The sequence below is a fragment of the Eptatretus burgeri genome, chromosome 14 (assembly GCF_056783735.1).
Source record: "Eptatretus burgeri isolate ZD-2024b chromosome 14, Ebu_testis_v1, whole genome shotgun sequence".
NCBI lineage: Eukaryota > Metazoa > Chordata > Myxini > Myxiniformes > Myxinidae > Eptatretus > Eptatretus burgeri.
The window spans coordinates 52,935,554-53,223,911 of record NC_140974.1 but is presented as its reverse complement, the minus strand read 5'-3'; the positions used below and the strand labels follow the sequence as shown (position 1 = coordinate 53,223,911).

At 44.6% G+C, this 288,358-nt stretch overlaps 6 protein-coding genes and 1 pseudogene across 17 annotated transcripts in view; 1 reads left to right on the top strand and 6 right to left on the bottom strand.

Moving 5' to 3' along the window:
* Positions 1 to 2,842, bottom strand: part of LOC147013219 (desmoplakin-A-like) — a 156,557-nt gene extending 153,715 nt beyond the window's left edge. For 2 of the 7 annotated variants that reach the window (XM_085854861.1, XM_085854863.1), the window contains exon 1: positions 1 to 2,842. This exon is cut by the window's left edge and continues 185 nt beyond it. In XM_085854861.1, the coding sequence (XP_085710987.1) occupies positions 1 to 2,371 (2,371 nt within the window). In that variant the 5' untranslated portion in view covers positions 2,372 to 2,842. The other 5 variants (XM_085854859.1, XM_085854860.1, XM_085854862.1 and 2 more) reach the window with 4 other exon arrangements.
* Positions 2,843 to 29,033: 26,191 nt separating this feature from the next.
* CLMN (calmin) lies at positions 29,034 to 52,755 on the bottom strand. Its single transcript, XM_085854866.1, has 5 exons — positions 52,528 to 52,755; positions 41,611 to 41,663; positions 32,302 to 32,391; positions 30,037 to 30,111; positions 29,034 to 29,690 (listed from the first exon to the last, which is right to left on the bottom strand). The coding sequence occupies exons 1-5, from the start codon at positions 52,598 to 52,600 to the stop codon at positions 29,670 to 29,672; spliced, it is 312 nt and encodes a 103-aa protein (XP_085710992.1). The 5' UTR covers positions 52,601 to 52,755; the 3' UTR covers positions 29,034 to 29,669.
* Positions 52,756 to 60,331: 7,576 nt separating this feature from the next.
* On the bottom strand, positions 60,332 to 85,604 carry LOC147013217 (homeobox protein AKR-like). Of its 2 annotated transcripts, none has more exons than XM_085854858.1 (3): positions 85,365 to 85,604; positions 69,434 to 69,633; positions 60,332 to 63,717 (listed from the first exon to the last, which is right to left on the bottom strand). In XM_085854858.1, the coding sequence occupies exons 1-3, from the start codon at positions 85,384 to 85,386 to the stop codon at positions 62,941 to 62,943; spliced, it is 999 nt and encodes a 332-aa protein (XP_085710984.1). In that variant the 5' UTR covers positions 85,387 to 85,604; the 3' UTR covers positions 60,332 to 62,940. The 2 variants fall into 2 exon arrangements, with proteins under 2 accessions (XP_085710984.1, XP_085710983.1); XM_085854857.1 differs by having other exon boundaries at positions 69,434 to 69,636; positions 85,365 to 85,572.
* Positions 85,605 to 119,912: 34,308 nt separating this feature from the next.
* LOC147013216 (MYND-type zinc finger-containing chromatin reader ZMYND8-like) lies at positions 119,913 to 189,333 on the bottom strand. Of its 2 annotated transcripts, XM_085854855.1 has the most exons (23): positions 189,086 to 189,333; positions 184,949 to 185,023; positions 184,515 to 184,573; positions 182,965 to 183,101; positions 182,116 to 182,259; positions 181,828 to 181,941; positions 181,243 to 181,335; positions 180,866 to 180,953; positions 175,844 to 175,899; positions 159,281 to 159,358; positions 158,664 to 158,779; positions 151,237 to 151,489; positions 150,487 to 150,730; positions 140,717 to 140,839; positions 140,433 to 140,544; positions 140,071 to 140,288; positions 139,397 to 139,570; positions 136,391 to 136,536; positions 136,192 to 136,272; positions 135,341 to 135,419; positions 134,828 to 135,067; positions 122,040 to 122,191; positions 119,913 to 120,916 (listed from the first exon to the last, which is right to left on the bottom strand). In XM_085854855.1, the coding sequence occupies exons 1-23, from the start codon at positions 189,091 to 189,093 to the stop codon at positions 120,827 to 120,829; spliced, it is 2,880 nt and encodes a 959-aa protein (XP_085710981.1). In that variant the 5' UTR covers positions 189,094 to 189,333; the 3' UTR covers positions 119,913 to 120,826. The 2 variants fall into 2 exon arrangements, with proteins under 2 accessions (XP_085710981.1, XP_085710982.1); XM_085854856.1 differs by lacking the exon at positions 184,515 to 184,573.
* A 1,094-nt stretch (positions 189,334 to 190,427) lies between these two features.
* Positions 190,428 to 216,932, bottom strand: LOC147013215 (disks large-associated protein 4-like). Of its 3 annotated transcripts, none has more exons than XM_085854854.1 (7): positions 216,913 to 216,932; positions 208,245 to 208,467; positions 206,497 to 206,570; positions 200,748 to 201,148; positions 200,233 to 200,324; positions 199,221 to 199,370; positions 190,428 to 193,131 (listed from the first exon to the last, which is right to left on the bottom strand). In XM_085854854.1, the coding sequence occupies exons 2-7, from the start codon at positions 208,368 to 208,370 to the stop codon at positions 192,862 to 192,864; spliced, it is 1,113 nt and encodes a 370-aa protein (XP_085710980.1). In that variant the 5' UTR covers positions 208,371 to 208,467; positions 216,913 to 216,932; the 3' UTR covers positions 190,428 to 192,861. The 3 variants fall into 3 exon arrangements, with proteins under 3 accessions (XP_085710980.1, XP_085710978.1, XP_085710979.1); XM_085854852.1 differs by lacking the exon at positions 216,913 to 216,932 and adding an exon at positions 216,143 to 216,302; XM_085854853.1 differs by lacking the exon at positions 216,913 to 216,932 and adding an exon at positions 215,782 to 216,000.
* A 7,524-nt stretch (positions 216,933 to 224,456) lies between these two features.
* On the top strand, positions 224,457 to 274,800 carry TMEM68 (transmembrane protein 68). Of its 2 annotated transcripts, none has more exons than XM_085854849.1 (8): positions 224,457 to 224,605; positions 247,057 to 247,393; positions 247,580 to 247,660; positions 253,266 to 253,352; positions 254,527 to 254,720; positions 261,004 to 261,064; positions 263,456 to 263,595; positions 273,828 to 274,800. In XM_085854849.1, the coding sequence occupies exons 2-8, from the start codon at positions 247,087 to 247,089 to the stop codon at positions 273,930 to 273,932; spliced, it is 975 nt and encodes a 324-aa protein (XP_085710975.1). In that variant the 5' UTR covers positions 224,457 to 224,605; positions 247,057 to 247,086; the 3' UTR covers positions 273,933 to 274,800. The 2 variants fall into 2 exon arrangements, with proteins under 2 accessions (XP_085710975.1, XP_085710976.1); XM_085854850.1 differs by lacking the exon at positions 224,457 to 224,605 and adding an exon at positions 224,632 to 224,760.
* Positions 269,029 to 273,492, bottom strand: LOC147013214 (uncharacterized; annotated as a pseudogene).
* Positions 274,801 to 288,358: the final 13,558 nt, after the last annotated feature.

The window sequence follows — 288,358 nt, the reverse complement described above, 5'->3', positions numbered from 1 at the left end:
CTGACCTGCTGTTTTTTGAGTAACTTGGTAAGTCTGCTGTCTTAACCCCAGGTTCTTGTGATTCTGATACTACAGATGTTGTTTTTGTTCTTGTTACCGTTGATCTGTCTAACTTTTCTGCAGTTGTAATCGATGATGATGCTTCATTTTCTGGTGATGCTATTGTCTCTGTTGATAATTGTGCTCTTGGTTCCACTGGCACTTCAAATGACGCTGGTGTTTCCAAAATTGCTGGTACAACTGATGATTTAAATGTTCCTGAAGAGGTTGGTACAACTAATGATGTTGATATCCTTGAAGAAGTTGGTACTAGTGATATTATCCTTGAAGAGGTTGTTGAAAAGGTTGGTACCACTGATGATGTCGATATCCCTGAAGAGGTTGGCACTATTGATGATGTCGATATCCCTGAAGAGGTTGGTACTAGTGATGTCGATATCCCTGAAGAGGTTGGTACTTGTGATGTCGATATCCCTGAAGAGGTTGGTACTGGTGATGTCGATTTACCTGAAGAGGTTAGCATTACTGATGATGTTGATTTACCTGAAGAGGTTAGCACGACTGATAATGTTGATTTCCCTGAAGAGGTTGGCACTACTGATGGTGTCAATACCCCTGAAGAGGTTGACACTACTGATGTTGATTTACCTGAAGAGGTTGGTACTACTGATGTCGATTTACCTGAAGAGGTTGGTACTACTGATGTCAATTTACCTGAAGAGGTTGGCACTACTGATGGTGTCGATACCCCTGAAGAGGTTGACACGACTGATGGTGTCGATACCCCTGAAGAGGTTGACACTACTGATGTCGATTTACCTGAAGAGGTTGGTACCACTGATGATGTTGATATCCCTGTAGAGATTGGTACTACTGAGGTCGCAGATGCCCCTAAAGAGAATGGTACGACTGATGATGTTAATATCCCTGAAGAGGTTGGTGTTACTGTTGATATCTCTGATGTTGGGATTACTGATGATGCCAATGTCTTTGATGAGGTTGGTATTGCCGATTCCAGCATCCCTGATGACACTGGTTTTACAGATGTATCTGACAAAGCCGATATCTCGCAAGGTGCTGAAGCAAGTGATGATGCTGGTGTGCTGGAGGATGTTGGTGTTGTTGATGCCGTCATCCTTGCTGATGTTTCCAATGATGCAGTTGTTCCAGAAGAGACTTGTGCTCCTGCTGAGGGTGGCATTACTGCTGAAGCTGGTGCAACTGATGATATTGTAATTCTAGATGCTTCTGATATTGCTGATTCAGGTTGTCCAAGTGAGTCCGGTGTCACTGAAGAGTTTTGCACCAATGAGGACATTTTTGAGTTTGATGGTTCTCGAGAAGCAGCTGCTGATGAGGTTGAGATATCTGGACTTATTGAGTCGCTGTGTAACTCTGATGCAAAAGCAGACTTCGGACCAGCCAAAACTTTATTTTCAACATCATACATATCTTCACCACCGACTCCATTTACAAGTAATGGAATAGAACTTTCATTATGGACATCACTGCTTCCACGAATTATTGTTCCTGACATACCAGGTTTGACATCTTGTGGAGAAGTCTCATCCTCATTTTGATTGTCCAAAAGAGTTGCAGGGTCTCCTAGGGAATCATTGGGAAACATTTTCTTCATATCTTTTGTGCCTGGCTTGTTTGACCCTCCAAGCAAATTTGTCCCACTTTCAAAGCTCTGAGTTCTAGGTGGTTGGATTTCAGATAATTCAGAAACAGGCATGATCTCGTCTGTTGTAAGAATGTCGAGACTATTGGTCTGCATATGGTTTTGTGTGCGAAGCCTTTTTCCACTCTCCAGGTTTCCCGTCCTTGGCCTGTCCAATTGAGGCATGCTTTGCGAGAGGTCCTTATCTCTGGGCACACTCCGCATGATGATCTCAGTTGTCAAAGTCACTTTACTTCGGTGTTTACTCGCTGAACTTTGTACAGAATCATCACTTATGTTTCCGACAGACAGACTGTCATCTCTTGCACTCTGCAGATAACTGTTACGTTCCCTTGAGACAACAGTCACAGGTATACCTTCTATTACTTTCTTCTCCATCTTATCTGGTCTTGTGTCTTGCCTATAATATCGGTTTGCCATATCTTCAGAGGAGTTCACAACTTTTCTCCCACTTTTGTCCACATTGGTATTAATAGATCTATCACTGATGGTACTTGGATGGCTACTCATAGAAGCATTTTCCATCCCAGAAGTGTCATCAGCGTTCTCTTGCCGATCTCCATTTTTGTATTGATAATCACTCCCAGAGAGCGTTTGCCTCTCAGCATTTTTGATCGGATCGATTGGAGCTTCTTTTACATCAACTTTTTCTGAGTTTTTTCCAACACAGCTGATATTGTTGCCCATTTTGAAAAATGATGACAACAGCTCAGATATTTCAGTTCACGTGTTATCAGCAGGCTCGCAAGTGAAGTGTCTTGTTAATGAATTTTTTTATCCATTCTTGCCCCCACAGAGCTTCCTTTGTATGTACTTCCTTTTGAAATCTGCTTGCTGATGTTACTAACAGCTTTTGATTTTTCAGAATTAAAAAGTTCTTGTTTTTGAGAGTCATTCACCGAAGAGGAATAAATGGTATTACAACAGAGTATTGAATCGAAGGGAAAAACCTCAGTTTAAGGAAAGCAAGGTAAAATATCACCTCGGTTGGTAAAGCGAATATCCAAACTCCACAACGACGTTCCGAGTCGATTTTCAAACAGCCAAAGGAGACGTCCACAAAGGTGCTCGTGTTTGCAGCTGTTCACCTTTCACGGTTCCGTGCAAGGCAACACTAACCGGATTTTTCAGGTAAGTCGAGTTTTAAAACATGACAGCAATGAAAGGAATGGTTTCTAAAGATCAATTTCCAGGGATATTTGCACGCCCATGTGCCTGAGGCCGAATTAAGAGTCAGATAAATACAAGCATTCTCCGCCCAAATAGGATTGTACTGGGAAGAAACCCTTATAAACAGATGTCCTAAGGCCTAGCCTAATTCATGGTTTGAAATAAACCAAATTACCCAAAAGGGCTTAGAGTACTCAACTACAAGATTAAAACTCATGGGAAAATGGGGGTAAAAAGGGTAACATAATAACAGTAGAGCAACGGTTGGACACAATAAACAAAGGAATGAATGAACAGGAAAAGAGGAAAAGGAGGAAGGAAGGGAGGGAACAGTTACCTGCATGTTAGAAGGTTTGGTTAGGTTAGGTATGGTTAATGGGGGTTAAAAAATGTTGCAGGGAGAGATAGCAGATGACATGAGATGGTGGTGCCCTGCCTGTTTGAAGCCCAGGAGGGAAGAGCTGGATTGAACAGCCTCAATAAGGCAGATCCACAAAGGGGAAAAGGAGAAACAAAGGAGTGGAGGTGTGTGGAAAGCATGGATTTTGGATGCTTAACCAGGAGAGGGTTTGGTGGAAGAAGATGTGAATTCTGATGTTTCTATGGAGGAAAGGAAGGCTGAGAGAGTAAAAGGAGCAACACAGGAAAAGAGGTTGTAAACAACAGAGACCACCAACCTGCCTGCGATGTGAAAACAACAGACCTTGTACTTTGGCCTCATTGCAGGAAATTCCAATCACATTAAGAGCTTTAGATTCCCCACATTCCCAGAGAGACAGCTTTGATGCTGCCTGGGGTGCCAGCCTGTAGAGAAGAGCAGTACTCCATTGCTTTGCTTGTGTGTGAATAATTGCAATGACTGTTCAACAGTGACTAAAATAAAGCTTTTAGAACCAGTTTGGTTGCATATAACATTCCCAGCATGGTGCGTCACACTCACATGTGAAAACTGGAATATTATCATGAAGGGTTATAACAAAAATGTATTGTCATTCTGATTGCACAGCTGCTGGATAATTTGTAGTCCCATCTGTGAAAGTTAATCAAAGCCGGTGCCGGTTAGCGTAAATGGTATTAGCACACGGTAAGCACATGTAACCAATATCAGAATAAATGTTTGTGTGTGTGTGTGTGTGTGTGTGTATGTGTGTGTGTGTGTGTGTATGTGTGTGTGTGTGTGTGTGTGTGTGTGTGTGTGTGTGTGTGTGTGTGTGTGTGTGTGTGTGTGTGTGTGTGTGTATGTGTGTGTGTGGTGGAGGTAGTTTTTCATGGATGTATGCAGAGATGAAACCGAACTTCATGATAAATCATGGCATAAAGATTTATTTATTTTTTAAACTCCCAGGATGCACATGCTCTTTCAGTAACCCCATCCTGGTTAAACTTCCAAAATCCAGACTGACTGCATACCTTAACTCTTTTGTTCCTCACTTCTCCCATCAATGAAACAGCTTTCTTAAGGCTGTTCTTTCCCAATCTTCCCTCAAGGGTTTCTAGCTAGCAGTGGACTACCACCTCGTGTCATCCTCCATCCTGACCCATGATCTTTAATATTACCCCCATTGAATAACTCTTCCAAACCCAACCCTCTTACTTGCCAAATTTCAGGTGCCTGTGGTCTGTCTCTCTGTCTCTCTAATTATTGCCACGCTATCAAACTCTCAAGTTACCCTGCTCTTCCAAGAGCCTTCCTCTTTGAGAGAAACAGGTCATATCAAGATAAACATCCAATTTATCAAGAACTAGCATTTCACATTCACGGCATGGTGTGTCACAATCACATGTGAAAACTGGAATATTATCATAAAGGGTTATAACAAAAATGTATTGACATTCTGATTGCACCCCCCACCCCTCCACCCTCTCCCCTCCTACCCCCCTGCCCCCCCCCCACCCATCACGTTGAGATAACTTACTATTTATTCCCTCACTCTGTTCAATCCCATTCTTCCCTCCAGGCCTTCAAAATAGTTGTTCACTACCACCTCTTATCATCCCCCATCCAAAACCTCGATCTTTTCTACCCCCGTTAATCCACCACAAACCTACCTCATTCAAATTCCCTGCTTTCCTTCCTGAAAGTCCCTGTAATGTCCATCTTGTATAACCCGTGTTGCCCACCCCATCCCTCTCCCTTCCACAGATCTCCTAATGTCTCTGTTCCCCACTGTTTTGTCCTTCCTTCTCCCACCACTCTTATCTCATGCCCCCCTTGCTGTGCGTTGTGTGTTAGATCTCATATGAACCTCGACAATGTATACAAAATAACATTACATTGGTCAAAGCTGAAAAAACTCATGAGAAGGGAACAATGTATATGGAGTGAACACAAAATAAACATAATCAATATGTGAAATGAAACTTGAACACAATGAAAGGACAAGTCATCAGTGGTAGTGGTTAGCATTTAAACTCCAATGAGGTGGATTAATAAGGGAAACATACCAAGGTGGGAGGCAGAATAACTTGGGAAAGGTAAAAATGGAATGAGAACGACTGAGTAAGACTGAATAATTAAGTGTTCCAATGGGAAGTCTGAAGGAAGTTAAAGATCATTTGGTGTTGTACCAAAGTGAAGGTCAATTTGAGAACAAGGAATGCCAAGTGTTCGGCAGAAGCAACAGTAATGCGTGGGATGTGAAAGGACAGGTTCTCCTATAAAACTAATCAGAGAAGGGAATGTGAGATTTTGCTAAAATTAGTGTCTGCTTCTCCAAGCTATTCTGGTTACAAACACACACCTATGTGTTTGCAAAATTGTGGGTTCGCTCTTCACAAAAATATTTTAACATTCAATCATAAACCGCGGAATGTTTGGGGGGGGGGTGGGGGGAGGTCGGCATTGTGACATTTGAAAAAGAATAGTAAACAAGGATGCAAGTCTTCATCGAGGACAGCCCCAAGCACATCGTAAAAATGGAACGTATAGATTTCACATTTAAATAATTATATAAAGTAGATATCTGTGATCACAAAGCGATTGCCAAGGGTAAGCCTCCGCCGCCGCCCATGAACCAAAGATGGCCATGTTTTGTTTGGAACGCCACATGACCTTGAGCTTCAACATTTAAGGAAAGAGTGTAAATTAATAAAACTAGTGCATGCCTGGTAGATGCGTGGCCGTACTTGCAACCCCCCCCCCCCCCGCCGCAAAAACACTCAAACCGCGTGCCAGAAACAACAACCACACAAGCCGTTACTTTGTTTTCACGTGTCCGTACATGCGTGGCTGTACGTGCAAAAAAAAAAAAAATATATATATATATATATATATATATATATATATATATATATATATATATATATATATATATATATATATACTTTAACATTGCTTGCCAGAAACAAATACACAGGCCGTTCCTTCGCTCTCGCGTGGCCGTATGTGCGTGGCCGTACGTGCATGGCCGTACGAGCGTGCCCATACATACAAAAAAAAACTAAAAAAAAAACTTTCAAACCGCGTGCCAGAAACAACAACCACACAGGCCGTTCCTTCACTCTCGCGTGCCCATATGTGCGTGGCCGTACATGCAAAAAAAAAACTTTCAAACAATCACACAGGCCATTCCTTCACTCTCATAAACGACGACTGGATTGGGGCATTGTGTTTATCTGTAAATGCGGATAAGATATCGAGAAATTATTAGAATACAGTAAGTCATCACTATCCAAAAGTAGTGCGTGCCCGTACGGAATGTTCACATCATTCCACGAATTATCGCTTTCATTGAAGTAACAACTGCTGTGATACTGACACACACAGAGTTAATTAAAATCAAGTTTACCTCCCTGTCTTTGCTTGCCATGACATTCGCTGCCATTTACCATTGGCACTCCTACCCCACGGTAACTAAGGCACCGATCGATCCCCATCGTAGCCAGCACGGCACGTGACGTCATCGTCGGCCAGCCGTGCCCCGGCCTATGCAGCCACACCCACGCAGCACGTATCCTGTCATTGGTTGGTAAATAAATGGCCATAACTTGGGAATCACTTGTCCGATTAATATCAAATCTTGAAAAGGCACATCCTCAGGTCCCCAGCAATATAGCTGGCAAGTTTCAATTAGATCGGACCAGTGGTTGTTGGAAAACAGCGGTCACAGACACACAAAAACACAGACACACAGACACACACACACAGACACACACACACAGACACACACACACAGACACACACACACAGACACACACACACAGACACACACACACACACACACACACACACACACACACACACACACACACACACACACACACACACACATTGCTGGAATTATAGATAGATGAAATGAGGTCAATGAGATGACAAATGAAGGGGTTGAATGCAGACTGCAGAGCAATGAGTAAGGAAACCCGTCGTTGTGAATCGTTTTTACCACCAAATTGAGATGTATTTCGTTGGCAAGCATGTTGAGTGGAGCTGAATTCCTTAACACTTCCAAAGGCCACACCGTTTTGACAATTGGAAACAAAAAAAAGTTGTGCACTATTTTTGATAAATTATTTTTGGAACAATTTTTCTTCAATAAATATATAATAATAAAAATCGTCTCCATGTACATTGTACACACCTTTATCTCGTGAGCAACTCTTCATAAACAACATCGCTGAGGAAACGGCGCTTCTTATTTGTTTCCTCATCCAGGGCAAGAATACGGAGGCTTTTAATGGCCGATTATTCAATTTGCGCCAACGTATTTTGCCTTTTCGCAAGGAAAAACATGAAGAGAAGAGAAGAGAAGAGAAGAGAAGAAACCCATAATGGCGAACGCGGCTGAGTTTCTCTTCCCTATCGACCACGGCTACGCAACAACGCTTCCTGTCATTGGTTGATAAAAAATGGCCACAGCAACGGTTCCTGTCATTGGTTGGTAAATAAATGGCCATAACTTGGGAAGCACTTGTCCGATTAATATCAAACCTTGAAAAGGCACATCCTCAGGTCCCCAGCAATATACCTGGCAAGTTTCAATTAGATCGGACGAGCGGTTGTCGAGAAACAGCGGTCACAGACACACCAGAGATTGCTGGAATTATAGATAGATGTGTCCCCATCTCCAAACTATCCAATAAACTCAACGTCATGAAAATCAGAGGAAAGTTATTCAAGTTATGATCGAAAAGGTGTTTTTTGTTAATGAGGTCACAATCCGAAAAAAGTCGGTCAAGGAAGCTAATCAAATATCAGGTGCACAACTTCAATGCAGGTCCATATTATGATGTCCAAGTGGTCTTTGAGATTCCACATTGGCAAAATTGAGCGATGACAGAAAACACGTATTCAGACCGCCATTTGACCTTGACCTTGAACTTGGAGGGTTATGATTAAGCATAAATGCTCCTTACTCGAGGCTATCTATAGAAGGCAGTTTTGTTCCTATTGGACAAACCTTCATCGAGTTGTGATGAAAAAATGCTAAAATGTCGATAATTACGTCATGATCTTAAAATAGATCATGGTTAAAAATTATGTCAACCCCATGTACTTTTTAGATCCTCGTGGAGGATCTCCAAGTCACTCACATTGTTGTTCTTCATCTTCTTCTTGTGGACTTTTTTGTTTCACAGCCTACAGTTTTCATCGAAACTTCCTGAAACTTGGCATATATATATATATATATATATATATATATATATATATATATATATATATATATATATATATATATATATATATATATATATATATATATGTAAAAATACCCTGCGCAGACAGGAACCATCTCCGATTTTGAAAATTCTTCCTAGAAAAAAGTTATGACGTCAAAATATCTCCGCTAATGGAAATCGCCTAAAAAATTATCTCCGAAACTAGGTAAGCTTTTTGAATTCTGTTTGCGGGAATCGAACAGGGCATTAGCAGAGATGAATTACCGCACATATGATACATCACTATGACGTCATATCAATTTTTATGACGTCATTCCTATTTTTTGACATTTTTTGTTTCACAACCCAGAGTTTTCATCAGATCTTCGTGAAACTTGCCATGTATATGCAGAAAGCCCACGTGCAGGCAGTAACCATCTCCGATTTTGGAAATTCTTCCTTGAAAAAAAGTTGACGTCATAATATCGCCACTAATGGAAATCGCCTATACCATTACAGTATCTCCGAAACTAGGCAAGCTGTTTGAATTTTGTTTGCGGGAATCAAGCCGGGCATTAGCACAGATAATTTATCGCAAACCTGATACATCACAATGACGTTTTTCGTCAATGACTAACCTGATACATATTCGTTTTTATGATGTCATAATTAAGAGGACGAGCATCTTAGCTTATTTGAGCTTGTTATTCCCATTATTGATGTAAAATGTCATTCTGAAAGTCCTCGGACATTGGCAGAAAAAGGGAGAAAAACCAAAATTATGGTTGTTGTTTTTTTGTATTGAATACATTGTCGAGGCTCGGATGAGAGCTAACAAACAACACACAGCAAGGGGGGCATGAGACAAGAGGACTGGGAGAGGGAAGGACAAAAGAGTGGGGAACAGAGACATTGGGAGATCTGTGGAAGGGAGAGGGATAGGGTGGGGATCATTGGGTGGACAAGATGGACAATACAGGGACTTTCCGGAAGGAATGCAGGGACTTTGAATGAGGTGTGTTTGGAGTGGATTATCGGGGGTAGAAAAGATCTTGCTTGTTGATGGGGGAAGATAAGAGGTGGTGGTGAACAGCTGTTTTGAAGGCCTGGAGGGAAGAATGAGATTGAAGAGAGTATGGGAGTTTATTCCAAAGGTGGGAAAAAAAGAGGAATGAAAGAGTGAAGGTGAGCAGTGATTCATGATTATGGTAGCTTTACCAGAAGGGGGTTGTTGGCGGACCTTGAGTGCCCTGCGGAAATATGGTGGGGACATATCGCAGAGAAAGGAGGGGGGGAAAAACCAGAGAGGAGACAGAAGAAGAAAGAAATACCACCGACCTGCCTGTGGTGAGAGAGTGAGAGGCCCAAAGACTCAGCCGCATAGCAGGAGATACCAATGGTTCTTAATGCCTTGGTTTCCACAGCGTGAAGCCGAGAAAGGTGAGAGGCAGGAGCACCAACCCAGACGGGAGAGCAGTACTCCATTAGGCTGCGGACAAAAGCTTTGTATGTGGTCAGCAGCTCAGGTGGGCCGAGGAAGGAATTTGCACGACGGAGGATTCCCAGTCGGCGACTGGCTTTGGAGGCCAGGTTGCAAATGTGGCTTTCCCAGGAAAGATCATGGCAGATAGTGAGACCCAGAAGCTTGAAAGAAAGGACTTCTTCCAGAGGATTGTTGAGAAAGTAGAAAGGGGGGGGGGGGTTCTAAACGGTCCTTTCGGAGAGACATAGTGAGAAGTGTGAGATTTGTCCGGATTGAAAGACATGTTGCACGTGTTGATCCAGTTTGTGATTTTATCCAGATCTACAGAGAAAGAAGAAGCTGTGGTTTGCCAGTCTGAGGGATGACAGATGGTATGACAGAGGGTGGAGTCATCAACAAAGAGATAACGAAGATTTTCCCAAGTCAGAGAGATCATTGATGAAAACTAGAAAAAGAACAGGGCCCAGAACGCTGCCTTGAGGAACTCCAACCTGGACAGGAAGAGGGGATGAGAGAATTCCATTAAGGGCCACATGTTGACTGCGACAGGAGAGGAAGTCTGCGAGCCATGAGTGGAGATGGCCTTGGATGCTGTAGGAAGAGAGTTTGTTGAGCAGGGCAGGGTCCCAGACCGTGTCAAAAGCACGCGATATGTCGAGGGATATGGCTCTGATTTTATGTCCGGCATTGATGACCTCCATCCATTGTTGGGAGAGCAGAAGCAGCATATCCAGGGTAGAGTGACCTGGTCTGAAACCAAATTGATGAACGGAAATCAAGCCATTGGAGAAGAGGAAGGATTTAATGTCTGAAGCGATAATGGATTCCATAACCTTGCTGATGATTGGGAGAAAGCTGATTGGTTTGTCGTTGCAGGGATGTGTTTTTGCATCTTCTTCATGCAAGGCAGAAATGTTTGCTGATTTCCAAGCAGATGGCAGATGACCTTGAGCAAATGAGAGGGTGAATAGAAGAGAGAGAGGGTGAGCAACAGCAGAGGAGCAGGTTTGTAAGACACGTGGGCTGATGCCGTCTAGGCCGGTTGCAGAATCTGAGTCGAGGTTTGACAGCAAGCTCTCCACCTTGTCAGAAGAAAAGGACACAGAGTCCATAGACAGTTGGGTGTGACTGGGTAAGGTGGGTACAGAAAGCGATGAGTTTCGGGCACAAGATGTTGATGCAAACATCGAGTTTAGGCATTCAGCCTTTTCACGTGCGGTATCAGCAGTGCGGCCATTTGAGGAAAGGGAGGGATGGGGGGGGAACATACACCAGAAACACATTTGATTAGATGCCACCAGGATTTGGAGGAGGGAGAGAGCTTTGAGAGTTCAGACTTTAGATTAGAAAGATGTTGTTTTCTGGCTCTCCTGGGAGTAGATACACACTTATTCCAGCTTTATGGAAGGAACTGAGATTACTCTCAGTTGGGTTTGCTTTCCATGAAGCTAAGGCAAATTGTTTCAGGACAACTGCTTCAGCACAAGCTTCAGTGAACCATGGGCGGGAGGAAGGGTAGGCTAACTGAAGATGAGAGGAGATAAATCTGTGCATGAGAGAGAGAGCAAGTTTCTTTGAAAGAATTCCCAGGATGAATTGATGTTGGAGAAAGTAGAGATGGGAGACCAGTCTTGAAGTTTGATGGCTGCTTGGAGGCCCTGCCATTCGGCTTGAGTGAAATGCCAGACTCGATGGCGCTGAGCTGGTTCTCTAATAACTGCCAGAGAGATGTCCACTTTGACAAGCACGTGGTCAGAAGAATCGATTGGAGTGGAAGGAGAACAGCAGATATTTTCAGGGAAATTTGGCAAAAATGAGATCCAGAAGAGATGGAGTACCATTGGTTGAGATCCGGATTGGGAAATTGACCGATTGAGTCGATCCCAATGAGTCGCAGAAAGCTTTTACTGAAGTGCCATGGCAGGTGAGAGAGGTACCCACACCCAGATAATGGCATGATGACAATTGATCTAAAGGGGTAATAATGGGGATATTTGCAGGACTTGTAGATAGCTTGTGTGTGGATGGGTAACGGTTTCTGGGGTTGGTGTGGCACAGGCATGATGGGCCCTGTGGCCTCCTTCTGTGCCAAAGTTCCTTGTATATCCTTGTAAAAAGAAAGAGTAAGATTAGTATTGTTTTAAATAATCAGGATACAAACAGTGATTGTTGTATATCCCTCTTTCATCTTCAGAAGCTTCAAGAAAGAGAACAGTATATTTAACAAGGTTAATCATAAGAACTTAAACACAAGAGAAGGCCATTCCACCTTCCCAAACAAACAAATGGACAAAAAAAAAAACAAACAAGCAAACAAACAAAACAAACAAAACTAGAATAGCACTGGGAGAGCGCATACCTCCGTGAGGCTGAACAGTTTACGTTTTGCGTCCCACCGATAGGCCGAATATGCATCCGGACTTGAATCAAAATCGAATCGGCTTGTTCTTGTCAGCTACCCAACTCATCCACCTAGTTTTGTCATAATCCATCTCCAACTTTTTGAAATATCATGCTCTATATTGTTTTGGCCCTATTTGTTGTGAAGAATCAATTTAAGAAAAAAATAATAAACTCTTGTATACATATCCAGATCTGGATCTTCACCAAAATCTCATCAATTTGGCCTTGTCACACACCCAACCTGTCCATAACGTTTTGAGATATCCTGCTCACAGACAGACAACCAAACAGACGTGGTGTAAACACAACTTCCATCTACCTTCAGTGGCATAGGTAACAAACAAAAACAAAACAAAAAATTTTTTTTTTTTTAAAACAAGAAACAAACAAAACCACCCCCTCCCCCCCAAAAAAAGAAACAAAAAATAAACAAACAAAACAAACTAGAAAGCATCTGAAAATGTAAAGCCCATTCACTTTGTATTAGTGTGGACCTTTGACCTTTTGACCAAAAATTTAATGTCTTCTCCATGTTCTCGTAATAAAGCTTTGTTTAAAATTTGATGACAAAAGCTCAAATGGTTAAAAAAATTATGGCCTGGACACGGACACACACACACACACACACACACACACACACACACACACACACACACACACACACACACACACACACACACACACACACACACACACACACACACACACACACACACACACACACACACAACAATCGGTCAAACAAACCTTTCGGGCAAGACCAAAAATGATAATTATTAGAATTCATCATTAAATGTTTCACGATTGTTCGTATTGGAGCACCTTCTGTCCCCCATTGACCAAGTTGTTTGCACGTTTCATGTGAATGGTCTTCTTCGGATACAAAGGGCAACCAAAACATTTTCCATATTTGAAAAATACCAGACACAGCTACAAATGCAAAATTTGGTGAATTTCTCACTCCATTGTAAATTATGGAGCCAAACACCTCTTGGCATGTGCGGAAAGCCTGGGGCAAAATATTTCCTCATGTGCATTGCTTCCTGTGCCTTGCTGCCATGGAAACAAACATCTTTAGTCCTGACTCACCCTTTACATTGGTTTGTCAGATGATTTGAAATATATTTGATTGAAATTCCTGAAATAACTCTGAGCAATTATTATCCTTACTATAACTCACGGACTGGTGTGTGTTTGTGTGTGTGTGTGTTTGTTGTGCTACTCCTTCTCCAGTTCTGGCCCGATTTCTTCCATACTTCCTACGTAGGATCAGCATGATGCTATTTAATGCACAGTGGTGTTTTTATCTCTGCCAGTAGTCTTGGGAGGGGATAACAAATTCTCCATGGAAATGAGCATCGTGTAGCGCTGCCTCGAGGTTGGAGAGGGTATAACAAGTCCCCACCCTTGACTGCACAGTACAGTATTTCTGTTCCTACGTTTTCCAGTGCAGTGAGGTATTGTGAATTACACATTTGAATAAGGATAACAACACAACCCCCCTGGTCGGTCCCATAGAGAGTGGGTGCTTCTCGTGGTGAATAATTAATTATTCTTTGTTTGGGAAGGTGAGGAAAGTTTGTAATACACTAAACAGCTTTGTGAATTTGTTTTGTACATATTAAGATGCATCATTAAAAATAAAATTAATGTCACTTACACTTTAAGTGACTCAAGAGTTGACTCCAGGTCCAATCAGTATGCCTGAAAAGAGGGGTGAACAATTGAACCCCTTTTCACCACTTCCCCAAACCACCCCTCCCCTCTCCTTTCACCCAAAAAAGTTGTTATTTGCTTGAAGCAAAAGCACACACCCTGAGTGTACTGCGTGTGTTGGTGGCATTACTGATCCTCCCTAACCTGCAGACCTATCACATTTCATACAATCCTCAATGCCACCATCATCACATTGTACCAAACTGTTTCTCATTTATCACCTTCCCATCACATACAGGTAGGTAGGTGTCTGTCTTCTACCACCTACTTTCTGGTTTTGAACCCTTTGCCATCTCCATGCTTTGCCCTCACCCCCCCCCTCAATGTTTCTGCGGGGATCACACGGTCCACCAGCTACCCCCTTTTGATGTGTGTGGTGGGGAGTACATTATTTTGGGTGATTATAATTACGAGCGAAGAATGCATCCTTTACTGATGAATTAATTTCTACAGATTGGGGCATTTTATTGCCTCCGCCACGAAAGGTGGGTGGAAGAAATGATTTAACCCCTGTTTGTTGGTCTGTTGGGTCGCCAAAATAGTTGGGTCGCCAAAATAGGTGACTCTTATTGTCAGTAATTCTGTCTGTTTGTTTGTTTGTTTGTTTGGATGTTTGTTCGTTTGTCATCAGCATAATTGGTAGTAAACGTGGGCGGATTTTGACCAAACTCGGGTGGTAGGTACATCTTATGACCTAGTGCTTTGGAAATTGTGATGGTTGCTAGGGACGCTTTGGTTCCATAGCAACAACTGAAAAACCTTCAAAATCGGTACCGTTCACGCGAAATCAATTCCGAAAGCCATTATCCCACATAGGGTTATAAAATTTGGCATAAATGATCTACAGGTGATGCTCTATCAAATATATTCCAGTTTTTGTGATATATGGAATACTTTACCCGCAGCGCCCCCTACAATTAGGGTATGCGCGAAAATTGGCGAAAATTGAAGGCCCCCTAGCAACCAGGTGAGGCAAGAGGGACTGCCCTGACCTTTATAGGGCCCGCAGCTCGGGGGGAGGGACCATGCCGAATCCAAAGATCATCACCCAAATCTGGCGCTCCGTTTGGCCCCGACCCCTCATGTGGCCCACAAGCTTGGGCTGGAAACCGCCTCACTTTGTTTCCAGCAAGGCCATCCCAAACAGCGGGAATATTGCACTCCGACCCCACGAGATGACATGAATCGCCCACACCAAAATTGGCACGTGAATCACCCTGCAAAAATCCCCGGGCGAGCGGTCGAGGGTATCGCATGCCCACTTGGGCGTCCAACCAGCGCGATCAATGCGTTCGTTCCGCGCACGCCAACGTGGCCCGCATTGTACATTCCCTGGCTCGATCGCAGCCTCGCTGGCCGCAGAGAAGAGAAGACGTTCACAATCCATGGAGAATCCACCGCTGCCAGCGAGGACCGAAGGGACATCGCCATGGATAAATCCATGCACGTTTCACGAGTGGTGTGTGTACATGTCTGCTTTCAAGCACATTCCATACAGTGCGCATGGTTCCGCCATTGCGCACGTGGCCAGCGCTCGCGTTCACAAGACTCCACTAGCGAGTGCACGGGGCGAACACCAACATGCGTCGGGTATTGAGGTTAAAAAAAAGAACAAGCTGCTTCCACCCGCACATTCATATCCTGCCCAAGATGGCATGGAGTCGGCTTTATTGGCCTCTGTATGTGTTTCGTGCAGCGTGGGCATCGTGCTGGCCGTGTTTCCCGTGCCATGAAAAACACCATTCGTGCAGCCTCTTAAGAGGTATTTACTTACATGCATTTCTAATGCAATCGGCAATTCTCCCCAGACCATCAGAACCTCCAGTCAATGGTCCAGCACCAACTAGTGCACATCACTCGCCGCACACGCCGGGTTTAGGGCTCGCCGGGGAACGAGAATCTCTGGGCAGCGGATCCCTCACCGCGGTGCCGCATGCGCTGGCCTCCAAGGCGTACGTGGCTGATTTATCTCAGGAATAATCAGATGAAAAGAAGTGTGGGGATGAAATGAAGAACAAAATGATTTAAGCAACCCTAGCTATTAGATCATCGCAACACACTCCCTTGTTGTCCTGTTAAACAAAAGGAAGGGGACTATCTACAAATAAAATAATGGAATAACTGTCTTGGGACACCTATCTGTTGTGTGCATGTGGTTCCGAGAACCGCAACACTACTTTAGACCACTTAAACCCCTAACGCTTTTGACCTTTAGACCCTATAGACACCATTAGACCCCAAACTACAAGTGGAACATACCCTTTAGACCTTTTATAACCTTTCGATCTTTCAAGTCCATTTAGACCTTTTAAGACACTTGAGACCACTTGATTCTCAAGACCTTTTATCCCCTCCACACCCCTTAGACACTTCAGACCACTTTAGACGCCTTACACCCCCATAGACTCTTGCATCCTTTCAACCCTTTAAACTCCCGAGACCCTAACTACGATAGGAATATTCCCTTTAGACCTAGAGAACCCTTACATACCCCTGTAACCTCTTAGACCATAAAGACCTTTACACCCTTTAGACACACAACACAAACATCAAAATTCTTCTTGCATTATATAGACTTCACTTTTTCAGCAAATAATACACAAACTCTACCCACCCAGAGGGTGGGTGTTCTGCTAGTATTATTGCAACATGCATTCCATATTTTTTTGTTACTTCCACTTTTCATCCTAATTCTTCAAGATCGACAAACGTGCAAACCCCAGTCCCTTTCCCCTCCCCAAAATTCAGAGTAGTAGGTCCATAGATAAGCTTGGCATGGAGCAACGCTTTCTGAATCTCCATTTATTTATCTTCCTTTCCCTCTTCGTCATACTCTGTAACTGCTGATAAACCCAATCAGTTCGCTTTGGGAAGTTGTCACAAGAGGATCGAGTAAAACTAAAAAAACGATGGCCATGAAAGCATTCATTACATTGGAGGCTGTCAAGTTGTTAAGCGGTGCCGAGCACTCCATTCCGTTGGAGTGTTTGCTATTGAGCACTTTGAATCAAGTGAGCTGCTTGGCAAGTGGTAAGCAAGCCGCTTGCTAACGGAGCACACCCAAGTAATCAATTTCAGAGTGAACACAAAAAGTCTACCCCACTGCATTCATCAGAAAACCTGGACTACAGGTGCATATGGTGCAGCAATTACGATGGTACAAAACAGGGTAAATAACATGGTGTGTAACCCAGATTAGAGCATTTACTCTGACAAACAATGGGTGAATTTCACTGTTCATGAGAATGTGCATTCTAATGCCAATAAAAATCTGGATTTTGCTTGCAACACTGAACAGCGATTCCTTGCAGGGACAAAAGTTCAAGAATGAAACATAATTACTACCAAAGGTATTCATCCAATTGTGTTCATTCATAATTGTTCCATTTGTGGTACTAATGATATTTGGTGTTCCCAACAATGGAATTTTACTGTAAGCAGTGAAACAGCATTTTTAGATTATCAAACCTGTCGTTTGTTGGAGACACTTTACCTGGTAGTGCAGGATTACGGTCCAGATGAGCGAAAGGGTGAGTTTAGGATTTCCGACAGTGATATCAAAACTCCTGATGTTTACAATTCGAGCCTGTGGCATAAACACAAAAACAATGAGCACAAGTCGAATATCTTTCACACAAGCAAAATAAAAATGTTCTGGCCTGAAAATATTTCAGTTATTTTCTCCTCGTTTACAGTTGAGCCTGAATTAAGGCTGAGATTTGAGTCGATACTGCACACTAATTGTGAAAATGTTTAACCAGATGGAAAACTGAACATCCCATATTTTGTGGACAAATGTAATAAAAGTCAGACATGGGAAATGTCCTTGTCAGGTCAGGTTAGATCTGTGACCTGCTACAGGTACCATGTAAACCTGTACTAACCTGTTCCATGGTCGGGTTGTCGGCGACTAAACCGTCTCCCCCACCAGGTTTTCTGATGAGGAGGGTGTTTGGATATGGACACCCAGCAGGATTAAAAACAAAACCTGTCAAAGGGCGGAGGAGCTCCTTGTGAGCCAACGGCCATCCATATCTAGTGCCCAACTGTGTCTGCGGTCGTCCTTCTGCAGTTGGGTTACTTTTTTATTAGGAGGTTGGTGGCAGGATTTGCACTCCGGCCACTGTAAAACCGTTCATTCCGCAAAACACAAAAACGCAAAATAAACCAATGACACCCGCAGGGTGACCCGTATCTTGCTAAAAGGTGACCACATGTGACTTCTTTAAGGTCACACTGAGGTGAACAGAGCTGCTATCCACCAGGAGCGACTCCTTGAGGAATATCCGCCTACGAGAGATTCCGATGAGAATCGTTCGAAAGAGTAACCATGAAAAATATGTGTTTGCTTCATAACGTCACCAAATGACGTCATAATGTCTCAAGCTTGACATATCTAGAAAGCACTCATCGAGGTGTTCAATTTGAGGTACTACACGATATGGTTCCTAAAACTTGAAAATTTGACCTTGGGGTCAAATATGTTTGACCAAAGGCGCTAACCATGAAGGTCAAGGCCAATCACCACCAAAAACTAATCAGCTGAGCGCCAGACCATTTGCTACATTCCCATAAAGTTTGGAGACAATTAGATTAAAATTACTCAAAAAATAAGGGTTTCGTCGAACAAAGTGACCTTGACCTTCAAAATTTTATGAGCTGAAAGGGACCTCTATAGGCCTCTGATATGCGAAGTTACACTAATTTCCAATAACTGTGCTCTGCAGAATTTTTTATAAGTGATTACAGACAAGAAAAAAAAAACATACAAGCTGACGAACATATCTTGCAAAAACTTCGTTTTGGCAAGATAAAAATCTGAAAACCCACTCCGTGGGAGTACCTCCTGCGCAGCTTCCCTTCGCAGGGCAGCTCACCAGATGATGGGATTGGGGCAAAGCCTTCGGGACCCCCAATCTTTGATGATAGGAGGGAAACCACGGGGTAATATCCCTGGGTCAGATTGCGGGAGAGTGTGTCGGAGTGGTGCTCAGGTGTCGTCCACCAGACGGCAGTTTCCTTGGGTTAACCTGAGGCGGTCCCTTCGGGTGGGTGCCTGGAATGTCCTATCCCTAAGAGAGGATGATCACCTGTCTCTGTTATCATCTGAGCTCAAGCGTTTGGACATCGGGATTGCAGCTCTCTCTGAGGTTCGGACACCGGATTGCGGCGAGATAATGGTGGGTGGTTACACCTACTATTGGTCTGGTCGCTCTGATGGTTACCATACTCAAGGAGTTGCTGTAGCTGTGTCCAATAAGCTGACCCCAATGATAATCGAGGTAACACCGGTCAACGAGCGTATTATGAGATTAAGGATTCGTCACTCCTTCGGTGTCATTTCCCTGGTCTCTGTTTATGCTCCGACTGAGGAGAGTAATCTCAGCGTGAAGGATGCATTCTACGCCACGCTTGCGTCTGTGGTTGATCAGTGCCCCAGACGAGATACACTTCTAGTCTTGGGGGATTTCAATGCAGACTGGAACTGATAGGGTTGGTTATGAGGTGTGTGTTGGTCCCCATGGGTCAGGAACAATGAACCAGAATAGCACAAAGTTCCTTGAGTTTGCAAGAAGTCATGGACTTAGGGTGGCTGGTTCATGGTTTCAGCGCCCACAAGCTCATCGCTGGACTTGGTATTCCAACACTGGCATGTGGCAAAGGAGATTGACCATGTCCTTATTGACGGTATTTGGAGGATGATCCAGAACTGCAGGGTCTACCGGAGTGCTCAGTTCCTCAATACTGACCACAGGCTTGTTGTAGCAACTCTAAAGCTGCACCTTAAATCCTGGAGAATGGTACCATCCCAGCCTAGGCTGGATGTTGGCAAGCTCAGGGATGAGAGAGTCGCTGAGGAGTTTGCGAACAGGCTGAGTGGACACGTGGGGGTCTGGGTGCTTTGAGGGGTCCTGAAGAGTTGTAGAGTGCCTTCAAGACCACCGTCCTTGATGCTGCCGGTGGATGTCTTGGAACTCACCGCAGGGCAAATAAGAATTTTGTCTCTCAAGGGACACTGGATACCATTGACCAGAGTCGCAGGGCCAGGCTGAATGGCAGAGCTGAGCTGTTCAGGGAGCTGAGACGTAAAACTGTACGTGCACTGAGGGTGGACAAGGAGGCCTATGTGCGAGGAATCTGTGAGGGGGTAGAGCATCACCTGTGGACAGGTGATTCTCGCCCCGCTTAGAGGGGAATTCGTGCATTGCGTTCATCCAAGCCCATCCCTCGGAGCACTGCAGTTAGAGCAGAGAGTGGTCCGCTCTTGACAGAGGATTCTGAACTGAAGGCCCGCTGGGCCGGTTACTTTGAGCGGTTGTACCAGGCTGATCCCCCAGCTGTCGAGTCGGACGTCAAGGGTGTCACAATCCCTGTTGCTGACCCTCGAATCAACTGTGGTTCACCTTCGCTTGTGGAAACACGGGCTGCGGTGAACCAGTTGAAACGGGGCAAAGCTCCAGGGATCTGTGGCATCCATGCTGAACTTCTCAAGGCTGGTGGAAATGCTGCACTCATGTCATTGCATGCAGTTTTGTGCTCTGCCTGGAACACAGGCATCATCCCAACTGATTGGAAGAGGGGCCTTGTTGTTCCTCTCTGGAAAGGGAAGGGTGATCGCCAAGACTGCAACAACTACCGAGGGGTGACGCTGCTCTCAGTGCCGGGCAAGGTCTTTGCTCGGATAATTCTTGATAGGGTTCGCCACCATCTGCTTGAGCACCAGCGTCCAGAGCTGTCAGGCTTTACACCAAAGAGGTCAACGATTGACCGTATCCTTGCTCTTCGTGTCCTCACCGAACGCAGATGAGAGTTTCGGCAGAGGCCGCTTGCAGCCTATGTTGATCTCTGTAAAGCGTTCGATTCAGTGAATTGGGATGTCCTTTGGAGGATTCTTGGTCTTCGTGGGGTGCCACCAAAACTGATCGATCTGATGTCTGAACTCTACTCTGGTACTGAGAGTGCTGTGAAGTGTGGTGGTACCATCTCTGACTTATTTCCAGTTGTTACTGGAGTTCGTCAGGGGTGTGTACTGGCCCCCACACTTTTCAGCACTTGTACGGACTGGATTTTAGGGAGGATGTCGGAGAGATCAAACTGCGGTGCATTGTTTAGGAATGTCAAGATCTCGGACCTTGATTTTTGCAGATGATGCAGTCATCTTTGCGGAGACTTTAGATAGGTGCTGAATGAAGAGTCGGAGCTGCTGGGATTACGGGTTTCTTGGGTCAAAACGAAGATCCAGGCTTTCGGTGACATCTTGGATGCTGTTGTCCTATCTGTGTCTGTTTGTGGTGAGGATGTTGAGGTCGTGGAGAGATTCACTTACCTTGGCAGTGATATTCATGTCTCTGCTGGCTGCGAGTCAGAGGTCAATAGACGTCTGGGTCGGGCCTGGGGAGTCATGGATTCACTGGATCATGGGGTGTTGCGCTGCCGGTACCTGTGCGGGAGGACGAAAGTCTGAGTCTTCAGATCCTTGGTACTTCCAGTCTTGCTCTATGGATGCGAGACTTGGACTCTGACCAAGGATCTGAGACGGAGACTTAATTCCTTTGGTACCAGGTCTCCGGAGAATCCTTGGCTATCGCTGGTCAGATTTTGTGTCGAACAAAATTTTTTTGTTGCTGAGAGATTTTTTGGTTGCTGAGAGACTCGGATGAGATTTGTTACCAGCATAGTCTGTGAGCGTCAGTGCGGCTCTATGGACATGTGGCTCGTTTTACTGACGCTGATCCTGCTCACCAAATTCTCTCGGCGAGGGAGTCTCATGAGTGGAGGAGGCCAGTGGGCCGACCACGTGCCTCGTGGTTGCAGCAGGTTGACCATCATCTCAAGGAGATGGGGATGGGCCTGGCATCTGCCTGGGGGATGGCCAGACAGAGGCCCCTGGAGTACCGGCGGAAAGTGGACGCAGCAACGCACTGTTCTGACACATGCTCCCATACCTGACCTGACCTGATGGGAAATGATCATTGGGACTATCTTCCTTTTTGTTGAAAACTGCATTATAGTCCATACGAGCAGGGACATGCAGAACATCCACGTATTGCAAAATGTGATTTCAAGTCTTCAACTCTTCCCCCCCCCCCACACAAACCCCAAGTCATCAATTCACCACATACACACATACACACACACACACACACACACACACACACACACACACACACACACACACACACACACACACACTCCCAAACCACAAGTCCTCAACCTCAGTTGCTCAATCCCAAATTCTTCCCCTCCCAACCAAACATTATGAATGAGATTTCTACTCCCACCAAATCTGGCTAATTATAAGTAACCATAAACATATGTTGACTATGCAAGCTTGGCATTGAAGCTCGTCAATGCACCATATGTGGGGTGGATGCTCCACTAAATGGCGTGTTTTTCCCTTCCCCACTCTAAGCCTTAAAACCCACTCCCATCCCCACCCACACAACTCAACCCCATCCCCCCAGAAAGTCCTCACCCTCCAATCCAATCCAATTGGACCATACTCTGTGTAGAGCGTTGGTGCTGCCTAAGCAGTTTCCTTGGCTATTGGGCACAATCCTGGATGGGTCGCCACTCCGACACAGAAAACCAGCATGCTGACACTCATTTTGCCGACCTCAGAAGGATGACAGGTCAGGTTAACCCCACCTGGTATTAATTCAACAGCTGAGCGGGGTTTGAACTTAGGACCCTAGGATCCCAAGCCTGCCGCCCTAACCATCACCTTCCAACCCCCCACCCCCCAAAAGCCTCAACCCTCCCCCTCTCAACGATGCACCATCTTTGCACTCCCCCACCAACCCCAAGTCCCCACCCTCCCAGCCCCAGAGCATCAATCACCTTCCCAATCCCCCCGCTCCCCATCAAGTCCTCAACTACTGCCACCCAAAGCCTCAACCTCTCCCCCAACACTGTCCCATATCTTTGCTATCCTCCCACCCCCACCCCGCTCCCCTTCCAACTTCCCACAATCAAAATAGCTCCTACATGTCATGGCCCATCACGGTTACCTGTCCAACTCACAATGCACGGGATATGCAGAAACCCCATGGAATTGCAACTCTCAAGTGATCACAACACCTGAAACCAATTATCTTCTTCCTGATGCATATATTAATAAAGTAAATTAAAACACGTCAAAAAGTAAATTTTAAACACGTCATTAAAAATAAATAATGACGGATGTTTTCTTTCACAATGTCATGAGATTCCCCAAAGTCCCCATAAAAACACCTTTTTTTAATGACATGGATTTTATGGTAAATGGTCGAGTCATTTAAGTGAAAATAGTCGGAAATAATAGCGAAGACCCGTGTCACCTCCGCTGTCAAAGCCCTGTTTCAGGAAATGCCACATAGTTAGTTGGGCAGTGTATAGACAACAGACTGCTGCCTCAATTGCTGAGGCCTATCTTCACAAGGCGCATGATGACTATTGGCTCAAAATCCTTTTAACTGTCACTTTTGTCATGTTACACTGAAGGGAGTACTTATAGGAAGGGGGTGGCGATTGTGAATATGGCAGCTTCCAATTGGTCTTTGGCTTCGCATTGCAATAAGCACCAACATGGTGGCTGTATGATTTTTCATGTTGAAATTGTGTGTGGAATCAGGTGAACTGTCCAACCGATGGGTGGAATGTACGGACAAATGCACGGACACATGCACACCTCCTTTTCTCGTATGGATTTACAGATCTTTCAATATCAATGAGAATTTAGAAGAAATGGAAAAGCAACAGAGGCACAATGTTCGTGAGGGTGGAAAAGTTGATGGGTTGGTCATAGAAAATGAAGTGGTGATCGGTTGACATCTTGAAAGACTGGAGGAAAGGTAGCAAGATGAACCTGCAGGTGAGAGAAGAGTGGAATGAAGGAAGGGAAATCAGTAAAAGGTTTGGACATGGGTAGAGAAAGGAAGAGTGATTTCTGTATAAACATATGGCAGAAACAAGGGTGGAAGGGAGCCATTTAAAGACTGTGGGGCTACCAAACTGTCTTCAATGAGCGAGTAGCAATCTCTGTGACTCAACCTCGAAGAGGGGTTAGCTCTCATACGAGCCTCGACAAGGTACACAAAAAGCAAGAAATCCCGATAAGTGTTAGGAAATTAGTCTCCGCTACCTCCAATGGGGCAAAGTGGATAGCCACTGCACCTGTACAAAGTGATGAGCTCTTTGAATATATGCTTTGTAGTCCATTATGAGCCGAACAAGGCTCAGAAAGGATTTAGCCCACTCAAGTATTTTGAAGTGATGACAACCCCATTCAGTTATGGCTAATCATGTGGTTGAGGAACACAAATAACTGTAACTCACGCAAAGAATACCATGAAAATAAATTTTGGGGGGGGGGGGGGGTGCCAAATGGTCTTTGGAAAGAGAAAGATTTCAGGAGTCACAATTTGTAGCACAAAATATGTTACACACAAGTCAGGTCACCTGACGAAGATTGGATTATTTATACCTTAGCAAAGCAATGTCGTGTTTATGAATTTGGATGCAGGGGGTGGTAACTGAATGTGTTTCTGAAGTCTAAATGTGTGATGCAGGATGTGCTAGCTGCATTATGCTGTTGAGAAGTCCTTCACACAACGATCGCAATTAATACCCTCGACTACATCTATCATGGATTTTGATGCAACAGCATTCCCAAGTGAGGTCCGCACATGTTCAATCAATACATTGGACACATTGTGATGCCTTTGAAATTTGATGAAGGTGAATGGAGACAGTCCAGAAGAAAGCAGATTTGAAATAATTCTCATACGAGTCACTCATTACATGACGTACGACGCAATGAAATTTGCACAAAATATGAACAGCAAATTTTGGCCTAATTTCCCAAGGGGTTTGGCAATGTATAAGGAACAAACACACACGTGTATGTATATATATATATATATATATATATATATATATATATATATATATATATATCTATATATGTATATATATATATATATATGTATATAGATATAGACATATATATATATATATATATATATATATATATATATATATATATATATATATATATATATATATATATATATATATATATATATATATATATATATATATATATATATATATATATATATATATGAGCCTGGTGTTGGCGCAGTGGTTAGGGCAGCGGCTTGGGATCCAAAAGGTCCTGAGTTCAAGCCCGGTTGGGCCACTGAATTAATACACCAGGGGGTTGACTCAGCCTGTCATCCTTCCGAGGTCGGCGAAATGAGCACCAGTGTACTGGGCCGGTGTATGACCCAGTTAAAATAGGTGTACCATATCCCTGTGTCGTGAGGCGACCAGGGTTGCGTCAGGAAGGGCATCCGGCGTAAAACATGTGTCAAATCACTATGCGGATCATACGGATGATCCGCTGTGGCGACCCCTAACGGGAGCAGCCGAGAGAAGAAGAAGAAGAAGAAGAAGAAGATATATATATATATATATATATATATATATATATATATATATATATATATATATATATATATATATATATATATATATATATATATATATACAGTAGACTAGGCGTAAGTCGTCACCATCGGGACCGAGAAAAAAGTGACGACTTAGAAATGTGACGACTTACGCATATGCGAACATTCTTGATGACTGTGGGGTGAAGGATGAAGTCGCGCGTGGCCTGGACACGTACGTGTGAGAGCCGGCTATTGTACCAAAAGGAAAACACAATCCTCGGGGCATAGGTGGGGGTTCAATGGTGAGTTGGAAAGTGATCAAGCAAAGATGGAATTCATGAATCAGTTTATCAAAAGTAAAGATAATGAACAACTGTAAGACAACTCATATATCATCGGTGATGGTATGGTGACAAATTACATGACACACAGTCATCGTGGTGATGATTACCACTCAATGCCTATGTGTAAGTGAGTGCGGTAATGTACAAAACAAGCCAATATAAAACCATGATTGGACTTCAACACGAAGCTCGATCGATCCTTTACTCCTTCGCAAAGTAATCCGTTATGTTTGACTGCCTCAAACTCTTGGGCACCTGGTGCATGAGAAAGGACTCAAACCGGTCATTGTATACCATGATGTTGTCTGGGCAATCCTCCACCGAAAGACAGTATCGGCCGAATATTTGGCCGAATCGGCCGAATCGGCCGAAACCGAATATTTGGCTGAGCCAACATTTGCCGAAACCAGATGATGAGCGCGTCATCGACATCTTCAAAGGACACACATTTCACGCGTTTCACACTTACCACCGGCCTCGCGATCTTCTCCACTTGTCCAAATATCTTGCCCTTATTCTTCCAGATATCGTTCAATGTCTGCCGTTTGATGTCCAACTTCTCAGCTATGGCTGTTTTCTTCATCAGTGGGTTTGCCTCGCAAAACTGGATAATGTCGTATTTTTATTGGTAGGTTTTAGTTGTAAGCTTACGCTTAGTCGCCATTGTCCTGCCTGCAGTGCGATCAACGTGTGTACGATCAACGTGTGTACGCAGTTATAAATAGCCCATCACTGGCGGTGTAAACCAATGAGCGAGCATCACGATTCCATGAAATCGGGCTTCTCACGAGGCAGCAGTTCAGTGTGACGAGTTAGGAGTGGTAATTTACTTGAGTTTCCATTACGTGGGAACGGACAACATCTGACGACTTAGAGGAAGTGACGACTTGGAGATGACGACTTACAGAGGCATAACCCTTTATTCAAAGGGATTTAACATGAGATAAATTTGGGACTTTTTGACGCTGCCGACTTTGGCGAAGTGACGAGTTACACGCTGCCGACTTACGCCTAGACTACTGTATATATATATATATATATATATATATATATATATATATATATATATATATATATATATATATATATATATATATATATATATATATATATATATACAAACACATACACACACACACACTTTGTATATCTATCTATAATTCCAGCAATGTGTGTCTGTGTGTCTGTGTGTCTGTGTGTCTGTGTGTCTGTGTGTCTGTGTGTCTGTGTGTGTGTCTGTGTGTGTGTCTGTGTGTGTGTCTGTGTGTGTCTGTGTGTGTGTCTGTGTGTGTGTCTGTGTGTGTGTCTGTGTGTGTGTCTGCGACCACCGTTTCTCGACAACCGCCGGTCCGATCTGATTTAAACTTGCCAGGAATATTGCCGGGGACCCGCGGATGTGCCTTTTCAAGGTTTGATATTAATCGGACAAGCGGTTCCCAAGTTACAGCCATTTTATTGCTTTTTTCAATGTTGGAAAGGTGTATATATCGCAGCTAATTTAATATAATAATAACTAAATTAATAACTAACATAATTTTCGTGAATCATTGAATCTAAAACACTGGATGTTAGGCCAGTTACAAATAAGTTCAGGCGGGAGTGGACACAGCAATAGAGGCGGAGATGATAGTGGTATTTGGTAAATGAGACGAAATATTCTAATAGTTTGTAATTTCATTGATTGAAAAATTAGGGTATGGTGAGATGCGAATCCGTACACTTCTGAACTTCCTAAGTGAAAATGGACTGCATTTTAGAACTCAGTGGAGTCGATTTACTCTAAGAAATGTTTCGACGGACAACTAATTAATTATAGATTAGAAAATATCGAAATGAGTAGGATTAGTTACTCAACTCCAGTAATGATAAGTCTTATTTTAGGTCATATTTTCGAAATGGTGGTGAATTCAATGTCGCTGCAGTCATTTCTTTGAGTAAATCGACCCCATAGAATTCGAAAATGCACTCCATTTCCACCTCGGACATCCAGAAGTACCCGTAATCGTACCTGACCATACCCTAATTTAACCAACTCATGAAACTAAAAGTCGTCATATGGAGCGACGTCTAAATCACCTCCGATGAACTTAAATTTTTTTATGCGCGTTATTAAATCATAGTGGAATAATTTAAGGCTTGTGGAGACAACATCTGAATTTTATTTTATTTTTTTGCTGTTTTTGGACCACCCTAATGTATATATAAATAAATATATAAATATAAATAAAGGTGGATAAAAATCTGGTTTAGTGAAATTTAATTCCAGGCTATAAAGCAACAAAAGGTGAAAAATTTGAAAGGGGTGTACACTTTCTTTCAGCACTGTATATGAGTTTGTCAGACAGTAAACAGGGAAGGTAGCACAGCCTGCCTGTCAGATGTGCGACAAATTTTCTGTCATAAGATAGTCATCCAAAGAGTGGTACAAAGGTGCATCTGGACTCGAGAGAGACAGAAAAGTCATTGATATTTACCAAGAACAGGACTTGTCTCAGTATACTGCCTTTGGTGGTATGTCAAATCTTCAAATCTCCAATTGGAGATTGAATTCCATTTCAAGCCAGTCGCTGCTTGTGGGCTGATAGGAAATCTGTTAAGCAACCGTGAGTGGACTCTGAATCAATGGTGATCAATTTGGAGCACAAGGATGAGTGGCAGGCAATATCAAAGGCATGTGAGTTGCCCAGTGAGATGGCCCTAACCTCTTTTTTGAGGTTCAAATTACCCATCCATTTCAAAGAAAGCAGAAGCATGTCAGGTGTGGAGTCATGGGAATGAGAGAAACTAAAATTATACTGTAGTATGGGATTAGAGTCTGAGAGAAGATATAAGGCTTGAGGTCGACAGCAAGTATTGACTTACTTTGATATAAATATGAAGGCAGACATCTATAATTGAGAGATTCTTGTGACGGAACAATTCTTGTGAATAAGATGAATGCTGACAATTTTCCATGGTGAATGTTGACGACACTTTAGAAGGACCTGCCAAAGAGTAGAGAAAGGAATATAAACAATGTGTAGTTGTTGAAGATCAAAGCACTGACATTGTCAAGGTTGGATGTACACTTTTCCACCTTTGGCGAAGAAAAGCTCACGTGTTGTAAGGAGCAGCCAACAATGTTTGACCAGTCTGTGAGAGAGACCGCAGCGTTTAGTCCTGTGATGTCGTGATGCACAAACAATCAGACCGACCACGATGCATTCAACTTCACGAAGGTTTTATTGACAACAGTCAGCTCCATTAGTGGCCCCGTGTGTCACACATACGCACACGGCACTCATGTCAATCCCATGGAAGGGCAATACATCAAAAGTCCACTCTGCCCTATTGGACTGCCGGATGTGGCAATCTCGTAAAAACTTTCTGAAGATGGTGAAGGAGATAGACCCTTTCCAGAGAGGTTGGGTTTCAATTAAAATTTGACATGATGGGATCAAACAGGATAAGAGAGCCATTTTGGAATTTGTGAGTTGGGAAAACAAAAGTATGCATTCTTCCTACAGTCTTGCATGACAACTTTATTGCAGCACCATCATCACTGGTTAATGAACAGACCTAAAACCATCGGACATGGTGGTGTATAAACTCCCCACAGTCACAGAACCGAGGTCAGAGGACAGAACAGTTTGCAAAAAGAATCTTTCAATTGGAGTTTTAAATATTTGGGGGATGACACACACACACACAAACACACACACACACACACACACACACACACACACACACACACACACACACACACACACACACACACACACACACACTTCAAGGTCATGGGGATCAAGGAATAGCAGAGAATGTGGGAAAGTCATCAATGGATGAACATTTCACACCCATCACCAGGTCGTAAGTTGGCTCTGTCAAAACGGAAGATAAATTTTTCATTAATGATTTATTTGATACATCATTTGATATTTACTTTTACATACATGTGACAAAAATATTAATCCAAACTTCAAAGTGTTCCGAAGCTACAGCTGCTGAATGGTCACTTTGATCCTTTTCTGCCAAGGCTGAGAGCCCTCCTTTCCTGAGTGGCACTCCTACATACATCATTATAGAAGCAAAAAGTGCGAGTACAAATGCTTAATTTGATTTATAACAACAAAAACTGATGTGAACTTATCTGGAGGATGGCAAAATCAGATGTAATCATTTCATCATCAGAATGTCAAATTCATAAGCACAAATTCCCAAACTGACCTGCTGCTGCTTGAGGAAAGAGAGGACTGCTTCCATGCTTTGGACATTTTGGGAATGTGGGGATTGATCATGCACCTGCAATGTGGAAGCAGTACCACCATTTCAAAAAAAAACAAACACAAATTGATATAAACACCAGTACATATACTTCGAAACACACAGACTGTGAACGTTTTGAATTTTTATATCTTCTCAGCAACATGCAAATGTCGACGGTGATCATGTAGATTAAATTGGACAAGCATTGGTTTACATTGACCTGGCTTTGCTGTGATGAATCAGGGAATGCCATTTTGGAATGACTTCAAACAGACCCTCGCAAGGACTTGTTTTGTGTGGTGTTTGTATAGTTTTGTGTGGGGTATTTAGTGTGGCATTTGTGTAATGGTGTGTTACGTAATTAATGAGATAATTATAACTGCCACTTTATAACTGCTGGCAGTGACGACCGGGTAACAAAACGTCCCGCTTTGACTGGATGCATGACCCTGACCCATGACATTTTTTTATTACTATTCAATTTAATTTAGAATGGGATTAAAATAAATTCAATTCAAATCAAATGGAAGACCAAATAGGTGCAGTCCTGCATTGGAGTAATCATAAGGGACCCGAACAAGCAAAAAGCAAAGATGAAGAGATCAGGAGGAACCTGGATAGGATTCGGGTTTCAGCTGCAACTCCTATCCCCTCAAACCCATCCAGGCACAACCAAGTGAGCCTTTTTCAAAAAAAAATTTTTTTTTAATCAAAAAAAATCAAAAAGAACCCAGATCAAAAAATCAAATAATTCTAGCTGCCAGACCGTGCATCTGATCAAGTTGAATTTCAAAACATGTATTCCCCATCACTACTGAATCATAATTGTGAAGTTTCATGTCGATTGATTTCAACGGTTCCAGAGAAAAAGAAATTAAAAAAATTATCTAATATGGCTGCTAAACCATATGACCTTTCAATTATACACCCAACTTGTACACCCAAGCCTTCGGGAACATTTGTGTGAAGTTTCCCCTTGATCTGTCCAGCCATTCTGGAGAAAAAGATTTTTATAGGTTTTAAGGTAAATAAAATATCACTTCCAAACCATGTGACCTATGACATCATATGTGTGAACATTTTGTTCCTCATGGATAGGTGGTCATATGTATCAAGTTTCACCTCGATCTGTTCAGCCACTTTAGAGAAGAAGATTTTTGAAAGTTAAAATATATATATATATATATATATATATATATATATATATATATATATATATATATATATATATATATATATATATATATATATATCTGCCGAATTACGTGACCGATAACATCATTAAATCTTTTTCTGTGGACTATTTTATCCCAAGATGACCCTCAAAATTTTTCATACTGATCAGATATAGCATTCTCTATATGCAATTATGACATCATAAGGAAGGCACCTATGATGTCATAAAGCAGTCACACTTCCTCATAAAGCAGAGGAACGTGCCTGCACTCAGGCCGTGGGCCGAGGAACGTGGCTGCACTTTGGCCGAGGAACGTGCCTTCACTTGGGCCGTAGGCCAAGGAACGTGGCTGCACTTTGGCCATGGACCGAGGATGTTGCTGCACTCAGGCCATGGGCTGAAGAATGTGGCTGCACTTCCGCCGTGGGCCGAGGAACCTGGCTGCATTTGGACATGTGCCTCAGGGTTATTTTGCCTTCGTCAGCAAGCGACAGTCTGCCGTTTCATCCCTCTTGTGTTTGGTTCCTTCTTGCAAATTACTCCCAAGGTATTCATTTTAGATCCATTTGCTTTTTCACTTACCCACCTATTTATAGTTCGCTTATCATTACCCTAACTGTCACCCTCTTTTCAAATGTATATAAATCCCTTTATTTTTGTTTCCAGTCGATGAAGGCTCTTGGAGGAGCGAGAACACAGTACAGATCACAACATAATAGAACAAAAAAAAATTGTGAAAAGGTTGGGGGTGGGGTGGGTATGGGACATACAAACAGCAGGGTAGAGTGACAAAATAGAGGGAGACTTGGAAGAATAAAGGACTCGGGAAAGAATGAGAGGAAGGGGAGGAGGACATGGGGGTGAACAAGATGGATACAGCTGCAAACTCTCAATCACAGAAGTGGAAGGGAAAACTGAGGAATAAGCGGTCATGGACCATAAGGATAAATTAAAAACAATTGTTTATTTTTTATTTTGCCTCATTAAAAGCCTCAAGTGTGGTGACATTCAGGCATCGCTGTAATGTGGGTGGATTGTTAAAAACTCACAATGACATCTCCAGACAAATGTTCCAAAAGTGCAATTAAAACTTTTCCATCTTTCAGGTCATCATAAAGGTCCTCAATTGATATCCTTTCCTGCAAAACAGTTGAACAACAAATCAAGTAACTCAATTAAACAATAAATAAATAAAATGAAACCGACAAAGGACAAAGCAGTTTTGGTAACAGAGATCACAAGCAACACAGATTATTCTCAATTGAAGGTTACAGGACATGATGTCCTCTTCTATTTAAGAAAACCTTAGAATTGTTCATGTCCACAAATGAAATCCAGGTGTGACAGCTGGCTCCACGTCCATGTCTGAAGGACGACAAGCAGTCTGAGACGCAAAGGTCCCTTGCGGCCGTCATTTCAGTTTTCCGATTCCATCGGGAATCAAAACCAGAGTAGAAAATGCAATGGGGAGCAAGATTCAAGAATGGAAAACTGAGCCTTTTATTCATTCTCCTCCTTCCCTCTCGAGCCATCTGTTGGGACCATACTCTGTACAGAGTGTCAGTGCTGCCAAAGCAGTCTCCTGGGCTATTGGCCACAATCCTGGGCAGGTCGCCACTCTAACACAGGATACTCGAATGGCTCAATCATCCCAGCAAGCTGGTACTCATTTTACCAACCTCAGAAGGATGACAGGCTGAGGTATTAATTCAATGGCCAAGCAGGATTTGAACTCAGGGCCCTAAGATCCCAAGCCCACCACCTTAACCATTAAGCCAACACCAGGCATTCCTTCCCTCCATTCATCCTCAAAATCTTCTTTCCTGTTATCCCTCCACCTAATTCCCGCTACTCTTTTATTACCCTCACCAGAGGAGAAGATATTGCATTTGGATCGGTTTGTTACTTGGCAAAATAATTTTTTGCCAAGTAGGTTGATCTGTTCCGTTCATTTGTTTGTTTCTCGGCTGAGCCCAAACTGCTCAGCCGATTGCTATGAAACTTTCGCAGATTGTAGGTACAGTCCCTGTGACAGTCAATCGACAAAGTTTCACGAGGTCAAAAAAGGTGAAAAGGTCAATGTAGGCCGAATTTATAAAATTGTCATTTTTCATCCAATTGACATGAAATTTGAACAGGATTTTCATATCAGCTCATTGAGTACAACCATCAATTATTTCTGAGGTTAACACAGGCCAAATTGTCAACATAAGCCAGATTTCTAAAGATGAGATGTAGGGCCAAAAACGACACATTACCTTAATAAGTTGTGGACGAGTTCTGACAAAACTAGGTGGATGAGTTGGTTCGGTGACAAGAACAAGCCGATTCGATTTTGGTTCAGGGATACAAAACCTTTGTGGGATACAAAACGTAAACTGGTCAGTCTGGCAGAGATATGTGCTCTACCGAGTGCTATTCCACTTTGTTCTGTTTTGCCAAGTGTCGCTCTCGAAGCGATTTTTCATTTGTTTGTTTGTTTATCTGTCTGTCTTTCCACACATAATGTGTAACGTAGGCAACAAATACCACCAGATAGTAGCCAATATTACACGTTATCTTTTTCAACCAACTACCTCCATAAAGTTCTCGCAATGGTACCCAGCATTTCCCGGTGCTGTTCTAAATCCTGTTGGCATTTCGAAGAAATCAAATTTGTTTAATACATCTGCTACCGAAGGTGGACAAAGGTTATGTTTTCACCCCTGTTTGTCTGTCTGTCTGTCTGTTTGCCTGTGAACAGGATATCTCAAAAGGTTATGGATGGATTTGGACGTACGGTGGTTGGGTGTGGGATAAGGCTAAAATGATTCGATTTTGGTGAAGATCCGGATCCGAATACATGAATGTTTTAAGTGATTCTTCACCATTGAGAGATCGGGCCAAAACGATATATAGCACGATATCTCAAAAAGTTGTGAAAAGATTTGGACGAAACTTGATGGACGAGTTGGGTTGCTCATTCGATTTTGTTTCAGGTCCAGATGCAGATCCAGCCTTGCAGTGGGATACAAAACGTAAACTGTTCAGCCTGGCGGAGGTATGCGATTCACTGAGTGCCGTTTTAGTGTTTCAATATTTTTGTGGGGGCCGAAAACACTTCCGCACACCCATAAGGAATGGAGTTGGGGACATTTAATTTTACCTTTCATGTAAATACAAAGGCTTAGGTACTATAGAGCGATTTAAAATAATAATAAAAAATACAAAATTTTCAAAAAACGTTTTTGCCAAAAACACTCATGGGCACTTACTGGTGGTGGTGGTCGTATGGCAGCTTAGCTGCCGGGGTAGCTATCATTTCTTGAAGCACGACTGTGTCGCTGATGCAGTGCCCCTCTACCAGTACACACACTGGAACTGGTACTCATTTCGCCGACCTCGGAAGGATGACGGGCTGAGTCAACCCCCTGGTGTATTAATTCAGCGGCCGACGGGGATTGAACTCAGGACCCTAGGATCCCAAGCCGCCACCCTAACCACTGAGCCAACACCAGGCTCACGGGCACTTACTGATGTTTGACAAACCTCTGAAAGTTTGACGAATATCTGTTTTGATATTTCTGAGTAAAATGGTGACACAGACACAGGCAGACACACAAGCATCTCTCTTATGATGTGGATGTTTTTTTTTATGATGAAGGCTCAATTCATATGAGTCCTCATCGAGCCCAGGCATAGATAAGAGAACTGCATAGGTAGAAAAGTGAAGAAAGAGAAAATAGTCGAAGAGTTTTTGAGGAAGTAAAAAAAATCTGCTTTTTGAAAAGGGGAAGGTCACAAGTGTTTGTAAAGACGTGTGAAGGTAAAGAGTTCTAGGGTTTCGCAGTGGAGGAGAAGAAACAAACATCATAGTGGCCCAACCTTGAGTTGCCAATGGCCACACAATGATCATGTGATGTAGTGGCTTGTGGAGTATTTGTGGTCTCGCTAATGGTGGACGTACGCAAGCAGCAAGTTCTCGGGAGCAGAAACTGAAGTAATATCTACAGAATTTTTATACATCTACAGTAATATCGACAGAAAAGAGAAAGAGAGCCAGCTTTGTGGCGGAATTTGAGTGGGTCGAGTTTTGAGGTCAGATTGGGAGAGTTGATAAGTCGGATTACTTTGGATTAAATTCTGTCCAGTAAGTATGTGGAGCTAGAACCTCCCAAGATGTGAGAGCAGAATTCTATACAAGGATGAATCAATCCTTTATATCCTGTTATTTGTTCATTTTCTTGATTTATTCAGTGTTTAGGCCAAAATTGCTGGGTACTGAACCTCAATTAGCAATGTCATCTTTTATTTTTTTGTACCAAAGTACGATATCCGGTTGCAATGCTTTGTTTTTTTTATGTTCACGCTCAATGAGATCATCAGGTTATACGTGAGCATTGCTTCCTTGTTTTCAATGATCACTGTGTGTTCAGGTTTCCATGAGCTTTCTGGAACTGTGATGTTGAGATTATTGCAGAATTTCCAGTGGATGACCCGACATACCTCGTACTCCGTTGTGCCTTTGTGTGTACAGTTGTTCTGGCATGAGTGTTTTTTTTTTACAGGCCTATAGGAGTTATCAGCGTATATCTGTGGATATTTCACATTATATTTTTATTTTGTCTTTTTTGCAATGTCTGGGGCTATATTTATTGCTGTTTCAGTTTCATGTGACATGATCTATTTGCACCTGTGTTTGGAATTTTTTTACAAGGTGGGTTAGGAGATACCTTCTCTGGTTTGTTGTCTTCGTGTTTGCATACAAATCGGGTTCGATGATAATCTGTTGAATGCTTCATGTACTCAGCCAGTCCTATTGTCATTCTGTGCACTTGGTTGAGTTCCATAAGGCCACTCCCTCCTCATCTCAGCAGGTACATTCTTGGGATGTATTGATTTTTGGAGAACATTTTGTGGATGGTGAGGAGTTTCCTTGTTTTGATATCCAGTTTGTTGATTTCCAATTGTGGCCAGTTAATAATTCTGCAGCTGAATTGGAACACTGGTACTGCTAGTTGGATTATGGCTTTGATTATATTCCGTGGGACAGGCTATCCAGGTATTCTTTGGTAATTGTTTTGCGCAACTGTTTGTGACATATTCGGTAGCCCTCTTCTACTCCGAGGGAGTTGTAAGATGCTTCCTTGTCTAGCTCCTGTATTTTTGTATTTTGTTCGATTTTTGTTGGTTTGCCTTGTATGAATGTGCACTTGGCACAGTTATCTAGGCCAAATTCCATGTGGATGTCATCAGAGTACCATTTCATAAATTTCAGTTGTTCTGCCAATTTTTTGTCATTTGGTACAAAGAGTTCCAAATGATCGATTGACAGCAGATCCATATCACTTTTCTTGTTTCTTTAACCATTCTTCTATTGGATGTTAGGATGCTTCCATATTCTTGCTCAATAATGAGGTTGTTCTGTGGGTCCAAAGCCAGGCAAAAACAGGAGGGGTGAAAGGTTGTCTCCATGGAAGATCCTGCGATGTATCTTCACTTCTGGTCTTAAGATATTTCCTTCCAAGAGCTGTAATATCAATGTGATATTCCAGAGCTCCATATATTTTATCATCCAATAATTCTGGACACTATCAAAAGTTTTTGTTATCGTCTATTCAGACTGAGGACAATTTGGTTCTTCTCATTTTACAAGTTTATGAGGATGGCCGTGTTTCATAGTATGTGGTCTATTGTTTCCTTAGCATCCTCTCTGACATCCCTTCTGTCCTGCCTCTAGGCCTGCTTGTTGTATTCGTTGGTGGTATATCATTTATGTGATGATTCCCATTAGAAGCTTGTATGTTGTTGGTAGACATGTTATTGGCCTATATTTGTGAGTTAGTTGGGTTTCTTCAGATTTTAGAATGAGGAAGGTGTTCCCTTACAGGCACTCATTCATTACCTTTTCCTCTTGGATAAGTTTATTGAATGCAGTGATTGTGGAGAACATCTAGTTGCTTTAGCCAGAAGTTTGGAATGCCTTCCTAGCCAGGGCTCTTAAAGTTTGGCGTTTTTATGCGTCTGCTGATGAAGTCACCAGTGGCATTATGTTTTCGGGTTTTCTGTCCGTCCGTACGTACATACATTCATCATTGGCAGTTTTCTGTTTTCTCTGCAACCGCTGATCTGATTGACATAAAATTTCCACCATAGGTGCAACTACTCATGTAGAATGTTTTAATAATAATTATAATTATGATGTCATAGATCACGTTGTTGTGTTGGGAAAAAAAGGAAAAACTTTGGACCTCTGTGTTTCCGAAACCGCTACATGGAAAAAATTGAAATGCAGCACATGTGAAGGATTCCACATGGGAAATAAGTTCCCTACATGGGGATACTTCACCCACATGTTCCCTACATGGGGATACCAGAATTTTCACGAATAATTAAGAGGTCATATTATATGGTCTGGCAGCCATATTGGATTGAACGAAAATATTTATAAAATTCTTTCTCTTGAACCACTTCATCAATTGACGTTAAACGTCACAATTATGATCGAGATGTCATGGGAAATATACATTTTAAATTTCAACCTGATCAGACACAATCATGGTCTGGCAGATAGAATTATTTAATATTTTGAAACTTTCAGGGATTTCAATCAAACCTGATACAAGTACGTATGTAGAATGATGTAATAATGTGGGCGGAGGCATATCTGGTGATGTCGTGACCTCGAAGAGTGCCCTTTCAGTTTTGAGCTGCTTATATTTTATTTTTCTTTATCAATTAATACTGGGGGCATTTTGCTAAGGCCTAAGTCACATTTGCTCTACGGCGAGGATACGGCGGCCGTACGCCCTCTGAATTGACAGAAACGTGCGGCGGCCGCAGAGTTTTTTCGGTGGCCTCAGGGTGGCCCTATGCCGTTTGGCTATATTTTACAGGTCATAAGGTCGCCGTGGAATTATAACGCGGAGTTATAACTTTTTTCATTTCTACATTCGCCGTAGCAATTCGACAAGCCGAAAAAAAAAATGGTAAAAAAAAAAATTAACCCATTCGTTACCATCCGTCTGGCCACACGTTCGCCTTAGGGCCCCCGGCGGTCACCTTGCGGGCACCTTGCGTCGGCCTTGAAAATTCTATGGCTGCCGCAGGAACGCCCTAAGGTCACCGTGCGACATCAAATCAAAGACCGTATGGCAACCCCACGTTTTCGGTTTCCACAATTTATAAATATGCCGTGCAGCTCCCCGAAAAATAAAAACATATGTGACTGCTACATTGTGTGACTTTGGAAATACTGCGGCCGCCGTATAATTGCTAGTGGCCGTAGATTTTGGAGACCCCACGGCCGCCGTGGCAAATGTGACCTAGGCCTAAGACTAGCAGAGTACACGCCCTACGGGCGATCTTGTTCCAAGCATGCAACACGTTCTTCTGACACATACCCTTATTTGGGCGGTGGATAAGCAACTGACAGCCATGTGTCAGCAAAAACAAAACCACCGGGTTATGTGCATGAAGCAAAAACAAACTGAGTGCTTACAATTCAAAACACCTTATTGTACTGGAAAACATCATCAAAATTGTGTGTGTAGTTTTGGAGAAGAGAGCAAATACCTATTTTAGGGGGGGGGGCGCAAAAAACCCTCTGTAGACCCCTTAATGAGCGCAGATTTTGATACGATCAATGCACCTTCGTTAGACATCAGATATGAAGCTTGTAGCCAAGTATCATCAAAATCGTGTGCTTGGTTCATGTGAAAATGACTGAAGTGTTTCCAGACTGACTGACTCACTGGCTCACTCACCTACGAACACTGCTCGATTGGGTTATGTGGGAGTGGTGTGTGTGTGTGTGTGTGTGTGTGTGTGTGTGTGTGTGTGTGTGTGTGTGTGTGTGTGTGTGTGTGTGTGTGTGTGTGTGTGTGTGTGTGTGTGTGTGTGTGTGTGTGTGTGTGTGTGTGTGTGTGTGTGTGTGTGTGTATGTGTGTGTGTGGAAGAGGAAAATTATTGTAAAACGTGTTGTGGTGGTTGTGGTTGTGGATGTCCACACTTGCCTCGAGCCAAGTTGAGAAACGTTACAAGGCAAGAATCAATCCTGGAAAGATCACTATTCTATATCAGGATACTCAACTAAAAGTATCAGGAACCTGTGATTTATTCAGTGTTCTGGTGAGCAGTGACAACTTGCCTACTTTTTGCAAAAGTCACCGTGGGATCTTTAACATCGACCAATGAACAGTGTTGGTGGAGGAGTTCTCTGGCTTAACGTCCATCCGAGGGACAGCATCACCATGTATGTGAAACACTGGGATGACAGTTTATAGCTGGGCTGGGATTCAAACCCTGGCGAGACAACTCAGAGGGAGATTGCCCACATGTGTGCACAAACAGCTCCAGTCATCTTGAAAGCCTTTGTGGCAATGCTGTTTGTATGATTCTACAATGCTGGAAGTGGAATTATAAATTTTAATATCTTCTCTCCCAACAACGATTCAGTAACCTAGTTAACTGTGCAGTGGTGTAAAAGGGTTGATGAATGGCAGGCACCCCCTATTGGCAAGGAAGTTGCAGTGAGTGCGAGGGTGGAGCATGGGATCATGGCTCCATGTAATCAACATTAGATTGGGGTTGTTGGGATCCAAAAATAGCACCATGTAATTACTGCACCGATATTGTAACAAACAGGAGAAAGCATATCAAGTCTCAGGTGACGTTTCAACCATAACCCACCGGTTTTCTCAGATCATTAGTCCCAAAACTATGGCGCATGACTCAGTCTTATTGTCTTTACAACTGTCTTCTGGTCCCTGCCAGAACAAGAAATGAAAGGACCTTCGATCCTGAAGTACACACACACCATCTGGGTTTGTAATTGGCATGATCTGGTGTTGTATAGACATGCATGAGCGATGGAAAAAGAACAACTGCGCTCACGTACTTCCTGAGTGAGCAGCAAAATGTTTCTACCTTCTTCGTTCGTACGCAGCACAAGGCTGCAGGGTAGCATCATTGGCTGAGGGCACGGCTGTGCCTCTGATGCAATGCCCTCTGCTGGTTAGGACAGGAATTTGTAATTTGTTTGGGGTGCCAGAGATAGCTCACCTAATCTTCATGAACGAACACCGTGGGATCTTTAACGTCGACTAATGAATTCTGACAGAAGGGACGCCGGTTTAACGTCCATCCGAGGGATGACACCCACCTTGTCTGTAAAACACGGGGATGACAGTTTATAGCTGGGTCGGGATTCAAACCCAGGTTAGACAGCTTCGAGGCAGATGTGTGTATCTCTCACCAATCCTGTCAGCCCCTCATTCCTCAACTCCGTGGAGCACATATGGGAAAGGTGTGCTTGTGGGCAGGTCGTGTATTTTGTGAGCTGTTCAGGTGCAAGTTGCCCACAAGTGTATAAGGTGTTACCTGTTTGTGAATTTGCAATGTGAAGTGGAGCAGCTAAACAGGCATGGTGTGGTGGGATTGAGGAAAAGTTAATGAGAAACGCAGCATCGTGTGCACATCTTAGACTGATTTTGCACCTTTCACCATCCCATCTTAGGAGCCTCGTTAGAGCTACGTATTGCATAGATGGGTCAATTGCATCACCAGTTGGAGCACTCCCCTGGCCTGTAGCATTCTGTGCTTCGAGCATCAACCTCTGATGTTTATTGGGCGTGACGTCCAGGTTGAGAGTGACACTCAAATTAAGTACACGGGTGGGACATTGATGAAGCATTACCTGAGAATCGATCTTCTCTATCATATGTACTACTAAGTCGGTGCGGTCGTTACTTTTCTTTGTTGGCAATTATTTTTCTTGACTAATGAAATTAAAATGTTATTGAACTGCATTACATATTTTTAACATCAAAATCCATCCATACGTTGGAATCACACTCTGCGCAGAGCATCTGTGCTGCCTAAGCAGTCTCCTTGGCTTTTGGGCACAATCCTGGACAAGTCACCACTCCGACACAGGAAACCATCAGGCTGGCACTCATTTTGCCAACCTAAGAAGGACCACGGGCAGAGTCAACCCCACCTGGTATTAATTCAACAGCCAAGCAGGATCCCAAGCCCACCACTCCAACCATTAAGCCAACACCAGACATACATTAAAATGTTCATCGCTAATTAGAAATTTAAAAAAACATAAAAGGTCCCTTTCCATCCCTTGAGCCCACCACCTTCCACATCCCTTTATTCATTTTCTTTCTCCTCAATTACACTCCCACTCGACCCCATCGTCTCCACTTCTACCTCAGAACTCCCCTTTCCCACCACTCCTGTATAATAAGCATGTTTCCCTCATTACATACTCCATCATCATTTCCCCTTCAAACTCTGTATTTTCGATATGAAACGTTTAATTACCATTCCTACCGAAACATGACCATGTTACCCCCAATTACCCTGCTCACGTGTTTGTTCAGCCACCTGGTGAAAGTCTTCTTTTGAACCCTTTCATGATCTCCTGGGATGACGAAAAAAGATGAAAATAAATAATTTAAAAGCCACAAGATTAAAGTTTAAAAGCATATCAGTGACACAGGCAGAGGATATTAATTGGATTGCAAACAAGCGAAGCATGAAACACATCAGGATGATCCATTATCTGTATGGTAAAGTGTAAAAACGAAACAAGAGTGATAATTATCAATAAACAATCGAGGCTCAAAGAAGAGCAACGTGGCAGAGGGGAAAATGGCAACAAAACCACAGTGGGGCCACAGGAACACCCGACGATGAGGACGGTTGAACGGAAAAAGAGAGCGAGAGGGGAGGAAACAGTAAACAGTAAATACGATGGATGGGTTTGGTTGGGATAATGGAGGTGGAAAAGATCACGACCATGGAGTGGAGCAGACAGGATATAGTGGTGCATCACAGCCTTGAAGCAATGGAGGGAAGAATGGGACAGCAAGGCACCTGTAAGGCAGGCAGTTCCACAAACAGGAGAAAGGGGGGTGGGGGACAAGAGAGTTGAAGCCAGAGTGAAAAGATTGGATTTGGGAAGCTTAACCCGGAAGCGGTTACAGGAAGAACACGTACATCCTGAAGTAGAAAAGGAGGGTCAGAGGGCTGAGAGAGTAGAGGGACCTCGACCAACGGAAAGGAATTAAACACGAAAATACAATTTAACCTGAATGCGTCGATGAATATGCCTCCAATTGCATAGATGTCAACTCGCTGTTACATTTGATCTCAATTAGATGTCAAATTAATTATTAAAGATCACATGAGAAAGAGGTAGAGAGAGAGAGACAGACAAACAGACAGACAGAGACAGGGAGACAGAGAGGCAGGGAGGGACAGAGAGAGAGGGACAGAGAGAGAGAGGCAGGGAGGGACAGAGAGAGAGGGACAGAGAGAGAGAGAGAGACAGACAGACAGACAAACAGACAGAGACAGGGAGACAGAGAGGCAGGGAGAGACAGAGAGAGGGACAAATAGAGAGAGAGACAGAGATAGACAGAGACAAACAGAGAGACAGAGACAGAGACAAACAGAGAGACAGACAGAGACAGAGAGAGACAGACATACAGAGAGACAGACAGAGACAGAGAGGAGGAGAGAGACAACATCAGATGTTTCTCACTCCAGTTATGGCTTGCAAAATAATTCTCACACTTTTGCCCTTTTGAACCAAAAACTTAACCAAACCATTTCATCTTTGTGTTGCAGGACATGCTTGTGCGACAGTTGGTTGAAATCCTTTCGGTTACTCTCAAATTGTCATGGTAACAAAAAAACCAATAGCAGATGCATGGACGACCCAAAAACGTAATGCCACTGGTCGTCGGCTTTGGAGGCTGCTGAGGAAAGAGAACAGGGAGTCCTGTTTGCCATGAGAGAGAAACAGACAATAAACTTCAATCTCATTGAGAAATCTTCAAATAATGTTTCAGAGATTTACAATCCACAGAATCCAGGAGAGATATGTGATCGTGGGGTGCCAGCCCATAAAGGAGAGCAACCCTCCATTGATCTATGGACAAAGGCCTTGCAGGTTGTGAATTCCGTACATCCAATTTATTTATTTTTGGGGGTCAAAAACGACTTGGAACAAAGGACGTCCGGTCTATGGCTGGGTATGGAAGTTGGCTCAGGAAAGGTCATGATTGATGGTGACGCTTCCAGCGGATGACCAAGGAAATAGATACGTCGGTTCATTCTATGATCGTTCTGCAGTGACAGGGTGAGACGATATTTTCCAGGATCAAAGGGCATGCTCCATTTCTCAGACTGGTGTGGAATCATTTCCAGATCAGCAGAGAGAGAGATGCAGCTGTCTGCCTAACAGAAGAATTCCAATCTGCAAAGTAATCTGCAAATCGAGGAACAGAGGGTTTTCCAGAACATCAATTAAAATATTAAAATCACTGGAAACAAAAAACAAAACCATGTTCATTTTATAAAGGAGCTTTTATGAAATGTACGGGAATTAAAAATACTAGTATGTGCCCGTAAAAAATAAATAAATAAATAAATATTCCAACCGCGAGCAAGAAACAACAACCACACAGGCCGTTTCTTCGTTCTTGTGTACCCGTACATGCGTGGCCCGGAAGCTCGCATTTCACAGTTACGATTATTCGCAATTTAGGTTTTAATGGCCAATTATTCAATTAGTGCCAACGTATTTTACCTTTTCGCAATGTCGTGGCAAGGAAAAACAAAAAAGGGAAGAGAAGAGAGAAAAAAAATTACTTCCTGGTTCGGAGCATACCAGCACTCTGATGTTACCGAAATTTATGCACCGCCTAATATGAAAACGATCATAACTTGGGGCATTGTGTTTATCTATAAATGCGCATTAGAAATCGAGAAATTATTAGAATACACGAAGTCATCACTATCCGGAAGTCCGTACGTTGTAACCTGTAATGGGGAACGCGGCTGAGGTTCCCTTCCCCCATCGGCCACGCCCACGCAGCTACGTGTCTTTTTTTTTTTTTTTTTTTTTTTTTTTGTATACCTTGGTCGAGGCTCGTATGAGAGCTAACACACAACTCACAGCAAGGAGGCATGAGACAAGAGGGGTGGGAGTGGAAGGGACAAAACATTGAGGAACAGACACAGGTGAACTGTGGAAGGGAGAGGGATGGGGATGGGACGGGGAACATGGCGAGGAGAAGATGGACATTACAGGGACTTTCAGGAAGGAAAGCAGGAGAATTGAAGGAAGTGGGCTTGGGTGGATTATCGGGGGTAGAAAAGATCGAGGATTTGGATGGGGGAAGATAAGAGGTGGTGGTGAACAGCTGTTTTGAAAGCCTGGAGGGAAGAATGGGAAAGAATAGAGTGAGGAAGTTTATTCCAAAGGCGGGAAAAAAAGAGGAATGAAAGAGTGAAGATGAGCAGTGATTCGTGATTTTGGTAGTTTTACCAGAATGGGGTTGTTGGCGGACCTTGAGCGCCCTGTGGAAATGTGGTTGGGACAAATCGCAGAGAGAGCAGGGGGGGCAAGGCTGGAGAGGAGTCGGTAGAAGACAGAAAGACCACCGACCAACCTGCGGTGATTGAGTGAGAGGCCCAAAGACTCAGCTTCATTGCGGGAGATGCCAATGATCTTAAAAGCCCTGGTTTCGACAGCGTGAAGTCGAGAAAGGTGGGAGGCAGGAGCACCAGCCCAGAGGGGAGAGCAGTACTCCATCAGGCTACGGACAAAAGCTTTGTAAGTAGTCAGGAGCTCAAGAGGGCCGAGGAAGGACTTTGCACGACGGAGGATTCCCAGTCGGCGACTGGCTTTTGAGGCAAGGTTGGAAATGTGACTTTCCCAGGAAAGGTCATGGCAGATAGTGAGACCCAGAAGCTTGAAAGAAAAGACTTCTTCCAGAGGATTGTTGAGAAAGTGGATGGGGGTTTTGTAAACGGTCCTTTCAAGAGACATAGTGAGAGTGTGAGATTTGTCTGGATTGAAAGACATGTTCCACGTGTTGGACCAGTTTGTGATTTTATCCAGATCTGCAGTGAAAGCGAAGCAGCTGCTGCTTGCCGGTCTGAGGGATGACAGATGGTACGGCAGAGGGTGGAGTCGTCGGCAAAGAGAAATAGAGGATTTTCCAGAGAGTCCGAGAGATCATTGATGAAAACCAGAAAAAGAACAGGGCCCAGAACGCTACCTTGAGGAACTCCAGCCTGCACAGGAAGAGGGGATGAAAGAACTCCATTTAGGGCCACACGTTGACTGCGACAGGAGAGGAAGTCTGCGAGCCATGAGTGGAGATGGCCTTGAATACCATGGGAAGAGAGTTTGGTGAGTAGGGCAGGGTGCCAGACTGTGTCAAAAGCACGTGATATGTCCAGGGATACGGCTCGGATTTCCTGTCTGGCATTGAGGACCTCCATCCATTGATGGGAGAGCAGTAGCAGCATATCCAGGGTAGAGTGACCTGGTCTGAAACCAAATTGATGATTGGAAATCAAGCCATTGGAGAAGAGGAAGGATTTCATGTCTGAAGCAATGATGGATTCCATAACCTTGCTGATGATTGGGAGAAGGCTGATTGGTCTGTAGTTAAAGGGATCTGTTTTTGCACCTTTTTTATGCAGGGCAGTGATGTTAGCAGATTTCCAAGCAGATGGCAGATGACCTTGGGAAAATGAGAGGGTGAATAGAACAGAGAGAGGGTGAGCAAGAGCAGAAGAGCAGGCTTTGAGGACACGTGGGCTGATGCCGTCTGGACCGGTTGCAGAATCTGACTCGAGGGTTGAAAGCAAGCTCTCCACCTTGTCAGGAGAAAAGGATACAGAGTCCAGGGACAGTTGGGTGCGACTGGGTAAAGTGGGTAGAGATAGTGATGGGTTTGGGACACAAGATTTAGCTGCAAACACCGAGTTTAGACATTCAGCTTTATCACGTGTGGAATCAGCAGTGCGGCCATTTGAGGTAAGGGAGGGGATGGAGGGGGAACATACACCAGAAACAGATTTGATTAAACGCCACCAGGATTTTGAGGAGGGAGAGAGGTTTGAGAGTTCAGACTTGAGATGAGAAAGATGTTGTTTTCTGGCTCTCCTGAGGGTAGATACACACTTGTTCCGAGCTTTGTGGAAAGAACTGAGATTGCTCCTCAGTTGGGTTTGCTTTCCATGAGGCAAAGGCAAGTTGTTTCAGGACAACTGCCTCACCACAAGCTTCAGTAAACCAAGGGCGGGAGGAAGGGTAAGACAACTGAACACGAGAGGGGATAAATCTGTGCATGAGGGAGAGCAAGTTTCTTTGAAAGAATTCCCAGGATGAGTTGATGTTTGAGAAAGTAGTGATAGGAGACCAGTCTGTAAGTTTGATGGCTGCTCGGAGACCCTGCCAGTCGGCTTGATTGAAATGCCAGACTCGACGGCGGTGAGGTGGTTCTCTGATGACAGCCAGAGAGATGTCCACTTTAACAAGGACGTGGTCAGAAGAACCAATTGGAGCGAAGGAAGAGCAGCAGATATTGTCAGGGAAATTTGTCAAAATCAGATCCAGAAGAGATGGAGTACCATTGGTTGAGATCCGGGTCGGGAAGTTGACCGATTGAGTCAGTCCCAATGAGTCACAGAAAGCTTTTGCTGATGTCCCATGGCAGGTGAGAGAGGTACCCACACCTAGCCAACTGGCGTGATGACAATTGAAGTCGCCACATAAGAGGAAGAGAGAGTTTGGATGAGAAGATAGAAGATGGTCCATGTTTTCGGAGAGTGAGGTGTAGATGGAGTCATCACTGTTCGGTGGACGGTACAGTACGCATATAAACATCAGGTGGGAGTGAAGGTGACGCCGGAGCCAGAGGTATTCCTGGGGGTGTGGGGGGAGGGAGAGCAGTGCAGGGAGAGTGAGGAATAGAGTCTTTGATGAAGAGAGCAACACCTCCACCAGGACGAGGCTCAGGTCTGTCATACCGTAAGAGGGAGTAACCAGGGAGTGATACTTGGGAGTCAGACACGTCTTGGGAGAGGAAAGTTTCTGTTAGGCAGATAATGTCTGGTTTGTCAGTGGCAACCTGCATGGAAAGATCTGAAAGGTTTGAGCGAAGGCCCCGGATATTTGAGGTCCACACTTTTAATGAAGAGGTAGGGGAGGAGGCTTTGGGTGCAGGAGGTGGAGGGGGGGGGGGAGGGTAGGACAAGGGACGAGGGGGGGAGGTAAGGAGGGTTGCTGAAGGAGTGTGGGGGTATTGCAGAATAGCGAGGGGAGGGGGCGGAATGAGGAGGAGAAAAGGCTCTGTGGTGCTGGGAGAGAGGGGGGACAAGAGACAAGGAAGATGGCAGTTGAGGATTTGAGGAGGTGGAGTGAAGAGATGGAGGTGAGAGGGCAGTGGAGGGAGGCAGGTTGGTGGATGAGAGGGGGGGCAACTTAGAGAAGGAAGAGTGAGGGGGATGAAAGGTGGGAGAAAGGTGAGGGGGGAATTTTTGAAAGAGATGAGAGGGAGGCTTGGAGGGAGAAGAGTGGGATGGTTGCTTTGAGAGTGAGAGTGAGGGGTGAGGGGGGTGAGTTGGCACTGAAGTTGGAAAAAACGAATGTTTGATGGAAAGCGAGCATCCATGGCAAACTGTGGTTTTTAAAAGTTTTAGGTCAGAGATGCGATTTAACACAATTCTTGATGGATGCAATGAAGGCGAATTCAGAGCATGGAGAGAAGAAGCACTGTAATAGTTGGATTTTTTTAGGCAAGGAATGAAGGAGAGGTCGAAATGAGAGCAGTCTGTTAAAATAGCAGAAGAGTAGTGCATTGTGAAACAGTAAAGAGTACCACATGTGTGAGAGAGGAAGATGAAGCATTATAAGATTGTTTTTGTTGTTAATATTAATGTATGAGAGAGTTCAACAGATTAGGTTATGGAAGTGTAAAAAAAAAAGAAATCGAGGAAGACGAGGAGGAAGTTAAGAGGAAGAAGAAGTAGCAGAATCGGGAGAAGGTGAGCGTGTTGTTGTTGTTGTTGGGTATATATATATTTTTTTTTTTTTATTTTTTTTTTTTTTTGAGATAAGAAAGAGATTAGTTGGGAGAATGGGGGATGTTTGGAAAGTGGGGAGGATGAAAATTGAAGGTAATGGGGAGGATAGAAATTGAAGGTAATGGGGAGAAAAAAAAACGATCGAACACCGAGTGGAAACGGTAGGCCTCAAACCTAGGACTAGGCCTCAAACACCAAGTAAGAACGTCGACATAAATACTCACAAAATAGCACGATTTTTGAAACAAAACCGAACTAGGAACACACATTAACATGTAGGTGAGAAAATTAAACAGTTAAAACGGGACAAATAACAACCGGAACTTAACTTTGAGAATGTCAGCAGGGAGCCCCGAAGGAGACCTCTTGCCGCTCAAAACCGGAACCGGAAGTCTTGTCATTGGTTTGGTAAATAAATGGCCATAACTTGGGAAGCACTTGTCCGATTAATATCAAACCTTGAAAAGGCACATCCTCAGGTCCCCAGCAATATATCTGGCAAGTTTCAATTAGATCGGACCAGTGGTTGTCGAGAAATAGCGGTCACAGACACACACACACACACACACACACACACACACACACACACACACACACACACACACACACACACACACACACACACACACACACACACACACACAGTGATTGCTGGAATTATAGATAGATAATGTTTCAGACATGCAAGGAGGAAAAAAATAAAGGTGAAAGAGTCACTAATCATTAAGTGCACAGGTAAAGTTTCACAGATAAAATAATAAAATGTAAACTAAACAAGATTTTAATTATTTACAATATAGTGTAATACAAGTCTGGAGACGTCGATGGTTCACGAGCAACATACACGGTTCGCCTTTTTTATTTTTTGACCTTCGAGGGGACGCCACAGGCAAAATGGCGGGAATCGGGAAAAACATAAATGATGAAAGTTGTAGTACTCGAAGAGCACTACTTGTATACCAACTTTCATTCGAAACAGTTGAAAATCCGAGGAGCTCGATGCCCAATTTATTGATTTTTTTGACATTTTCCAAGTTCGTGACCTTGTGACCTTGACCTTGGGATGAAAATGAAAAATCGAGCTCCGTGGGGCTATGCAGGTGCCATTGGGCTAACCAAGTACTGAAACCCCTGCCAGATTTGACAAACCCCCTCGGATAAGATGTAACTTGAAACCGGCTACCCCCTAAAAACACGTTTTTTGGGCGTGGCTCCACCCATAATGGGCGCAGCACGCCCATTCTCAGGAAAACACAACTAGATCATGATATAAACCTCCCACCCAAATTTTATCAGGATCAGATCAAAACCCATGGAGCATTGCTCGGGACAGACAAACAGAGAACCAGACAGAGAGACAGACAGAGAGACAGACACACACCCATAACGAATATAGAGGTCACTTACTGACTCGTGAACCAATATGTACCGGTGGTAAATATCAGAGTGCATCAAGACGAACACTCAATTGGTGACTCGATAAACAGAACACTTGCTTATTGTCCCTGTTAAGTTGGGTTTGCTGGTGTTGAGTGAGTGCGGTAAGACCATGGGTGAGTGAGGTAAGTTGAGCTTTAGGGGGTAGTTAGAAGTGTGTGTGTGTGTGTGTGTGTGTGTGTGTGTGTGTGTGTGTGTGTGTGTGTGTGTGTGTGTGTGTGTGTGTGTGTGTGTGTGTGTGTGTGTGTGTGTGTGTGTGTGTGTGTGTGTGTGTGTGTCAAGTGGGATGGATGAGAATGCCACTCTTTATATCTCATGGGTTGGGTGAAGTGAGTCATGTGGGTAGCCTGGTGTTGGCTCAGTGGTTAGGGTGGCGGCTTGGGATCCTCGGGTCCTGAGTTCAAGCCTCGTCGGCCGCTGAATTAATACACCAGGGGGTTGACTCAGCCTGTCATCCTTCCGAGGTCGGCGAAATGATTCCCAGTTCTAGTGTGTGTACTGGTTAGAGGGGCACTGCATCAGCGACACAGTCGTGCTTCAAGAAATGATAGCTACCCCGGCAGCTAAGCTGCCATACGACCACCACCAGTCATGTGGGTACATGGTGCTGCTGTAGTTATGGTTTGTGTGGATTCAGGAGTGAGTGGGGAGAAGGTGCTCAGTGGGGAGAAAGGGGGAATTGGGAATAAAGGGATGGGTGGGGATAAAGGGGGAATTGGGGAGAAGGCGATAAGCAGGGGAAGTGGTGAGAGGGTGGGAAGTGGGAAGAGGGGTAGGTAGGTAGTGAGAGGTCGTGGGGACTATGGGGAAGAAAGGGGAGGGGGGAGGTGATAAGTGTTGTGGGTAAGTGTGACTTCTCCAGTTATCTCGGTGTGGACGAGTGGTTGAGTGGAACTGTTCTGGTAATGAAGATAAGCCCAAGAGTAGTTCCAAATTGGGAAATCAGACCCGGATGGCAGATACAAACAGCTGCCACTCTCTTGAAACTATTATTTTGATGTGAAAACAGTTATAAACATCCAGACGTTTCAGCACAGCTCGGGTACTGGTGTGTGTGTGTGTGTGTGTGTGTGTGTGTGTGTGTGTGTGTGTGTGTGTGTGTGTGTGTGTGTGTGTGTGTGTGTGTGTGTGTGTGTGTGTGTGTGTGTGTGTGTGTGTGTGTGTGTGTGTGTGTGTGTGTGTGTGTGTGAATTAACTCGATTAAACAGTAAATGAAATAATAAAAAAACAATATACAATACAATACAATTCAATACCGCATTCACCATAAATGAGCGGAAAATCTGCAGCTGAAGCCCCATGAGTCCCCACAATGGGATCTCAAGGAGTCGTTCTCATAATCCATCCAACATGAGGATTTCCCTCGATTCTCAATCCCAACACATAGGATGTCACCAACCCTGAGCAGCCACACGAGTGATTAATCATGATTATTATTATGATTATGATTATAGCCATGGTTGTGATGACGATTGCCATTGAGCCTTGTCCTCAGCACTGTGAGCACGTGGTAGTCCTGACGTCCAAGACGTGAGGTGATCAGGATTGAGGACCTTCCATAAAAAAGCCCGTGAACGACACGTTTATTGAACATTCCCTCACGGTGCAGCCGATTACAGTAGTGAGGAGTCGACGTGCAGCCGGTTACAGTAGTGAGGAGTCGACGTGCAGCCGGTTACAGTAGTGAGGAGTCGACGTGCAGCCGGTTACAGTAGTGAGGAGTCGACGTGCAGCCGGTTACAGTAGTGAGGAGACGACGTGCAGCCGATTACAGTGGTGAGGTGACGACATGCAGCCGATTACAGTAGTGAGGAGACGATGTGCAGCCGGTTACAGTAGTGAGGAGAACGGCGTGCAGCCGATTACAGTAGTGAGGAGACGATGTGCAGCCGATTACAGTAGTGAGGAGACGATGTGCAGCCGGTTACAGTAGTGAGGAGACGGCGTGCAGCCGATTGCAGTCGTGAGGAGACGATGTGCAGCCGATTGCAGTAGTGAGGAGACGATGTGCAGCCGATTGCAGTAGTGAGGAGACGATGTGCAGCCGATTACAGTAGTGAGGAGACGGCGTGCAGCCGATTACAGTAGTGAGGAGACAGCGTGCAGCCGATTACAGTAGTGAGGAGTCGACGTGCAGCCGGTTACAGTAGTGAGGAGACGACGTGCAGCCGGTTACAGTAGTGAGGGGACGACGTGCAGCCGGTTACAGTAGTGAGGAGACGACGTGCAGCCGGTTACAGTAGTGAGGAGACGACGTGCAGCCGGTTACAGTAGTGAGGAGACGACGTGCAGCCGGTTACAGTAGTGAGGAGACGACGTGCAGCCGGTTACAGTAGTGAGGAGACGACGTGCAGCCGGTTACAGTCGTGAGGAGACGACGTGCAGCCGGTTACAGTCGTGAGGAGACGACGTGCAGCCGGTTACAGTAGTGAGGAGACGATGTGCAGCCGGTTACAGTAGTGAAGAGACGATGTGCAGCCGGTTACAGTAGTGAGGAGACGATGTGCAGCTGGTTACAGTAGTGAGGAGACGGTGTGCAGCCGATTACAATCGTGAGGAGACGATGTGCAGCCGGTTACAGTAGTGAGGAGACGACGTGCAGCCGGTTACAGTACTGAGGAGACGGTGTGCAGCCGATTACAATCGTGAGGAGACGGCGTGCAGCCGATTATAGTTGTGAGGAGACGACGTGCAGCCGCACGGCACTTTCACCGTGACACTTGCACGAAATCCGCCGAGGATCGCACGGGGACGGCTCGTCTGGTGATGGCCGTAGGTAACCAAATCACCAGATCGATTACGGTGTAAATCACTAGATAGGAAATAAAAATCACATTCAACGGGAACAATTCTGAGGCGAGAAATGGTTGATCTGTGGTGAAGCGTCGTCTCAGCCCGACGAGAGCGCGCGCCGCGCGGACGGACGTCATGGAGAGGAACAAACAACTCACTCGTACCTATACAGCACATCCGGCGCGTGAGGGACTCCCTGAGCTCGCGCTCGTCCTCCATGGGCACGAGAGGAGCCATCGTTGCGAGCTCGGTCCCGCGTTGCTAAGCACTTCCTTTTTCGTTCATTCCTTCCTCTCCACCGACTCCTTATACCCTCCTTCCCCGTTAAGCGTTTTTCCTTCTCAAGCCACATTAGCTTTCACCGCAATATTCCTCGCCCTGCATTGCATCCCGCCCCCGCCCCTCTCTCACCACCCACCCTCACCTTCTCTCTCTCACCCCCCCCCCACCCCTCTCTCTCGCCCCCACCCCCGCCCCCGCTCTCGCCCCGACACCCCACTCCCTCATCTTGATGTTTCATTCCTCATCGACTCGATTAATCGCCATTCTCTCTGCCACAGTGAGAGATAAATAAAATAATGAATCATCCATTTCATTTTAAAACCTGGTGGCGCAATCGTTGGAGCTTTTTAACTTAATTCACAAAATTAATCGACAATCGTTATGAAAAGCACTACACCCCACGGAATGGTGTGTTTGTGTTTGTGTGTGTGTGTGTGTGTGTGTGTGTGTGTGTGTGTGTGTGTGTGTGTGTGTGTGTGTGTGTGTGTGTGTGTGTGTGTGTGTGTGTGTGTGTGTGTGTGTGTGTGTGTGTGTGTGTGTGTGTTTGCGACCGCCGTTTCTCGACAACCACTGGTCTGCTCTGATTTAAACTTGCCAGATATATTGCTAGGGCCCTGAGTTTGTGCCTTTTCAAGGTTTGATATGAATCGGACAAGCGGTTCCCAAGTTACGGCCATTTATGTGTCAACCTATGACAGGACACGGTGCTATGACGTCACGAATGACGTCACAATTAACGGGTTTTTTGCACGATTGACGTCACAATTCTTCTTCTTCTTCGTTTGATATGACGTCACAATTGACGCTGGGGACCTGAGTATGTGCGTTTTTAAGGTTTGATATCGTTCTTCATCCGTTTCAGCTGTTTCCCAAGTGTTTCCCAAGGATTGAAAGCTGTTTTTTTTTCCCAAGGTTTGAATTAATTGTTCAAATTATTAATTAATCCCAAGGTTTGAATTTTCCCAAAGGAAACAGCTGTTTCGTCAGGTTTTGAAGCTGTTTTTTTCCCAAGGTTTGAATTCATTGTTGTGCTTGGTAGACATTTGTGAATACATATACAGAGAAAGGAGGGGGGAGAGAGGGGGCGAGACAGGGGGAGAGGAGGCGAGAGAGGGGGCGAGAGAGAGGGGGCGTCATAATTCAAGAGGAGGGGGCGAGAGAGAGCGGGAGAGGGGTGTGAGAGTGGGGGTGAGAGTGGGGGCGAGAGAGAGGGGCGAAAGAGGAGGGGAAGAGAGGGGGGCAATAGATGGGGGGAGATAGAGGGGGGCGAGAGAGGGGGGACGAAAGATAGGAGGCGGCACAAATCTTCTTCTTCTTCGTTTGATATGACGTCACAGTTGACGCTGGGGACCTGAGTATGTGCCTTTTCAAGGTGTGATATCGGCCACGCATGTACAAGGCCACACACGTACGGGCACGCACGTACGGGCACCCACCTACGGGTCCGCATCTATGGGCACACACCTACGGCTCCGCACCTGCAGGCCCGCATCTACGGGCACGCACGTACGGGCACGCACCTACGGGCCCGCACCTACGGGCCCGCATCTACGTGCATGCACCTACGGGTTTGCACCTACGGGCACGCACCTACGGGTCCGCACCTATGGGCACGCACCTACGGGCCCGCATCTACGTGCATGCACCTACGGGCACGCACCTACGGGTCCGCAACTACGGGTCCGCACCTCCGGGCACGCACCTACGGGCCCGCACCTACGGGTCCGCACCTACAGGCATGCACGAGTATTATAAATATTGTTTCGGATCTGGAAACCATGTGCATTCAACATACAGTTCCCAAAAGTTAGTTATGCCATTAAGTGTATGTGAGATAGAACCCCTCCTTTTGTCTCGTGGGAGAATCAAAGGTGTGCGTTTCGAGGTTCTTTTCGCTAGGTTATTACATCTAATAAACCACATGTCCTCTTTTTCGTGGGGCATAGCCCCCCGGAGCTCGATTTTTCATTTTCGTCCCAAGGTCAAGGTCACAAGGTCACGAACTTAGAAAATTGCGAATTTTGACATAAAAATCATACGACCGCCCAAACTTTGAGAGCTAGGATGACAATATTTTTTATGCATAATCTTGAGGTCATTCCCCACCTAAAGTTTTGAAACCATTTTGCTCTATCTCAAACACCTTGCCCGTGGCGCCCCCTTCAAGTTTGTTTTTACGCTGATTTTATCAAAGTATGGATAATCCGAGGAGTGCGAAATGCCGTATAACCTATATGTCGTTATATTGTTCCTGGAATGTTCCAGAGGAAGTTTTGCACCAAAGGTCATAATCCTTGACCTTTGACCTTTAAAGTTCACAAAGGTCAAATTTTCAAAGTTTTGGGAATCGAACCGGGTTTTCAACCTTCTTCGACGAACAAACTCCATTCAGCTATAGCACGTATCCTGTTTCCTTATTTTAATGTCCACAACATTGTTTTGTGACCTTTAAAGTTTATGCAAAGGTCAAATTTTGAAAGTTGTTGAAGGAAACCAGGTTTTCGACATTTTGCAGCTAATAACCTATCACCCGTACCACATCATGTTGATCATTTTTATAACTTGGTCAAAAATTATCACATTGTCTCATCCTTGACTTCTTAAACAATCTACATCATCAAATACCGCACATGAACCATTGCTGTCTCCAGATTTGTGTTTATACTTGCAATTGATAAAGCCATCATGAGTTTTCAGAGTTTATTTAAAGAAATGATCAATGAAGTTCTTTCCTTGCTCTGGATGCAAATTTTCTCATTGGCACCATCGGCCGCTGTATTTTTCATGATGCGAGAAGCAGTAACAGGAAATTTGTCCAAATGCGGAAAATAATCAATGATATGGAGGTATTGGATTATTTCAGTCGCAGAGGGGGGTCAAAGTCCTCGCAGTCCTGTGAATCCCCAATTGCACCTTCTGTCTCACTGGAATCTGATATCGAACAGGTGTCCTTCGAAGCGCACGACTTGTGCTCAATAACGTTTTTCACCTTTTCAGCTGCAGGAGACACTGGTCTCGACTTCATGAAGACCAATTCTTCAGGTAAAGGATGGGTCTTCGTTTTTGAGGGGGTCTCTTCAAGGGGTTCTGGTGTACTTGGCACTCCTATTGTTTGAACATCTGCACTGAGTTCACCATTTACTGATGCACCATCCGTAGATGATCCATCTCTCCTTGGAGTATCGGCTGATGAAGCCTTTTGATGCTCCAAAGCCTTTTCCTTGACACTAGGACAGACTGTGGGATGAAATTGAACGACTTATTCGGAGTAGATATCCACTACCAGCCAACATGACACAACTGTGGGAAGCATTGGAGTCAACAGGGGCCAACATTCAACACCTTGTAGATTCCATGCCCTGACAAATTGTATTGAGGCTGTTCTGAGAGCAAAAGGGGTGCAACTCAATATTAGGAAGGTGTTCACTTCAAAAACACTGATTGTATATGGAGTCAAGTATAAAGAACCAAACTGGAGCAAAATGTGGAGGGGGTGATGGACTCTGACCAGGGATCTGAGACAGAGACTTAATTCCTTTGGAACCAGGTCTTTTCGGAGAATCCTTGGCTATCCCTGGTTAGACCGTGTCCAACAAGCGGTTGCTGAGAGACTCAAATGAGATTTGTTGCCTGCATGGTCCGTGAGCGTCAGCTGCGGCTGTATGGACACGTGGATCGTTTACCTGACACTGATCCTGCTCACCAGATTCTCTCAGGGAGGGAGCCTCATGAGTGGAGGAGGCCAATGGGCTGACCACGTGCCTCGTGGTTGCAGCAGGTTGATCGGCATGTCAAGGAGATGGGGATGAGCCAGGCATCTGCCTGGGGGATGGCCAGACGGAGGTCCCTGGAGTACCGGTGAAAAGTGGACGCAGCGACGCGCTGCTCCGGCACATGCTCCCAAACCTGACACGTCCTGATGGAGATATTGTTTACCAGATCCAACCAGAAATTTCCACACCTGTAAACTGGAAACAGCAACTTTCCAGAGGGGAAAACGAGTCCGATCTTGCTCAGTTTTACACAGGGTACATGAGAGAAAATGCAGTCACTTTATTCAGCGACGAGCAGACACTACACATCAGTGATGGACAGAGAAACAAGGCCGGGCGGATCACAAAGGATAGCTGCATGGAACTTGAGAAACCTGAGCAATTCCAGACTCTATGCAATTTGTGAAAAGGCTTCACACTCCAAAAAGACAGTGGCCACAAAATTCGTTGAGGCTCTGTACGGCAAAGCAGATTGCGAGTCCTTGACAGCTTCTGCCTCCGACAGTAGACAGCTTTTACTTGCACTTCCAACGGTGTATTTACCACTTAAGAATATGGCGAGATGCTATCATTAGCATGCGAGTCTTTGGCCCCTACAGAATTTGGCAACGAAAAGATGGCAGATGGGACATCTATATTGCTATTGTTGATGAATCAGCCCGCTGCTGTCCCAGAGCTGTTAAAGGACCTCGTGTACAATTGCCTGCCAGACTCCTGTGGTTCTCAGTACACATGCCTTGAAAACGACCAGCCTGTAACTGTGAAGGCCTGTGTCCAATTGGTGGAACAGGAGGATCTACTGCATATGGAAATCCTCTGATACATGCTGCACGAGACGACAGCGAGTCCAACAGTGAATCAGACGATGCGTAGTTTGAGTTATCTAGAGGAATGGGTTATAATTGGCCAACTTTATTGATAATAGTATAAATATTTCTGACAGTTTTGCCAATACTTTTGTTGCATTTCCTTAACCCAGAAACCCATGAGTTTGAAACCAAAATCATCAATCTATATCTACATGTTATATTAAACGAGCAGAGCCTACCCGTCACTTCGCTGATGGAAGTTTGTCGTCCTGTTTGCCAACAATTGCTATATTGGTCACTTTGCAGACTCAAAACAGCCTCTGAGGCTGCAGCCACAGAGCCCATGTTACTTCCCTCACAAGGTTGTAGCTATACCCTGAGTTCAGTTTGTAGCTTCCAACTCCTCTACCACCCTCCTCATCATCCTGGCCGTGCATCCCTTGCTGATAGAAACGTTTCCCTCACACAATGTCTCCAGCTCCCTCCGGTTATTTTTCCCCACTTTGACAGGCCCCTCTATTTTGGGTGAGAAGAAGGAAAGGAAGACAAACTTACCCATACATAGTGCTTTAACCCCTCATCCTCCCCCCCCCCTTTGCCCCCTGTTCGTCCTGATGTCCCTTCCCACTAGAAATTCCTCATACACAATGACAGGCTTTGACAGATCCCTTCGTTTTTTAATTTTTGGGGGGGGAGGGAAGGAGGACAAACTTACCTGTCCAAGTGCTTTCACCTCGGTGTAATGCCATCTGCCACCACCACCTAAAGGTGGTGCTACATGGTACACGTTTACCTGGAGAATATTCTCTCTCTCTCTCTCTCTCTCTGTCTCTCTCTGTCTCTCTCTGTCTGTCTCTGTCTCTGTCTCTGTCTCTGTCTCTGTCTCTGTCTCTGTCTCTGTCTCTCGCTCTCTGTCTCTCTCTCTCTCTCCCCCCCATGGCCACATAGCCCATGTTATCCCCCACACAAAGTTGTATTTCTTCCCTCACTTTTCAGCTTGTCAACACATTGTTTTTTTTAATCTCAATAAATCAAGTATCAATTCCAGCTGTGTGTTGAAATATTATTCTGGCTCCTGGTTGGTTGAAAACAAAGGCTTTTTTCACTTCATGCTTCAGGAACAGGACTAATAGTTTTCAGCCCCCACTGGCCTCTAATTTTCCATGAAATTAAACTGAAAATCAACTTTATCACCGAACGCAGCCCAATGACGACCACCCTCCATTGGGAGACAAGTGTCTGTCCCACTTAGGAGTATTCATTGAGGTCATATCTGGTAGGAGTTTTTAACTTTCTTTCACCTTTCTCTTTTTTTGTGTCTGTGCAGTATACTGTACATATGATCAGGTTGTGGAGGATAACATGAGCGAATAATGAAGTCGTTGTGTACTGTAGATATTATGAGGTAGGACAATAACATGAGGATACGATGAGGTGGTGGTGGACTGTAAATATGAAGAGGTGGTGTAATATATTAGGTAGTGGTGTACTCTAGATGTAAGGTTGTGATGTGGATGTGATGAGGTGATGGGGGATAACAAGAGGGTTTTGTGAAGTGAGCCCCAAGGTTTCCAAAAATCCAAATCCATTGGGACCATGCTCTGTTCAGAGCGTTAGTGCTGCCTAAGCAGTCTCCTGGGCTATTGGGCACAATCCTGGACAGGTCACGACTCTGACACAGGATACTCCAATGGCTCAATCATCCAAGCATGCTGGTACTCATTTTGCCGACCTTGGCAGGATGACAGACTGAGTCAACCCCACCTGGTATTAATTCAACGGTAGCAGGATTTGAACTTAGGTCCTTGGAATCCCAAACCCACCACCCTAACCATTAAGCCAACACCAAGCATAGCCCCAGGTTTGAAAGCATCCAAGTGGCTAGTGGGGGAGATCAAAGTGTTTTTGATGAGTACAGGACTGGCCATAATGATGGAACTGGATCAAACCAGCAAGGAAATCCAGTTGCTTAGGTCACCAGAACTGAATGTCAAACTCTGAGCTTCTCCAACGTTCACAAAATTGGGACATGGAATGTAAAGTCAATGAATCAGGGACGGTTAGATGTAATAAGGAGAGAGACAGAGACAGAGAGAGGACTGAAATTTGGGGGATAAGTGAACGTAGAAGGACTGGTTTGGAGCGGTTTCAATCTGACGATTACAAAGTGTTGTTCTCTGGTATTGAAACCTGTAAAATAAATAAGTGGGAGTTATTTGCAAGAAGAAGACAGTACTGGATACAACCCAGTCAATGATAGGTTAATATCAGTGAGGTTGAAAAGGCATCCAGTGAACAGCACCATCATTCAGATAAATGCTCCAACTTGCAGCAGATGAAGAAAATATTTTGAGGTTTTATGGAAAGTTGCAAGAACTGGAAGAACATGTGCCTAAAACAGATCTTTTGATTAATATAGGGGACTGCAGACTGGAATACAAAAAGTGGAGAAGCAGGAGCACCAGTGATTGCAGGGAAGCATGGCTTGGTATCCAGAATGAGTCAGGGGAGCGAATGCTGCAGTCCTGTGTGGAGAATGAGCTCGTAATTGCAAAACACATGGTTCAAACAATCCAAGTACAGACTGAACACATGGACTTCACATGATGGGCAACACAGAAATCTGATCGACACAAGACGGAGAAGCTGGTGCAATCTGGCAATACTCAGTCAGGCACAGACTGTGGGACAGATCATGAACACCTTGTGTCAAAACGACGAATGAAATTGAGAAAGGTGAAAAAAAATAATAATAATAATAATAATAATTACAACCACATTTGACTTCCAACACTTATCTAAACAATATGCAAATTATACCTCATGTTATCCTCCACCACCTTGTCATATCTACAGTCCACCACAACAACATCACACCTTCATATTATATTCCACCCCTACGTGCAATATTTTTCATCATCATTGACCTCCTCTACCTCTCCCTTTCTATTTGAAGGTTGTTCTGTTTCCTTCCCTGTCCTTCTGTTCGTTCGCCCCCTTGTGGGCTTCGTGTATTGTCCCATTGTTAGTCCATTTCCTTCAAACTCCTGATACCTGTCGTTCGTGGGCCAATGACTGCACACAACAAAAAAAAACAACTGAAATTTAACAAATAAAACTCGTGCATTGGTCAGGAAAAAGGAATCGAAATCACAACAAAATGAAAGTACAAATGGTCATGTTACAAAAAAAAAATAATAATAAAGAAAAAAAGTAAAAATAAAGAGGAACGAATCAAGGATTCAAACAGCAATCAACACAACATACGTCACCAACGATCCAGGAATGAATGATATTGCACAGAGAATATGTTTGTTGTTTTTTTTTTCTTTTTTAGAGAGAGATTTTAAGCCAAGATAGAAGCACACTGTGGACCCATGAGCTGATAAAGTACAGTCACATGAGAATACAGGGTGCACATCCGTGTAGTGTAACAAATTTGTGACGTTCGATACATCTCAGTAGCCTTTTTGGCATCACAACAAATCACCCCAGTTAGGATAAGACTTGAACAGATATTCACTAAGCAGGAGGAAGTGAAGAGAACCTTTTGTAACTGATTACAGGATAATAAAGGCTACAGAAAAGCATAAAGCATACTTCAGTTATAAATACAAAAATAACGTGATCACACAGGAAAGAAAGGCATAATAAAGAGTAATTGCCTGTAGTTTGCACACGAGGTTAAGGGAACAAAAGGAGGATAACCTAAGGATTGGTTCAAAGTTGAGAAAAACCAACCTGTTTGAAAAAAAAAAAAGAAAAAAAGAAGAAGACAGGTACCCACAAAGGCCTCAGCACAGGTGGAAAACAAGCCAAGAGTAGGAAACGGCTGTGCAGACACGTCCCCAAAACATCACAGTTGCACAGAATACTTAAGTTAACGCTTAGAAACCGGTGCACCTGGCCGTCGATGCCAATGTAACTGTCATCGGCACTTTTGAACCGACCGATCGGTGTGGCATTGTGCAACTTAAGACGAGTTAAAATTCTGGACTCGTCGGTATATACAAGTACGTCTGAAGCCTGCAGCAAGGATACAGCAGGGAATACAAAAATCTAACCGCTCCACATTTCTCATTCAGTATGCCAATCCGAAACAATGGCGATCGATAGTGCAATAACATCAAACGTGGAGAGACGGGTCAAATGAAGACTTTCTAAAAAGCTTGTGAGACACCGATGGTTGCTTGATCATTAGCCGCATCGAGAGCCCCGTTTATGGAACAAATGCGTCGGAGTTTGTTTCCTGTGGAAAGAAAGTATCCACAAAAACAAACAAACAGAATATTGGTTCAAGTACTGGGGATGAAGGTGTTTGGAGGAATAGGAATAGGCTCTAGTTCTGAAACCGATTACATCCTGGTCTACAGAACATTCAAGCCCCGTAAGAGATTGCCAAAAAATTTCGGAGATCTCCAACGTGAAAAATTCCAAAATGGCTGCTCAACAACTGCGCAGGATTGCAAAGAGAAATCCTCATTATCAAATCACAGCTGGTTTAACAATTTGTATAAAGATTCATCAGCCATGTGGATTCAACAACAACAACAACAACAACAACAACAACAACAACAACAAACAAAAAAACCTTCACAACCACATCAAAGTTCATCAAAATGGCAAACTCTCAGAATCCCATCTAAAAGCTTATGGATGCTGCACAGATCTTCCTGGAGTGCAGTGCTTGCCCAGCCTGCAACATGGAGATGCAAAGGCAGCAGAGCCTCTAAAACAATGGCCGCAGCAGTTTGAAGAAGCCGCTGCACGACGTGAAAGTTCATGGTGAATGAAAAGTAGTCCCCAAAGAAGTTGCAGGAAAAAAAAAACAAAAGAAGAAATTGTGCATTTCATTGAAACTCGAATGTCGAGTTGCTTTCCCCTCCACGCGGCACGCACTCAACACTCGCCGGCAAGCATTGGGGAAAACGGAAGATTGCAAATTGAAAACACTGAACAGGTGCAAAGGAGTCAATGTGGAATGGTGTTTATAGTAAACAATTAAACAACAACAAAAAAAATCTCCTTGGAGGATCTTTGGGAACTTGATGAAGCCATAAACCTATTAGTGGACTATCTATTGCACAATGTAACCTGGCAAGTCTGCAAATGTTCTACCGAGGCCGTTCCAACATTCCACCATGTACACTTGGACATACTTCTCTTGCTGGAATGCTCTCTAAGCGCACGATCGGACCCCAAACCTAAGGCAGAACGCATTACGAAGCAGTTGTTGATCTCTCTTTGGATTGTTGAAGTCCAGTTGTAACAGTAGAGCCATCATCAGCCATGAGAATGTATTGCAGGATAAAGCAGAGACAAAGATACAGTCGTGGCCACTGTCCATAAAAATAATTTTGATTGCAAAAGGAGTAAAAGACCATTGATGCAATAACACCAAACAGGAATGAGCCTCGCTTTCCATACACTGCACATTCCAGGACTGGCAGTCTGAGGGACACATCATTTAGGTTAAGTGATGATTAAATGGACCCTTCTCTACAACACCAGGATGACTGAAAAGATCAAGTGTGAGAAGCACTGCCCCTCACCATCTTCCAAATAAATGAACAGCCAAGAGCTAAGCCATAAAACTTTGCTCAGTCTTCATTAAAGTTCAATGTATCGAAGTAGCAGAGTGCAGTGGATGTATAAGGGAGAGGCAAGAAGGGACACAACGGGCTGCATGAGAAGGAAATACGAAACCAAAAACTCAGGACCAACAAGACCCATCAATTACTCCAGCCTGCTTCAGAGCCACGTCGACAAGCATGTGAAATCCACTGAAGTCCTGTGCGGGTTCAGGTGGTGTCGGAGGTGGTGTGTTAAAGGCATTGATGAGCGCATTTACAGGCCGCCCCAATGTCACACCCATACTTGATATTGTCATGGAGTTACTCCCTGAAGAGCCAATATCAACTGCAGGTTCTTCGGTTGTTCGCATTGCTGGGCTTTTTGAAACGAGTCTGTCATATTGCAGGGGCCAAGGCAGATCTATGTTGCCCGCTCGATCACAAACGGCTGCAGCCAGGAGGAAATTGACCAAGGCTGCAGAAGCTTGTGAAGCAGGGACGGGTGAGGCAGGCAGTACAGAGACCGGTAAGTTAGGTGGCACGAGGACCGGCGTAGTAAGTGGTACGGAGACAGAAATGCCAGGATGTAGAGGGTTTGGCACACTGGGTAGCTGTGATGGAGGTACAACTGCCGTATCACTAGTTGTGTGCCTGATCACAGAAGGACGGTGAGAGGTGGAGGCCGTAGCAACTGGGGAGCATGGCACAGAGCAAGAAAACGTCGATGTTGAGGACGACGTGGATGTTGTAGAAAGGGAGCTCTGGATTTTTGCAGGCTCATCGTTGGGGACAAAGTCATCAGCTATGGGGCGGCTGCAGACTTTGCGGCCTAAGGTAAAGTGCCCAGGGTCCTGGCCATCTCGGCGTAAAATTTCTGGCAAAACCCGTCGCCGAGCATTGATGAACCAGTTGCAGACCTGTTGTGTGACAAATAGGAGGCAAGGGGCAGGAAGAGAGCAAAAAAGAAAGATCAGAATCCAATATTCTCATGAATTTGACAGTAGTTATCAAGGAAGTCTCAGCATACATTGTTGCAGGTGTCACTCTGAAAAGACTTGCACAAATTTGTGAGATGATGGTTGAAAAAAAATCGAATATATTGTTGTAGATTTCCCGCCCGTCGGCGTGCGAACAACCGCGTCTAACCAATAGCGATCGCTTCGCCCACGGAACGGACAATCCAGTCACGGCTTTCCGGATCAACGCCGGAAACCAGCCACGGGTGTGTTTTTAACCACACCACAACCTTGTCTGCACTCTACCCGCGCTACAGGGTCCGATTGCCAAATCTTCGATTTACCTAATTATCCGCGCGGGTAGGTTACCGAGAGATTGTACCTCAACGGTACCGCTTGGAAACAAGCCGCTCAAGCAGCTCGCTTCCTTTTGGGATAACCGAGCGGGGTATTATCGCGCAGTCCCGTTGGACCCGATCACTTTAACGGCTATTTAAAAACCAACTATATTCTGAGTGCAAGATGGGGCAGTTCAATGAGGGAATGGACGCAACGAACAGGTTTACATTCACACAAGGACATTTATAATAATAAAGCACGCATGCAATTAAACAAGGCACAACACGTATGCAATTATACAAGCAACAAAAGCACAACAAAAGAACTACAACCGTCTACTTATGTACAGTCACTTGCACTTAACAGTAGTTCCTACTTATTAGACGGGCCCACGGACACACGTACGCACACACACAAACCCAAGAAATGGTGGCAGAGGCCTTTAATAACGAGCTCCAGCTCGGAGAACAGGTGAGCTGAAACCCAGAACCTATCTCGAACCTCTCCACCTCGTGTGGTCTTCAAGTTGTTCGGACCCGGGCTCCAGCGAGAGCGAGCTGGATCCAATCGCCGTGAGCTGCGATCCTTCCCGAGCTCCCGCGAATGCTCCCGCGCTTCTCAACACGTGCTGGTGAGACGAGGTGCCGATCCTTCCCGTCGATGCGTCGCTTCGCCGAGGAACCACCTCCACAAAGAGGTCGATGAGTCGCACCAAGCTGGGAACCAAAATGGAGAACAAAGAGCTCCACGAACCAAGCAGAAGCCACCACTCGCAGCTCGAGCCGAGCGACCGGCTTAACTTCCTTCCAAGCAAAGCAGCTCAAAGCAAAAAGCTCTCCCGAGCCAAGCAGAAGCCGAAGCTCACGGAACCATCAAAGCAAAAAGCCTCCAAAAAGCCTCCTCCCGAGCCAGGCCTCAGCCGAACCTCACAGAGCCAGCCGAAGAAAAAAGCTTCCGAAGGCCTCAACCCTAACCCAAGCCAAACAGGACCCGAAGGTCTGCTAAACGGCTACTCTCAACTCCCTTCTCCAACTCTGCCCACGAACAAAAGAAAAGATCTCCTCTTATCCTTCTCCCGCCCCCTCCCCCACGCCCGGCGTGACTCATGCCCTCGTGATCCATCCCCCGCTCAACCACAGGTGGGAAGGAGTTGTTGACATCTTGAGTCACGGGACAGCAGGGTTCTTCTTGCTCTTCACAGAAGAGGGGGAGGGATGTCTCCATTGTTCGTTCCCTTACCATTAAATCGATCCGCAGCGCATCTTATCAATTTCTGAACATTTAAACAATGGAAGGTGAGCTATCTAGGGAACAAGCACTTATCGACATAGCTGACTATAGGAACCTGAATGTTGTGTGCAATCGAATTCCCAAATTCGTAAAAATATACACAGGGTGTCCAACAAGTCTTGTTCCGATTTAAAATTTTTACATGAAGAGCATGTAAGGAGACGGGCTAAAAAGATTTGAAAAGGGTAACATATTTACGATGCCAGTGTAATTAAACGTACAAGTTACATGAAGTACAGGACAAAGAAGGAAGCGACAAAAAACAACAACTGTTTTTTCGTTAAAAGATCATGCGTTTGAGCAAAACAGTGCAGTGAAGATAGGCCACAGAGCCGGAATAAGATCTTGGAATACATTTTCCATGGATTGGTGTCTCAAGTCGAGGAAAAACGAACTAACTGCCAAAAAGATGAAAACAACGCAAAAGGTTGATGAGGAAGCATCTCGAAATACAAAGCCCCTCTGCATCTGCTTTGTACTCAAACTAAACTTGATGAAAATGACAGTTAAAAATTTTTCAAAAATTGTATATTTTATTCATTTCTGTTCTCCATATTCTTATAATAAAGGTTTGTTGAAGATTTGATGATAAAAGCCCAATTGGTAAAAATGTTATGGCCTGGAAAGACACTCTGAAGCTCAATAGTAAATAAAGAAAGAAAGACGGAAGAGATTTTTTTTAATGAGGCGTCTCGTGCTTGACGTGCTGCGTCGGGGCTAATTACCTTCGCATTCTGTGAAATGTTATGTTTTGGTCGGCGTGTATTAATTAATTTATTTATTTATTTGTAATCTTGCGATTCGTATAACTCAAAAAGTATTAAACCGAATTGCATGAAATTTGGTGGGATGGTTGGTTATTAGCCAGAAAGCATTTGATTACATTTTGGAATCGTTCGGGTCAAAGGTCAAGGTCACGAAAAGGTCAAAATCGTCTTTTTACGATAACACAGTCAATTTTTATTCAATTTGCATGCAACTAACGCCAAAATGTTCAGAATTCAACGCCTCATCTTGTGATATGCAATATGACATGATGACGCCCATACTCTTGTTACCGATTAGGGGTCAAAGGTCAGGGGGGTCACGACCTTGAAAAATATGCGGTTTTTGTCATAACGCGGTCAATTCTTGTCCGCTTTACATGAACCCAGCACCAAAATGTTCAGAATTTAATGCCCAATCTTGTGACACAATGACGTCATAACACGTCACCGGTTGGGGTAAAATGTCGGGGGGGGGTCACGCCCTTGAAAAATATGCGGTTTTCGGCATAACTCAGTCAATTCTTATTCGATTTGCATGAAACCAGCATCAAACGAGATTACCTTCTCTTGTTGAAACGTTGTATTCACCGAGCTTGCGAGTGAAGACTCGCCAAAACAACGTGAGTTGATTGTTGTTTAGTCCGTAGCCCCCGAAAGTCGGGGGGGTCATGACATTATAGATATGTGGTTTGTGTCATAAGACCATTCATATGAAACCAGTTCCCCACACTCATACCAAGAACAAAAAAAGTAGTGGCGGCGAAGGTATGCGCTCTATGAGTGCCGTTCTAGTTGCGGGATATTTTCATCACGACAACTTAGCCCTTTCACGTTATTTTGACACATTTTAATTATTTTCTCTATATTCTCAAAATTAAAGGTTTGCTGAAAATTTGATGGCAAAAAGAGATATGTGCACACGCATTGCCAGAATTATTTAATTTTTTGATCTGGGATATTTTCGATTTTTATTTATTTATTTTTGAATAAGGCTCACTTAGCTGTGCGTGGAGGAGAAGGGAAGGTGGTGTGAGGGGAGGAGAAGGGAAGGTGGTGTGAGGGGAGGAGAAGGGAAGGTCGCGTGAGGGGAGGAGAAGGGAAGGCGGCGTGAGGGGAGGAGAAGGGAAGGCGGGGCGAGGGGAGGAGAAGGGAAGGCGGGGCGAGGGGAGGAGAAGGGAAGGCGGCGTGAGGGGGGAGAAGGGAAGGCGGCGTGAGGGGGGAGAAGGGAAGGCGGCGTGAGGGGGAGAAGGGAAGGCGGCGTGAGGGGAGGAGAAGGGAAGGCGGCGTGAGGGGAGGAGAAGGGAAGGCGGCGTGAGGGGAGGAGAAGGGAAGGCGGCTTGAGGGGAGGAGAAGGGAAGGCGGCGTGAGGGGAGGAGAAGGGAAGGCGGCGTGAGGGGAGGAGAAGGGAAGGCGGCGTGAGGGGAGGAGAAGGGAAGGCGGCGTGAGGGGAGGAGAAGGGAAGGCGGCGTGAGGGGAGGAGAAGGGAAGGCGGCGTGAGGGGAGGAGAAGGGAAGGCGGCGTGAGGGGAGGAGAAGGGAAGGCGGCGTGAGGGGAGGAGAAGGGAAGGCGAAGTGAGGGGAGGAGAAAGGAAGGTGGCGTGAGGGGAGGAGAAGGGAAGGCGGCGTGAGGGGAGGAGAAGGGAAGGCGGCGTGAGGGGAGGAGAAGGGAAGGCGGCGTGAGGGGAGAAGGGAAGGCAGCATGAGGGGAGGAGAAGGGAAGGCGGCGTGAGGGGAGGAGAAGGGAAGGCGGCGTGAGGGGAGGAGAAGGGAAGGCGGCGTGAGGGGAGGAGAAGGGAAGGGAAGGGACAGGCAATAAAATGTGCCCAAAGAGCAGGATTTTCTTTTGAACTGCCGGGTTCCACATAAATTCAGGTGGGAGCATTGAAAAACCCATGCCATCGACCTGTCAAGTTTAAAACTAAACTGTCAGTCCTTAACAGTCGCCTTAACAGAGAGGGATCGGAGTGGGAGGGAGAGGGATCGGGGTGGGAGAGAGGGGGATCGGGCTGGGAGAGAGGGGGGATCGGGCTGAGAGAGGGAGGGGTGGGATCGGGGTGGGAGAGAGGGGGGACCGGGGTGGGTGAGAGGGGGATTGGGGTGGGGATCGGGATGGGAGAGAGCGGGGGGATCGGGGTGGGAGAGAGGGGGATCGGGCTGGGAGAGAGGGGGGATCGGGCTGAGAGAGGGAGGATTGGGGTGGGGATCGGGATGGGAGAGAGCGGGGGGATCGGGGTGGGAGAGAGGGGGCTCGCGGTGGGAGAGAGGGGGTGGGATCGGGGTGGGAGAGAGGGGTGGATCGGGGTGGTGGGATCGGGGTGGGGAGAGGGGGGGATCGGGGTGGGAGAGAGGGGGAGGGGTGGGAGAGAGAGGGATAGGGGTGGGAGAGAGAGGGATAGGGGTGGGAGAGAGGGGGATCGGGGTGGGAGAGAGAGGGGAATCGGGGTGGGAGAGAGAGGGGGATAGGGGTGGGAGAGAGAGGGGGATAGGGGTGGGAGAGAGAGGGGGATAGGGGTGGGAGAGAGGAGGGGATCGGGGTGGGATCATGGTGGGAGGGAGGGGAGGGGATCGGGGTGGGAGAGAGGGGGGAACGCGGTGGGAGAGAGGGGGGCTCGCGGTGGGAGAGAGGGGGGATCGTTCTGCCAGGCTGAACAGATCTGCTCCGAAAAAAAGAAGATCTCTGACTTTACCATATTTTGCCAAAATGGTAATTTGGTCTCAGTGAGGTCAATAGGAATGCTGTTTTTTGAATCAGCATCCTTTTTTTTTTACATAGAGTTGGCTTGTTAAACCATGCTTACCTAAATTCTGATTAAAACTATCTCCCTCTTCTCCTACTAGCACAGGGACAAACTCAGAGTAGCTTTCTTTTAAACCACCATAACTGGACCATGTGATGTATTTTAAGAACACAAAACAAATGATTTAATTGACAGACAGGAATGATGATGTCGTTTTGTATGCAGCCTGTAACTGCGGGTTGCATCATATTCTGTAAGCGAGGCTATGCCCCTGACGCAGTGCCCCTGTGACCAGTGAGTGGTACTCATTTTGCCAATCTCAGAAGGATGACAGGTTGAGTCAACCTACCTGGTGTTATTTCTGCAGAATAACAGGGGCTCAAATTCAAGACCCTAAGATCTTAACCATAAAGCCAACACCAGGCTATGGACAGGAATCCAAATTTGGTGAAAAATATTGGCTGGAAGCAGTGAGGAAGCAATACACATGGAAGTTAGATTGTGTGAGTGCATTTGTAGATCAGTGACGGTAAAATAGACAAACCTGCAGCACGGTGAGATTTGTTTCCTGTGCGAGTGAACGCTTTTCAGTCTCAGATGGGTACGCGTTGTAACGGTGTTCAAAAAGCCAGGCTCTCAGAAGGCGCACGGCTTCGGCAGGAAGATTCCCTCGGGCCTTCCTGCGAACCTGCGGCCATCCTGCGGAGAGCTCTTCGTCTTCATTCGTCTCCGAGGAGGGTCGTCCTGCTTTCAAATCAAAATGACAAAAACATTTCATGCTTAACAACTCGAGAGTGGCCATGATAACCTTCCACACTGGAAAACAATGTTGCGCGGTCCAGCCAGCATGCTGGACTACAAGATCAAGCAAGTGGGCTCTCTGACCTTATTTGTACCACCAGGTCAATAAAAGGTGTTTGCTGTACAAGGCCACGCTCTACATCACTGACCACGATACAACTTATCACGACAACTTCATTGATAAATTAGAGGAAACAAACTAGAACGGCACTCGGTGGAGCGCACCCCTCTGCCAGGCTGAACAGTTTAAGTTTTGAATCACACTTAGAGGCCAGATCTGCTCCGAACCTTAACCAACATCGAATCAGCTTGTTCTTGTCATTGAACATTCTACCCAAATTATTTCCAAGTTTTGTCATAACCCATTCACAACTTTTTTTTAAATGTTGTGCTATAAAATATATCGTTTTTTTTGCCGTATCTCTCAATTGTGAAGAATTAGTTTTAAAATTGAAAAATCCTCGGATCCGGATCCGGATCCGGATGTTCACCAAAATCAAATCATTTCATCCTCGTCACACATCCAACCTCTCAACCAAATTTTATCCGAATTTCATGCATGCGTGGGCTTCGCTACAAACTGTTTAAAAAAAACAAAAACAAACAATGCTGGACAATATGAAAAAAATCCTCATCTCTGAGTTCCACATTTCGAGCCAATTTATGCCTGGCAACTTAAAATAAAATCACCCATAATCAAAACTCTTCCCTCCCCACATTCTGAATTTTTCATGAACTCTTCTTTCCTTCGCTTCCCTCACACAAGGAGCCCTATAGAAGCATCCTACAAGTACCTTACTTTTATTACAATGCCAAATCTCTACCCACACAGAACTACCATTCCTTGGGCTACAACAGGCAGTTTCATTTGGCCAAGTACAGTCCTGGAGGGATCGCCACTCCAATGCAGGACACTGCAATGGCTTATTACCCCAGTAATTGCTGGTACTCATTTTGCCGACCTCGGGAAGGATGACAGGCTGTGTCAACCCCACCTGGTGTTACTTCAACGGCAACCCAGGGGGCTCAAACTCAAGACCCTAAGATCCTCAACCAGCCACCTTAACCGTAAAGTCAACAACAGGCTAACACATACAGAATCTTCTACATTAATATCATCCACCTTCTCTCAATACAATATTATTTTTACCAACATTGTTACATCCCCCTGCTCCCCCCCCCGACCCTTTCCTCAATATTTCCTTTCCGATCACACCTGTATATGAGGGTGGTCCAAAAAAGTCGAAAAAAAGAGAATGTTGCTCCACAAGCTTAGAATTATTCTAATATGATCCAATAACGCGCATAATTTTTTTTTAGCTTGATCGGAGGTGATTTAGAGGTCGCTCCATCTGACGACTTTTAGTCTCATGAGTTGAATAAATTAGGGTATGGTCAGGTACGATTACGGGTACTTCTGGATGTCCGAGGTGGAAATGGAGTGCATTTTCGAACTCTATGGGGTCGATTTACTCGAATAAATGACTGAACGGACATTGAATTCACTACCATGTCGAAAATATGACCTAAAACAAGATTTATCATGACTGGAGTCGAGTAACTAATCCTACTCATTTCGATATTTTTCTAATCTATAATTAATTTGTTGTCCGTCTAAACATTTCTTAGAGTAAATCGACCCCACCGAGTTCGAAAATGCAGTCCATTTTCACCTAGGAAGTTCAGAAGTGTACGGATTCGCATCTCACCATACCCTAATTTAATATAATAATAACTAAATAAATAACTAACATATTTTTCGTGAATCATTGAATCTAAAACACTGGATGTTGGGCCGGCTACAAATAAGTTCAGGCGGGAGTGGAGACAGCAATAGAGGCGGAGACGATAGTGGTATTTGGTAAATGAGACGAAATATTCTAATAGTTTGAAATTCCATTGATTGAAAAATTAGGGTTTCTTGGTTGAAAAAAAATTAGGGTTGAAAAAACCAACAGCTTGGTTTCTCCTCCTCATTCGGCCCCTCCCCGAGCTATTCTGCAATCCCCCACACTCTTTCAACAACACTCCTTACCTCTCTCCGAAAGGACCGTTTAGAAAACCCCCCCATCCACTTTCTCAACAATCCTCTGGAAGAAGTCCTTTCTTTCAAGCTTCTGGGTCTCACTATCTGCCATGACCTTTCCTGGGAAAGCCACATTTCAAACCTCGACTCCAAAGCCAGTCGCCGACTGGGAATCCTCCATCGTACAAGGTCCTTCCTCGGCCCACCTGAGCTCCTGACCACTTACAAAGCTTTTGTCCGCAGCCTGATGGAGTACTGCTTTCCCCTCTGGGTTGGTGCTACTACCTCCCAACTTTCTCGGCTTCACGCTGTAGAAACCAAGGCATTTCGGATCATTGGCATCTCCCGCAATGAGGCTGAGTCTTTGGGCCTCTCACTCAATCACCGCAAGTTGTTCGGTGGTCTTTCTGTCTTCAACCGTCTCCTCTCCAGCCTCGCCCCCTTGCTCTCTCTGCGATTTGTCCCCACTACATTTCTGCTGGGCGCTCAAGGTCCGCCAACAACCCCCTTCTGGTAAAACTAAGAAAATCACGAATGACGATCACCTTCACTCTTTCATTCCTCTTTTTTCCCGCCTTTGGAATAAACTCCCTCGCTCTATTCATTCCCATTCTTCCCTCCAGGCCTTCAAAACATCTGTTCACCACCACCTCTTATCATCTCCCATCCAAATCCTGGATATTTTCTACCCCCGATAATCCACCCAAGCCCACCTCCTTCAAATTCCTTGCTTTCCTTCCTGAAAGTCAATGTAATGTCCATCTTCTATTCCCATGTTCCCCGTCCCATCCCTCTCCCTTCCACAGATCTCCAAATGTCTCTGTTCCCCACTATTTTGTCCTTCCCACTCCCTCCCCTCCTGTCTCATGCCCAGCTTGATGTACGTTGTGTGTTAGCTCTCATACGAGCCTCGACAAGGTACAGAAAAAAAAAGGTATGGTGAGATGCGAATCCGTACACTTCTGAACTTCCTAGGTGAAAATGGACTGCATTTTCGAACTCAGTGGGGTCGATTTACTCTAAGAAATGTTTAGACGGACAACTAATTAATTATAGATTAGAAAATATCGAAATGAGTAGGATTAGTTACTCAACTCCAGTAATGATAAATCTTGTTTTAGGTCATATTTTCCAAATGGTAGTGAATTCAATGTCGGTGCAGTCATTTCTTAGAGTAAATCGACCCCATAGAGTTCGAAAATGCACTCCATTTCCACCTCGGACATCCAGAAGCACCCGTAATCGTACCTGACCATACCCTCATTTATTCAACTCATGAGACTAAAAGTCGTCATATGGAGCGACCTCTAAATCACCCCCGATGAACTTACATTTTTTTAGGCGCGTTATTGAATCATAGTGGAATAATGTAAGGCTTGTGGAGACAACATCTGAATTAAAAAAAAAAAAAATTGCTGTTTTTGGACCACCCTAATGTACATCTTGTAATCTTCAAGTCCTGTCTCCAACTATTCTCCTCATTCAACCAAGTCTCACTTACTGCAACTATATCATATTCCTCATCATCGACCTTAGCTTCAAGTTCTTCCTTCAAACCTATCATTTAAACTCCTGGTGTTGGTATCGAATTCTTTCATCTTTTCCCCTTCTTGTAATTATTTTTTTCATGCATGCCTTCATAAATTCGTGTTATCAGGTTGCAGTTCTTCCCTTGTCATCCTCTCCACCCTCCTCCAGCCAAAATAAGCCTCAATTCCCACTGCAAGCCTTGCCAGCCCCTTTATTTGGCCACCATCGTGGACCAGGAACAAGACGGTGCTCAAGACGATGCCTTGCGGCATCTCAGCCTCCACTGGGAAAGGAGACGCGTGCATTCCATTGATACATCAATGCGTTGACAATGTGAGTGAATCAAATCCTGAGACAGTCAGCAGGGCATGCAATGACTAACATATGTAATGTGAATGTTCATCCAAGTTTGAGAGAAAAAAAAAATATCTGTCTGTGTGTGTGTGTCTGTCTCTCTAACCCTGTTGCATCTATCTATTTAACTTTTTATAAATTATTTATCGTTTCCCTTTCATCCTCACTATCGTTCCAACCCCGTCATGCCCTCCAAGCAACATTTCTCATCTTTCACTGGTTGCAGTTTTAAAGAGCTCGTCACTTTCATTCTCTCCTATCCATCAATTAATTTTTCTGTGATAAACTCCCCTGCATGGTTTGTAACTTGAAAAGGAGTTGCTTTGTAAGAATCTGCCCCTCCCCCCTCCATGCCTGCGATAAAGAAAACATCGGTTGAACCCACAAAGGTATGAGCTTTTCACTTGATGCATTTCTGAGCTTCTCAAGTGTCCACGATCCAACACTCATACAGTATTACTTTTGATGGCAGGATGACTTCGAGGGACGCATACTCGCTTCTAAGCTGTCTAACCGAGGTATGAATCCCAACCCAGAGATATGAGCTGTCATCACGGTGTTTCACAGGCAGGGTGATTCATCAATGTGTGTGCCGTCCCTCAGATGGACGTTAAATTCGGCGTCTCGTCTGCCAGCAGGAGTTTGTGGACACTATAGATCCTACGGTGTCCTCCGTGAAGAGTATGCCAGCTATTATCGGCACCATGAACAAATCCCAAATTCCTGCTCGAACCTGCAGAGGGCATCGGCAGCACAGCGAACGATGCGACTCCGCGGCCTTGAGCTGCAAACGAAAGAAGATGACTTATGATTTTAACTTTGATTGAAATTGACAGTTTTGTACTTCTTGTCCCGAACAAGCATCTCGATGAAGAACGTGCCGTTCCAAGATGCCGAACCCATAATCTAACCTCCCAACGAGCTGTTTCTAACTGAGCTGGAAGAAGCAATAAACAGAATCACCCCGCTCCCCACCCACCTCAAAATCAACCCACATTCCAGAGACGGATCCACCCTCGTTTCTACCCATCATGGCGGTTCCGCTCAGCACAGTGACTTACAGGCCTTTGTGCAGAGCAAGGGTTTTGAGGGATATTTAATGAGCCTGCCCGAGTTATTGAACCGACTTGGTATGTCCCTGGGTACAGGCACATCCCTGATCCGTGACATCACGGAGTAAAATTATCAAAGTGCAAGCTACAACTAACTTGAACACAAGAGGAGGGCATTTGGCTCATCATCATCCCTGTGCTACATCAACACTCCATTTATCCAATAAGTTAATTTAACTACAGTATACAGTACTCCTTCCGGGAAGAGGAGTATGGGGGGGGGGCAGAGAACCGTGGAGCAGCACAGAGTGATATAAACAGACAGACACTTCTTTTGGGGGTGAGGGGACAGGGGTGGTGGAAGTGATGATGATGATGACTTCGAGGATGAGGAATGAACAAACACAGACAGCACATTTACTTCTTGATGAGAGTCTAAAAAACTTTTTTTTTTTAAAGAACCACCATGCAGGTATCCAGTCACCGATCCATACACCCAATACCTTGCAGTCCTACCAATGTCCATGTCTCCCTATATCGCCAATACTTGGAGGTAACTATCCAACTGAAATTTAAACTCATCCCCCGTTTCCATTGCCACTACATTTTCAAGGAGACAATTTCATCTTTCATGCATCTACTGACCTGGCAGAATAGCCTTGAGCTCCACATGCTTTCCTCGAAGCTGTCTAGTTTGGGTTCAAATGTCAACACAGCTATAAATTGTCATCCAGGTGATTCATCAATGTGTGTGCCGTCCCTCGGATCGACATTAAAATGGGCATTCCGTGTGCCAGTATTAGTTGTTGGACGTTAAAGATACTACGGTGCATCTTTCGTGAAGAGTAGGCGAGCTATCGCTGGCACCATGGCCAAATTCCTGCAAGAACTACTGGTGGGAATGCAATGGCAAACCACGCAATACAACCCTTACCAAGAAACTGTTTCGGCTCCACTGACTCACTGTAACAGAGTATGGTATATCAGAATCAGAATGCATTCACTACTCTGGAAATGTGGCCCATCATCCTGATGAAACACTCTTCTGTACTCGTTTTGTTTATACCCTTTATTGTCATAAATATCTCTATCAGATCCCCTCATAATCATCTCCTTTTGAATGTATAAAGTCCTATCCCCTTCAATCACTCCTTGTAGCTCAATCCAGCTCGGACTGGAATCAAGAATCAATCCAGTTGCTCTATGTCGAACATTCTTTATAACAGCTCAGTCCTTCCTCAAGATGACAACATTCAAATTCCAGAGAGCGGTGACCCTGATGTATTTGTATGGATGGAAACCGATTAACGAGATGAATGAGAAAGCTACGACGATGAAAATGAAGAATAGCTCGATTTGGGCAAAATCATGAAGCCCAATCATTTTGAGCCATATATGAGTGATGAGAGCGGACACATTGGACTAAAGTTGCAGCCATCACTTACAAAACACACATTGGTCAGGTTCACTTTGTGTTCAACTAACACGGGTTACCCGGCGTTACCTGGTGCTGTCCAGTTGGCATTTTGAAGAAATCAAATGATATATTTTTCTTTCTTTTTGTGTGGGCCCAAAACATCTCCCCTACAGCCACGATGGAATGGGGCCGGGAATCATTTACTATTACCTTTCACAGAGCTACAAAGGCTAAAGCACGACAGAGTAGTTAATAAAAATCTCCTCCCCCCAAATAAATAAATAAATTGAACTTTTCTTTTCACATGTTTTTGTTTCTTTTTTGCCCTTATACACTTTGCGGCACTCACTGATGAACTTCTGAAAGTTTGACGAAGATCTGTTTGGCAGTCTCTGAGAAAATGGTGACAGACAAAGATCTCCCTGATCTATCTATAATTCCAGCAGTGTGTGTGTTTGTGTTTGTGTGTGTGTGTGTGTGTGTGTGTGTGTGTGTGTGTGTGTGTGTGTGTGTGTGTGTGTGTGTGTGTGTGTGTGTGTGTGGGTGTGTGTGTGTGTGTGTGAGTGTGTGTGTGTGTGTGTGTGTGTGTGTGTGTGTGTGTGTGTGTGTGTGTGTGTGTGTGTGTGTGTGTGTGTGTGTGTGTGTGTGTGTGTGTGACCGCTGTTTCTCGACAACCACTGGTCCGATCTAATTGAAACTTGCCAGATATATTGCTGGGGACCTGAGGATGTGCCTTTTCAAGGTTTGATATTAATCGGACAAGTGCTTCCCAAGTTATGGCCATTTATTTACCAAACCAATGACAAGACACGTTGTTGCGTGGGCGTGGCCGATGGGGAAGGGAAGCTCAGCCGCGTTCCCCATTACGGGTTACAACGTACGGGCTTTCGGAGAGTGATGACCGTGTATTCTAATAATTTCTCGATTTCTTATGCGCATTTATAGATAAACGCAATGGCCCAAGTTATGATCGTTTTCATATTAGACGGTGTATAAATTTCGGTAACATCAGAGTGCTGGTATGCTCCGAACCAGGCTGTAAATTTTTTTCTCTCTTCTCTTCTCTTTTTGTTTTTCCTTGCCACGACATTGCGAAAAGGTAAAATATGTTGGCGCTAATTGAATAATTGGGTATTAAAACTAAATTGCGAATAATCGTAACTGCAAATAATATCGAACTTCCGGGTCACGCACGTATGGGCACGTGAGAGCGAAGACACGGCCTGTGTGGTTTATTTATTTATTATTAATATTATTTATTTATTTTTAACGGGCACGTACTAGTCTATCTATAATTCCAGCAATCTCTGTGTGTGTGTCTGTGTGTGACCGCTGTTTCGATCTAATTGAAACTTGCCAGGTATATTGCTGGGGACCTGAGGATGTGCCTTTTCAAGGTTTGATATTAATTGGACAAGTGCTTCCCAAGTTATGGCCATTTATTTACCAACCAATGGGAAGACACGTTGTTGCGTGGGCGTGGCCGATGGGGAAGGGAAGCACAGCCGCGTTCCCCATTACGGGTTACAACGTACGGGCTTCCGGAGAGTGATGACTTCGTGTATTCTAATAATTTCTCGATTTCTTATGCGCATTTATAGATAAACATAATGGCCCAAGTTATGATCGTTTTCATATTAGACGGTGTATAAATTTCGGGAACATCAGAGTGCTGGTATGCTCCAAACTAGGAAGTAATTTTTTTCTCTCTCTCTTCTCTTCTCTTTTTGTTTTTCCTTGCCACGACATTGTGAAAAGGTAAAATACGTTGGCGCTAATTGAATAATTGAGAATTAAAAATAAATTGCGAATAATAGTAATTGCGAATAATATCGAACTTCCGGGTCACGCACGTACGGACACGTGAGAGGAAGAAACGGCCTGTGTGGTTTATTTACTTATTATTATTATTATTATTATTTTTTTACGGGCACGTACTAGTAGTATAGAAAGAACAAACATGAAGAACCTGCTTCCCAATTATTTATTTGTACATTTGGTGTTTAAAAGTTGTTGTCGACCAATATTTTGACTTCACCACGGAACTGTCACCATAAGCAGCCACCTGTATTCGCCAATGTACGCATTATCAAACATAAAACTTGCAACTTTCAGTTGCAGTCTCAAGGTGGTGAAAAAAGAAATGAAAACAGAGCATTTAATAAATCCACCTTTAAAATAAGACGAAAACTGGAACTACGTTGTCGATGGCACACCATCGCATATTCCCGCACGCACTGCTTTGTCCCATTAACGCGAGGTGAAATTTTATCTTGCAAAATGGATTGACTATTCTTTTCTATTTGATGTGCTTTATGACCAAAGACTTACTATGTTTACTAAATCAGAAGTCATTGCAAGCATGTCAACATTTCATGAAACATTAATTTAACACTGTCCAGCAATATAGAACTGTGCATCAATTTAATCATACGAATGAACTGTGTATAATATTAATTATAATTATTCATAATCAATTAGATCTTTCTTCTTGTTCTTTCGGCAGCTCCCGTTCGGGGTCGCCACAGCGGATCATCCGTTATGATACGCATAATGATTTGATTCTGACGACGTGTATCTATACAGTATGTATACACACACACACACACACACACACACACACACACACACACACACACACACACACACACACACACACACACACACACACACACACACACACACACACACTTGAAATTCTGTTTTCACTTTTATAATAAATATATTTCTAAAATAATAATACTTTTCTTTATGAAACAAAAGTAAATCCACCGCATGGCATCACTGCAGGGCCCGTCTCGGAATGTCATGTCATGGCACGGCACAATCTGGCACACGTCATCATGTCACGGTATGTCATGGCATGGAATGGCTCAGCAAGGCACGACACGACACGGCACGGCACGGCACGGCACGGCACGGCTCAGAACTGAACGTCATGAAACGGCACACAGCATGGTTTGGTTGGAGGTGGTTGGAGGTTTGGTCAGCAGTGGCTGAGGGGAGGTGGCATGTAGCATTGGAATTCTCATGTATGTACTACTTTAATGTCTACAGCTGTAGAGGAACACAGGTAGGGTAAGAATGAGCAAAGGGCTTACCTTGTATCGCTTTATGCAACTTTATTTGGCTGAAAGAGTACGGGGGAACATATTCTATACTGTTGGAACCCCGCTACTCGCAGATTCGCTATTCGCAGACCCCGCGTATTCGCGGGTAATAAAGCACATGACCTGCTTCTACATTCACGCTTCGCGTAGTCGCAATTTTATAATTTAATTGTGATTTTTATTAAAAGAAATACACTTCAAGACTGGGCTCCTATATCCACCTGAGAAATTGGAAATCAGCCAAAAACACAGCATTACATGGAACATTTGCAAAGACGGATCCCCTCAACTACAGCCAAATTAGCTTACTTCCAATCATCAGCAAGGTCATGAAATCCATCAACACAGTTGACATAAAATCATTCCTTTTCTTCAACAGCCTCATCTCAGATCATCAATTCAGATTCAGACCTGGTCACTCTACCTTGGACATGCTGCTTTCACTCTCCCAACAATGGTGGAGGCCCTCAATTTCAGGCATGAGATCAGGGCCCTCTCTCTGGACATATCTCGAGCTTTTGATACAGTCTGGCATCCTGTCTTGCTCTCCAAACTGTCTGCCTTTGGAAACCAAGACCAACTCCACTCTTGGATTACTGACTTCCTCCACTCCCGAGGACAGTGTGTGTCTCCAAACGGAACCCTTTCATCTCCCCTCCCTGTCAAGGCTGGAGTACCCCAACACAGTGTTCTAGCCCCCATATTATTCCTAATCTTCATTAATGATCTCACCGATTCTCTGGAAAATCCTCTTTATCTCTTTGCTGATGACTCCACTCTCTGCCATGACATCTCTCATCCTTCTGACAGACAGGCAGCAACCTCTTCCCTCTCCTTAAACTTTGACAAAATTACAAACTGGTCAAACACAATATTGTTTATGTATCCATATTGTCCACTCATTGGGTTCTCCCTTACCCCTCAGCGTTACCTACATCCCTTGTTTGTCCATTTCAGACTACTTTCTCCCTCTGCCCTGCTGTTGGTGTTTCCCCTTTCTCCTGCTGTTCCCTTTGTTATGTTGTGTTATCGCTCTTCCACAAGCTTCGACCATTCCATTCCATTGGGACCATACCCTGTACAGAGCATCGGTGCTGCCTAAGCAGTCCCCTGGGCTATTGGGCCCAATCCTGGATGGGTCGCCACTCCGACACAGGATACTCGAATGGCTTGATCATCCCAACAAGTTGGTGCTGATTTTACTGATCTCAGAAGGATGACATGCTGAGTCAACCCCACCTGGTATTAATTCAATAGCCAAGTGGGATTTGAACTCAGGACCCTCGCATCCCAAGCTCACCACTCTAACCATTAAGCCAACAACAGGCATGCTTCAACCATGCTAAAAAAATAATAATAAATATTTCCCGACATTCACGGCATTTTTCAGAAACATATCCCTTGCGTATCGCGGGGTCAGACAGTACTATAAAAGGAGCCGTGCATGCGTCTGTCCGTGTTCCACTCGCTGGTTGGACAGTTCACACGACTCCACCCACAATTCCCATATTCCAGCCACCATGTTGGTGCTTACCGTTTGCGATGCGAATTCAGAGATCGATGGAGGTTTCATATTCACAATTGCCATGCACTCCATACAAGTTTTCCTAAGTGTAAAATTACCAAAGTGACAGTTAAAAGCATTTTGAGCCGATAGGTGTCACGTGCCTTGTGAAGATAGACCTCAGCGATCGAGGCGGCGTTCTGTCGTTTATACCCCACCCAAATAACTATGTGGCATTCTCTAAAGCAGCGCTTTCACCACGAAGTTAAGCAGGTCCTTGCTATTATTTCCGACAATTTTCTCTTAGAATTGTGAGTTGGACAGGTGACCGTGATGGGTTTCTGTGAAGTTGGTGATAGCATGATAGGGGAGCAGAAAGTGTTAAATATTCAGCTGTTTCGATGTGGGAATGACCGTTTTGCTTTGATGAGCGGGAATTGGTTAAGAAGGAGCAAGGAGGAAATGGGGACGGGGGGGGGGAGAATAAAGATGGGACAAATTTGGAAGGGGGAGGTTGAGGCTTTGGTGGGGGGCTGTGGAATTTTGGTGGGCGGGGGAACAAAAAAAATTGTGTAGGTGAGTATTGATTCAGGATTTTGAGAGTTTTGTCAGAAGGGAGTTGATGGTGGACCGCGTGCACTGCACGGAAAGCTGGGGGGGTGGGGGGGGGGAAGGCAAAACACGGAAAGAGCAGAGGCTGCAAGAACAGAGGTGACAGGCCCATAGACTCAGCGTCATCGTGGGACATTCCAATGATCTTTACGTTGAGGCTCCGGATTAAGGCCATGTCGATGGACAAGAGTTCAGGTGTGCCAAGGAAGGATTTGTAGGACCAAGGATGCCCGGACTAGCTTTGGAGGGAAATTTAGAAATGTGGTTTTTCCAAGAAAGACCACGGCTGATAGTGAGACCCATCCTTGTGGACACAGAGAGAGCGAGCGTGTGGGATGTGTCGGGATTAAAAGACATATTCCAAGTCTATGACCAGCTTGTGATTTTGTAAATGTCTGAAGAGAGGGAAGGAGCTGCAGCCTTCCTGTCTATCTAAAGGATGTGGAATGTGATGGCATACGTTGGAGTCATCAGCAAAGAGATAAAGAGGATTTTCCAGAGTCAGAACGATCATTGGTGAAGATTAGGAATAAGACTGGGCCGGGAACAGTTTGATCGTAGGTTTTTATTGAACTATTGTTATTGTTTTATTCGTAATGTTATTTTAATTGTACTTGGAATTACATGTCATTGTATCATATTCTCTCGTAAGATTGTAAGATTTGTTTGACAGTGCAATTTGCCATTTTTTTGTGCGCAAATAATAGATTTCAATTTAATAGAACTTTCCTGAAGGTTCGATTCCTGAATCGACGATAAACTTGTCAGAGTTTGTTTCAGGTGCAAGCGCTGTATCACCGAGTATGCTGTCAGTCAGACAGGACGTTAACGATCCCACGATGACTCTCGAAGAGAGTCGGTCGTCATGTGCAGACACTGAACAAATTCCAAATTCCTTCCGTGACCAACAGAGGACACGACACCAGCCGGACAGCCAGGTCCCTCCCTACAAATGATGCAACTAGAATTTTTACAGAGGCTGACCTTGAATGTTATCCATTTTAAAGTGCTGAACAAACTGCCAGCTCATCGCAACAGGGACCTTCTCTTTGTGGCTTCGCTCGTCGGGGTTGTAAACCTTCATACCTTCACATACTTGGAAGAGTGAGCTGGCAATGGCCAGTTTGAACTGCTCTTTGCTCCTTGCTGTTTGTCTCAGACTGTCGTTTGCACATACCTTCCTATTACGTTGTTGCTGCGTGCATGTTTGTGCAGTTTATTTCGTGAAGTAATGCCAGGATCACAAAATGGTGAAAACACCTGCATCTGAGAATAAAGGTCTGACTTTTTGAACCTCAAGGCAGCCTCCAAATGGTACCAAATTCATCATTTTCAAAGGTTTTTAATATACCATGAGAGAGGGCAGTGGGGGTGGGGGTGTAGGGAGTTGTGAGAGCAGGTGGAGACTCCAGGGGGAGTGTAGTTAGGGAACATGGAAAACGAAGGGACAGAGGTACGTGAGAGGGTTGAGGGGGAGGTCGATGGCTGCAGCACAGAGTGTACCTTTCTCCTCCTCCAGATGGAGGAGGACAGGGGGTTCTCAGAATGAGATATTTGGCACTACAGAGCTGTTTTAATATTTATTTATTCGCTCATTAAACTCGAGCGATCGTGATACACCATCCGTTCCTTTAATTTCTCATTGTGTCGTCATTTATTGTGAAAGCTAGACGTTTTCTCCACCGAACAGTTATCGATCTAAAAATTGACCATTGAGGTGGACGCTAATTATGCAACAAAGGTTAAAAAAAACAAAAATCAGGTTTAAACGAGAAGGGCACTCGCTGGACCACATACCGCCGCCACATAATGCCTGATCCACGAGAACATATCTGGCCCAATACATTTTTGTAATATCATGCCATCCAGTACTATATCGCTTTTGGCCCTATCTCTCAATGGTGAAGAATCAGTTTAAAAAATAAATAATTCTCGTATCCGGATCCGGATTCGGATCTTCACCAAAATCGAGTCAGTTCCTCCTTGTCACACACCCAACTTGTCCACCAAGTTTCGTCTGAATCCGTCCACAACTTTTTGAGATATCGTGCTATATATATCGTTTTTGGCGAGATCTCTCAATGGTGAAGGATCACTTTAAAAACTCTCATGGTCGGATCTGGATCCGAATCCGGTAATTAACAGCTCGGAAATTAATCTACAAACAGACATTGACTGTATGGTAAAGCTGGATGGACCCTCATGTTCTGCACTAACCAAATTGCTGGCTCACTTTAAGCAGAGACATCGGTCTCTTGAAGATGACCCCAGGTGAGGATGGCCGGCAGATGTGACCGATCCACATAACCCGTGGAGAATGGCATGTGAATGTCACAAAAAATAGACACAGAACTTGCAATTTCACAAGGCAACGTTTTTCTGTCATACACTAACATTTGGGCAAGTCCAAGGTCTTTGTAACATGTCCACGGTTAAGAAACCTCAACATTCTTGACCGTTGGTGACGGCTGGCATAACGTCTCAAACTTCTCAAACTGTTTAACGCAGATCTAGCCGACCCGATCTCTCGTCTGGTAACTAGGGACAAAACGTGGCTTCGCCCCAAACATCATGGACACAAACAGGAGTTGATGCACTGAAGGGATCACCATGACCCAAGAGATTTTGCACCCCACCCTCAACCGGCAACAGGGCCTTTGGAAAGGGAGGGAATGAAGAGGCGGTAATGGGGGGGTGCCAGGGTGTGACAGGTTGTGGTGTGGGGACCCGGGTGACGTCGGTGGGGGCGTGGGGACCCGGGAGACACCGGTGGGGGCACGGGGACCCGTGATGCCGGTGGGGGGCGTGGGGACCTGAGAGACGCTGGTGGGGGCGTGGGGACCCGAGAGACGCCGGCAGGGGTGTGGGGATCCGGGAGACGCTGGTGGGGGTGCAAGGACCCGGGAGATGCTTGTGGGGGTGCAAGGACCCAGGAGACGCTGGTGGGGGTGTGGGGTCCTGGGAGACACTGGGGGGGTGTGGGGACCCGGGAGACGCCGGTGGGGGTGTGGGGACCCGGGAGACGCCGGTGGGGGTGTGGGGACCCGGGAGACGCCGGTGGGGGTGTGGGGACCCGGGAGACGCCGGTGGGGGTGTGGGGACCTGGGAGATCCTGGTGGGGGCTTGGGGACGCGGGAGACGCCGGTGGGGGTGTGGGGACCCGGGAGACGCCAGTGAAGGTGTGGGGACCCGGGAGATGCCGGTGGGGGTGTGGGGACCCGGGAGACGCCGGTGGGGGTGTGGGGACCCGGGAGACGCCGGTGGGGGTGTGGGGACCCAGGAGACGCTGGTGGGGTTCGTGGGGACGCGGGAGATGCCAGTGGGGGTGTGGGAACCCGGGAGACGCCGGTGGGGGTGTGGGGACCCGGGAGACGCCGGTGGGGGTGTGGGGACCCAGGAGACGCCGTTGGGGGCACGGGGACCAGGAGGACGCCGGTGGGGGCATGGGGACCCGGGAGATGCCGGTGGGGGTGTGGGGACCAGGGAGACGCCGTTGGGGGCACGGGGACACTCGTGTTAAACTGTGGAAGGGGAGTAAAAAAGGTGGGGAAGGAATGAAAAAAAAATGGGAGAACGAGTAAAAGGGTGGAGGGACGTGTATGATGAATTATAAATGAGGAGGGGTGAGTAAAAGGGTCGGGGGGGAGGGACGAGTAAAATGGAGGGGCGAGCATGATTAATGTGGAAAGAAGGGGGTTGGGGGGGGGTTGTTACCACGAGTTCTCTGCACCAGGTCCATGTGCGGACGGGCCTTGTCCATCCCTCTTTCCTCAAACCAACAGGAATTTGTTCCCTTTTCTTGTGTAAATATTTGTTGAAATCGAGCTGTAACCAACGAACAAGGGTTCGTGCCCACACGGGGAGCGGCGCCTCGTTGTGTCAGGTGTAGTCGGACCTCCATCGAGTGAACCTTGTAACGGACACGGCGGAACCCCCACAAAACGGTCGCCGTCGCCTCCTGTCCCCACGGAGCGGAAAACTTTTAAAACAAAACTCAAACAAAAACGTCTCCAAACGCGGCCCTGTCCCTCCCGTGATGTACTTACGAAGGTTCGACAAGTGTTCGTACCTCGTTTAAACTTTGTCCGCATGCTTGGACAGATGGTCCCCGTTGAGCACAAGCGACGAGAAGCGACCAAACGATGGGGGCAAGGGGAAGGGATAGAGGACAATCAACGAACTCCGGATGTGCGAAGAACGAAAGAGAAAATAAATCCGTTTCGTTAAAAGAAGGGAGGGGGAGTGGGGGGGGAGGTAAAAGTTTGCTCGAGATCCGTGAAAGTTCTTTGTGTTTGACAGAGGTTGGCAGGCGTGACGTCACTACCGGGCGGAGTTACATACGTCACGTGAGAGTTCGTCCAATGGGAGCGCGGGAATGGGCTCTTGACGGGATCAAAGCTCCAAATGTCATGTGGAGCCGAAAGGATGGGGACGGGGGGATGAGTGACGTTTATAACGGGTGGTTTGAAACGAGACCGATGGGCGGGAACATCGCGTAGACTAAACATAAATTAATTAACTCAAACACAATATCAAACACACAAATAATGCGATCGCACGAGACTCAGTTTTGAATAAAAATACCGAACAAATCAATTTTGTGGGGAAGAGGAGTGAAGAACATGGCGGGGTGTCATGGGGAGGAAGCTGTCGTGGGGCGGACGTTGTCATGGCAACGAGACGGCTTCCCCTCCCCGGAAAAACCCCCTTTAAAGGTCCCGCTTGTGCTCGCGTTGTAATCCCGACTCGTGTCACCGCAGTTGTTGCTCCGTGGAGAGCGCGGAATTGGGATCAAAAGTGGGAGGGACGATTGGATGACGGAGGTCGACGATGCCGAAACTGCTGAATGAATGAGGAACAGGAAACATTCGGAACGGAAAGGGCGCGAAGACCCCGCACGACACGTTCCACGAGAGGTGTCTGTCTCTGTCTCTGTCTCTGTCTCTGTCTCTGTCTCTGTCTCTGTCTCTCTCTCTCTCTCTCTCTCTCTCTCTCTCTCTCTCTCTCTCTCTCTCTCTCTCTCTCTCTCTCTCTCTGATACAAGATTATTTACGAAGCGGAAAGGAATTCCAACCCTCCCTCTTCCCCAAATTCCTCCCCCATATAGCTCGGCCTGCGTCCTCGCCACCCACAGATGACACGTGCGCCACAAAAGCTGAGCGGGTGAACAATGGCGGTGACGTCAGTGTTAACGCGCCAGACAAGAGATGGGACGTGACAAGTAACTGGTGCAGGAGAAGAGGCCATTCGGCCCATCATGCCTGCACGACACCGACCCACAAACCATCGCCCGTCCACACACAACACACGGATCCATGAGCACCTCCAGATCCTTCTCTTTTGTGACAGGCTCCATCATCACCTCATTTCATGCATCTTGTTATCTCTTGTTTTCTTCCCAACACTTTTCCACGTTTCTTTATGTTGAACTGTTTTTGACATTATCTTCTGTCCGAGCTCTTTATTTAAATTACATATATATACAAATATAAATATGTATAAATATACACAAATATATATATATATATATATATAAATATACACAAATATATACAAATATAAATATTTATAAATATACACAAATATAAATATATATATATATATATATATATATATATATATATATATAAATATATACAAATATAAATATATACAAATATAAATATACACAAATATAAATATACACAAATATAAATATGTATAAAAATACACAAATATATATATATATATATATATAAATATACACAAATATATACAAATATAAATATATACATATATATATATATATATATATATATACAAATATAAATATATATAAATATACACAAATATAAATACATAATATACATATATATATATAAATATACACAAATATAAATATATATAAATATACACAAATATAAATATATATATATATATATATATAAATATATAAATATATAAATATATATATATAGATATATACACAGGAGGCTGCAAAAGTAGGTATACAGTTAGGATTATACCAGTACTGTATTACCAGTATTATAATAGTGGTGCTCGGATTCATTTAATACTGGAATTCATTCATTAATACTGGATTAATATGTTTATTATTGGTATGTTATTATTGATATGCTTGTATAATCAATAAAATACGTTTGTTTTTCATTACTGTGTACCTACTTTTGCAGCCACCTGTATGTATGTATATATATATATATATATATATATATATATATATATATATATATATATATATATATATATATATATATATATATGTATATATATATATATATATATATATATATATATATATATATGTATATATATATATATATATATATATATATATGTATATATATATATATATATATATATATATATATATATGTATATATATATATATATATATATATATGTATATATATATATATATATATATGTATATATATATATATATATATATATATATATATATGTATATATATATATATATATATATATATATATATATATATATATATATATATATATATATATATATATATATATATATATATAATCTCACACACATACATGACCACATATTTTAACTCCCAAACTTCAGACTCAGGTTGCAAACACAACTTTGTGTGTGTGTGTGTGTGTGTGTGTGTGTGTGTGTGTGTGTGTGTGTGTGTGTGTGTGTGTGTGTGTGTGTGTGTGTGTGTGTGTGTGTGTGTGTGTGTGTGTGTGTGTGTGTGTGTGGGGTGGTGGGGGGGTGACATCAGCAATGTCACCACAGGGGGTGGGAATTCTCTGTTGTCAATGTGTACCGTGTAGCGCCACATGGTGGTGGTATAGAGTGTTACAATTTCCTTTTTCACCTGGGCAACGATGACGTCAAAGCCCTCTTCACACGGGTAAATTTATCCTCCTCCCGTCTCCCTCCCTCTCCACCCAAAAAAGACGGAGGGGGCTGTCATCATATGTGACATTTCTAGTGAGAAGGGACATCAGGACGAACGGGAGGGGGGGGGGAAAGGGGGGAAGTGGGACGTGTGGATGGGGAGGGTGGTGGAGGTGAGGGGTCAAAGCACTCTTCACACAGGTAAATTTATCCTCCCTCCCTCCCCCACCTCCTCTCCCCCCAATGACAAGGTCTCAGTCAATATTCATTATTACTGTTCAATTTATATAAAACTAAACAGCTGTTTTCACCCCTGTGTGTCTGTTTGTCTGTGAGCAAGTTGTCTCAAAAAGCATCATGGCAAGTTGAAGGCAAAAAAAAACAGGTTCGTAGGAATGGAAAGCAGGGTTTGTTGTTGTGTTTTTTTTAACCCTTTGTGTGCTGCGGTGGAAGAATTACGATGAGACAAAGAAGGTGAAACAATTTTTTTGTTTTAATTTTGGTCATTCAGCTAACTGGACACTCAAGTTGTGTTTTTTTGCAAATACCAGTTGAAATTCACAACCCTATGAAAAAAAATAAATTATGCAACAGGGAACCGTGTGGCTGGAAACAAAGCAGCACGCAAAGGGTCAACCAAACGTGGTAAAAATGCTGTTAGACATATTGACTAATCAGTAATAATAAGGTTCCAAGTAAGACAACATACATACATACATACATACATACATACATACATACATACATACATACATACATTTCTCAAAGTGTTATTTACTTTTTTTGTTTCCAGTTGTTGCCTATGATGCGTGACATCACATTTACTGCAAGTAGCGTCCCCACAATAAAGAGCAGTGTTTCCTGGTTTATAAGAGACCAAGTTGTGATAAATGGTGATGAATGTGATGTGGTGATCTTGACAATAAAACTTTCAGAAATGTTCGTTCATTCACAAGCATTAAACTGCATCATGGTATCCCATTTGATTCATTTTTTTATTACGGTTTGAATTTGGAACGGTAATTTGTGGACACCTTGAAAACGAATGAAAGCAATCCAACTCCAATCGTACCATTCAAAATACTGGAAAGTACCGATAAATATCACAGTAAGAAGCAGAGGCAGATTAAAAAATTTTGGGGCCCTGGGCACAAAACATTGTTGTGGGTCGGGGGTCGGTGGCGAGAACAACCACAAGGTGGGGAAAGCTTGCATCATGTCCCACCAAACTCCCCGGAATTGTAGGCCGTCGCTCGGATAACTCCGTGAGCCGGCGGGTCGTTTAACCGACCATGGTCGTCAATATTTCAACCGCGTAGCATAGGGTCTATCTGTGTATAACCAATTTACCTAATTAACTACGCGATTTTGACCAGAGGGGAAACCACGCCCTCGGCACGTCTTGCTCGAACCGGGTCACTCGACCGACTGTGGTAGGGTTCCAACTACCGACTACCAACTCCGGTTCGGGTGCAGCCGAGCGGAAACTGCCAAAGCCGTGCCGGTTAGAATGAATGGATTATCGGGGATAAAACCCCGCCAATACTCAGATCCGAACCATGCTGGACCAATTCAAGAAGGGACAGAAACGGACTGGGAACATTTCCAACAAGTTTTATTTACAGTAAATGAAGACACAAAGCAAGACTTAACGCGAATAAGCAAGAAGTATTTACAATGATCCAAAAACACTCATTCAGTTCTACTTAAAGACGGGCCCACATGCAGAAACACACACAAATGAAAAGAAACCCAGAGTTCTTTATTGGACCCTCGCAGCGGAGGAGAGAGACAAGCTGGGGGTGAGAGTTCGGTTGGGTACCGAGCCGTTGGAGAAGGGGTACTCCGTGCTGCGGCACCTGACAATGGTCGCTGGTTTTGTCCCCAGTCACACGTGTGGTACTCGAGGTTCGTGGCGGAGCTCGGGTGGTGAATAGCGGGGTCACCCTTTCCTTCCTTGTAGAGGGCCAGCAGAGACACGTTCACCGCCTCGACCACCCCTTCGTAACAGCAAGAAACCCTTTCGTGACAGCAAAAACCCTCCAAAAAGACCCACCAAAAACTCTCCAAGACCCCAAAAAGACCCCTGCCTCAGAGAGTGCTCGGGAATTTAAGGAACTCCCTCAGCGGGGAGTGGCCTTGGTGAACACACCTCGCTATCCACCTTTGATTGGACAGGGTCCCACGGCATACCTTTCCGGGGCGGGGCCTTGGCCTCTGCCAGGAAACCCAACCACTCTTCCACGCAGGTTCATACTTGACGAGTAACAGTATCAATGTTGCAAAGGTTATCGTGAAAGAGTTACAATGTTTGTGGGAGCCGAGAACCGGAACCGCGAGATCTTGCTGTGGCACGTCAGGGTTCGAGAAGGCAGCTGGTTGGTGGTGGTTCGTGATGGGCCGAGGGGTCATGCAGATGGGATGGTTGTTAGATGGTTTGTTGGAGGGTTCGTTGGATGTAAAGATTTAATAACCTAACTAATAAGAAATCGCAACGCACGCCTTTGATTTTCCCACTAGACAAAAGGACATGGATCTGGCTGCACACATACTTAACGACATAACTGACTTTTGGGACATCTGTATGTTGAATGCCTATGGTTTCCAGATCCGTAACAATATTTGGACCCCAAAAGGAGGACTCCGTGCTATTTTCGCCCAAAAAGGAGGACTCCGTGGTATTTTCGCTCAAAAAGGAGGACTCCGTGGTATTTTCGCCAAAAAAGGAGGACTCCGTGTTATTTTCGCCAAAAAAGGACTCTGTGTTATTTTCGCCCAAAAAGGAAGATCATGGTATTTTCGCCAAAAAAGGAGGACTCCGTGTTATTTTCACCCAAAAAGGAGGACTCCGTGTTATTTTCACCCAAAAAGGAGGACTCCGTGTTATTTTCACCCAAAAAGGAGGACTCGTGTTATTTTCACCCAAAAGGAGGACTCCGTGTTATTTTCACCCAAAAAGAAGGGCTCCGTGTTATTTTCACCCAAAAAGGAGGACTCCGTGTTATTTTCACCCAAAAAGGAGGACTCCATGTTATTTTCACCCAAAAAGGAGGACTCTGTTATTTTCACCCAAAAAGGAGGACTCATGTTATTTTTACCCAAAAGGAGGACTCCATGTTATTTTCACCCAAAAAGGAGGACTCCGCGTTATTTTCCCCCAAAAAGAGGACTCCGTGTTATTTTGCCCCAAAAAGAGGACTCCGTGTTATTTTCACCCAAAAAGGAGGACTGTTATTTTCACCCAAAAAGGAGGACTCTGTTATTTTCACCCAAAAAGGAGGACTCTGTTATTTTCACCCAAAAAGGAGGACTCTGTTATTTTCACCCAAAAAGGAGGACTCCGTGTTATTTTCACCCAAAAAGGAGGACTCGTGTTATTTTCACCCAAAAGGAGGACTCGTGTTATTTTCACCCAAAAGGAGGACTCCGTGTTATTTTCACCCAAAAAGAAGGGCTCCGTGTTATTTTCACCCAAAAAGGAGGACTCCGTGTTATTTTCACCCAAAAAGGAGGACTCCGTGTTATTTTCACCCAAAAAGGAGGACCCCGTGTTATTTTCACCCAAAAAGGAGGACTCATGTTATTTTTACCCAAAAGGAGGACTCCATGTTATTTTCACCCAAAAAGGAGGACTCCGTGTTATTTTCCCCCAAAAAGAGGACTCCGTGTTATTTTGCCCCAAAAAGAGGACTCCGTGTTATTTTCCCCCCAAAAGAGGACTCCGTGTTATTTTCACCCAAAAAGGAGGTCTCTGTTATTTTCACCCAAAAAGGAGGACTCCGTGTTATTTTCCCCCAAAAAGAGGACTCCGTGTTATTTTCCCCCAAAAAGGGGACTCCGTGTTATTTTCACCCAAAAAGGAGGACTCTGTTATTTTCACCCAAAAAGGAGGACTCTGTTATTTTCCCCCAAAAAGAGGACTGTTATTTTCCCCCAAAAAGAGGACTCTGTTATTTTCCCCCAAAAAGAGGACTCTGTTATTTTCCCCCAAAAAGAGGACTCCGTGTTATTTTCACCCAAAAAGGAGGACTCCGTGTTAGTTTCCCCCAAAAAGAGGACTCCGTGTTATTTTCCCCCAAAAAGGAGGACTCCGTGTTATTTTCACCCAAAAAGGAGGACTCCGTGTTATTTTCACCCAAAAAGGAGGACTCCGTGTTATTTTCACCCAAAAAGGAGGACTCCGTGTTATTTTCACCCAAAAAGGAGGACTCCGTGTTATTTTCACCCAAAAAGAGGACTCCGTGTTATTTTGCCCCAAAAAGAGGACTCCGTGTTATTTTCCCCCAAAAAGAGGACTCCGTGTTATTTTCCCCCAAAAAGAGGACTCCGTGTTATTTTCACCCAAAAAGGAGGACTGTTATTTTCACCCAAAAAGGAGGACTCTGTTATTTTCACCCAAAAAGGAGGACTCCGTGTTATTTTCACCCAAAAAGGAGGACTCCGTGTTATTTTCACCCAAAAAGGAGGACTCCGTGTTATTTTCACCCAAAAAGGAGGACTCCGTGTTATTTTCACCCAAAAAGGAGGACCCCGTGTTATTTTCACCCAAAAAGGAGGACTCATGTTATTTTTACCCAAAAGGAGGACTCCATGTTATTTTCACCCAAAAAGGACTCCGTGTTATTTTCCCCCAAAAAGAGGACTCCGTGTTATTTTGCCCCAAAAAGAGGACTCCGTGTTGTTTTCCCCCCAAAAGAGGACTCCGTGTTATTTTCCCCCCAAAAAGGAGGACTCCGTGTTATTTTCACCCAAAAAGGAGGTCTCTGTTATTTTCACCCAAAAAGGAGGACTCTGTTATTTTCACCCAAAAAGGAGGACTTGTGTTATTTTTACCCAAAAGGAGGACTCCGTGTTATTTTCCCCCAAAAAGAGGACTCCGTGTTATTTTGCCCCAAAAAGAGGACTCCGTGTTATTTTCCCCCCAAAAGAGGACTCCGTGTTATTTTCACCCAAAAAGGAGGTCTCTGTTATTTTCACCCAAAAAGGAGGACTCCGTGTTATTTTCCCCCAAAAAGAGGACTCCGTGTTATTTTCCCCCAAAAAGGGGACTCCGTGTTATTTTCACCCAAAAAGGAGGACTCTGTTATTTTCACCCAAAAAGGAGGACTCTGTTATTTTCCCCCAAAAAGAGGACTCTGTTATTTTCCCCCAAAAAGAGGACTCCGTGTTATTTTCACCCAAAAAGGAGGACTCCGTGTTAGTTTCCCCCAAAAAGAGGACTCCGTGTTATTTTCACCCAAAAAGGAGGACTCCGTGTTATTTTCACCCAAAAAGGAGGACTCCGTGTTATTTTCACCCAAAAAGGAGGACTCCGTGTTATTTTCACCCAAAAAGGAGGACTCCGTGTTATTTTCACCCAAAAAGGAGGACTCCGTGTTATTTTCACCCAAAAAGAGGACTCCGTGTTATTTTGCCCCAAAAAGAGGACTCCGTGTTATTTTCCCCCAAAAAGAGGACTCCGTGTTATTTTCCCCCAAAAAGAGGACTCCGTGTTATTTTCACCCAAAAAGGAGGACTGTTATTTTCACCCAAAAAGGAGGACTCTGTTATTTTCCCCCAAAAAGAGGACTCCGTGTTATTTTCCCCCAAAAAGAGGACTCCGTGTTATTTTCACCCAAAAAGGAGGACTGTTATTTTCACCCAAAAAGGAGGACTCTGTTATTTTCACCCAAAAAGGAGGACTCTGTTATTTTCACCCAAAAAGGAGGACTCTGTTATTTTCACCCAAAAAGGAGGACTCTGTTATTTTCACCCAAAAAGGAGGACTCCGTGTTATTTTCACCCAAAAAGGAGGACTCCGTGTTATTTTCACCCAAAAAGGAGGACTCCGTGTTATTTTCACCCAAAAAGGAGGACCCCGTGTTATTTTCACCCAAAAAGGAGGACTCCATGTTATTTTCACCCAAAAAGGACTCCGTGTTATTTTCCCCCAAAAAGAGGACTCCGTGTTATTTTGCCCCAAAAAGAGGACTCCGTGTTGTTTTCCCCCCAAAAGAGGACTCCGTGTTATTTTCCCCCCAAAAAGGAGGACTCCGTGTTATTTTCACCCAAAAAGGAGGTCTCTGTTATTTTCACCCAAAAAGGAGGACTCTGTTATTTTCACCCAAAAAGGAGGACTTGTGTTATTTTTACCCAAAAGGAGGACTCCGTGTTATTTTCCCCCAAAAAGGAGGACTCCGTGGTATTTTCGCCAAAAAAGGAGGACTCCGTGTTATTTTCGCCAAAAAAGGACTCTGTGTTATTTTCGCCCAAAAAGGAAGATCATGGTATTTTCGCCAAAAAAGGAGGACTCCGTGCTATTTTCACCTCAAAAGGAGGACTCCGTGTTATTTTCACCCAAAAAGGAGGACTCCGTGTTATTTTCACCCAAAAAGGAGGACTCGTGTTATTTTCACCCAAAAGGAGGACTCCGTGTTATTTTCACCCAAAAAGAAGGGCTCCGTGTTATTTTCACCCAAAAAGGAGGACTCCGTGTTATTTTCACCCAAAAAGGAGGACTCCATGTTATTTTCACCCAAAAAGGAGGACTCTGTTATTTTAACCCAAAAAGGAGGACTCATGTTATTTTTACCCAAAAGGAGGACTCCATGTTATTTTCACCCAAAAAGGAGGACTCCGCGTTATTTTGCCCCAAAAAGAGGACTCCGTGTTATTTTCACCCAAAAAGGAGGACTCCGTGTTATTTTCACCCAAAAAGGAGGACTCCGTGTTATTTTCACCCAAAAAGGAGGACTCCGTGTTATTTTCACCCAAAAAGGAGGACTCCGTGTTATTTTCACCCAAAAAGGAGGACTCCGTGTTATTTTCACCCAAAAAGGAGGACTCCGTGTTATTTTCACCCAAAAAGAGGACTCCGTGTTATTTTGCCCCAAAAAGAGGACTCCGTGTTATTTTCCCCCAAAAAGAGGACTCCGTGTTATTTTCCCCCAAAAAGGGGACTCCGTGTTATTTTCACCCAAAAAGGAGGACTCTGTTATTTTCACCCAAAAAGGAGGACTCTGTTATTTTCCCCCAAAAAGAGGACTCTGTTATTTTCCCCCAAAAAGAGGACTCCGTGTTATTTTCACCCAAAAAGGAGGACTGTTATTTTCACCCAAAAAGGAGGACTCTGTTATTTTCACCCAAAAAGGAGGACTCTGTTATTTTCACCCAAAAAGGAGGACTCTGTTATTTTCACCCAAAAAGGAGGACTCTGTTATTTTCACCCAAAAAGGAGGACTCCGTGTTATTTTCACCCAAAAAGGAGGACTCCGTGTTATTTTCACCCAAAAAGGAGGACTCCGTGTTATTTTCACCCAAAAAGGAGGACTCCGTGTTATTTTCACCCAAAAAGGAGGACCCCGTGTTATTTTGCCCCAAAAAGAGGACTCCGTGTTATTTTCCCCCCAAAAGAGGACTCCGTGTTATTTTCACCCAAAAAGGAGGACTCCGTGTTATTTTCACCCAAAAAGGAGGTCTCTGTTATTTTCACCCAAAAGGAGGACTCCATGTTATTTTCACCCAAAAAGGAGGACTTGTGTTATTTTTACCCAAAAGGAGGACTCCGTGTTATTTTCCCCCAAAAAGAGGACTCCGTGTTATTTTGCCCCAAAAAGAGGACTCCGTGTTATTTTCCCCCCAAAAGAGGACTCCGTGTTATTTTCACCCAAAAAGGAGGACTCTGTTATTTTCACCCAAAAAGGAGGACTCTGTTATTTTCCCCCAAAAAGAGGACTCTGTTATTTTCCCCCAAAAAGAGGACTCTGTTATTTTCCCCCAAAAAGAGGACTCTGTTATTTTCCCCCAAAAAGAGGACTCCGTGTTATTTTCACCCAAAAAGGAGGACTCCGTGTTAGTTTCCCCCAAAAAGAGGACTCCGTGTTATTTTCCCCCAAAAAGGAGGACTCCGTGTTATTTTCACCCAAAAAGGAGGACTCCGTGTTATTTTCACCCAAAAAGGAGGACTCCGTGTTATTTTCACCCAAAAAGGAGGACTCCGTGTTATTTTCACCCAAAAAGGAGGACTCCGTGTTATTTTCACCCAAAAAGGAGGACTCCGTGTTATTTTCACCCAAAAAGAGGACTCCGTGTTATTTTGCCCCAAAAAGAGGACTCCGTGTTATTTTCCCCCAAAAAGAGGACTCCGTGTTATTTTCCCCCAAAAAGAGGACTCCGTGTTATTTTCACCCAAAAAGGAGGACTGTTATTTTCACCCAAAAAGGAGGACTCAGTTATTTTCACCAAAAAAGGAGGACTCTGTTATTTTCACCCAAAAAGGAGGACTCCGTGTTATTTTGCCCCAAAAAGAGGACTCCGTGTTATTTTCCCCCCAAAAGAGGACTCCGTGTTATTTTCACCCAAAAAGGAGGTCTCTGTTATTTTCACCCAAAAAGGAGGACTCCGTGTTATTTTCCCCCAAAAAGAGGACTCCGTGTTATTTTCCCCCAAAAAGGGGACTCCGTGTTATTTTCACCCAAAAAGGAGGTCTCTGTTATTTTCACCCAAAAAGGAGGACTCTGTTATTTTCCCCCAAAAAGAATTCTCTGTGTTATTTTCACCCAAAAAGGAGGACTCCGTGTTAGTTTCCCCCAAAAAGAGGACTCCGTGTTATTTTCCCCCAAAAAGGAGGACTCCGTGTTATTTTCACCCAAAAAGGAGGTCTCTGTTATTTTCACCCAAAAAGGAGGACTCCGTGTTATTTTCCCCCCAAAAGAGGACTCCGTGTTATTTTCACCCAAAAAGGAGGTCTCTGTTATTTTCACCCAAAAAGGAGGACTCCGTGTTATTTTCCCCCAAAAAGAGGACTCCGTGTTATTTTCCCCCAAAAAGGGGACTCCGTGTTATTTTCACCCAAAAAGGAGGACTCTGTTATTTTCACCCAAAAAGGAGGACTCTGTTATTTTCACCCAAAAAGGAGGACTCTGTTATTTTCCCCCAAAAAGAGGACTCTGTTATTTTCCCCCAAAAAGAGGACTCTGTTATTTTCCCCCAAAAAGAGGACTCTGTTATTTTCCCCCAAAAAGAATTCTCTGTGTTATTTTCACCCAAAAAGGAGGACTCCGTGTTAGTTTCCCCCAAAAAGAGGACTCCGTGTTATTTTCCCCCAAAAAGGAGGACTCCGTGTTATTTTCACCCAAAAAGGAGGACTCCGTGTTATTTTCACCCAAAAAGGAGGACTCCGTGTTATTTTCACCCAAAAAGGAGGACTCCGTGTTATTTTCACCCAAAAAGGAGGACTCCGTGTTATTTTCACCCAAAAAGAGGACTCCGTGTTATTTTGCCCCAAAAAGAGGACTCCGTGTTATTTTCCCCCAAAAAGAGGACTCCGTGTTATTTTCCCCCAAAAAGAGGACTCCGTGTTATTTTCACCCAAAAAGGAGGACTCTGTTATTTTCACCCAAAAAGGAGGACTCTGTTATTTTCACCCAAAAAGGAGGACTCTGTTATTTTCACCCAAAAAGGAGGACTCTGTTATTTTCACCCAAAAAGGAGGACTCCGTGTTATTTTCACCCAAAAAGGAGGACTCCGTGTTATTTTCCCCCAAAAAGAGGACTCCGTGTTATTTTCACCCAAAAAGGAGGACCCCGTGTTATTTTCACCCAAAAAGGAGGACTCATGTTATTTTTACCCAAAAGGAGGACTCCGTGTTATTTTCACCCAAAAAGGACTCCGTGTTATTTTCCCCCAAAAAGAGGACTCCGTGTTATTTTGCCCCAAAAAGAGGACTCCGTGTTGTTTTCCCCCCAAAAGAGGACTCCGTGTTATTTTCCCCCCAAAAGAGGACTCCGTGTTATTTTCACCCAAAAAGGAGGACTCTGTTATTTTCACCCAAAAAGGAGGACTCCGTGTTATTTTCACCCAAAAAGGAGGACTCCGTGTTATTTTCACCCAAAAAGGAGGTCTCTGTTATTTTCACCCAAAAAGGAGGACTCCGTGTTATTTTCACCCAAAAAGGAGGACTCGTGTTATTTTCACCCAAAAGGAGGACTCCGTGTTATTTTCACCCAAAAAGAAGGGCTCCGTGTTATTTTCACCCAAAAAGGAGGACTCCGTGTTATTTTCACCCAAAAAGAAGGGCTCCGTGTTATTTTCACCCAAAAAGGAGGACTCCGTGTTATTTTCACCCAAAAAGGAGGACTCCGTGTTATTTTCACCCAAAAAGGAGGACTCTGTTATTTTCACCCAAAAAGGAGGACTCTGTTATTTTCACCCAAAAAGGAGGACTCATGTTATTTTTACCCAAAAAGGAGGACTCCGCGTTATTTTCACCCAAAAAGGAGGACTCCGCGTTATTTTCACCCAAAAAGGAGGACTCCGCGTTATTTTCCCCCAAAAAGAGGACTCCGTGTTATTTTGCCCCAAAAAGAGGACTCCGTGTTATTTTCACCCAAAAAGGAGGACTGTTATTTTCACCCAAAAAGGAGGACTCTGTTATTTTCACCCAAAAAGGAGGACTCTGTTATTTTCACCCAAAAAGGAGGACTCTGTTATTTTCACCCAAAAAGGAGGACTCTGTTATTTTCACCCAAAAAGGAGGACTCCGTGTTATTTTCACCCAAAAAGGAGGACTCGTGTTATTTTCACCCAAAAGGAGGACTCCGTGTTATTTTCACCCAAAAAGAAGGGCTCCGTGTTATTTTCACCCAAAAAGGAGGACTCCGTGTTATTTTCACCCAAAAAGGAGGACTCCGTGTTATTTTCACCCAAAAAGGAGGACCCCGTGTTATTTTCACCCAAAAAGGAGGACTCATGTTATTTTTACCCAAAAGGAGGACTCCATGTTATTTTCACCCAAAAAGGAGGACTCCGTGTTATTTTCCCCCAAAAAGAGGACTCCGTGTTATTTTGCCCCAAAAAGCGGACTCCGTGTTATTTTCCCCCCAAAAGAGGACTCCGTGTTATTTTCACCCAAAAAGGAGGTCTCTGTTATTTTCACCCAAAAAGGAGGACTCCGTGTTATTTTCCCCCAAAAAGAGGACTCCGTGTTATTTTCCCCCAAAAAGGGGACTCCGTGTTATTTTCACCCAAAAAGGAGGACTCTGTTATTTTCACCCAAAAAGGAGGACTCTGTTATTTTCACCCAAAAAGGAGGACTCCGTGTTATTTTCACCCAAAAAGAGGACTCCGTGTTATTTTGCCCCAAAAAGAGGACTCCGTGTTATTTTCCCCCAAAAAGAGGACTCCGTGTTATTTTCCCCCAAAAAGAGGACTCCGTGTTATTTTCACCCAAAAAGGAGGACTGTTATTTTCACCCAAAAAGGAGGACTCTGTTATTTTCACCCAAAAAGGAGGACTCCGTGTTATTTTACCCCAAAAAGAGGACTCCGTGTTATTTTCCCCCCAAAAGAGGACTCCGTGTTATTTTCACCCAAAAGGAGGACTCCGTGTTATTTTCACCCAAAAAGGAGGACTCTGTTATTTTCACCCAAAAAGGAGGACTCTGTTATTTTCACCCAAAAAGGAGGACTCCGTGTTATTTTACCCCAAAAAGAGGACTCCGTGTTATTTTCCCCCCAAAAGAGGACTCCGTGTTATTTTCACCCAAAAAGGAGGTCTCTGTTATTTTCACCCAAAAAGGAGGACTCCGTGTTAGTTTCCCCCAAAAAGAGGACTCCGTGTTATTTTCCCCCAAAAAGGAGGACTCCGTGTTATTTTCACCCAAAAAGGAGGACTCCGTGTTATTTTCACCCAAAAAGGAGGACTCCGTGTTATTTTCACCCAAAAAGAGGACTCCGTGTTATTTTGCCCCAAAAAGAGGACTCCGTGTTATTTTCCCCCAAAAAGAGGACTCCGTGTTATTTTCCCCCAAAAAGAGGACTCCGTGTTATTTTCCCCCAAAAAGAGGACTCCGTGTTATTTTCACCCAAAAAGGAGGACTGTTATTTTCACCCAAAAAGGAGGACTCCGTGTTATTTTCACCCAAAAAGGAGGACTCCGTGTTATTTTCACCCAAAAAGGAGGACCCCGTGTTATTTTCACCCAAAAAGGAGGACTCCGTGTTATTTTCACCCAAAAAGGAGGACTCCGTGTTATTTTCACCCAAAAAGGAGGACCCCGTGTTATTTTCCCCCAAAAGAGGACTCCGTGTTATTTTCCCCCAAAAGAGGACTCCGTGTTATTTTCCCCCAAAAAGAGGACTCCGTGTTATTTTCCCCCAAAAAGGGGACTCCGTGTTATTTTCACCCAAAAAGGAGGACTCTGTTATTTTCACCCAAAAAGGAGGACTCTGTTATTTTCACCCAAAAAGGAGGACTCCGTGTTATTTTCCCCCAAAAAGAGGACTCCGTGTTATTTTCACCCAAAAAGGAGGACTCTGTTATTTTCCCCCAAAAAGGAGGACTCCGTGTTATTTTCACCCAAAAAGGAGGACTCTGTTATTTTCCCCCAAAAAGGAGGACTCCGTGTTATTTTCCCCCAAAAAGAGGACTCCGTGTTATTTTCACCCAAAAAGGAGGACTCCGTGTTATTTTCACCCAAAAAGGAGGACTCGTGTTATTTTCACCCAAAAAGGAGGACTCCGTGTTATTTTCACCCAAAAAGGAGGACTCTGTTATTTTCCCCCAAAAAGGAGGACTCCGTGTTATTTTCACCCAAAAAGAGGACTCCGTGTTATTTTGCCCCAAAAAGAGGACTCCGTGTTATTTTCCCCCAAAAAGAGGACTCCGTGTTATTTTCCCCCAAAAAGAGGACTCCGTGTTATTTTCACCCAAAAAGGAGGACTGTTATTTTCACCCAAAAAGGAGGACTCTGTTATTTTCACCCAAAAAGGAGGACTCCGTGTTATTTTCACCCAAAAAGGAGGACTCCGTGTTATTTTCACCCAAAAAGGAGGACCCCGTGTTATTTTCACCCAAAAAGGAGGACTCATGTTATTTTTACCCAAAAGGAGGACTCCATGTTATTTTCACCCAAAAAGGACTCCGTGTTATTTTCCCCCAAAAAGAGGACTCCGTGTTATTTTGCCCCAAAAAGAGGACTCCGTGTTGTTTTCCCCCCAAAAGAGGACTCCGTGTTATTTTCCCCCCAAAAAGGAGGACTCCGTGTTATTTTCACCCAAAAAGGAGGTCTCTGTTATTTTCACCCAAAAAGGAGGACTCTGTTATTTTCACCCAAAAAGGAGGACTTGTGTTATTTTTACCCAAAAGGAGGACTCCATGTTATTTTTTTCCCCCCCTTGGAAAAAAAACAGCCATGTTCAGGTGTTCCATTGCCAACCAGCTTGCCAAGCCAGCCGTTCCTTAGGAACCATTTCCTTGGAGTGGTTGCCTTAGTGCTGAGGTCGTGTATTTGCAGCGTTCTGCTCAACTCCACGCCGTGTCGTCCTTGAAGTAATGGTTTATAGTTGGTTTTGTAGTGAGTGGTGGGGGCGCTTATAAGGCAGACACGAGCGGAGGAACAGTCGAGCCCGGCTGTGGTGTACAAGCGCGAGTGCGGGCGTACTTTGCCCGCAGCTCTCCTTTATTACGTACTCAACACACTCACGAGCCGTGGCACTACGGCACCACTACGACGCCTCAGGCGGCGCGCACTCCTTATATCCCTGGCAGACACGATGATCACGCCGACCACTCCCCCACCACCATGCCCTGCCCCGCAGGCCCGCAGGCTATACCACAGGTTTCTCTTTGAACAAAGCAACTCCTTTTGCCCCCTTTGTTCGCTTCACATTTCTCTTTGAGCTCCCACCTCAGTACCGCCGTAACGTTTTTTAAACCGCCTGTTAATCAAACAGAAACTGCCTTCTAACCGATGACGTCGCGAGTGATTTGCACATTGGAACACGAGTTGAGAAAATAATTATTTTTTGTTTTCAAACCTGTGATGGTTTCGTCCAATAATTCAGGTAAATTCTCCCCAAAAAATAACGCTGCGTAATTTTTGAACGGCCCCATGTTGGGGTGAAACAATCTATGACCATGTGACGAATCGGCTCGTTCTGATATCCCGTGGCGCATGTGACGAATCGGCTCATTCTGATATAACTATGGCGCATGATTCGGTTCACACGGATGAGAGAAGTCGAGCTAATCTTTTCATCATGCTCACCAATGCTAACCCAATAAGCCCGTTGCCGGCTTTTCTCGCAGATTGTGACCATCGTGTGGTCATTCTTGTTTATGATCACTGTGTTATCAAGTGTTGTCTGGTTTCGCACCTTCGAGACTCGACGGTCACGCAGCGCTCGAGCGCAGAGAACCCAACAACTGGGTAAAGCTGGCACCGACTCGGAACCGGAAACTCCCGGAACCGGAACCGGAAACATAATATCGTGGTGGATCCGGTATGGACGTTCAACAGCAAATGTCTTATTCTCCGGAGTCCTCATTGACAGCTCGGGTCCCTGGGTATGTGCCCGTGTGTTTGTCTAACCCTGGTAAAAATGCGGAGCGAATGAGAGGAAACCACGAAACCACAGATGAGGATTGAAGGAATTGGTCAGTTGGGTAAAGCTCATGACATCACCCAGCCAATAGAGTTCGACGAGAGTGGTACCTGGCATGTCAGGTAGAGATCGTGACAGATGTGTGTGTGTGTGTGTGTGTGTGTGTGTGTGTGTGTGTGTGTGTGTGTGTGTGTGTGTGTGTGTGTGTGTGTGTGTGTGTGTGTGTGTGTGTGTGTGTGTGTGTGTGTGTGTGTGTGTGTGTGTGTGAATCCATGCAAGTGGAATGGAAGCTCAATGTTGCGTTTTTGAAATTGTTCCTCCTTGCCATCCAATATGGGTTTTTTTGAACACATCTGCGCACATCAAATCCCACAAATGATTTCAGCTCAACATCGGTGACTGGTTTCCAACATTGTACTGAAAAGAAAGAAATCACTTCATTTTGCTTGGGGTCTCGTGAGACACCAGTAACCACAGAATATTGTTTCTAACTTCCATCACTTATTACTCTCAAATAGTTTCACGCAAAAAAAAATAAAAATTTCATATTGTCAATTGAATTGAGAACCACATGGAGAGGATATCACAGAAGGAGAAAAATGACTAAACATTAGTTTCAGAAAAATCAACAGGAAGAGTACCTTGGGGGTCCCAAGTCCCCACAGACCCCATGTGCTGGCTTAAAGGTTAATTCCCAACCAACCCACTGTCAACCCCAGTCAAACACATAGTCAACCAGCCCATGAGCAATAATTCCACTCTGGAAAAGATATTAACTGGTCGTTCTGATCATTACAATCTGGTTGAGATTATTTCACCCCTGCGACTCAGCGATCATCCGTATGTTGTTGCAAGATGGAGAGCCCCCTCCAGTGTGGAAACGTCGTTCACAAACGCATCTCGTAAGACCTATGAGTGTGTGTGAGAAGACAGAGAGACAGAGAGACAGAGAGACAGAGAGACAGACAGACAGAGAGACAGAGAGACAGAGAGACAGACAGACAGAGAGACAGAGAGACAGACAGACAGAGAGACAGAGACAGAGACAGAGAGACAGAGAGACAGAGAGACAGAGAGACAGAGAGACAGAGAGACAGAGAGACAGAGAGACAGAGAGACAGAGAGAGAGAGAGAGAGAGAGAGAGAGAGAGAGAGAGAGAGAGAGAGAGAGAGAGAGAGAGAGAAAACATACACAAGTTTGGAGCATGGGTTGAGCAATCATGACTGGCCTGAAGTCATGTCTACCGAGAACGTGAACAAGTGCAATATCTTCTCTCACATGCTCAATCAGGCCATTGGCATCGACTTTCCGCAGTGAAGTGTTCATCAGCATCCGCAGAACAAAGCATGGATAGCACCGTACATAAAGGCTTTGCACAAAATCATCAGCGTGCCTTCCACCTTCGGGGAAAATGTCTGCGCTGGAAGCACTACCGCAAGAAGGTCATGTGCCCAATGAAGACAGAGAAGTTATATTACTACACTTTAAAAGTTGAAACGTCTGAAACGTTCAAACCCAAGAGCGTGGTATCACAAGTTTCGATTAATGACTCCCAGCAATAGCAGTTTACATCGCAATATTGCAGCTGAGAATATTGATCAATCAGATCACAAAGCTAAAGCTGATGCAATACATTCCCACTTTGCATCCGTCAGAAGTGATTTGCAACCGCTGAACCTCACCTTACTCTTGTGTATTTACCATCTCTTTAGATTTGTCAGATTCCACCTTGGGAGGTCCACCAAGAACGTGAGAAAATCAGATCTCGAAAAGCAAGCACTCCTGACAGCATCTCTGCCAGACTTATCCATCAGTTCTCTTACGAACTAGCTGAACCTTTGACGGACGTAACCCATGCAATGGACAGCCTCAGCACGGTGGAAAAGGGCACATGTTATCCCGATTCCAAAATCATCCCGTCACCATTGACAACTTGCACCCAGTTGCTATGATCATGCCTCAAAGATTGCAAATCACTTTATAGCACACCGAACAATGGAGGCAATGAAGTACCACCCTGATCCCAAACAGTTTGGAAACATCAAAGGTGCATCAACCTCACACTGCCTGATTGATATCCTGCACACACTCCATGAACATGCAGAAACATCAGAATCATTTTCCCGATGATGCTTACGAACTTCTCCAAAGTGATCGACCATATTGATCACACGATCGCTACTTCAAACCTCCAACAAATGGGAGTCGATTCATCTCTTGTTTCTTGGATAAGCGACTTCATTTCTGATCACAAACAGTGTGTTGAGTACCTTGACAAATGCTCTGAGTGGATCGGTGTACATGCCCCAGTTCGCCAAGGAATGAAGTTGGTGCCCGTTATATTCCTTGCCATGATTAACGATGCCGGCTGGAGTGAAGTTGCCAGCTGGCACGTATTGCTTTCGATGTCGGCGATCTGATATTTCTTGAATAGCGTAATACTCGTATGGAATCTCATACGAGCCATTCTTGAACAACTTCATAATTGGTGTCGATAATGCAACACGCCTCAACCCCAAAAAGTGTGCAATTGTTAACCTCCGCCATCTTCGAAGATGGATGGAGGTTACTGTTTTCACCCCTTTCTGTTTGTTTGTTTGTTTGTGAACAGTATTACAGAAAAACTCCTCGACGGATTTCGACGAAACTTGGTGGGGGGTGAGGTATGGTCCAAGGATCATGCCATTAAATTTTAGACCTTGTTCTCCCCCCCCCTAAAATTGTTAGAGAAATTTTTTTTTTTGCATCTCTCCATGTTTTAAGTGATTTTCAACCCCCCCCCCCAAAAAAAAGTTGTTACCCCCCCCAAAAAATAGAGAATTTGTTTTGCATTTCTACATGTTTTAAGTGATTTCCAATCCCCCCAAAAAATTGAGAAAATTTTTTTTTTTGCATTTCTACATGTTTTAAGTGATTTCCAACCCCCCCAAAATAAAATTGTTAGAGAAAATTTTTTTTTTACATTTCTACATGTTTTAAGTGATTTCCAACCCCCCCAAAAAAGTGTTCCGCTCGGCCGCAAAAAAAGAAATTTTGTGTTTTTGCATTTCTACATGTTTTAAGTGATTTCCAACCCCCCCAAAATAAAATTGTTAGAGAAAATTTTTTTTTTACATTTCTACATGTTTTAAGTGATTTCCAACCCCCCCAAAAAATTGTTACCCTCCCCCCCAAAAAAAGAAAAAATTTTTTTTTTGCATTTCTACATGTTTTCAGTGATTTCCAACCCCCCTCAAAAAAAAAATTGTTAGAGAAAAAAAAATTTTTGCAACTTTTTTTTCAACAAAATTTCGATTTCTTTTTTTTGCATTTCTACATGTTTTAAGTGATTTCCAACCCCCCCCCCCCAAAAAAATGTCGGAGAAAAGAACTACAACTGTCAGCACTGTTGACATCATATTTAATGAATAAGATATAAGGTTCACTTGAGTGACCCAGCAGTATTGGCAGCGGAGGTTTTGCACTCTCCCGAGTGCTCCCCCTCTAGTTGACATCTGTTTTGCTCGAATCAAGCCACCCTTCCAACTTTTCATTGAACGGTGGCAATCCAAAATTACATTATCATCAAACTGTTGGGTATTTTTACCGGGGCAGATCTGAAAAGGGATGCTCATGTCACTTCCATTGCTAAACGAGCTGACAGTCTGGTAAGCCTGGTGTTGGCTTAGTGGTTAGGTTAGTGGCTTGGGATCCTAGAGTCCTGAGTTCAAGCCTCGTTGGCCGCTGAATTAAAATACACCAGGAGGTTGACTCAGCCTGTCATCCTTCTGAGTTCGGCAAAATGAGCACCAGTGTACTGGTAAGGGGCGAACACTGCATCAGCGGCATAGCCGCGTCCCAACCAATGATGCAACCAGCAGCCACAAGGAGAGAGAGAGAGAGAGAGAGAGAGAGAGAGAGAAAGAGAGAGAGAGAGAGAGAGAGACAGAGTGTGTGAGAGGGAGAGAGAGAGAGAGACAGAGTGTGTGAGAGGGAGATAGAGATAGAGATAGAGATAGAGATAGAGATAGAGATAGAGATAGAGATAGAGATAGAGATAGAGATAGAGATAGAGATAGAGATAGAGATAGAGATAGAGATAGAGATAGAGATAGAGATAGAGATAGAGAGAGAGAGTCGTTGGTGTATGGAACTTTGGAAATTGAAATCTCATTTCCTCGCAAGCAATGATCTTGTAACCATTTTCACACCTTTTGTCTGTTACGTGCTGTATTGTAATATGGAGCTCCAGTGTGGTCGTGCTGAATCACAAAGCAGAGATGAAACGCAATTTGAAGTGTTCAGAAAAGAGATTGTAGAGTTATCCTTGGCCCGAACTATCATAGTTAGTAAGATGCTTTACACGATTGTGGTCTGTAGTCACTCAAGAGCAGAGGTGATCAACTCTGCCGCTCTTTTACAAGACTGCTGCCAAATTCCAAGCGTCACCATTTTCTACCCACAGACGGATTTCATTGTGGCTACCAATTACAGAACTCAAAACAATTAACTGAATTAAGATGTGAAAGCACAAGATTCAAGAACAGCCCAATGTCATATTTTATCCGCATAATGAATGGATCCATGAGTGTTAAATTGTGAAACTGGATGTCACATATCTGTTTGAATCCACATGGAATTTATCCATTTCCTTTGTTTTCCAATGCCATTTTTGCTGTCTTCCTTTTTTTAATATTTGTAAAAATTAATGATTGGAAAGCTTACTTTAATTCACCCTTTGATCATGATGGAAGTTGATTTCAAATAAACCTTTGATTATATCATTATTCGTAGAACACTGCACTCCCCCTCGTGGGCTTATCTACAAGCTGAATTAAAAAGCAATCCTGAACTAAAACTAGGAAATCCTCATCTACTTTGCCCTTTCCCTGTTCCTGGATCCAAACTATATCACTGGCAAGTTAAAATCCCCCATAATCAAAACTCTTCCCTTACCACATGCTTTTCTGAATTCCTCATTCCTCCTCTTACCTCACACCAGGAATCCGACAGAAACATCCTACCAGTATCTTACTGTCTTTACAATCTCTTATCTCCACCCATTTAGACCAATAAATGTGTGTGTGTGTTTTGTTCATAAAGCACAACATATTCTCCCTAACTCCCCTACCCCCACCTCTATATCTCTCTCTGTGTCCCATCCTTGCTCGACCCCCTCAAAATACAGTGCAGCACCCTCCTCCCACATCTCCTCTCTCAATATCCCCTTTCTCTGGACATATCCGGACAGTGGTTATGTCTGGACGGTGGTTATCTCTGGACGTGTCCGGGCAGTGTTTGTCTCCAGACAGCTTGGCTCTGGACGCATCTGGGCGGTATTTATGTTTGGATGGGGAGTTTGTCTCCAGACTTGTCTGGACAGGAGTTTGCCTCCAGACCATGTTTATAATATGATTGGTAGAAAATGGATTTCAGACATTATTTTGTTTCCATCTTCACTGTTATTCTATGCAGAATCATTTTGATGAGACGGTATGGATCATAATTAACACTCCACCGCATGTCTGCCTTCCCTTCCTCTCACCATCTTCCCTTCCCTCCTCTCTCCTTTCCCCTCCACCTCTTCACTCTCCCCCACCCCTGTCTCCCTCCTCCCCCCTCTCCCTTTCAGTATTACCATCAGCGAAGTGGCGGGTGGTATTTCACACCTTGAGGCACATAGGGCTGCTGAGGCAGTTTCATTTGGCTAAGGAATACAGTCCTGGATGGGATGCCAATCCGACGGAGGATGCTTGAATGGCTATCACCCCAGTAAGATGGTACTCATTTTGCCGACAGGCTGAGTCAACCCACCTGGCGTTATTTCAATGAGATACAGGGACTCAAACTCAAGACCCTAAGATCTTAAACGAGCCACCTTAACTGTAAAGCCAACAACAGGCTTACACATACAGAATCCTTCTGCATTAATTCCCTTCTTAATGTCATGTCACCCCTTTCTCTCAATACAATCAATATTCTCTTTTACCCAGATTGCCACACCTCCTGTTGTCTCTTTACTCTCACACCATGTGGCCTTGAATTCCCATCCTCCAGTTCGACTGCTCACTAAACAATGTCTCACTTACAGCAACTATTTCAGACCCCTCTCCATCCACCCCAGCTGACAGCTCTTACATCTTTCCATTAAAGCTCCTGGCATTCGTGTAAAACTCCTTCGTCCTTTCCCTTTCATTAACCAGCCCATTTGGGAGTACTTTGGTTGAAAATGGCTCTGTGCTGTTTGATGAGCTTGAACTTCCTCTTCTTGGTCATTTGGATCCCTAAAAGAGTGCCTCATCTCCCTTCCATTAAATCTCAAGCCTTCCTCATTAAACTTGCAACATAACCCACATTCCAATGCTCACCCGCTGGTACAAGGCGGTGAGCAACTCAGTCATGACCAGAAAACTTGCTTTACACCCCTACTACATGGTGGTTACATGGTAGGATTCAAAATCCACGTTCTTAAAAGTCTGAGTATAGCGACTCAGCAGAGCGTTTAGTGAAAATTACATCATTAACTCGGAGAAATAATAACAGGGAATGATGGCCGATTATCTATCCACAGCAGAGTGATGGTGATGAGCAAAGGTGTATTGGTGGGTCACCCGCCTCTGAGTGATGGTGGTCTTCCCGTAGCTGATCTATGGTGAAGTGATGGCGGGTGACCCGTGGCTGACCCGAGGCAGAGTGATGGCAGACATCCCGCTTCATAATGACGGACCACGCCGCTCAAAGCATGGCGGACCATCCGCTGCATCGGAGATGGTGGGCCACTCACCATGAATCCAAAGTGGAGCGATGGCGGGTTTCCTGCTGCAGATCAAGTGGAGTGATTGGGGAGTCACCTGCCGAGTCATCACGCAACACGGCTGAGATGAACAATATCAAAGTGGGACACATTCCAAACGTCAAAGAAAAAGCACATGTGCGTGTTTATCATTCAAACTTTACCATTAAAACACGATTATGCATTCACTACGGTTTATTTACTCATGATTAAAAAAAAAACCTCGAAAAACATTTTCCATTAAAGAGTAATTACACCTCCTCTTTTGGAAATGTAGACGGTGACTTGCAACCGGTGACTCAATGGTGGTGTACAAAAGCGTTAAAAAACAAACAAACAAACAATAAATACAAGGTGCAGAGAGGTGAAATTCACTGCACGTGATGTGTAACACTAACAGACTAAAACGAGTGTTAAGCCTGGTGTTGGCTCAGTGGTTAGGGTGGTGGCTTGGGATCCTCGGGCCCTGAGTTCAAGCCCTGCTGGCCGCTGAGTTAGCATCAGGGGGGTTGACTCAGCCTGCCATCCTTCTGAGGTCGGTGAAATGAGTACCAGTTCCAGTGTGTGTACTGGTACAGGGGCACTGCATCAGCGACACAGTCGTGCTTCAAGAAATGATAGCTACCCTGGCAGCTAAGCTGCCATACGACCACCACCACCACCAAACGAGTGTTCATTTACATAGTGCGATGTCTCATAAATAAAGAAGATATAAGCACACCTGACGCTAGGCCAAGACTTCAGGTTTTGGCACACTCATGAGGCTGTACCCTCAAAATGAAAGGTCCCAGAAGATAAAGAAAAATAGGGTAACAGTTGTACATGTAAATAGGGTAACATTTAAAATAACTTCTTCTTGTTACATCATATGTTCCAGTCTGAATATTTCAAATAAAAATAATTCTGATTACGGGGGATCATTTTGATGGCTTTTTATACTAGTTTGCAATAAAACCTGAATATAATAGGAATTAGAAAGCATCTTAAAAAGTAATGCCTGTCCGCGTCCGCTTTGTAATGAGACGTCATCTTCTTCCGAATGACGTCATCTAAACATGACAAAAACAGCTAAAATACAAAATATTGATGATTTTAGGTGACCTTGAACTTTTGACCTCAAAAGCAATAGGATTCAGTGGCCCAATATGCAAACCCTAAAATTTCAAGTCAATGAGATGGAAATTGATGATTTCATGACCTTGACCTTTTGACCTCAAAACAATCTGCTTCTAGCTGATTGATGAACCAATTCAGTGACCCAATATGCAAATTCTTAAAATTTCAGGTCAATTGGATGAAAATTGATGATTTTATGTGACATTGACCTTTTGACCAAATTATTTATTTGTCTTTTCCATAGTCTTATAATAAGGGTTTGTTGAAAATTTGATGACAAAAGGTAAAAAAAAAATGTCACGACCCAGACGGACACGCACGCGATTGCAAAACCCCGCTTCCTGCTGCACAGGGGATGGGCTAAAAATGTTGGTCAGTCTTAGCCAGTCACATAAATAAACCTGATATTTTATTTCAAAAGGTCGAGTTAAGTCATCATGAAACAATCAAATTCTGAGTCCAATGCTTGGGTCAGTGCACATCCAATCTGAGAGTGGGCTGCAAAGGATGAAACATTCCTTTGGTTTGTACTCCATGTCCGAAAGGCACGTAATGGTCGCCTCCACATTCGCACTACCTCGGGCACATCTCTGCATGCACTTCAAGTCAGTACAGTGCTTTCACACCCAATCACCTGAGCACATACATACGTGTTCATACCTCCTGTTATTACGTCCACCAAAAAAGGTGGATGGAGGTTATCTTTTCACCCCTGTCTGTCTGGTTGTCTGTGAGCACAATATCTCTAAAAGTTGTGGACGGATTCGGACGAAACTTGGTGGACAAGTTAGGTGTGTGATAAGGTCGAATTAATCAGATTTTGGTGAAGATCCGGACACTAGAATTTTTTTTTAATCTTCTGAGTGATTCTTCATCATTGAGAGATGGGACCAAAAACGATATAGAGCACATCGCAAAAAGGTGGAGACGAGTTATGCCTTTGGGTGGCATCCTTTACTGTGGGGAGGGGAGAGGGGCAGTACCACTGACACAGTACCCCCTGTAGGTTAGAGCAGTAATTTGTTCAGGGTGCCAATGATAACTCGCCTACTCTTTGAGAAGGACATCAAATAATGTTTACCGGCTACCAAGTAATGGCAGATGGGGCGCCAAGTTTAACGTCCATCCGACGGACATCACACAAACTGACAGATCGCTCTGCCTGCCAAACTCCAGGATAATAGTTTATAGCTGGGTCGGGATTCAAACCCAGACTAGACAGCCAAGAGGGAAGTGCGCGTTCCTCTTGGCTATCCGGTCAGCCCGCATATGATTGTGAATTGTTCACATGAAGGATTCCTTTGCTAATTAAGACTGATGCAGGAATTAAACCTCTGCAATGAAAGTGGCTCGATAAAGAAACTGACAAAACACACTCTGTCTAGTCTTAAAAAAAAAATCCAACTCACGTTTTGCTTAATGCAAGGTTAGTCGGAGGACAATTCTGGTTCTGAGGCGTACAATATTTAACATTGAAGTCATTGAAGGCAGACATCACCACATTCCTTATTTCCCCGATATTTTCTCCCCATCTTGGTTCAAAGGTTTATTCCAATTTTTATTTTAATATTCTATCCTATACACATAACAAAATGTAAATTGGTGTTGGCGATCGATTTTGGATCACTTTGTGGGTAAAATGGGGAGATTAGTTAATTTTAACTTCTCTTCTTAAAGTCATTTTAGTTGCTCAAGGATGAAAAGCTGAAAAGTTAAATTGAAGCAAATAATATGAGAGTTCAAGGATAATACGCAGCAAATAATAATAACGATCCTTACTATAATTTGCAAACAGATGTTTGTCGCACTACTTCTCCGACAGTTCTGGGCTGATTAAATCCAGACTTGCTACATAGGATCAGCATGATCCAAATTAATGCATAGGGTGTTTTGTTCTTTGCCGGTGGTCGAGGGAGGGGGTGGGGGGGGGAGAGAAGGGGATGCAAATTCTCTGTGTAAATGTGTGTCGTGTACCACCGCCTCCAGGTTTCCCCTGGTATTACAAATCTGCACCATTTACAGTACAATGCAGTGTATTCCTGTCCCCACGTTTTCCTGGACAGTGAGGTGGTTTGAATTATAAGCAGTCGGTATGTTTTTGCTTCATGCATGTAACCTGGGTTTTTTTTTCTTTTTTCCCCTACATCGCTGTTAGTTACCTACACACCACCCAAATAAAGGTGTGCGTCAGAACAACGCATTGCATGCTTGGAACAAGATCGCCTGTAAGGTGGGTACTCTGCTAATCATAAATAATAAGAGAAATAATAATAAAATTACAATTAATAACAATAATACAAAAATAATAATAGGTAATAGCAAAAAAAACAACGAGGTAATAGCAAGTATAATCAATTTTAATAAAATTATTAAAAAAAACAAGCTCAAATGAGGTAAGATCCTCGTCCTCTTAATGATGACCATAAAAACGAATATGACGTCATTGTGATGCATCAGGTTTGCGATAAATTATCTGTGCTAATGCCCGGCTTGATTCCCGCAAACAAAATTCAAACAGCTTGCCTAGTTTCGGAGATAATGGTATAGGCGATTTCCATTAGCGGCGATATTATGACAACTTTTTTTCAAGGAAGAATTTCCAAAATCGGAGATGGTTCCTGCCTGCGCGTGGGCTTTCTGCATATACATGGCAAGTTTCATGAAGATCCGATGAAAACTCTGGGTTGTGAAACAAAAAATGTCAAAAAGTAGGAGTGACGTCATAAAAATTGATATGACGTCATAGTGATGTATCGTATGTGCGGTAATTCATCTTTGCTAATGCCCTGTTCGATTCCCGCAAACAGAATTCAAAAAGCTTGCCTAGTTTCAGAGATAATGGTACAGGCGATTTCCATTAGCGGCGATATTATGACAACTTTTTTTTCTAGGAAGAATTTCCAAAATTGGAGATGGTTTCTGCCTGTGTGTGGGCTTTCTGCATATACATGGCAAGTTTCACAAAGATCCGATGAAAACTCTGGGTTGTGAAACAAAAAATAGGAATGACGTCATAAAAATTGATACGACGTCATAGTGATGCATCATATGTGCGGTAATTCATCTCGACTAATGCTCTGTTCGATTCCCGCAAACAGAATTCAAAATGTTTGACTAGTTTCGGAGATAATTTTTTTCGGCGATTTCCATTAGCGGAGACATTTTGACGTCATAACTTTTTCCTCGGAGGAATTTTCAAAATCGGAGATGGTTATTGTCTGCGCAAGGTATTTTTACATATATATGCCAAGTTTCAGGAAGTTTCGATGAAAACTGGAGACTGTGAAACAAAAAAGTCCACAAGAAGAAGATGAAGAACAACAATGTGAGTAAGACTTAGAAATCCTCCACGAGGATCTAAAAAAAAAAATCCGGTAGTTTAGTGCTACTGAAGTAGTCTTATACGCTCCTGAAGTAGCCCTGATGCACTGTAAAAAGACAACGTTGAATCGCGGTTTAGGAGATGGAAGCTTTTTGGATTACCACAGAATGTAACCTCAATCAACACCTTCTTCACCCTGACCCTCTCACATGTCATGCCCTCTCATGCTTATCAATATATAACAAGGTTCTTGTTAGTATGATGAAGGCGATTTGTGTTCCACAGTGTTAAGGTATACAATTAAATTTAAATAAAGCTTTAGAGTCGAATAAATAAATTAATTCAGGGTTGAAGGCAATGTCCCCCAGCGGCCATTCCACCACTCCATCTAACACGTTATATTGTTACGAATTTGGAAGTTACTGCACTCAACATTCAGGTCCCGATGGAACAGTTATATCGGTAAGTATGTGTTTATAGTTAGGACCCCCTACCTGTGTCTAACGGGAATTACATGTGTGCTGCGGAGTCTCGTTTACAACAAACCTCCTTCACTTCACTTCACACACCGACGCCATAGCCCACGTGCGTTCGACCACGTACGTGGGCGGAGATTTCCATCGCTTCAGACCGGGACTCCGCCCAGGAAGGCAGGGGGCGTGCCCCTTGTCCAATCAGGCCACAGAGAGCGACTTTCCCACGGCACCCCGGCCAATAGGATTGAGATTGCCACAGAGAGCGACCTTTCACATGGCACCCTGGCCAATGGGATTGAGATTGCCACAGAGAGCGACCTTTCACATGGCACCCCGGCCAATAGGATTGAGATTGCCACAGAGAGCAACCTTTCCCACAGCACCCCGGCCAATAGGATTGAGATTGCCACAGAGAGCGACCTTTCACATGGCACCCCGGCCAATAGGATTGAGATTGCCACAGAGAGCGACCTTTCACATGGCACCCCGGCCAATAGGATTGAGATTGCCACAGAGAGCGACCTTTCACATGGCACCCCGGCCAATAGGATTGAGATTGCCACAGAGAGCAACCTTTCCCACAGCACCCCGGCCAATAGGATTGAGATTGCCACAGAGAGCGACCTTTCACATGGCACCCTGGCCAATGGGATTGAGATTGCCACAGAGAGCGACTTTCCCACGGCACCACGGCCAATAGGATTGCGATTGCCACAGAGAGCAACCTTTCCCACAGCACCCCGGCCAATAGGATTGAGATTGTCACAGAGAGCGACCTTTCACATGGCACCCCGGCCAATAGGATTGAGATTGCCACAGAGAGCAACCTTTCCCACAGCACCCCGGCCAATAGGATTGAGATTGCCACAGAGAGCGACCTTTCACATGGCACCCTGGCCAATGGGATTGAGATTGCCACAGAGAGCGACCTTTCACATGGCACCCCGGCCAATAGGATTGAGATTGCCACAGAGAGCAACCTTTCCCACAGCACCCCGGCCAATAGGATTGAGATTGCCACAGAGAGCGACCTTTCACATGGCACCCCGGCCAATAGGATTGAGATTGCCACAGAGAGCGACCTTTCACATGGCACCCCGGCCAATAGGATTGAGATTGCCACAGAGAGCGACCTTTCACATGGCACCCCGGCCAATAGGATTGAGATTGCCACAGAGAGCAACCTTTCCCACAGCACCCCGGCCAATAGGATTGAGATTGCCACAGAGAGCGACCTTTCACATGGCACCCTGGCCAATGGGATTGAGATTGCCACAGAGAGCGACTTTCCCACGGCACCACGGCCAATAGGATTGCGATTGCCACAGAGAGCAACCTTTCCCACAGCACCCCGGCCAATAGGATTGAGATTGCCACAGAGAGCGACCTTTCACATGGCACCCTGGCCAATGGGATTGAGATTGCCACAGAGAGCGACCTTTCACATGGCACCCTGGCCAATGGGATTGAGATTTCCACAGAGAGCGACTTTCCCACGGCACCCCGGCCAATAGGATTGAGATTGCCACAGAGAGCGACCTTTCACATGGCACCCCGGCCAATAGGATTGAGATTGCCACAGAGAGCGACCTTTCACATGGCACCCCGGCCAATAGGATTGAGATTGCCACAGAGAGCGACCTTTCACATGGCACCCTGGCCAATGGGATTGAGATTGCCACAGAGAGTGACCTTTCACATGGCACCCCGGCCAATAGGATTGAGATTGCCACAGAGAGCGACTTTCCCACGGCACCCCGGCCAATAGGATTGAGATTGCCACAGAGAGCAACCTTTCCCACAGCACCCCGGCCAATAGGATTGAGATTGCCACAGAGAGCGACCTTTCACATGGCACCCCGGCCAATAGGATTGAGATTGCCACAGAGAGCGACCTTTCACATGGCACCCCGGCCAATAGGATTGAGATTGCCACAGAGAGCGACCTTTCACATGGCACCCCGGCCAATAGGATTGAGATTGCCACAGAGAGCAACCTTTCCCACAGCACCCCGGCCAATAGGATTGAGATTGCCACAGAGAGCGACCTTTCACATGGCACCCTGGCCAATGGGATTGAGATTGCCACAGAGAGCGACTTTCCCACGGCACCACGGCCAATAGGATTGAGATTGCCACAGAGAGCAACCTTTCCCACAGCACCCCGGCCAATAGGATTGAGATTGTCACAGAGAGCGACCTTTCACATGGCACCCCGGCCAATAGGATTGAGATTGCTACAGAGAGCGACCTTTCACATGGCACCCTGGCCAATGGGATTGAGATTGCCACAGAGAGCGACCTTTCACATGGCACCCTGGCCAATGGGATTGAGATTTCCACAGAGAGCGACTTTCCCACGGCACCCCGGCCAATAGGATTGAGATTGCCACAGAGAGCGACCTTTCACATGGCACCCCGGCCAATAGGATTGAGATTGCCACAGAGAGCGACCTTTCACATGGCACCCCGGCCAATAGGATTGAGATTGCCACAGAGAGCGACCTTTCACATGGCACCCTGGCCAATGGGATTGAGATTGCCACAGAGAGTGACCTTTCACATGGCACCCCGGCCAATGGGATTGAGATTGCCACAGAGAGTGACCTTTCACATGGCACCCCGGCCAATAGGATTGAGATTGCCACATAGAGCGACCTTTCCCACGGCACCCCGGCCAATAGGATTGAGATTGCCACAGAGAGCGACCTTTCCCACGGCACCCTGGCCAATGGGATTGAGATTGCCACAGAGAGTGACCTTTCCCATGGCACCCCGGCCAATGGGATTGAGATTTCCACAGAGAGCGACTTTCCCACGACGCCCCGTGCAATGAGGGTGGAGAGCGCCTCAGACGGCGATTTGCTCACCCCGGAGGAAAAAGGAATATAAGGAACGCCAGACTGAGAGCTTTTTGGGAACGATTCAAAGTGTCGTGGCCGTGGTGGTCAGGGTCATGGTCGTCATCGTGGTGGTCATCATCATCGTGTTGTGGGTTCGAGTCCCGCAGAGCTGGATCATCGTCGCTTCTGATCTTCTCCTTGGCCTTGGTCGATTGGTGCGTGGCCGGTTGGAGAGCGCGGTACCTGGTGCTTGGAGCAGCATCGTGCTGCGGGTTCGAGTCCCGCCGAGCCGGATCGTCGAAGACCACACGAGGTGGACAGGTCTAAGCACAGGCTCTGGTCTCCAGCTCACCTGTCCTCGAGCTGAAGGCCTTCAATAAAGACCCGGCGGGTTCAATTGTGTGTGTGTGTGTGTGCGTGCGTGCGTGCGTGCGTGCGTGTGTGTGTGTGGGCCCGTCTTTAAGTAGCAACTGTATAACTGCTTTTGCTTGTACATTGACTGCATTTCTTATAGTCAGATAACTCTGCTCTTCTGTGTTCCCCTCCCTGCCTATTGTAAATAAATATCCCTTTTTGTTGAATGTAACAGCTGGTTTCTGTGTTTCTATCATTGGTTTGCCGCGCTGCGAACGGGAACTAAGAGGCTTCATTGTTGCCGTAATCGTGCAATCGGCCCGGCAGGATTCTAGTACTCTCCGCTCGGGGTACGGCTCGGTAACGGCCCCGATCCCGCAGATCCTGCCGAAGGTGAATTTCCCTGGTAGTTTGGACGACGTGGGTATTTAGGTAAATTGAAGTTGGCAATCGACCCAATCCCACGTGGTCGACCTATTGGCGATCTTCGGTCCGATAAGGGACTCGTTGGCTCCAGAGTTATCCGAGGTGACGACCTATAAATTGCAGGTGTTCGGTGGATCCGACTCTACTGCTCCATCTAGCGGTCGTGCTCGTCACCGAAACTCGGCCCCACAACAACATTAGTTATTCATGCCTGGAGTAAAAATAATATCTCACTCCTCACTGCACGTGTGCGGTCAGGACAAATTCAGAGCCAAAGTACTGTAAAAACGGCAAACTTGTCATTCTGTTCATGCTCCGGTTTGTGTTCAAAACATAACATTAAATTTAAATGAGTTGTTCCTCGATCATAAATTGTTAAGACAGACAGACGGACGGACAGAACATGAACCAATTGCTTAACCGAGCTTTTTGCTTCACGTGCTTGGGGTAAAGATCTATTCATGCACCGGGTTAGTGTCGCCTAAAAGGGATGCGAGAGTATTGCAATGTATTTTTGGTTTAAAAATGTTTTTCTCTACAATCGTTTGTCCGATCAATGTGAAACTTTAAATAAACATCGGAGGGACTCCCCATGGAGAATATTTTTATTGGTCACTTGGTATGGCAACCATTTTGGATTAAAGGAAAAAAAACAAATTGGTTATCAATAATCATGTTCTCCAAAACCACTCAACAAAAATAATTGAAACTTGGTATATGTCACCAACAGTCTGTGGGGTATGTTGGGTGATGACAATGACATCATCGGTATTCCATCTATAATTGGTGGAATTGAAATCTTTATCTGAAAAATTTGAATCTTCTTAGATCTGATATATGACCGAATGTGAGTGAATAATTAAATTTATGATGTTCATACCCCTTACCAAAAAATAAAAATGCGACATAATAGGGTGCATGGATGATACGGGTATGTGGGCCATAATATAATAATAGCGTGTTCAGTTCAACGATGGTATTTTTGTTCAGGATGAACGCGCAAGGCGAGACTGTGCATTCTACGAGTGCCGCTCTAGTTTGAAGTTTCATTTTCATTTCAATTAAATGCCCAGGGAGTGACCTACTTGGTAAAAACATGACACTGAAGCCGGAAAGACATCCGGCAAGGAACGTGTGCATGCAAGAGCACAAAATGCTACAAACAGAAACAATAGAACATTGCAACAAAGTTAAACAATTCCTTCGTTCGACATGAGTAGAGCAAGACGGCTCCATTTTTTAATTGTAATTAAGGCCCATCTGCACAGTCGTCTATCATTCTGTATTTTGAACGATTTTAATCCACAAATGCAATTCATGCTGACAACTCGCACATTGTTATGGGGTGTGAGCTTCAGGACCCGTTGAGGAAAATCAAGCTCAAAGGGCCGAAGTTCGAGCGCGAGTCCGATACACGAAAGGTATCGTGGTGGTTCGGGTGTCAAATCTCATCGAGGACGAGCCAAAATCACAATTGCTTAAATTAAAAGCATCCACAGCTTGATGGAGTACTACTCTCCCCTCTGGGATGGTACCCCTGCCTCATACTTTGCTCAACTTGATGCTGTGGAAACCAAGGCCTCAAGATCATCGTAATCTCCCACACTGAAGCTGAATCTATAGGTCTATCACTTTCCGATCAACGACAGGTCGCTAATCTCTCAGTCTTCTCCCACCTCCTTTCTCGTCTTGGACCCTCTGCTTTCTCTTTGATTTGTAGCTCCCCCACCCCAGGTTCCTGTGGGGGGCACACATGGTCTACACATTCAACCCACTTCCGTTCAAACTCACAAAATCCAGGATCACTGCTCACCTTCACTCATTTGTTCCTCTTTTTCACCACCTGTGGAACCAACTTCCACTTTCTCTTCAATCTCATTTGTCCCTCCAGGTCTTCAAGACTTCTGTTCACCACAATTTCGGATCATCCACCAATCCAAAACAATTATCTTAACCCCCCCCCTCCACCCCAAATCTACTGTTCCTTTTGTTCTGCTGCATCCTGATGTGTTGTAGCTCCTCCACAAGCCTGGACTCTGTATACAAAAATAAATCATTGTAAGAGGGTGGTGGAATGGCAAGGGACACCCTTTAATCACACAACCCACAGTGTAACAAACAACCATCATTGCCAATGTGAGAAAATGTTCATTATATAAGCTTAACATAAGCTGCACCTCACTCACTGACCAAGGGTAAGAATCTTTATTTACTTTATCAAAAAAAAAAAAAGAAAGAAAGAAAGAAGAGATTTCAAGAATATTTCAAAAGTTAAACAAGAAGGTTAACTTGTAAATACAATTGTAAATACACACACTCAATGAGACAAATGTATTTAAACAAGCAATCAATAAAAGAAAGAAAAACCCTTTTTTACATTAGCAAAAGTTCAAGAAGAGCTTGATGTACACACATCACATGCATGACAAACAGCAGGACATATCAGTGTACTTTTACTTCAATTACCGCAAGGAAAGTAAGAGACAGTGGACAAATCGACGTACAACACCAGGATTTGAACCTCCAGGATTCAAGCATCATGGAGCCATGAATTCACAAACATCAAACAATTTAACTCAAAGGAGAATCAAAGGAAAGGTATAAAAACAAGGCATATTTCTTGAACCTTCCCAGTTTATCATGATAATCCAGGTGGAATAAAAAGCAACCCTCCTTGGGAAGGAGACCACTCCTACCACATCATGGGACATCCATTGGATTCTTAAAGAGAGGAATCCCCGATATCATCTCGTTCCGTCCGTCTATCCAGCACGTGTCCATCCGTCGGACGCATGAATCCTCACTTCAGACTCCGTTTATCCATAGACGAGGAGCACAGTCGGCATTCATCTCCACTACAAAAAGGTCAACTCCATGTTGTGCTGCTCAAAGAAAACGTAAAAAACTTGCAACATCTTGAGGACCTGCCAGAAGCCTCTCCGGGTTTGGCACAAAAGCTGTCACAGGGAAAGGAAGTGGAAGCCTTAGGATGCCTTTATTGCCTGTGTACTCGCCGCGGATGGTTGCGTGACTGCCATTGTTGACGGCATCGTGTTGACCATGATCGGGCAATTCTGGGAGAGATCAGCGAATAGGAGAAATGCACAGAAATGAGGGGAAGGTGACAGTGAAAACCAGCAATAAACCATTTCACCAAACATCCCCATGTTTTAATCAACGTCCATCCATCCATCCATCGGGACCATGCTCTGTGCAGAGCGTTGGTGCTGCCTAAGCAGTCTCCTTGGCTGTTGGACACAATCCTGGAAGGGTCGATACTCTGACACAAGGATACCAGCATGCTGGCACTCATTTTGCCTACCTCGGAAGGATGACAGGCAGAGTCAACCCCACCTGGCATTAATTCAACAGCAGAGTGGGATTTGAACTCAAGATCCGAGGATCCCAAGCCCACCACCCGAACCATTAAGCCAACACCAGGCATAACGTCCGATGAACTTGATCTATTATCAGGGTACGATTTATCATCCACCTTTTGTGTGTTCATGGTCGTGCTGCAAGTGTAATCTTGCAAAAAAAATAGATGGATCCGTTAGCTTAAATATGGTTTTGTTGTTTAAAGGCAGAAAGGGCAGTCAGCTCAATGTGCAGCTTACAGGACAGCATGCTTAAATATGCAGTTTTTATTGAATCGGAAGTCAAGGATCATGGAAAAGCAAAATAACAAACTGTGGTAAATCAACAGACTGCTTCAACAGTGTAACAATGGTGATGCTACATATCAGAACATAGCTCAGAGTCGGATTCAAATCCACCTGGCATCAAACAGAAAACTACATCGCTCAGGACAGTGGACTATCGCCCCCTCCTCCACCCCAAGGTGTCCTGCCACCTCTAACGGTTACCAATTATTCTCCATTTGCTTGTAAACATTAAGGATAGGGTGGTTTTGTTTCACACAAGGCCAGCAATCATAGTACTAAGTGGATGTCTGTCACCGCTGTATGTCCGACTCAAAAAGAGAGAGAAAAATATTAAAATAAAATCAGCAAATGCTCAAGGAGCTCGTTTTGAGGTAGAGAAGAAAATGGCTTCACTCTTAAAGTGCTACTTCAGACGACCATGATACCCACTTCCATGCATTACCACGATGAAGGAAAGGTGACACGCTAAGCATGTGAAACAACACATGAAACGAGTGCACACAAGGAGAAAACAAACCGGACAGTGTCATACCGTGGAAGCCTCGGCTTGCTCACTTCCTTCAGAGCAATCTTGTGAGTGTTTCTCAGAGATGGGTCCCACCTTGGTTCCGTTCTCATTCTGCCCTTCGGTGCCACTCACCTCCACACCTTCAGTCTCTTCCGATTCCCCTGAGCTCATGGAAACTGCCGAGATGAGAGCATCAAGAAAAGTCAGCAAGCAATCTGCAAGTGGTTCTCAAGACCTATTGGGAATTTCAACCCTTTATTATGCATTAAAAAAATAGCCCAAGAGCTTTAAAGCTAGACTTAAAGGGTCAAAGCACAAGGACAGGAGTTAAATTGGAAAAGAAACAGGCTCTCAGCGAGTGAAGAACCACTCAAAGGTAAAAATAACAGAGATCATGAGGTTGTGATGGGAAGCACACACGAGATCCTGGAGGAAAGCGCATGAGACGACACTTCGGATAGAAGGGTACAAATGAATGAAAGGTGAGTATTAAGCTTACATGTGGGGAAGGTAACAAGTTAAGTATTTATGGAAGAACCTGGTGGTGACTTGTCAGATTTGTCTCTGGTGTATGCTCCCTCTCCATCTCTTCCTTCACTTCAAATGGCACCACAGCTGACTGCTCGTGAGAAGACCGAATGCCTCAATTCTGTGTTCGCTTCCGAATGGCTTGTGGAACCAACCACTCACTCGTTATTCATTACAACTGCTCCTGGATACCGAGTCTTTCCCACTTGAGAAGGGGAAGAAGTTTCTGGCAAACCAAGTCTCCGATTCTGTGACAGACACAGATGGCATCAATGCATCTGTCCCCAAAACTGCTCTGTTGCTCTTGCTCATCCTCTCTCTGCTCGGTTCACGCGATCGTTCTATCTGGGTGAGTTTCCGTCTGCCTTGAAGTTAGTTAACATCACGGCAATCCAGAAACGTGGCGCAAAAATGGATCGTGTTAACTACAGGCCTATTAGCTTACTTCCAATTATAAGCAAAGTCATGGAATCTATCATTGCAGTTGACACCGAATCCTTCCTTTTCTCCAATGGCTTGTTCTCAAGATCATTCTACCTTGGACATGATGCTTCTACTCTCCCAACAATGTATGGAAGCTCTCAATTTCAGACTTAAGATCAAGGACATCTCTCAGGACATATCTTGAGCATTTGATAGTTTGGCACCCCGCCTTGATCTCCAAACCCTGTGCTTATGGTATCCAAGGTCACCTCCTCTCATGGATCACAGACTTCCTCCACTCACGTGGTGAGCATATAGCTCTTAACAGGATCATCTCATCTCATTTCCCTATCAAGGCTGAAGTACCCCAAGGCAGTGTCTTGGGTCCAACCGTGTTCCTCATCTTAATCAATGATCTTTATGATTCAGCTTTGAGACACAAAAACTCAGCTTCATCACGGGAGGTACCAATGATCCTAAAAGCCTTGGTTTCCACAGTGTGAAGCTGAGAAAGGTGCGAGGCAGGAGCACCAGCCCAGAAGGGAGAGCAATTCTCCATCAGGCTGCAGATGAAAGCTTTGTATGTCGTCTGGAGCTCAGGTAGGCCGAGGAAGGACTTTGCACGACGGAGGATGCCCAGTCGGCGACTGGCTTTGGAGGCCAACTTGGAAATGTGCCTTTCCCAGGAAATATCATGACAGATCGTGAGAACCAAAAACTTGAATGAAAGGACTTCATCAAAGGGGATTGTTGAGGAAGTAGATCGAGGGTGGGGGGAGGGGTGGTTTCCAGACGGTCCTTTCGGAGAGAAATAGTGAGAGTGTGAGATTTGTCAGGATTGAAAGACATGTTCCAAGTGTTGGACCAGCTTGTGATTTTAACTATACAGAGAACGCTGCCTGCCAATCTGAGGAATGATGGTACGGTAGAGGGTGGATTCATCAGCAAAGAGATAAAGAGGATTTTCCAGAGAGTCAGACAGATCATTGATGAAAAGCAGAAAAATCACAGGTCCCAGAACACTGCCTTGAGGAACTCCAGCCTGGATAGGAAGAGGGGATGAGAGAATTCCATTAAGAGCCACATGTTGACTGCGACAGGAGAGGAAGTCTGCGACCCATGAGTGGAGATTGCCTTGGTTACCATAGGAAGAGAGTTTGGTGAGCAAGTGTGGGGTGCCAGACCATATAGAAACCTCACGATATGTTTAAGGAGATGGCTCTGATCTCATGTCTGGCACTGAGGACCTCCATCCATTGTTGGGAAAGCACAAGCAGCAAACTCGTCTGAATCCAAATTGATGATCAGAAATCAAGCCATTGGAGAAAATGAAGGATTTAGTGTTGGAAGCGATGACGAATTCCATAACCTTGCTGATGATTGGGAGAAGGCCGATTAGTCTGTAGTTGCCGGGATCTCTTTTTGTGCCTTTTTATGCAGGGCAGTAATGTTTGCTGATTTCCAAGCAGATGGCAGATGACAATGAGCAAATGAAAGGGTGAATAGAACAAAGAGAGGGTGAACAAGAGCAGAGGAGCAGGTTTTTAGGACACGTGGGCTGATGCTGTCTGGACTGGTTGCAGAATCTGAGTCGAGGTTTGACAGCAAAATCTCCACCGTGTCAGGAGAAAAGGACAGAGTCCAGGGACAGCTGGGTGTGACTGGGTAAGGTGGGTCCAGAAAGTGATGGGTTTGGGACACAAGATTTCGAAGCAAACACAGAGTTTAGGCATTCAGCCTTTTCTCATGCCGTGTTAGCTGTGTAGCCATTTGGGGTAAGGGCGGGAATGGAGGGTGAACATACACCAGAAACAGACTTAAATCGATGCCACCATGATTTGGAAGAGGGAGACAGGTTTGAGAATTCAGACTTGAGATAAGAAAGATGTTGTTTCCTGGTTCCCTGAGGACGGACACACACACACACACACACACACACACACACACACACACACACACACACACACACACACACACACACACACACACACACACACACACACACACACACACACACACACACACACACACACACACACACACACACACACACACACACACACACACACACACACACACACTTGTTCTGAGCTTTGGGGAAGGAACTGTGATTGCTTTCAGTTGGATTTGCCTTCCATGAGGCGAACGCAAGTAGTTTCGCACAACTGCCTCACCACAAGCTTCAGTGTACTATGGGTGGGACGAAGGGTATGACAACTGAAGACGAAATGGGATAAATCTGTGCATGAGATAGCAAATCTTTTTGAAAAAATTCCCAGGTTGAGTTGATGTCAGAGAAAGTAGAAACGGGAGACCATTCTAGAAGTTTGATGGCTGCTTGAAGTCCCTAACCAATTGGCCTGAGTGAAATTTCAGATTCAACGGCACTGAGGTGGTTCACTGATGGACACCCAGCAGGATTAAAAACAAAACCTGTCAAAGGGCGGAGGAGCTCCTTGTGAGCCAACGGCCATCCATATCTAGTGCCCAACTGTGTCTGCGGACGTCCTCCTGCAGTTGGGTTACTTCTTATTAGGAGGTTGGTGGCAGGATTTGCACTACGGCCACCGTAAAACGCTTCATTCCGCAAAACGCAAAAACGCAAAAAAATCTGAAAACCCACTCCGTGGGAGTACCTCCTGTGCAGCTTCCCTTCGCAGGGCAGCTCACCGGATGATGGGATTGGGGCAAAGCCTTCGGGACCCCCAATCTTTGATAGGAGGGAAACCACGGGGTAACATCCCTGGGTCAGATTGCGGGAGAGTGTGTCGGAGTGGTGCTGAGGTGTCGTCCACCAGACGGCGGTCTCCTTGGGTTAACCTGAGGCGGTCCCTTCGGGTGGGTGCCTGGAATGTCCTATCCCTAAGAGAGGATGATCACCTGTCTCTGTTATCATCTGAGCTCAAGCGTTTGGACATCGGGATTGCAGCTCTCTCTGAGGTTCGGAGACCGGATTGCGGCGAGATAATGGTGGGTGGTTACACCTACTATTGGTCTGGTCGCTCTGATGGTTACCATACCCAAGGAGTTGCTGTAGCTGTGTCCAATAAGCTGACCCCAATGATAATTGAGGTAACACCGGTCAACGAGCGTATTATGAGATTAGGGATTCGTCACTCCTTAGGTGTCATTTCCCTGGTCTCTATTTATGCTCCGACTGAGGCGAGTGACCTCACCGTGAAGGACACATTCTACGCCACACTCGAGTCTGTGGTTGATCAGTGCCCCAGACGAGATACACTTCTAGTCTTGGGGGATTTCAATGCATCAACTGGAACTGATAGGGATGGTTATGAGGTGTGTGTTGGTCCCCATGGGTCAGGAACTATGAACCAGAATAGCACTAAGTTCCTTGACTTTGCAAGAAGTCATGGACTTAGGGTGGCTGGTTCATGGTTTCAGCGCCCGCAAGCTCATCGCTGGACTTGGTATTCCAACGCTGGCGGTGTGGCAAAGGAGATTGACCATGTCCTCATTGACGGTCGTTGGAGGATGATCCAGAACTGCAGGGTCTACCGGAGTGCTCAGTTCCTCAATACTGACCACAGGCTTGTTGTAGCAACTCTAAAGCTGCACCTTAAATCCTGGAGAATGGTACCATCCCAGCCTAGGCTGGATGTTGCCAAGCTCAGGGATGAGAGAGTAGCTGAGGAGTTTGCGAACAGGCTGAGTGGACACTTGGGGGTCTGGGTGCTTTGGGGGTCCTGAAGAGTTGTGGAGCACCTTCAAGACCACCGTCCTTGATGTTGCCGGTGGATGCCTTGGAGTTCACCGCAGGGCAAGAAGAATTTTGTCTCTCAAGGGACACTGGATACCATTGACCAGAGTCGCAGGGCCAGGCTGAATGGCAGAGCTGAGCTGTTCAGGGAGCTGAGGCGTAAAACTGTACGTGCACTGAGGGTGGACAAGGAGGCCTATGTGCGAGGAATCTGTGAGGGGGTAGAGCATCACCTGTGGACAGGTGATTCTCGTCCCGCTTACAGGGGAATTCGCGCATTACGTTCATCCAAGCCCATCCCTCGGAGCACTGCAGTTCGAGCAGAGAGTGGTAGGCTCTTGACAGAGGAGTCTGAAGTGAAGGCCCGCTGGGCCGGTTACTTTGAGCGGTTGTACCAGGCTGATCCCCCAGCTGTCGAGTTGGACGTCAAGGGAGTTACAATCCCTGTTGCTGACCCTCGAATCAACTGTGGTCCACCATCGCTTGTGGAAACACGGGCTGCGGTGAACCAGTTGAAACGGGGCAAAGCTCCAGGGATCTGTGGCATCCGTGCCGAACTTCTCAAGGCTGGTGGAAATGCTGCACTCGCGTCGTTGCATGCAGTTTTGTGCTCTGCCTGGAACACAGGCATCATCCCAACTGACTGGAAGAGGGGTCTTGTTGTCCCTCTCTGGAAAGGGAAGGGTGATCGCCAAGACTGCAACAACTACCGAGGGGTGACGCTGCTCTCAGTGCCGGGCAAGGTCTTTGCTCGGATAATTCTTGATAGGGTTCGCCAACATCTGCTTGAGCACCAGCGTCCAGAGCAGTCAGGCTTTACACCAAAGAGGTCAACGATTGACCGTATCCTTGCACTTCGTGTCCTCACCGAACGCAGACGAGAGTTTCGGCAGGGGCTGCTTGCAGCCTATGTTGATCTCTGTAAAGCGTTCGATTCAGTGAATCGGGATGTCCTCTGGAGGATTCTTGGTCTTCGTGGGGTGCCACCGAAACTGATCGATCTGATGTCTGAACTCTACTCTGGTACTGAGAGTGCTGTGAAGTGTGGTGGTACCGCCTCTGACTTATTTCCAGTTGTTACTGGAGTTCGTCAGGGATGTGTACTTGCCCCCACACTTTTCAGCACATGTATGGACTGGATTTTTGGGAGGATGTCGGAGAGATCAAGTTGCGGTGCATCGTTTGGCAATGTCAAGATCTCGGACCTTGATTTTGCAGATGATGCAGTCATCTTTGCGGAGACTTTAGACATCCTCTTGGGGGCCCTCGAGGTGCTGAATGAGGAGTCGGAGCCGTTGGGATTACGGATTTCTTGGGTCAAAACAAAGATCCAGGCTTTCGGTGACATCTTGGATGCTGCTGTCCTGTCTGTGTCTGTTTGTGGTGAGGATGTTGAGGTCGTGGATAGATTCACTTAACTTGGCAGTGATATTCATGTCTCCGCAGGTTGTGAGCCGGAGGTCAATAGACGTCTGGGTCGGGCCTGGGGAGTCATGGATTCACTGGATCATGGGGTGTGGCGCTGCCGGTACCTGTGCGGGAGGACGAAAGTCCGAGTCTTCAGGTCCTTGGTACTTCCAGTCTTGCTCTATGGGTGCGAGACTTGGACTTTGACCAAGGATCTGAGACGGAGACTTAATTCCTTTGGTACCAGGTCTCTTCGGAGAATCCTTGGCTATCGCTGGTCGGATTTTGTGTCCAACGAGCGGTTGCTGAGAGAGACTCGGATGAGATTTGTTACCTGCATAGTCCGTGAGCGTCAGCTGCGGCTGTATGGACATGTGGCTCGTTTTCCTGACGCTGATCCTGCTCACCAGATTCTCTCAGCGAGGGAGTCTCATGAGTGGAGGAGGCCAGTGGGCCGACCACGTGCCTCATGGTTGCAGCAGGTTGACCATCATCTCAAGGAGATGGGGATGGGCCTGGCATCTGCCTGGGGGATGGCCAGACGGAGGCCCCTGGAGTACCGGCGGAAAGTGGACGCAGCGACGCGCTGTTCTGGCACATGCTCCCATACCTGACCTGACCTGAGGTGGTTCTTCAATAACAGTGTTTAACAGAGAGAGGGTAGGGGGAAGGAGGCAGTTGTGTGGATGTGAGGGGGGGGGACATTGAGAAGGGGAAGTGAGGGGGGAGCTTTTGAGAAAGGTGAGAGGGAGGAAAGCTTGGAGGGGGGAGAGTGAAAGTTGCTTTGAGAGGGAAGGGTGAGAGCGAAGCTTTGAACAGGAGGGGAGATGATGAGAGCAGGCACGGCCATGGGGCAGGAGGGCGAGGGGAGAGGTGGGGAGGGGAGGATGAGACTTGGGTGTGAAGGGAGTGTGCAGGGGGAGGCACATTATTTGAGGGGTTGGGAAGAGGGGGAGGTGTGATGAGAGGAAAGAAAGAGCATGTTTGAGATGTTGAGGAGTGTAATGATTGAGAGAGAGATATCTGTTATGCTCGAACAGAGCGCACGCATGTTAGAACACCACACAGTTTGGGACACCAGACAAGGAGCTGTTAGTAAAGCAGAGGACAGTGAAGAGGTGCTAAGAGAGGAGGTAGGATGAAGGGCAAGATGGGAGTGGTAAGGAGAGGGTACAACAGGTGGGGAGTTAGGAGAAGGTAGATTTTAAGGAGGTGGGGTGAATTGGCACTTTAGTTGGAAAAAAAAAGAAAAAAGAACGACTGATGGAATATGAACATGCATTGCAAACTGGGATTTTTTTATTTTTATGTCAGAGATGCATTTAAAGGCCTATGTGCGAGGAATCTGTGAGGGGGTAGAGCATCACCTGTGGACAGGTGATTCTCGTCCCGCTAAAGGCCCGGTCACACCTTGACGTTTTAGCCAGCGATGGCAACGTATTAAAATGTATGTAAAACGCTGGCTGACGTTGAACTTTTGATGTTTTTTTTTTAAGATTCGGACGTATTCATAACGAGTTGGTCGTATGCATAACATATTAGTAACGGACACAGAACGTTTCGTTGTGTTATAGATAACTTATACCAACGAATGCTGAACCTGTTGTCGACCTACACAACCGATGCCCAACGATAGTCTAACTTCGGCACAGCGCGTTGCACGCATCGCCGACGATGTCGTGACGTAGCCTATTAAAAGGCTGACGCACAACGATTCGAATCATAACTGCCGTAGAAATGGAAGTGTCAACATCGCGGTCACACCTTGGCGATCTTGCCAGCGTATGCCGACCTAAGAAAAATGTGTCTAAAACGTTGGGGCACGTCAAATACGGTATGAGTAAGTTTGGTATACGTGAGTAGAACGCTAAAGTACGCTATCATATGTCGTAGTAAGTAGAGTACGTCAAGAAATTTTAAACATGTTCAAAATTTTACGACGTACTCGGCGTATGACACACGTTCCGCATGCGATGGGGATAAGTTTTACACACGATATGCGGACGCTTACACACGTCCACAAAGGCTACTTATAAGCTACTCATAAGTCGAAACACGTCGCGGTAATGTCTTTTTTACACGAAACTTATTTCTAACTTATGTTTGACGTGCTTTGAACCAATTCTGTACGTAGTCCCAACCAACATCGACGTATGCACACGTATTCAAATGACGTCTTCCGGTCGACAAAAAAAAAAATTAACGTGTTTCTAGCTTACAACTGCCATATAAAGACGTGTTCCCAGCGGTTTTGGGAATTGGTATATAAAAATACTGCTCATAAAAGGGAACCCAACAGTGTTTTCGAGTTCCTTTTTGAGTCGATGTCCATGTCAGCAGTATCAGTATCAGTATCAGTATTAGTATTAGCATCAGTATTAGTATTAGTATTAGTAGTAGTTTGTTCATGTTGGCAGTAGTAGGTGAGTGTGAGGGGGAGGGTGTGGATTATGATGGATCGTCCTTGCGTCCGCGTGTCCACGGGTAGGTTCATAGGCTGCCACTCAACGATTTAAATGGCTGCATCTCCACTATTGAAAGTAGACGCTTGCGCTCAACAATTGGATTTTTTTTTACACTCAACGACTTTTAAACGGTACCACTCAGCTAGTTTAATTGTTTACAATGAACGATTTAAATTGCTGTCACTCGCCTTTGTTTTTTGACGCTGGGGTTTTGAAATTTGAAGCGTTTCTTCTGAACGTGTTAAAACGCTCAAACTCGACTATTTTAAATAGACGCTGCCGATGGACAATTGGAATCATAGCCAAGCTCGACATCGAAGTGTGAACATCCTCGTCATGCCGAAGAAAAGTTTGAAGAATGCTGCAAATAAGTGTCCTGGCCGTGGCCGTGGACGCTGACGCAAGGACGATCCATTATACCGACGTCTTTCAGCCTATGAGTAACTTCAAAGTAACGTCTGTCGATGTGTGGCAACGATCGCGTAATGTGCCAACAACACGTTAATCATAGGTTAGAAATAAGTTTCGGGTACGCTAAACATTACCTCGGCGTGTCTCAACTTATGATTAACTTACAAGTAGCATGTGTTGACGTCTGTCAACGATCGCAGACCGTGCATACAACTTGTGGCCAGCGTAGCGGAACGTGTGAGTCATACGCCGACATACGTCGTGAAATTTCAAGCATGAAAAAATTTGAGTACAACCAAAAAGTACAACGTTTAAAGCCAGCGTACAACGACGTATGGCAGTGTTTTTCAGCGTGCTCTCAATGTTATCAAAACTTACCCATAACGTATTCAACGTGTGCCAGCGTTTTAGAAAAAAAATTCAAAAATCGGCATACGTTGGCTAAAACGTCAAGGTGTGACCGGGACTTTACAGGGGAATTTGCGCATTACGTTCATCCAAGCCCATCCCTCGGAGCACTGCAGTTCGAGCAGAGAGTGGTAGGCTCTTGACAGAGGAGTCTGAAGTGAAGACCCGCTGGGCCGGTTACTTTGAGCGGTTGTACCAGGCTGATCCCCCAGCTGTCGAGTTGGACGTCAAGGGTGTTACAATCCCTGTTGCTGACCCTCGAATCAACTGTGGTCCACCATCGCTTGTGGAAACATGGGCTGCGGTGAACCAGTTGAAACGGGGCAAAGCTCCAGGGATCTGTGGCATCCATGCTGAACTTCTCAAGGCTGGTGGAAATGCTACACTCGTGTCGTTGCATGCAGTTTTGTGCTCTGCCTGGAACACAGGCATCATCCCAACTGACTGGAAGAGGGGCCTTGTTGTCCCTCTCTGGAAAGGGAAGGGTGATCGCCAAGACTGCAACAACTACCGAGGGGTGACGCTGCTCTCAGTGCCGGGCAAGCTCTTTGCTCGGATAATTCTTGATAGGGTTCGCCACCATCTGCTTGAGCACCAGCGTCCAGAGCAGTCAGGCTTTACACCAAAGAGGTCAACGATTGACCGTATCCTTGCACTTCGTGTCCTCACCAAACGCAGACGAGAGTTTCGGCAGGGGCTGCTTGCAGCCTATGTTGATCTCTGTAAAGCGTTCGATTCAGTGAATCGGGATGTCCTCTGGAGGATTCTTGGTCTTCGTGGGGTGCCACCAAAACTGATCGATCTGATGTCTGAACTCTACTCTGGTACTGAGAGTGCTGTGAAGTGTGGTGGTACCATCTCTGACTTATTCCCAGTTGTTACTGGAGTTTGTCAGGGACGTGTACTTGCCCCCACACTTTTCAGCACTTGTATGGACTGGATTTTAGGGAGGATGTCGGAGAGATCAAGTTGCGGTGCATCGTTTGGCAATGTCAAGATCTCGGACCTTGATTTTGCAGATGATGCAGTCATCTTTGCGGAGACTTTAGACATCCTCTTGGGGGCCCTCGAGGTGCTGAATGAGGAGTCGGAGCCGTTGGGATTACGGATTTCTTGGGTCAAAACTAAGATCCAGGCTTTCGGTGACATCTTGGATGCTGCTGTCCTGTCTGTGTCTGTTTGTGGTGAGGATGTTGAGGTCGTGGATAGATTCACTTACCTTGGCAGTGATATTCATGTCTCCGCAGGTTGTGAGCCGGAGGTCAATAGACGTTTGGGTCGGGCCTGGGGAGTCATGGATTCACTGGATCATGGGGTGTGGCGCTGCCGGTACCTGTGCGGGAGGACGAAAGTCCGAGTCTTCAGGTCCTTGGTACTTCCAGTCTTGCTCTATGGGTGCGAGACTTGGACTTTGACCAAGGATCTGAGACGGAGACTTAATTCCTTTGGTACCAGGTCTCTTCGAAGAATCCTTGGCCATCGCTGGTCGGATTTTGTGTCCAACGAGCGGTTGCTGAGAGAGACTCGGATGAGATTTGTTACCTGCATAGTCCGTGAGCGTCAGCTGCGGCTGTATGGACATGTGGCTCGTTTTCCTGACGCTGATCCTGCTCACCAGATTCTCTCAGCGAGGGAGTCTCATGAGTGGAGGAGGCCAGTGGGCCGACCACGTGCCTCATGGTTGCAGTAGGTTGACCCATCATCTCAAGGAGATGGGGATGGGCCTGGCATATGCCTGGGGGATGGCCAGACGGAGGCCCCTGGAGTACCGGCGGAAAGTGGACGCAGCGACGCGCTGTTCTGGCACATGCTCCCATACCTGACCTGACCTGATGCATTTAAAGATGAGATGCTGAGTGTAAGAAAGCTTTTAAAATCATGTACGGTATTTAAGGCTGCCATCCATCCATCCCTTGGGTGGATGCTCCCAAAGCAGTCTTCTTGGCTATTGGGCACAATCCTGGATGGGTCACCACTCCGATGCAGGATATTCAAATGGCTCAATCATCCCAGCAAGCTGGTACTCATTTTGCCAACCTCGGAAGGATGACAGGCTGAGTCGACCCCACCTGGTATTCATTCAATGGCCGAGCGGGATTTTAACTCAGGTCCTTCAGATCCGAAGCCCGCCACCCTACCTGTTAAGCCAACACCAGACATTTAAGTATTGTAAGCACCTTTCTTCGATTTGTTGGTGATATACCCGGGGGTTATTTTATTTTTTTTTCTTTTTCTCGATATACCGGTCTATTCAGAAGTCCAATACCGGTATATCGATATGAAAAATTATACTGTTATGACCGGTATCTCGATATATCGCCAGACCCGATCACAGCACAACTTCAACCTTTCCTCAACACCCGACATACCTGGCTCACCATCAACAGCCTAACACTCACTCTTTTAACAAGTTACACCAACGAACATAGCGCTGCACCACACATCACACATATCACATGGAACATCATCCCCATCCCACACAATCACCAACCAAAAATATGAGGCATCACTGTTAACACATCCATGTCATTCTCAGATCACATCGCAAAGATTAAATAAATATGCACACCCAGGCTGAACACACTAATGGCATTCAGACGCAACATCACCAGTATACAAACAGTACATTAGATAGGTCATTGACCATGCCAGCTCATCCTCAGCATCCAGGCTATCAAACACATCTCAACACCCTACAGACCATACAAAATAAAGCTCTTCGTATCATCACAGGTTGCACATTAACAAGACCCATCGAGCACCTACTACACACGCAGGCAAAGATATTAAAAAGTAAAGACCACTTGGATATGAGAACTGCACAGTTCCTTGTAGCTGTAAGTGCCAACCCTCATCATCCATGCTACTACATGGCCAACCAACCACAGACCCCAAGACACATTCAGACTGCACCACAAAAGACACAACAATGACATCCTTCAAAACATTCCTCCACAGATCAGCAACGACAAAAATAACATACCATAATCATTACAAATGTACGCAATCATCAACCTGGGCCCAAACAGTATCCTGGGCACTAAACTCCCACCCATCGACAACACAGAGAAATTACTTCCCAGGTCTGATATTGTCCACCTTTGATGCCTCCACTCACATCTTTTACAGTACAAACACAGACTCAACGACACCAACGACACCTGGAACCTCTGCCAGGCCACTCCACACACAATAAAACACATCATGGAAGACTGCGCAGCCATGGATTTAAGAAGGCAAGGTCACATCTTCGATGTGAGAGATCTTTGGATGGCTCCCGGGAGATCGATAGGTTCTGGACCGTGGGCCTGTTCAAGGAGAACTGACTTGGGATCATCAACAACAGCTGCAGCAGCAACAGCTATTATCCAAAAGGGTTGTGCTTTCTCATCCAAATGCTTTCCTCTTTGTCGTATTACAAAAGGATCTCACATCCACACTTGTCCACATACCTGCTTGCGTGCAGGTCTTCATATGCTCAGGCCAGTGTGCTTGCTGGCAAGGGTAGTCACAATAGCTAGTGTTCCAACAACAGTAGAAGATCGCCTCACGCCGGCAGTTTGCACACCATTGCTTGCGTTTGGCCGCGTCCACCGCCGAAGCTTTCTCAACCTCAGCAGCTCGCCGCACTTCCCGCACCAGCCGTTCCCGCTCCTGCTCCATACTCTGGCGCATCTCTGCCATGGTCAGCTCTGTACAAAACCCGAATGGGGAAAAGCCGGAAACAAGAAAGCTGTGACTTGTTTCATTTGCTCTTACCGAGTCAAGTCGTGAAAAAGCAAAGTTTTGTTTAAAATTTTGCACTGGGTGCTGTTTGTGATTTGTTTGTCCCAAAAGTGTTTGTCCTGACAATTAAAGTGAAATTGTAGTTCAAGGGATTGGTGTCAGATTTTCTCGAACGATCGACCCGACGGTGACTCGTCCTGAATAAGCGGCCGCCCGGTCAGAGGAACAGATTTGCTCACCGAGGTTGTGTTTCATTTCTGCAATCTCCTGCAGGTGAAGCCATTGAAGTTTCTCAATCTCACACTTCAGTTTTCTGATCTGCAGGAGAATCAAAACCAAGGACGCAGGTTCCCTTCGCCCCGTTTCCCGAAGTGGATTGTCAATGTTTCCTCAGCCGCCTAACCTTAATAAACTTTGAAACAATACTTAAAATAGCACTGCATGTCCTGAGGCTCACCTGGATCAGGAGCAACAGTCACTCAAACCCCCCGTAGACCCCCTTAGAACTTGATTGTTTTTTTAAGCCGTGAACAAACTTTAGTGCATCACGGGTGATGAAGGTTGTGGTCGTTTCATCAAAATTGTGTGTGTCGTTTTGAATAAGGGAGCAAATACCTATTTCGGGGGGTGTAACCCCCCCCCCATCGCCGCAGACCCCCATCATGAGTGCAAATTTTGATGCGGTCAATAAACTTTCGTTATGCATCAGATATGAAGCTTGTGGCCAAGTTTCAGCAAAATCGTGTGTTTAGTTCATGAGATAATGACTGAAGTGTTTACGGACTGACTGACCGACTCACTCGCATAAGCTCACCAGACTAAAGTCCAGGTGAGCTAACAATCTGTGAAACTTTACCCAGCAGACAACTTTAGCTTATCCCATCATCCATTCATCTTCTCAGCCATGGATGTGGGGTAAATATTAGTCAACAGTTGTGCAAAGTTGAAGGCCTAAAATAAGGTCAAACGTCAATTGAGTGAACTGTGGTAACGCATGAACAATCGGATACAATCCGTGTGTGCAAGTCATTATTCACAACAAAAGCCAGCAAGTCTGTTACCTCATCATTTTATGATGGTCTCTACCAACCTGCTCAAGCATGTTTCCGGATGAGGTCTGCGATATAGTGTTGAACAACTCGGTCATCGGGACTTTGATGGCTTCCATTATCTTTTGGAATATAAAAGGTAAAAAGGTTGCAATGTCAACGTCAGAAAAAGGAGCCAAATGAACACCTTTAAAAAATAAGAAATCTTAAAACTACAGTAATTTTTTCAAGAATTGTTACCTTGTTAGCATATTTGTCAATGTCTGAGGCTACATCGGCTGACGGTCCACCTGCAACGGTCGCATTTGGGGCCTGGCTTCTCAGAGTCTCCACAGCAACCACACTCGGAATGGGATTCGACAATGTAACAGCCACAGGTGACATGACTGAACATACAAGAGAAGAGAGAGAGAGAGAGAGTGAGAGTGAGGGGACACACACACTATATATATATAGATATATATACATATATATATATATATATATATATATATATATATATATATATATATACATACATACATATACGTTTCTACACACACACATATTATATATATATATATATATATATATATATATATATATATATATATATATATATATGTATATATATATATATATATATATATATATATATATATATATATATATATATATGTGTATACATCCATATATACACTAGCAAATACAACCCGTCACTTTGAAGATGGAAATAGTAAAGGGGGAAGAGAGAAAAAGAAGGGGAAAGAAGGAAAGAGGAGTGGGGGAAAGAGAGCGGGGAGAGTGAAGATATGGAGGGGGAAGGAGAGAGGAGGGAGGCGGAGCAAGGAGGGTGGTGGAAGGGACATTCGGAGGTGAGAGGAAGCGAAGGCAGACGTGCGGTGGAGCGTGAATTACGATTCATACTGTCTCATCAAAATTATTCCGCACAGAAAACAGCGACTATGAAAACAAAATAATGTCTGAAATCCATTTTCTACCTGTCATACTATGAACACGGCCCAGACACAAACTCCCGTCTGGAGACAAACTCCTGTCCGGACAAGTCCGGAGACAAACTCCCGTACAGACATAAATACCACCCGAACACGTCCGGAACCAAGCTGTCTGGAGACCAACATCGCACGGACATGTCCAGAGACAGAGACAGAGACAGAGAGGGTGGGAGAGTGAGAGAAGAGAAGAGAAGCGGGAGGAGGGTAGTGCACTGTATTGGGAGGGGGTAGAGCAAGGATGGGAGGGAGAGAGATGGGGGAAGGGAAGTTCGTGGAAAGAATGTTTTGCTGAATGGAAAAAAAAAAAAACGCACACACACACACACACACACACACACACACACACACACACACACACACACACACACACACACACACACACACACACACACACACACACACACACACACACACACACACACACACACACACACACACACAATTTTTCAGGAATCGGCAGGTTGGAGTCCAGTGTGATTACCAACTACAGTCCTTACTGTATACAACCCAGAAACATTGAGTAGCTTCACCAAAAAACAACGTTGCATTTATAGAGATGTTTCAGTGATACGTTCATTATTTAAACATTATTCTTTATTATCGACAATGGGCGCTCGACAAGTGGCTTAAGCACTCATGCAAGCACTCCAATTAAATGGTTGATGAGGAACGGTTGGCCAGGCTGTCGCTGTATACTATAAGGGATCCCTTTAACTTTAAAGCCATCTTCACCGTGCATGCAGCGATTAAAGAAATAATTTGAATTCATTCACATAATGACGTTATCCACAAAAGTTGCAGCCGAATGCAAAACAAGCCTGGACACATCGCAAAGTTCAATCGCCCGTGAAATAAACATTGCAGGAAATTCGCCATTTTGCTTGCTCGTCTGTGTATGTGTCACGTGGTCCATCGGGTTTGGCGTCCACGCAAACGTTCTAACTTTTTTTTTTACAAAACGTCCGTTTTTTGTTGCTTTTTTAAAACCAGATTTGCTTCGATCCCCTGTCGCGAAACCTGCGAAAAAGACAAATAGATCTGGCAGATGCTATGGTTAGGCAGTCCCTCTGAGGGACAGGGCGTGAGGTCTAGCAGTGAATGCATTATATATCATATAGCTCAATGAAGCTGGTTAATTTTGTTACGTTCCTAAATTTTTTGTTCACTCAATATAATTCTCCAAACAGTAGAAAAAGATAAGTTTAATGTTTTGGAAATTTCACATTTTCTTGGGTATGTATGGAGGAGGAAACAAAGCCTTGCTTGCTTAAAGTAAATAGGTATATCGACTTGCTTATAAGACTCGTTATTTCTTTAAATTATCAGATTTCACAACAGATTTTGACACTTATTTAGTCCGTATGATATCCAATCCTTCAAACTGAAATAATATTTAGATTATATACTTTAATTAGTCCGTGAGAGTAGATCATGGACAATTGTATCATACAATGCATGAAATCACTACAAGCTTGTAATTTGAAAACTTATAGCACTTACAAAAGCGATGTATACAGCGATTCGTAGCTATGATGAACAGGCATTCGATACGAGTGAGAAAGTAAAAAAAAAAACGATCGTTAAGAAATCGTTGCAGCCTGTTCCAAGTCAAGGCAAGTTTGAACAGGCCAAAAAGATGGGGGCTTTAGACCACAGCGAGGTTACCCAGGAAGCACCTTAAAACCCAGAGAGGTGGCCGAGGATCGCCTGATGAAGGATATAATTAAATAATGTTGTTACTTATCTTCAAAAGGGGTGTTTTAATTAACCCAAACACCCAATTTTCATTCATGCACTACCTTGGAGTTTTCTTAGTGTGCATGCAAAGGTTGGGGCCACTAGGTTTTATGGTGTTGGAGTTATTAAGGAGACGGACGAACACACACACACACACACAAAGACAGAGAGAGAAAGACAGACAGACAGACAGAGAGAGACACAGACAGACAGACAGACAGACAGACAGACAGACAGACAGAGAGAGAGAGAGAGAGAGAGAGAGAGAGAGAGAGAGAGAGAGAGAGAGAGAGAGAGAGAGAGAGAGAGAGAGAGAGAGAGAATAAAGTAAAATATAAACACTTCCGTTTTCCCTTTATGACATCACCAATATACTGCCGCGTACCCCCCACCCATTCCCCTCTCTTTCGACAAAATATAACCTCAGCTCTCCAGATTCATTGTCCATACTTTTGTCAGAACCAAATTGCACGGTCTCATGCAAAATTTGAATAATCATTCACAAAGCCCTTACTCGTGCCCGAAGTACTTGGTGGTTCTTTTGGCATCAGTGGCAACAGTCTGCGACCACTGGCCACGGATCCGGTGGAGGTGCATCGCACCGCATACGTAGAGCCCGTTGTTACTGTGGGCTCCACAAGCTGCGATTCTGGAACGGGAGACCGTTGTTCAACCACTGGCTTCATGTCTGTGAAAACAAAGTGATAAGTGAGAATGAAGTATCATTCTAGCAACTTCTACACGCCACCTTCACCCTTTTGTCTTGGTGACAAACTAGTATTTGATCACTGCAATAACGATAACATTTCAAGTCCTCGCAAATAACATTAAAAAAAAAAAATTCTACCCCGAACAACAAACGATTGAAATTTTTATACATTTTTATCTTTACCCCAAATTTCACTCAACCTTCAATGCATAATATTTTTCAACATCTAATCATTACAAAATCTAAAATGCTACCACAGCATTCAGATGAGCATTTGAGTGAAGAATGTTTGTTTCTTTAGTACCATGTGTGCACTGCATCCAAAATCCACGCAAAGTGGAATCTCACAGTCCTACAATCTGGACGCATGCCGATCACAATCGTGCGCGCACACGTGCTTGCCAAATAAACATATGGCTGCTTGCTAAGAGGGTGACTACATTAGACAATCACTCATATTCAAGCCAATTGCTCCTCACCCACGGAACGCATCACTTTCTCGGGCCCACCACCAGGCCGCATGGTCATTTGGGCTAAGGGAACCGCAACCTCCTCAGCTTCCACCATGGGGGTGGCACTTGCACGATGTGGCGACACGTTGGGCCTCAAAAGTTTCTCCTTGAGGGTGCGCAGACGCTTGGGAGGCTCCCTGCCCTCAGTACTTGTACCATCTTCCTCTGCCTCCCGCTTTATACTTCTAAAAGCAACACCAGGCAAAAGCTTGTGTATTATATGGTTATCTTAAACACTAAACCTGAAATAAATCCTTCACCCACACATTTTCCTTCCCAGATGCCACAAAACCCGTTCTCCGAAAAGCTCCAGTATGAACAATGCTTACCTGGGTTTTGCTTCATCTCTGTCTCGTGCCACTGTGTGCGAACGGCAAACCGCTTGCTCTGGAGGCATGGGTGAGCAGGACTGCACGGTCTCTTCCTTCACCTCACCCTCCTCTGAAAGAGATGATTAATGTGGCCAAGGGTTAGTGAGCCAAGAGGAGGCAATCTCTGGTATAGAAATTAAAATAAATAAAGGGCTGGAGATATTGCCATTGGAAAGTAACAGATCAGAAAAGCAGGGAGAGCATTTTGACGGAAGATGAGGAGGCGCATCTTCGACTCTAACCTAGCACGTCCTGTTCTGCTCCAGTGGAAACGGCAATTTCCTTTGCTGTCCTGCTTGGCGATGATAGAGATAGCGTTTGCTCGTTTCCTTTGTCCGGAGCTTCATTGGCCTTGCCATGCTTGTCTACATAAGACAAAGAGTGAACACAGCAGGGTAAACAAGAGTATCAACAGAAAAGCCAGCACGACAACCTTCACTGAGTGGGGTGTGTGTGTGTGTGTGTGTGTGTGTGTGTGTGTGTGTGTGTGTGTGTGTGTTGTCACACTCATTTATTTTATTTTTTGTATAGGAAGTCAAGGCTTGTGGAAGAGGTAAAACATAGAACGGATTAGGATGCAATGGAACAAAAGGAACAGGAGAAAGAGGAAGGGATACCGACAGCAGGGGTGAAGAACAAAATAGAGGGAGATGGACGAATAAGCGATGTGGGGAAGAATGAGGGGTAGGGAAGGACGCACAGGATAGACAAGCTGGATACAGAAGTAAACTTTTAAGAAGGTTAAATTGAGGGTAGACCATGTGCATCCTGCAGAAACCTGGGGCGGGGTGGGGGATGGAGGGGAGAGGGGAGCCAAAACACACAAAGAGCAGAGGGTGCCAGACAAGAAAGGTGATAAAAGATAGAGATCACCACCCCCTCTGCAATGGGAAAGTGATAGACCCATAGACTCAGCTTCATTGCAGGAGATTTCAATGATATTGTTACAGACTCAGGGTTCGGGGATTATCGCGAGGAGAAGCACCGGGTTCCTCCCGAATGCCCGGCCCTGTAGGTTGACGTGCCACAGAAAACTCTGCAGCCTGGCAGGTTGCGAAGCACCCATGAAGTCGAATGTTAATCAACTTCGTCAACTCCAACAGGGTTACCCATCTAACACCGTTTACCTGAGTAACACCGCTCTGACAAAGCTAACTAGATTAACCGAGTTTCGTGTCCTCAGTGCACACTCGGATTACTGCCGAGCGATGGAGTGAGTGCACGCTAGCTAACAAGAGCAACTCACGTGGTGTAAAACCTCCCATTTAACAATGCTGCGGACTGTGCTGGACCAATGGAGGAAAGGACACTATGAGCAGGTTGAACTGAACAACTGATATTGGTTTATTTATAAGGAAAAACATGTGGCACAGTGAAGACGAGGAGTTTATTCACAGGGGGTAATTGTATGGCAGGGGCACACAGTATTCGTGTGGTGTGGAAAAAAGACATACAGTGACACATTCATGCAATAAAAGGACAAACAGCAGAACTATACACCGATTCTATCCAGTCTACACAAAATTACGAAAGTTAACATAACAGGCGCCATCAGAATCACTCTGCAGAAGGGTAGACAAGCAAGAAAGATAAGAAAAGCTGAGGTGTTGGTGACCTCTGGCTTACCTAGCACATACATAGACATGTGCTGTCCAAAGTGCAGCAAAGGTAAGGGTGGGGGGGTGATGAAGAGATATGGTTGTCTGGGTGCATGATGATGAGGTGTGAGTGAGATGCGGTGTCGGTGCAGAGTGAGAAAGACTGTGCGAGTCAGTGGTCCCTCAAAAAAACAGAGCGGTTGTTCGGGTTTTGCCCTCGCTGATAACTCCTGTGCATCCACAGTAGACGAGTTGAAAAAGAGAGAAAGAACGCATGAGGATCAGAACTACCTATCATCTACGATTGGTGATTTCACCTCTCATTCAATAATGTGCCCGGCCTGCTTGGCGCTTGACTTCCGTTCCGTTCCATTCCCCTCGGAAGTAAACATCCACAAACTATGCGATGATCACTCTGTCCCGCAGCAATCACCACCAGCTCTTGCTCCAGAAGCAGTCCTTGAAATCTCTCCAGAAACCATGCAAAACTCTGGTTTCAGCTCCCAGCATCGATACAAGCAGAGCTGGGGGGAAAGGGGGTAAAGTTTGGGAGGATCAAGGGTGAATCCCCACCTCTTGTGGGGGTGGTTCTTGGGAGCACGGGTCATGCGCAACCCTCTTTCCTCCTAGCATGGCGTGCCCATTGGTCCAGATGTACTCCGGGGTGACGTCAACCTGCCCACGAGGTTGCTGTGCTGTTGTCGCCTTCAGTAGTCCTCTGACTGTGCCACCCATGTCAGCTCCCGACTCAACACGGGGTTGATGTGCAGTAGTCCCCATCTGTCTCTTGAACACCCAGGAAGGATGCAGATGTCTTGCTGGATAGCAGGGCGGTCCCTGCTGATATAGGAATGTGAAGGAATGGCAAGCACACACTTGTGCCTTGGTGTAAAAGGCTCTGTTTGTAACATTCAAGGACTGGGTCCGGGAGCGAGCCAAAGGTGTCCGTGGAAGAGGCGAGATGATGGGCTTGAGGTGCAGGAAGGCAGTTGGTAGTGGTGAGATGAACCTGGTTGATGTGGTTGTGGAGTCGATGCGTCGTTGTTGGGTGATGGCGATGCAGATTACAGTGGAAAGCTGAAAAGGCCAGCTTGAATGATGATGTTTGAATGAAAATAAAGTCCGATGTGTATCTAAAGCAGGCAAGGTGGTTATCGCTGACATTGTGGGAGAATTGTGGTGAAGAAGGCGATGGTGGTGGAAATGGCTGTTTGGTTGTGGCACGCTGTGGCATATGTAAATTAGGCTGCTTGCAGCATTTGCTCGGTCGTGTGAGGAGAGGTTTGTGTATAGAGAAGAAAATGAGGAAGAATGAGGAAAAACCAAACAAATCCTTCAACGAATATTCTCTTTGTAACCCATTACACACAAGGGAAGGACCCTATCTGGAACCAGTAATAACGAAATAACTGCCTCAGGAACCACTATATGATGTGTGCCATTGCTTTGGGATCTCGGTTCCCAGAACCATCACAATATTGAAGGCTTTGATTTCCATGTCAAGCTGATCCAGATGTCTCCCCCCTCTAAAATCTGGTGGTACCTTGTTCAACGTGTCTCTGGAGTATGCTCTCCCTCCATCCATTCCTTAATTTCAAATGACATCCTAGCTGACAGTGAGAAGGAAATATGCCCTGATTCTGTGTTTGCTTCCAAATTTTGTGTCGCAAACCCATCGCTTTCTGGACCGACCTTACCCAGTCGCATCCAGCTGTTCCTGGACTCTGTGGCCTTTTCTTCCGACAAGGGGGAGATTTTGCTGTTAAACCTTGACTGATTCTGCAAATGGTCCAGACAGCATCAGCCCATGTGTCCTAAAAACCTGCTCTGCTCTGTTACTCACCCTCCTCTGTTCTATTCACACTCTCATTTTTTCAAGGTCATCTGCCATCTGCTTGGAAATCAACAAACATTACCGCTCTGCATAAAAAGGTGTAAAAACAGATCCCTGCAACTACATACCAGCCTTCTCCCAATCATCAGCAAGGTTATGGAATCCATCATCGCTTCCAACATAAATCCTTCCTCTTCTCCAATGGCTTGATTTCCGATCATCAATTTGGATTCAGACCAAGTCACTCTACCCTGGACTTGCTGCTCCTGCTTTCCCAACAATGGATGGAGAGCCTCAATGCCAGACATGAAATTAGAGCCATCTCTCGAGACATATCGTGTGCTTTCAATATGGTCTGGCACCCTGCCCTGCTCACCAAACTCTCTTACTATGGTATCCAAGGCAATCAATCTCCACTCATGCTCACATACTTCCTCTTCTGTCACAGTCAACGTGTGACCCTTAATGGAATCCTCTCATCCCCTCTTGCTGTCCAGACTGGAGTTCCTCAAGGCAGTGTTCTGAGCCATCCATTCCTTAATAGATGCTTTTTCTGATTTTCATCAATGATCTCTATGACTCCAGAAAATACTCCATCTTTTTGCTGATGACTCCACCCTCTGCTGTACCATCTGTCCTTCCTCAGATCGGCAAGCAGCAGCCTCTTCACTCTCTGCAGATCTGGATAAAACCAAAAGCTGGTTCAACACTTGGAGTACGTCTTTCAAGCCTGACAAATCTCACACTCACTATGTCCCTCCAAAAGGATGGTCTGGAAACCACCACCCCTCCCCCCACCCATCCATCTTTCTGAACAACCCTCTTAAAGAAGTCCTTTCATTCAAGCTTTGGGGTCTCATCCACCATTATCTTTCCTGGGAAAGCCACATTTTCAAACTGGCCTCCAAAGCCAGTCGCCGACTGAGCATCCTCCACCGTGCAAAGTCCTTTCTTGGCACACCTGAGCTCCTGGCCATGTACAAAGCTTTCATCTACAGCCTGTTGGAGTACTGCTCTCTCCTCTGGACTGGTGTGCTCACCTCTTACCTTTCTCGGATTCATGCCGTGGAAACCAAGGCATTTAGGATCATTGGTATCTCCTGTGATGAGGCCTAGTCATTGGGTCTCTCACTCTCTCACCGCAGGCAGGTCAGTGGTCTTTCTGTCTTCTACCATCAACTCTCCGGCCTCGCCCTCTGCCCGCCCCAACTGCGATGTCCCTCCCCCCCATATTTCCGCAGGGTGCTGACGGTCCTCCAGTAAACTCCTTCTGGTAAAACCACCAAAATCAAGAATCACTACTCACCTTCACTTTTTCATTCCTCTTTGTTCCCACCTTTGGAACAAACTCCCACAGTCTCTTCAATCCCACTATTCCCTCCAGGTCTTCAAAACAGCTGTTCACCACCATCTCTTACCATTCCCCAACCAAAACCATGATCTTTTCTACCCCTATTAACGCACTCCCAACCCACCTCCTTCAAATTCCCTGCTTTCCTTCCTGAAAGTCCATGTAGTGCAAGGACCTGAAAGTCACTGCAGTGTCCATCTTGTTTTCCTTGTGTACCCTACCCCATCCCTTTCCATTCCACATATCTCATAATGTCTGTTCTACACTGTTTTGTGCTCCCCACCCCCCCCCCCCCCGGTGTCCTGTTCCCCTTGTTATATGTTCTGTGTGTTAGTTCTCATACGAGCCTCGACAATGTATATTAAAAATAAAAAATAATAAAACTATAACGGGCACTCGGTAGAGCGCATACCTTCGCCACCGCTACATTTTTCCGGGCACATTTGAAAAACGTCATTTAAAAACGTCCATGACGTCACAACCATCAGTCCGATGGACGTCAAATTTGGTGTTAGACGTCATTGAGGGCAGTCCAACAAAATGGAATGATAAACACTGAAAAAAAATCGAAAGTTTAAAAATGACGTCATCTTGTGACGTCATTTTGACGCACTTCCAATGACGTCACTACCAATCGCGGACTACCATCCTGAAAGCTCTTATTTCACGGAACATTTTAACGTTGGTTTCATGTCAATAGCTCAATTAGATCTGAAGTTATGCCTACAAGTATATTTTGACCTTGAGTGTGACCTTGACCATAGAGTTAATTTGCAAAACCTGTTCATAAATAAGCAGATATTTTAGTACTGATCATAATGCCTGGATTTGGGACAATTTCCTTCACAAATTACATAGATATTTGAATATAAAATATCAGGACATTTTAGCCACAATTGAAAAACGTTATGTTCAAACGTCAATGACGTCATAACGGTCAGTCCGAACGACGTCAAATTTGGTGTGTGACGTCCTTAAGGTAAGTCCTACAAAACGGTGTGATCAAAACTGATGAGGTCGAAAATTGAAAATTTATGTCATCTTGTGACGTCATTTTGACGCACTTCTGATGACGTCACGTCAAATCTGACACCACGGACCCGAAAGGTATTTCGTCATGGAACAATATGGCATTGGTTGCATGTCGATAGCTGTCTTATGAAGGAAGTTATGCTCAAAAGTTTGTTTTTGACCTTTTCATGACCTCGACCTTGACCTTTGACCCGATCGATCCCAAAATTTAATCAAATCGTCCTTGGATAATCACGAATCATCCCACCAATTTTCATGCAATTCGGTTTAATACTTTCTGAGTTATGCGAATAACAAACAAACACACATATTCACAAATAAATTAAAACGTCCATGACGTCACAACAGTCAGTCCGATTGACATCAAATTTGGTGTGTGACCTCCTTGAAGGCAGTCCAACAAAATGGAATGATAAACACTGAAAAATTAAAAAGTTGAAAAATGACATCATCTTTTGACGTCATTTTGACGCACTTCCGGGGACGTCACGTCCAATTGGGGACTACCATTCTGAAAGCTTGTAGTTCACTGAACGTTTTAACGTTGGTTTCATGTCAATAGCTCTATTAGATCTGAAGCTATGCCTACAAGTATATTTTGACCTTGAGTGTGACCTTGACCTTGACTACAGAGTTAATTGGCAAAACCTGTACATCAATAAACAGATATTTTGGTACTGATCCTAATGCCTGGATTTGGGAGACTTTGCTTTATAAATTATATAGATATTTGAATGTAAAATATCAGGACATTTTAGCCACAATTGAAAAACGTCATGTTCAAACGTCAATGACGTCATAACGGTCAGTCCGATCGAAGTCAAATTTGGTGTGTAACGTCCTTAAGGTAAGTCCTACAAAACGGTATGATCAAAACTGATGAGATCGAAAATTGAAAATTTACGTCATCTTGTGACGTCATTTAGAAGCACTTCTGATGACGTTACGTCAAATCCGACACTAAATATCCGAAAGGTATCTCGTCATGGAACAATATGGCGGTGGTTGCATGTCGATCGCTGTATTATGAAGGAAGTTATGCTCAAAAGAGTGTTTTTGACCTTTTCATGACCTTGACCTTGACCTTTGACCCGATCGCTCCCAAAATCTAATCAAATCGTCCTTGGATACTCACGAATCATCCCACCAAATTTCATGCAATTCGGTTTAATACTTTATGAGTTATGCGAATAACAAACAAACACACATATTCACAAATAAATAAATACACAGCGACCAAAACATAACCTTTCGCAGAATGCGAAGGTAATTACCCCCGTGTGGGGGTGACGGTCATCTCTATAATGTTTTTTACTATCATAATCGATGAACCGTTGCCAGATATCTCCTATAATGACAGACTAGATAGGTTTTGAAAATGGCGACTTTCACAACTTTCGTGACCTCGTGACCTTGACCCTGACCTCGAATCCGGGAAAAATATGTCGTTGGGTATCACTCATCGACCTCTAGCCACATACCAAATTTCATCAAGATCGGAAGTAAAAAGTTTTCTTTGTACCGGGAGGTGTTTTTGACCATCTTCCATGTTACGTGGCGGCCAAACGGGACGGAAATTCAAAAATCTGTCGGGTTAGATACAAGATAATATTTTTTACGATCATAATCAATAAACACTTGCCGAATATCTTGAAGAATGGCAGACTGGATAGGTTTTGAAAATGGCGATTTTTATAACTTACGTGACCTCGTGATCTTGATCCTGACCTTGAACCCGGACAAAAGTTATATCGTTGTGCAACACTCATCGACCTCTACCCACATACTAAGTTTCATCAAGATCGTAAATAAAAATTGTTGACGGACGGACGGACATTTGGTCTGGCTTTATTAGGTCATCTCGGTAGAGATGACCTAAAAAGGTTGTTTGTATATTCAGAAAGAGGAGAATGAAAGCTTTTGTTTGATACCAATTTTAGATCTCCATCTTAAAAATTGAGAAAGTTAGAGCAAAATAAATGATTTCAACTATTCGACAAAATTTTGAATACAGTACATTACTGTGGAAACAAGGCATTTTATAGAGGACATGTCAATATTTTTTCCCTCATCCATATTTTTATTGTAGAGCATATACCCCTGAACCATTTAAACAAGCTCAAATGAGCTAAGATCCTCGTCCCCTTAATGATGACGTCATAAAAACGGATATGACGTCATTGTGATGTATTAGGTTTGCGATAAATTATCTGTGCTAATGCCCGGCTTGATTCCCGCAAACAAAATTCAAACAGCTTGCCTAGTTTCGGAGATAATGGTATAGGCGATTTCCATTAGCGGCGATATTATGACGTCAACTTTTTTTCTAGGAAGAATTTCCAAAATTGGAGATGGTTACTGCCTGCGCGTCGGCTTTCTGCATATACATGGCAAGTTTCACGAAGATCCGATGAAAACTCTGGGTTGTGAAACAAAAAAATGTCAAAAAATAGGAATGACGTCATAGAAATTGATATGACGTCATAGTGATGTATCATATGTGTGGTAATTCATCTCTGCTAATGCCCTGTTCAATTCCCGCAAACAGAATTCAAAAAGTTTTCCTTGTTTCGGAGATAATTTTTTTAGGCGATTTCCATTAGCAGAGATATTTTGACGTCATAACTTTTTTCTAGGAGGAATTTTTCAAAATCGGAGATGGTTACTGTCTGCACAGGGTATTTTTACATATATATGCCAAGTTTCAGGAAGTTTCGATGAAAACTGTAGGCTGTGAAACAAAAAAGTCCACAAGAAGAAGATGAAGAACAACAACATGAGTAAGACTTAGAGATCCTCCACGAGGATCTAAAAATGAGGATACGACTTGTTATCCCTTCGGTTGGGATTGCATACATTTTTATAAATGGCTGCTGGTCGATATATTGAGCTGGCCATATTTGAAAATTATATGTGTGATGCAAAGCCTTGACTGGGAATTCCACATCATGCCAAGCCATTCCATCCATAGCACCGTTTTTACAGCCATTTTTCCCTGCTGTGCAGGGGTTGGGCTTTTTCTTGAGGCAATGTTTTATGGCCGGATGCCCTTCCTGACGCCAACCCTGGTCGCCTCTTACGACACACAGGGATATGGTACACCTATTCTAACCGGGGCATACACCGGGACCAGTACACTGGTACTCATTTCGCCGACCTCGGAAGGATGACAGGCTGAGTCAACCCCCTGGTGTTAATTCAGCAGCCAATGGGTCTTGAACTCAGGACCCTGGGATCCCAAGCCACCACCCTAACCACTAAGCCAACACCAGGCTTTCCATCCATGGCACAAAACACACTATGTCTGTGTGTGCGCGTCTCTGTCTCTCCCTCTCTCTGATAAGGTGTTCCTCTGCAACATCATGAAATATTCCCTCACCACTGTGGACCCAACCTCCGATTTGACCCTTTTGCTTAAATATAATTTGTCATCTGTCCCCATGAAGTGAAGGTACTGCACCTGGACCAAAAGCTTAATTGCACCAAAGGCAGAGAAATTTTTTTTTGTCTTCAGGCCAGTCTTAAATCATCACCCTGTCTCTCCATAGTCTACCTCGTCTCAGCTCTCAGCATATTTCTTGTCAAGAGTGTGCTGCAGTACCATGCAATCTCTTGTCAAGGAGACAAACACCACTTCAAATCAAAGTTTGTGGGACCAGGATGTGGGTTGGGGGGGGGGAGGATGGCTGTTGAAGTCACCATTAAGAGGATTGTGAACTGCCACCTTGAAGGACTCGGGCAAAGATTAGGATTGAAAGGATAAAAGGGGGGAACAGGAGAAGAAAGGAATAAAAATGCAGGAGTGTAAAACATGGAATTGGGTAAATGGACAAAAGGTGGGTAATTCAAGGAAGCAAGGCTTCATGTGGCTTGGTATGGCTGGTTCATGAACAGGGTGCAACACCAAATTAAAGGCATTAGAAAACAGAGCCAGACTATCACCACACTTGGGATGAGAAAGGACTAGGCCCCATGCACCTTTACCAATGATGACCGAGTGAAAAATGGAATGCTGCAGCCTCAGCCTAAAGGGGGGTTGTTGTTATATTCTTCGAGAAAAAACAACCTTAAAACCTTTACCAAACATATTTTCATGCACAAAAGCCCAAATACTCAACCTGCTTGAAATCAAATCTTCATCAAATTTCTAAAACTTATAATAAACCAAACTCGCAAAATATACTTAGCAGACGACACCTGCAGTGCTTTCGGAGTCATCGCTACTACCAAGCGGTGTCTGCCTGGCAACCGAATCGCCAATCGAGTCGTCCGACTCGCCATCCGAGGGGGCGAACGGGGATGAGGCGCTGCTTGCAGGTGAGGAACCAGTGGTGAGCCTACGAGTGCCTTTCCGAACCTTCCGGCCAGATGATACCGTTCCCCTGGTGGCGGATGCACTCGTGCCCCTCACTTTGGGCGACTCCGTCATATCAAAACTGAGCTATGGAAAATAGAGGAAATAAAATGTTTTCCCAATTGTATCTGCTTTATAAACAACATCCCCCCCCCCCCAAAGACTATTTCTCTCTTTGTCTGTCCAATTACAATGAAAGCATCCATCAGATTTCAAAGACCTCAACCTCAGTTGCTAACTACAGCTGAGAAGAATCAGGACAATTTTAACACACTGGACACACTGTATATTCTAAACAAAATGAGCAATTCCCCTGTGGTTTCACATTGCCATTATAACAGAAGAGGCTTACATGCCCAACTGTAAAAGCAAAAAAACAAAAATAAACCTTAACTACAGTCTCAGCACCAGTTTGTTGACCTCTCCCTTTTGAGAGGGCTCACAAGTGCTATGATTTGTGACCTTTTAACAGTTGGATTAATCAATCCTAGGACTTCAGGAAAAATCTCCTGAGGCGATGCTTGCTTGCCTCTGCCTCAAACAGCAGACAAAAATTCCCTTTTAGAGTACATGTATTGATGAATCTCCCTCACCTTCCAGTTGTCTCCCTTCTCAGTAATAGCAGATCCACCACTGGGGTTCTCAAGATCTTGGAGCTGGTAATCGGTGTCTGGTGTGAACAGCGTACGGAATGGTGCATAGTTGAAGACTCTAAACTTCTGGCGCATTCGTTCAATGCATATTTCCATCTCCGCCATCGCACTGGCAAATATTCCCTTGGTTTTCTTCTGGCTGACGGGGACCTCTTTGGACATGAAGTAACAGTTGCTCAGAGGAACCCAGGCTCTGAAAAAGTCCATTAAAAGGAATTTCAGAGAAAAACACTATTTCGTGTTTCCATTTTAAAAGCACTGTCCAGAAGTAAAATTTCCAAACACAATAGGTGATGTCATCACAGAACATTTACAAAACTATTGGAGTAATATGATATTGTTCAGCTACGTGCATGTATTTGTATAATGAAATAACATCGTTCAATACAAGTTCCTTAATTATCGACTCACTTGGATCATTGTCAACTCCTTTCAATTATTCAAAATTCGCAGTGAAAACAGTTTTCCAACAGTTAAAAAGTAAATGGGGTACCTCCATTAAACCCATCATTCCAGCTATCAGATTTGCTCAAGCTCTGTCTTTCAATCCTGATAAATCTCACACCTCACCATGTCTCTCCGAAAGGACGGTCTGGAAGACTCCCCCATCTACTTTCTCAACAATCCCCTTGAAGAAGTACTTTCATTCAAACTTTTAGGTCTCACTATCCACCACAATCTTTCCTGGGAAAGCCACATCTCCAAGCTGGCCTCCAAAGCCAGGCACTGACTGGGCATCCTACATCGTGCAAAGTCCTTCCTTGGCACACCTGAATTCCTGACCACATACAAAGCTTTCATCCGCAGTCAAATGGAATACAGCACCCCTCTCTGTAGTGGTGCTCCTGCCTCACACTTCGCTCAAATTCATGCTGTGGAAACCAAGGCATTTAGGATCATTGGTATCTCCCACAATGAAGCTGAGTCTTTGGGTGTCTCTGTCTCCCTCTCACCAAAGGCAGGTCGGTGGTCTTTCTGTCTTCTACCGTCTCCTCTCCGGCCTTGCCCCCCTGCTCTGTCTGTGATCTGTCCCCCCTATATTTCCTCAGGGAGCTCAAGATCCACCAAAACCCCCATTCTGGTGAAACTGCCAAAATAAAGAATCACTGCTCACCTTCACCCTTTCATTCCTCCTTTTTTCCCCACCTCTGGAACAAATTCCCACACTCTCCCCAATCCCACTCTTCCCTCCACGTCTTCAAAACAGCTGTTCACCACCATCTCATATCTTCCCCATCCAAAATCTTGATCTTTACTACTCCCATTAATCCACCCCAAACCCACCTCCTTCATATTCCCTGTTTTCCTTCCTGAAAGTCCCTGTAGTACCATCTTGTTTACCCCATCTACCCCACCCCATCACTCTTCCTTTCAGATATCCTATTGTCTCCCCCCTCCCCTATTTTGTGCTTCCCTCTCCTGTCCCTCTTGTCTCCTGCCTTGCTCTATGCTTCTTTGTATTAGCTCTTACACAAGCCTTGACTTGGTATACAAACAAAAACAAAAACCACTGAGTTATAACTTTGCATCACACTTATTGGACAGAAGCAAGAGCTTCAGAAAGGACCGACAAGTGGAACTTGCCCGTGTAAAGGCCCGGTCACACCTTGACGTTTTAGCCAACGTATGCCGATTTTTGAATTTTTTTTCTAAAACGCTGGCACACGTTGAATACGTTATGGGTAAGTTTTGATAACATTGAGAGCACGCTGAAAAACACTGCCATACGTCGTTGTACATTGGCTTTAAACGTTGTACTATTTGGTTGTCCTCAAATTTTTTCATGCTTGAAATTTCACGACGTATGCCGGCGTATGACTCACACGTTCCGCTACGCTGGCCACAAGTTGTATGCACGGTCTGCGATCGTTGACAGACGTCAACACATGCTACTTGTAAGTTAATCATAAGTTGAGACACGCCGAGGTAATGTTTAGCGTACTCGAAACTTATTTCTAACCTATGATTAACGTGTTGTTGGCACGTTACGCGATCGTTGCCACACATTGACAGACGTTACTTTGAAGTTACTCATAGGCTGAAAGATGTCGGTATAATGGATCGTCCTTGCGTCAGCGTCCACGGCCACGGCCAGGACACTTATTTGCAGCATTCTTCAAACTTTTCTTCGGCATGACGAGGCTGTTCACACTTCGATGTCTAGCTTGGCTATGATTCCAATTGTCCATCAGCAGCATCTATTTAAAATAGTCGAGTTTGAGCGTTTTAACACGTTCAGAAGAAACGCTTCAAATTTCCAAACCCCAGCGTCAAAAAACAAAGGCGAGTGACAGCAATTTAAATCGTTCATTGTAAACAATGAAAATAGCTGAGTGGTACCGTTTAAAAGTCGTTGAGTGTAAAAAAATCCAATTGTTGAGCACAAGCGTCTACTTTCAATAGTGGAGATGCAGCCATTTAAATCGTTGAGTGGCAGCCTATGAATAGCAAACCCTACGTCACCGGCAAAGATAAACTGCCGCACGATATGGATATGTTAGGCTATCGTTGGGCATAGTTTGTGAACGCCGGCTTCACGATAATTATTCGTTGGTATATCGTATCTATAAGTAATCAAAGCGCTCTATGCACATTATTAGTTCATTGTGCATTTGTCCAACCCGTTATGAATAGACCTAAATCGTAAAAACAAGCTTTAGCTCATTGTTGAAAAAGCCCCATCAAAAAATTAGCCGCGAAGAACTTCGAACAATGGTGAAAAGATGTCTCCTACCCGTGGACACGTGGACGCAAGGACGATCCATCATAACCCACACCCTCCCCCTCACACTCACCTACTACTGCCAACATGAACAAACTACTACTAATACTAATACTAATACTGATACTGTTACTGCTGACATGGACATCGACTCAAAAAGGACTCGAAAACACTGTTGGGTTCCCCTTTTATGAACAGCATTTTTATATACTAATTCCCAAAACCGCTGGGAACACATCTTTATATGGCAGTTGTAAGCTAGAAACACGTTCATTTTTTTTTTTTTGTCGACCGGAAGACGTCATTGGAATACGTCTACATACGTCGATGTGTGTTGGGGCTACGTAAAGAATTGGTTCAAAGCACGTCAAACATAAGTTAGAAATAAGTTTCGCGTACAAAAAGACATTTCCACGACGTGTTTCGACTTATGAGTAGCTTATAAGTAGCCTTTGTGGACGTGTGTAAGCGTCCATATATCGTGTGTAAAACTTATCCCCATCGCATGCGGAACGTGTGTCATACGCCGAGTACGTCGTAAAATTTTGAACATGTTTAAAATTTCTTGATGTACTCTACTTACTACGACGTATGATAGCGTACTTTAGCGTTCTACTCATGTATACCAAACTTACTCATACCGTATTTGACGTGCCCCAACGTTTTAGACACATTTTTCTTAGGTCGGCATACGCTGGCAAGATCGCCAAGGTGTGACCGCGATGTTGTCACTTCCATTTCTACGGCAGTTATGATTCGAATCGTTGTGCGTCAGCCTTTTAATAGGCTACGTCACGACATCGTTGGCGATGCGTGCAACGCGCTATGCCTAAGTTAGACTATCGTTGGGCATCGGTTGTGTAGGCCGACAACAGGTTCAGCATTCGTTGGTATAAGTTATCTATAACCCAACGAAACGTTCTGTGTCTGTTACCAATGCGTTATACATAAGACCAAGTCGCTATGAATACGTCCGAATCTTTAAAAAAAACATCAAAAGTTCAACGTAAGCCAGCGTTTTACATACATTTTAATACGTTGCCATCGCTGGCTAAAACGTCAAGGTGTGACCGGGCCTTAATGCTTGTTGTGAACAACAATTAAACTTGGTGCAGCCACCGAGCTAGTGGGCCAACAGGGGAGCTCGGTGAGACTTGAAGCAAGTATTGAATTCTTCCGAACTCCTCGTCATTTCGAAGAACTCTATTATTTAAAAAGGGAAATGCAGGGAAATGACAGAGGATGAAACATAGAAGTAGGTTTGAGAGTTTGATAACATAAGTGAGGCAGGAGCAGCTTAACGTCATGGTGGGCAGGTGAGGCAGTTTATAGCAGGTCATTAGACCAAGAGCTACGTAGATGTGGATTTTTGGAGGAATGAGAGGCACAGTGCAGCTGGTTGAAAAATAACTGGGATTTCTGACTTGTACCTTCAGAAGGTATTCACACCCCTTGACTTTTGTCAAATTTAATTGTGTTACAGCCTGAATTTAAAATGGGTTAAATTTAAATTTTTTGGCACCAATCTACACAAAATACCCCATAATGACAAAGTGAAAATATGTTTTTAGACATTTTTACAAATTGATTAAAAATTAAAAGCTGAAATGTCTTGCGGCAATAAGTATTACTTTGTAGAACTTTGTCAATACTTTGTTGAAGTGCCTTTGGCAGCGAATACAACTTCGAGTCTTCTTGGGTGCGTCTGTCAGCTTTGCACATCTCTGTTTGGGGATTTTCTCCCATTCTTCCTTGCAGATTTGCTAAAGCTCTGTCAAGTTGGATGAGGAATGTCAGTGAACAGCAATCTTCAAATCTTTCCACAGATTCTCAATGGGATTCAAGTCTAGGCTTTGACTGGGCCACTCAAGGATTTTCACATTCTTATTCTGAAGCCATTCCAGTGTTGCTTTGGCTGTAGGCTTGGGGTCATTGTCTTGTTGGAACGTAAATCTTCGCCATAAGCTAAGGCCTTTTTGCACTCTAAAGCAGGTTTTCCTCAAGGATTTGTGTGTATTTTGCTCCATTCATTTTTCCTTCTATCATTACAAGACTCCCAGTCCCTGCCACTGAAAAGCATCGCCATAGCATGATGCTGCCACCACCATGCTTCACAGAAGGGATGGCATTAGATGGGTGATAAGCTGTGCTTGGTTTCCAGCAGACGTATCGCTTTCCATTCAGGCCAGAGTTCAATTTTCATCTCATTGGACCACAGAATCTTTTGCCTCATGCTCCCAATCTTTCACGTGCCTTTTTGTAAACTCCAAACGTACTGTCATGTGCCTTTTTCTCAGGATTGGCTTCCGTCTGGCCACTCTCCAATAAAGCCTAGATTTGTGAAGTGCTGCAGAGACTGTTGTCCTTCCAGCAAGATCTCCCATCTCAGCTGATGAACTCTGTAATTTTGTCACAGTGGTCATTGTGTTCTTGGTCACCTCCCTGACCAAGGTCCTTCTTGTCCAGTTGCTCATTTTGGTCAGACAGACAGCTCAAGGAAGAGTCTGGGTAGTTCCATATTCTTTCCATTTCCTAGTGATGGAGCTCACTGTACTCTTAGAAACTTTCAACACTCTAGAAATTATTTTATACCCTTCCTCAGATCTGTGTCTCTAAATTCTAGCTCTGAGTTCTACACAGTTCCTTGAACTTCATGGTTGAGTTTCTGCTCTGACATGCACTGTCAACTGTGGGACCTCATCTTGAAAGGTGTGTTTCTTTATAAATCATGTCCAATCAACTGAATTAACCAATCAATTGTATTAGCCAAAGGTGGACCCCAACCAAGTTGTAGAGACATCTCAAGGATGATCAAAGGAAAGTGGATGCACTTGAGCTCAATTTGAAGTGTCATCGCAAAGGGAATGAACTACTGATCGACGCAAGACATTTCAGCTTTATATTTTTCATTAATTTGTAAAAAATTCTTAAAACATGTTTTCACTTTGGCATTATTGGGTATTTTGTGTAGATCGGTGATAAAAAATTTTTTTAATTGAATCCATTTTAAATTCAGGCTGAAACACAACAAAATGTGGCAAGTCGAGGGGTTTTGCATACTTTCTGAAGGTACTGGAACAAGAGCGAGAATTGCTTTGAAATGCATGTCCCCTTCCGGTACCAATGAATGTTCGGAAGACAAAAATTTGTTTACGTTTAACACACACTCGAGCCGATACCAAAAACAAAATTAAGAAGAAGAAACCCTCAAACCCACCGTGTTTCGTTAGTTTATAAGCTTTGCTAATTTCATCTTTAAAAAAATTACCCCCGTGGGGGGGGGGGGTGACGGTCATCTCTATAATGTTTTTTACTATCATAATCGATGAACCGTTGCCAGATATCTCCTAAAATGACAGACGAGATAGGTTTTGAAAATGGCGACTTTTACAGCTTTCGTGACCTCGTGACCTTGACCCTGACCTCGAATCCAGGAACAAATATGTCGTTGGGTATCACTCATCGACCTCTACCCACATACCAAATTTCATCAGGATCGGAAGTAAAAAGTTTTCTTTGTACCTGGAGGTGTTTTTGGCCATCTTCCAGATCACGTGACGATCAAACGGGAAGGAAATTGAAAAATCTGTCCGGTTAGATACAAGATAATATTTTATACGATCATAATTATGATTAACGGATTATCATGGATAAAACCCTGCCGAAATTCAGATCCGAACCATGCGGACCAATTCAAGAAGGGACGGAAACGGACTGGGAACATTTCTAGCAAGTTTTATTTACAGTAAATGAAGACACAAAGCAAGACTTAATGCGAATATGCAAGAAGTATTTACAATGCTCCAAAACACTTATTCAGTTCTACTTAAAGAGGGGCCCACACGCAGACACACACACAAATGAAAAGAAACCCAGAGTTCTTTATTGGACCCTCGCAGCCAAGGAGAGAGACAAGCTGTAGTTCAGAGTTAAGGAGTTAAGGAGAGAGACAAGCTGTAGTTTATTGATTATAATCAATAAACAGTTGCCGAATATCTTGTAGAATGGCAGACGAGATAGGTTTTGAAAATGGCGATTTTTATAACTTACGTGACCTCGTCCCTGACCTTGAACCCAGACAAAAGTTATATCGTTGTGCAACACTCATCGACCTCTACCCACATACTAAGTTTCAGCAAGATCGGAAAGAAAAATTGTTGACGGACGAACGGATGGATATTTGGTCCGGCTTTATTAGGTCATCTCGTTAGAGATGACCGAACAAGGCCGGGAATTGCTTTGCAATGCATGTCCCCTCCCAATGTGATCCAAAAGTCCAAAAAAAAGTCCAAAAAGGGCATAAATCGGTGAAAATTGATGAAACAGCCCGAAACTCGAACTTGTTCTGCAAATTATCATAATAAAGCCACATTCCAAGTTTCAATTGAATATGTTCAAGGGTATGCGGAAAAAAAGAGTCTGAAAAACCACACATGGGATGACAGATGGACAGACAGAGAGCAATCCTATAGTCTCCTCCGGTGAAACCGGTAGAGGACTAATAAGAGAGATCAAGTGGGCTTTGTTTCAGTTTCATTTCATTCCAAGGTAAAATGGATTTTTAAAAAGGGTTATTTAAGGATCGATGAAGCCAAAACGTTGAGTCAATAAACCATTTGGAGCATTAGTGAAAACTAGAGTTCACCTGTCATGCTGACCAAAAAACCTCACATCCACCTGGCCATCTCGTTCACGCACTGCTCGTGCCGGCCAGAAAGGAAAGCCTTTAACTTTGGCCCACACCAGTGAGTGGGGTTTGCTCTGAAGACACAGATGATGCAGAGGAAGAAGAGGCAGAATGTGCTTGATGCAAGTTCATGCAAATACAGTACTCCATTCTGAACTTGTGTTTCTACTGGATTCCATAGCAACTACCCACCAGCTTCCCATCATATATCAAGCAACGAGTTACGGATGAGATGTACTTTTTCTGTGGACAATGTTAATGAAGTTTTTTTTTTTGAAGAGTTACACATTTATCTGCAGAAACATTGCACTACCATAGATTCTCAACACAAAATTGAACCCAATCAAATGGAATGTCTATTGTCAATGATCAGTTATTTCCCAACATAAGTCAAGATTCTGCAAATCAAAGTCTTTTCAAGTCCTCCATGAAAAAAAAAAAAAGATTGTCAAGGAATGCTTTTATATGAGGAGGATTTTAAAATCACATTTAGGTGTATTCACCAGACAAACAAAAACCCTCATATTGACACTTAAATACACTTAAGGCTCACTACTTCTGGCCCAGATACTCACACAAGGCTCACAAAACCAGTTGTCTTGTTGGCGGCAAGCAATAAGATAACACTCCGGGCAGGCTTCAATATCATTCACCTGAGAATATGAGTACATGGACAGTCAAATAGGGCTCACATTGAACTGAAAGAATGACATCGATACGTATGAAAGTCTCAAAACCTGATACAAATCACTCAGATGGCAATTGGGAGGGAGCTTCGTTTCATTTTGTGTTATGCAAACAAAAAAAAGACCGAGAGCAAACCCGGTCTCAGGCAACGTTTCACCAGCTTCACAGCCGACTTCCTCAGGCACAATACACCCCAAGCCTCGGCACGTGTCCGGTTTTTATTTCGATACGACCAGTCACGCGCTGGTGCTCGAGGTATGGAGGAGTGCTTTTTTTATTTTCATTTTGAAAAAGCAAAATAAACGTCAAATCACATCATTGATGGGGTGCTCTGCTCTTTTTATGTCCGCCACCGAAGGTGAAGGAGGTTGTGTTTTCACCCCATTGTGTCTGTCTGTCTGTTTGTTTGTTTGTGTGCAGGATATCTCAAAAAGTTGTCGACAGGTTCAGAATGTGACAAGGACGAACTGATTAGATTTTGGTGAAGATCCGGATGGGGATCCAACTACTGAAATTTTTTCGGTGATTCTTCACCATCGAGAGATAGTGAAATACCAATATATAGCACGATATCTCAGAAAGTTGTGGACGGATTCACACGAAACTTGGTGGACAGGTTGGATGTGTGTGGCAAGGACTAATCTATTCGATTTTGGTGACGTTTGTAAAGATTTGGTGAAGAAGAGACAAAATCCACGGCGATGCTCACCATAACAGTCAGGATGTATAATATAATATCTGATGTATAATTTGCATCGTCGTCTCCCACCAAACTCCCCGGAATTGTAGGCCGTCGCTCAGATAACTCCGCAAACTGGCGGGTCGTTCAACCGACCGTGGTCACCAATATCTCCACTGCCTAGCGTAGGGTCAATTTGTCTATAACCAATTTACCTAATTAACTACGCGATTTCGACTACCGGGGAAACCACGCCCAAAGCACGTCTTGCTCGAACCGGGTCACTCTACCGACTGCGGTAGGGTTCCAACTACCGACGACAAACTCTGGTTCGGGTGCAGCCGAGCGGAAACTGCCAAAGCCGTGCCGGCTGGAATTAACGGATTATCATGGATAAAACCCTGCCGAAATTCAGATCCGAACCATGCGGACCAATTCAAGAAGGGACGGAAACGGACTGGGAACATTTCTAGCAAGTTTTATTTACAGTAAATGAAGACACAAAGCAAGACTTAACGCGAATATGCAAGAAGTATTTACAATGCTCCAAAACACTTATTCAGTTCTACTTAAAGAGGGGCCCACACGCAGACACACACACAAATGAAAAGAAACCCAGAGTTCTTTATTGGACCCTCGCAGCCAAGGAGAGAGACAAGCTGTAGTTCAGAGTTCGCTTGGATACCTGGCCGTCGGAGAAAGGGAGTACTCCATGTTGCGGCACCTGACAATGGTCGCTGGTTTGGTCGCCAATCACACATGTGGGACTCGAGGTTCGTGGCGGAGCTCGGGTGGTGAATAGCCGGGGTCCACGGAGGGAGCGTCGGGGTTGCTCTTTCCTTACTTGTAGAGGGCCAGCAGAGACACATTCGCTACCTCGACCACCTTGCCCAAGAGCCCACAAAGGTTTATTTGTGTTTTGTTCGCCAAAAGGTCTGAGAGTTGTCTCCAGAGTGAAAATGTCTAGAATTTGAATATGCTGGTCTGATAAAAATCCACTTCAACAGTTTTCCACAAATCACGTTTTTATAGGGGTACCCTATAATTTCACGTGAACACATTTAGTTTTGTAAACGTTCCGAACGAACTTTATAAGTAATTAATTTTGACTCAAGCCCAATAGCGACACCCAAAAATGAGATATCATGCTAAAGCTTATCGTTGGCCAGATTATATGAACTATTCTGTTTCTCAATTTGACTTCAAAAAAGTTGGATTAGCCTGATTTCAATGATTAACCCCAATTTTACTTACCGGCACATTTTATCATCTTAGGTTTTTTTGTGTATTTTTTCCAATCCTGAAGTTTTCAAGAGGATTATTTATAAAACAAATGTACTATTTTGAAGAACTATCATTTCCCTTTCCTATGCAAAAACAATCACACAAAACGGTTTATATTTTGCAGAGTAATGACTAAAAGAGTATACATGGGATTACTTGTAAAATATCATAGTTTTCGAGATTTACACAATTCTCAAGCAAAGTGATTCGTTGCAAAATATTGTTTCATATTGATATAGTGTCTATACTACCTCAATGTTCTTTGCAAGTGGAAAAGTTCTTGTCTGAGTAGTATACCCAGATAATTGGTTATTTGGTATACTCTATTATCAGTGAAATAGATGGTCGGACGTCAGTTTCATTTTTTTTGTTGCACAAATGTGACATACTCTAACTATAGCAGATGGATGTATAATATTCTATCTTCTGTTGACCAGACTACAATGTTTATGTCTAGCACGTGTATTCTCTGGATAATGAATGTAGTTGGTGGTGGTAAAATAGCATTTTTTTTTCAGATTCACCAACAGCAAACAAAATGACATCAAAATGTACATACATTCTCCATATTCACGGTAAAACTACCGAAGAAGTCAAACCTTTCGACAATACATGGCGGAAAGTGAATTCTGTTCATGAAAAGAGACAATCCACAGTAAAAGACTCAAAGTATTTCAGAATAAGCCTTCCTGCTGAATATGACCAGACAAATGGTTATCACAAACAGTGCTACAAAGGTTTCACCGCACTGTCCATTGCAAATGTGGAACAAGATTCAGCTGGCCCATCATGATCACATGTACTGCGTTCTGAAGTTGAACACACAGAGGGAAGTTCTACAGGCATCTTTGAAAAAAAGTGCCTGTTCTGCAATTGCATCACCAAGTCACTTGGGAAAGGCAAGCGGGAAGTGTTGGGGGACCTGTATGATTGACATGGGTGGAGGAAAGCATAAAAAAAATGCAGCTGATCTTGCGCAAGATAACGTGATGCTTGCAAAGCTAAGAGGTCTCGACATGAAGGCAAAGGAAGTATGATATCACCACTCCTCCAGGAGAAATTACATACACCATTGCCAAACCACAGTACAGAAAGATGACGACATGATGTCTTCAAAGTTGGCCGCTCACAAAGCAGCATTCCAGGAACTCCAGAAGCATATCGATGTAACCTTGGTGTCAAATCAAGGAGCAGAATACTTGTCATCATTGCACATGCGCTACCTCACCTTGCTTGGAGACAATGAGACGACATATCCCGCTAGAAGCTTGGCCGACAAGATCCTGAAAACATATCCAAAGGAACTGACCAGTCATTGTGTAAGTCGCAAGACGGGGACAATCATACATAATGTTAACCTCAGTGAAGATGCCGCAATCAGGCGTGCCAATTTTGATGATCATGCAGTACAAGAAGTTGCATTCTACCTTCGGTCCCTGATATTGAAGGTTCAAAGCGCACAGGATGACTTACCAAGGCCAATCACAACGGAAGCGTTGGAAGTAGGACAGGCAGACCCTACTGCTGCTGTCCTTGAGTTCTTCAGGGTGCTATACACAGGATCAAACAAGCCGCCTTGGGACGAACGCATTGAGAGACTGGTGAAATCTGTATGATGATGTGCTGCACGTCACAACTAGGGCCAGAATAAAACCAGGGAAATACCTCTGCATGGAACTCGCTTTAAAAAGTATGACAGGAAGCAAGAAAGTTGTTGAGATTTTGAATCGATTTGGACATAGTGTCGGCTATCACACAGCCGAGGCCCGAGAGACCGAATTAGCCACCGACATATCTGGTCGTAAATGTACCACATCCGATGGAATCACCCAAATAGTCTGACTTTGTACCAGTTTAGCATGGGACAATTACGATGAGCTAACGGAAACACTGTCAGGCGGCGGAACCTTGCATGATACTGGAGGTATCTGCTATCAGAACGAGCTGAACATGACACTGGACCAGTCACCCGAAGAACCTCCCTCCCAGTGACGGCTAACTTTAGTTGACACTGTTGGGACACAGAGTTATAGTTCGAAATGAGTATTCCACCGAAAGGAACACACTTTGGAACCATATCACAAGAAACCTAAGATGACAGTCTTTCAGTATGCAGTCAAAGCATAACAAGACCAGTAGACCACGGCATCTCCCTGACATGGAATATAGAGATATATTCTGGATGATGAGCATCGCACTCGACAAAACACCATTCTGGACAAGTTGGAACTCGCTTGTCACAGAAAATCCACTCCCCAGACAGAGAATTGCCGACATGGAGAACTTGAATATCCCTCCGACTCGGCTAGACGTAGTGGCAGAAACGCTACGACTATCTCAGCGGGTTTCTCAGGAATGTAGAGAGGACTTCGTCGTGGTTCTGTTGTGCTACGCAGGTGCCGCACACGACTGGACAAACGTATGGATGGATGTTGGACTCAGCAGTAACAACACCAGGCGATACATCAGTATTCGCAAACTGGTTGATGAATTGGAGTCGACTGTCCTGCAAGCACTTCTGGGACTTCATGCATGAACTGGTACCGACTTCACAGCATCCGCCATGAACAAAGGAAAACAGAGACCCCTTGACATCATGATGAACCACGAAGAGTTCATCTCAGCATTTGCCATGCTAGGGGAGCACCACAATGTGCCTGATGAAACAGTTTCGACAATTGAGCATTTTGTATGCTCGCTGTATGGGAAACACAACTTGCTCAGAGTTGACACTGCCCACTATGTTATGTTTCAACACACATATGCACCAAGACAGCTGGGGGATTTACTGGAGAAGATCAAGGGTGTAAACCCAAGCAGCATGCTGCCTTGTCGATCCGTTCTGATCAAGAAAATCAAGAGAGCAAATTATGTTGCCTCTCTGTGGAAGAAAGCTGCACGTCAAGATCCATCTAGCTTATGTGGCCAGCCGTGCCAACACGGATGGAACCTGGTTGATGGAAGCTACGCAATCGATTGGTTTGATGGTGATCAGATGCCACGCCATATCAGCCAGATCCTCAGTGAAAAGGAATCAGTCATTGAATCAGAGGACGACAAGGATGTGGAAATGTCGCACGTAGAACTTTTGTATGGATCAGATGAATCGGACGTGGACGACGATGATTGGAGATGAGCAAAATGGAAACCTCATTGTGTGATGACGGTTCAGATACATTCATGGATTCATTATAAAACCGAAGATTACCAAGACACTTATCCAGATCTACAGGAACATATTGAACAAAAGTCAATAGATTTACATGCTCATTTTCCAAACTTCTCAACACATTGCTCTTAATACACATGGATGACAACCATTTCATTTACGAGACAGATATATCTGATTATCATGATTATGTTGTTATACATTGTTAGAATTTTGTCATATTATGATAATGTCAATAAATCACTATATTGTAATTAAAACGTAGCCTCGACTTATTTTACATTTACATGAATATTCCAAGAATCATTGGAAATTGCGATATTTTACAAGTAACCCCATGTATACTGTTTTAGTCATTACTCTGCAAAATATAAACCGTTTTGCGTGATTGTTTTTGCATAGGAAAGGGAAACGATAGTTCTTCAAAATAGTGCATTTGTTTTGTAAATAATCCTCTTGAAAACTTCAGGATTGGAAAAAATACACAAAAAAATATAAGGTGATAAAATGCACTGGTAAGTAAAATTGGGGTTAATCATTGAAATCAGGCTAATCCAACTTTTTTGAAGTCAAATTGAGAAACAGAATAGTCATAGAATCCGGCCAACGATAAGCTTTTAGCATGATATCTCATTTTTGGGTGTAGCTATTGGGCTTGAGTCAAAATTAATTACTTATAAAGTTCGTTTGGAATGCTAACGAAACGAAATGGGTTCACGGGAAATTATACGGTACCCCTATAAAAACGCGATTTGTGGAAAACTGTCCAAGTGGATTTTTTTTTTTATGAGACCAGCATATTAGAATTCTACAGACATTTTCACTCCAGAAACAACACTCAGACCTTTTGGCGAACATAACACAAATAAACCTTTGTGGGATCTTGGGCTAACCCCTTCAGAACAGCAAAAACCCTTTCCTGACAGCTAAAACTCACCAAAACTCCCCAAGACCCCAAAAAGACCCCAAATAGACACCTGCTCAGAGAGTGCTCGGGAATTTATGGACCTCCCTCAGCGGGGAGGGGCCTTGGTGAACACACCTCGCTGTCCGCCTTTGATTGGACAGGGTCCCACGGCATACCTTTCCGGGGCAGGGCCTTGGCCCCTGCCGGGAAACCCCAGCCACTCTTCTACGCGGGTTCATACTTGACGAGTAACAGTATCCACGCTGCAACAGCCCCTGCCGGGAAACCCCAGCCACTCTTCCACGTGGGTTCATACTTGACGAGTAACAGTATCAATGTTGCAAAGGTTGTCGTGAAAGAGTTTTAACGTTCATGGGAGCCGAGAAACCGGAACCGCGAGATCTTGCCTTGGCACGTCACGGTGCGAGAAGGCAGCTGGTTGGTGGTGGATCATGATGGGCCGAGGGGTCATGCAGATGGGATGGTTGTTCGATGGCTTGTTGGAGGGTTCGTTGGATGTAAAGATTTAATAACCTAACTAAAAATAAATCGCAACGCACGCCTTTGATTCTACCACGAGACAAAAGGAAGGGGATCTGACTACACACATACTTAACGACACATCTGACTTTTGGGACATCTGTATGTTGAATGCAAATGGTTTCCAGATCCGTAACACTACCCCCCCCACCCCTTTTTATAGACTCGACCCGAGTCGTAAATTTTCGTGTGACATGCAGGTGTAGGTTTCCCCCAAGTATGTTTTGCCCACGGATCTCTGAGTACGACATTTGGAATACATGTCCCAAAAATAAATAACCTAGTGTGTTGCGTAACTAAACTAACAGACTCATTCAGACAACTGAACTATATTGCCAGCACTAAACAAACAACAGGTGTGTTAAAATTATGTACAGTCCTAATATTTACACTACCATGGCTCAGGACCTGTGACTTCAGGAGAGAAAACACAGGAAAGTTAACATTTGTGGGTGAGTGCACAGCAGGTATTGATGGTCAAACGTCTTTATGGCCTTCAAACGTCCCTTGATTGTCGTTGAATTCTTCTTTTTCTTTCAGTTGCTGGAGGCAACTCACCCTAACACGGCAGGCCATACGACGTCTCACAGGCAATTTGAACCAGCCTTTATGCCACAAGATCTCCGGGCTGCTCAGTGCAGTCCCCGGTCCATTTCAACTGGCCTACATGCAACAACAAGGTATCCGGGCTGCTCAAATGCATTCCCCAGGAATGCGGCGACCTGCAGGGCAGTCCTTGCAAAACAGTTTCAGAGATGATCCTGGAGCACATGGCGAGAGTGGATGACAATGAAACAAAGGCATGGGCAGGTATGGAGGCAAGGCAAAGGCAGGCAAAGCATGGCATGGAAAACGCAGACCAGGCAAGATGCAGTACAAGAGAAGGTCGGCACACGAAGCTTGCCAGCCTCGGTCTGGTCTCGTGAGGTTGTGCAGTGGCGCCGGCCGGTCTGAAAACGGGCTCGGACCTACCCTACGGTCTCCCCCCAACCTATCGCCTCTGCCTGTCGTTGTCCATACCCACCCCATTTGCTTACAACAAAAAAACAACGAAATTTAGACTATTTTTATTTGTATTTATTTCTTTATATATTTATTTAATAATTTTATAATTACGTGCGTCCCTAGCCCCTTTGTTGTCTTTGTTCGGCGAACCTGTCCTGACCGTCTATCCCCAATCCCTAAGATACTTTTTTTGAGGGGATTGAGGAAGAGACTAGTGAATCTGTCTCAAGGCCCAATGCAGCCTCGGAACAGCTCCCTCAGATTTCAGCAATTTCCCAAGGTGTGTCCAGCGGCCCACGGACAGCAAAGGGATGGATGGTGCGAAGGGGTACTCGTTTCCTATCTATCCAAGCATTTATTAAACGTTAATCTATCCCCGGGGCTTTTCAAGATGCCTGTCTCTTTAAACTATCGGTTCTAGAAACCATGATTCCCGTCGCCTGTGTTGGTGTTCGTTATTAATTTGGGCCTGGCCCGCAAATTTTCTCTCATGCTCTTGCACAATTTCGTGGCTGGGCAGTGTGGCTCCATTGGCAGGGATACCCATCTGCCGAACTCGAACTGTGGCACCCCGGGTCGCTGAGGCTGTCTCCCAGCCTACCTACTCCGTATGAACGTGGGGAATACCCCTGGCAGAGTCCCCTTCAATGCCAACGTGGCATTTTGGTGCTCCGGGTCCCGTTTCCGTGGGCTGCCCATGTCCATTACACTAACTCGGTCCCTTGGACCTAAGGCCTACTCTGGCCGACTACTTTATGAGACAGGACTTACCAAGAGCCCTCTACTTAGAAGTAGGGCCCCAGGGGGCCCTCTACGCAGTGCGCACATTTCCACAGCCACGCTCCCAGCCGGTCAATAGACTCCTGCACCCTACAAAAAAGGTTTTGTGCCTTCATTCAACAACAACAACAAAACGACATCCAATTGGTTAATTTAACTTCCCCACTAACTAACATTACACTAACCCCGGGTTCCCTTGGGTGGGATTCACCCCTCCCCCCCAATCATTCATTCGCACCATGCATTCCACATTCACTCCACTCACTCAGGCCCGCTGACCCACATTATAATTCTTCCTGAATTATTATGGCATCACTCGTCGCCTCGACCTCCGCCCGTCGTCATCGCGGTCCGATCACCATCCACACTCCCCCTTGACTCGGTCGTTTCCCCACGTGGTGTACTGATTCCATCCGCCATTTTCCGGTCCATGGTCTGCATTTCGCCTTTCACCTTTACCAACTCCGCCTTCATTTCCTCCTGGTCCGCCTTCATTTCCTCCTGGCCCGCCTTCATTTGTTCTTGTAAGCTTATCCCCATGCTTTGCATTTCACCTCTCAGTGTTTGCAGATTCGCATCCATTCTTTGCGTATTTGCATCCATTTGGCTTCCCATGCATTCTTCAATTTTTTTGCAAATTCGCATTCGTTTCGTTTTTCATGTTTTGCGCATTCGCATCCATTCTTTGTAAATCCCCTTTCAGTTGGTTTTGCATGTTTGCCAGTATTTCCACCAACTGGCTCAAGTCAATTGGCGCTGGTGGAGCCGATCCGCCACGATAGGGTGCGGATCCGTTTGGGATCGTTCGGTCCTCTGGGAGGGAAATTTGATGTAGGGGGTGCTCATGCACCGCCGCTGCCGCCCCCAATGTTACCTCCGCATTTGGTTGCAGGGAAAGGTCTACCTGCCCGGTGTTGTCCTGAGCCATGGGTTCTTCTAACGTTAATTCCAAACCCACCTGTACCAGTCCATCTTGGTCCGCCATGGTCCGTGCTGAGAGTTAAATAAAATTTTACTGCTCTTAATTTGGAGGGAAGTGGGGGGGGGGTGAGGTTGCTCAGCACACCCCTGGTCCAAATCCCATAATTTTCTCTATGGGGCGGAGGGGTTCAAATCCTGCTCCATACATCAAACTGTTGTGGATTCGAACCCAGCAAATTTTCTATGGAGGCGGAGGGGTTCGTACCCTGAGGTAGCCCCTGAGGGTTCGTACCCTGACACCAAACTGTTGTGCGCCGGGGGTCGGTGGTGAGAATGACCACAAGGTGGGGGAGGTTTGCGTCATCTCCCACCAAACTCCCCGGAATTGTAGGCCATCGCTCGGATAACTCCGTGAGCCGGCGGGTCGTTTAACCAACCGCGGTCGCCAATATCTCAACCGCCTAGCGTAGGGTCTATTTGTTGAAAACCAATTTACCTAATTAACTAGGCGATTTCGACTACCGGGGAAACCACACCCTCGGCACGTCTTGCTCGAACCGGGTCACTCTACTGACTGTGGTAGAGTTCCAACTATTGACTACCAACTCCGGTTCGGGTGCAGCCGAGAGGAAACTGCCAAAGCCGTGCCGGCTGGAATTAACGGATAATTATTGGGGATAAAACCCCACCTAAACTCAAATCTGAACCATGCTGGACCAATTCAAGAAGGGACGGAAACAGACTAGGAACATTTCTAACAAGTTTTATTTACAGTAAATGAAGACACAAAGCAAGACTTAACACGAATATGCAAGAAGTATTTACAATGCTCCAAAAACACTCATTCAGTTCTACTTAAAGACGGGCTCACACGCAGACACACACACAAATGAAAAGAAACCCAGAGTTCTTTATTGGACCCTTGCAGCTGAGGAGAGAGACAAGCTGGGGGTTAGAGTTCGTTTGGGTACCTGGCCGTCAGAGAAAGGGGGTACTCCATGCTGCGGCACCTGACAATGGTCGCTGGTTTGGTCCCCAGTCGCACGTGTGGGACTCAAGGTTCGTGGCGGAGCTCGGGTGGTGAATGACCGGGGTCCACGGATGGGGCGTCGGGGTCGCCCTTTCCTTCCTTGTAGAGAGAGGGCCAGCAGAGACACGTTCGCCGCCTCGACAACCCCTTTGTAACAGCAAAAACCCTTTCGTGACAGCAAAAACCCACCAAAACTCCCCAAGACCCCAAAAAGACCCCTGCCTCAGAGAGTGCTCAGGAACTTATGGACCTCCCTCAGCGGAGAGGGGCCTTGGTGAACACACCTCGCTGTCTGCCTTTGATTGGATAGGGTCCCACGGCATACCTTTCCGGGGCGGGGTCTTGGCCGCTGCTGGGAAACCCCAGCCACTCTTCCACACGGGTTCATACTTGACGAGTAACAGTATCAATGCTGCAACGGCCTCTGCCGGGAAACCCAAGCCACTCTTCCACGCGGGTTCATACTTGACGAGTAACAGTATCAATGTTGCAAAGGTTGTGGTGAAAGAGTTACAATGTTCGTGGGAGCCGAGAAACTGGAACCGCGAGATCTTGCCTTGGCACGTCAGGGTGTGAGAAGGCAGCTGGTTTATGGTGGATCGTGATGGGCCGAGGGGTCATGCAGATGCGATGGTTGTTCGATGGCTTGTTGGAGGGTTCGTTGGATGTAAAGATTTAATAACCTAACTAAAAAGAAATCACAACGCACGCCTTTGATTCTCCCACGAGACAAAAGGAAGGGGATCCGACTACACATATACTTAACGACATAAATGACTTTTGGGACATCTGTATGTTGAAAGCTAATGGTTTCCAGATCCGTAACAATATACTGTATATATATATATATATATATATATATATATATATATATATATATATATATATATATATATATATATATATATATATATATATATATATATATATACACATACATACATACATACATACATACATACATACATACATACATACATACATATATATATATATACACATACATTCCTCCCGTGCTGTTCTAGCCGAAGAGACTGCATAAAGCAATAATGAAAGGCGACGCAAGGTGAGCCCTTTTCCGTTTAAAACCCTTCGCAGAGTTCCTCCACAGCTGTAATCCAATACAATGGAACCAATGGAATTGTACTCTGTACAGAGCGTCGGTGCTGCCGAAGAAATCTCCTTGGCTATTGAGCACAATCCTGGATGTGTCGACAGCTGTAAAGACGTTCACAAATGGTACATACATGACAATCCCAATGCTCCACACCCCCTCAGCTGCCGGATCGGTTACATCGCTTGCTTGCGAATCATCAGCGACAGCAGAGACAGAAACATGTACCAATGAGGCTCCCAAGCATGTACCATGTGTAAATGTCAAAAGCAGTCAACAATCATATTCCCAGTCTGAGCACATATATATATATATATATATATATATATATATATATATATATATATATATATATATATTTTACACACACACACACACACACACACACACACACACACACACACACACACACACACACACACACACACACACACACACACACACACACACACACACACACACACACCAATACCCCACATGAGCGGCAAACTCGATGAACTGTGAAACTCGATCAAATAATACTTGTGGAAAATGTAATCACTTTGTACCTTTCTGTTTCCAAATGTTTGAGTTATGTTCAATTCACAAATTTTGTTCCATCACTGCTCAAGAAGCATTCACAGCTGAGTCTGATCTTCACCACTTTTGTTTTGAAGGGTTCTGGATTCAGCAATGGAGGAAAAAAGTGAGTAATTTGGGCTGTTATGGGAGAGTTGTCGTCAGGTATCGACACAAGAGATTCATTTCTTTAATGCATCAAGTTTTGGCTCCTCAATTTCATCATATGCCTGCTTCTTCTTCTTCAACTCATCCATATGCAATTATTACTTGGAGGTGACACTGCTGGCATTCATCAGATGATTGTAATCACCACTTTGTCCAACACTGCTGATGTACTTCATTATAACTCCTCTGATTAGCACAGTTCTCTGCGACCCATTTTATATCTCTACTTCCTTAATGATGGAAACATCTCTCTGGACAGCAGCTTCTCCATGACAATGCGGTACACTTCCACGTATGATGGTATTTAGTGCATCAGCTAGGGGGGTCCTCATGTGCAAAAAAAATGTACCCTAAGTTACCAACTGGAATTTTGAAGTTGATCACTTCCCTTAACAGAAAAACTTGGTTACCATTTCCATAACCCGGCAATAAGTGCGAAAATGGTGCCTCTTTTTGGGGGTTCCAACGGAAATTGTAGGGCCAATTATTAGGGGTAGTGGAAATGAAAACCACTGCTACTTTGCAGTCTTACATCCTAAAAACACAAACTACCCCTCAAAATGTCCGTCATGAGACCCTCTTTCATATGATATGCAAATTAGGTTCATTGGTTCAAGAATCAGGTCACGAGAGGTCAAAAGGTCACAAATTTGGGTCAAGTGAAAATCTGACCTATCTCTGAAACTTGTCCAACAGAACATCCCGCATCCATATTTTACCCTCTCTGAAGGTCTATCCCATCACCATAGGTGCCAAGGAACACAATCATATGAATAAAGTGGAATTTGTTGCAATAAAATGAAAACAGCACAGAATGGAAAGAGTCGACTTTCAATCTGATCACTTTTTGGCCACCGCTTGAACAATTTCCTGTTGGGAACTTAAATGGTTATTATGTCACGCCCGTTCACCCTAGATAGATAAATTAACCCTTAAAATGGTTTGCCTTAGAATACCCTTCCATATGATATTACCTTTATGGAGATTGGGTCAATAATTAGGTCATTAGAGGTCAAAAGGTCACAGAAATTGGGGTCAAGTGAAAATTTCTGTGGAAAATGCCCAACAGCACATGCCAGATCCATATTTTTGTCCTCTATTGGGGTCAATTTTTGGAATAGATACAAAAAATACAGATATGAATGGAATATACTTAATGACCACCATAGGGCCGAAACAATAAACAAAAACTGCCACTCCAACATAGTAAGTAAACACATACCAACTGGTGGAATGTGGTTCTGGATTGGAAATGCGTATAAACTTATGAGTCAGTCACTCACTTTCTGACGACACCAAATACATTTTGACATCCTGACTTTTCCGAGTCACTTTGACAAGTGCAAAATGTACAACAGGGATTGTTACAACTGCAGCAAGGACATCTCTGAATTCCACACTTTTGACATGTGCAGTGGATTGCAATGTCTTCAGGAATTGGATTGTTCCCCCTGCTTGGGACCAGAAGATCATCGATAAATTCGAAACCAAATTGTCTTGATGAGAGGGTTCGCATGATGAGAGGAGGGACACCATCTCTTTTGTAGCAAAGTAGGCTCTCAAAATGTGCAACCGAATGGCATGACTTGTGGGTGGCAGGTCATCCAAACATGACCGCTTGGCATAATGATTCCTGTGGCTTCGGAACTGGTTCATGGTTTTCATCGTTGTTGCTTTCTTAAGGACATGTGTCAGATAGGCTTCTACTTTATCAATTACTGTATCCAGGTTACCTGTCGCCACCACAAAGTCCTTTAAGTACATCTCTGGATTGGCTATTAGAGCAGCATGCTTGGTTCCAACTTTACTTTTGTAGTCACACCCAGTTAGTGTGTGGACAGCGGGCAAAACCTGACACAAACTTTGTCCGATCCTCTTTGAAAGGATATGTATCGGAATGTATCTTGTCGAGTCACCAACCCCTTCACCCATAGCTCTTTGAGGCCGTTCGCATTCAGCTCGCTCCAGTAGAACATCAGCAAAATGAACACATCCGTGTCTGACGATAGGACTATGATACGATTTTTACCTTGATTAACAGCATGCATTGCATGTAGTATAATCCTCATGTCAGCCTCTTCTACATTACACTTGAGTTGTGGAACCTCTACAGGTCTCGATGTCATGGACCAACACGAAACGACGATGCTGTCTGGTCCACAGAAATGACTGACTATAATCTCCAACGTAGGAGCACTCCAATTCTGTACCAGCGCCTCTGCATGAATGAGGGATTCAAATTTTGCTTTGTTGACACTGTTGTTGTTGACACTGTTGCCAAAACCTGTCCATTTCTCGAGGGAGAGGGGTTTTCCTGGACACATCATGCAGTTCTCTGGGTGACTTCTTCTCTCGCCTTTGCTGCTCAGAATCCTTCAAAGACGTTCCCATGTAGGAATCAAACACAAAATCAATTCTCGAGGCACCCTTTGCTGTGGAGGCAACATAGCTTAGAAAGGCGTCACAGAAGTCACCAAAATTTTTGAACTCTGTTTGGATCTTGCGAATGTTTGCCAACACATCAACTATACAGCATGTTCCCATTGAGTCATCAGGTCTCAGTGTTCTTGGGTCCTGGTCGCTGAGATGAGCTTCAAGTTCATGGACAATTTCACTTTTAATTGGCTTGGTCATTAGGCCTTCGTCATCAAAGAGAGGAGACGTTGTACACACATCGTACTGCAGGAGTTCCTCCATAGTCCGTCCTCGTTTCTTTGCAATCTCTCGTGTACGTTTCATTTGAGCATCTTCCCCACTTGCTGAGTTTTGCTTTTCCTTTGTGTGGGAATGAATTCTTGTGGATTGCAGCGAAGATTTTAAGGTTGGTGCGATGAATCGTGTGACAGTCGAACGGTCTTCTCTACGTACCTTTCTCTACGAAGTTTCTCGTAGGTATCGTTGCCGATTCGCTCCACATTGAGCAGCTGTTCTCTGATATCTTCTGACATGACTTCCTTGGTTAAGATATTGTGGAGCATTTTCTCTTTTGGGGGAGTGAGGAAGGGATTCTCATTCTTCTCTATGACATTTAATATAGCTTGAATGTTGGCCTCCTCAAACTCGGTTGCTGCTTTGCTGAATGACTTGTTGACTTCTAACTCATAGGAGGAAATACCTCTACCAGCAAGTTCTCTGTGAAGGTTTGTGATGGCAAGCATCTCATGATGTATCAGTTCCCACTTTGCAACAAACTTCTTCTTTCTTGAACTACCAATTATTCCTGATGCACTTTTCTGGACTCTGTTGATAGTCTGTTCCAACGCAAGGTCTGCTCCAACCGCTTTGAAACGTCCCATTGTTCGTTTTCGTTTAAGCGGTGACCAAAAAGTGATCAGATTGAAAGTCGACCGCTTTCCATTCTGTGTCGTTTTCATTTTATTGCAACAAATTTCACTTTATTCATATGATTGTGTTCCTTGGCACCTATGGTGATGGGATAGACCTTCAGAGAGGGTAAAATATGGATGCAGGATGTTCTGTTGGGCATGTTTCAGAGATAGGTCAGATTTTCACTTGACCCAAATTTTCGTGACCTTTTGACCTCTCGTGACCTGATTCTTGAACCAATGAACCTAATTTGCATATCATAAGAAAGAGGGTCTCAAGACCGACACTGAGGGGTAGTTTGTGTTTCTAAGGTATTTAAGACTGCAAAGTAACAGTGGTTTTCATTTCCACGACCCTTAATAATCAGCCCGACAATTTCCGTCGGAACCCCCAAAAGAAGCACCATTTTCACACTTATTGCTGGGTTATGGAAATGGTAACTAAGTTTTTCTGTTAAGAGAAGTGATCAACTTCAAAATTCCAGTTGGTAACTTAGGGTACATTTTTTGCACACGAGGACCCCCCCAGCTGATGCACCAATTGTTTCTTGACATTTATCGTCTGAGAAAATTGAATATTGTGTACAGGTTGATGTGAAATTGAACAGTGTGTTCAGATAGATGTGAAATTGAGAATTTTTATTTCTGCTTCACCTCCTCCACCACCAGCACCACGATGACCACCAAAAACACAAAATCACAAAATGCTAATCATGGCATATGGAGATGCTTCAGAAACAAGTCACACAACATTCGGAAGCCTTCAATTACATTTTGATCAAATAGAAGCAGCAAGACCCTTGTTCAACATTCACAGGTCTTGTTCTTCGATGAAATACTTTCTAACGTTTGAAATGCATTTTAAAAGCTAAACACTTTTGAGAGTTTCACGGGGCCTTGGGAAACGTGTACAATGTACAAAGGTTAGAGGGAGACAGTAAACAAACACAGAGCCAAAGCATTCTCTTACCTCATGTTCACAAACTTTGATAATGGATTTGGCAATGGCTGTCAGCTTGTGGTTTGCTGCAAAACAAAGGGGCCAGCAGAGTTTGTGTATCTGAACATATTGTAGGTTAACGTTGCACAAAACCTAATTGAAAGATATGTCTATAATGGAACCACAAAAGCCAAGTGTTTGCGACACAAACCAGCATACACGAATAACACCTCATGGCCGACACTCGAGGAATCATTCAATACCTAAGTAATTGTACAAATGCCTCAGTTGATGCGTCTGCATGTGGGGAAATACGAGAGGGCAAGAGAATGCTGAGCTGGAAATCCAAAGGATTTATATAAAGAGGATCGTTTGGCTTTCGATGGGATTAACGAACTGCTGTCAATCATGGGCCAGGTGAGAACATAGTCTGCTGGTACCCCACCATCCATTCCAAAAAACACACACTTACAACTAACAGGATATTATCTCAGCCACAGAAGGTGGAAGGAGGTTATGTTTTCACCCATGTTTGTCTGTTTCTGTGTGCAGGATATCTCAAAAAGTTGTGGACGGATTCGGACGAAACTTGGTGGACAGGTTGGGTGTGTGGCAAGGACAAATCAATTCGATTTTAGTGAAGATCCCAATCTGGATATGGGAATTATTTAATTTAAAATGTGCTTCTTCACCATTGAGAGATTCGGCTAAAAACGATATTTCAAAAATGAATTGGGCCTGATATGTTCTATTGGATCAGGCTTTGCACGGCAGAGGTATGCGCTCTACCGAGTGCCCTTCTAGTTTTCCATGCAACTATCAACTCTCACCCTCAAGGTCCTCATATCTCAGCAGGTTCTCAGTTATCCAAGTGCAGCAGAATTAGATATCTCTGATAGGTTACATGGTAACCACAGGACACCAGAAGACTTCTGCATTTTGTTTTGATATTTTAAAAAGTCTTTTGCCTTTTCTGAAAAATGTTCGAATGCTCGTGTTAGTCATTACAACATAATACGAGAGTGAAGTTGATGGCGCCATTGCAAATCGCCACGCTTCCCACCAAAAGCAAGGTTGAAAGATTGCAAAAGGTTCCACCAAGAATGGCCCAATATCAAATTTTGAGTTAAAAATTATTTTCCTGTTTTGACCACTGTGACCCCAAGTCCACAACCCCGAGAGCATGAACAGGGAGTCAAATACAAAAAAAATCGTTACATATTACATGTGTTCCCCAAATTGATTGCTTAAATGGGTTCGTATGACACCCACAAGGTCCAACTGACTGACCGACTGACTCACGTGCGCTCATGCGCACGCACACACGCCGGTGTGTGGGTGAAATATAGGCAAGATAGGCCAAATGACCTCCTGCTGTGTACAAATCCCATGTATAATAAAGGGTGTGCAATTCGATCTCAGGTGTAACAGCATTTCCCATCATAATGCAGAGGAAGGCAACTTACACGCCACAGACTCTCTGACACCATGTTATAGTCCTCAATGATCGGAGGTATTAGGAGGAAATGGAACAGCACTCAAAAAAGAATAGAATAAACGAGACAAAATTGTAAACCCCTTATATGCAAGGTCTGCGAATGTGATGTACCAGGGGGAAAAATAAATAAATAAATAAATAAATCAATAACTTGACCACAATATTAGGGCTTGAAAACATCTTGTAATTAAAACCAAACTGCCAAGCGGGTACGTGTGCTATTTATAAATTAGTTTGATTGTTTTTTTGTACTTACACGAGTACAAGGCTCATGGAAGAGTTCAATTGGACGCAAGTCACATGCAGGTTGAAATACATGGGTATACTTCAATGCACTTTCACATGAATTACAAGGCCATTATTTCCCCAGCATATTTTCCAAGGGTTTCCAGCATCGTTACCCATTGGTTCAAATGGGAAAAACAAACAGAACAACACGCATCATTTCAATTAGATTTAATGAGGACTTTTTGGGAAAATAATTATGGTTGCATCATAATTGAGGATAATGCTTGTTGCTGATGAGGTGATCTCATACAAGACGAAGAGAACAGAAGCATCAGCCCGGCTGGCAAAGACAATGGTTCATTGGAGCGATCACAAACGTATCCATGTGGTTCCTTTCTTTCAAGGTGAAGAAATCAAGTCAAATACAACGATGAGTGTTCGGGGAGAACGCAAGAGGTGAACAACACACACAATTCAAAAATTAATAAGTTAGGTTTTTATTTATTTCTTTTCTTCATTTCGCCACAATTCCGTCGTATTTTTAACTTTTCCATAACATGTCAGGCAATCATCATCATCCCATCCTCCATACTTTGCTCCCCCTTTTCCCCTCCTCCCTCAATATAAAACAAACAAACAAGCAAACAAGACAGAGCATTGAACAATGAAAAGCCTTGCCAGGGTGTGTGTGTGTATATATATACATACACAGTATATTACAATAGATTTGAGAACTCACACTCACCAACACCCATGCTTCAGGAACAGGTGTGGCGAAACATGAATGAATGGAGAGTGGTTCACATTTTAGTTGTTTTGGCAAACCCTTTTGACATTTTGCAGATTAAAAATTCATATAAAATTTTAAAAAGTGATTTTCAAAATTGCACTTTTGATGTACAATGCTAATATATATATATATACATACAATTTGGCATTGTAAATTAAATGTACAATTTATAAAGCTCATTAACTGTAGTGCAAAGCTGCATGTGTGACGTATTATTATTATTTTAACAAGTTTGAATGTACAATATAGAATATAGATTACAGTCGATCATCTCAGAGTTGGACAGAATGCACATTTGAGGTACAAAATGAACTTTTGATTAAATCAGACAAAAATTTTTTATGAAGGCTGGTTGGGCACGTTCAGGCGAGCCTGAAAGGTACACACCAGACAGACAGACGCACACGAGCACAGAACGTTCACACATGCAGAGACATGTTCAAATAGTGTCATGTGATGCATGTCCTACGAAACGAGTCTCAATGCCAAGGGAACTACAATCAAGCTTTGTCCTTTACTCTTTGCCCCTCATCCCGGGACTTTCCTTCTTCTCTTTTTTTTTCCCAAACAGGAAACCAGCAACAACAACGTTTTATTTGGAAAAACCTGTTTCTCCAGTCCCCTTACCAGCATCAGATTAAAAGGTGTGAATATTTTGCCTTGTCTACACTGCCACAAACGTCCGCCAATATTTATCCATCCAATTATTTAGAAAGATATGGTAGCGAGGAATGAAAGAATTGTGGTGGCCCTGGGATGAGGGTCCTAGTCTGGCATCCCAGAGATTGTGGGTTAAGATTGGGCTGGAGCAACATGAAGCATTTTGATTTTCAAAAGCAAGTTAGTCTCAAGAGAAAAAGTGTGCCATTGTTGGTGAAAACACAGCTGGCTCATTAATCATCTTCAGGGAGGGGGAAATCTATCTGCTCACCTGGCAACCTGCATAAAAAGGTGAGGTCAGAGCATGCTTCATGGTTAAGATTTAATCAGCGAGTAAGAATCGCCGGACTTGGACCAGTGTCCTGAACCGAATCCCGCCGAACCAAGGTAGACTACAGTTGGTCGCCTAGTCACGTCTGCCACATGCACGATCCCCCAATTTAGCAAAGGACCGTCGAAAATAGACTATACATCATCCACCGGAAAAGCCCAAAGTCTTTGCTTCAGCTTTCGATGTAAAGAGAACTCTAATGAGAAACTATCACTCCAACTGGTCGCCCATCAAATAGATGGGCCGAGCGATTGAACCCAAGACGACACGGCTGTAGGTTTAAGATGACCTCCTAACGAGGTTGGCGCCAAACTTCCAATGGTTACGCGTTAAATGCGCGTCGGAGTGGTGATGACAAATGAACGAACCACGCACAACCAACTCACAAATGGTGAGAACAGGTTTTAATACATAAATAATGAAAGGTCAGGAGAACAATGGAAAAGAGACACGCATGACAGTAGAAAGGTTAAACACTATTCAGTTATAAACCCACGCGCCTACGATATCTCATTTCACTTAACGCGTGACCTACCTTATCCAGGTAGGTGACTGATAGTCAGGACAGATGGAGAAGGACAAGACATAAATGTGGAACCTTTCTCCTCCTCCTGTGCAATGGCTTGCGTGAGGTCCCTTGGTCCTTTCAGGGGAGTGGCATTCTGAATGTTGGCGTGTGTTGGGGACAAGTGGCAGAGAGGGATGCCTCCTGTCGGACCCATGTCAGACTTCTTTGTAGGGCTCGATCATGCCCTTCTGCCCAAGCTCCTTCAAGCTTCTGTATTCTGCTCCTTCGGGGACCCGCTCACAGCCAACGCTATTCAACACGTTTGTTCCAGACCCGGTCCAAACGCCAACTCCTCGGTGGTCTTAACTCCGTGGGCCATATTGAACTCGCAACCATGAGCTGATTGGTTCTCCATGCGAACCAACTTGTGTTGACACACCCACCAATGTCATGATGTACAATGACTCCTACACTCAGCACACACCCATGGAACGTCTCCCTGACATACGGATGGGAACCACCCGTCCTCAAGGAAGCGGGTGTCGGTATTTCGTTATCGGAAGCACACACAGACAGATAACAAAGGAATCATTTAAGGGGTCAAGAAGTGGAGGGGGGGAAGAGTGGGGGTGTCACCACATACGAAGGGAGATGGGAGTTCACGATTATCAGCTCCTAATACATTCCTCGATACGTGCTCAATCATTTCCACATATATACCGTCGTCTTATGCTGGACATTCACTAACGGGATAACTCAAAAATATTACTCCCATCACGTTACCGCAACAAGCGCTTACATTTCCCACAGAATAAATTCAAAACTGTGAGCCTGATGACAAGGCCTATGATGTTCCTTTTCACACCCTTGGATTATTTCTCCATTTCCTACTCCTCCCATGGAAAAGGACCAATTTTTATGCAAAATGTTGATGGGAGTGCAACACTACTAACATGATGGGCAAAGTGGCTTTTTCACGTCCCATTTTCCTCACGTTAGCATGTATTTGCTCATACTGTGCCGATACCTGGTCTCACCTCCATTGAAGATAATGCAGTTGTGCAAGATCCACTTTGTGTCAGCCACGAAGGCCTCGGTACAACCATACATCTTCTTCATGACGTTCTACAAACAAATGAAGGTTTCCCCGTTACGGCACGACATGTGCAACGTCTTGTTCGCTACGACGCAACTGGTGGAGTGATATTGTACCGATATTAAAAGATGGGATTTTAAAACGATTCACATTTTGCTATTTTCGCAAAACAAAACAAAGTAAACACAAATCAAGTCACTTGGGAATGATGAACAAAACACATGGATTTCATTCTCAATCCACAATGAGTACAAAACTGCGACACAGCAATGTGTTGTGGTGAACGTGAAAAGAACCTGCAGGTGGATCGTGCTGTACCTGTTCCAGAGTGCCCAGGTCCATGGGATGGAAAACGTGCTCGGTGTAATCCGGATGTTGCTCCAGAGAAACGGGCCGATGGAAAGGCTCGGTCTGCACAGCAAAGGTAAACAAGTCCATTTGGCCTCGTCAAGAACGACATAAGGCTGTGACGATAGTACCGATTGTGTCGGAAATACGAGACACGCCACCAAACCAAACTAAACAAACATGTTCTCACCTGAGCGAGTGAGCAGTTTTATATATATATATATATATATATATATATATATATATATATATATATATATATATATATATATATATATATATATATATATATATATCTCTCCATATGCCCCTACCGCCCCACACCCCCCTTTTCCCTCCCTAAACCCTTTCTTTCGATGAAGATCCCATATAAAAAGTTGATTTGTTCATCATTTATAATTCTGGAAAAAGTACACTAATGGCTTCAACGTGCCTACCTTTACGGCTCCTGTACGCTTGTTATTTACGCAATACAGGTAATACATCAACAAGCACCTACATGAACTTTTTTTGTTGTTGTTCAGGATCAAAAATTTTAAATCAGGGCGTTTTTACCCCGGGGTGTTTCATTCTTTGCAGAGCAAGACGCAGGAGGTAGCAAAGATGGTCAGCAGTGAGTAAACCCATGGCCTTGCTCTGCGTCTCCACACACTCAGCCATTGTCACCTTCTGGTGTACGACAAAGGATAAAATGCAAGGCACAGCAATTGGAGAGGGATACGCCACAAGTTCAACAACTGCTATCTTATTTAAACCCATTGCATCAAAATAAAGCACAGATCTAACTACACACGGCCAAACGTTCACCACAGATATTGGCAGCAATTGCATTGCCACGCTCACCTCGCATTCTGGGCAGAACCAGTCTCCCTCGGGCTCGGCGGGTAGGCGGAGGCAACGGGTGTGGAAGACCCGTGGACACAACTCGCAGCACAGAACCTGGCCTTCACGATGGCACAGCCAACAGTAGCAGTCGTTTCGTCCGTCCTGCAGTCAGTCAGTCATGCACGCACGCACGCACACACATGAAGGGTGGGCATCACTTAAATAAAACAACTCATGGCTGAGGCACAACAGTGACCGTGTGCAGATAGATTTAGCATTTTAACTGAAGAGTTTCCAGCAATTAAGTAATAAAAATAAAGATTTTTGTTCAATAATATTGGAAAGGCAGGATTTGAAGGCTTGACAATGAACACGATTCTATGGAATAGGCAATGTATAGGATTCTTTCAGAGAAGCAAAATATAGGATAGACAAGGTATAGAATCCTATAGCATGTCAAAGGTGTAGAAAGCTGAAGGATACATAAGGTGGAAATTTTTATAGGATGACTGAGGTGTAAAAACCTGTAGAATAAGAAAGATGTAGAATCATACGATAATGAAGAAGCGAGTGTGCACTCAGGTGTGTCTTTGTGGGTGTGCGTGCGAGTGTGTGTTTGTCTGCGTGCATGTGCGGCGGCCAAGATGTGTGTGGCTGCCTGCTTGCCCGCGTATAATCCAAAAATATGCCAATTCTGTTGTAATTAACCTATCCAAAGCTCCAGGGGAATTCACCAGAACATAATTGTGGGTGAAATGAACCAGTCCATTAAGACGGGATCTGTGATTGTGCTGGAGAAAGAGCAAGGTATAAAATTAGATAGAACAGGCAAGGTGTCATGTTTTACAGGAAAAACAACAAACACACCTGCTCTCTGGCAGCATGTGCCGGTCTTTTATGCTTCTTGGGAGCTGCGATGGCAAGGTTCTTGTCTGGTTGGGCATCGGGTAATGGCAAAACCTGCCCCTTCACTTCGACATCATCCTTGTGGACATCACGGTTCTCTGCAAACAATTCAGCAAAAAAACAAAAATTCTCATAAATAAGTTCTTCTGTTGGCTTTGAGCCCCAATAGTCAACAAATGTAATTCAAAATAATGATTGGTCATGTCAGGCGATTATCACATGGAGATACTTTAATCGGTAAATATAGAAATCGATATCACGTGAAGACCTCCGCAGTCACGCGCAGCACAGCTCGGTTCGGACACATTGCCGCACAGCACGGCTCGTTACAGACGTAATCACGCACAGCACGGCTCGGCTCGTTCTGGACGCATTCATACACAGCAAGGCTCGGTTCGGACACTGACGCACAGCACGGCTCATTCCAGCCATATTCACGCACAGTTCGGCTCGTTCTGGACGCATTCATACACAGCAAGGCTCAACTCGTTCTGGACGCAATCATACACAGCAAGGCTCAGCTCGTTCTGGACGCATTCATACACAGCAAGGCTCAGCTCGTTCTGGATACATTCATACACAGCAAGGCTCAGCTCGTTCTGGATACATTCATACACAGCAAGGCTCAGCTCGTTCTGGACGCATTCATACACAGCAAGGCTCAGCTCGTTCTGGACGTATTCATACACAGCAAGGCTCAGCTCGTTCTGGACGTATTCATACACAGCACAGCTCGGTTCGGACACATTGACGCACAGCATGGCTCGGTTCGGACACATTGACGCAAAGCACAGTTCATTCCAGCCATATTCATGTACAGTACAGCTCGTTCTGGATGCATTCATACACAGCATGGCGCCGTTCGGCACATTGACGCACAGCACGGCTCATTCCAGCCGTATTCACGCACAGCACGGCTCAGTTCATTCTGGACGCATTCGCCTGCAAGGCTCGGTAGATGCGTTTGCATGCAACATGGCTCGTTCCGGATGCATGCACGCACGCGCGCACGCACGCGCGCGCACGCACGCACACACACACGCGCACACACGCGCACACACGCACACGCACACGCGCGCGCGCACACACGCACACACGCGCACACACACACACACACACACACACACACACACACACACACACACACACACACACACACACACACACACACACACACACACACACACACACACCTCGGCAACCAGTGTAGCATGCTCATTCTAATCAGCTCTCAGTAAAGGACAAAGTTATGAGGTTTGAAGTTTTGAGGTTTGAAGTTTTTAAGTTTTTGCCGTGTCCGAAGTGACATATGTTCAATTGAGAGGGGTAGCCGAAGTGACTCCCAGGTGCATAGTTAAGACAATTAAAAGAGCAATTTCAAACAACTTCTTGATATTTCTGCATCCAAGTCTGCTTTGTCATTTGAAATATCATTTCGAACGCATTGATAATGAGAGACAAGAAGATGAATACAATAGAAAAATCACTTTACATCAACGATAGACCTTTACCTTCTTCTTTGACATCAGAATATTTCTTCATTTCACCCGCTACCTCTTCCGCACCATCACTGGGGTAAAGCAAGCGAGGATAATAATAATCAGACACACCAGTAACATGGTGCATGTCGGCCCCTCGAGGATGCAAGCACAAACAGTACCTAATCACTCAGGAGTGCACTCAATACCATCATCGAGAGAACCTCGTTTTTACAGCGCGGTGGTGTTCGCTAAATGCCTCCTCGACTAATCAAAACCATCAGATGAGCTCTTTCAAAGGATGACGAAATCTCACAGCGTGGTTTGAAGGCAGGTCGAGTCCAACAGTTCGGTATAAAAGGTGTGTCGAGTTCAACAGCTTGGTTTAATGGTGGGTTCAATGAAGAGCAAAACTCGATTAAAAAATAAATATTGAGAGTCGGTAAATACCTACTCTCAATAAATACCTGCATTCCATCCTCTTTGAACGGTCTTCATCGCTTTTCTTTGTCTTCACTTTTTCTGCATCCTTCTCCAGGGGTCTGCAAACCACAAAACAGGCAAGCATGTTCACTATGTTGTAATCAGTAATGTCACGTGTCACTAACGAAGTGCCAAGTGATCCTTTACGCAACATCTACTAAATGTTCGACAAAGAGTGAAGAGAAAACTGAATGTGTTACTTTCCACATCAGTCAACATATTTTTGGTGTTTGTGTTTTTTTATTTTATTTTATTGGTTATCTCCCTATGCAGGTTTCAGAAGGTGGAACGGAGTTCTCCCAGCTCTCGGAGTATCCACCTCCATTTCGGTAAAGGGGGGAGAGGGGTGAAGGGAGATCGCGATTTATGGACAGAGTTGTGAAGCTTCCAACGTCGTTTGCAGTAATATTTCCAGAGATTGTTTTTAAGATCTCCGCAAGGTTCTTTTCATCAGTTATTCAAATAATCAAATTCTTTAAACAATATACCTTGATGGAAACAAATAGGGAGTTTGTCGACCCTTTACCTTCAAAACCATTGAAATTCTTCTCAAGACACTTTCTAATAATTTTCTTATGAGCTCTTGTGGAATGGTGTTCCACACTTTCTTCAAGACCTTCCAAAGATCATCTTGGTTGGCTGGGGGTTCTTTTATTTTATTTTACTTTACTTTTTCATTGTCCAAATAATCCCACACAGCTTCAGTGATATTGAGATCTGGGCTTTGAGGGGGCTTTCTATCTTTTGCATTTCTCTAGATTTCTCGAGATTTCTCTATCTTTTGCAAAGAAGATATATTTATTCTAGCTGATTGTCTTGGATCATTATCTTGCTAGAAGATGAAGTTTGGACCAAAATGTCTTGTACCTCTGTGGTTAGTTTGGTGAATTGCAATTTGTTACCTCCACCACTTAAGGTGAAGGTGGTTATGTTTTCACCCCTTTCTGTCTGTCTGGCTGTCTGTGTACATGATATCTCAAAAAGTTGTGGACGGATTCGGACAAATCCGAAACTTGCTGTGTGGCAAGGATGAATTGATTCGACTCTGGTGAAGATCCGAATCCGGATACGGATACGAGAATTATTTCATTTTTAAAGTGATTCTTCACCGTTGAGAGATGGGAAAAAAACGATATATAGTGCTGTATAGCATGATATTTCAAAAATGTATTGATTGGGCCCGATATGTTCTCGTGGATCAGGCATAACGTGGCGGAGGTATGCGCTCTACCGAGTACCCTTCTCGTTCCTGCTGGAATCAATGTACCAACAATCTTCAGCAATTTTATAACACCACTTAAGCATATGCGCTGCAAACTTGAATTGAACCTCCTCCATGCTTATTTGATAGCTTCAACCAAGGCTCTTTATAATTTTCACCTTTTCGTCTCACATACCGTCTTTGATTATATCCAAATGACAAAGTCTGACGTGTCTGTCCAAAGCACCTTTGACCATTGTTCCATGGTTAAACTTCTGTGTTGTGCATATTTTAGCCTTTTTGTCTCGTTCCCCTTTCTTAACAGAGGTTTTCTTTCTACAGCACATTCTTTAAGTCCTGCTTTCAAAAGTGGCCTTCGTACTGCTGAAGGATGGATAATAGACACCTGAGCTTTCTGCCAGGTATGTTGTAAATTTGATGCTGGTCTTCCTTCCATTCCTTCGAGCTATTGGCCCGGTTGCAGAAAAACTCCCTCATCCTTAAGGAAAGATTTCCCTGATTCTGTATTGAGCTACACTGTGATTCCTTCGTGAAAGAGAAGCACGAGAGAGACGATACATTGCATAGTTGTACGAGGTGTGTTGTTGAAGGATTTTTTACGTTAAATTAAATCATTATAACTACAAATAATGTACAATTGCTAAGAATCCAGAGATTTGGGTAACACCACCTGGGTCCAAATGGTAAACCGGGGCTCCTCCGAGTCGAACGAAGCCCCACACGCCTCTCTATGGAACTAGTAACATGCCCGTTCAATCTACTTATTACGTACGCAGTTCGCCTTTATTTTTCCTGGGGTCACCATCAGTGTCAATTGAATTGGTGTTGAAATAACCTGAACACGAAGTAATAAACGTTCGCACCATGAAAAGAGCACGACACAAGCAGCACGGACTAACTCCTTCGTGTGCACCTGCAGTACCTGCACAAGACACACCTTTACATGTTAAATACCGTGGGATTGTCAGTTCGATGGAGTTTATAAATAAATTATCTATAACATAGTGTTGTGGAAATGACTCTTGGGGATTAAAGATCTTTGGTACAATTCTAGTTATTCCTGAATACGTGTTTTGAGGATGGGTAACATTATCGTAGACGTCACGTGGGTTGAGGTGGTCTCTGAAAACACGTTCGCAACGTCTTGCATGGTGATAATCGACCTCTTCGTGACCAATTTCCATGAAGAGCCCCATTTGCAAACTCAAAGGTTGGTGTTTAAGGATTGGGGAGTGCGCCCTTGAGTTTGAGGAAAGTTTTAAGGAACACTTGAATATGCAATGATCCTCAAATTAAGGATGTCCTTGAGGGGAAAGTTAAGGAAATGGTTCACCTCCTCTTCCGCTTCCTAGATAAGGGGTGAGGTCCAATGGTACCTAGCTTCTACCCTGCCTCGGCCACGATACGCCTCCACCTCCCTCTGTCCTCAGCCAACTCTCCACTCTCCAACCATTCCCACCTTACTGATATCCCTCCTCACACAATCCTCCCATCTAAACCGTCGTCCACCTCTTTTCCTCCTAACTTGTAAATACTCATATCATTCCTTAAGAATGCTTTATGCAACCAGACTATCATCTTCAAGAGCGAGTATTTTTAATCATCAGTCCCACATGCACAATTCCAAAGGTGGCCCCAAAAGGTTGAGCCTTCAGGATATCCCTGACCAACTCAGGACAACCCACCACCACCACCTCCTCCTCTCTTGGAGAAATCTGCCACCTCTTCACCTCCACGGGCGATCAGCTCCCCCCCCAAACTTTGGGAGTAATGTGCTCACACTCCCCCGACACCAACCTCTGAGAACGATTCACCTACGAGGCTCCCCACCCCCTTTGTGAGTGGTGCGAGGCCCCCTCACCCTTGAGTGGTGCGAGCCCCTCCCCCCATCCTTTGGGAGTGGTGCGAGCCTCTCCTCCATCCTTTAGGAGTGGTGCGAGCCCCTCCCTCCACCCTTTGGGAGTGGTGCGAGCCCCTCCCTCCACCCTTTGGGAGTGGTGCGAGCCCCTCCCCCCATCCTTTTGGAGTTGTGCGAGCCCCCCCATCCTTTGGGAGTGGTGCGAGCCCCTCCACCCATCCTTTAGGAGTTGTGCGAGCCCCTCCCCCCACCCTTTGGGAGTGGTGCGAGCCCCTCCCCCCATCCTTTTGGAGTTGTGCGAGCCCCCCATCCTTTGGGAGTGGTGTGAGCCCCTCCCCCCATCCTTTTGGAGTTATGCGAGCCCCCCCATCCTTTGGGAGTTGTGCGAGCCCCCCCATCCTTTGGGAGTGGTGCGAGCCCCCACCCTTTGGGAATGGTGCGAGCCCCCACCCATTGGGAATGGTGCGAGCCCCCCACCCATTGGGAATGGTGCGAGCCCCCACCCTTTGGGAATGGTGCGAGCCCCCCACCCTTTGGGAATGGTGCGAGCCCCCACCCTTTGGGAATGGTGCGAGCCCCCACCCTTTGAGAATGGTGCGAGCACCTCCCCCCACAAACTGCGGAGTAAATGTACTGTATCGAGGTACGTCCCCACCTCCCTGAACAATGACCCTGCTCCGATGCAGGGCTTTCCCTCCTTTACCTCCACCTTCCAAGCTCGATCCAATCACCCCCCTCCCTCCCCCCAACTGCCCAAGGCCACTACAGGACGCAATCCACCCATCCCACTTCCGGTCGTGATTCGGACCCCATCCACCCGACTCACTCAGGGAGCGATCCCTCCCCGCCCCACAACTAAAGACGAAATCTCCAACCTCCCCGCCCCCTTCCTCTCCAGGAACAACTCCAACCCACAACATGAAACGACCCTCCTCATGCCCGACAGTCGATTACCAAAGTCCTGGCCTTCACCTCTTACTCTCCACAATGTCCCATTGACTCAACAAAACAAAACAAATCGACTCTCGACGATGTCCTCACCCTTCCATCGCACAATGCCACGTCCGGTGAAGGGACGAAGACCAAGGCAGTGAAGAGACGTTCGCGCCGCGTTTCCCGCCCTCGGCGGCTTCGCTCAGTCCCCCCTCAAAATCGTTGCCCACGAACTCTCTCCGTGGACGAGCAAAAGCGGCCGAGGCCGACGTCAGCAGCGAAAAAACCACGATTCACCGAACACCAACCGAGACTCCACGCATGTGCAAACGTCATCACGTACGCTCGACGACAGCGCGTGCCGTGTGACGTCATGCGAGCGAGGGACGTCATCACGTACGCTCGACGACAGCGCGTGCCGTGTGACGTCATGCGAGCGAGGGACGTCATCACGTACGCTCGACGACAGCACGTGCCGTGTGACGTCATGCGAGCGAGTGACGTCAACACGCGCGGCTTCCTTCGAGGCCGGCGGTTTAAAAACACCAGGACGATGAGAGAGAAGCTGCTGTACCGCATCCATCCTGCAGTCTTGTCACTTACCTCAAGAACACCATTAATTATAATAATAATAATATATTAAATATATCTCTCTCCATTAACCGCTCGTCCATACATCGCCCACTTTCGGTTGAAGCACACAAGCCGGGGTCAGGTGTTGGACTCCGAGAGGTTCAATTCCATATTTTAATAGTCTCTAATCCTTTTCCCCACCCGACGTCACACGAGCCGATTAACAATCCAGGACGGAGGGTATAAAAAGAGCAATGTCGCAGAAAAGGAAGACACCATGCACCGACCTACCTGCGATTAGGGAGGGGGAGCCAAAGACCTGGCTCTTCGGCCTCATCACGTGACATTCCACGAGTGTTGAGAGCTTTCGATTTCACAGAATCCAGGAGCGATAGACCGGGTAGCTGTGATTTTCCAAGGAAACACTTACATCTACAAAGGATACCCAGTGGATTTGCGATGTGGCCGACCCAGGAGAGGTCATGGCTGATGGTGAGGCCGAGTGCTCCAAAAGAATGAACCTCGTCCGGTGCATCACCAATTAGACGGGTGGGTTAGTTTTGGTGAAGCCTCATTCATCAAGATCTATAGCTGCTGTATTCCCAGGTAGAGATTCAGTCTCAGTGCAGTGTTTCCTCATTGGCTCGACAAGGTCACTACAGTCACACAATCTTTTGCTTTTCCTAATGGTGCAACCACAAAGTACAACAACCAATAAGATCCCAAAACCGAATTTAGTTCATCTGTAAACTACCCAACCTATCAGTTCGTACCTCTCCATCACAAGGTCTACACACCGACTCGACCTCGTTCTCAGATTTCACCGAAAGTAAACGATGTGAGTGCAGTTCAAGTGACAACAACAGGTACGACCATGGAAATACAGAACAGACTTTATTTCTTATACAAAGGTACCAAATACGAGTCGACAAAGCAAGGGTCAATGCACAGACGTAAACACCAAATGGTTTTTAAATGACGTTAGTTTAAACAGGATAAGAGTGTCAGTTAAAAAAGGGTCTCTGGTCCATAAATGGGCTGTAAACAGAAGGGACCTCATAAAGTAGTGGAAGATCAAGAACATGGACTTTCGCCAGTTTGAATCAAGACTTGTGTTTATTGCACGAAACTAAAATGTTAACTCAAGTGCGAGAAGGGGGAAAAAAAAAAAAAGAATATTTACAAATGGAATGTAAAAAGGGAATCAAAACAATCCCTTTTAGGATGTGAACTGCAGACAAAACCTTCAACCTCAAATTGAAAGGACATCGCGACGTTCCAATTTCTTAACAGGTTACTCAATCGGGGAAAAGTGCCAATTTCAAATCTCAAAGTGATGTTCCTCACAACATGGAGTAAAGTTTCATGTGAAGGAAGTCAATGTGGAGTAAAATTTAATGTGAAGGAAGTCAATGTGGAGTAAAATTTTATATGAAGGAAGTCAATGTGGAGTAAAATTTCATGTGAAGGAAGTTGACGTGGAGTAAAGTTTCTTGTGAAGGAAGTCAACGCGGAGTAAAATTTAATGTGGAGTAAAATTTAATGTGAAGGAAGTAAACGTGGAGTAAAATTTCATGTGAAGGAAGTCAATGTGGAGTAAAATTTCATGTGAAGGAAGTCAACGCGGAGTAAAGTTTCATGTGAAGGAAGTCAATGTGGAGTAAAGTTTCATGTAAAGGAAGTCAATGTGGAGTACATGAGAGGTTGTGGATCCATTTTAAGAAGCCTCCACACCAGTTCACAAACTCAATAAGGGAGTCTTTCCCAAAGACTTGAAATGATGTACATCCGGTGTGCAAACCAGAGGTACATCATAAAGGAAACGTGTGTGTGTGTGTGTGTGTGTGTGTGTGTGTGTGTGTGTGTGTGTGTGTGTGTGTGTGTGTGTGTGTGTGTGTGTGTGTTTTTCGCAAGTTTGGGGATGAGCAGAAAAAGGAAAGATGGTTTTCAATCCAAATTGACATTTTAGGATAATGCTCCAATACAATCTCGTGTGTAGTCCATCAATACAGGTAAGCTAAATGACCATCACAATGGGGCATATGGAGAACATATCACAAACACACTGTACAGCTCCTCTGTAATCAATGTTGTGAGGTTTATTTCTTATATTAGTATTAAATAGTTGAAACCACAGTTAAATATAGTACTTCAGTCCTTCATACTTAAAAAAAAACACAAATGTAGTGGCTGCAATTGTGCACCAAGAACAAAAAAACCGTGTAAATTTAAAGATTAAAACAGAAGTGTCGTGTGCACACAAGTAAGTGGTTTTTGTGTTTGAATAGTTTCTCCTGATTCCTTATGACAGAAATGGTGCAGTAGACAGGTTCATGCGGAGATGAGTGTTCGCGGGAAGGCGAGCATTTAGACAGGTCGAAGGGGGGTTGGTGGGGGTGGGGGTGGGGAGGGGGAGTGTGGGCGTGGTGAGCATTTGCGGAGAGGTAGGCAAACTTTTGTGGGTTGGGGAGGAATATAAATTTGGGTGGGTGGGGAAGGACAGCATTTGTGGAGGAGGAGTGGATTGGAGAGCGTTTGCTAGGGAGGGGAAGGATGGATTTGTGGTAAGGCGAGCGTTCACACACACTGGCCTATCTCGTCAAAGAAGAAAGTGGAACCGGTGACTGATCAGGAGACTCATTTTGGAGATAAATCAACAATAAACACAGTTTCAGAAAAGAAAAATACAAAAAAAAACAAACACAGGTGATGTCATCAGGAAAGTTGCATCACCATCTCTACTCGAGATGTCTTAGTGCAGCCCCCCCAGTCGATACAAAGTTTAAGAGATTATTGCAGCAGTTTTCTGCCTCGTTCTTGAACTTAATGCTAAAACAGCCAAGGTACACGGACAAAAATAAAAACCATCAAACCATGAGCGATAAAAGGGGGTCATTCCCTAATTTAAGGCCAGAATGAGCTCTGGTCAGAAATAAACCACAAATAGAAAAAAGAAAGTTTGGTCTTTTTGTCTTGGGGGTGGGAATGATGGGAAAGAGAGGCTAGGACTAACAAGATTTTAAAAACATCTCTCCACAGCATGACAAGACAGGTGGAGTCATAGAAAGAGACAGCCAATAATTAAAAAACAGCATGACAAGACAGGTGGAGACAAACAATAATTTTTAAAAATAATAAAAACCTCTCCACAAGCAGAGTGGTGCAATTGGCTCCACATGTGGTGAAAAGGAAGTCAGGCAAACAAGTACCATATTTGGAGAGGATGATAAAAAGGTATTGACAAAGCTGCTTATTGATAGAATTCCAAAGTTAAAGAGACAAAGGGGATAAGAAGGCAAAGACTGGTTTAATCAGAGTCGAGTCTGCGCTTCCGGGATGTAAATTTCGATATTTTCTCCACTCTCTGCGGCTGGTGCAGGATGGTTCGTTGCTTTGTTCGCTGCGGCTGTGGCAGCTGCCATGGCAGCCCGTTTTGCAGCCTGCAATCGCTTCCTGGCCTCTTGTTTCTGCCTCTCGGCAGCTTCCGAAGAATTTCCCGACGTGGTGCGCCCCTTGCTGGCGGGAGCACAACTTTTGGTGCGCTTTTTGATAGCTGCGCTCACGGCCTTCTTCTTCTGATCCTGGAGGAGATTTTCAGTGTGAGCATGAGCTGAGAAAATGATTTTTTAAAACAACAAACATCAAAACTCTTCACCAATCATTAGCACAGGAGGTGAGGGAAGTATAAGGTAGAGGGGGGAGGGGGGTGGTGGGAGTGGGTGGGGAGGAGGGAGGTCTGTTCAAGCTCTATTGAGTACAATGGAGACTTCATGAAGGAGTTATTGAGGGCATTCATAAGACTAGTGAAGAACCCATTCATCCTTACAGACGGGTTAATTTCCCCAGAATTAGGGTAGTTTATTTTGCGATTTGTAATACCTACTCCGACTGAGAGCAGCGCTCCAGGATACACATTCACATGAAGAAAACTAGGGTCTTCCCCCCACCCTGAACCCCCGGGACTCTGAATTTTTTTTAACACCATAAACCTTCCCATGCGCACCTCAAGTACAGGCACCAGTTTTCAACTCATTCATTCAGTCAGTTGTTTAGGCGTGCATAGAAGTTAAAAAAAACAAAATCCCATGTACAAAAAAAACAAACACTTTTCCAATTATAGCATGACTCGCAAGGTACCCAGTCTTCGACAGGTTCATGGATGCGTCACCTCAAACAAGCAATTTTTGAGTGTGTATTGGTCGTAACGAGAATTCAATGTAAAAATTCAGTGAGCAGTTATCGTAGTGGGTGGAGCCGGTAACCTTGGCAACCTCGTACCATTCCACAAACTAAGATTTCCAATCTATGCTTGTTGTACCTCTGAAGTACTACTTGGGAACGAGGGTGAAATTATGGAAGCTCGAATGGGAGACGGATTTAGGCACATTTTAGGCCGACCGCCTGACCGAAGTTCTTTCCATGCCAACTGACCACCTCCAGGTTGTCGAATCACTTATCCCTCTCCACATCACTTCTTCAGCCCAACCCACCCCACAACTTTGCTTTCGGTGATTTCCATTCAGTATTTCTCACAGCATTTTCATTCTGGATGCCCATTCGATGATCCAGAGAGCAGTAGTTTCAGTTTCACTTTTCAACATCAGTTTCCCTTTAGGATATCAGTTTTGATTCCTCATTGGAACTTGTTTGCCTGGTGTTGGCTTAATGGTTAGGGGAGGTGGCCTTGGGATCCTGAGTTCAAGTCCCGCTCAACCGTTGAATTAATACCAGGTGGGGTTGACTCAGCCTGTCATCCTTCCGAGGTCGGCAAAATGAGTACCAGCTTGCTGGGACGATTGAGCTTTTCAAGTATCCTGCATCGGAGTGGTGACCCATCCAGGATTGTGCCCAATAGCGAAGGAGACTGCTTCGGCAGCACCAACGCTCTGAACAGAGCATAGTCCCAGTAGATGGATGGATTAGAAATTGTGATGCAATGTGAGTGGTGCAGAAAAAAAAGATAGTCAAAAACGATTTTCGTGATTATTATTTCCGATCAATTTATCAAAGGGGTCTAAAATGTCGAGACGGGTCAAGAAGGGTTTGTTGCCTCCAAACAACTTGGTAGAGGAACTAGAAGAGTAGGAGAAAAGGGGAGAAAGTGAGAAGAGAGTAATAGTTCATACGTATTAAGGAACTGTGGGAAATTGAGAAATGATGGAAGATGAGATTTAATCTATCTATCGATCTATATATGAATGCAAGTTGCAAGATTGTGTCTGAACGGGGTAAACGTCATAACCACAGCACGTATAATGCTGGATGACACCTCATTTAAGAGATATTGGGGCCAGACAGTGCATGCCGAGATGTAAAATATCGATATTCACACAATTTCGAGTTGTGTGCATTTTCGTTGCGCACACTGGTGATTAGGCTCAGAATCATTGGTTCGCACACCTACAGGAAGTAAAAAATAAAATAGCCACAAACTATTCAGTGAATTCTGTCAACATACAATTACCTTTCCATCAATTTACTTCACCGACAAACCTTTGCAGTTTTAACGGTTTGTGACTGTTCTTTGACAGCATAATAGTCACAGCAAACTCCATAAATATTCCACACTCTTGGGAACTAATTAACTTACAAACAAAACCTGGGACTCCTTATCAATTGCTTCCACTATATTTTCATGCACCTGTGAGCAGTGCTGAATTAAGGCTTTGGGGGGCCCGGGGCACATAAGTTCAGGAGGCCCTTGTGTATTCTTCTGTATAAAATCATTTAAAATAATTATACAGTACTAGTGGAAGCCCGTGGTAAAAATACCATGATAGAAAAAAAAAGAGAAAGCCTTTTATTCTTGTGATGTTTGAAAGAGCTCAAACAAACAAACAAACAAAAAATCATATTTCTTAATAGCAAAGATATCGCAGCACATCCTCTGTTCATATTGGTACCTTCGTTCATTTTACACAAATAAAGTACCGACCATCAGTTCAAATCGGTATCTTGGAACCAAGGATCAATTTGTTTGTTTTTCTATCGCCGTATGTTTTTACGAAGGGCTTCTGATAGTTTACTTATTAAATATGCCCATGAAGTCACTTGGTCTCAGAATGATTCAAATTGCCCTGATCACAAACGGCTTAGTCCGCATGGATAGGACAGATTGGGTTCGGGACGATTAGTGTCTGCACGGATAGCACCCCATGTCCGGTGCAGCGATCGCTCAGGCTCAAACCGCAATTTGTGTGTCGGGTGTGAGGGAATACTGAACCCACCTCCTTCAAATTCCTTGCTTTCCTTCCTGAAAGTCCTTATTGTATCCATCTTGTTTACCCAGTGTACTCTGCCCCATCCCTCTCCCTTCCACAGATCTAATGTGTCTGTTCCCTGCTGTTGTTGTGCTTCCCTCTCACACCCCTCTTATCTCCTTGTCCCTTTGTTATATGTTCTGTGTGTTTGCTATTATACGAGCCTTGACAAAGTACACAAAAAAGAATAATAATAAAAACACCAGCACGTTGCATAGCCGTTCAGATGTTCCACCGAAGCATGGTGGTACCTGCCTCAGTGACTTGCTACACATACATATATACATATATCCTTCAACGTGTGCAAATCATCATGGAATGTAATAGATTTCATTCTTTTCTTTCCTTCCTTTCCTGAAAACTGCCTCCCCCACCCCCCCCCTCACTCATTCCACATCCTGAAACCATCCCCCCACATCACTAACTACCCTATTAGCTTAGCTCCCTCTCCCTCAGTACAATGACCTGAATTAATTACCCCATTAACTCATTACCTGGAGGCTATAATACAGAAAGGCCTCAACATGTGCACATCACCATGGAATGAAATAAATTTATTTCTTTTCTTAAAAATATTTCCTGCAAAACCCGATCATTGGCGCGATGATAGGATCGTCATCATGTGAGATAAACAACAGCTGCTCGTGGGATGAAATTTTAAATATACCTATTATACCGGTATACTGAAAAAAAAAAAAACACAAAAAAACGGAATGAAAAAATTTAAGGGGTAGATATACCGAGCTGTGATAACAACAATGAACAAATCGAAGAAAGATGTTCGCAATGTTTAAACACCGTACATGGACAACATGATTTAAAAAGCTTTGATGGATGCGGCGACACCTGCAACAGTGGAACGTGTGACGTCAAGACGTACCAGGAAGTAAGTACAGTAGGTTTTAACTTTTAACCCTCAGCATCTGAGCACTGGACAAGCAATCACGTTTTTCTTTGCCCTCTTGGCAGTTTTTTTAAGCAATTGCCAATTGGTTATTTATATTGTTGCGGTTGAGGAAATTCGCAAACCACCATTCAGGTCCCGTAGGTGAGATATCTCTGTAAGTACATGTGTAGTTAGCCCCAAACCCGTTGTTTAGAGGGAATAAATGTGATTCAGTCGGGCTGCGACCCTTTAAGATAACCGTTTTTCTGTTCTATCTTTATTTTGAACCAACCACGTCTCAACCGCAATCACACAACAACCACCAACCGCAACGACACTTCACAACAACAACAACGCCAACAGCCACGACCTTTACCTTCACAACTCGCTCCCGCAAACTTCGCATCACCGCCATTCCAAACGTCGCCATGGCCATGGACCAGCACTTTAAACCCTCCACCACCTTCGCCTCTCCTTCTGCGACCATTCCAGCACCGCTTGTGGGCACCGAGCGTCAGGCTGTCCTGGCCTCGTGCGGGACGCGTGCCGAGCCGCGGGTGCAAATAGCGGCCTTTCCGAGGAGAAGTCGGATCAGGAATGATACACGCCCACTTCTGATCCGTCCATTCAGCAAGCGCGGGGCGGTTTGGCCCCGCCTTCAGGCGCGTCGGAGTAGAATCGATATATGCAAATTCGAGGATCAGGGGAGACTCACGCCCCTTTTTCTCCGTCCAATGGGTGAGCGTGGCTCCACCCCCGAGCTCGTTCTGATCCAGAAATTTGCATATGGGTATCCTGCCGGACTATAAAGCACCGAGCGCTGGGCGAATTTAGTTAGTTGGAGAAAATGTCGAGGCAGTCAAGTCGGGTCTGGAGGAGAGTCAGTCTGTCGGAGGTCGGAGTCTGTCGGGGTTCGGAGTCTGTCGGGGAGCTGCAGAGAGAGGAAGCCTGGAGCGCGGTCGAGGTGATTTGCTGCAGCCGGCAGAGGAGAATTGCGGAGGGGACCGGATAGCTCGGGTCCGAGGCAAGGAAGACGGCGGTCGGCGACGAGGTCACAGTGGAGTCACTCGTCGCGGGACCCAAGCAAGCCAGCTATCCTCTTTCCCCAGAGCATCAACAATTCCCCCCTTTTTTCCCCCCGTGCTGAGATAGTGCGAAAAGGGGGCCCCGTTCCCACCCCACTCCAAGCAGTGCCAATAAAACCCGTGAAGGAGTGCGGAGTCGGGGCGCCGCGACATTTGCGGCTCATCACAAGACACGGGTAGGATCCACCTGGTCTCGCGGCCCACAGGCCCCGTCTGCCCCCTTGTCTTTGAGGATGGCCCTTTTCTTTTGCTTTTGAGTAAATGTGTTGTTGGCGCCGTCTGTAAAGTAAAACTGTTTAAGTGTTGCCGTGTGCTCGCGTAGTCAGTAGTAGATCTGCATTGTTGTGTTTCTTTTGTTACATCTGCTTTTGGTGCATAATTGTTGTAATTGTATATGTGTGCTCTCCGTGTGCCGTGGAATAAATGTGCATTATGTTGAACTGTTTTTCCCGTTTTGCTTCGTCTTTTCTTTAATTGAATCTCCATCTTGCTTCACGTAAAGGGTTGGTAGTGGGCTTAATACGCCCGATAATTAATCAGAACCGTCGAGGCCGACGATAACACCGCTCGGTTATCCCTATAGTACGGAACGGGTCGCTTAAGTGGCCCATGTCCGGAGTCGACCTGCGGCGAGGTGCGATCGCCCGGTCTACCCTCCGCGTGGGTACTTAGGTAGGTCGAATTTGGCGAACAACCCTATCTCACGTGGGGGGCCGATTGGCACGATCGTGGTGAGGCCGAAAGGCCCACCCGTGACTAGCTCCCGGCGTTAGTCTGAGAGGGTCACGACAGAATTGTCCGTCCGGTGGGCGACGTGCCGTGATTCAAGTTACGTGGCCGCTCGCACGCCGGCGGGCGCGAATTCGCAACAATATGAATCGGGTGTGCTTTATAAATCCTGTGCCGAGTCAGTGATCTGCGATAGCGATACCGGTATGAAGAAATTCTGGTCATGGTACAGCGTTCTGTGATAGCGATGGATCCTGACCTGTGCTGATTCCCAACACTGATCTTGCTTTAAAACAAATACATTTTTAATACAGGTTGAGGATGAAAGTAAAAAAACCATTCTCATCATGGGAGTGTGGGGGAAAGCCCCATGAAGGAATACTTGAAAAAAATTACTGTGTCAATGATGTGTACATCATATATGAATACATAATGGAGTATTGCATATTTGTGGAACCTGCATAAAAAATAATTAATTATTTAATGATGTATTTTTTCTCTAATAATACCGATATACCGGCATGACCCCACCAGTATATTGATATCAAAAAATATTTGCTAGAACAGGCTGGAGCTTGGTTAGGAACTCATTTTTCGACAATGTACCACTTCACACATAACATTCACTGAGTAGCACGACATCCAGGACTGGGTATTACAAACTCTCCCACCTCCCCTCCTCCCCCTTTCCCCAGCAGTCATGCACTTACCTGGTCAGGTGGGGTCTCAAGCACCCACCCTGCAGCCCGCATGGTCCTCAGGAAGGCAAAGCGTGCTCGCACATCTTCAATGGCGAGCTGTAGCAAGTCCCAAAAACCTGCGAGATCCTGCATCGAGGGATGTGGACATGCTTCTGGGTTCTGGAGATAAAGCATTTCCACAAAGGCAATGCCAGTGAGAGACAATATAACTAACAAATAATCACAAGTGTCTTCAAATGTTTCTGGCAAGCAGTGTCCCACCATCTCATCTAATCCTCCATTCTTACCCACAATCTTCCCTGTTTACCCAACCCTGTTAGTTGCAGCTTGTAGTGTTTCCTCCCCTTCTCTCCCTCTCTTCTCTTTTCCTGTTCGTTCATCCCCTTGCTTACTGTGTCAAAGAGTTGCCCTGCTGCCAAACTATCAGTTCAAAACTTTCATCACCTTGTCTTTTTTCCATGAGCTTCGATCTTGTAAAAGGTTACTTTCCTATCCACAACAAAGTCTTAATGATTGTTGACTCAGTGCTCTGTAAGATCTGAATTTGCATGACCAAAGTGTTGTATTTCAGGAGTGGGTTTTATTGCTTAAACAGCTGGTACGTCACCTCAAATTTCAGGGTCACTGCTTGTTGATTTAGAAACTTGCACACGATGTAAAAAAAGAAAAATAAATTACTTGATATCAAGCTAGGTGGGGGGGGGGGATCAGGGGTGGAAGAGAGGAGAGGGTGGATGGGATACTGAGCACAATGTTTTACATCCATGTTAAGAGCGATTTCCATGCAATTGTTGATGCGAGACCAAGTGGGATGGCGTGTACAAAGAGGGTGGCATGCTGTGGCATGCATGGCATTGGGATCGTAGTGATGTCATATTTCATCTTAGGAACCGCAGAAAGAGACAACAAACCAGCCTTAATCAACATTACCAAGCAACAAGTGAAGGATTCAAAAATAATTACACATTCTAAATGAATGAATGACTGACTAAATTGAACAAAACATTAAACAAAAACTTACAAGGTTTTCCATGCAAAGGCCTTGAAATTGCTGGAATTTTTGTGCCATGAGTAAGTGAGCACTTCCCACAGCACTGAGGATTTTACCATGGACTGCACAGAAAAACAAGGGAAACGCACTCACTCATCTTACAAGTCCGACATGTCCTTCTGATCATGCATTTTCATAGGTAGGGTTTTGGTGCCAATACAAAACTACCCTGTGGACATGAAGAATCAACCACAAGTATAGGCCAGCACTCATAAGGAAGACAAATAATCCATTCTCCAAAGGTCATTTGTGAGCCACCTGGTTTTTAAAAAAAAAAAACAATCTGATGGTGACAAGGAAATACTTAAAACTCTCTCAATTTCCATGATCTTAAAATTAAAATTCTTAACCCTGCAACCTTCAATTGGGTTTGAAATACAACATCTTGGCCCCTACCGTTATTACGAGGCCACAGCCATTATCAAACACCGGTATGTTTTTTTTCTTCAACATTTATAGATCAATTAACAATATGAGTTTCTCACCTTCTTCCGAAAGCTTGTCATTTTTCATCTCGCCCTCCATTTCCTTGCACCAGCACTGCAACTCATCAATCTTCTTGTCCAGCATGGCCAGGAACCAGCGGCCATCCTGAAGAAGGGTCGTTCCACTGTCTGGACCTTCACACTTGTTCACCGAACCCTCCCCGTCCGTTTCAGTGGTGCAATTATCGCTCGTTTCACCCATGCAGGGATTCGCTGAGATGAGCACACACGGTGCATCCTGAGCCTCGTTTCGACCATCGCACTTGTCAGCATCAGGCATCTGCACAATATTACCAGCTCTGCAGCTGTTTGCTGGGTGGAAGCTGGGCTGAGCTGGCGACGTCTTCAAATTAAGCTGGACAGAGGTGAGGGTGCTTCCTATAGAGGTATTGTGGGATGGCCTGGAAGCACAGTTGAGTGGATGAGAGAGAGAGAGAGAGATATAGAGAGAGAGAGAGAGAGAGAGAGAGAGAGAGAGAGAGAGAGAGAGAGAGAGAGAGAGAGAGATAGAGATAGAGATAGAGATAGAGATAGAGATAGAGATAGAGATAGAGATAGAGATAGAGATAGAGATAGAGATAGAGATAGAGATAGAGATAGAGATAGAGATAGAGATAGAGATAGAGATAGAGATAGAGATAGAGATAGAGATAGAGATAGAGATAGAGATAGAGATAGAGATAGAGATAGAGATAGAGATAGAGATAGAGATAGAGATAGAGATAGAGATAGAGATAGAGATAGAGATAGAGATAGAGATAGAGATAGAGATAGAGATAGAGATAGAGATAGAGATAGAGATAGAGATAGAGATAGAGATAGAGATAGAGATAGAGATAGAGATAGAGATAGAGATAGAGATAGAGATAGAGATAGAGATAGAGATAGAGATAGAGATAGAGATAGAGATAGAGATAGAGATAGAGATAGAGATAGAGATAGAGATAGAGATAGAGATAGAGATAGAGATAGAGATAGAGATAGAGAGAGAGAGAGAGAGAGAGAGAGAGAGAGAGAGAGAGAGAGAGAGAGAGAGAGAGAGAGAGAGAGAGAGAGAGAGAGAGAGAGAGAGAGAGAGAGAGAGAGAGAGAGAGAGAGAGAGAGAGAGAGAGAGAGAGAGAGAGAGAGAGAGAGAGAGAGAGAGAGAGAGAGAGAGAGAGAGAGAGAGAGATAGAGAGAGATATATATATATATATATAAAAATATATATATATATATATATATATATATATATATATATATATATATATATACATACATATATATACATATACACACACACAGTATTAGTTTGTGAAAAAAAGAATGACAGTTTAAGACAATTTTATTATAAAAAGCTTTTCACAATATACTGAACTGAGCGAGCACCAATATTGTATTTTTTCTTACTGTAAGCACCTTTACGGAGCTTTTTTCATGCAGATTGGCAGGAAACTTCCTCATATTTGTGCCATTCATGAAAGAGTTCAAAATTACACCTCGCACATGGGTCATGCCTGGTGACTCACGGCAGGATTGGCAGAACATCTGAAGGCCTCCATTGCGTTTCTCACAAACTAGCCCATCCTTCCTTTGAGCTGTAGTTATGCATTTTGACACAGTCATATTCTTTCATTTCCATTACTTTGTTTCAATCCTCTGCCTGTCATTCTGCTGTGAATCTGCTTCAATCGTCTGTGAAGCTAAATTTATGTGCGCTAAAACAAACAAACAAACAAAAAAAAACAACTAGAAGGGCACACGGTAGAGCGCATACCTCTGCCATGTAATGCCTGATCCATGAGAACATATCGGGCCCAATCAATACATTTTTGAAATATCATGCCATATATCGTTTTTGGCCCCATCTCTCAATGGTGAAGAATCACCTTAAAAAAAATTCTAGTCGTCGGATCCGGATCGGGATATTCACCAAAATCTAATCAGTTCGTCCTTGTCAGACACCCAACCTGTCCACAAAATGTCATCTGGATCTGTCCACAACTTGAGATTTCCTGTACACAGACACAGACAGACAGACAGGAGTGAAAACATAACCTCCTTCACCTTTAGTGGCGGAGGTAATTAAATCGAAACCCTATACCATAAATGGTTCCATACATGAGCAATTCCAGTCCAAGAGGTGAAACTTTTGTAATTTTTTTTCTTTTAACTCTACCAAGGAAAACTTCACTGGGGAACAATTATGGCTGAACAATGGAGTGAAAAAACAGCTAAACTTATCATTAAACATCACTGGTGACAGTGGTGTGAATGCCATACAAAAGCAAATACAACATACAAAGATGCTTTGTTGGCATCACAGGTTATATACTGTCCACCCATCCGAGTGTTAAAATGCAATCTACCAATTAGAATTGAAGGACATGATGTCAGCTGCACTGCCTGGAGGGCTTGCATCATCACGGCTATGAGTGAGAAGTTTCTAATCACAAGCACAGCGCAGGTACAGTCAAAAGCTGGAAATTTTACAATACTAACTACTCCCTGTGTGACCTACAATGAGAACATTTTCATTTCAAGGTCAAAAAAAAAAAGCTTCACATAGCCAATTTCCTCGTGTCTCCTGAGATCTTCAGTCCCAAGTCATAGTGGGATCGGGTATTGAAATAAAACAATAGTGATGAAGAAAAATGCAAAGCCGATTACAGTACATGGAAGACAGTTACTGTTGCCTTCATCGAGAAATTTAAAACCAAACAACCAAGTACACGCAAGGTTAAACAATTCGCTCAAACAACAGGTCCATTCGAATTGGCCTCGACTCAACCTCAAGTTCTCTCTTCCCTTTATCTCAGGAAGTTTTGGATAAAAAGTAGTCCATCTTCATAGGCAGCATTTTAGTGCCCATCCCATCCTCATGGATGTGTTGCCATGAGGGCATTAAGAATCAAATCACAAAATGTGCACTCGCATCACACGTAGATCAGACCAGGCAGGGAAGGATCGGCAGATTACTCAATCCCTGTACACAGACACAGACCTGAATAACCTGAAGGTTATTAATAAATCAACCAAAGTCAGGGTGTTTAATGAGGCCAGGGTGTGAATGTGAATGGACTCATCGTAATATAGTGATGTTGAATGCACGGGGACATGTCTGCTACCATCAGTAACTGGAAGGAGCTTTTTTTTCCCTTCACTGACCCAACCAACTGATGTTCTGGCAACTTGTGCGCTTGATCCTCGTCGTCGTGAATCGCGTCGTCGTGAAGTCCAGCTCTCGAGGCAGTCTCGAGTCCAAGAACGTGGCAACGTGCGGTAAACTGGTGTCAGATTGTTACATCGATTTTGTTTCTTCAAAAGGGTTAAATAATTACTTAAAACCTTTGTGGGTATTGAAAAGATAGTTTTCTGTCACAGAAATAAATTTTAACCTTTCCCTAGATTATTCCTTCAAGGAGCCAGCTGAATTTTGATGAATTCAATATGATAGTGCGAGTTTGGCTTACATAAAGGCATTCCTTTTTGACTAGCTTGACTTCAAAAAGCTGAGAATCCAAATCTATATAAATATTTTCAAGTCTTTGTGCATTTGTTTGTGTGTTCGTGCATTTGTTTTTGCGTGATCTTACGTTATTCTTTCATGGCCGAACTGTAACACCAATAGGCCCCAGATTTTAGGTGTCGGTACTTCAGATTTAAAGTCACATCCTTTGGGATGCCAACCCATTGTCTTCACGACTTAAGGCCCAGTCACACCTTGACGTTTTTTGAAAAATTTGTCCAAAACGCTGGCACACGTCAAATACGCTATGGGTAAGTTTTGGAAACATTAAGAGCACGCTGAAAAAAACTGCCATACGTCGTAGTACGCTGGCTTTCATCGTTGTACTTTGCGGTTGTCCTCAAATTTTAGCATGCTTGAAATTTTACGACTTATGCCAGCGTATGACTCACAAGTTCCGCTGCGTTGGCCATAAGTTGTAGGCACGCTCCGCGATCGTTGACACACGTTACTTCTAAGTTACTCATAAGTCGAAACACGTCGAGGTAATGTTTAGCGTACCCAAAACTTATTTCTAACCTATGAGTAACGTGTTGGAGGCACGTTACGCGATCGTTGACACACGTTACTTGTAAGTTACTCATAAGTCAAAACACATCAAGGTAATGGTTAGTGTCAGTGTTCCAGACTCCGTTTTTTTTTTTTTTTCTTCGGTATGACGGTGCTGTTGACACTTCAATTTCTAGTGCGGTTATGATTTAAATCGTTGAGCGGCAGCCTATTAATTATATTATATTATAACCGCACTAGAAATCAAAGTGTCAACATCACTGTCATACAGAAGAAGAAGAAAAGAAAAACAAACAAACTAGGGAGTCTGGAACACTGACGCTAACCATTACCTTGAAGTGTTTTGACTTATGAGTAACTTACAAGTAACTTTTGTCAACGTGTGCCAACGATCGCATATCATGCGTACAACTTATTCCCATCGCATGCGGAACGTGTGAGGCATACGGCAAGTACGTCGTAAAATTTTTAACACGTTTAAAATTTCAAGACGTACTCCACTTACTACGACGTATGATAGCGTACGTTAGCGTTGTACTCACGTATACCAAACTTACCCATACCGTATTCGACGTGCGCCAGCGTTGACGCATTTTTCAGAGGTCGGCATACGCTGGCAAGATCGCCAAGGTGTGACTGCGATGTTGACACTTCCATTTCTCCGGCGGTTATGATTTGAATCATGTGCGGCAGCCTTTTAATAGGCTACGCCACGAGTTCGTCGGCGATACGTGCAGCGCGCTATGCATAAGTTAGACTATCGTTGGGCATAGGTTGTGAACGCCAACAACAGGCTAAGCATTCGTTGGTATAAGTTATCTATAAGACAACGAAACGTTCTGTGTCCATTACTAATATGTTATGCATACAACCAACTCATTATGAATATGTCCGAATCTTTTAAAAAAACATCAAAAGTTCAGCGTAAGCCAGCGTTTTACATACATTTTGATACGTTGCCATTGCTGGCTAAAACGTCAAGGTGTGACTGGGCCTTTAGCCACCACCATACCCTCAACATCTGTTCATTGAGAATGTACATCAGGATATTTCATCTGCATTATATTACTAAAATCCTTCCATATCACGTGCGTCTCTCAAGTCTACATCAGAGTTTCAAAAACATATCTCGACAAATTATCAGAAAAAAAAACAAGCAATGGTGGTGAGGCACGTACAGTCCCGATCCGTAGCATAATGAATGTGGGCCGACTCTTGATAATCAAGTAGTCATGTTAGCGTGACTGCGTTTCATCCTGAAGGCGACGTAGTATGTGTGACCCACCATCAAGTGAAAACTCGAGAGGAGAGGAGGGGCACAGTTCAAATTAAATAGAAGAAGCACATTAATGGTAAACTGTACAATGATTTGCACAATGTGTTCTCATTATGGCAATGCCATTCACGCCTGTGTCAATAAACCCTTTTAACCACAACTTGAAAGCCTGGTTCCCCCTCTCATCCCACTCTAAGCCTCTAAGTACCTGCATGCAAATGTAATTAACAAACTTCGTTCAGATAAATGACAGGTAGGCGATTTGAAACTCAATATTTCCTTTATCCACACTTTTTATTTATTTTGGTCATTCTCTTTATCCTCTAAAAAAAGTCAACTTTAATCAAAGCTTAAATTAAGCTTCCAGCATGGCCAACAATCAAAGTTAAATACCCCAAATAAGAGCAACAACTGGAAGGAAAAAAACATATATATCTGTGAAGCAAGACACACACCTTTCATCCTTGACCTGGACCCTGAAGGAATGAACATTCTCTGGTTTGTTCACGGTAGTCTTGCTGACATCCACCTTCAGAAAATAAAACCACAAGCATCAGCGAATGGCCAATGAAACATGTTCAGTTGGTTTCATCCCCAGAAAATAAACCATAGTCCTTCCTCGTAGTGCATTGCCTTCCAACTTGATGGTAGCAGGATGGTTTGTGCACCACCTATTGGCATCTGGTCCTGAATCACAAATTTCGCAAAATGGATGGAATTGAGCTGTGCCAGCAATGGCCGATGCATTGTGAAGCACACCATATTACAGAAGGGGACGCTGAGCCTGCTGTCTCTTCCGCATTTAAAATGTCAACATCCGATATAGTAGTACAGAAGATTACTGGATGCCCACTCACAAGAGCCTATTAAGACATTTCATTAGATTCGAGAGCAGAGGGGATCTCATCAAAAGGTGAATGTGTTGTTGGGGTTTGTTCATCGTTTACAACACAACCCATTTCATCCCAAATCCTCACAAAGCCCCCAGAAACACCCTGATGTTCCTGTGCCTGCCCCACTGTTTTCATCCCAAAGCTCCTTCTTCCCCCTCCCCCCCTCACAATCCCACCCAAGTGAAATTAGATAAATGGAAAAGACTGCGTTCGTATTGTCGACTATGTATATACCAATAATATAATGAACCGACGAGGTGTGGATGGACAGGCATGATGGGCCAAGTGTCATCAAGCCTCAATTACTTTTTCATCAGCCATTACATCAGTGGAGCCATCATGGTCTGAAATAAGAACATAAACAAATTTTGAAGAGAGGAGGGGAGGGGGTTGGGCTTGCTTGTAGCTCCCAGGCAAAAATGCGACAGTTTGAACTATGCTATATGAGAGTTGTAATCTCATATACTACAGTAGTCTGCCGAGAATTACTACAGGAAAAGAATGCTATTTTGCCCTGGAACTCTGCCACAGTTAAACCAAAAAAAAATGAAAAAAAAAAGAATGAAAAAAAAATGGAGAAACATTTATCATATAGTTTGCACATCATTTTTCAAAGAATGAAGGTGGCAAAGGAATGAAGGCACATGGTTCTCGAAACAAAAATAATCATGGGAATTGCGAGCATTAATGCCATTCACTCATGACAGCACATTGAGCCAGGCTACAAGTGTGTTTCCTGCACAAAAAGGTCCCACAATCGAAGGAACAGCTCGGAAATCGGGTCAAAGTTGCACTCCTCCGGCACCAGACTTAACTTCTCAAACAATGACCTCTCCTTGATTCCAAATAAAAAAAATAATTTAAATCACAAAAGCTCGAAATGTGGGACAAAACGGAAACTATCTGCCGGCAGCTCCCCGCCCCCTGGTGACGGTGGAAAAAAAGATTGAAACATTGGCTTTGAGAGAGCAATCATAAGTCCTATCCTCAATAAATGCACACAAAGCCTGCAACCTGCTCATCATTCATTCTACCACAATGAGAAGAACCTGAGCACTTCACCCTCAAGGTCAAAAGCACGTATGATTTGAACAAAGGAGAAGCAATCAACAGCAATTTAGGATTCAAGTGTAACGGAATGTCGCTTGTTCAGCTACAGGAAGATCGAAATATAAAATAGATTTATAATATTGAGAAATAAGTAGGCAAGTATATCATTGAAAAGTACCTTGTATGAATAAGCAAAATAAATAATTATTGTATTTGATAATTATTCAAAACGCCACTTGTGAAGTTCACCGATAACCCACCTGCTCACGTCCACAAGGGCAAGAGGAGGTTGGAGATGGAAGTCTTGAGTCACGATGCTCAGCTCCATCTTGAGCCAAACTGCCTCCCCTCGCCAAACCTTGCCCCACCGGCCCGTCCTGGGTCATTCTGCACCCTCTTCGGTCAAACAATGCTTTGGGAAAGGCCAATAAGCTGGGCTGCCAGGGATGAAGGTTTTTCTTTTTAAAGTGTCCCGAGAAGACACTGCAGAAGAAAAAAAAAAAAAACAAACAAAAAAAACCTATGAGGACACGGGGCACAAAAATAAAGGGTTTTGGAGGTTAAAGGGGATAGAGGAATCTGAATGGTTTTCCAGCATCCTGATGAGACTGAAATGTAACATTTCTACAAAACCAAAGAATTTAATAAATAGAGCTGGAAACAAGGCCACAAGGCAAATCATCCAAAGGTACAGTCAGCTGTCAGTGCACATCCAAATGACAGAGTGCTCCACAATGCAGTGTTTTTGACACGTCAGTATTGGGTTTTATTAGAATAATGTGTTTTAACTTAATCCGACCCTGTTGGGGATCAAATTTGGACCAGGTAGGTCAACATTGAGCAGACTATTCTAGAAACATAAGGCAACAATGCAATCGCACGCACGCATGCACACGCACACGCACACGCACACGCACACGCACACGCACACGCACACGCACACGCACACGCACACGCACACGCACACGCACACGCACACGCACACACACACACACACACACACACACACACACACACACACACACACACACACACACACACACACACACACACACACGATGGCGGTGAGGGGGAAGTGGGGTGCTTTGCTGCCTCCCTCTCTCTCGCCTGGGACAAAAAAGGACTGAGGGCCACATCAAATACAATAGTTCCAAAGGCAGCAAATATGGAGCCGAAAACAGCAGCTTCGATGGGAACGAGGATCGGGCACGAAGCGCCCGCTATCACATTGTTCAATATGCGTTTGCAATGCAGCCTGGCCCTGCAGCTTGGAGGAATTTGTCGACCCCATGGTGCTGGGAGCTTAGGCCCTAGCTTTAGCCATCTTCCCTGTTGTAGTTTTGCCCTCTGAGGACGAGAGGCCAAGTTTCGTGCAATCAAGGACTGTGCCGATTACAATGACTTTGAATGGAGGGAGAACCAAGCCAAGGGCGGAAGCTTTGGTGAGACCCATCCACCTTCAGTGGCGGAGGTAATGATGCATACCTAATGCTGGAGAGTGAACAAGTCCAACCAGCTAACCGAAACCAGATGAAACCTCCACAGACACAAGGGATGAGAGCAAGAATGGTAGATGATAATGAAGAGGAATACAAGGGAGAACAACTGAGTAGAGAAGAGGACAATGATGAGCGGCATGGATGCCAGAAAGAGTTGGCCAACAAAACAGAAGAGATGAAATGAGAGATTGATGGAAGGACCACAAGTTTTCTGGAATATAAAACACCAAACGGCCAAAAATATGAGTAAAGAGAACCAACCGAGCACTCAGAAGAATGAGACCAAAATCATACCCCTTGAAGCAAATCAATCCTGTGTTCTTTGCAGCATCCACTGACTTGTTGATGTCATCCAGCCTCGCATAATAATGGCTGAAGCAATTACAATGATTCCAATGGAAGGAAGCGACATTGTCTCTGAGGTATTGCACCCGTACCATAAGAATTTATTTTCTTTTTTAAATCGGATTTTAAAAATTATAATGATAATAATACAACCACGATACAACACAACCTGTTGAATGCCATTTACGTATGCACAGAGTGAGAAACTCTCCCATAAAACTCAATCTGCCATGAAGTCTCTGTCATGGATTGCAAGGTTCAACAAAATGCATAACTTACAAAGGAAAATGGCCCAAAACAGTCTGCTGATGCTTTCATTGGGTTCGCAGGCAGTCATACCGGGTATTTTAAAAGACCATTCTAAATTAATCTTTCCATATACCATATGCATACTATTGTTCAAGCAAATCATGCAGCAACTCCTCTTTATATTAATATATGTGATCATGTGACCCCTTTCTAAGGCATCTACTTATTACACATACACGGACGGGGTCGTAAAGGGGAGGGAGAGAAGATATTGGAAATACAACATTGAGAAAAGGAAAAAAATAGAAGATGAGAGGAGTGGAGGTGTCTCTTTGTTGTGTCGTGTAGGAAGGGAGTAAATTGAGGAAAAGATGAGAATGTAAGATGGTTAAAGAGGGAAAGTAGGTGAGTGGAGTTTGGGAGAGAAGGGAAGGAAGATTGGGAGGATATAGGAGTACGGGATAGAATAGAAGGGAAGGAGCAGAGAAAGGAGAGAGTAAAGAAAAATTCTGCCATGTTGGCATCTAATAAAGAAGTGTGTGTGTGTGTGTGTGTGTGTGTGTGTGTGTGTGTGTGTGTGTGTGTGTGTGTGTGTGTGTGTGTGTGTGTGTGTGTGTGTGTGTGTGTGTGTGTGTGTGTGTGTGTGTGTGTTTACACACGCACACAACACCCACCAATCATGCCAAAACAACTGGGTCAATTGCCACCAAACTTGGCACATGGACCAAGTTCGACCTTGTGGTGAACATGGGCTGCTTGGTTTTATCTGCAGTCGCGGGGGTTTGGGAAGTAAGGTCGACAGAAATTCTCGATGTAAATGTGTATCGTGTGGTGCCACCCAGTGGTGAGGGCATAGGGTATTGCAAATCAGCTGTGGAGATAACTTGCATTTTTACACTGCACATGTCCCCAGAGAGTGGGAAGCCTCAAAGCGAACCTCCACTAATCAGGGGAGGATGTGGAAGGGAGGGGAGTGGGAGGAGGCAGAGGGGGGTGGGAGGAGGGAGGGGAAAACGGAGGAGATAAGGCAGGGACCCGACGTTGCCCGACAACGCCGGGCACCCGTTTGTACAAAATAATATTTCGATGAATCCAAAAGTGAAGGACAACAGGGAGGCGGAATGTCTGAGTGGAGACAGAAGGGATGGGAATATTGGACGTGATATCAAGGGAACTAAGGAAGGGATTTGTATAAGCTATATCGTTGAGGGGGTGGGGGTCGGTGGTTTCCCCAAGTAAACGCCCTTTGATATAATTTACTGGATGATATTAAGTCATTGGTATCTGGGTTGAGAAAGACAGTTAAACAAGTCATTAAAATCATTTTAAAAAGGAGAATAAAATAAAAAGATGTCAGGATGGACTACCCAAATATCAAGCAAGGTAGGAAGGAATGACAAGCAAGGAATGACAAGACAAGAGTGAGGCCACAATACACCACCACCACAATGCAGACTGCCACCATGACATCTTTTGACATTTTTCCATTTCACTCACACAACAAATAAAATACACAACCACCTCCAACATAGACATCTTTATACAATTGCTACAATTGCCATCAATGACAAAAATATCAAAAGATGTTTTGATGGCAATCCATAAAAAGATTGTGGTGTTGTTGTATTTTGGTGTCATTCCTACCTTGTCATTCCTTCCTTGTGTGGTTGTTTTTTTGGAGATTCCATCCCATGTTTTTTCACTTAAAAATTTTTTTCTGACTTCTCTATTCCAATCGGGACATGCAAGAGAGTGCGTCTGTCTGAGACAGCAAAACGGCACTTACACCACTCTTTCACTGTACTAAACCATGCCTCCCAAGTAATTAGCGAGTAGTGGCGAACTCCTCTCCAGCCTCTCCCCTCCAGACAGATCAGATGTCCAAGGGCAGATCACTACATAGGCCAGGAGTACTACAGGAATGACCCACCACTGGGTGATGATCTCAGAAATGGTGCCGTGAGTGTCGGAGGTGAGAAGGGGTACCCACTCATTGTAGGGTGGCCGACGCAATCACCCTGTGGGTAATGTGCTCGTGTGTATGTATGTATGTATGTATGTATGTATGTATGTATGTATGTACACGTACACACACACACACACACACACACACACACACACACACACACACACACACACACACACACACACACACACACACACACACACACACACACACACACACACACACACACACACACACACACACACACACCTGGTGTTGGCGCAGTGGTTAGGGCAGCGGCTTGGGATCCAAAAGGTCCTGAGTTCAAGCCCCGTTGGGCCACTGAATTAATACACCAGGGGGTTGACTCAGCCTGTCATCCTTCCGAGGTCGGCGAAATGAGTACCAGTATACTGGGCCGGTGTATACCCCAGTTAAAATAGGTGTACCATATCCCTGTGTCGTAAGAGGTGACCAGGTTTGCGTCAGGAAGGGCATCCGGCGTAAAACATGTGCCAAATCACAATGCGGATCATACGGATGACGACCCCTAACTGTGGCGACCCCTAACGGCAGCAGCCGAAAGAAGAAGAAGAAGAAAAAAAATACATACATATATATATATATATATATATATATATATATATATATATATATATATATATATATATATATATATATATATATAAAAATCGAGGACAAAGACCTCGAGCTAATGGTTGCTGAAAACAAACTCAAAATACAGATGAGAGCAAGAATTATTTTTTAAATAATAATAATAATAAAAACTACGACAAAGTCAACAATGGGAGAAAACAAAACCAGATGTTTGAAAATAATATGAAAAGATTATACCACGAATTGTGGAAACAAAAGCCTAACGATTCAAATCCCCCTGAAAAAGATAAACTTGAAGATTTCTGGAAAACAATTTATGAAGACCCAAAAGAACACACGAAGGAGGAGGAATGGATCCAACATCCCAGTGAAATGCCCCCAATGATAATTATTGCTGAAAATAAATAAATAAATAAATAAATGAATAAAACTTGGAGGAAAAAAAACCAAAAAACCAAAAAACACCAAATTTTAAAATCTCAGGCCTGGATGGAATTCAAAACTTCTGGCTAAAGGAACAAAATGTTGTCCACAATCGCTGCACTCGAGCATTCAACAAACGTATCCAAGAGAAAAGGAAATGGATGAATGCGTCACAGAAAGGAACACCTTCCTCATCCCCGAAATCTGAAGAAACCCAACTACCTCACACATACCTATCTACCAATAACATCCAAACTTACAATTGGAGTCATTACAAAAATAATGTACCACTACCTACAACAAGGAGGCGGCCAAGAAGCAGAACAGAGAGGATGCAAGACAGTGATGGCACTCACCCACGTACACAGGTATGTGAAGAGTTCAACAGACGACCAAATCCAATTTGCACACAAAGACAGGAATCCAGAAAAAGTATCCCTAACCCAACCTTGCAAAAATTTCCAAACACAGGTGCGAATGGAAGATGTCTTACATGAAACTAAAACAGCAATGAATATAGCCCTGATGACTGCAAAAAAAAAAGAGAAAACTAGAGGGGGAGCACTCGGTAGAGTGCAAAACCTCCGTCGCCAATACTGCTGGGTCACTTAAGTGAACCTGATATCCTATTCATTGTAGGTCAAAACGGATCAGACTCTACTGAACCACGATTGAATAAACTAAACTAGATCGACGCGCATGTAGAAATGCCAAAAAATAAAATCGAAATTTTTTTGAAAAAAAAAGGTGCAAAATATCTGTTTTTTTAACAATTTTTGGGGGGTTGGAAATCACTTAAAACATGTAGAAATGTAAAAAAAAAAAATTCAAATATTTTTCAAATAAAATCGAATTTTTTTTGAAAAAAAGTTGCAAAATTGTTTTTTTTTATTTCTCTAACAAATTTTTTTTGGTTGGAAATCACTTAAAACATGGATAAAATACAAAAACAAAAATTCAAATATTTTTTCAAAATGGCCGCCATAGCGGCCATATTGGACTTTGGACCAAGTCCAAAATCTAATGGCATGATCCTTGGACCATACCTAATCCCGCCCCACCAAGTTCCGTCGAAATCCGTCCAGAAGTTTTTCCGTAATACTGTTCACAAACAAATAAACAAACAGACAGGGGTGAAAACAGTAACCTCCGTCCATCTTCGATGGCGGAGGTTAATAATAATATAAAGCGAAATATCAACAGATATACCCCGACAATTGGGAAAAAGACAAAAGAGAAGGGAAATATGAAAGAAAGAAAAGAGGGGTGGGAAGAAAAATAAGAGTTGGACAAATTGTGGATAGACAAATAAGGATCACTGGAATGGCTAAGAAGAGGTCAGCTCAATTTGGACAGAGAACGAATCCTTACCATAATTCACGGACTGGTGTTTGTGTGTGTTTGTTTGTTGCGCTACTCCTCTTGCAGTTCTGAGCTGATACATCCAAACTTGCTACATGCTACATGTACAGGGGTGTTTTTATCTTTGCCGGTGGTCTTGGCAGGAGGTGGTGGGGGGCAAATTATCTAAGTAAATGTGTATTGTGTAGCGCTGCCTCCAGGTGAGGGATGGTATTACATGTCTCCAACATTTACAGTCCCACGTTCCTGTCCCCACATTTTCCAGTGGTGATGTTTTGAATTGTAAGCAGTAGGTATATTTTTGCTTCATGCATGTAAGCTGGGTTTATTTTTATTTTTTTTTGCCCTATACAGAGCTGTCAGTTGCCGATACACCGCCCAAATAAAGGTATGCATCAGAAGAACATGTTGCCTGCTTGGAACAAGATCACCGATGAGGTGGGAACTCTCGCAAGTCAATATAAATGCTCAAGACCAAAAACACGACACAAATGGCTTTAAAACGATGGTGGGACGAAGTCAATCGGACAAGTGTGGGTTCTGAAAAGTAGAAACAGAAAGCACGAGTCACCTCCTCTCGGGATGTAAAAAAAAAAAGCTCATGTCAGAACAGCTGTACACACAAAGGCCGAACAAGGTATGTAGAGCAATACACTGGTACCTCTACAAGTCTCAATATCCCAGTTATAGAAAACTCATGGAAACATGAACCAAAAGCAATCTATCTATAATTCCAGCAATCTCTGTGTGTCTGTCTGTGTGTCTGTGACCGCTGTTTCTCGACAACCACTGGTCCAATCTAATTGAAACTTGCCAGGTATATTGCTGGGGACCTGAGTATGTGCCTTTTCAAGGTTTGATATTAATTGGACAAGTGCTTCCCAAGTTATGGCCATTTATTTACCAAACCAATGACAGGACACGGTGCTATGACATCACAATTGTTCTTTTTTGTTGTTATTTTTGCACGTACGGGCAAGTGAGAGCGAAGGAACGGCCTGTGTGGTTGTTGTTTCTGGTACGCGGTTTGAAAGTTTTTTTTCTTTTTGCACGTACGGCCACGCACTAGTTGTAAACAAGGACATAAAGGTCACATACCACCTGGTGATCCCGTCAACAAAGCACTGCGACCGGACATAGTAGTACTCAGATACAAAAAAAAGGAAAAGAAGACAATTTGCTTATCGAGGATTCACGACGCAGCGATTTTGGTCTAAAATCTAAATAACGTGGAAATCAAAAAAAAAATGACCAAATATCAAGAATGAAATAAAAAGATGTTGGAAGCTGAAGAGCACCAAAAATTGGACCAGTGATGATTGGAGTGAAAACAATGATGAAGAAGAAGAACCTCACAGGGATCCGACGAACCATCCCGGGGAACGTGAGCACAAAACGAACTGCAGTTGGAGACCGTTTGTGGCTCAGTGAGGGTCCTGAAAAGATCCCACGGAACAAAACTCTGAGAACAACACAACTTCACAACTTAGGCCGTGAATCACGATCCTTCACCGACACGAAGGGGGACATTTCGAGTCCTCGCAGGATTCCGCACCACCTTCTGAAACCCGAATGAAGGATATAACAAAAAACCGACACACACGACAACGTGCACGTTTCAAAGTTAAAAAAAAAAATTTTTTAACCTCTAACGGATCCACACGCTGCCGACGATGAGGCTCTCGCTGCTGAAGAGAAATAAAAAGAAAACACTCACCGTTCGGAAACCACCAACAGCTGTTCGGCTACGAGAGCCCGTTTCACAATATTCTTCCTTTTCTCCGCCACAGAAAAGCCGGCCCTGAATCCGCCAAGCTGTTCTTCCAGACGTGGCACAAAGCTCCTCCCCCCAATGACGTCACGCTGTTCTTCCAGACGTGGCACAAAGCTCCTCCCCCAATGACGTCACGCTGTTCTTCCAGACGTGGCACAAAGCTCCTCCCCCCAATGACGTCACGTTCTTCCGGCGACCTACGTCATTCCGTAATTTTTTCACTGTAACGTCTCAATACGTGTTGTGGCGCCTCGTTCGTGCGTGAAAGAACGAAATGACAGACGCTGTCCGGCTTCACGGAGAACAAAAGTCATGTTTCTCTCATTTTGTGAGGTTTATGAAAATCCTTAAACAATTTAGAAATAATTTATGAAGCGAGCATTTCCTCCACAATTCGGACAAGAAACGGAATTGATCATAAACACTTCCTTCCCGTCTTGCAATGACGTAAAAAATAAATTACTTGTGGTTTGTTAATTGTTTATTTATAGACAGGGTGGGGTGCGCTATTAAAATCAAAAGCTGTGATTGAAATGTCCTTTCGTTTCTGATTAAACAGGGGAGGGATGAGAGGGCACGAAAATAAATAATATTAATAACAATTATAACAACAATAACGATCCAAACAATATAAGATCTAAAGTTTAAAGGAGAAACGATGAGACACCGTCAAATTTAGCCTTTTTGAAAATGGTAAAACCAACGACACAAACCGATAAAAAAGCTCCTTTTCTTGTCTCCATTGACACGACCGATTCAGTTACTATGACGCCATCTTGGTTGCTAGGGAGGGATGTGCGGATTGTGGTCACGTGTTTAAATCGTGACCGCTACAACCCTGCGCTCGGTGAACCCAATTCATACTCGTTTACACGATAACCTAGAGACCTAGACGGGAGATACCAGGGGTGTGTTCCATTACCAATAAGCTTTTTATCGCTTGCCAAGCCAGCCGTTCCTCAGCAATCGTTTGGTCGGAGTGCTTGCTTGAGTGCTTAAGCCACTTGACGATCGAGTGCTCGTCAAGCTGATTGGTATTAAATGGGACACACAACAGTTTAACTTCAAATCTATCCTATGTATGTATATATATATATATATATATATATATATATATATATATATATATATATATATATATATATATATATATTTATATATATATATATATATATTTAAATTTATATATATATATATATATATATATATATACACACACATATGTATGTATACATTTATATAGACATACATATATATATATATATATATATATATATATATATATATATGTACATATGTACATATTGTTACGGATCTGGAAACCATATGCATTCAAACATACAGATGTCCCAAGAGTCAGTTATTCCGTTAAGTATATGTGAGACAGGTCCCTTCCTTTTGTCTCGTGGGAGAATCAAAGGTGTGCGTTGCGATGTCCTTTTACGTAGGTTATTACATCTAACAAGCCATCCAACGATCATACAACAGACCATCCAACAAACAAACCAACAACCACCATGGTACCTTCCAGCGCTTGCAACCCTCGCCTCGCTGACCACAGCATACGGGGCAAAAACGTCCAGTCCGCAGAACTTATTCGGCTTCTCCAAACGCTCCAATTCTTTTTTGTCGAGTCCACACGCGTGGAGTCCATCTAACAAACTATCCAACAGACCATCTAACAAACCATCCAACAGACCATTTAACAAACCATCTAACAAACCATCCAACAGACCATCAAACGAACCATCTAACGAACCATCGAACAAACCATCCAACAAACCATCTAACAAACCATCCAACAGACCATCAAACGAACCATCTAACAAACCATCTAACAAACCATCTAACAAACCAACCAACAAACCATCTAACAAACCATCCAACAAACCATCCAACAAACCATCTAACAAACCATCCAACAAACCATCTAACAAACCATCCAACAAACCATCCAACAAACCATCGAACAAACCATGTAACAAACCATCAAACAAACCATCTAACAAACCATCCAACAAACCATCCAACAAACCATCTAACAAACCATCCAACAGACCATCTAACAAACCATCTAACAAACCATCCAACAAACCATATAACAAACCATCCAACAAACCATATAACAAACCATCAAACAGACCATCCAACAAACCATCCAACGAACCATCTAACAAACCCTCCAACAGACCATCTAACAAACCATCTAACAAACCATCCAACAAACCATATAACAAACCATCCAACAAACCCTCCAACGAACCATCTAACAAACCCTCCAACGATCATCCGACAGACTATCCAACAAACAAACCAACAACCACCACGGTACCTTCCAGCGCTTGCAACCCTCGCCTCGCTGACCACAGCATACGGGGCAAGAACGTCCAGTCCGCAGAAACCTATTCGGCTTCTCCAAACGCTCCAATTCTTTTTTGTCGAGTCCACACGCGTGGAGTGGGTGGGCCTCGCCGGTACCTGGCCGAGACCCCGCTCAGAAAAGGGCAGACCCATGGGAGCCCGTCCAATCAGGGCGGACGGTGACATCTGTTTCACCGAGCCCCTGCCCCGTTCGGGGAGGTCCATAAAAAGACGACAACATCTTCTGTGGAGCGGAGTCTCAAGAGTGAGAGATTTTTGAGGAGTTGAGTTGGTTGGTGTGTGTCGTGCGGGTTTGAGCTGGAGTCTGGAGCGTTCGAGTGGAGTTCTGCATTTGGCTGGCGTTCGTTGGAATTTTCCTGGGTCCCGTCCGTGACCCTGATCTCCGCCCTGGGACTCCGACTGCTCCGCTCAGGTTCCTCCATGGGCAAGAGCCCCAGGCGTGTGACTGTGGGCCGAGCTGCACGACCATTAGCAGGTGCCGCACAACGGAGCACCCCCTCCCTTCAACGTGCAGGTACCCAAGCGAACTGCGACCCCCAGCTCGTCTCTCTCTCTCTCTCTCTCTCTCTCTCTCTCTCTCTCTCTGGTGGGGGGGGGGGATCTTTTAATAAATCATCCTAGTGTGTGGGCCCGTCTTGTAAGTCGAAACTTTATGTGTTTTTGAACATTGAAAATTCTTGCTTGTATATTACGCGATAAATCTTGCTCTGTGTCTTCTTTATTGTAAATAAATTACCGTAGAAATGTTCTCAGTTCGTTTCCGTCCTTTCTTTCATTGGTCCAGCATGGTTCGGATCTGAGTTTTAGCCGGGTCTTTGTTCCCGTTAATCTGCTCATCCGAGCTGGCACGGCTTTGGCAGATCCACTCGTTGCATCCAAACCGGAGTTGGTAGTCGGTCGTTGGAACTCTACCGCAGTTGGTAGAGTGACCCGTTTCGAGCAAGATGTGCCAAGGGCATGGTTCCCCGGTAGTCGAAATCGCGTAGTTAATTAGGTAAATTGGTTCTAGACAAAAAGACCCTACGCTACGCGGTTGAGATGTTGGCGTCCACGGTCGGTTAAGCGACCCGCCGCCTCACGGAATTATCCGGAGCGACGGCCTACAATTCTGGAGAGTCTGGTGGGAGACGACGTAACCTCCCCCACCTAGTGGTCGTTCCCACCACCGACCCCCGGCCTGCAACAATATATATATATATATATATATATATATATATATATATATATATCTATATATATCTATATATATATATATATATATATATATATATATATATATATATATATATATATATATATATATATATATATATATATATATATATATATATACACATACCAGTTTAACGAATATCCTATCTCAGCAGTGATGCCCACCCAGTATTGCCAGGTGCTGTTCTAACCCTGTTGGCAATTTGAAAAATACAATTTTGGGGGGTTTTTTTTCTATTTTTATTGTGGGAGCCTAAAAACACACCTCCCGACATCCACAAAGGAATGGGGTCGGGGATCATTTAATATCACCTTTCACAGAGCAACATCGGCTTCGGCACGAGAGAGCGATAAAAAAAAAATTTCCAACTTTTTATTTTAAAATCTCAGATTTATATTTTTGCCTAAAACACTCCTCAGCATTCACTGATGAACCACTGAATTGCCCATCTCTGAGAAAAATGGTGAAACCCCTGGACAGACAAACAACTTTTACAGTGTAGATATTCTATTTAACCTAAAACCAATATTGCATATTCCGGTTTAACCTAAAACCTACATTGCATACTTGCAAATACTCGCCGTCGCTTTGCTGACGGGAAAACTAAGAAGAGGGGGAAAAGAGGGGGAGGGAGGAGGGAGAAAGAAGATAGGGAGAGCAAGGGGATGGGAGGAGTGGGGTAGCTAGGAGGGGTGAGGAAAGGAGGTGCTAATAAGGGGGGAAGAGCAAGGAGGGAGGAGGTTGGGGAGAGCGACGCCTCACCAAACGTCGCTACACACTCTGGGAGGGGGGTGGGAGAGGGGGAGGGGGACGGGGTATTTGTAGTGATTTTATTTGTCGTGTTTATAAGCATTGCAATGTATCCAGTGATTCGTAGGTATGATGAGATGTTAAATGATATGTTGTTTTTTTTTTAGAAGTAACATTCGATTATATAAGTGAAGAAAGTGGAAAAAAAAAAAACTTTATTGTTAAGAAATCGTTGCAGCCTGTTCCAAATCAAGGCTTGGTTGGCTTGGGTTTCGTAAATGGACGTGCATCGTAATCTTCCTGTCGGTATTATGTTAGTCATTGTATCAGTCGGTTGTGTTTTGTAGCCATATTTGAGTTTTGATGAAATTATAAATTAAAATGTCGCAGTTGTGTTGTGAAGATGAACAACAAATGTATGAAACAGAGAATCATCATTAAGTGTTTTTGGTAAAACGAAATGAAAGTGGCACAGACATTTTTGACAATTTTAAGCTGGTGTATGGGGAAGATTCAAAGTCAAGATCACGTGTGTTTGAGTAGACCAAGAGGTTTGCAGAAGGGAGAATTTGACATGAATGATGACGCATGGTCAGGACACCCGTCGATTGCCAAAACGGACGAAAATGACGAAGGGGTGGGAATGTTGGTCTGATCTGACCAACGTCCAAAACTTTAATGAAAGGTACTCATTTTTCATCAGTAGAAGAGATGCAGAGAGCCATGAACAATGAGCTAAATGACCTTTCAGAGGACTTCCAAGTGTTTTGAGGCATGGTGGTGTGGGAGAAAATAATTATATTAATGTACTCTCAATTATAATTGTTGCTGGTGCTTTATAAATTTAATTTTTATGCTACAAGTCAATTTGGATATCAGTAATGCTTTCCTTTAGCCAAGGATGACCTAAATGACCTAAATGTTGACCAAACCAAACCGGAGTTGCATCCAAACCAAATCGGAGTTGCATCTAAATGTTTATTTTGACCTCAATGTTGATAAAAGGAATGTCTTGCTATGGAACAAAGTGACCTGGTTGATAACACTGCAACTTTTGCCATGATTCTTTCACCAAGTAGACACATATTGCAGTTGGAGTACTTTTGCCTCAGGCTTGTCAGCCCCCTCCACTCCCACAAAAGCATATAAATGCCAGAAAATGTAATCTTGGTTTAGTGCAAATCATTGTGGATGTATACCATCTCAGTGGGTTGTACTCCATAGTACTATGTTAATAAAATTATCTGATGTAATGTACTTTCCGTTGTGGATAGTGAATTAATTGTGGCTTTCATTTGAGTAACAAGATTTACATCAAGTCGGTTAAAACGTTAACTACAAAATTATACAACATGTGGCGATGTTGGCAAGCATGTATCGACTCCCAGGGAGATTACTTTGAAGGTGACCTCTAAACATAATGGGTACCTTCACAATAAATTTTTCTATTGCTTGAATCCTGGAACTTTATTGTCGGACCTCATATTCCTTGAGTCCGATTTGAATTCAGGAACACAACAATTATGGCTAACCAACTTGAAATTGCCAATCTTTTGACTAAATAATGATAATTCCGTTTGAAAGACTACAATTGAATTAATGTGAGGGGCAGTCAATAAGTAACCTTAAAATGCTGATATAAATTTGAGAATGTAATGTGTGTAGTTGTAGACGACATGTGTTATATCTATGGGTAAGAGTCATGTTTTGCCTGCTTTAGATCTGGCAACATTGAGCGTATGACGTCAGTGGAGCAGTTCCAAGATGGCGACTCTCTTCAAAGCATGCACCAGAGAGGAGCAACGTTCTGTCATCCGTTTCTTGGGAAGTGAGGGTGTGAATCCCAGTGAAATCCATCGCAGAATGAAAATGCAATATGGAGACGCATGTTTGGCGCTGCAGCAGGTGTACGACTGGGACAGGAAGTTGAAAAGTGGAGCGTCCAGTGTGGCAGATGCTGCTCGCTCGGGCCGGCCTCACACAGTCGACACACCAGAAATGGTTGCAAGAGTTGAGCGTGTGATAAGGGAAAACCGTCACATTATGTTGGATGAAGTACATAATTATACCTGGTGTTGGTTTAGCAGTTAGGGTGGTGGCTTGGGATCCTCGGAGCCTGAGTTCAAGCCCCGTTTTCCGCTGAATTAACACCAGGAGGTTGACTCAGCCTGTCATCCTTCCGAGGTTGGCGAAATGAGTACCAGTGTAGCAGCCAAAAGGCTGCACATGAAGGGAAGGGTTTATTGACACATTTATTAATCTGGTATTGGTGTGGTGCAGGCATGATGGGCAGAATGGCCTCCTTCTGCACATAATTTCCTTGTAATCCTTGTAAAAAGAAAAAAAAGGTGGTCCCCGAATTTAACGTTAACCATGGTTCAGCACACCATATCATTCACAACGTGCTGTGGTTCCGCAAAGTGTTTGCAAAGATGGGTGCCTCGACAACTCACACCCAAACTGAAAGAACTCCACTTTTAAACTTCCTGTCCCAGTCGTACACCTGCTGCAGCGACAAACATGCGTCTCCATATTGCATTTTCATTCTGCGATGGATTTCACTGGGATTCACACCCTCACTTCCCAAGAAACGGATGACAGAACGTTGCTCCTCTCTGGTGCATGCTTCGAAGAGTCGCCATCTTGGAACTGCTCCACTGACGTCATACGCTCAATGTTGCCAGATCGAAAACAGGCAAAATGTGACTCTTACCCACAGATATAACATTTGTCGTCTACAACTACACACATTGCATTACCAAATTTATATCAACATTTTAAGATTACTTATTGACTGGCCCTTGTACACATTTCACGCCAACAACGGCGAACACAGAACGGAATCACACGCACGCACGCACGCACGGCATCATTTACATTTCGTACGTCATCTCGAAAGTCGTGTCGAGGGGATGCAGAGATTAGATAGGGATACCTGTACATGGTTGTTGGCAAGTCGCTATTGACTGTGCTTTGGATCGGTGACTGGATTACCTGCATGGTGATTGGGTTACCTGTGAGAGTGTCGTCAAAAAATTAAGGTGCTGTGTTTGATCACTACTCACCATGATACACATACAGGATAATACAACCACGTCCCCCCCCCCGCTACACTCAACAAAAATAAATATATCTTACACAATTTTAAATAATAATAATAATAATATATATATATATATAAATATTATGGAGGTATATGACAACTCGGTGATGCATGTGCTTGTTCCCATTGTTCTCGCCCCTCCCCCCAATGAATGGAAGTTCTGTCATCCTTCCGAGGTCGGTGAAATGAGTACCAGTTCCAGTGTGTGTACTGGTCGAGGGGCACTGCATCAGCGACACAGTCGCGCTTCAAGAAATGATAGCCACCCCGGCAGCCAAGCTGCCATACGACCACCAATGGAAGTTCACATTAAACTGTTCCATTGTAGTGGGGCAACTTAGCTAAATATAGCATAACAATTGTGCATTTTGTGAGGAAAGCACCAAATTTGGCACACTAGTAGCCAATCATATTATGAACAGATTTGGATATTGGGCCATCTCAAAAATTTTGATGGCAGTGGAAAATGGCTGCCACAGCCATCAGCGGCTGAATTTGACATGGCCCAATATCCAAACGTGGCCATAATATGATCAGCTACTAGTGTGCCAAATTTGGTGCTTTCCTCACAAAATGCACAATTGTTATGCTAAGTTTCCCCACTATTGATCAATACGGCGAACATGTCGTGCAGGCTTGATGGGCCAAACGGCCTCCTTCGACATTAAAGCTCCTCGTGTATCGGGATCCGGGTCGACGGGCAATGGTGTCGCGACACCAACAACAAAAACAACACACACAGTCAGACAGAAGCATACAGTGCGTACGTACACGAACACACACACACACACACACACACACACACACACACACACACACACACACACACACACACACACACACACACACACACACACACACACACACACACACACACACACACACACACACACACGTTGCGGTTTCACAACAGCTCATTTCCGGATCTCCCAGTGTTTGGAGTTTGCTCGGATTCTCCGTGAGTTGTTGGTTTGTTCTCTTTCCCCCATAACTTCGTACAGTTTTGTAATGTCCCGATTCTGTATGTATATAAATATATAAATATAAATATCAGGAAGAGAGCAATTATTCGGTGAGTTCGAGCGAATGAGACGACCTCCACGGACGGTCAAGGTAATAAAGTGATAAAACAGTTTAAAATTAATAACAACGAAATAATAATATAAATAACTAAAGTTCGCAGGAGGAAGTCATCATTCGAGGTCCTCCGCTCGTATTGCCAATCACGGATCGTTGTTTGTCGTTTTTATGCTTTCATACGCTGATCGTCACGCAAGCAAATAGCACGAACCGTTTTTAAAGTACATTTTTTTTTCTGAGTATCCAACAAGGACCCGCGCAACAGAAGTCCACGGAAAGAAAGAAAAAAATCCTCCCTTTGTTTGGGCGGTGTATAGACACGGAAGCGCTGCCTCGCATGTTTGCGAAACTTTATGTTTACTGCGAACAACCCAATGTTAATTTTAGTCATCCAAACACTTATTTACCCAAAAAATCGTCATTAATTTGTTTAGTGTTCCCAGAGATGAGATGTTGAAGCGAAAATAAATGATAAATTTCAAAATGAAAGTGTCAATGAGGAAAAATAAATGTTTATGTTTTTTTTTTTTTTAATCTGTCCAGAACACCACGACACGGTGAGAAGGCCGCACGAGGTCAAGCGAGTGCATGGTGCGAATGAGCACGTGTCGTTAACATGTCGCTTCCGTCTCATCTCACGAAAACAAACGTCGTGAATCGGCATTCGAAAGGCATCGCCTTTGTTTTCCATTGGCATGATTTACGCTTTGTGACGGTGAACAATCGTGACGATCAGTAAAAAAAGAAGTTTTATTTCAGTGGTGGATCGAGGGGGAGGGAAGGGGGGATGGTGGCATCTTATAATTTGCTTTTAATGTTTAGCCTACATTTGTTACACACAAGGATACATCCAAGAAAATTAGACCTGGGTGGAGGCCATTCAGTCCGTCATGCCTGCACCACATCAACACCAAACTAATATACCCACACAAGATCAAAATAAGAAAATGCAAAATGTTTTTTTGTATTTTTTTCCCCAGACAGGGGAGGGGCATGGGCTTGTTAAAACACACACACAACATCAACCACACAACCCCCCTTGACGAGACCCCCACCAACAGCACTCTGTACACATGCACCCAATCACCCATCAATGCTCAAACTACCTAAAACTTCTGCCAACATCCCCATACCCCTCCAGCCCCATAACTTCCAGGTACTTATCCAATTCCAATTTAAACGTATCCACTGTTTCTGCTGTCATGACCTTTCCAGGGAGACCATTCCATGCATTAACTACTCTCTGAGTTAAAGTCCCCTGTCTTGCTACCGTCTTATAACTCTCCTCTTCTTTACTCTCAGGCTGTGGTTCCTGGTCCTATCACTGTCTACTCTGCTGAATAATTCATCTGCACTTAATATATATATATATATATATATATATATATATATATATATATATATATATATATATATATATATATATATATATATATATATATACCTTTCATTATCTGAAACATCTCAATCATATCTCCTCGTAATCACCTCCTTTCCAGTCTATAAAGCCCTGTCTCCTTCAGCCACTCATCATGGCGGAGTCCAGCTCGGCCCGGAATCAATCCAGTAGCCCTGTGCTGAACCCTCTCTATGGCATCTATGTCCTTCCGGAACTGTGGTGACCAAAACTGCACACAATATTCTCGATGTGGCCCTCACTAAATTCCTGTACAATGTTAACACCACCTCTTTTGATTATAAATGATCCCCCTCCGAATACAACCGAAAACCCGATTTGCTTTACCTAAAGCTGCCTGACACTTCTGCCGACTTACCTCCCACATCTGTTGCCACCCCCAGATCCTTCTCCTGTGTGACACGTTCCAAAATTACCCCTCACATCCTGTAATCTGTATTTTCATCGTTCTTTCCCATCCCCAACACCTTACACTTGCTCAGGTTAAATTCCATCTGCTAATCTTTTGCCCAATCTATACAAGTGTCAATACTCTCTTGTATCTGTTCACCACCCCCTCTGCTATCCACCTCACCTCCAAGCTTTGTGTCATCTGCAAATTTGGAAAGCTTACTCTTCAACCCACTATCCAAATCGTTGATGTAAAAAATGAATAGTAATGATCTGAGTACTGATCCTTGAGGTACCCCGCTACTTGCATCCTCCCAGCAAGACATCCTCCCACTCACAGCCACTCTTTACTTCCTATCATGAAGCCAGTTTGCAATCCAATTAACTACCTGGCCAGTCACTACACAAGCCCTCACCTTGACTAACAATTTCAGATGTGGTACCTTATCAAATGCCTTCTGAAAGTCGAGATATACTATGTCCATTGCCATTCCCTCATCCACCCAATCAGACGCTGCTTCATGGATTTCTAAAATATTTGTTAAACAGGAACTATCTTTGGTAAACCCATGCTGACTACCTTTAATCAGTTTGTATTTATTTAAATGGTTCCTCATCCGCTCCTCAATTAGTGTCTCCAACACCTTCCCCACAACTAAAGTCAAACTAACAGGTCTATAGTTTCCCAATTCTTCTCTGGATCCTTTCTTAAATAATGGTGTTACATTTGCTACTCTCCATTCTTCTGGTACCTGTCCTGACTCCAATGAGCAATTGTAAATATCCGTTAACATCTCGCTTACCTGCTCAGCCACCTCCATCAATACTCTCGGGTGCATATTATCTGGACTCGGAGCTTTATCTACTCTTAGATTTTCTCGCTGTTCCTTTACTTCCTCCACTCCAACATGAATCTTCTATAAAAGTCCTTCCTCACCACCTCGATAGATATTCTCAGCTATTGGCAATTCTCCTGCCAGTGGCAGTATATATATATATATATATATATATATATATATATATATATATATATATATATATATATATATATATATATATATATATATATATATTGTTGTGGTTGACCAAATTCGCAAACCACCATTCAGGTCCCTTAGGTGAGATATCGCGGTAAGTATATGTGTAGTTAGGCCCAAACCCGTTGTCTAGAGGGAATAAATGTCATTCATGAGGGCTGCGACTCTTCAGGATAGCCGTTTTTCTTTTACTATCTTTATTTTGGACCAACCGCCATTATTACCACCACCAACCACGTCTCAACAGCCATCACAACAACAACCACCAACCACAACGCCGCTTCACCACAACCGCCACGACCTTTACCGTCACAACTCGCCACCATCGCATCACCGTCATCTCGCGCCACTCGTGGGCACCGATGCTGGACTCGTGTAGAGCGCGCACCGAGCAGCGTGTTCAAAAGCATCGCGGACTTTCCGCAGAAAAACGGATCAAAAACGACTCACGCCCACTTTTGTTCCGTCCAATCGGTGAGCGAGGGGCGGTTTGGCCCCGCCTCCAGGGCGTTGGAGGGCGGACGCTATATGCAAATTCATGGATCAAAAAGCATTCACGCCCACTTTTCCTCGGGCCAATGGGGAGCGAGGTGAAAGGTCGGAGGCAGAGGGTCAAAGATGAAGGAGCCAGGCCACGGGAGATATAAGGGGCCGCGTTCGTCAGTCGAGCAGTTCAGTTCGCAGGAGGAAGAGTTGAGTTGGAAGCGGAGGAAGAGTTGAGTTGGAAGCGGAGGAAGAGTTGAGTTGAAGTGGCAGTTCGCAGTTGGGAGTTCGCGGAGTCGGAGTGAAGAGGACGGAGCTGTGGAGAGGCGGCGAAGGCGAAGGCGGACGAGGGGGTGCTCGCGTCGGATTCGGGGAACTGCGGAGAGAAAGGCCGGCGGCGCGACCGAGGTCGTGGTGGAGACGCTCGTCGCGGGACCCAAGATTTTTGTGAAATCCTCCTTTCCCCGAGCATCAGCAACCCCCTCCTGTTTCCCCCCGCGCTGAGATAGTGCGACAAAAGGGGGCCCCCTTCCCACCCCCTACCAGACACTGTCCGCGAGGCCCGCGGAGTTGAGGCACCACCGCCGCTCCGCGTCTCATCATCAGACGGGTAGGCCCGACACGGTCTCGGCCCCAGGCCCGCCTACCCCCCTCATCCTGGAGGGTGGTTCTCTTTTCTTTTGCTTTGGGAATATGTGTTGTCGGCGCCGTCTGTGAAGTAAAATTGTATAAGTGTTGCCGAGTGCCCGGTAGTCGGATAGATCAGCATTGTCGCATTTGCTTTTTGTCTTCTTCTTTTCCATGTGCTTTTGGTGGAATTGTATATGTGTGCTTTCCGTTCATCGCGAAATAAATGTGATTATTATTGAACTGTTTTCCCGCTTCGCTTCGTCATTTCTTTCATTGAATCCTCATCTTGCTTCACGTAAAGGGTTGGTCATGGGTTAAGACGCCCGATAATTAATCGAACCGTCGAGGTCGACGAATAACACCGCTCGGTTATCCCGATAGTACGGAACGGGTCGCTTAAGTGGCCCGTGTCCGAAGTCGACCTGCGGCGAGGTGCGATCGCCCGGTCTACCCTCCGTGTGGGTACTTAGGTAGGTCGAATTTGGCGAGCAACCCTATCCCACGCGGGGCCGATTGGCTCGATCGCGGTGAGACCGAAAGGTCCACCCGTGACTGGTTCCCGGCGTTAGTCCGAGAGGGTCACGACTGGATTGTCCGTCCGGTGGGCGACGTGCCGCGATTCGAGTTACGTGGCCGTTCGCACGCCGGCGGGCGCGAATCCGCGACAATATATATATATATATATATATATATATATATATATATATATATATATATATATATATGTATGTATATATATATATATATATATATATATATATTGTTGTAGATTTCTGCCCGTCCAGCGTGCGGACAACCGCCTTTAGCCCAATTGCGGCCGTGCGCGCCCACTGAACGTGGCAATCTTGTCGCAGCTTCCGGATCAATGCCGAAACCCAGCTACGGGTGTTTTTACACACCATAAACCAGCCAACTCTTCTGTCCACGCGCTACAGGGTCAATCGTCGAATTGTCGATATACCTAACTATTCGCGCAGACAGAAATGCCGGGAGTTTATACCTCGATGGGGCCTGCACGAAAACGAGCCGCTTAAGCAGCTCGTTCCGTATGCCATTGCTGAGCGGTTTTATATCGCCAAGTCCCGTCGGACCAGATGTACGTTTTATCGGCTTGTAATCAGCCAGCTAATATTCTGAACGCATCATGACGGTCAATAGCAGAAAGTGACACAACGAGCAGGTTAACATTCAAACAATAGGGGTATTTATTTTAAATGCACATATGCAATGAATGGGGGGATGGGGACAAGACACGAGCAAAAAGCCTACAGCCGATGCCTATTATCATGTACACAGTCATGCACTTCATCAGTTCTACTTAGGTAGACAAGGCACCACAGACTTTCATCCAAAACCCCAGAAAGAAATAACCGGGCTCGTGAGCCTTTATAATTGCTCGGAGCCGGGATGAACGAAGGGGCTCCGAGAGACCTAGCGGGCTACCTGGCCACCATCGTGGTGACTCGCTGGGCCCTGGTTCGGTGACCCTCAGTGTCTTTGCCCGGACCCCCGAGCTCGAACTGGCTCCCTTGGTCGGCCGGCCTCCACTGCGGCCTGGCTTAGCCGACGACGTGCTGGAGGAGTGAATCGTCCTGCAAAAACCCCCGGGCCGCGCCCGGGCGACCGGTCGAGGATCCCGCATGCCCGCTTGGGCGTTCGACCGGCGTCGATCAACGCGCTCGTTCCGTGCGCGCCAACGTGGCCCGCACAGTACATTCCCTGGCTCGATCGCAGCTTCGCTGGCCATAGAGAGGAGAAGACATTCACCATCCGTGGAGAATCCACTGCTGCCAGTGAGGACCGAAGGTACATCGCCATGGATAAATCCATGCACGTTTCACAAGCGACGTGTGTCTGCTTTCGAACACATTCCATACAGTGCGCGCGTTTCCGCCATTATGCACGTGGCCCGCGCTCGCATGACTCCGCTGGCATGTGCGCGGGGCGAACACCAATATGTGTCAGATATTGAGGTTGAAAAGGAACAAGCCACTTCTACCCGCACACTCGTATCCCGCCCAACATGGCGTGGTGTCGGCTTTATCGGCCTCCGTACGTGTTTCGTGCAGCGTGGGTGTCATGCTGGCTGTGTTTCCCGTGCCGTGAAAAACACCACTCGTGCAGCCTCAAAAGAGACACTCATTCGTATGCCTTTTTAATGCAACCGGAAATCCTCCCCAGACCATCGGAAGCCCAAGTCGATAACCCCGCCCTCCCAAGCACACATGACTCGCCGCACATGCCAGTTTTAGGGCTCGCCCCGGAACGAGAATCTCTGTGCAGCAGATCCCTCACCGCGGCGCCGCACGCGCTGATCTCCACGATGCCCCCACCTTACAGCAAAGGCGCACGTGGCTGATTTACCTCAGGAATAATCAGAAAAGAAGAAGAGTAGGGATGAAATGAAGGAAAAAATGATTTAAGCAACCCCAGCTATTAGATCATCACAACGCACTCCCTTGTTGTCCCGCTAAACAAAAGGAAGAGACTATCTACACATATAATAATGGAATAACTGTCTTGGGACACTATCTGTTGTGTGCATGCGGTTCCGAGAACTGCAACAATATATATATATATATATATATATATATATATATATATATACATAAATATATACATATATATGTATATATATATGTATATATATATATATATGTATATATATATATGTGTATATATATATATATATATATATATATATATGTATGTATATATATATATATATATATATATATATATGTATGTATATATATATATATAAATATATATATATATATATATATAGTGTTGCGGTTCGAGGAAACGCATGCTTGCAAGGCAATGGCATCCAACGTATAGTGGTCCCAAGACAGTTATTCCATTAATATATGTTTAGATAGTACCTTCCCTTTTGTCTCATGGGTCAAATGGGACATGCATTGCGGGGAACTCATAGCTAGGTTTGCTTACATCACGAAATTAATTTCTACTCTTCTTTTCTGCTTATTTCTGAGGTAAATCCGAATTTGGATCCTCGCGTAGGCCAGCAGGCACTGCGCTCGGATACCCGATCGGCATAACGTGGCACAGCGCAGAGCTCTGGTCCTCAAGCGATCCCTCAACCCAACTTTTGCGGCAAGTTATACAGTATGCTCGGCAGCTCGAGATGATCGACTCGAGCTTCCGGTGATCTGGAATGAGATTGCTGATTGCATTGAAAAGGCATACGAATGAATATCTCTTAAAGAGGCTGCACAGATGTGGTTTTGCACCACGTAGAAGCAAATGACCTGATATCGGCAAGAGCGTGGATAGTCGCTTGGTGCCAATAGCCACATCGTCAGAGGCCGATAATAGTAAAACGACAACCATGCCATGATGTATGGGACACAATTGTGCAAGATATGGGATTTAATTCCGGGTGTGTTCTGTGCGACTCATTTCTGGATTTAATTATATTGGTTTCCTTTTTCCCTCCAAACCCCGATCTAATTATTATATCCGATCATTCCCCTCAAATCCTAACATATCGGTGTTAGCCCCATGGCCACAATAGCAGAATCGGGTGAACGCGAGCGCTGACCACGTGAGCCATGGCGGATCCGTGTGTACTGCGCAAAACATGCATGGATTTATCCGAGCACTTTACCGTCAGTCCTCGCTGGTGGCCGCAGGTGTTCCCCACAGATGGTGGACGTTTCCTCGGCTCTCTGCCCAGCGAAGCTGCGATTGGGCGGAGGCATGCTGTACAGCTCGGGCTGCGTGACGCATCACGGAGCAGGCATTGATCAGCGCTAATCGGAGGCACCCGGGCAGGCATGCGGGACTGACGCCACCCTCGGCCGGTTGTCAGGGCATGGCCCGGGGGTTCTTGCAAGGTGGGGTCGGTGTGGGCGATTCATATCATGTCGTGAGTTTCGAGCAAGACGATCCCACCGCGTGGGGCCATCTTGCCGGAAGTGGAGCGAATATATATATATATATATATATATATATATATATATATATATATATATATATATATATATATATATATATATATATATATATATATATATATTGTTGTGGTTACCAAATTCGCAAACCACCATTCAGGTCCCTTAGGTGAGGTATCTCGGTAAGTACATGTGTAGTTAGGCCCAAACCCGTTGTCTAGTGGGAATACATGTCATTTATGCGTGCTGCGACTCTTCAGGATAGCCGTTTTTCTTTTACTATCTTTAATTTGGACCAACCGCCATTGTTACCACCACCAACCACCGCTTCACCACAACCGCCACGACCTTCACGTCACACCTCGCAACCGTCGCATCGCCACCGTTCTTGCGCCGCCTGTGGGTACCGGTGTTGGACTCGTGCAGGGCGCGCGCCGAACAGCGTGTACAAAATCACGGATTTTGTGCTTCAAAAACGGATCAAAAACGACACACGCCCACTTTTTGCCGTCCAATCGGTGAGCGAGGGGCGAATTGGCCCCGCCCCCAGGGCGTTGGAGGGCGATCGATATATGCAAATTTATGGATCAAAAAGCCTTCACGCCCACTTTTTCTCGGGCCAATGGGGATTGAGGTGAAAGGTCGAAGGGAGGGGGTCAAAGATGAGAGGGCGAAGCCACGGGGCTGATATAAGGACCGTGTTCGTCAGTCCAGAGAGTAGGAGAGTAGGAGAGTCGAGAGGGAACAGAGAGTCAAGACTTCGCGGGCGGTGGAGTTGGCAAGAAGGAGCTGGTCGTCGTGTGCGTTGGAGTCGGAACGGAGGGGACGGAGCTGTGGAGAGGCGGCGAGGGCAGACGAGGGGGTGCTCGCGTCGTGCAGGGAGCTGCACCCCAGGGAGGCCGACAGCGCGACCTGGCCGAGGTGGAGACGCTCGTCGCGGGACAATAAAAATCCTCTATACCCCGAGCATCAGCAACCCCCTCCTGTTTCCCCCCGCGCTGAGATAGTGCGACCAAGGGGGCCCCTTTTCCCACCCCCTACCAGACACTGTCCGCGAGGCCCGCGGAGTTGAGGCACCATCGCCGCTCCGCGTCTCATCACCAGACGGGTAGGCCCGACCCGGTCTCGGCCTCAGGCCCGCCTCATCCTTGAGGGTATTCTTTCCTTGGTTTTGGGTATGTGTTGTCGGCGCCGTCTGTGAAGTAAAATTATATAAGTGTTGCCGTGTGCTCGGTAGTCGGTATTATCTCTGCATTGTGTCTTCGCTTTCGCATTTGCTTTTTGTGTAAATTGAATTGTGTTTTTCTTTTCTGTGTGCTTTTGGTGGAATTGAATATGTGTGCTTTCCGTTCATCGCGAATAAATGTGCTTTGTGTTGAACTGTTTCCCGCTTCGCTTCGTCATTTCCTTCATTGAATCCTCATCTTGCTTCACGTAAAGGGTTGGTAGTGGGCTGAATACGCCCGATAATTAATCGAACCGTCGAGGTCGACGATAACACCGCTCGGTTATCCCGATAGTACGGAACGGGTCGCTTAAGTGGCCCGTGTCCGAAGTCGACCTGCGGCGAGGTGCGATCGCCCGGTCTACCCTCCGCGTGGGTACTTAGGTAGGTCGAATTTGGCGAGCAACCCTATCCCACGCGGGGGCTGATTGGCTCGATCGCGGTGAGACCGAAAGGTCCACCCGTGACTGGTTCCCGGCGTTAGTCCGAGAGGGTCACGACTGGATTGTCCGTCCGGTGGGCGGCGTGCCGCGATTCGAGTTACGTGGCCGTCAGCACGCCGGCGGGCGCGAATCCGCAACAATATATATATATATATATATATATATATATATATATATATATATATATATATATATATATATATATATATATACCACTCTTTCCCCCACTACTTACGGCGCACTCACTGCCAACAATAGAAGCAGCTTGGGCCTGCTCTCAAGAGGATCCGTGGAAGAATTGCTTTGCTCAGCCAGTGGGTTGCCCAGATCGCTCAGCACTGGTATGGTTTGCCAGAGGACCTGGGTTTGATTCTCAGTCTGGGCCCATAATTTTACACATATTTATGATTTTTATGATATATATATATATATATATATATATATATATATATGTATATATACACACATATACACACATATACACACGCATTACATATATTGTTGCAGGTCGGGGGTCTGGGTGAGAAAACCCCGAGGGAAGGAAGCTATCTTGGGTTCCCGCAAGACTCCCCGGAATCGCAGGCCATCGCACACGGATAATTCCGTGACGCGGCGGGTCGCTAACTGACCGTGAACGCCAATAACTCAACCACGTGACTTGGGGTCCTCCATATAATATCGATTCCCTAAAAATAATCATGTGACCTAATTACTGGGGAACACATCCTCGGTACACCTTGTCCGAACTGGATCACCTTACCGGATCATATGCAGCCAAGTAACACTGCCAAGGACGTACCGGCTAAAAGGAGCAGATCGTTGGGAATAAAGTCCTGCCTTGGCTGGGATCCGGACCATGCTGGATCAATGAAAGAAGAGACAAAAACGAGCTGGGAACATTTATACAAAAGGATTTATTACAGGCAGGTGAGGAAAAATATGTGGCACAGTGAATCGATTTATTGTTGTGTGTAAGTAGAGAGAGAAAGAAATGTGTGGTAGACAATAAAACAAGCAACTTACAAAAGCGGACACAGAGCAAACTTATCCCAATATATCTTCTGCAATCTTAACTTAAGCGAGGACAGGCGCCATGACACACACACACACACACACACACACACACACACACACACACACACACACACACACACACACACACACACACACACACACACACATACACACACACACACACACACACACACACACACACACACACACACACAGGCGCCATGACACACACACACACACACACACACACACACACACACACACACACACACACACACCGATGAAGAAGAGACAATGAGCAAAAAGAAGAGATGAGGCTAACAATCTCGTAATACCTTGCACGATTGACTGACCGTGCCACCCAGTACATTTTGCGGGGATGCTCCACTGAACGATCCCTCCTTGACAGTTGGTGCATCATCTCCTGCTTGGCTATTGTGCAGAAAAGCATCTGCGCTGATCCAGGGAAGGGGCGCGACCGTTAGGCGTGAGGGGGGGACTTTGAGTGGAGCCAGCGGCAAGTGGGTGGAGAAGGAGTCGATAGCAGTATGTGGAGCCAGCAGCGAGTGGGTGGAGAATAAGAAGACGGTGTGCAGCAGGCGCACGCAGAGACTGATCCAAAGCCAGGCAAGGAAGACGAGGATGACCACGACTCTCTGACAACAACCTTCATGACTCCCTGGTGTCTCTTCTTACGACGACCTTCACGACTCCCCCGGTCGGCCTCGCGATTCGTCCTTAATAGACCCTGTGGTGCAGGCTAGGGCAACGGCCCGAAGCGATGTGTCGTCACCCAAATCGGGTGCTCTGATTAGGCCCCGGCCATGCGCTGCCTGGCTCCCATGGTCAGAAGCGGTTCCATTGGTACATCCGGTGAGAGTTGTCTCGGTGGAATTCGGTGGAATTCCATTGGTGGAATTGTCTCGCTCCGAACACCGTGACATGAATTGCCCTGCACCGAACTCCCGGGCCGTGCCCCGGCGACCGGCCGAGGGTCGTGTTGGCCCCGCATGCCTGCCCGGGCGCCCCCGGCGACCCGCGGTTAGCACTGGTCAATGTGTTTGCCTTGTCCGTATGCCATGCGGCCCTAGCGATCCGGCCCGCACAGCATTCCTCTGCTTGGTAGCAACTGCATCGAGGCGGAGGTGCGCGAGGATGTCTGCCGTCCGCGGGAGACATTTGTGGCCATTGTGGTGAGTGAAGACCGACGGAAAGACACCACAATGAACCAGTGTGCGGACCCAACCAAAGATGTGTGCTATTCGTGCCCGTTCTGTTGGATGATAAACTATCACGGGGCTGTGCGCGAGTCCGCCCGCCATTGAGCATGCGGTTATTTGTCACAGGCAGTGGTGTGCATGGTGCCGGCCCTGATCTGTGTCATGAATTGAAGGAAAGGATTGGATATAATTATTAGGTGCAGAGATGGGTTGAAAAGAAAGCGCTGTGTGCGTCCTGTACACTAGGGCAAGGTTGTTTATTGTTTTTCTATTCCCCCGGGCATGACATTCCTGCACCTGTTTCATCGTGTAGTTGATGCTTGAATTGGCCTCTGCGAGGACGCATTCTTGAGGATGTGACTGCGTTTTTTTACAGGCAGCTGAGTGCAGTGCCTGCTTTGATTTATTTCAGGAAGAAGAGGAAAAGAGTTGGAATGAAGATCGAGATATAATCAGACCTAACTATAAGAACTACACAATGCACTTTGTTCCGTTTGACCCATTAGACATGAGGAAAAGGTCTAACTGATCGTATATTAATGAAAGAACTGCCTGGGGATCACTGTATGATAGATGCCATTGCCTTGGAGGCATGTGGTTTCCAGAACTGCAAATATAAATATATATATATATATATATATATATATATATATATATATATATATATATATATATATATATATATATATATATATATATATATATATATATATATATATACCTGGTGTTGAGCCTGGTGTTGGCGCAGTGGTTCGGGCAGCGGCTTGGGATCCAAAAGGTCCTGAGTTCAAGCCCCGTTGGGCCACTGAATTAATACACCAGGGGGTTGACTCAGCCTGTCATCCTTCCGAGGTCGGCGAAATGAGTACCAGTGTACTGGGCCGGTGTATACCCCAGTTAAAATAGGTGTACCATATCCCTGTGTCCTAAGAGGCGACCAGGGTTGCGTCAGGAAGGGCATCTGGCGTAAAACATGTGCCAAATCACTATGCGGATCATACGGATGATCCGCTGTGGCGACCCCAAACGGGAGCAGCCGAAAGAAGAAGAAGATATATACCTGGTGTTGGCGCAGTGGTTAGGGCAGCGGCTTGGGATCCAAAAGGTCCTGAGTTCAAGCCCCGTTGGGCCACTGAATTAATACACCAGGGGGTTGACTCAGCCTGTCATCCTTCCGAGGTCGGCGAAATGAGTACCAGTGTACTGGGCCGGTGTATACCCCAGTTAAAATAGGTGTACCATATCCCTGTGTCGTAAGAGGCGACCAGGGTTGCGTCAGGAAGGGCATCCGGCGTAAAACCTGTGCCAAATCACTATGCGGGTCATAAGGATGATCCGCTGTGGCGACCCCAAAAGGGAGCAGCCGAAAGAAGAAGAAGATATATATATATATATATATATATATATATATATATATATATATATATATATATATATATATATATATATATATTGTTGGAGATTTCCCGCCTGTCGGCGTGCGAGCGACCGCGTTTAGCCAATAGCGGCCGCTTCGCCGACCGAACGGACAATCCAGTCGCGGCTTTCCGGATCAACGCCGGAAACCAACCACGGGTGTGTTTTTAACCACACCACAACCTTGTCCGCACTCTACCCATGCTACAGGGTCCGATCGCCAAATCTTCGATTTACCTCATTATTCGCGCGGGTAGGTTACCGAGAGATTGTACCTCAACGGGACCGCTTGGAAACGAGCTGCTTAAGCAGCTCGCTTCCTTTTGGGATAACCGAGCGGGGTATTATCGCGCAGTCCCGTTGGACCCGATTACTTTACCGGCTATTTAAAAACCAACTATATTCCGAGTGCAAGGTGGCAGCTCAATTAAGGGAAGAGGACGCAACGAACAGGTTTACATTCACACAAGGACATTTATTATAATAAAGCATGTATGCAATTAAACAAGGCAAAACACGTATGCAATTATACAAGCAACAAAAGCACGACAAAAGAACTACGACTGACTACACAGAATGCAATGCAAACATTTACAGCACACAAAGCACTTAACAATTTCCTACTTATTAGACGGGCCCACGGACACATGTACGCACACACACACACACACCCAATAAATGGTGGCAGAGGCCTTTAATAACGAGCTCCAGCTCGGAGGACAGGTGAGCTGAAACCCAGAACCTATCTCGAACCTCTCCACCTCGTGTGGTCTTCAAGTTGTTCGGACCCGGGCTCCAGCGAGAGCGAGCTGGATCCAATCGCCGTGAGCTGCGATCCTTCCCGAGCTCCGGCGAATCCTCCCGTGCTTCTGAACACGTGCTGGTGAGATGAGGTGCCGGTCTTTCCCGTCGATACGCCGATCCTTCCCGTCGATGCGCCGCTTCCCCCAAGGAACCACCTCCAAGAAGAGGTCGATGAGTCGCACCAAGCCGGGAACCAAATGGAGAACAAAGAGCTCCACGAACCAAGAAGAAGAAGAAGAAGCCACCACTCGCAGCTCAAGCCGAGCAACCGACTTAACTTTCTTCCAAACAAGGCAGCTTGAAGCAAAAAGCTTTCAAAAGCCTCCGACCCTAACCAGTCAATCAGGACCCGAAGCTCTGCTGAACAACTCTGCAGAAGCAAAAAGCTTCCGAAGGCCTCAACCCTAACCCAAGCCAAACAGGACCCGAAGGTCTGCTGAGCGACTACTCTCTGCCAAAGCAAAAAGCTTACTCCTCCAACTTCTTGCACGTACAAAGAAAAGATCTCCTCTTATCCTTCTCCCGCCCTTCCCCCGCTCCCGGCGTGACTCATGACTCATGCCCTCGTGCTCCATCCCCCGCTCATCCACGGGTGGGAGGGAGTTGTTGACACCATGAGTCATGGGACGGCAGGGTTCTTCTTCCTCTTCGCAGAAGAGGGGGGAAGGACGTCTCCATTGTTTCGTTCCTTAACTATTAAATTGATCCGCAGCGCATCTAATGGATTTCTGAACATTTAAACAATGGAAGGTGAGCTATCTAGGGAACAAGCACTTATCGACATAGCTGACTAAAGGAACCTGTATGTTGTGTGCAATCGAATTCCAAATTCGTAACAATATCTTTATATATATATATATATATATATATATATATATATATATATATATATATATATATATATATATATATATATATATATATATATATATGTTTAGATATACACATGTACAGTAAAACTTCCTCCAACGCGGGGGATACGTTCTGTGAAAACCTCGTGTTGGAGGATTCATTAAATGTATGGGGAAATTGAGGATATGTTCCAGGCTCCCAAAAAACTGACACTAAAACAGCCTTTCTTGCTTTTTTTTATTTAATTTTTTACATTTCTTTGTGTGGAATGGTGCAACATTATTAAATATACATTGAAATAAATGTTATTATCATAATAGTACTTTATTATTGCAAAATAACTCACCTTATTGTATGGTGGTTGTCGGAGGTTTGGGTGATGATATGCTGGTGGAAGGTGTTGAATTGCTGGTGGAAGGGGTTGAAGTGCTGGTGGAAGGGGTTGAAATGCTGGTGGAAGGTGTTGAATTGCTGGTTGATGGTGTTGAATTGTTGGTGGAAGGGGTTGAATTGCTGGTGGAAGGGGTTGAAGTGCTGGTGGAAGGGGTTGAATTGCTGGTGGATGGTGTTGAAGTGCTGGTGGAAGGTGTTGAATTGCTGGTTGATGTTGTTGAATTGCTGGTTGATGGTGTTGACTTGTTGGTGGAAGGGGTTGAATTGCTGGTGGATGGTGTTGAATTGTTGGTGGAAGGGGTTGAATTGCTGGTGGAAGGGGTTGAAGTGCTGGTGGAAGGGGTTGAAGTGCTGGTGGAAGGTGTTGAATTGCTGGTTGATGGTGTTGACTTGTTGGTGGAAGGGGTTGAATTGCTGGTGGATGGTGTTGAATTGCTGGTGGAAGGGGTTGAATTGCTGGTGGAAGGGGTTGAAGTGCTGGTGGATGGTGTTGAATTGCTGGTTGATGGGGTTGAATTGCTGGTGGAAGGGGTTGAAATGCTGGTGTATGGTGTTGAATTGCTGGTGGAAGGGGTTGAATTGCTGGTGGAAGGGGTTGAAGTGCTGCTGGTCGCTGCTGAATTTGGCCGAAATAATTAGTTATAGGCGCTTGCTTTGCCTTCTGTTTTAACTCCCTGTGAAGTTCTGTGTTGGGATTTAAAGCTGACTGTATGGCCCACTTGAACTTCAGGCTTCTTTCCACAAAAGGATCTATCCTTACAGCAACTTCTTGGGCAGTTTTTGTTGCCTTGAAGAGCTCCTCCAGCAGTTTGGTGGTTAACTCTGCTTTTTCTGGCTCTTCGTCATATTCTTCATTGTCTTCTTCACGAGACGTCTGGGTCACAAGTTCTTCAGTGGACAGTTCTTCTCCATGGGACTTTAACAGTTCTTCGACTTCTTCTTCTTCCATGTCATCAATTCCTTCTCCTCCAATAAGTTTTGCAAGATCAATGATCCTCTTCACTTCTTCCTGCTGACTGGGGAAACCTTTAAAATCATGGGCAATCCCAGGCCATCGCTTTATCCAGCAACAGCTGAGGGTCTCACTTCTCACTTCTTCCCAGGCATGTTTGCTAATCACAATGGCATCAAAAATGTTGAAACTTTTCCAACAATCACTCACTGTAAGAGCTGAATCTCTGTCCGTCATGGACAGGATGTGTGCAAAACTCCTCCTGGTATAGTAGGACTTAAATGTTGCTCCCACACACTGGTCCGTAGGCTGCAACAATGATGTGGTGTCAGGAGGCAGGGATATCACCTAAACATTAGGATGCTACTCAGTTAAGGATGGTGGATGTCCTGGTGCCATATCCAGAATAAGAAGCACATTGAAAGTCAAGTTTTTCTTTACTGGATAACCCTTCACCTCATGAATGAAGCTGTTTTCAAACCAGTCTTCAAACACTTTGGCAGTAACCTCGGCTTTTTTGTTTGATCTCCAGAAGACTGGCAACATGGACTTTGGCTTGCCTTTCAGAGCTCTGGGGTTCTCTGCTCTGTAGACAAGCCTGGGCTTGCATTTGAAGTACCCAGCAGCATTGCTGCAAAAGAGAAGGGTGCATCTGTCTTTTGCAGTTTTAAATCCTGAGACAGTTCATTCTTTTTTTTGGAAATCCAGGTACTATTGGGCATTTTCTTCCAGAGTTAGACCTGTCTCATCTGCATTGAAGACTTGTTCTGGCAGATAACCTTTCTCCTCTATTAGCTTCTGAACCTCTTTTTGAGTATTCTGTAGCTGCTTCTACATCAGCAGAAGCAGCCTCTCCAGCCAGCTTGACATTATGGAGGTTATATCAAATTTTAAATTTGTCAAACCAGTCCCTGCTTGCTTGAAATGATGATGATGATGGTGCTGGAGAAGACTGTTTCTTCATCAGGTTGGGCTTCCTTCTTCAGGTCATTGTAGATGCCAATGGTCTTTCTTCTTATAATGGGCCCATCCACTGGAGTAGTTTTCTGGTTCTGATCTTCGATCCAGACACAATGTTTTCTCCATTTTTTTCAACAAGGGTGTCTCCTGCTGACGTATGATGTTGTGATGGAGTCCTGCACGAATGCTGGCACGGATTTTATCTTCGGCCTTCCGTACCGTCATGATGGTTGATTCATTCACGCCATATTGCCTGGCCAAAGATGAAGCAGAAACTGATGACAATTTATTCAAGATTTCAAGTTTTACCTCCATGGTCATTGTTGTCCTCCTCTGGTTGGTTCAAATTGGGTCTTTTGGGAGCCATAATGATCGACATAAGTTCACTTGAAGGCGGCAGGTTCGGAGATGGCGACAGGTTTATTTATATACACGCACAGCACGAGCTGAGTGTATATAAATTAAATAGTAATTATGTAAAGTAATGAGGAAAAATAATAAAATCTTTGGCCGTTTATGTCGCAATTAAACCAGAAAGTAAATTCAAACTGCGATCACGATTGCGGCAGGTGACGACTCGTATCATCATCTGAAAAATTAAATGTTAACTAACCCTTGTCCACACAAGGGGGGTCTTTTTAGCCTTGTATTTAGCCTAAGAAGACTTAACCTTGGGTTAAGTAAAGTACAGTAAGGTAATGAGGAAGAAGAATAACACATCTTTGGGAAAACACCATCCACGATCGCGTAAATGCGAAACACCCTCGTGTTGGGGAGGTTTTGATGCATTTAAATCAGCATGTAAATTGGAAACAGTGCTCGAGGAAGCCGCATTGGAGGAAGTTTTACTGTATACTAGATGACCTATGAACCCGTTGGGTTCCAGTTGTGACAGCGGTTGATAAAAAAAAATCATTTCAAAAAAACCCAAAAAACATGGCTCCAGCGAACTATAGTGCTGAGGTTGTTTGCATTGATGAAATACTCCTGAAGAGTACTTGAATGAATCGGGAATTGATTTCTTAATTTTTTTCGTTGCCCGATTTGAACGAAACTTGATACTGCACACCGCAGACAAATGGTGAGTAAGGTGGGCCGAAAATTTTTGTGCTGTCATGTACCATTTTGGCTGTATTTTGGGAACATACTGTTACGGTTGTGGAAATTCACAGAACACCATTCAGGCTTCCCAGAGATCAGTTATGTCGATAACTGTGTGTTCAGTTTAGATTTCTCCACCAATGTCGAAAGGGATTATTCGTGTAACCGGGCTGTGATCTTTGAGTCAGCCATTATTCTTTTGCTATCTTTATTTTTGAACAACCACATCTGAACAACCACAACCGCCTCTCAACAACCATGCCATCCCCACCACAGTGCCAACCACAACCGCCTCTCAATAACCACACCATCCCCACCACAGCACCAACCACGACATCTCCTCACCATCTCCTCAACAACATCTCCACAAATGCACAACATCGCCTCACCTTCATCTCCATTGCGCCGCGATCTTTTCGCCAGCCACGGCAAATCCCACGGACGAGCAACATTGCCGCCGACAGACGCGAGGGTTCCCTGTTAGAGCGGGAGCCGACGATTCCTGCAACGTCCGCATGGTTGATGATTTCACCCACGTCCGCGCATGTCCGAGCTTCACGAAGAGATCGGATCAGAATCACAAAAGGGGCGGAGCCAGCGGGGGGTGAGAGGTGAGAGGTGAGAGATCAAACGCACCCCCGACCCGATAAAAAGGCACGCCAGAACGCCAGTCGGAGAGTGGAAGTCTGGAGTCGAGCTGGCGTTGAGTCGGAAGAAGCCAGCAGCCCGCCAAGGTGCGAGTCCACTGGAGGGCAATCGGGGTCGTCAGAGCGCAGCCAAGCCTGCCGTGCCACACAGAACTGCAGGAAGATGGAGAAAGCCGGAGAGAAGTCGCCAGCAAGCGACAGAACGGTCTGAGCCAACGCTGAGGAACGGGCGGGTTATCAAAAGAGCATCAACTCTCGAAAGAGCAAAGGCCTGTTTGTTCCTCTGAGGCGTCGTTGGCTTGGCCGATCCACCAGGCCGCACGGCGGGGCCTGGACCAACCGAGCTGCCGTGTTTCCGACGAAACGTCGAGGGTCGCTCAGCGAGTCACCACGAGGGTGAAAGGTAACTAGCCCGGCCTCTCGGAGCTCTTGCGGTCTCCACAGCTCCATGGATATTAAAGGCCCACGGGTCCAGTTCTGCCCCTCCCTTTCCTGGGGTTTCTTTGCATGAAAGCTGTGGCGCCTTGTCCATAAGTAGATTTGTTAAGTGAATGTACAGTAATAAATAGACAACGGCTGTAGGGTCTTTTTGCTCGTGTTTTGTCCCTTACCTGCATTGTTTTATTGACTGCATGATTGCATATGTGTTTGCATGCATACGTGTTACAAATAAATGTCCTTGTGTGAATGTTGATCTGTTCGTTGCATCCTTTCCCTCAATTGAGCTGCCGTCATTGCGTTCGGGATATTAGCTGGCTTTTAAATAGCCGATAAAGTAATCGGATCCGGTGGGGCTTGGCGATATACACCACTCGGCAAATCGCAAAAGGAGCGAGCTGCTTAAGCGGCTCGTTTCCAAGCAGGTCCCTTGAGGTGTAAATCCCCGGCATTTCTGTCTGCGCGCATACTTAGGTAAATCGACAATTCGGCGATCGGACCCTGTCGTGCGTGGACAGAATAGTTGGCTGATTTACGGTGTGATTAAAAACACACCCGTAGCTGGATTTCGGTGTTGATCCGAAAGCTGCGACTAGGTTTGCCACGTCCGGTGGGCGCGCAGCGGCGATTAGTTAAAAGTGGTCGCTCGCACGCCGGAGTGGTGAGAAACCACAACACTGTTGTCAGGACGTGGGATACAAACTCTCCCGCCTCCAAACCAAATTAACGGAACCGGATCAAAGGTGTGCGAGGTGACCCTCCGGTTCCATCAAATTCCGAGCGTGGAAATTTTTTATATCGATACGCAAGATGGCAGCGCAAGGCGAGCAGGCGCAGGGTGGTTTAGGAATGTGTTTTGATGTAGGATCCATGGCCCGGGACGGTTCTTTTTATAACCCCATCATTAATTGCAGTCAGTGGGGGCACTCACCCTCATACTTTGCCGGCAAACAAACTCGAAATCGCAAAATAGCGGCGCGGCCGCACCTCAGCGCAACACGGAGCGGGTTGCTATTAATAGCACAATGAATGGCACGACACGGGGCGGGGGCTCCCAGCCACCAATTCAGACCACGTGGTCGCGGCATGCACCATGGCAGGCGTGGCAGGATGCCGGCGCATGCATTGGCAGGCTTCAGACACAATTGTCGGGGGCCTTGGAGTGGTGGAGGTGTGGTGATAACTGTATGGGTGAATTGCATTCGTTTGCCTTTGAATTGGACGAGGCACGCCGGCGCGTAGACGGGGTTCAGGGGGATTGGGTGCACAAGGAGTCACAACAATTGGCCGATGCACAGGAACGAATTCAGGAGCTGGAAAAGGACTTAGCCAACACAGGCGAGGTACTAGCTGGAGGGATGATGAAAGTAGAGCGGCTTACCCTTGTGTTGGAACGAGCGGAGAGCAAACTGAATAAAAGAATAGATGAGGAGCAAATTAGTAACTCCCGGGATAGGAAGAGCTTGGAGGAAGAATGGAAAAAAAGTTTAAAAAGGAAAAATGTGAATACGATTTGGAATTGACACAACTGAAGGAAGAGAGAGGTAAGATAAGACAATCAGGGAAGAGAAAGAGAGAGCCTAGAACAGAAGATAAAAAGAGGAGAGAAATCTCTGGAGCAAAGGAAGGAAGAATTGTTGGAAAAGTCAAGCCAGTTTGAAGAACTACAGGAAGAAATGAGGGAGGAAAAAGAAAGGAAAACAAAGCTGGAAGAGGAAAAACGGAAACACGATTTGGAATTTGAACAACGGAAGGAAGAGGTAAGATCAGGCAAAAAGATAATAGAAATCGAGAAGAGACGATAAAAAGAAAAGAGAAATATCAGGAATAGCGAGAGGAATACGGTAAGAAAATGGGCAAGTTGGAAAAGGAAGCACGCGAAAGAGGTGCGGAGATGAGAAAGGAATTAGAAAAAAAAAGCTTCTGAGTTACAGAAACACCAAAGCAGAGAGAGGGAATTACAAAACGAACTGAGGATGTTTAGAGGAAAGAAAGAGAACGGAGAATGAAACGTTAAGGAACCACACTGTGCAGATCGAACAGCTGGAAGCCAAGGCCAGATTAAAGAATGAGGTGCAAGAAAGAGTTGTGAAGGAACAACGAATGAAGCAGGAAAGAGAGATAAACCAATTGAAGGAAGCGATGAGATTGGAGAAGGAAGAACATGAGAGATGGTGGAGTAGAAAACAAAAAGAACATGGATTTGAAATTGAACAACAAAAGGAAAAAGCAAGGTTGGAGTACGAGGAGAAAGTAAAAGAACAACGAATGAAACAGGAAAGGGAGATTAACCAATTGAAGGAAACAATGAGATTGGAGAATGAGGAACAAGAGAGACAGTGGAATAAGAAACAGAAGGAACAACGAATGAAACAGGAAAGGGAGATTAACCAATTGAAGGAAACAACGAGATTGGAGAATGAGGAACAAGAGAGACAGTGGAATAGAAAACAAGAAGAGTATGAATTTGAAACTAAACAACAAAAGGAAAAAGCAAGGTTGGAGTACGAGGAGAAAGTGAAAGAACAAGGAATGAAACAGGAAAATGAAATCAACAGAATGAAGGAAACGATGAGATTGGAGAATGAAAAACATGAGAGACGGTGGGATAGAAAACACAAAGAAAACGAGTTTGAAGTTAATCAACTCAAGGAGACCCAGTGCGGGTGACCCGGTGCGAGCAGCAGGATAGCCTCCTTCAGGAACGGAGGGAGACGCTATGCTCCCTTGAAGCGGATCACGACCCAGGTGGGTCCGGTCGTGCCTAGCGAGTTAGAGGGGGCGAGTGCTGTGGACGGTATACACGGTAGTGGAGATATTGTGGGTTGAGTCAGGAGAACTGTCTAACCAATGGGTGGAACTCACAAGTATAAGTGGAGACACACCCACACACACAGCTCCTTTTATCATATACAGTATATTTACTATCACTTACTTGCAGCTATAAAAATGTCACATTTGTGCTAGCAATAAAAATTGTTTCTTTGCAGATTGCCATCCTATTGATCCTTGAACCAGCTATGGCCAACAGTGCAGGATCCTATGAATGGGGTTCTATACTGCAACCTTGGATGAGCTGGTTAGGCCTGGACGAGCAAGGAAATGTCCTCATTGGTTTATTATGTTTCATCCAGCCAGCTATTCTGTTTCTTCTACTGCCCTTTATGTGCCCTATATTTTTCCTCTCCATGGAGTACCTCTCAGTCCTGTTTCTCTATGTACAACGTTATCGTGGTCTCATCAGCAACAACTTTTCCTACGCCTCGGCGGAAGCTTCACGGAAGATACTCGCCAAGTATTGGTGCTTGTGGAGCCAGATTTGGCATGGTGGGTGTGCTTTAAATTTCTGGGTTGCTCTCTTATCTTGGAAAGTAAAGTTATTGTGCAGTTGCTTAAGACACACAAATCAAAGTTGTTTTTGTTGTTTCTTTAACTTTGAATAAAATAAAATTAAACATTCGCAGAGGGATGTTGAAATGAGAGAGCATTACAGATGTGTCTTTAAATATACAGGCTATGAGGTGCACGGCATGGAGAACATTCCTGACACGGGACCAGCACTTATAATTTTCTTCCATGGTCATGCACCAGTTGGTAAGAGAAGACCCTGAAATGTGAGTGAAGGAAGGAACAAAAGTAGAAAATATATCTGGCTGTTTTTCCTTCTGGTTAACAGTAATACCTACATATACTCCCTTATAGCAATAATATAAAGGGTCAATCCTTTGTTGGAGAAACAGAAGCAGTATGTACAGGGTGGAGTAATAGGGTTGGAAACCGAACTGATGGTCTGAACTGATGATGGTCAACTGTGATGTATTCTATGACTTTCCTTATATTTGGAATTAAGCTGATAGGTCTGTAGTTAAGGGGTACAATTGTTTCCCCATGTTTATGTCATGAGGTGATGTTGCCTGGCTTCCAAGCAGATGGAAGATGACCAAAGGCAAACGATAGGGTGAACAGAGCAGAATGAGGATGCGCAAGAGCAGCAATGAATAAAAACTGTAGGCTGCGAAACAAAAAAGTCCACAAGAAGAAGATGAAGAACAACGTGAGTAAGACTTTGAGATCCTCCACGAGGATCTAAAAATAATTAATTCCATATTGTGAAATATGAGCACGGACATTTTGATAATAGAAAGCTCAATGGATCACATGACAATTTCAGAACACTGGTGTTTCTGTATTAATCACACTGAAACAAATAGTTTTAGATCCTCGTGGAGGATCTCTAAGTGTTACTCACGTTGTTGTTCTTGTGGACTTTTTTGTTTGACAGCCCACAGTTTTCATCGAAACTTCCTGAAACTTGGCATATATATGTAAAAATACACAGCGCAGACAGTAACGATCTCCGATTTTGAAAATTCCTCCTAGAAAAAAAGTTATGACATCAAAATATCTCCGCTAATGGAAATCGCCTAAAAAATTATCTCCGAAACTAGGCAAGCTTTTTGAATTCTGTTTGCGGGAATCAAACAGGGCAACAGCAGAGATGAATTACCATACATATGATACATCACTATGACCAGTGCCGGATTAATCCTCGGCTGGCCCTAAGGCATATTTTGAAATTTTAGAGAATGGCCTGAAAATTTGAAATTAGATCTCGGGCTCATGGAAATGGACCCCAGACAAAAGATGAACGGATTCAAGAACAAAATATTTAATACAAAAAAAGACAAATATTTAATGTGAAAATAATTTTTGGCCCGAATTTTTGGCTGGCCCTAAGGCACATGCCTTGTCTGCCTAATGGTTAATCCAGCACTGACTATGACGTCATACCAATTTTTATGACGTCATTCCTATTTTTTGACATTTTTTGTTTCACAACCCAGAGTTTTCATCGGATCTTCGTGAAACTTGCTATGTATATGCAGAAAGCCCACACGCAGGCAGTAACCATCTCCGATTTTGGAAATTCTTCCTAGAAAAAAAAGTTGACGTCATAATATCGCCGCTAATGGAAATCGCCTATACCATTATCGCCGAAACTAGGCAAGCTGTTTGAATTTTGTTTGTGGGAATTAAGCCGGGCATTAGCACAGATAATTTATCGCAAACCTGATACATCACAATGACGTCATATTCGTTTTTATGACGTCATCATTAAGAGGACGAGGATCTTAGCTCATTCGAGCTTGTTTTCATATGGAGATGTGTTCTTTGTCCACAAATTATGTACTCATTTCTCTTTATTTTTGCTTTTAAACAATATGGAAGTATAAAATCTGTTGTAAAGTATAGGCTAAAATCACTCTGCAAAGAATGGTTCACGTGTGCTGAATTGAGAAAAACGATTTCAATTGTCTGCTGAATAATTATGCTTATCAGGTCTCTCACAATGACAAGGTCAGAGCTCATTAAATTTGCAGAGTTGATACTGACAGGCCACGAGTAAATGTTCACTATGCTGTGGTCTTGTTAATTCCCTATAAACTGATATAACTTTCCATATTAAACTTTAGGATCATTGATTAACCAATATAATAACAAGTGGTGCCAGGCACAACAAATCCCACCCATTTAAGGCATAAGGTTATTTTGGGGATCAAATTTAAATTTGATACATCCTTAACCTGAATGTTGATTATAAGGAATAGAATAAGGAATATTTTAGTCTTAGTTTGAAGTCAAATAAACCATTTTTGACGAAGTTATGACCGTAATATGATTTTGACCTTTCAAGGCCACGCTGACTTTGACCTTTGACTTAATTGGACCCAAAAGCTAATGGGTTCGTCTGAGGTTCATTACCCACCTGTGGATACAATTTGACGGTGTTTGAGCCAGCCGTTTTCCCGTAAAGTTGTATTTTCGTAACCATGTTTTAGTTTTCATGGAAAATTTGTAATTTTGACCGATGACCATGGCCCCCAAAACTACGGACCCTACCGATCTTCAAAAATATGCATTTTTCACTATAGGAATGGGTAGGATTATAAGTGAGAAATAGAATAAGGTTCACTATCAGCTTAGTTTGAAGTAAATCAGATCATTTTTGACGAAGTTATGAGCGAAAAACGATTTTGATCTTTTCGTGACCTTGACCTTGACCTTTGATCCAATTGGACCCAAAAGTTAATGGGGTCATCCAATGTTCATTACCCACCTGTGGATTAAATTTGATAGTGTTTGCTAAAGCCGTTTTGCCGTAAAGTTGCTAACAGACAGACAGACAGACAGACAGACAGACAAACAAACAAACAGACAAACAAACCGGACGATTACAATATCCCGCTCCCTCCCTAGGGGGGGATAATAACGAATATATTGTTGCAGTTTTGGAAATTCACAAAACACCATTCAGGTTCCCCGAAGATCAGTTATTTCAATAAGGAAGTGTTTCAGGTTAGGATTCCCCCACCAATGTGTAAAGGAATTTGTTCGTGTGCCGGGCTGTGAATCTTGAGGTAGCATTATTCTTTTCTATCTTTTATTTCAACAAACATCCACGAACAACAGAGACACCATCGCATCCTCCTCAATGACAGCCGCAAAATGTCGTTGGTTGCGGACACGCGGCGCAACAGTAAAAGCCACATTACACCGACTGTGTGCAAACAGCTTCGGAGCGGCTAATTTGCATAAGCGGATCAAAAGGAGGTCTACCCCGAAAGAAACCCACGGGTGACGTCAGACGGGGTTTTCCGCGAGGCTCACCAGGGGTGAGAGGTCGGAGGTGAAAAGTGGGCGAAGCCTGGCCTCGGGTTCAGAGATCAGAGAGCAGCTCGCCTCTGGCCAATATAAGAGCGGAGCTCGGATGAGTTCGAAGCTGACTTTGGTTGTTCACCGGTGAAGGCTGACTTCGGAGATTCATCACTGATTTTGGAGATTCATCGCTTATTTGGAGGCTGATTCGGGAGACGGGCGAAGCTTGGAGAGACGAGTGTCGGGCGAGGTGTGTGTGTGTGCGCGCCAATCGAGGAGACATTCCTCGCTCCCAAGGATATTCATCGCTGTCTGGCGTCTGCAGTCATCGCGTCGAACAGCCGGAGTCGAGCAAGCTGCGTCGCGGTCCGGGCAGACGGCCCTGGTACGGTTGAGCGACGCTGAGGAGTGAACGGGTCCTAAAGAGCATCAACTCTGAGAGAGCAAAGACCCGTTCACCCCTCCGAGCGTGTCGCCGGCCAGGCCCGACCGCCCAGGCCGCAGTGAAGGCCGGACGACCAGGGAGAACCGAGCAAGCCGCTCGCCAAGCTGCTCAAGCTGCCCAAGCGACTGGCGCGTTTGCGATGCACCAGACCAAACAGAGACACCAAGGGTCACTGACTGAAGACCTTCGAGTCGCCACCAGTGGCGATAAGGTAACCTGCCCGGCCTCTTGGAGCCCCTCGGTCAACCAGGCTCCAAGTTGAAATAAAAGCTCGCGAGCCCTATTCTTTTCCTGGGTTTTGTATGAAAGTCTGTGGCACCTTGTCTTGTATAAGTACAACTGGTTAAGTGCATGATTGTGTACATTACATAATAGACATCGGTTGTAAGCTTTTGCTCGTGTCTTGCCCCCTTCCCCCATTGATTGCATGCCTGTATAATAAATGCCCCATTGTTTGAACGTACATCTGCTCGTTGCGTCATTTTCCTCCCATTGACTGCCACGGCACGTTCGGGAAATTAGCCGGCTATTAAAGCCGAATTAAAGTGGTAATTGGTCCGATGGAGCTTGGCGATTAAAACCGCTCGGCATTGCACACAGAGCGAGCGCGCTTAGCGGCTCGTTTCCGTACAAGTTCCGTCGAGGTATAAACTCTCAGTGCTTCTGTCGGCACGGATAATTAGGTACATCGAGATTCCGTGATTAACCTGTACTGCATGGACAGAACATTGGCAGTTTATGATGCATTAAGGCATCAGTAGCAGGTTTCCGGGGTTATCCGGAAGGCTACGACTAAATTCCGGTTTTCGGCGGGCGCGCGACTGCGTTTGGGCTGAAGCGGTCGTGCGTGGCTGTCCGAACCGGCAAATTCGTAATAATATAATCCACATACTGGCCCAAGTGCATCTGGGCCTGGGAAGATATCTTGTTCGTCCATGTTTCGTGAAAGGAAATATGTACCCTTCTGTTATGTTTGTTACTCTGAAATATACTTGAAAAATCATCGCATACTGAAGGTTGTTTTATAAATAAATAGATATAGTATGTTGGTTAACTATGTAACAATATAATCTGATATTTTCCACTTGGTTGGCAAATTGGGGAGAACTACTTTGGTGATGCCGGAGAGTCTGGTCCTCAAAGACATTAGTGTCATTAACTCTGGCCTCCCATTCAATTGCAAAGTGGTACAAACATGAACTCTGTCTTCCCATTGTCTTCTTATCAAGCAGGAGTCTGATCAAGCTGCTGAGGTCATAGACCTCTGATTGTTCTACAAAAGCTGTGCAAACCAGATGCTCCATCTGCATGCTGAGATAAATGCTTATCATTACCTAAAGTAAATGAAGGTTTTCTGTGCATACACGCCCTGAAAGAAGACACGCATTCTTTCACAGTACTATCTGCTTAATTACGCACAAGATTGTTTTCTATTTGCTTGAAGGACCTCGGGTGCAAACAAAGCTTTCTTATAGTCTGATTGGCCAAGTGCCCTGTGATGTTCTGACCCCTCCCAATTTTTCAATTGTATAAAAGGCCATGTATTCTGGCTCAGAGGCAGAGATCTGTTTTGACTTTTGAGACAAGCTCTTCTTTCCACATATGTGTGTTTTTGTATAATAAACGATCTGTTAAATTATAAAGGGCTTTCTCTTTTGGTTGGAAATCTCCGCCACAATACTATCTCATGGCGTCTGTTGATGAATTGAAACAATGCATTCAGGAAACATTTGATACTGTAACACATGGTATTTTGCGTCAGTTTTCACACCACACGTATGAAAAATGATCTTGTTCCGTGACAACGGCGGATGTCATACGCATGTACTCGATGTCTAGAGGTATTGTTGTATTGCTGTAATATTTTATTATTACTCCTGTTATTACTGTAATGTTATTACTCCTGGGGCTTATAGCTCACCCTGGTAAATGGAATAAACAAATATTGTATAAGCAGCTAAAACTGTGTCCTGGGACTTATGACTCGCCCTGTAGATGAGACCTTATTGGAGGTGTGGATTTTTAATAATATGATCACAGGTAGTAAAACTCGTTTCCTTGGCTTATACCTTTCCTACTCCCTTACTTCCTCCGTAGATTATTTTTACTTCCTTGGACGCTTGATGTTGCAGAAGGAACGTAGTTGCCGCACGGTTGCTGATTTTACAGTCTTCAAGATTCCTGGTAGGATTGGTTGAAAATGTGATTTCTGACTTCTAAAAAAAATAGGACCACCTCTCCTGAAGCTCACCTGTATCAAGACCAACAGTCACTCAAACCCCCCACAGACCCCCTTCAACCCTGAATTTTTTTCATGCCATGAACAAACTTTGGTACATCACGGCTGATGCTGGTCATGGTCAAGTTTCATTGAAATTGTGTGTGTAGTTCAGAGAAGAGAGCAAATCCCTATTTTAGGGGGTCAACCCCCCACCCATAGACTCCCTTAATGAATGCAGATTTTGATGCAGTCAATACACTTTGGTACATCACTGGTGATGACGGTTGTGGTCAAGATGAAGGTTGTGTCCCCTCTTCGCTCCCCCCTCCGAATAAAATGTAGCACTCTCCTCCCACACCTGTCACTATCTGTCTGTCTGTATCTCTCTCGCACCCCTCCCTCCCGCACCCATCTGCCCCGCAGTGCATAGCAACATTTTTGAGGCGTTGCTCTCCCCACCTCCACCCCCTTTCCTCGCTCTTCTCCCCTTCCTCGCTTCCCCTTCTTCACACACTCCTCTCTTCCCCTCTTTCCTCTCCCCACCCCTCCCTTCCCTCCGTCCTCTCTGCCTCCCCTCTCTCTCTCCCCTCCCCCTCTCTCTCCCTCCCTCTTTCTCCACCCCTCCCCTTCACACCACCATCAGTGAAGCGACGGGTTGGATTTGGTAGTATATAATAAAGAAAGACCCACCCACATCTGTCACCGATGAATGGAGGGAATAACCAATCAGCTCTCACCTTATCAATTAAAACTTGATGGCTAGGATTATATAAATAAATTGACCCCTCCCATGCTCTCCTTGTGGAAGAAGTTGCATAAAGCAACCATGAAAACCTTCCAAGGAAAGCCCTTTGCTGTTTCAATCCCTTCAGAGTTCCTCCACAGCTGTAAAGCGATATTTATTTATTTATTTATTTATATGTATATAATGATTATTATCATCATTGCACCTTCAGAATGGATTCCAAGTATAACATGAGACAATGGATGACTAATCACAGAATACAGGACATGAACACGGGTTATAACATCACGAGCTATGTACTAAACTTTCACATTTTTTCTCTTCCTTCAAACATTCTCTGATGTCTTCCTTTCTTTCTCCTATACCCCACATATTCATCAAAATTGTGCCAGGCTTGGGACCACTTCTGTCAGCCTTTGGCGTGATTCCAGGACCACAGTCCACCTGTGTGCAGATCTTGGAATCAGGCCATCTCCTTGGCATTTCCCCAGGAGGTGTACGCGAGGCCGTCCTAAGTGACTCAAACTACACCGTGGTCTGGCGCTCACGCACAGGGTTTGCACAAGTTGCCCTCACAGCGGGAGTGGTATGCTCCAGGTCCTCTCCCTCGCTCATTTTACCCTCATTATTACTTGAGGAGCAGAAGTAGTTCCTCCTCATCGTCTCCCTCTCTCTCCCACTGCTCCTATCCCACCCCCAAACCCATCAGCACTTCATTGCTTCTCCACCACCCTTTCTCCAATCTCTCCCTCAATTCATAATGCAACATTTCCTTGTACAGATACTACATGCAGTACACACAGGACAAAGAGAAAGACAGCTACTCACGATCAATTGCTCAAAAAGGGAAGAAGTCGAGCCATAGAGAAATATCTGTTTTTATATCTAGTCATGCTACTATATTAAATAAGGAAATTCTCTGTATGTAGGTGTGTGTGTCTGCGTGTGTGTGTGTGTATGTGTGTGTGTTCATCTTACATACCTCTGCCAGGCTGATTAGTTTACCTTTTGTATCCCACTGATAGGCCGGATCTGGTTTCGGACCTGAATTAAAATAAAATTGGAAGTAAGTTAATTTGGTCTGTATTTCAGGGGATCAGTTGTTGCACTCTTTTATGGATTGCAGTGATATTGACGGATTTGCAAGCAGATGGAAAATGGCCGAGGTTAAATGACAGGGTGAAAATGGCAGAGAGAGGATGTGAAAGAGCAGCAGAGCAGGTTTTTATGACAGTGAGTTGTTGCTGTCCGGCTCAGTTGTAGAATCAGTCATGGGTTCACAGAACCGTCTCCCCCTTCTCAGGTGCAAAAGACACAGAAATTTGATTTAATGGGATTGTTCTTGTCACCTAACCAAATCATCCATCAAGTTTCATCCGAATCCATCCATAACTTTTTGAGATATCGTGCTATATATCGTTTTAGCCCGATCACTCAATGGTGAAGAATCACTTTAAAAATTATTGGATTCAAAAACTTAAAATATGGATTCGCATCTTCACCAAAATCGAATCATTTCATTGGTGTCACATACCCAAGCTCTCCACCAAATTTTGTTTGAACAACTTTTTGAGATATTTTGTTCACAAACACAAAAAACAAACAAACAAACAAACAGACAAAGACAAGGGTGAAAACAAAACCTCCATCCACCTACAGTGGCAGAGGGAGGTAGGTGGACAAACAATCAGTGTGGATAGGAATGGGTGGCAGGAGAGGATGTATGAGGTGGACAAGATGCAAACAGAAGGAAACTCTCAGGAGCGAAAGCTGGAAATTTGGAAGGGGGAGGGATTGGGGTGGTTGTTAACGAGGGTAGAAAAGATCATGGTTTTGGAGTTAGAGCATTGAATGAAGATCAGGAATAGGACTGGGTCCAGAACACTGCCTTGGGGCACTCCAGTCTTTACAGCTAGAGGAGATGCGAGGATTTGATTGAGAGCGATACATTGGCTATAAGAGTAGAGGAAGTCAGCAAGCCATGTGTGGAGTTGGCCTTTGATACCATAGGCAGAGTTTCGAGAGCAAGGCGGGATGCCAGACTGTTTCGAAAGCATAAGGTGTGTCTTGACTCGAGAGAGACGGTCCTGATATCATGTGTGATATTGATGGCTTCCATACATTGTTGGGAAATTTCAAGCAGCATGATCAAGGTGAAGTGGTGTCGTCTGAATCTTAATTGATGATCTGAGATTAGGAAATTGGAAAAAAAACAAGGATTTCATTTCAACTGCGATGATGGATTCCATGACCTTGCTGATGATTGGAAATATAATGGGATCAGTGTTTGCACCTTTTTACGAAATGCAGTGATGTTGATGGATTTACAAGTATATGGAGAAGGCCAAGGCTAAATGAAAGGGTGAAAAGTGCAGAGGGAGGATGTGAAAGAGCAGCAGAGAAGGTTTATATGACATGTGAGCTATTGCTGTCCAGTCCAGTTGCAGAATCAGAGTCTCAGGTTGACAGAACCTTCTCCCCCTTCTCGGGTGCAAAAGACATAATTCAGGAGCAGTTGCATGCAACTGGGTGGGGTGGGTAATGGTAGCGAGGGGTTGGGGCGGGAAGACATGAAGAAAACACAGAATTGAGATATTCGGCCTTCTCACGAGCGGAGTCAGCTGTGGTGCCATTTGAAGTGGGGGAAGGGATGGAAGGGGAGCATACACCAAAGGCCGACTTAACAAGGCACCACCAGGTTTGAAAGGAGGGAGACAAGTTTGAAAGTTCAATCTCGAGGTGTTTTCTGTCATTTTGCTGCACTATGCAATGAAATGGGAGCTTATCATGTCCAGCTGTTGCTGCACACCGAGATCCGCTGTCTATCATGCGGATGAGTCTTGCAACGAGTATTTGAGCTGCACAAGGAATTGGAGGAATTCTTGACAAATGAAAGCTACAGCCATGCAAGCCAATTCAAAGACAAACTCTTTCTTGCTAATCTTGCTTATTTATCTGATATATTTAACCTTCTGAATGATCTCAACCTTCACTGCAAGGCAAAGATACAAACATTTTGATGCTTCGCGATAAAGTGATAGGATTCAGAAAGAGACTCTATGTGTCGTGGATGCGCTTGGAAAATGGAATTACTGGAATGCTTCTGTTGCTCAGAGAATTTCTCAGTAATTCTGAGATTGGATTGCCCAGCATGAAAACTGTTGTAACTGCTCACTTTGATGCCTTGTATACGCAACTTGAGACCTACTTCAGAGACATTTCAGATGACAAGTGGCAATGGATCCGTGCACCTTTCTCCAGAGATGTCATTTCAAACGCAAACCTCAGTTGCCGAGCCCAAGATCAGCTGGTGGATTTGTCATGTGATGGCAGCCTGAAGGCAAAATTCAGGGAGCAATCTCTCACGGCCTTTTGGCTCTCTGCTGAAAAAGACCATGAAGAACTCTCAGGTGAAGCAATAAAAATATTGCTTCCATTTACAGCAACCTATGCTTGTGAAGTTGGATTTTCTTGCTCAACAGCCTTAAAAACAAAGTACAGATCTCAGCTCCAGCCGGAACATGACACGCGTGTCTGCCTATCCACGATTTCTCCTCTAATTGATGAACTGCTCGGGAAGATTCAAAGTCAAGGCTCTCATTAAGTTGGGTAGGTTATATTCATTATTTACTCTCTCCATGTACTTATCTATAAATTACTAAAACTCTCATCTTGTGTGTGTGTATATATATATATATATATGTATATATATATATATGTATATATATATGTATATATATATATATATGTATATATATATATATGTATATATATATATATATATGTATATATATATGTATAAATATGTAAATATATATATATATATATATATGTATATATATATATATATATATATATATATATATATATATATATATATATATATATATATATATATATATAATATTGTTGCGAATTCGCGCCCGCCGGCGTGCAGACGGCCGCTCAACTCGAATGGCGGCTGCCTCGCCCACCGGAACGGACAATTCTGTCGTGACCCTCTCGGAACAACGCCGGGAGCTAGTCACGGGTGGGGGTTTACCCTCACCACGATCGTGCCAATTTCCCACCCACGCAGGATAGGGTCACTCGCCACATTCGATCTACCTAAGTACCTGCGCGAATGGTCGACCGAGCTCAAGCGGCCCGTTCCGTGCTACAGTGATAACTGAGCGGTGTTATCGTCTGCCTCGATGGTTCCGATTAATTATCGGGCGTATTAAGCCCACTACGAACCCTTTACGTGAAGCAGGATGGAGGGTCAATTAAAGAAAAGACGAAGCGAAACGGGAAAACAGTTCACACAATGCACATTTATTACGCGACACACGGGAAGCACACATATACAGTCATACAGTCAAAATGCACATGTAGCAGTTACAACAAAAGAAACAACGACGCAGAGTTACTACCCAATACGCGTACACACGGCAACACTTGTACAGTTCTACTTTACAGACGGCGCCAACACACATTTACTCAAAAGCAAAGGAAAGAAGCCACCCTCATAGACAAGGGGGCAGACGGGCCTGTAGGCCAATATGCGCGCGTGACCTGAAGGAGCGGCCAGGCCCGGGAGACCGGGCGGTCCTACCTGCGTCCTCGTGACGCGTTGGCGGACGAGCCACAGATGTGGCCGCGTGGCTGTGCCCCGACTCCGTGCTCCTTGGCGGGTTTCGTTGGCACAATGTTTGGAGTGGGGTGGGAATGGGACCCCCTTTGTTGCACTATCTCAGCGCGGGGGAAAAGGGAGGATTGCTGATGCCCTGGGGGAGGGAGAATGGCTGGCTGGCTTGGGTCCCGCGACGAGCGATCTCACACCGCGACCTCATCGCCGACCGCCGTCCTTCTCGCCTCGGACCCGAGCTCCTTGGCCTCTTCACACAACTCTCCTCAGCCGACTGCAGAACCCAACTCGATGCCTTCGCCACCCGACTCCACTCTCTGCCACACTCTGCTGCTGCCACACTCTGCTCTTCCAACCAAAAACTGACTCTGCCACGATTCGCCTTGCGCTCGCTGTTTTATAGGCCGGCAGGAGAAAACAATATGCAAGTTTCCGGATCAGGATGACCTCGGGGGCGGAGCCACGCTCGCCAATTGGACGGAGGAAAAGTGGGCGTGAACCTCCCCTGATCCTAGAATTTGAATATCTCGATTTCACACAGACGCGCCTGGAGGCGGGGCCAAGCCGCTCTGCGCTTGCTAATTGGACGGATCAGAAGTGGGCGTGTAGTGTTCTTGATCCGAATTCTCCCTCGGAAAGGCCGCTATTTGCACTCGCGGCTCGGTGCGTATCTTGAATGAGCCCAAGACAGCCCGACGCTCAGTGTTCACAGGTGGTGCAGGAATGGCCGTAGAAGGAGAGAGGTGAGGGTGGTGGAGGGTTTTTGGTGGTGGTTTGATGGTCGGTTCAAAATAAAGATAGAACAGAAAAACGCCTATCTCAAAGCGTCGCAGCCCGAATGAATCACATAAATTCCCTCGAAACAACGGGTTTCGGGCTAACTACACATGTACTTAGAGTTATCTCACCTACGGGCCCTGAATGGTGGTTTGCGAATTTCCACAGCTGTAACAATATGTATGTATGTATGTATGTTCCTGAAATACAGCCAAAACGGTGCACGATAGCGCAAACATTTTCGGCCCACCTTACTCACTATTCGCCTGCGGTGTGCAGTATCAAGTTTCGTTAAAATTGGGCAACGAAAAAATTATTAAAAAATCAATTCCTGATTCAGTCAAGTACTCTTTGGGAGAATTTGGTCAATGCAAACAACCTCAGCGGTATAGTTCGCTGGAGCTATCTTTTTTTTTTCTTCTTGAAATGATTTATTAAAAAATCTCAAACATTTAGTATAGACAAAAAAACGATCTATTTTTAAGCATAAAATAAACATCGCCATTTTGATCTAATACTTCCGTGTTAATTAATAAATAAAAATGTGTTTAGAAGATTATGCACAATAATTTCTTCGACTTTCTTTTCTCTGTTTTGTTTTTTCACATTGACGTGTAATATCAAGTTTCGTCAAAATCGGGCAACAAAAAAACAATGATTAAAAAATCAATTCCTGATTCAGTCAAGTATTCTTTGGGAGTATTTGATCAATGCAAACAACCTCAGTGGTATAGTTAATAGCTGGAGCTATGTTTTGTTTTTTTCTTGAAATGAGTTTTTTCACCAACTGCTGTCACAACGGGAACCCAACGGGTTCACGGGTCGTCTAGTATCATTTAAAATGTGGAGCAATAATACAACAATTGTTAAGTACTGTACAGTTATCATTTTAAAGCACTAATATGAACACATTTAGAGGGGTCTGCTTTTGCTTGTTGTGCGTGACATCACTACTGCAAACTAAAGTTGAATATCAGTCTGGTATACGCGCGTAAAAATTAGTTTTAAAAAGTTGTTGTGATAAAAAGGGGGTAAGTGGACAATCGGAAAAATATGGACACCAAGGTGGTCCATATATTGAAAGGTTGGGAACCACTACATTAAATCATGTGATGCCGTTTCAACCAATTGGCAACTTAGAGGAATGTTCACAGTCAAACCAAGCTGCCCTGAAATGGAATCTCATTTCCACATCTTCAGCAATGACAAAGTTTAATCCTGAACATCTCTTCGACAACAAGAAACATGCAGATGTTACTTGCAAACCCTTGTTTTGTTTTTGTCAAAAATGGTAGTAAACACAACTTCTTTTTCTATTTTATGCCATTTCACACCCTTCACTCATTGAATGTTTTGGGGAGGTGATGTGATGCTCCACATTTGGAATGAATCGAGATTGTCCCGCTTGGAAATCATGATCATTATTTTACTTCATTTCTGTCTCCCTTTTGTTCCTTGTTCACAGCCAATCATCCCAATGTTCACCAAGAATTTGCAGGAGAGCTGCTACATCGTGAACTTTTTCAGTGAGTATCTGTTTCATGGAGCCTGATGTTGGCTTAGTGGTTAAGGTGGCTGGTTTGGAAACGTAGAGTCCTGAGTTCAAGCCCTTATCAACTGTTCAATCAACACCAGGTGGGGTTGATTCAGCCTGTTATCCTTCTGAGGTTGGTGAAATGAGTTCCAGTGTAGTGTACTGGGGTAATAACCATTCAGGGTAACCTGCATCAGAGTGGTGACCTGCCCAGGACTGTACTCCTTGCCAATGAAACTGCCTTGATAGTCCTATGCACTTTTACAGCATGGAAGGAATGGTATTGTTATTATTATTATTATTATTATCATTATTATCTGTTTCATCATTTGTGTTGAGGAAGAGAATGTATAATAAGATAAAAAGAGAAGGAATCAGATGAAAAAGGAGCGTGCTCACACAACTTGAAACCTGGAAACTACAAGAAGAGAAGAAAGAAAAAGAGAAATCACAACAAAACAAACGCACAAACAAAGTAGAACGGCACTCGGTAGAGCGCATACTTCCGCCAGACTGAACAACTTACGTTTTGTATCCCACCGATAGGCTGGATCTGCATCCGGACCATTCATCCTTGTCACACACCAAAATCGAATCGCCTTGTTCTTGTCACCTAACCAACTCATCCACCTTGTTTTGTCATAACTCTTCCACAACTTTTTGAGATATCATGTTATATATCATTTTTGGTATGTGTCATGCTATGTATGTATCTCAATGGTAAAGAATCACTAAAAAGATTCTAGTATCCGGATCCAGATCTTCACCAAAATCTAATCAATTTGTCTTTGTCACGTACACAACCTATCCACCAAATTGCATCCGAATCTGACCATAATTTTTTTGAGATATCCTGCACACAGACAGATAGATGGGTGTGAAAACATAACGTCCGTCCACCTTAGGCAGCAGAGGTAATAGATAATGAGCAGACAAACAGCAAACAGGAGAAAACAAACAAGAGAGACGGGTTCGGTATAGAATGATTCGTGGAGAGGTTTTGGATTGGGGATGATCTGAGATGGTGGTGAACTGCTGTTTTGAAGACCTTGAGGGAGTAATGAGATTGAAGGGAAAGTGGAAGTTGGTTCCACAGGCGGGAAAAAAAAGGAATGAATGAGTGGAGGTGAGCAGTGATTCTGCCACAAGGTTCAAAGTGCACTCCCGGGTAGCGATCCGTAGGGTGTTTGGGTAGCACACCTCAGTCCACCAGGGCCTAGGAACAGCCCACATCGTCAGGAGTTTGTCCTATGGGCAGCTGCCCTTTTGGTCAGCTGAGATAATTATCCAACATTTTTGTTGTGTAGAGGCACACCCCATTCTCTCAGGTACTTTTCCAAGTATTTCCCACTTCTTGGAGAAGGTTTGTCAGCCATTTTATGTGAGCCGACAGGATGGCCTGAAGGTACGCACATTTGCTTCAGCTGGGTTTGAACAGTGAGCCACCTATAAACTGTCATCCCGGTGTTTCATAGGCAGGGTGATTCATCAATGTGTGTGCCATCCCTCGGATGGAAGGGGTATCCCATGTGCCGGCATTAGTTGGTGGACTTTATATATCTCACTGTGTCCTTTGCGAAGAGTCTGTGAGCTATCGCCGGAACCCTGAACAAATTCCAAATTCCTGCCCTAATTTACAGAGGGGCATTGCATCAGTGGCACAGCTGTGTCCTCCACCAAGGATCCTACCCCACAGCTTTGTACTGCTTACGAAAGAAGAATAAGAAGCCATTTTATGTAACAACCCTTATGTCCCACACACAATATCCTTTCGGGTACCGCGAACACCGCTGTTTCTCGGGGTCTCTGCGCATGCACGCCGAGCATTTTGGGATGGATTACGTCATTTTGAAAGTCCCATATTGGCATCTGGCCTCAACAAACATTGCAGTCATATGTAAGAATTCTTTCCAGACCAAATCAGAGGGATAAAAGCTTAAACAATACACAGGAGAACACAACACACTGCCGAACAGTCACGTGTAATAAATATGTGACACACACACACTTTTGGTTTCATTTCCCTCAACATCCTCTCCCACCCCCACACACACACACTCCATGATTCTTGTTGACAGTAGCCAGATATGTCTGCTTGGTTTTTGTGTTTATATTCACAATATCAATGAAGTTGGATAAGAATTTCAAACCAATATGCCACAATATCCTGACACCAACACGAAAGCTTTTCATTCGTCACTAACCCTACTCAACATTCCCAATCCATGGGGATCTCATCTATCTGGATGTCCATTGTCCATCTCATCCTCTCTGTCCCATTGGCACTAAATTGACCAATTGTACATCATTTGAGTTTTGCTTATAAAGTTTCTTTCATTGACAGGACCACCCTCTTTTTCTTTTTTTCTCTCTTTACCAACAGGATTTGTCAATTGGTTTTACGAACGAACGGGAATCATTTTCCCTTTGATTTATGGCTTTTTCCCAGTGAAACTGTGTACGTACATCGGAAAGCCAATTCCCCATGACCCCAGCCTCACTGCCAGCAAACTCGCTGCCAAGGTGAGTATCGACGAAATAACCCATTCGTACCCCACCAGAGCAGTCCATTCAAAACCACAAGGCCATCTATAGAGGTGTGGATCTAGAATGTTAGATTTAAAACTCCCTCTCACTCCGCCATGTCCTCCCACTTCCACTGCAGGTGTCCCTAATTTGCAGGTAACCCCCATTGATAGCTACTTATCCTTTTAGAAAATGTTATACCGAAGACAGGAAGCGGATCGTGACACCAAGGAGCCTTGTAACGTTACTGGCTCTTTCACACTACAAGCCATGATAAACTGTTCTGGAATCCACTTTGTTAAAATGAAATAAAATTTTGTTTGTATTTTATATGTTTGTGTTCATAAGCAATGAAGAGCGAGAGAGCAAGTAATCTATTAATGTACCTTGAGACCCATATTAGTGTTTTCATGAAACAGAATACGAGTCTATGTGACAGCTTGTGTCGGTCTGCGTTTGTGGACAAGATAAGCAATTGATTTGATCAACTAAATCTTGATAAGAACAAGTTAACCATTGTGGGAAATGTTGTGCTGCTTACGTGTAGCAATCTCTTTTGCTCTGACGAAGGGCTAATGCTTGAAAGGTCAAATGCAACTTGTTTTCCACGGTGATAAAAGTACTCTTATGAATCTTTAGCAGATAAAATCTACTGTTACTTTCATCTTTGAGCATTTACATGTTTTTTGGAGAGTGAGGGATAGGGGAGGAAGTATCGGGTGGACAAGATAGATACAGAAGCAAACTCTCAGGAAGGAAAAACTGGAAACTTGGAAAGAGGTGGACTTGGGGTGGGTTAGCAGTGGTATAAAAGATCATGGTTTTTGATGGGAGATGTTCTCTTCTTACATATGATAGCTTGGCTGCTGGGGTAGCTATCATTTCTTGGAAATGCAGCTGTGCCACTGATGCTGAGCCCCTATACCATCCATCCATCAGGGACCATACTCTGTGCAGAGTGTTGGTGCTGCCTAAGCAGTCGCCTTGGCTATTGGGCACAGCCCTGGACAGGTCACCATTCCAACACAGGATACCAGCAAGCTGGCACTCATTTTGACCAACCTCGGAAGGATGACAGGCAAGAGTCAACCCCACCTGGTATTAATTCAACAGCCGAGTGGCATTTGAACTCAGGATCCTAGGATCCGAAGCCAGCCACCTTAACCACGATCAGTGTGACCACTCCTCATTTTCATAAATGCCAAGGTGAGCCAATGAAAAAAGCCAAGAATTCACAAGGTTTCGGAAAAGCGATGATAATAGAAAACCTATAGAAAACCAAGACGCCAAGGTGAACAACGAATAGCCAAGATCTTGTGAAAAAAAGCCAACGAGTGGTCACACTGACCCCGATGCCAACACCAGGCTTTGATGAGGGATGTGAACAACTGTCTTGAAGATCTTGAGGGAAGACTGAGATTGAAGAAAATCTGCAAGTTGGTTCCACAGGCAGGGAGAAAGAGGAATGAATGAGTGGAGTTGGGCAGTGATTCTGGATTTTGGAAGTTTCACCAGAAAGAGGTTGCTGGTGGACCATGTGAGTCTTGCAGAAACCTACGGGTGATGAAGCACGAAAGGAGCAGAAGGTGCAAGACCAGAGAGGAGGCGGTAGAAGACAGAGAGACCACCGACCTGTCTGCAATATGAAAGTGAGAGGCCCATAAACTCAGCTTCATCGCAGAATTTTCCATTGATCTTCAAGGCCTTTGTTCGCATGGCGTCAAGCTGAGCAAGGTGTGACGCAAGAGCACCAGCCCAGAGGGGAGAGCAGTACTCCATCAAACTGCAGATGAAGGCCCTGTAGGTGGATAGGAGTTCAGGCGTGCCAAGAAATGACTTTGCACAACGGAGGATGCCCAGTCAGCGACTGTCTTTGGAGGCCAACTTTGAAATGTGGTTTGCCCAAGAAAGATAATGGCTGATAGTGAGATCCAAAAGTTTGACTGACTGAACTTCAAGAAGATTATTTAGAAAATAGATGTGAGGGTTTGTCGTATAGTCCAGAGAGAGAGAGAGAGAGAGAGAGAGAGAGAGAGAGAGAGAGAGAGAGAGAGAGAGAGAGAGAGAGAGAGAGAGAGAGAGAGAGAGAGAGAGAGAGAGAGAGAGAGAGAGAGAGAGAGAGAGAGAGAGAGAGAGAGAGAGAGAGAGAGAGAGAGAGAGAGAGAGAGAGAGAGAGAGAGAGAGAGAGAGAGAGAGAGAGAGAGAGAGAGAGAGAGAGAGAGAGAGAGAGAGAGAGAGAGAGAGAGAGAGAGAGAGAGAGAGAGAGAGAGAGAGAGAGAGAGAGAGAGAGAGAGAGAGAGAGAGAGAGAGAGAGAGAGAGGTTTCAGGATTGAAAGGCATATAGACAAGAGGACTGGGCCGAGAACACTCCCTTGGGGCACTCCAGTCTTGACACAGAGAGGAGATGGGAGGATTCCATTGCGAGTTATGCATTAGCTACAAGAGTAGGGAAAATGAGTAAGTCATGTGTGGAGTTTGCATCGGATGCCATAGGCAGAGAGTTTGGAGAGCAAGGTGGGATGCCAGATTGTATCAGAAGCTCAATATATATCGAGAGACAGCCCTGATCTCATGTGACATTGAAAACCTCCATCTATTGTTGGGAGAGTAGAAGCAGCATGTCCAACGTAGACTGACCAGGTCTTAATCCGAATTGATGATCTGAGATGAGGTTGTTGAGAAAAGGAAAGATTTTGTATCAACTGTGATGATGGATTCCATGACATTGCTGATGATTGGAAGTAAACTGAAAGGTTAGTAGTGAAGGAGATCGGTTTTTCCATAGTGTTTGTTATGTGGTAATGCTGGCTGACTTCTAAGGAGATGGAAAATGACTGAGGGCAAATGACAGTGTGAAAGGGCAGAGAGAGAATGTGCATGAGCAGCAGAGCAGGTTTGTTAAGACATGTGAGCTGTTGCCATCTGGTGCAGTGCCAGAATCAGAGTTGAGGGTTGCCAGGAACTTTTACACCTTAACAGATGCAAAAGACTGAGGGCCAAATTTATGAAAGGCGCTTAGCAAGCATCTTGCTAACACATGCCAAACCCTTAAACAGTGACAAAAACATCGTTATATGCGCACAGCTAATCACCTGTCTAGATAGCAATTTATGAAGGGAGATAAACAACCGATTAGTTGTGCACGCCAAAGTTATGATTCAATGGCTTTTAAACATTTATTTTGTTCAGCATGCCATACAAGAGGTTACCTAACCAATTCGCCAAAATGACTCCGCATGGATTTTTAGTTTGTGCTTTCTCAGGAGATGGCAACATGTCAGGAAAGAAAAGAGGGGACAGTTTTTCATGAAAGCAACGAATGGGTTTAATCAAAGTAATCAAGGTTCACCAAGGAACGATCCAAGACAGGAGAAGTGACAAGGGCACAAATAAGGAAAAAACAGCTCGCATGGGAAGATATTTCTAAAAGGATGGCAGACCATTTCCCAGAATGGACAAAATTCTCTGCCAGAGACCTCCGAGAACTCTGGAGGTGGATGAAGATGAAGGCCAAGGCACTGGCTCGCTTGAAGAAACTCGACATGGCGAAAACAGGAGGTGGGGAGGCTGCAATCAGTGAACGAGGAGAATGAATTGTTGCGATATTAACAATCGTAGCTGGAGACTTGGATCAAGTACATAATGACGTCAATGATGATGCTCCGGTAGCAGCTGACATTCTGTAATAAACTAACGATATTCGTCTGATTCCATCGACCAGCACAGCTAATTTACGTACTTCTAACACATCCATATTCATTGTTCCATGTAAACTACCAATTATAAGCCATGCAATGCTTGCTTCAAGGCCTTAATCACACTGCTAAGCATGCCTTCGCTGATGCGTCAACGTTTATTTGCTATCTAAACACTTATAATTATGTTTTTATAGTGCATTTGATGATCGTTCTTCGGCAATTGGCGATTAACTTTGAAAGGGCCGTCATCACATGATTAGCGATTCTACACATGTCTAACTCTTAAACACCTTTTCTAAATTCGGCCCTCAAGAGTCCAGGAGCAGTTGGGTGTGACTGGGAAGGGTAGGGACAGATAGCATGGGGTTAAGTACACAGGATTTGGAAGAAAACTCAGAATTGAGGCATTTGGCTTCCTCACGAGCGGAGTTATAAATATATATATATATATATATATATATATATATATATATATATATATATATATATATATATATGTATATATATACATATGTATGTATAAAAACATGTTGAGTGTGACAGGCACTCCCCCGATCTCTATTGGACACAGTCCTACACCAAAACGTCACCTCCAACCCAGAGGCCTCGGCTCAGTGACTGTCAAACAGACGAAGATTACATGGTCAACATCAGTTGAACATCAAACAGAGCCGCCTATCCGGATTTTTGGCTTATTTGCCCTCATCAGGGCGGCATTCCGAGAAATATCAAACCAGTTTGTGTGTGTATGTATGTCTGTATGTATGTATGTCTGTATGAAAACTGTATGTGTGTGTGTGTGTGTGTGTATATATATATATATATATATATATATATATATATATATATATATATATATATATATATATATATATATATATATATATATGCCACGCTCAGGACTCCCACACACAGCAGGCTCCACACATTCCAAGGCTGTGTTCATATTCCACACAATCAACCTTGCCTGCATACTGACCAACTGCCTTGCACTCCAGGGTTACATTCTCGACCGCCGGGTGAGTACCCACACACACTTCGGCCTTGGCGGCACACACTGGTGCTGTAGTCTGGAGTGTGGACTCACAGCATTCATTCACAGGCACTCCACACACGCATTCAGGGGTCACGCATACGTGCACCCCATTGGACAGAGTCTCTTCATTAACATAAAATTCAATTCCTACCTTAAACTCATCATCCGTACCATGTATGCATGTGCCCTCGTACCTGCTTCGTTCCAGAGTCACCTCGGTCCAGTCGCTTCTCTCCAGCAGGTTACTCATCATCGATTCACCACACTCCTCTGGGGCTGTCAGCTCCACATGGTGGACCTGCTCAAAATGTATTTCATTCGTCAACAACCCCGTATGCTCCCTCAATGTCTCCATCACCAGGGTTTGCTCTAATTGTGGTGTCATCCGACGAGTGATGTCAATCAAGTCCCGCACCACTAACATTACTCCCTGTGGTGATGTCACACATCCCACATTATTGTGCTGTTCTACTTCCTGGCTCCATTTTCCTTTCCATTTGAGTCGTTCTTCTTCCTCTCTGAGTCTTTTTAGTTGTTCGTTATCTTTCCGGAGTTTTCCCTCTCCGCGTACTCCAACCTTGATCTCTCCTTTAGTTGGTCAGTTTCAAATTCATGTTCTTTTTGTTTCCCATCCCACTGTCTCTCTTGTTCTTCCTTCTCCAATCTCGTTGTTTCCTTCAATTGGCTGATTTCCCTTTCCTGCGTCATTCCTTTTTCTTTCTTATCCCACCGTCTCTCTTGTTCTTCATTCTACAATCTCGTCATCTCTCTCAATTGGTTGATTTCCCTTTCCTGCTTCATTCGTTGTTCTTCCAAAATCTCCACGTATTCCAACCTTGTTCTCTCCTTTAGTTGGTCAATTTCAAATTCATGTTCTTTTTGTTTCTTATCCCACCGTCTCTCTTGTTCTTCCTTCTCCAATCTCATCGTTTCCCTCAATTGGTTGATCTCCCTTTCCTGCTTCATTCCTTTTTCTTTCGCTGTTCTTTCTTCCATCTCATTCTTTAATCTTAACATCCACAGCTCGTTTTGTAATTCCCTCTCTCTACTTTCGTGTTTTTGTAACTCAGAAGTTTTTTCCCCTAATTTCTTGCTCATCTCCACATACTCCAACCTTGCTCTCTCCTTTAGTTGGTCAATTTCCAATTCATGTTCTTCTTGTTCCCTCTTCACTTTTTCCCATAATTTCTCTCTCATCTTCTCATCTCTTTTGTATGCTTCCTCCCTCCTTTTGTCCATTCTCTTACCGTATCCTTCGCTATATTCTAGTTGAAGTGCTAGTTCGTTTCCCCTGCACTCCGATTTCCTCAACTGTCCTGACTTTTCCCACAATTCTTCCTGTAGTTCCTTGAACTGTCTTGACTTTTCCAACAATTTTTTGTTCCTTTGCCCCAGATATTTCTCTCCTCTTTTTATTTTCTGTTCTAGGCTTTCTCTTATCTGATTGCCTGATCTTACCTCTTCCTTCAGTTGTTTCAATTCCAAATAGTGTTTTCGTTTTTCCTTTTCCAGCTATATTTTCCATTCTTCCTCCAAGCTCTTCCTATCCTGGGAGATACCAATCTGCTCTTCCTCTATTCCTCTGTTCAGTTCGCTCCTCTCTAGTTCCGACACCCTTCGGGTTAACCACTCTACTTTAATCCTTTCTCCATGTAGTCCCTCGACTGTGTTGGCCAAGTCGTTTTCCAGCCACCGAATTTGTTCCTGTGCATCGGCCAATCGCTGCGACTCCCTGTGCACATAATCTTCCTGACCCTCGTCTGTCTGCCGTAGTGCCTCGTCCAATTTAATTTGCAATTCCTCTATATAATTTCCATCACCCCTCCTCTGCTCCAGGGTATCCTCCAATTGTGCATGAAGCTTGTCAATATACGCGTCGTCGTCCTGCTTCGCCTGCCATGACCACGTGGCCTGAACAGATGGGCGGAAGCATTTTCTTCGTGCCGTGCAGCGCGTTACGCTATTATTAGCCCACTCCCGCTTCCTGTTGCGCCAAGGTGGAGCCACGCCGCCATTTTTCTTTATAATTTCGACGTTTTACATCCAATCCGCTCAAAATAAAATCAAGCAAATTTGGACCGTTTTTTTTTTTCCTCGCCTCTCGTAACCAATGCTCGAGGTGCAAACGACATCAGATATTGTTGAATTGGTGTCCTGCAAATTTATTGAGGTGGAGGGATTCTCATCCCAATCCTGACTACCAGATGTTTCGGATCCGGCGGTGGGGAGTGCTTCGGATGAGTGGGGGGATTCGAATGCCACCCAAGTCGGCTCCGATCCGTAACCAGTTTTTTTTTCTAACGAATCAGGCGGATTTATTCCTGGCGGACAGGATACATCGGGGTCTACATGACACAAGCAAATCATTCACGACAATGTTATAATTAATCCATAACCCGTTCTTAACTCGGGAGCTATGGATTATGGGTTTTGAAGGGAACTCTAACAAGATAAACCTTAAACGACATGCAGACAAGATATGGACAGCATGCAGACAAGACACAGAGTACTTGGTGATGTTTCATGGACGAGAGGAGAGTGTCAAAAGCACGAATGTGGCTCGTGACAAGCCGATGTCCACGGAGTCGAGCCCCAAGCTCGAGCACGCCGCATGGCAAGATGGTGGCGTCGTACTCTTTCTTCTCAAGGCACCGCTGGCGCACGCCCTCCTCAGTGCGTTCTGACCCTGCACAATGTCGACGGCACAAGACCGTCAGATCGATGGTGGGTCTCAGCTGGTTTCTCACAAGGTCCAGCTTTTCTTTCTCGGCCGATGGCAGACTCGACCCTCAGGTTCAGCTTCTGCCAATCGCAGACTCGGCGCACTCAGGTTCAGTTTCTCTCGATGCAGATTGCAGCCTACCACTAGTCGTTTCTATACAGCAGAATCCTCACTCGACCTCAGGTTCAGTTACTCCCTCGGCAGATTCGACCCTCAGGTTCAATTCCTCCTACTGCCGATCGCACACTCGACCTCAGGCAGATCCTCTCCCAGCCGATGACAGACAGACCTCATTCAGTCCCTTCCTTGCCTTTATTTCGGCTCGCTCTTTCCGAAAAACCAATCACAAAAACCCTCATGCAGTTTTTCCTACTGCCGATGGCAGACTTGACCTCAGCACTCTCATCGCAGATCCACACTGCCTTTCCTTCGTTCGCTCGCCTCCAAGCCCACTGGCTCCTCCCCTTAGTTTCGCTTTCTTCTCTAGGCCACTCCCTCTCAACCGACTGGGCGGGGCCTCATCCAGAGAGGGGAAGGAAGGAAGAAGAAGCTCTCGGTACACCACCACCGCACAAACAATAAACAGCCTCTTACACCACCCGACACACATGTAACGTCCATTTTACCGAACAGCCTGGCTAAACATGCATTTAATGGGGGATCTGGGTTAATCCTATATTTAATAGCATACTAAGGGCCATTTCCGCAACAATATATATGTATATATATATATATATACATGTGTGTGTACATATGTATATGTATACATATATATATATATATATATATATATATATATATATATATATACATGTGTGTGTACATATGTATACATATATATATATATATATATATATATACATATACATGTGTGTGTACATATGTATATGTATACACATATATATATATATATATATATATATATATATATATATATATATATATATATATATATATATATATATATCATCATCATCTTCACCTCGAGCTCCCATTGGCCGGAGCAGAGTTCGTCAATGATTGGTGTTTGCAACTGCATTCTGGAGAGAGGGGGGGATGGGTTTCCCCAAAGGTCCATTCACCATTTGTTACCGTACTTCTCTTGATCTTTCCATGCTGAAAGAGACACAGAGATCATACAAATTCCTTTTGACGACATAATATTTGATCGGTGGTAAGGATGAAGGTTGCTTCCAACATATGTAAATGAAACGAGCTCCGACCTCCGCTAAATATCCTGAACATATCTGCATTGTACTGGTCTGCACAGATAGGGTTGGTAACCAGGTGCTGTGGAATGGTAGATGAAGCAGATACAGTGGCCGGTGGTTGCTGGATATTTATACATGCTCGCTCTGGTTGTGTTCTCACCCTCACAATCTTTCTGTATGTATGGAAGAAAGTGATACTGTCGGTGTGGGAGGAGGGTTGTTGGACCAAGTGTTTTCGCAGTGAGACAGGTTTGCAATATAATTATTGTGAAGAAGAAGAAGAATAGGAATGGGTCATATTGAATAAGATCACCACGTGGAGTGTTCCTGATGGAAAAATAAGTAAAGTCGCATTTTAACATGTATTTAAAAGCTTTTAAAGGAAGAAGAATTTCATTCAATGAACATTCAGTTTGGAGATATTGGGAAAAGGAAGGGACAAAGAAGGAAGTACAAGAAAAACAGGTAGATATGGACTTTCACTGAACTGGTGACTCACTGGTGTTTTGGAGTGAAAAAAATGAAGGTTTTTTTGTTTGTTTGTTGTTATTTTAATTTTTTGGAGTGAGAAGTGGAATAGAATAAAGTTGAGGAGGTTGAAATGACAATACTTGGGAGAAAATAAGCAGAACGAGGCATGCGCGTCAGAGTAGAGATAGAATTTACATGCCAGCGAGCCGAGGACGAGGCCTGAGCCTCATGGACTCAAGTTGGACAACAGCACAACATGATATGGTTTAACACGAAAAATTGAACAAAAACACAAACAGCAACATAGGGACGAAAATGTAACAGAAAGACACAACAGATTAGTCTGGTCCAGACAACCTAGCTTTGATGAAGTGGAAGGAGCAACTGTCGATCTAACATCCATGTGCAGCAGACCCCGAACCAGAAGCATTCCTTTGTATTGTATGCATATATTAGGTCAGAGAAATAATATGCTCATGATAACTCACCTCCTATTCATTGAAAACACCTTGGGATCTTTAAAGTCCACTAATTAATGCCGGCAGAAAGGACGCCCAGATCAACATCCTTCCGAGGGACGGAGCACATCGAGATGCAACGCCTGGCCTGTGAAGTTTTTGCCCAACTAACATTGTATGCCAGAGGTTGCTGGGCACATTAATTTCAAACAATTTATAATCAGGTCAGGATTTGAACGCAGTCGAAACAGCTCGAAGGTAAATGCGCCACTTCTTCATCATCCTGTCTTACTGCCATATTCATTTGGAACAGGAACTAAAGTCATGATTAGTGATGTCATTGATGTCGCTTGAATCAAAATCTATAATGACTGGATATTCCTTTCTTTCTTATTACTGTGTGATCATCTCGCTGCTAACCGTGCACGATTCTACTTTCTGGTGATAAAAACCAAGTTTAATTATGAACAGCCAAAAGGTTCTGCAATCCCTTGCAGCTTTGTTATTTGTTTTTGTCACAGCCTCGTGGACAGTAAATCATTGAACCTTTGCAGCTATTACTCACAGGTTACATAAAGTTCAATTATTTATCATCAATATCCAAATAACTGCAGCAGACATTTTTTTTTTCAGACTAAACAAGCTATGGAAAGCCTGATCAATGAGCACCAGACCTTGCCAGGAAACCTTCTTGTTGCCTTGGCGGAACGCTTTCAGGGAAGGCCAAAGAGACATTGAGATGTCCACACTTTACGACTGCTTCGCTGTCCAAACAAAACGATTGCCATAACTGAACCCTTCAAGAAGCAGACTAACAAGCGTGAGAGTTTTGTTTATTTGGACGATTAAGTAATTGAAGCGAATCTTTTTGCAGCACAGAGCCATTTTTATATGATGATTCCCCTTGATTATGGGAGAAAATTTTAAAGTCTGTAAGCATTATTATACCGTACGATTTCAAAAGTCATCCTTGATGTCATCCTTGTTTTGTAGATTTGAGCATTGTGTGACTTGCGCTGTAGATCAGCTTGGAAGTTAAAACCGGAGCCATTTAATCGACCTCACGTGAAAAGCCTACTTTATTCTCATTACACCTGCACTGACCAAATGTAATGTTTCCCTCTGTCTGTGTAATTTCCCTTGGATGCCACTGCCCTCACTGCCTCTACCCCCACTGACCGACCCCATGGCGCTCTGCTCAAGGTGCTTCGATGTGATGCTCAGTGTGTGATGGAAGATGCACCAGCTGTTGAACACTTTTTGCTAAACCTTTATAAAACCTGTGTTGACACCTCGTTGAACATGGATTTGAAATATTGTTAAATATCTCACTTTTCTTTGTGTGTTCTCCTGTTGACACAATCAAAACGTGTATTTGTGTAAAACAGCTTATTATATTCCCTCCCCTTTTCTCCCTCAAAAAGTACGTGGCATGTCTCCAGGGTGGCCTGAAAGCTGTTTTGCCCCCTGCTAAATTTCTCACACCCCTCGACTCTCCCCCGCCGTGGTCTGCGGCAACACTGACTCAGGAGAATGATGAAGCACATACAGATACAATGACTGATTAATATTGTATGTACTGCACAATAAAACCCGTATATTAAAAGAGTTTCAGAATGAATGCTTTACTAGGGAGGGGTAAAGTGACTTTCAGGCCACCCTGGAGATAAGAATACATCTGAAGTGGTCCATTTAATGACAAAGTTCAAGAAAAAAGTTTGTGCGACCTGTTTCTATCCTTGCATGTGTTCGACTGTGTGATACGGTTTTTTATCCTGGAATTGGACGTCAGATATCTGAGGACTAGGCCTGAGTTAAATGGAAACACAAATTGGACAATTCAGCACAACAAGGTATGGTTTAACACGGAAATTAGATAAAAACACAAAGAACAATACAGGGACGAAAATGTAACAAAGACACGACGGATCTTGTCCAGAAAACTTACCTTTGATGAGTTGGAAGGTGCAACTGCCGATCGAAGACCCCCGAACCAGTCTCCATGCAGCAGACCATGAAGCAGAAGCATTTGGTTGTATTTTATGCATATATTAGGTCAGGGCAAGAATTTGTAATTTGTTCAGGGTGCCAGTGCTAACTCACCTCCTGTGAGTTATCACTGGCACCCTGAACAAGGAATGAGTCAGTTGGCAGTGCAGGTAAAGAAAAGTCGTGAAAATGTCGGGAAATAAGTCAGTGGAGAGTAAATCAATCTGGGAACAAGGATAAGAGAGGAAGATTCTAAACGATGTGATAAATGTGTGATGTGGGGACTATTGTGGATAATGGGGACAGTGGAGTGTTTGGTGTTGGAAGTGTGGAGAAATCACACACCTGAGGATTGTTATTTTTTTTTGTATACAATGTCGAGGCTCGTATAAGAGCAAACACAGAACGTACAACAAGGTGAGCATGAGACAAAAGGGGTGCGAGAAGGAAGGACAAAACAGTGGGGAATAGAGACATAAGATCTGTGGAAAGGTGAGGGATGGGGTGGGGTACACAGGGTAAACAAGTTGGACACCACAGAGACTTCCAGGTCCTTACATGACAAGGACTTTCAGGAAGGAAAGCAGGGAATTTGAAGGAGGTTGGTTTAGGGTGGACTAACGGGGGTAGAAAAAATCGTGGTCTTGATGGGGTATGATAAGAGATGGTGGTGAACAGCTGTTTTGAAGACTTGTAGGGAAGAGTGGGATTGAAAAGAGTGTGGAGTTTGTTCCAAAGGTGGGAAAAAAAGCATTGAAAGAGTGAAGATGAGCAGTAATTCTTGATTTTGGTAGTTTTACCAGTAGGGGTTTGCTGGCGGGCTATGAGAACCCTGCGGAAATATAGGGGGGGGGACATATTGCCGACAGAACAGGAGGGGTGGGGGGGCAGAGAAGAGACGGTAGAAGACAGAAAGACCACCGACCTTCCTCTGGTGAGAGAGTGAGAGACCCAAAGACTCAGTTTCATCGCTGGGGATACTAATGATCCTAAACGCCTCGGTGTCCACAGTGCGAAGCCGAGAAAGGTGAGAGGCAGGAGCACCAGCCCAGGGGAGAGCAGTACTCCATCAGGCTGTGGACTAAAGCTTTGTACGTGGAAGGATGAAGGAATGGATAACTACCTTGCAGGAAGGAATGGAATGGGAACAATTTATAGATAAAAGTTTGTTACGTTTGTGGATGGGGTTTGCAAAGGAGGTTGGCAGTGGTGAGTATGGATCAAGTGCACAAAGTGGTGAGGGCAGGGCAACTGCAGGCAGAGGTGGACAGGAGATAGGTAGGAATGAGATTCTTCATTCATATGCAGCAGAAGGCTGTGTGGTCGCATCATTGGCTGAGGGCACAGTTGTGCCACTGATGCATTTCCCTCTCTATGTTTAGTGAAGGAATTTGGAATTTGTTGAGGTTGCTGGCGATAGCTCACCTACTCTTCGCAAAGGACACCATGGGATCATTAACATCCACCAAAGAACGCTGGCAGACAGGATGCCCGTTTATCATCTATCTGAAAGACGGCACACACATTGATGAATCGCCCTGCCTATGAAACACCGGGATGACAGTTTATAGCTAGGCCAGGATTTGAATCCAGGCTAAACAACTTAGAGGCAAGTGTGCGTACCCCAAGGCCATCTTGTCAGCCCCTGGAATGAGATGAAGAAAGGTGATTTTTGTTGTTGATTCATGTCGATTTTTTATTCTGAAGGAAGGATGTACACAGAATGGTGCGTTTTGAAGGAGCACGAGCAATGGATATTATAGGAAGGCGAATTGACAGTGTCATGCCATGGCAGGAAGACTTTTTGGTGATCTGTAAAAGAGGAAACATGTTCAGGATATTGAATAGCAGACTAAAAGCAAAGGTTTGTGATGTAATGTTTTTTCCAGAATTCTTTTGAGAAGAGGAAAGGGAATATAATTCATGGGCAGAGCATTAGAAGTTTTTTTTTCTTCTAAAGTTCATGGAAGAGTTGGCATACACCTATTACACATGTATGCAGATAGAGACAGCAGACAACACAGGACTTGACATCAGACAAACGCAGCCGTTGACTTTGGTGGAAGTTACTTCCCATAAAACACGGGGTGCTGGGGGACATCTGTGGGGGCGTTTTGTTTTCCGCAGTCAACAGAGCACTTTTTAACAGAAACCAGCCACTGGCGCAGGCAAGGTAGACTGAATCAGTGCTGGTCCCAAACCCGGATAAATGTGGAGGGCTAGCGGCAGGAAAGGCGTCCGACTGTAAAATCACCCGCCAAGTCCAAATGATGTTTGATATGAATGGAAATAACACCCATGCTAGGTCGTACCCTGCAAGCGAGGAGCATGGTCCCTGCCTCAACCCTGTGAGAAATGAGCATGGGCTGCCATCCAGTGGACGGAGAATGCCAGAGAAGAAAGTTTGAAGGAGAGGGGGAAAAGGTGACCAAACTTAAAATATCAAGTCTAAATGTTGGTAGCTTGACAGGAAGAAGTGGTGAAGTAACCGACCTGATGGTGAGAAAAACAATACAAATTATGTCTTGAGGAAACAAAGCAAGATAAATTGGTAATGGATATAAATGTTATTACTATGAGCAGGATGGGAGAATAAATGGTGTTGGAGTTGTACTTGTGAAGAAATGAAGAACAAGGTGCTGGCAGTGGATATGATTAGTGATAGAATCATTAAAGTGAAGCCACAAATCGGGGGTAAAATGTGAAACATAGTCAGTTGTTATGCAGAGTGGGATATGAGGATGTCCTTGGTAGACACAGTCTTGGAAAGGTACATGATGAAGTAGCCAAGATCTTGGAGTTCACCATCTCATACCAACTGGTATTACTTAACAATTGGTATCAAAAACATAGGAACCACCTTATAACTTACAACAATGGTGGTAGAGAAACACAGTTGGACTACATCATGGACAGGAAGGAATACGTGAAGGAAGCAAAGAATTGCGAAGTTTTCCCAAGTAAGGAACTGACCACCCAACACAGAGTGCTGATGGCAGAGCTGATGGAAAAGAATATCAAACAGCATAAGACAAGAGTGAGACAGAACATCACGTGGTGGAAGCTCAAGGATCCGGAAGTGAAGGAGAAATTTAGAGAGCAGTTAGAAACACAGCGAAGAGAAACAGAAGTTATGACAGACACCGAAGAAGATTGGTGGAACTTGACGTCAGATAGGATTAGGAAAAGTGGTGAAGTGTGTGAAAGATCATCAGCGAGGAGGAAGGCTGGAAAAGTACCTTGGTGGTGGAAGTCTTACTCCCCTCCTCCCCCTCTTAATATTCCTGTCAGCGAAGCGACGGGTTGTGTTTACTCGTCTATAACAATAAATGTTAGTATGTGTTCATAAGTCAGTCAGTCAGTCAATCAGTCAATCTCCTCCATAACGCCAAAACCATGAAACATAGTGGGCCCAAATGTTGTTGATGATTGGGAGAAGGCTGATTGGTCTGTTGTTGCAAGGATCTGTTTTTGCACCTTTTTTATGCAGAGCGGTAATGTTTGCTGATTTCCAAGCAGATGGCAGATGACCTTGAGCAAATGAGAGGGTGAATAGAACAGAGAGAGGGTGAGCAAGAGCAGAGGAGCAGGTTTTTAGGACACGTGGGCTGATACCTTCTGGACCGGTTGCAGAATCAGAGTCGAGGTTTGACAGCAAACTCTCCACCTTGTTCGGAGAAAAGGACACAGAGTCCAGGGACAGCTGGGTGCGACTGGATAAGGTAGGTATAGAAAGTGATGGGTTTGGGCCACAATATTTAAAAGCAAACACAGAGTTTTGGCATTCGGCCTTTTTACGTGCAGTGTCATCTGTGCGACCATTTGAGGTAAGGGAGGGGATGGAGGGGGAACATACACCAGAACCAGACTTAACTAGACACCACCAGTATTTGGAAGAGGGAGACAGATATGAGAGTTTAGACTTGAGATTGGGAAGATGTTGTTTCCTGGCTCTCCTCAGGGTAGACACACACTCGCTCCAAGCTTTGTGAAAGCAACTGAGATTGCCTTTCGTTGGATTTGCCTTCCATGAGGCAAAGTCAAGATGTTTCATGACAACTGCCGCATCACTATTTCATTCCCTTCCCTCCCCTCACTCTATCTTCCTCCCAAACCCCTGACATCACCATACAACTGTTGGGAGGTGGAGGAGAGGCAAGGGTGTCAAAGAATGTGCAAATTGGACAAATGTAAAAGCATTTGGATATTTTTTTAAGGCAGTCGGAACTGCTGCTGGGATCAATTCTGCAATTTCTCTCAAGGAAATGTTGCTGTTTGGGTGCGTTTTATCACCTCAGTAATGCCCTGGTAACCTGCCTACCCTCCCCTTCCACTGCCTTCCCATGCTGCCATCCCTTCCCCTCATGCTGCCTTCCCATTCCTTCCCTTCATGCTGCCTTCCTTTTCCCTCATGCTGCCTTCCCCTCCCCTCATGCTGCCTTCCCTTCCCTTCTTGCTGCCTTCCCTTCCCTCTCCACATGCTGCCGTCCCTTCCCCTCCCCTCATGCTCTCCTCCTCCCAAACCCCCTCCACCACTGTACAACTCACCGGAGGTCACAGAGACAAATGGGTGTCAAAAAATGTGCAAATTGGACAAATAAATGCTGTTATTTTTGTTAGCAGTGAAAACTGCTTCTCAGATAAATTCCGCAATTTGTCTCAGGTTCCGAGATTCTCGAGCTTCTCGTATGTGTGGAAATGAAATAAAGGCACGAACACTGGCACAGCTTTTTTAGGCAATTGGAGGAAAATGCCTTCCCTTCCCTTCCCTTCCCTCACACTTACCTCCTCCCAAAGCCCATCCACCTCCATGGGCATCTCTGGGCAGTGTCCGGGCATTGTTTAGTATGACCCGTTTGAACATGTGCTATTTTAATGTACCCAATTTCGTTCAACCTTGCACTAATGCCGGCATAAGGGGACCATTCCTTCCCTCCCCCCCCCATACTTTTTCCCAAGTCCCCTTGTCAAACGCATTTCCAGAACACCCCTTCCTGTTCCCACTACCCTCCTCTCTCCCCTATTCTCCTTGCTCCTTTCCCCCTCGCGGAGTGTATAGTGACAGGTGGTGAGGCCTCACTCTCTTCCCTTTCCTCGTTCTTCCCTCCCCCCTTACTTACTACCCTTTCCTCACTTTCCGACCCCTTACTCGCTCCCCCACCCCTCCCACCTCCACATCTTAATATTCCTGTCAGAAAAGCGATGGGTTGTATTTGCTAGTCAAGACCAACTAATTGCAATGTGTGTGTCTATGTGCGTCTCCTCCATAACTCAAAAACCATAAAACCTAACAGCCTGAAACTTTGCATGCATACAAAGAAAACTCCAAGGAAGTGTACAAGTCAAAATTGGGTGTTTGGGTTAATTAAAACACTCCTTTTGAAGATAATTAATGGCATTATATAATTATATCCTTTATCAGGTGCATCAGAGGACACCTCACTCATTGGGGTCTTAAGGCGTCTCCTGGGTAACCTCGCTAGGGTCTGAAGCTGCCATGTTTTTTGGCCTGCTCAACCATGCCTTGACTTGGAACAGGCTGCAACAATTTCTTAACGATAGGTTTTTTTTCACTTTCCTTACTCATATTATCGAATACCTGTTCATCATAGTCATGAATTGTTGAATATATCGCTTTTGTAAGTGCTATAGTTCTCAAATTAGGAGCTTGGAGCGATTTCACCCATTATATGATTTTCCACGATCTACTCTCACGGACGAATTAAAGTGTATAATCGAAATAATATGGAATAGGCAAACCGAGAAGTGAACGTAGAATTCTTCTTACATTCACTTCTTAAATGTATCAAATTAAACCGTCTTTTTGCTATGAAAAAATAAATATTACCTCAACATTACCCTCACAACAACAACTACACCGCCGAGAACAGGATCTCATCTGAAAAAAAAATCCTCAACATTACCTTCACAACGACAACTACACCGCCAAGAACAGGATCTCATCTAAAAAAATTAATATTACCTCAACATTATAGCGAAGGCAGTGAGCTTCATACTTAACGCGTGCACGTGAGAGAACAGGAAACAACAACAACAACAACAACAACAACAACACAATACCCCTGGCTATTTAGAATCCGTGTCGTTAGCTATGACTGTGGTGAATTGAAGGACGTGACGTGTGATCACATGTCGCACGGCTCGAGCACGGAATAGATAAAGCTAAGATTCCGCTCGGTCGGGGGGATTGTCCCAGGGGCATTGTCGTTTACGGCGGCGGCTCACTTGGTGCTCGTTGAATGGTGAGAATTGAGAGTATATTGGACTCCGTGCTTATACTGATTTCTTTTGCGGTGATTAGTTGCACGTGTATACCTTACTGCTTATGTACTCCTTGCTGCACCTGTATTCCCTGATGTGCCCGTAGAAGCAGCTTCAATCAAATGGAATAAAGCCTACACTCTGAAGGTTCTTCGCTTGCTTTCATTTCAATTTATTCCATTTGGTTTTCTCGGCTCTCTCAACCAACGATGGACAAGATCTACAAACCAGAGAGGTTCGACGCAGACCCAAATGCGACTGACTCAGAAATGAAATGGTCGCATTGGTTCTGTTCCTTCTCACACTATCTGACCATCATCGAAGAGGGAGCCGACAAATTGGCCGCCCTTGTGAATCATGTCTCACCCAGCGTATATAGGCTCTTCTCGGAGTGTGACACCTACGAAGCAGCGATCGACGTGCTGCAGGCGCTCTACGTGAAGTGCAAGAACGAGGTGTACATACGACATCTTCTCAACACACGCAAGCAAGCAGCCGGGGAGACAATCGATCAGTTCCTGCAAGCTCTGAAACAGCTGGGAAAAGACGGCAGCTTCCGGGCCGTAAACGCCGAGGAACACCGAAATGAAGCGACCCGAGAGGCATTTATCCAAGGACTCAGGTCAGCCCACATACGGCAACGCTTACTAGAGAAGGCGCAACCCACTCTTGAAAAGGTAGTCGATCAGGCTCGAGCGATGGATACGGCTCAGCAGCAATCTGAGTCATTTGGGACACCGATGCTGCTAATGAATGCCGCTACGGTGTAAACTCAAGGAACCCCACAGACACAGACACAGCCTGACACAGGGGATGGAGAAAAACCCGAGGAGTCGGATACCCAGACCTCGTCAAACTCCTCAGCAACTACTCCGGTTGGTAAATGCTTCTTTTGTGGGTACAAAAGACACCCCGCCACAAATGCCCCACCAGAGATGCCACATGCATGAATTGTGACAAGAAAGGGCATTATGCCAGGGTATGTAAATCTACTCTAAGGAGAAATAAACCCACTTCTGCGGCTCTCTACTCACAAAAGAAACTAACTGCAGCCTCACCGGGGAATCTATCCAAGGCTATCATCAACCTACGAATTAAGGGGAATATGGCCGAGGCTCTGATTGATACCAGTAGCTCTGAAAGTTTCGTCAACAGCTCGCTAGTGAAGGGCAGGAAATGGGTAATCCACCCGACAGACAATACGGTATGCATGGCCGCCACATCACTACAGTCCCGCGTACGAGGGTACTGCAATGTAGAATTGGACGTAAAAGGGTACACGCATCGGGATGTAAGGGTACTGGTGCTTCGTGATTTATGCGCAGACGTAATTCTGGGTCATAATGTCCTCAAGCAGCACACGAGCGTCGAAATACCCTTTGGAGGAAGCAAACCTCGTCTAATTTTAAATGCTTTGACCACCGCAGAGGTAACGTCCCCCCAGCTGTTTGCTAACTTGTCGCCGGTCTGTAAACCGATAGCGATCAAATCGCGGCGATATACCACTGCTGATATGAACTTCATCACTTCAGAGACCAAGCGATTACTGGAAGAAGGAATTATAGAACCGAGCGATTCGCCATGGCGCGCACAGGTGTTGGTCACCGCCAATCAGAATCATAAGAAATGAATGGTTGTCGATTACTCTCAAACGGTCAATCGTTTCACCCAACTCGATGCCTATCCTTTGCCGCGCATAGACGAGATGGTCGAACGCGTGGCCAATTATAAGATATTCAGCACCATCGATTTGCGAAGCGCCTATCATCAAATTCCCATCCGAGAGGAAGACAAACCTTACACCGCATTCCAGGCAGGTAGACGCCTCTACCAATTCAGGAGGATTCCGTTCGGTGTCACGAATGGAGTAGCTTGCTTCCAACGAGTTATGGATGACATCATCTCAGATGAAAACCTCAAAGACACTTTTGTTTACGTGGACAATGTCACAGTGTGCGGTAAGGATCAGGGGGAACATGATATTAATCTGGACAGATTCTTGAGCATTGCTAGAAAATATAATCTGACCCTCAACTACGAGAAATGCATATTCTCGGCAAGGTCAATTGACCTTCTCGGCGACACAATAGCCGACGGCACGATTAAGCCTGATCCTGAATGATTGCGCCCACTTCGTGAGCTACCCCCACCTCAGGACCTGCAGACAATGCGCCGGGTGATAGGCATGTTCGCTTACTACGCGAGATGGATTTCCCAATACTCCGAGAAAATACATCCCCTAGTGCATTGCAAAAACTTCCCACCAGATGCTGCTGTTGTAAAAGCTTTCCACAGCCTCAAAGATGATATCAGTAATTCCGTGGTATTATTGATCGACAGCTCGGTGCCCTTCGTGGTGGAAACAGATGCTTCTGATCACGCGATAGCTGCAACGCTTAACCAGTCTGGGCGACCCGTCGCGTTCTTCTCGAGAACTCTCTCTGGAAGCGAGCAGAGACACTCAGCAATAGAGAAGGAAGCGTACGCTATTGTCGAAGCCCTACGTAAATGGAGACACTATTTACTGGGAAACCATTTCACGCTCGTCACGGACCAACGATCCGTGGCATTCATGTTTGATGGGAAAAATAACGGGAAAATTAAGAATGAAAAAATTATGAGATGGCAGATAGACCTAGCCTGCTATAATTACGACATTGTTTACCGGCCCGGGAGGGAAAACTCTGCTGCAGACACCTTCTCTCGGGTCTACTGTTCGGCGACAATCAGTCGGGCTATGCAAGACCTCCATGTGTCTCTGTGCCACCCGGGGGTAACCAGAATGGCACATTTCGTGCGCAGACAAAACCTTCCCTATTCAATCGAAGATATTAAACAAATGAATGCTTCATGCCCTGTTTGTGCTGAACTAAAACCCAGATTCTATGGCGCGGCTTCTGGCAGATTGATCAAGGCCACTTCTCCCTTCGAGAGACTAAACATTGACTTCAAAGGGCCCCTGCCGACCGAGACAGACAACAGACATATTCACTGTTGTTGATGAATATTCAAGGTTCCCTTTCGCATTCCCGTGCTCGGATATGACCTCGGGCACTGTCGTGAAATGTCTGTCTGACCTCTTCGCTATGTTTGGGAAACCTTCGTACATACATTCAGACAGAGGGCCGTGTTTCATGTCGGCCGGGCTAAAACAGTTCCTATTAGAGCACGGCATCGGAACTCGTCGAACGACGGGTTACAACGCACAGGGTAATGGGCAGGTGGAACGATATAATGGAGTCATTTGGAAAGCCGTAACTCTGGCGTTGAAATCAAGAGGACTGGGGCCCGAGCGGTGGGAGGTTACCCTTCTCGACGCTCTGAATTCCATACGCTCTTTGCTCTGCACGTCCACCAATGCAACTCCTCACGAACGAATGTTTACTCCCCAGCGACGTTATGTTGACGGCCAATCGGTGCCCAACTGGCTAACCCATCCTGGAACAGTGTTCATGAAACGCCCGGTATGACAAAGCAAGTATGAACCCATGGTGGAGGGGGTCGAACTCATCGATACTAATCCAGAGTATGCTCATGTCAGGCTCCCGGATGGCAGGGAGACCACTGTGTCGGTTCGCCATTTGGCTCCCTCAGGTACTCCTCCCGCAGGTACACCACCATCTGGCACTCCTCCCTCTGACATCCCCTCCCCAGGTGTTCCCCCCCCAGGAACTCCACCCGGGAACGGTGGCGACGGAGCTGCCGCGTTCCACCCGAGAGCGATCGAGGAGTCATCCCCGGCACGAGTCGAGGCTCACCAAGAGGATCGGAAGCCTCCCTCAAGTGAAACCGCCATTTACTCCCGGAGAGGTCGACGGATAATACCCCCTCGCCGACTCAATCTGTAAAGGGGATTATCGGCATCCTCGATGCTCATGCTCCTATATGCTCGTTACATAATATATCGATGCTCATTACCATGCTCCTACAACTCAAAATAATCCTCACTGCTTGGCATGTATGCTTCTGTAGTTTAGATAGTTCGCGTTGCTTGAAATGTATACTCCTGTAGTGCTGAAGTAATCATGGTGCGTTAGTTGGGCCTCTAGTTACATTTTAAAGACGGGGAGAATGTGGTGAATTGAAGGTCGTGACGCGTGATCACGTGTCGCACGGCTCGCGCACGGGATAGATAAAGCCAAGCTCCGCGCGGACGGGGTGATCGTCCCAGGGGCATTGTCGTTTACGGTGGCGGTTCACTTGGTGCTCGTTGAATGGTGAGAATTGAGAGTATATCGGACTCCGTGCTTATACTGATTTATTTTGCGGTGATTAGTTGCACGTGTATACCTTACTGCTTATGTACTCCTTGCTGCACCTGTATTCCCTGATGTGCCCGTAGAAGCGGCTTCAATCAAATGGAATAAAGCCTACACTCTGAAGGTTCTTCTCTCGCTTTCATTTCAATGACCGTTTGCTTCCGGTTGTTGTTAAACGCTGTGCGGTGTATAAACACGATCGGGTTTTATTTCTATCTTCTGAATATTACTTAACGCGTGCACATGAGAGAATAGGAAACAACAAAAACAACACAATACCTTGGCAATTGTGAATCCGTGTCGTTGGCTATGACCATTTTGCTTCCGTTTTTGTTTTGTTTCGGGTTTTTTTTGTTTCGGGTTTTTTTCATGGGGAATTATGCATGCCTGGAGATAAAGGCATCGTCGGAGACATGAAATACCCAAATAATATCAGACATGGTGTATATTTCCTCCACTGATTTTAATAAAGATATCTCCCGCATCATCAAAAAATAATTTTTAATCGTGATTTACATTATTTGATCGCTGATTCCGAATCCAGGCCGAAGTAACCGGAAATTGCGTATACAGTTGTGAACAAGTTGTAGGTAAAGTCAGAAGCGAATGTAAGAAGAATACTACGTTCACTTCTAGTATTTATTTTTTTAGATGAGATCCTGTTCTAGGTGGTGTAGTTGTCGTTGTGAAGGTAATGTTGAGGAATTTTTTTTCCAGATGAGATCCTGTTCTTGGCGGTGTAGTTGTTGTTGTGAAGGTAATGTTGAGGTAATATGGAATAGGCAAAGCCTCGAAGCGAACGTAGAATTCTTCTTACATTCGCTTCTGACTTTACATAAAAATTGTTCACAACTGTATACTTGCCAACTCTACCGTGGTACATGTAAGCGCGCACAGCTGATGATTTTGACGCAATTTCCGGTTACTTCGGCCTAGATTCGGGATCAGCGATCAAATAATGTAGATCTTCTTCTTCTTCTTCTTCTTCTTCTTCTTCTTCTTCTTCTTCTTCTTCTTCTTCTTCTTTCGGCTGCTCCCATTTGAGGTCGCCACAACGGATCATCCGTATGATCCGCATTGTGATTTGGCACATGTTTTACGCCAGATGCCCTTCCTGACGCAACCCTGGTCGCCTCTTACGACACAGGGATATGGTACACCGATTTTAACTGGGGTATACACCGGCCCAGTATACTGGTACTCATTTCGCCGACCTCGGAAGGATGACAGGCTGAGTCAACCCCCTGGTGTATTAATTCAGTGGCCCAACAGGGCTTGAACTCAGGACCTTTTGGATCCCAAGCTGCTGCCCTAACCACTGCGCCAACACCAGGCTATAGCAATCAAATAATGTAAATCACGATTAAAAAATATTTTTTGATGATGCGGGAGATATCTTTATTAAAATTAACTTTGGGAAAAAAATAATTAAATAAATAAATAAACGATCACTTCTGGTCAAGAATAAAAGAAATTAAAAGTTCCGGAAAGAGTTTGAAAATCACTCCCGGTTATGTTAAATACAAAATAAACACTTCCTATCATGAAAAAAAAAATCACCTTCGGAAGTATAAAATTAACTTTGGGAAAAAAATAATTGAATAAATAAATAAACACTTCCGGTCATGATCTCCCGGCATGCATCATTCCCCATGACAAAAACCGCAAACAAAACAAAAAAACAGAAACAAAGCAAAAATGGAAGCAAAATTGTCATAGCCAACGACACGGATTCACAATTGGCAGGATATTGTGTTGTTTTTGTTGTTTCCTATTCTCTCATGTGCACACGTCAAGTAATATTCACAAGATAGAAATGAAACCCAATCACGTTTATACACCGCACAGTGTTTAACAACAACCGGAAGCAAAAGGTCATAGCTAACGACACGGATTCCAAATAGCCAGGGGTTATGTGTTGTTGTTGTTTCCTATTCTCTCATGTACACACGTTAAGTATGAAGCTCACTGCATTCGCTATTATTTCGGTTTTGAGGATCGGATATTGTCTGGACTAAATTAGTGTCGAGATCTTGAGTGAAATCTGATAATTTAAAGAAATAACGAGTCTAATAACTAAGCCGATACACCTATTTACTTTAAGGAAGCAAGGCTATGTTCCCTCCTTCTCTATATAAACACAAGAAAATGTGAAATTTCCAAAACATTAAACTTAACTTTTTCTACTGTTTGGAGGATTATATTGAATGAACAAAATATTTAAGAATGTGCCAAAATTAACCAGCTTCATTGAGCTGTATGACAATGCATTCAGTGCTTGAACTCACCCCCTGTCTCCAAGAGGGATTGCCTATCCATAGGATCTGCCAGATCCGTGTCTATATTTTCGGAGGTTTTGTGAGGTGCTTTCCAGGGAATCAAAGCAAATGTGGTGAAAAATGGACGTTTTAAAATAAAATTATAACGTTTGCGTGGACCGTGAACGATGTATCACGTGAGCAGGCAACATGTCGGATTATCTGCAATGTTTATTTCATGAGCGATTAAAATTTGTGATGTCTCCCGGGTTGTTCTGGATTAAGCTGCAACCTTTTTGTGGATAAAGTCATTCTTTGAACAAATTAATTTTGTTTCTTTAACTGCTGCGTGTAAGGTGAAGACCGGATTTAAAGT

Excerpts from the sequence above, each read along its gene's own strand:
- LOC147013216 (XM_085854855.1), bottom strand. Across the intron at positions 182,260-182,964 it reads CACATGCTGCCAGAGAGCAG|GACGGACGAAACGACTGCTA; the intron begins GTGTGTTTGTTG and ends GACTGACTGCAG. Across the intron at positions 136,273-136,390 it reads TTGACAAATATGCTAACAAG|ATAATGGAAGCCATCAAAGT; the intron begins GTAACAATTCTT and ends ATATTCCAAAAG.
- LOC147013217 (XM_085854857.1), bottom strand. The coding sequence starts at position 85,386 with ATGCGGACAAAGTTTAAACGAG. Across the intron at positions 69,637-85,364 it reads GCGGACAAAGTTTAAACGAG|CAGGACGACCCTCCTCGGAG; the intron begins GTACGAACACTT and ends TTGATTTGAAAG. Across the intron at positions 63,718-69,433 it reads CAAATCTCACCGTGCTGCAG|GTCTGCAACTGGTTCATCAA; the intron begins GTTTGTCTATTT and ends GTCACACAACAG.
- CLMN (XM_085854866.1), bottom strand. The coding sequence starts at position 52,600 with ATGGCTCCTCTCGTGCCCATGGAGGACGAGCGCGAGCTCAGGGAGTCC. Across the intron at positions 41,664-52,527 it reads GCGCCGGATGTGCTGTATAG|GAGATCATGAAAGGGTTCAA; the intron begins GTACGAGTGAGT and ends TCGTCATCCCAG. Across the intron at positions 29,691-30,036 it reads CTTTCCTCAAGCAGCAGCAG|AGCCAACTTACGACCTGGTG; the intron begins GTCAGTTTGGGA and ends CCGTTTTGACAG.
- TMEM68 (XM_085854850.1), top strand. The coding sequence starts at position 224,734 with ATGAGACGACCTCCACGGACGGTCAAG. Across the intron at positions 224,761-247,056 it reads GACCTCCACGGACGGTCAAG|ATTGCCATCCTATTGATCCT; the intron begins GTAATAAAGTGA and ends GTTTCTTTGCAG. Across the intron at positions 261,065-263,455 it reads CTACATCGTGAACTTTTTCA|GATTTGTCAATTGGTTTTAC; the intron begins GTGAGTATCTGT and ends CTTTACCAACAG.
- LOC147013215 (XM_085854854.1), bottom strand. The coding sequence starts at position 208,370 with ATGACCCAGGACGGGCCGGTGGGGCAAGGTTTGGCGAGGGGAGGCAGT. Across the intron at positions 201,149-206,496 it reads GTCCAGGTCAAGGATGAAAG|GCCATCCCACAATACCTCTA; the intron begins GTGTGTGTCTTG and ends CTGTGCTTCCAG. Across the intron at positions 200,325-200,747 it reads TGACAAGCTTTCGGAAGAAG|TCCATGGTAAAATCCTCAGT; the intron begins GTGAGAAACTCA and ends TTTTCTGTGCAG.